The 242,228-nt window shown below is 37.6% G+C and overlaps 4 protein-coding genes, 1 non-coding gene and 3 pseudogenes across 5 annotated transcripts; 4 read left to right on the forward strand and 4 right to left on the reverse strand.

The window, feature by feature from the left end:
* Positions 1–2,618: 2,618 nt before the first annotated feature.
* Positions 2,619–61,299, reverse strand: PGM1 (phosphoglucomutase 1). Its single transcript, XM_061184087.1, has 11 exons — positions 60,877–61,299; positions 29,093–29,255; positions 28,602–28,748; positions 27,037–27,162; positions 24,493–24,683; positions 23,063–23,217; positions 20,466–20,581; positions 11,576–11,711; positions 8,276–8,459; positions 5,671–5,805; positions 2,619–3,280 (listed from the first exon to the last, which is right to left on the reverse strand). Exons 1-11 carry the CDS (start codon positions 61,120–61,122, stop codon positions 3,191–3,193), a joined length of 1,689 nt encoding a protein of 562 aa, XP_061040070.1. The 5' UTR covers positions 61,123–61,299; the 3' UTR covers positions 2,619–3,190.
* On the reverse strand, positions 61,160–92,635 carry LOC133089043 (glycerophosphodiester phosphodiesterase 1-like; annotated as a pseudogene).
* An 81-nt stretch (positions 92,636–92,716) lies between these two features.
* Positions 92,717–141,953, reverse strand: EFCAB7 (EF-hand calcium binding domain 7). The gene is made up of 14 exons (XM_061184088.1): positions 141,862–141,953; positions 139,758–139,945; positions 132,285–132,496; positions 131,562–131,648; positions 130,782–130,977; positions 130,239–130,360; positions 120,246–120,387; positions 116,412–116,521; positions 113,927–114,084; positions 112,919–113,052; positions 110,429–110,577; positions 95,194–95,403; positions 93,820–93,927; positions 92,717–92,798 (listed from the first exon to the last, which is right to left on the reverse strand). Exons 2-14 carry the CDS (start codon positions 139,942–139,944, stop codon positions 92,724–92,726), a joined length of 1,890 nt encoding a protein of 629 aa, XP_061040071.1. The 5' UTR covers position 139,945; positions 141,862–141,953; the 3' UTR covers positions 92,717–92,723.
* A 291-nt stretch (positions 141,954–142,244) lies between these two features.
* ITGB3BP (integrin subunit beta 3 binding protein) lies at positions 142,245–241,259 on the forward strand. The gene is made up of 8 exons (XM_061186487.1): positions 142,245–142,373; positions 163,806–163,848; positions 177,951–178,086; positions 208,483–208,552; positions 228,249–228,327; positions 228,735–228,828; positions 229,163–229,222; positions 240,883–241,259. Exons 1-8 carry the CDS (start codon positions 142,369–142,371, stop codon positions 240,888–240,890), a joined length of 495 nt encoding a protein of 164 aa, XP_061042470.1. The 5' UTR covers positions 142,245–142,368; the 3' UTR covers positions 240,891–241,259.
* Positions 149,070–149,205, forward strand: LOC133089279 (small nucleolar RNA SNORA16B/SNORA16A family). The gene has a single exon (XR_009700653.1). It is a non-coding gene; the product is annotated as a small nucleolar RNA SNORA16B/SNORA16A family (small nucleolar RNA).
* LOC133088519 (peroxiredoxin-1-like) lies at positions 178,792–179,655 on the forward strand (annotated as a pseudogene).
* LOC133088520 (heat shock factor-binding protein 1-like) lies at positions 181,204–181,595 on the forward strand. The gene has a single exon (XM_061186486.1). It carries the CDS (start codon positions 181,204–181,206, stop codon positions 181,432–181,434), a length of 231 nt encoding a protein of 76 aa, XP_061042469.1. The 3' UTR covers positions 181,435–181,595.
* On the reverse strand, positions 192,105–193,633 carry LOC133088521 (keratin, type II cytoskeletal 8-like; annotated as a pseudogene).
* Positions 241,260–242,228: the final 969 nt, after the last annotated feature.

The raw sequence follows: 242,228 nt of genomic DNA on the forward strand, positions 1-242,228 counted from the left end.
CGCGGCCTTTGCTGTCATCCTCCATCAGGCAGGGCCCACCCCCTGGAAGCCTGGCCATTCCCTGGGCCTGAGGAACATCCCTGAACAGGAACCTCCTTCTCTGAAATCAGAGCTGAAAGTCAAGAGGGAGGGGAAAAGTTGAAATTTCAGAGTTGGGCCCCAGACAGTTGAAACCCAATTTTCTCACTGTAATCCTCACCACACCCTAAAGAAAACAGGCCTGACTCACAGACCACATCAATCCTGGGAGGCGGGGAAGCTTGGCTGTGCGCTGCTGGCTGGCCTCTCAGGGTTCTGTCTCCCTGCACGCCTGGGGGCACGTGTTGGGGTGTCTCTGTGGCTTCCAGAGAGAGGAGGAAGGGCAGCCCATACCCCAGCCCATCCCACCTCCACAGCCCCAGACACCTCCCTCTTCCTCCTTTGAGCTAACAGCTCCCAAATCTATAGCCAAGTGGCTCAGGGAAAGCAGCTCAATTATGATCAGGGATGAGGAGGAAATTCTTGAAGCCACTCCAGGGGCCACAGACCCGGGACTGTGTGCAGCTGATTCAACAGATGGGGGGCGCAGAAAAGGGTCATGGAAAATGAGCGAGATTCAGGGTCAAGATTCCACTTCTACCACATGGTAGCTGAAAACCTGGGGCAAATTACTTAAGCTTCTGTTGAGTTTCAGTTGTCTCAGCTCTAAAATGGGCACGAGAATGTCTTGCTTGGAGGGTTACTGGAAACCATCTTCTGAAACAGAAGAGGTGCTTGGAAAATTTGGATTCTAACAGCATGTGTTGCCTACACAACTCCTAAGGCACTTATCCTACACAGCCTTTCTTTTTTTTTTTTTTTTTTAATTGAAGTATAGTTGATTTACAGTGCTCTGCCAATCTCTGCTGTACAGCAAAGTGTCTCAGATATACACATCTACATATTCTTTTTTTTATATTCTTTTCCATTATGGTTTATCCCAGGATATTGAATATAGTTCCCTGTGCTATAGAGTAGGACCTTGTTGTTTAGCCATTCGAAATGTAATAGTTTGCATCTACCAACCCCAAACTCCCAATCCACCCCTCTCCCTCCCCCGCTCCTCCTTGGCAACCACAAGTCTGTTCTCTATGTCTATGAGTCCTACACAGCCTTCTCTTTGTGTGGGACTCCATTCCTCCAGCTAGTCTCACAGGCAGCTGGAGGGCAGTAACTGTGTGTTACACATCCTTCCCTTCCCAAGGCATCTCACACTTAAGGTGGTCAATACGTGTTTCCTGGCTGACTGATATACCCAGGTATCCAAATTCCCAGGGTAGGGGTTGGACAACAATGCCAAAATTAATAGAGTCTCTGGCACCCAAGGCATCACCCTTTAATCACCAAAATACAGGGGCATTTGCACGCCTTTCTTCCACCTGTTAGAAGTAGTTGAGAAGTAGCCAGTTAGTACTAGAGGCAACATAAAGCACTGCTAAACCATGCAGGACTAGGGCTGCCTGCCGGGGGACAGGCCACCACCCTCCCGTGGTGCGAGCTTGGATGATGAGCTGAACCTCATCTGTAAAGTGGGGATATTCAGAGTACTTACCTCATAGTTATTGGGAGCATTTACAGAGTATATGGAAAGCACTCAGCACAGTGCCTGGCATAGGATTAATGTTCAGTAAGTATTCATCTTCACCTCATCATTGTCAAAGCTCAGTTCTGTTTGCTGGGCTGGACTCCCTTGTTAAATGGCAACACTGGAAATCTCACCCCAGATAAAGACCCTGCCACCTGGAATGGGGATTCCACCCTGGGTCGGGGAGGGATGCAGAGCTGGGCTGTCTCTCTGGAACAGTCCATATGGCAGGTGACTATGGGAAGTGCCTTCCAAACCATAAAATGCATTTCAAATATTTGTTTTATAGTTTTTGTTTTTCCGATTCTTTAAAATCTAGAAACAATATTGTAAACATAATCCTAGTTCCCATTTATTTGATAACCTACCATGAATGAGATACTGTGCCCATGGCTTTTCACAGACCCACTCGCTTTATATTCTCCATGGCCCTACAAAGTTAGAACTATTTTTCAAGCCCATTTTAAAGATAAGGAGAATGACATTCCAAGATCACTCAAGATCTCAAGCGGGATTCAAACTCAGGTCTGTTGGCTCCCAAGACTATGCTTTTAACTACTAAGTTACGCTCGTGGGCTGAATATAGTCTAAGATGAATAAGATGCCAACGGGCTCAAGATTTCCAGCCAAATGCCAGAAATCTTGCTCTCAGATTCCAAGAGTTCTGCTTCTGTCCCCTCAACAGGCAGGGTGGCATCTCAGCACCACAAGGCACAAGGCAGTGCTTTGCTATTTAAGATCTCCTGAACACTATCTTCCTTTTCCTTGTTCCAAGTTAACCATGTCAAGCTTAATTTATCCACCTCAGAAGGAACCAGGGCTCAGCTGACCCTGCTAAGATTTGAAATTACAGTTCTTGAGTCTAATTTTAAACCAAGCACAGAGAACATTTTTTTTCTAGCTAGGACATCCAAACAAAATACAATACCACCCACCCCCTCTAAAAAAATCTGGTTTCTTTCGGAAATCAAAAGAGCGTTTTGTAAGAAAAAAAAAAGACATCAAGAAATGGTAGCTTATGTTGCTTTAATATCCCAAAATATTTGCGTGAATGGGACTACGCTGCAGAACAAGGCAGAACTCTGTAGACAAGTACGTCTCAGTCTGAGGAAAGAACTGATTGGAGAGAAGGCACCAGAAACTGCATTTTGCTGGATTATATGTAAACAGTAAATGGGGGGAAAGGCTCACAAAGGAGAAAGGAACTTGCACTGTCATTTCACGGGTGGATCCTAAGGACGGAAATTAGCCTCAGGAGCTGATGCTCAACCTCCATCTTCCACTGTACTGTAAACAGGACCTGGTGCTAAGGAGACAAACACCCACACACCAGCGGCGCACGAGGACACGAAAAGGAACTGACAGTAGTATAAGCCCCTGGGTCCTTTTTTTTCTCTTTCCCGCATGGCTCCTACAGGCATATCAATTGGCAATGCCTTGGAATTGTACCATTTGTCAATGACTGGTTAGTGGAAAAACCGAATCCTAAAAAGCCTGGGTGAATACACTTTGTTTCTGTTCATGCTCTTCAATCAGTTGACTCGGAGGGCCTGGGGTGGAGGGATGTGCCGCATCTGGCCTGTCTTCTTAGGTGATAACAGTGGGTGCAGTGCGTCCCGTCCTTTCCTGGAGTTGGGACAACTTCAGGGCAATGGAAATAAGGGGGGCCAACATGACCTGAGGGAGACACAAAGAGAAAAACCTTTGCCGTCACTTTCTCTAGACACGGATCCATAGCTCCAGCCCTGAGTAGGCCTCGAGCTCCAGACCCATGTCTGATGGCCTACTCCGATAACCCAAAGGCTCCTCAAACTCTGTAAGTCTAAAAACAAAGACATGTTCTTTCTTCACAAAAAAACCTAGTTCCAGCACTCCCTATTTCGGTCAATGATCTAGTACATAAAGCAAATGAATGACTAGGAGCCATTCTTGACACCTTCCTCCCTCACATTCCTGTTGGCCAACCCACCAGCAGCCTAAGTGACTTATCTTCTACCTCTCTCCCATTGTCACCCAGTTCTCTCCATCCCAGTGCCACAGCTCTCGCTAAACCAAGGCTTCCCTCTTACCTGGAACAACTGTGCTTCAGCATCCGCTTCTGCATCCTCCCATTTGTCTCCCACACTCTACCCAAAGAAGTCTTTTCAAAATATACCACCCTCCCATCTACCTCTCACTTAAGGGAAAAAAAAGAATACTGCTGTTGCTTAAATAAATAAATATTTTAATATTAAAAAAAGAAAACTATGTATCTAGTTGAACTGCCCATTTTATAGATGAGGAAACTGATACCCAAAGAAGTGAAGTGATTTGACCAAGTGATTCAAGGACAGAGCCAAGAGTAGTACATTTTCTACTGACCACTGTTGCTTTCCCTCATCTAAATCTCTACCAACTCATTACACCTGGAAGAAAGTTGGAGAACCACTGCACACACTGACATACCACTTGCCATTCCCCTTGGGGCTCCAACAGTCCCAATGAAGTGCTGAGGCTGAGGCCCAGCAGCTCTAGAGTAGGGAAAGGCACGTCCCCAGATAGAATGGTGGTACACCTGGGCATGTGGGCACCTTGCATCCTTCAGGGCCCTCCCACTCCCTGAGGACTATGGTTCAGACGAAACTTAACTCTCACTCATTCTTTGTATTTACCATGTGTCAGGTATTAAGACAGAGAAACACAACTTCCTTCCTCTTTTGCTCTTGCTCTATTATTCTGTGGATCTACAATGTAGACACCATCGCCTTTGATTTTAGTTTTAGGGATGTCTCAACACCACAGCAATCTGGCGATAACTGGAGCTAATGTCTGGCCACTGGAAAAACTGTAAAAGTGAAGCATCCTCTCATTTCTCTCTTTTTGTAATAAAAACAATTGTGAGAGCCACTTTTCCTCAAAAGCTAATTCCATATGTCAGGCACAGTGTTCAGAATTTTGCCTTCATCATCTCCTTAAATCCCTATAACAACTCTGTGAGGTAAGTAGCATTCTGCCATTTTACAGACAAAGAAACCAAAGCTCAGAACATTGAAAAGACTTACCCAGGGATACACAGTTATTAAGGAACTGAATTTAAAACAAGATCTAACTCCAAAATGGGTTAGAGAGATCAAAATCACTATGCCGGGGGTTTCCAAATGAGTTTCACAGGATTCTAATTTGGTGTTAAAAGGGAAAAGGCTTTGTGGGAGAACAGACATGGCGAACATTATTTAAACAGGCATCTGTACTGCAAGTCTGCTCCGAGCTTTAAGGCGAGGTGTGTGTTGTGAGCTGCCAAGACGGGGCTAACGTACCCCAGCACTTCCTAAACTGGTTTTGGCTCTGGAGCTCTGGTTGGGGAGCAGTTCCCAAAACAAGGAACACACGTGGGGAAACTCTCCCCTGTGTGTTCCTGCTTCCCCTTTTGGGTGGCTGTCCTCCAAGTTCTCTGTTCCACCTCTGGCTCCCAGGGCCCCTCCTCACCCTAACATACTTCTGGAGACACTCTGGGTGGGGCTGGGACCCCAAAACACAGGTTGCAAGTCCGAAGACTCTCCCGTAAAGACCTTTCTTTCTGCGCCATGAAACAGTCTCTCCCTGCCTACCCCCTAGCCCCGACCAAATCTAGAGCCAGTGTATGTTCTGCCAGGGCAGGAGATGAGACCAAGCAAAGTGGCAAATAATCAGTGACAGACCAGAACACCAGATCAGGGGCTGATTTTAAAGATTAGTTCTCTTGAATCTGCCACTTAACCAGGCGTGTGAACCTATTAACTATTATTTAACCTTTCTGAGCCTCCGTTTCCTTATCTGTAGAAGCGATATTAATAGATAAGAATAACAGATTTGAGAATGAAATGAGTATATCCATTTGGGTAATGGGTTTAGAACAGAGCTTGATGAATAGAAAATGCTCAGATAATTGTTAGCTATTATTGTTTTCTGATGCACTGAAGGAGACGTGGAGGAAAGTGAGCCCACCTGTCTGATCATTTGAGAAACGGGTTGTGATGACAGGCACAATGGAGCCACTACCCTTCCCTCCAACAGAAAGAACTAGCCGGGCCACAGGGCCTGGGCATTACCTGGGGGTCCTGGTAGATCTTGGCGATGTCCTTCTCATAGCTGTCGATGTACAGTCGAACGGTGGCGCCTGCACTCCCGGTGCCGCTCAGTCGAAAGATGATGCGAGAACCATCTGCAAAAATGAGCCGCAAGCCCTGGGAAAGGTAACAGAGTTTCTTTTTTCCTCACATGCTGTAAGAAAGATTGAAGGCTGACAAATTATGAGGGGTCCATTTGGAGATCTAATTTCATCCGTACTTGATCAATCGGAGGATTAGATCCTTGAGAAACGGCCGCAGTTGAGCCCTGTGAGTCTGCCCTCGGTCAGCCTGTCACTGCATCCAGCCAGTGGGGGTTGGGTTCATGGGGGAGAAGCATCCCCAGGGTCAGGCGGGAGACAGGATCCTGGGGAGGTTGGCTGACACAAGCCCTGCCCTCTCCATCCCGCTTCCCTGTGATTTATGGACTAACCATTCCAGTTTGAAGCCTAATAAATAAGTTAATAAATAAATAAGCTGCTAGATACGGAAATCCGATTTCCAGATCAGGAGGGAAACACGGACAGAATGGGCTGAAACCAGAGCAGAGGAGGTTTCAGGTGGAACAGAGGAAGAACTCTTTGCAAAACACTGATGGAGAGCCTCAAAATAGAATGGGGGGCCATGTGCCCCAAATGGCAGAGGCCAGCTATTCCGACCTATTGAGCCAGATCCAGCGGTCAGTCTCCACCAATGCCTGATGACTCAAAGCAGGGCCCATGTGGGTGCAATGCCAAGCCCCGCCCCTCTATCTCCTGCCCTCCCCCTTCCCTCTCTGGCCGCATCTCTTGTCCTCAATAATCTTGATTCAGGGAAAAAAGGCTGGGGACTCTTGAGGTAAGAAGGCTGGGCAAGACAGTTATCTGAAGACCCTTCAGTCTTGATGAGTCTGTCAGTTCTTCCATAAAAAGAACTTTGCATAAGCCGATGGCCTAACCAAAAGGAAAGATACTACCTCTCATCTACCGTTTGTCACCAGACCCAATCCAGGGTTTAACCATGCCACTCAGCACTGAAGACAGCAGATGAAATACACAGAGTACATTCCCACTTAGTCAACATGGGGAGGATACAGTTAATACCCGTTTACCATTTCCTGCTTTCTAGACACATACCAGGGTTGGCCTCCTTCTCCCACAACTTTCAACTTGAAGCCTCTAAATTTTTTTCACTTGATTGCAGATGCTATATCTACTTCAGAAGATTTTCCCTCCTCCCCGGTCTTCCATCTAAACGCTCAGACTTTCTGATTACAAAACGTGGAGCTGCTGACTTCTTCCTCTGAGCACAGAGCACAGTGCCCGTGCCCATGCCGACGCCCCTCCCAGGCACACCTCAGCATCCCCCCTCTCTCCTGGTGCGTGCTGGATGCGGCGCAGAGTCGGGGCTTACTTTGCCTAAGGGTCTGTTCTCTCTCTGAAGGCTTCACCACAAAATCTTCTGCTCTGCTCTGCCACCCCCCGGGCCCCACCCTCCCCTTTCCTACACCCACCCCCTCCTCCACCTCAGGCCTCTCTTTTTCTAATTATCTCAGACATCATTTACGATCATCCATACTAGACCCAAAGTTCTCACAGATGGTGAAAAAGCATAAGGAAGAAAAGCCACGGGGCCAGAATTCTGACAAAGGGAGACTCCAGGCACTGAGGGTCACTGTGGCCATGTTCCATCCACTCGTCCACTACCTGCTCTCCAGAGAGAGACTTTAAATAAGTCCTGCAGCCCAACTCCTTCAAAGCCTGCTGGATGCCTTGAGAAGGACCCAGCCAAAAATCTGGGTCTGGATCAGAAAAAAAGCTAACTGGACAGCTATAGCATAATCTTATCTCCCTCTTTCTTATCTCTGTTTCTAAGTTATGAGTCCATTCTGTGACAACAACAACAGAACCAGAGGAGAGAGGAGCCTGGGCCCGGGTGTTAGTGAGAAGCCTGGAGAAGGGCTGACCCAGCCTGCACCCTGGGTGCCTGGCGCCCAGTGAGGGAAACGCTAACAGTTCTGTACATATCCAGACACGGTCCAGGGTCTCAACTGTGATGTCCTCCTACGTGCTGCTGTGTTAGGGTCAGCTGCGAGTCACGTGCTACAGTAATAACGGTGAATGTTTCTAAGTCTGCAAATGCCTTGTCTATTTTTTTCTTCTTTTTTAGAAATCAGAACATATCACAGAAATGTCTATGAAGAGGCTACTCTCATGCCACGCCGGCATTCTGCTACAAGCTCTTGAGAGAGAAGAAGGAGGTTGAGGTCTAAGGCAGCAGTTCTCCATCTTTTTAAGATTCTAGGGCTCTTTTCTGCGCACACATTCAACATGACCTCTTGCATAGAATTCTGGAGAATGTAAAAGTCTTTCTGAAGTCTAGACTAAGAATCCCAGAATGAGGGCATAGGGGTGTCCGTAGAATCAGGGCAAAAACCATTTTCCCTACAAGTACCTGTGCAAATCATGTGTGACTCAGCAGAAAGCCACTTGAGAAAACAGGGCAGCAAAGGACAAATGACCAAGAAGCCTTTTTCTTTTTTCTTTTGAGATTTTAGAGACGAAGCTCCGAGGCTTCTCTCCCACATTGCACATATGTCTGTTCCTACCTGATTTCTTGAAACACTTCCATCCACCGGATCACTGTATTCAAAGTTATCAATTTTCACCACAGTGTAAACTTTATCTCCCACTGGGAACTGTTTCCCCACGAAGGAGCGATCAGAGATCAGGGCCTCCAAGTCCTTCATCATTTTGTTTGCACCCTCGGCTTCCACCTCCTCGTAATCATACCTGGAAGAAATCACAAAGTTGAGTGAGGCCTGTGGGCTGACTTCAGATCACACCAACTTATATCACCACTTTCTACAGCATTTGTTTGGCCCTCCCCCAAACCATCTAACTTCAGAAGAAGCTGGCAGAAATATGAGCGTGTCATTCTCTGGGGATGCAGCAGATGAGGGATGAAAAGAAGGGTTTGGAGGGTTTCAGGAAAGGGTTAGGAGCTTCTGAATAAGCAGAAAACTCCCATCTTGGCTCTTCTACAGAATAAAGCTCTTAGAAGCTTCAAAGGCTTTTGAGAGATATTATCTAACATGTAATCACCACATCCTGAGGATGTAGAAACAAAAGCAATGTTATCTGCATAAAGGCACACATGACTCAGGCACTGCTCTTCCAAACTGCTGGAGCTTCTTTGGGATAAATGCTGGGAAGGCTCCCAGTCTGGGACCTGCCTGAGGCTGCTGAGATTTTGGCTAAGGAGAGTTCCAGTCTCCCCAGGAGCTTCCTCAAGTAAGGCCAATTCTTCACTGACCAAATGAAGGAGCCAAGCCTTAACTCTTTTTTTTTTTTTTAAGCCCTAACTCTTTACACCTGAAATGTCTCCCTCCTCTCAGTGAGAGTGGATTCCGGGTCCACAGCATTCACCCAGACAGAGGAGGCCTGGTGTGGATGCAAAAGGGCCAAGGAAAAAAAAAGTACATCACAAATGAAATTCTATGACTGTTAAACTTTTCCTCCAAGAATTGTTCTTGACTTCTTTCTTATGAGGTTAAAGACTCTTACAGGTGGCTTTTCTTGTCCTAGTGGCACACACCCTCTTGAGAGAGTTCTTTTTTAGAGGCTCAAGATAGCAGAGTCTATATTTATTTGCAATAGTGAAACAAACATGATATGTGCAAGCAGACACCTCTGAGACATGAGAAATACCAGGGAATTAAGGCCAACTATTCTGGCTCCAGGATTCTATGAATCAAGGACAGCAGTCCCCTTAATCCTGAAGTCAGCTCTTTCCCCCAGTTAAAATGATAAACAGCAAAAAATTACAACCAGGTGTTTGTGCTTTACATCTGTGACCTTTGGGTGTTTGAGGGAAATGTTCTATAAATCCTAGGCACAGAGGGGTATAATGGAAAGAATCTGGGCTTTGGAATCAGACAGAATGAGCTATGAACCCAGCCTTTATTGGTTACTAACTGTGCAACTATGGGAAAGCTGCTTCATGTCTTAGAATCTCAGTTGCCTTATCAATAACTGTTTTCGAAGCTGATATGAAACAATGCATGCAAAAAGCACTTTTGTTAAATAAATGGAGGGTATAATGGAGTCTTAACTAACCATAAATTCAGGTTCTGAGGACTTTATTTGTAATACTTGGTTAGCAGTTATTTGAAATTAATAAAAATATGTTAAGATAGATTTTAGATGGAGACTCCTAACTGATTCTAGAGTGACCCTCTCTGAACAAACCCTCCTAACCTTATTCCACTCTGGCTACTGTTCATTTGTTAACTCATTCATTTATCTATTCAAAGCATATTTACACAATGTCACTATGAATTGGTGTTTGGTGATACCATGGATTACAAAAACAGATATGGTCCTGCCTTCATGATCCTTTAGGCTCTAGAGAGTTCATGACTGCTGTTCTGAATTACCAGATTTTTCTGGTTCTTAGAAAGTAGAGATCCTTGCCTTGGTTACCAGGGCTACTGTGCGGTACCATGTGGCAGATACTACTTATACCTTCCACAAAAGAATAACCTGAGGGAGGAAGATAGCAATATACTTGTCCAAAGTCAAAAAAAAGGATTCTGATTAAGGAGGTCAAGTTCCTGAAGGTTGAATTCTTTCTTGACTATCCAAAGATCATGGACCATTAAATCTGTGATATATTTTTAAAATTCTCTAGTCTAACTCACCTATTTTATAGAGAAGGCAACTGAGGTTCAGAGAAATAATACCTTTGTACTTCTTACATAAATAATTTATTTAATATGCTTTTCCTCATATTTATTTTCCATAATTAGAACAGTGAGGTTCAGGAAAAAAATTATTAGATTTTTACACCTACTGGGGGAAAGGCAAATTGAAATTAGTGAAAAGTACAACTGGAAAAAAATGTTAATGCTTCTTAAAAATAGAAGTATGTATGGTAAAGAAGACTTACTAACTATTCTAAGTATTTTGTCCACTGATGAATCCCCAGTGCTTGGCAGAAAGTAGATACACAGTCAATATATATTGAATCAATGAATGAAGTATTGATAATTACACAGCCTTTGGGGACCTATTTTAATGAGTCAGAAAAGTTGATTTAGACTAAGCATAATTGTTTCCATAATTTCAGAAAAAGTTTCCATACTTTCAGTGTCCCAGAGTTTATAGAACAGTTTCAGACTCATATTTCATTTAATCCACTCAATAGCTAGACTGTTATTTCCATTTCTACAAATGAGAAAACTGAGTACAGAAAGAGGTTAAATGACTTCCCAATCTACTAGGAGGCAGAAATAAAATTCTAATCCAGTCTTCTGAATCCAAATCCAATGTTATTATCATGTCCACCTGATAGGCACATTTAAAAGGCTGACGAAACATTCATTCTTTTGAATATGTTAACTAAAAATTTTAAGCCTCGTTCTTTACGGCTAACATAAAAGTTGACTTCATCTCGACCCTGACTGAATTATATTAAAAATCCCCAATTGGGCTTCCCTGGTGGCGCAGTGGTTGAGAATCTGCCTGCCAATGCAGGGGACGCGGGTTCGAGCCCTGGTCTGGGAAGATCCCACATGCCGCGGAGCAACTGGGCCCGTGAGCCACAGCTACTGAGCCTGCGCGTCTGGAGCCTGTGCTCCGCAACAAGAGAGGCCCGCACACGGCGATGAAGAGTGGCCCCCGCTTGCCGCAACTAGAGAAAGCCCTTGCACAGAAACGAAGACCCAACACAGCTAAAAATAAATAAATAAATAAATAATTAAAAAAAAAAAAAAATCCCCAATTGATAGAGGCTGAAGGAACTCAGGTTTTATTATCACTTAAGACAGGAAAGAATTTGTATGCATGAGAATTCTCTCTGTCCACTTCCCCATGCTACCTCTGTACCCAGCCAGGCTGTGGCTTACCTGGTGAAGAAATTCCGGCCATACTTTTGCCAGTGATCTTTGAGGATGTCCTCCACACTCTGTTTGCGGGTGGCTAGGATGGACAGCCAAGCAAGGACAGCCCAGAGCCCGTCTTTCTCACGGATGTGGTCAGAACCTGGTCAGGGGGACAGCATGCGGCTGTGAGAAACGTGATTTCTCCAAAATATTTGGGAATAAACTCCTCAACAGTAAATATGATCCAAGCAAAAAAGTCATAAAACTTTACTGAGGAACTTGAATACATGGAAGAAACCACATATTGAATAAAGCCACATACTACTGAAAAGAAGGTGATGCTTCCCAAAGTAATTTAGAAATTTAAGGCAAATGCTAATAAAAATGTCAGTGGAATAATTTGGTGGAACTTGATGTATCAATTATGAAGTATGAATGTGAGTGGAAAAAACAAAAGAACATGACCACTGTGAATTTTTAATAACTAAAATAGTCTGGTAGCTTAACGGAACAAAAGAGAGCACCCAGAAAGAGACCCAAACACATATGAGACTTGAATAAATGATAAAGGTGTCACTTTAAGGCTGTAGGAAAGAATGGATTACTTTTTAAGTAGTATTTGTCTAACTAGCTAAACAGTTGGGAAGAAATCAGTTTTTTCCCTATAGAACACCATACAAAAAAGAATTCCAGATGAATTATACATTCAAATATAAAAACTGAAAACCTTTAAATATTAGAAGATATATATAATTTTTTAAAATCTTAGAGATGGCAAATACATATAAATTCAGAATTCATAAAGAAAAAAAATCTATGTATTTTTCTACTTAAAAATTAGCATTTCTATCAGCAAAACTACTATAGATAAAATTAAAAGGCCATTGGTAAACTAAAAAAAAAAAAAAACTACACATTTGCAATATAAAGTAGATATTTAAAACACTCAATATAGAAAAAGTTCTTATATATTAATAAGAAAAAAGTAAAATCTCGATAGAAAAACAGGCCAAGGATATAAATAGGCAATTCATCGAAGAATGAATATAGGTATCCAATTTACATAATAAAAAGCTGTATTATTTTTAAGAAGACAAATTAAAGTTAAAACCGCAATAAGAAACTGCTGCTTGTTTGACAAATGGCCATAGATTTAAAAATGAGAACACCTAGCATCAGGGGAGGTATAAGGGAAATGGGATTCCAACATGCTGCTGCTGTCCTTCCAGAGAGCAATTTGGCAAAAAGTATGAAAGGCTTAAAAATGGACCTACTTGTGGATCCAGGAACTCCAATTCTAGGATATCTTTCTTTAACCAAAAGGGGTCTGGTTAAATAAACTATGGCACGTCTGTCTCCCGCTAAGGTCCTTGCTAAACTCTTTATCAAAAATAACAAATTGGCTCCTTTGGATGTGCTTCTATGCATGGAGACCCTTTCCCAAGAGCCTGATGGGGAACAGAACTCTCATTTTTTGGCCTTTAACTTCCTTATTCTACAAAGAGCAGACAATATTGAGCTTTACTTTCTGATTTCTGAATGGGACTCGATACAATCCCTCTAATAATGTTTTACATGTTATCATGCCTTGAATTTTTCTATGTACCTCTCTGTCCTTCTTGACTTCCCACTGGGTCTTATTCTCCTTACAACTGTGAGAGTATCTAGCACAATGCTGGCGATGAGGCATGAGGTAAGTTTGTTTCCTTCCTCTCTTCATCCTTTTAGACCCAGCTCAAATGTCCTCTCCTATCTGAGACTAGCTCCCAACTTCCCTGGACAGTGATGAGCTACTTGTTCTTCTTGTATAGCAACTGCTCAAAACATGTGGTGCGGCGCCACACTCCTTGAGCCTCAGCCATCTATTTATGAGCCTTTTACCCCACTATCCATGTATGTCTTGGAGGCATCTCTTATATCCTTGTAACTTAGTCTGGTGGCTAGCATAGCACACGGAATATATTAAATAACTAATTGTGAAGGAGTTCATAAATGAATTAATCAATTCATAATCTACTCCAACATCTTCTCTTTCTCTTTTTGGTTCATAAAAATATACAACTTTTTCCCCCAAAAGAGTCCCTCTCCAGTAAGACACTACTTTTAGAAACAGCAGTTCTCAAAACCTGGATGCTGGCAAACTAGAAATATCAGACAATACTTTTAGCACTTTATATAACAAATTTAAGAAATGTTAACCTAATTTTATTAGCTATGGACTTTTATTTGCCTTTAGTGCTATTTCAAGGAACAGAAAGTTAGCTCTCTGGCTCCTACAGCTTTTGCAAGTGATGATATGTTTTGGCAATAGCTTACCCTGGGCAGTAAGATCCTGGCAGCTTCCCCAGTACACTGAGAATTCATGACAGAAGCGTACAGCTTGGAATTATTCATCTGTGAGCCCCTAGGTTTGGTTGTTTTTCTGTCCTTCCTTCCTTTTTCTTTTCTTTTTTCTTGGGGGTGGGGTGGGGGGAGGCGGAAGGGATGTGGCTGGACTGAAAGCATAGGGGGCAGTGTTCCTTTGTGCTTTTCCTATTCTAAGTAATGAATTGGCTTTTTCCTTTATGTAGAAATGACAATAAAATCTAAAAATCTCACCCAACTCTGACCAAGTTACTTGGAGATAACTAAATCACACACCTAATATTATAAACAAATCATCTGCCTTGGATAATAGAAATAAATATTCTATTCCATTTACACAATCCCCAGTCTCTTTGAAAATTCTCATTAATCTCACTAATCACCTTGGATGTCTCAAAACTCTAGGTAACTCTGATGAATACTCAGGATGTCTGGGTAAATTTCATTTTCTTTAGGGTTCTAACGAATGATGACAAGTTAGTAGTGAAAAAAGGCAATGGTGTGTATATGTGTTTCTCAAGCTACTGTTGTTTTTGCAGTTGTGGCAGTTGTTGTTCAATGGAAAATGTTTTATGCTTAAGAGTCAGAAAACCTAAATCTGAAACTTACTTATAAGCTGCTTGAATTTGGACAAGTCACTTAACTTTTCCAAGCCTCAGTTTCTTCAACTGTAAAATGGGGATAATGCCACCTTTCTCACACAATTTTAAGACTTTACTGCGATAGTGGAAATAGTTTATAAATTGTTAAGTACAATATAAATGCAAGATACCATTATTAATAAGGGAAAATAAAAAAACTTTTAGGGAAAATTAACACTTTCTACTACCTCATTAAGCTTTCAAAAATAACGTCCCTTAACTCTACATATTGGGAAAGAAAATGGAATATAACCCAATATGTTCTTTTTTTCTGGGCAGTGTGAATACAGTGCTTTTCTCTTCTTCCTTATCTAATTTTTTCTTATTATGAATGTGAATTACTGGTATCATTTTTTTAATTAAAAAAAAAAAAAAGCCAATCCCACTGAAGTGTAAGGAAAGGGAAAACTATCAGCAAGCACCACTGATCCTAGCTGACAGGAGTTTTGCCTCAGGTCTTTTCATACTTAGTCCAGGTCAGGGACCAACGAAGCCTATGGGGATTCTGCCCTTTCAGCATCTTCAAACACCTGTCACTTGACTTTGGCTTAATCAGCACCTTGTGATATGTATAAACTCTGCTCAGTCAGGGCACACTCTGGTCTCAGCCAAGAAAAATGTCAACCTTTGCTCAGGGAGCCAAGAGCCAATAGTTTAGGGATTAGGTTTCATTTACCAGTACGAGCATCTCAGGAGTGCCTGGGCTCCTGCCTCTGCCAGGCCAGAGCCTGTGGATGGACCACGGCAGCGGAAAAAAAGCTCCACAGAGTTCTCTGAAAACCCTAGCATCGATCTGTCTACCTCTGTCTCTCTGTCTCTCTCTCTTTCTCTGACCATCTCTATCTCTCCTTCAATCTCCTAAACATGCCTGGAAATGTCCACCCCACATATACCTATTAGCCTGGCTAACATCTCCTGCAACTACTTTCAACTTCCTCCTTATCTAGGATGCCTTACTTGTTACCCTCTGTCTTTACCCCTATTCTATCACACCCTGTCTGCTCTTACCCCAACCTACGCCAAGAATTGTATCCCCGGCTCGTGGCTGGCGTGCAGTCAGCTCTCAATACAGGTTTGCCCAGAGAATGCCCAGACCTCAGCTGACTGGCTGGGAGGTCCAGCAGACGTGCTCTGTCCACAGTGCTGTCCTCTTTGGCTTCCACTGAACAAATGACTTCCCTGTGAAAGGGCAGATAAGCTCCTCAGGAAGCCTTTTCCAGACCACTCCGGCCTTCAAGGGGGCTCCGCCTCAGCAACCCCCAAACTTTCCATTTATCAATTCATCCTGCGCTGCTTCATGACTGCCCCTGGAAATTTGTTTCCTTTGGAGGAAATTGGTAAGCGCCTGACAGGCAGGAAACGTGTCTTAACCCAAACTCCATTTGATACTCAACAAATTTGAATCAGTGCCTACCATGTTCCAAGTATATGAGAAAATACTAAGATGAATAAGATACGTTCCCTGCCCTCACAGATGAGCACAGATGTACAGATGAGGGAGACAGACATGCAGGTAACAGTTTAACTGAGTTAGTTATAATTAGGGTATCAGCCTAGTTCTATTGGGGTGTTCTGCCTGGGAAATTTCCAGAGACGGGATGCTCTAACCTTCCTGCGGGGGCTTTACCTACAGGAAAATGTACTCAGTAGGTATGCAAATCAGGGCAGGCAGAGAAGTAGATAGGACATCTAATCCCTTACACCACAGAACCAGGTTAGGCGCCCTGACTATACAGTTCCCAGAGCACCCTGTACTTCAGTTTCTATCACTTTCTATTACACTTGTAATAGCCTGGTCAGGGTCCGATTTCCTTCCCCAAATGTGGTCTCCACGGAGTCCTCCACAGGGAGGTTATGCTTAACACTGTGTTCCCAGAACCTAATTCAGTATCTGGGATACAGTCAAAGCTCAATAAACATTTGAGGAATGAGTTGATGAAAAGAAGTACAAATACGAAGGACTTTTCATAAGAAATTAAAATTAAAAGAAATCTGCAAAGCATGAATGCTGTACTTCTTCAAGATATCACTCCTATATAATATATCATCACTAGGACCTTTTCAAGATGGGATGGGGGAAAAATATTGCTAACCTTTGGACCCAACCAGATCAGAATTTACTGGCATATTTCCACATGATACCAAGTTAATCCTCAACCTGGTTTCCTATCCCTCTTTCCCAAGACCCCCCACTTTTCCCGAGGAAGAGTTTCAAAAGCAGTGACATTCTATTGTATTCAGTGACTTCACTTTCTATTTCCTTCCCAATTTCCCAAGAATGCAAGGTTGCCCTCCACCCTTGTGCATAAACACGTGCATCAGCATCCACAGTTAGGGGGGAAAATAACTGCTCCATGAGATCAACCAAAAACAACAGGCTCACCCTGTCTAGTTCTGGTGCCCTAACAAAAACACCTTTATCCCTGGCATTTGTAATGCTGATGTCTGAGGAAGTGTCATAGCCTTGGTGGCTACAGTGATCATGTGAGACAGTTGCTGTTTCTCCACCATGAACAGACTAACGTATACTTGGTAAGAGTCATATTGTGGCTTGTGCTTTTACATGCTAGTGGTTTGTTTTATTTGGTGAGCCAGTTCTGAAGTCTGTCTCCTATGCACCTCTTTGCCAGTAAACTTCTCCTTTTCTTTCATGAAAGGTCATCTCGTCTCACAAAGACCTTGGGTCCTCAGCTCTGGACTATGGAGTGGGTATGATGCTGAGTCTCCACAAGAGTCCCAGACTGCAGCCAGAGGTGAGGTGGGCATTCTCCACGGAGGTGGGTGTTTAAGCAGAAGAGCACTGACTGGTTATTTATGACTCCAGCAACACACAGAAAATTATGTGGGATAACGTTTAAAGTTCTTTCCTTTCCAACAGCAGGATTCTGTTGGTCTGAATGGAGGATGCCAAGTGAAGAACGTGTTCTCCCATTCATTCAACAAGCGTTTGCTGAGCACCTGGTCCATTCTGGGATTTATAGGAGGCTCTGGGGATATGACGGAGAACAAGACAGATGTGACTCCTGTCCTCATGGAGCTTACAATCTAGTGGAACCAACAGACGTTATTCAAGTAATCATAAATAATTGTAAAGTTACAGCTGTAATACGTGCAAGGAAGAAGTATGCGGTGCCATGGAGTCCAATAAGAAGGGGATTTGACCCACTCTGGAAGGTTAGGGAGGCTTTCCTGAGAAATTGCCTCTGCTCTCGCCTAGAAAAATACACAAATAAATGACCCTGTACTCAATTAAGCTACAGAATTCAAATATTTCAAAGCTTGTAGAATCACTAACGTCCATCCTGAGAAGCTCTGTAAAGGAACCGTTGGAAGCATTTGCCAACAAGGGACATAGTAGGTGGAAATTAACTCCTCTATAAATAAGGAGATCAGAAGTTCAGTTAAATAAGTTCAGCTGCACTCACTCAGCAGTGGAGACCCATGGCTATGCAGCCTGGTTTTTTAAATGCGTATCTCAGAAATATTGCAGAACAATTGTCTTTTTTTCAGAGAGAGAGAGAGAATGAGTTTGTGGATTGTTCTTATGATGAATTCTCTCTTTTGATATAAAAGATATCAAAGGGAAGATAAAACCATGGTTGGTACTTAGTATTTGATGAGTGGGTTAATAAGTAAACAAATAAGAACAAGCTTCAACAAGAAATAATTTAAAATCTAATACTTGGGTTCAAAGAAATCAGTTCCACAAACGTAACATGGGGACTTTTCTTGGCAAATGTTCCTAAGTAAAAGCTTAAGGGGGTTTAATTATCTACAACATTACATGGGCTAAACAGTATTATGAAATGTCCTAAAAGCTAACATAAATGAAAGTTACATCAAGAAAACTACAGGGTCCAGTTCTCTAGAAATAGTCATCCCATCTACTCTTTACTTGTCAAATCCCTGGAGGATTTGGGCTCAGTTCTAGACATATCTTCTTCAAAGGGCATTGGTGAACGGGGAAGCATCAAGAAACTCATGCTGGGTATATAACCAACGTGAAGTGAGGGATGACTGGAGGACTAGGGATGGGTGGCCAGAGAAGAGAGGACCTGAGAACTGCCCTCTGGCATCTGAAGGCCTGTCATGCGCGGGAGGAGCAGCTTGTGCCGTCCTGTCTTCAGGCCTGTTCCCAGCCAGTCAACACCCGGTCGGCTACTTGGCTCTAGGACTCTGACCCACCTTGACCAATGCTACCCACATGGGTCTGTGGGGCAATATGGTACTAGATATACCACAAAAAAGAGATATCGCAGTTAACTATGCTTAGGTAAAACTGTACAAACAGGATTCCTTATAGCAGAATGTTTTGGAATCTTCAAATGATAACATCATCGTGAATATCCAAGACAGAAAGGTGTATTCCAAGTTTCCCAATCTGTATTGAACTCAGAACTCTTTCATGGAACTAGTATCTTTCCACACATCCAAACACCCTGGAAAGACCTGTTCTAGACTTTTCTCTTTTTGCTAGGCTCAGCACTGAAATAGGTACATGGGGTCAGGAAACCAAAGGTTTAGACATGGTGCCTGCCTTCAAAGACAGCTTCATCCATAGGGAAGAATGATTGACACCAAGTCTGCACTGGATAACACTGAGGAGATTTCATGGGAGAAGACCACCTCACAGGTCCATTGGGTATTCATCTAGTATGCCATGGAGTAACATGGCATCATCCTTACTTTGTGAGGTAGGAAAGGACTAAGCAGTAGACTTGTTACCTCTTACCAAAGACCTAGAACCTTGGGAAATCATGTAGCCTTTTTTGTAGACATCGCTCAACCCCCCAGACTCATCCATCTTTCTTAATACTCTCCAATTCCATCAAGCCAATTCATTACCAAGAAGTATTGCCACTCCCACAAGGATATTAAACTGCTTAGAATTTTGTCAATGGGTGTCTCAAATTTACCAGCTCATTCTACCCACCCTGCCCTAGGACTTGTAGGAAAAGAGATCAGCATTCTATTCTGTTTAACTTAGCATGACTTGCAACTTAATGGCAAGGTTGATAGAATGCTAGATTTTGATCTTTTCTTTGCTAAAGGATGGAAGAATAGTACTAAAGGACCCAGAAGATTGGTCCTTTTACTTCAAAATATTGGGTAGAGGAAATAGGAGGAGAGGAAATAGGGCCACTGAAGTAGCTGGCAACCTGGCTGCTGGAGACAACATGAGGGAAAGGGCCACACGCCTGAATGAATGTTTAGAAAAGAAAGAGACTGATGTAGGGTGGGTTACAGGAAAGACCATGGAGGTGGGAATTCAGGTCGATATTGGACAGACATAGGAGAGGAGAGAGAGCATAGAAAGTGGGATCTAGGGGTCTTGGGACATCTCCAAAAGCATACCATGTTCTACTCTTTCATCATACCACAATTTACATATAGATCCTTGTCGTCAACTTCTTGATCACCTAGCAACTTAGTTCCACCCTAATGGTCTCCCTCCACTTAACCTTAATAAATCACAACCTGTTGCTATGGAAAACGTATTAAAGAGGAAGATGTAATGCTGTGGTGAAACCTTCTCTTAAATAAAAACAAGAAACTGACTCGCTCCACCATATTTCTTCCTAGAAATGAAAACATTTATAAAGGTTTCCTTGACCACCGAGGGAAGAAAAATGTGTTTATCACTCTGTTTAATCCCCACAGACTCAAGGATCAAACTTCCTGCCTCAGTAGATGTGATCCTCTGAAAGCAAAATTAGCCCTCCCTGGCAGAATGTGCTCATTGCTTTTCAAATGTGTACACTCCATCAGGGTTGTTATAAATAAGCTGTATCTTGATTCAGGACACATCAGCTACTGTTGCTATTTCAGTGCTGCCTTTAGCAGTCTAAGCTTTCACTGCAAGTAGCATTTACAGGAAAGAAATCGGTGGCTCAGGACTGCACACTTACCAGTTCCGAAGCTCTCCTCCCCACAAAGGGACAGTTTGCTTGCATCCATCAGATTCCCAAAAAACTTCCAGCCAGTTGGGGTTTCATACAAAGTGATATTTGTAGCATTAGCCACCCTTCAAAGGCATGAAATCAAAGTTACATCACAGCAGGACTGCTAGCATAGCCATGTGAGGGATGGAAAACAGCAACCATTATTGTATCAAGGGTCCCATTTAGTATTCCTCAGAGGTACACATAATTCTAAGATTGGTGAAAAATCATATGAGAAAACTTGCACACAATGTGCTATTATATGTGGAGTCAGAGGACGGGGGAAAAGAGGACGAAGAAAGAATTAATTCAGGTCACTGAGTTTAACATTTTAGAAGAAGCAACAGTGGCAAAATGGGCAAGGCTGTTTGGAGGGCCATTTAAACCCACATGTTTTGGATACAGACAGTATTTATAACCATTCCATAGTGAATAAGAGAGTGATGTTTTGATGCACCTATAGTCATAGAGACATAGAATATTGGGTCTGGGAGGTCAGTATTTTACTGAGAAGGAAACAGGACCCAGAATGTTATGTGATCAGCACAAGGTCACACGGCCAGGATGACCAATGCCTGCTATCCAGGTGCCCAGTCAGTGCTCCTTTCATTTCCCTGGAAGGCCCCCCAAGGACAGTGCCCAGTGTGGTCTCCCGTGTGCACCAGCTGCATCCACACTGATGCATGGTCCCCTGTCCCCTCCAATATATCTTTTACCTCTCCCTATATTATCCTTAGCCTATTTGAAACCTTTGAGTGACTGTTTTTATAATCCCTTGCCCTTTGAACAGGAAAAGTTACCTACATTTCATTTACTCTTTTAGTGAGATGTGCTTTCCAAAATGCTTGTCTTATCACTAGCAACACAATATCATATTTCAATTCTAATATTTGAGGAAAATTAGATCTATGATTTTGAAACCTGTGAAAGTACAATGAACTTTTTTCTGGGTAATGAGGTATTTTCCATTGTGATTCTATATGTGGATTATCAATTTTTTCAGAACTTGGAATTAAACTGTTTTGGACTACACAGAAGGTATTTCAGGACCTGATCAGTCTAATGTACAAGAGCGTGGCCACACACCAGCTCACGACTTCGGATGGAGGATGTGAAGGCAGAAGTACCAGGTTCTAATTCTAGCTCTGATGTAGCTGTGGGGTCCCGGGCAAGACTGCTAACTACTCTTTTGGTTTCCTCCTCTTTAAAATAAGGACTGCTATGAGGATCAATTGAGATGGTGAATGTAAAAAGGCGCTGTGTCAACTACAAACTACTATATGAATATTAGCCATTACTTTGTTAGCTGAAGTCAGCACTAGTTCTGTAACACATACACACACACACACACACACACACACACACACACACGAAATAGATAACTACTGTATAGCTCAGTGGTTGGGAGCAAAGGTTCTGGGTTCAAATTCTGCTCCATCATTTACTAGTTGGGTGACCTTGGGCAAATTAGTTAATTTCTTTGTTCTTTTGTTTTCCCACCTGTAAAGAGGAGTTAAATATAGCATTTACTTCATGGGGTCGGTCTGAGAATTAAATGACTTAAAACATATCTAGTGTCTAGCATAAGGTAATGTTCAATTAATATTAATTATGATTGTAAGCGCCTAGATACATACATTCTGCTTTCCTCCCTGGCCTCGACCTTTTATTCATTCACTTGTTCTTTATCTATTCATCCAGGAAACATTTATTGGACACCTAACATGGTCTAGTTAATACTCTCCCTGGTTGGTCCTCATTTATGACTTACACTTTTCAGATGTTTTAGATGTGATCCCGTAAGCTACCCTAAAGCCTTTGCAAGTGAGATGAAATACAATCAATCAATAAATAAGCAAGTCAGAGATATCAACTGTTTACTGTCACTGGTACCGCCTTTCTCAAAAACTGAATGCATTTTTTTTAACTATTTCAGCTTTACGTTTACTCAGATTTTGGATAAATGAACATTTACTATGCTTGTGTGTGTATGGGCATCTGATGGGGGCTGGATGAGGAATGTTTTTTGAAAGTTCTGCTGAAACACTTACCTTACATCAAACTGCTCTTTCACCCAAACTCTGTGTACACTGCTAAGGGAAAGTGAGTCTCTAGAATGATGTCTTGACTACAACGAAGTGCTATCCATTCATTTATTCATTAACATTCAATCATTCATTTTTAAAAATAATGTGTGTGTGTGTGTGTGTGTGTGTGTGTGTGTGTGTGTGTGAGGCACACCATGATCAGGAAGAGTTTAGGACAGTGAATAAGACATTCTTTTCTCTGTAGAAGTTTCTAGTCTAACAGGGCAGATAGTCAAGTAAACAGGCTATCAGGACACAGTATAATAAGTGCCAGGATGGAAGAAATGCAGGAAGAAATGCTCCTAAGGGGGCACAGAGAGGGGACAACCAATCCAGAAAAAAGTTCATCCATTCCTTCATAAAATAAACACTTCCATAGCACATACTATGCATCAGATGCCCTAGGTAAAAAGGGAAGAAGGGTGTTCCCAGCACTGTGAAGGGCCTGGCGGGAGCCAAGGGAATGGAGAGACGTACCGGTCCAGGGCACCACTGGTGGGCATGCTGCGTGCAAAGCCGCGGACCCCGGTTTGCTGGAAATATGGAATGCTGAAGATGTTGGCAGCAATGACAGCCACAGAGTCTGAAGGGTTCACAAAGAACCCATGCTTGCCCAGAATCATGTTTCGATCCTTTGGGAGAAGGGGAATTCAAAGGAAGATCTTTTAATCAAAGTGCTGAAGAAACCAAACTATCTTACATGGAGGTTTTATAAAATTTAAAACTATGATACATTTATTCATACTGGCTTCTAAACACTGGATTTTATTCCTAATGGATCCGTACAGTACCACTGGGCCAATGGCACCTCCGTGCAAAAGAGCTAAAACTGTTTTAAATTAAAGTGCAAGCACAAACTCCTCCTGGGCCGAATCCTCTGTTCTCCCTCCAGAGGCCAGCTGACTGTAACCTCCCTGACCTTTTCCAAACTCTGGAACTAATCACCTCTCTTCTCTCCCAAAAGAGAGGAGAGATCACAATGAGAGGAAATATGGGCTCTTTAGAGTCTGGTAGGTCTACCAGGCATCCTTCAAGGAACAAAGCAGATTTCCTCAAGGAAAGGCTTCTAAATCTTGGGCCCTCCATGTGGTGCAGGACCCACCAGAATATGTTGCCACCTCACTGCTCTCTTGGTGCCTGACATACCAGAAGTACTCAAGTAACTGAGAGTATGGAGGGAAAAACTCCCATCATGCACTGCCACAGAAAGATGCATTGCAAATAATGTCTGCTAGGGACCCTTTTAATGTCCCCAAATTTTGATATTGGAAAACCTATTTTTAGGAAACAATGAATTCTAGATGATGTTAAAGAATAATAGCAACCACCAAAATATATTTTCAACTAAGTAAATATGTGTAGTGTTTACTATCTCTGAGATATCAAGTATACAAACCTAAGACAGTTTCCCTCCTCGTCTGTCATATACTCATGAATGTAAATAAAAGTGCGTGTTTATTTAAAATATTAATTGTAGCTTAAGAATAAAATGTTAATTCTCTCATTATAGTTTCATCTTTCAGCTAATGTGAATGAACAGATGGGCATATTATAAGGCCAAGACCCTTTCCAGAGATTAAGTAGCTAGCTGCTCGTTTAGAGCAAAAACCTACCTCAGGACAGGTACCTAGAACCCAACTAGTTCATGAAGCACCAGTCATGACATCATAATCAGGCCCCAGCTACCCTGCCCCTCTTAGCAGACATTAAACACATGGGTTCCATTTCAAGGACTCATTCTGTTCAAGAGGGTCTTCTAATAATTGAGCCCTGACTCCAGGTGCAATGAAGGAGGTTGACTGGCACTCCTAGGCCCACAGGGCCTGGTAGAAGCAGTCTGCCTTCTCCCCGTCTTTAGGATCAGGCCTGACCTGCATCAGAGTTCACTTAAAAACACTTGTACCCACCCCATCTCCATCAAAGGCAGCCCCAAAATCATGGTCTCCTGTCTTCATAGTCTCCACCAGGTCAGCTGCATAGGTGAGGTTGGGGTCAGGGTGGTGGCCTCCGAAGTCCTCCAGGGGAACACAGTTAACTGCTGAGTTTGCGGGGGCTCCGAGTTCTTCACAGAGGATCTTCTTCACATACGGTCCCACAACTATGCAGAGTGTGAAATAAAGAACCAGAAAATAAAACTTACTACAGGAGGTGAGGACTTACTACATAAGGTGGAGGTGTTCTAGGGAGAATGGCAAAGAGAACATGCAAACTGTATTCAAGGGCTTGTGGGGAGATAAGTCTGGAGTAGAAAGTTCTACAAACAGGAATATTGAGAGATTAGGTTGGAAAGGGTGAGGCCATTGATGAGGGAAAGAGTGGGGGAAGGGAAGGGAGCGAACTATTATAAAGGCCCTGCTACACACCTGTGCCAGGTGCGTCTCAACTCTTTTCTCACTCAGTCCTTCAAAAAAGGCCCACGAGGTGGTACAGCTTAGTGCTTAAGAACCTGGACTCTGGAATCAGAGTGTCTGGGTTCAAATCTCAGCTCTGCCAATTATTGGCTGTGCCATTTGGGGAAAGCTATTTAATCTCTTTGCTGTGCCTCCGTCTACCCCACCTGCAAAATGAGGATAATAATAGTAGCTACCTAACAGGGTTGATGTGAGAATTAAATGAGTTAATAGATATGAGGCACTGAGAACAGTACCGGCACACATTTTATAAATCTTGTATTACGATTATTTCCTCCAATTTATAGATAAGAAAACTGAGGTTCTGAGAGGAAGCTATTTGCCCAGACTTACACAGACAGTAGGAGTGGGAGCTAGGATTCAGAGCCCTAATCCTTCTCCTCTATCAAGCTATCCGAAAAACTGATCAAAAGAATACAGACAAACAAACAAAAAACAGTAACAATGAACAACAGGAAAAACCAGTCACACACTTCACAGTGATACTTAGTGTAACGATCAAGAATGTTCATCTCTAAAATGCTGAGATTGTTTTTTCACCAAGGAAGGTACTGACACCAATATAGAGGTCAGAACAGTATAGAATACGTGTCTCCCATTAGGGGCTTCCCGTTAAGGAGGCTACTGACACACCACAGAATGAGGCCGAGGCAGCCAGGGCTGTGAGGGGTATGGCAACTGAGGCTTTCGAGGAGCAACTTAAAGGCCTGGAGAAAGAAGTCAGCTTCGTGACCAGCGGCGACTAGCAAATACCCCATCACAAGCTCCATTCTCAGGCCAGCCCGGGCTTCTGCTCATTCCCCTAATGTGACTTCTATCTTCAAGCTTTCATGCATTTGCTAGAGCCAACTGCCTCAGCTGGGAATGACCATCACTTGACCCTCCACCACCCTACGTCTTTCTTTCAGAAAAGATGAGTTGGCTGCCACTTTTTCCAGGAAACCTTTCTTGATACCTTTGGTCAAACTATGCCTTCTTCCACACCCCAAGGAGAATACTTGAAATTCTACCTAACCCTCATTCTGCTGGCCTGGCAATGGTTGGTTTCTTACCTACCTCATCTCTCCAAGCATCGCAAAGCTCTTTGAAGAGAGTCTCTACTGAACCCCTGCCTACCCCCAAGCATACATGTAGTAGCTACTCAATACATGTCTGTTGAATGCTTTGAAAAGTCAGAATAGCCTTTGTCTGAATCAAGAAGGAGACCCATTCTATGGGACTCCAGAGGCAAGTTAGGACCCAACGGGAGAAGTTCCAGAGACAGAAGATTTCAGCCCACCAGGAGAAGTTTTCTAACTGTGGGTTTGCAGTGTAACAGAAGGCCCTGACAGCATCATGGAAAGGGTTCAAGCACAGGCAGAAAGTCTTCCACAACCAGGCAGGCAGATGGATTCCAACACCAGGGAAAATCCCTGTGACTCAAAGAGTCTAAAATTGTAAATTATTACAAAACAAATAAACTCAAGTGCTCAGGAATTCCCTACATGCAAGAGAACCTCATGGTTCTGGTTCGGTGACAGCTGCTCTCTCTACTGACCTGGCCACACAACCCACAGAGGAAGAAGAGGGAGAGACATACATCCTGTTGTTCCTGAATTTAATCCTCAGCTTGCTCTGGTCATCTTCTAAGAAAAGGCGTATGTGGGAGCAGGCAAGTGGGGTGTGGGGCTCAGGGGCACGTTTATCGCATCTAGCAAACCACAGGCCCCCTCGGAAATAGATGGGGGCATTTAGGAAGAATGTAAGGCATCTTCTGAGGGGGAGGGAGAGTACACAAAAATAGTTGCCTGTTACTTAAAACCTGATGCTTAATGTGGAAACGCTGACCTTCACACTACCTTACCATGAGGAATTTTTCCTGCATACAATTAGATTTTTATCTGCGTGAATATTACTCTGAAATTTTTGCAACGTAACTGTTTAAAAACCGTCAAACAGAGAGAGTCTTAAGAAAAGGTTTGTTAAAGCATCATGATACACAAAGTCGAGAGCTGCTTCATGTCTTTGAGGGAAGGGAACAGAAAAGAAATGGCTCCATACCTCCATGCATGGCGTCTATACGGATCTTTAATCGGTTTGGACCAGAAAGCAGTTCTTTCAGTGCACTGAAATCAAAGATGCTTCTCAGCATCGTAGCATAAGCTTCCACCGAATCCACAATTTCCACTGTGAGAACAAGCAACATTAAAGATGGAGGAACTAAACACATTTAGAAATATTCTCCTTGAAATGATCATATTGCTGTAAACGTGCAATTGCTATTTTAAAAGGACATTTATGGAGCAGCTCCAATGTGCCAGGGCCGTTACATGATCTCTTATTCAATACTAACAAATTTCCTGAGAGGTAAATGTTATCAGCTCTATTTTATAGACGAGCAAGTTCAAGTTCTGAAAGATTAAGTAACTTGCCCACACAGCTGGGATGGGGCACAGAGGGGAATTTTGATAGAGTTTTGCCTGATGCTAAACTCTGTTCTGCTGCCACGTTGATTCCCTATCAGTCTCCATGAGAAGTGTATTTTGGTGTCAAAAAATAACAGAAAATGTAACACCTACTTTATTTTACTTTTTCCAGGCCCCTTGCCATCAAGACATAATAGTAAAAAGCAGAGAAAATAATTTTTAATGAATCACTTTTCACATGCACTGCTAAAGGAATAAAACAAATGTAAGAACAAAGTATTGTTCTTGTTGTTGAGTTTTCACGGGTCTGAACATTTTCAAAACATGAAGTGTTTAAGAAATTTTCTACTGGTGTTTTCTAAACCCTAAGAATGTCTTCAAAATGTACCAAAGCACCCCTTCCTCTTTGTTGGGATGCAACTGTCAGCTCCTTATGGGTAGGTTCAAACAAAAAATGCCTCCCATAAACTTGCAGCCCAGAGGAAAGAATACATGTTAGAGCAAAGCTGAAATGCAAGTCACATTGCTAACCCATCTCATCCTCATTTATTAATATGAATAATTTCATAAACATTTATTCCATCAATTATTGTCAAAACTTGGCATTCAACAACAAAATGTTTACCACAGCTGCTACACAGGGAGTTTCAATTTAGCCCCCAAAATGGTCTAAGTTGATTTTACTGAAAAGGAAATCAAAGCCCAGGCTTTGGAATCATTCACACCTGTGTCTGAATCCTGGCTTACCACTCACTATGTGACCTGGAGCCTGTTACTTAAGCTCTCTCAGCCTTTGTTTCCTCATCTGGAAAAAGTGAATACTGACAGTGCTGCCCTCACAGGGCTACTGTAAGAATAAAATGAGATAATGCATGTGAAGAGCTTGGCACATAATAAAAGCTCAATAAAAGATAGCTGTGAACATGATCTTACAGGTCTTCTCCTCAAGGCTGTTCGTTTTATAGGTATGGAAACTGAAGCCGAGAGATTTGGAAACAACTCACCCAAGGTCACACAGCTGATCCCCAGCAGGGCCCAGAGAGCCCAGGTCTCTAGACTTCCAGACCTGCTAATTAATGCATGCAAAGCTTGGTGACCACAATCTTTCCAAAGATAAAGACCCATGTTATTAAGACCTTGAAAGGCAAATCCCTCAAGTTGGAACTAGGAGTGGGCAAGAGAGGAGAAGAGTAAACATGCCTGTGAAGCGTTTGAACTTGTTTTCCAGGTCAAACTGCTGCTTTCCCAGAACCCCAAGGTCTACATGCAGGTCAGGACAAATTGCATATTCTTCAATTGTCTTGCTGATATGGAAAATTTTATCAGTTATTGCTTCCGGGGCAGGACCTGGAAATCAAACAGCAAACAGTGGGTCATTTTGTACAGTTGACATGGAAATACAAAGAACACGAAGCTCATCAACTCCTCTTTACTAGCACATCTGCCATGCCATCATTCAAGCAGCAAAGTATCAGAATTTTCTAAAAGGAAATATTATGTCAATGATCATTCATGCACGGCTCCTCATACTCAGGTACAGCAAAATGAGAAGCATCCCATTTTCACCAAAAGGAAACAAAAAGCTCCCTTGCTAAGGATCAGAACCGGAACCCTGACCTCCCAAGGCCTTGGTTATCAGTTTGTCCTACAGAACATAAAATTGGCTATACTCAAAATGACAGCAAACTCACCTCCATTGGAAATATTGAATTTGATTCCAAAATCTCCATTGGGTCCTCCTGGGTTGTGGCTGGCTGTCAGAATGATCCCACCAATGGCTTTGATCTTTCTAATGATGCAGGATACAGCAGGGGTGGAGAGGATTCCATTCTGTCCAATAACCAAGCGACCAATCTAGGAGAAGAAATCCAGAACACACACTTTAACATTAATAAATCCAGAGCTACTGCACAGAAAAGCCAGAACAGCCAGATGGACAAAGAAATATTCTACTGGACAAGAAAAGATGTCCTTTAATGACCATCTAACAGCTTGGGTTAATAGTACTATTATATTGAAGTAGAGTATTTTATTGCTGTTGTTGAGTAATATTATTATTGAAGTAGAATCAGCATTGCTGAACAAAGCCATTCCTTCAGATAGCTTTTTGGGACTTTGTAGCGTATGATCCAGGGATGCTGTAAGACTTTGGCACGAAAACAAAACACAGCCTTTCCAGACTAGGTTCATAATTTGGATACATTAAAAATTTGTGAGAAAACCCACATTTTTATCCACTATAATCATACTTTCAATCCACATTGGGAAAGAGAATATAAATTTAACTAGTTAAAGGAATTCTAACCCAAAGAGAAGGCTTCTGTAAACTAAAATATCTGACAAAGTAAAAAGGGCAAACTTTACATGAAGAAATGTTACCAAATGTATCTCATAAATTTATGTTTCCAGTCAAGCTTGGATTTGGGGGTTCCTCAAAGCAGGACACACCTACCCACGCTAGGGTGTACCTGAGCTACCTCCTGGGCCTAAGGCAGGGAATGCTGGGAGTGTTACTGGGTAAACCAGCCAGAACACCTACAAGAAAGGGCTACATGTGGTACTTCTGTTGCGTTCTTAACTCACCTTCCCATATCTCTCACAGATGGTATCAGCACAGCTCCTTTGCTAAAATGAGAGTAATTTATATCTGTTTCAACACGACGCAAGTTGGAAAAGAAGGAAGAAGTTCTGTCCGTTCCTCTGACTAGAGAAGATGTGACTGCTACATGAAAAGATTTAAAAAACAAGGAGTTTGTGCCCTTCCTCCATCCTCCCCTCTGAAAGAAGGAAGGGACGAGGATGTTTTTAAGTTTTCCAGTTGTTACTTCTTCTTGCCCCACCCAAGATAAACATGGTTGAAGAAATGACTTGATGGTGGAAGATGCATTTCTAAGGTTGAAAATGCCAATGAGATACCTGGATTCCCTGGGGAAGTTTTTCTGGGACTGTTAGCTTTGCCACCTTCCCGTAGGTCACTAACAGCTTGACTGCCTTATAATTAACCCTCTCCACTACCAACCACCTCTCAGGAGGCAGCCGCTTCATTGCAGGCACATCTTGGCTGTCATGTGTCTCTCTCTGAACAATTTCTGTTATCCTAATATATTTCTTACGTTCTGCCTCCCTCAGGAAGTGGTAGCTCCCTGACTCAATACAGTGGTAATGGTAACATCTCACCCTTCCAGCAGTTTCCGGGTGTGGTTCTGATGAAAATAAAAGCCTGTGGCTGAGCAGTTCCATAATTTCGATGAGAGGAGCTTACAGATGGCAATTTAATCAGCCAGAGTGGCTGGCGGAGTCATCTGGAAACAGTGTTTGCCCATCAAGCATGCTGACTTTTACTTGGATTCTGTATGTTCTTAATGTGGAAGGGGAAACTGATAAATGAATATTAAGCTATGCCACCCAAGTCACCCCTTAATTCTGCCATTCCTTATGGTGAAATCTGCAGTCAGGAATGGTCCAAGACTGAGAGGACTGTACCAGAAGGTAAGAGTAAGAGAGAAAGTCAAGAGAAGCAAGGGAAGTCCATGGTAGGTTCCTTCTCCTGAGCCCAAGAATAGGTACAGCTGGCCCAAATATTCCCTTCCAGAGCAGACTCTTTTCCACGAATTATCCTCTGCAATATTAATCCTCGACCTGATATTGGGGAGATATTACTCTATTATCTTCCTCCCCTGAAGGATGTCTGGAGCATTGTAACAGCTCCTGACTCAACCTCCCCTGCCTCTCTCCCACCTGTACCTCCCTTGCCCTACCCTGGCTGAATCTATCTGACCTACTCAGGCCCACCTAGTTCATCTTTCTAAACCACAGTTCTAACTGTGTCCCTCCCCTACTCAAAAACCTTCCCTGTACCATATGATCCAGAAATTCCACTTCTAGGTATAGACACAAAAAGAAAGCAGGGACTCAAACAGATATTTGCACACCTATGTTCACAGCAGCATTATTCATAATAGCCAAAAGTGGAAACAACGCAAATGTCCATTAAAAGATGAAAGGATAAACAATATCCTTTGATCTGTTACCACATTTTTACAAAGGCAGATGGCTTGAATGACAGCCATGTGCAGAACTGCAGAATCTTACAGCTGGGAGGAGAAACAAAGGTCCATAATGCAGAGTTTGAACCTAAATCCACAGAGTTAAAAATCATAAGTTCTATACCTTTTCTTAAGATCGAAGATTGCAACCGTCCCTTGAACAATGATTTTTTTCCCCCTTTTATCAGCTTTATTTAAAGATTGAATGAAATATATGGGTATAAAATTTTAAACAAATTTGATTTCACTTTTAATGAAAGTTGTCCTTGAAAAGAATCTCTTTAGGAGACTAAAAACTTATTCAGAGGATGTTTCACTTATTCAAAACATTTGTAGGACTAACTTTTAATTGCTTTCAGAAATTTTAGCCAAATCAGCTCTTTTTACTTGATTTTTAAACTTGATCGTCCATTTGCCGTTTCCTCTCTCCCGTTCTTTGGGACCGCCCAGTTAGTCCTGTTATTCTGCCCCAAAAACCTTGCTGAGATCTGAATGAGAAGTGGCCCGTGTGGATATCCAAGGGAAGAGCATCGCAGTGGAGGGAGCAGCTGGTACAAAGGCTCTCAGGCAAGAACAGAGAGAATGACAAAGTGAAAGGAGTACAATGGGAGGGAGCCGAGAAGGGCAGGCAGGGGCCAAATCATTAGAGCATTAAAAGTCAGAGGAGGGAGTGTTTGGGTGCAACATGTTCTGGCTTCTATGTTAAAAAGTCACTGGAATTCGAAAGCAACGATGATGTTCTTCCATAGGTGAATGGATTAGCAAACTGTGTATGTTCTTACAATGAAATACTATTCAGTGATAAAAAGGAATGAGCTATCAAGCTGCGAAAAGACATAGAGAAACCTTAAGTACATACAGCTAAGTGAACGAAGCCAGCCTGAGAAAGCAACATGCTGTATGATTCCAACTACGTGACATTCTAGAAAAGACCAAACTATGGAGACAGTACAAAGATCAGTGGTTGCAAAGGGTTCAGGGAAGTGAGGGAGGGATGAGTATGTGGAGTACAGGGATTTTTAGGGCAGTGAAATTAGTCTGTATGATATTGTAATGGTAATATACATCATTACACATCTATCAAAACCCACAGACTATGTGATATGAGTGAACCTTAATGTAAAGTATGGACTTTAGTTGATAGTAATTTATCAATATTGGTTCATCAGTTGTAACAATTGTACCATACTAATGCAAGATATTAATAATAATAGGGGAAACTGAGTCAGGGATGGTGGTGGTGGTGGTGAGGAGGTATAGGGGAATTCTCTGTACTTCTCAATTTTTCTGTAAGCCTAAAACTCCTCAAAAAAATAAAGTCTATTAATTAACTTCTTTAAAAAAAAAGATGAATGGATAAACAAAATGTGGTATACACATACAATGGAATATCATTCAGCCTTAAGAAGGAAGGAAATTCTGATACATGCTACAATATGGATGTACCTTGAAAACATTATACTAAGTAAAATAAGCCAGACACAAAAGGACAAGTATTGTATGGTTCCACTTATATGAAGGACACAGAACAGGCAAATTCACAGAAAGTAAAACCAAAGTTGCCAGGGGCTGGGGGGAGAAGAGAATGGGGACTTCTTGTTTAGTGGGTACAGAGTTTTGGATGAGATGATGAAAAGGTTCTGGAACTAGATAGTGGTGATGGTTGCAGAACATTGTGAATGTAATGAATACCACTGAATTGTACACTTAAAAATGGTTAAAACAGCAAATTTTGTTAGGTATACTCTACCACAAAAAAGAAAATTAAAAAAAAAAAACCCTTCCCTGGGTCCCAAGTGTCTACCAACTTAGAGATACCCCTTCATCCTGCATTGAGAGTCCTTCACCAAGCAGCCTTTCCTGCCCTTCCTCCTGGCCCTCTACTCCCTTCCGTAAGACTCACGTCCTGCTGCCAAGCTGGATACCTCACTCTCGCCCCAACCCCACATTTGACAGTTAACCATGACAGGGAGCAAACTTTAAAATATTCCTTTTAATTGAAAATAGGGCCTGGTGTTTTCTTATGTTTCACACAAAAACAAACAAAAGGGCTTCCCTGGTGGCGCAGTGGTTGAGAATCTGCCTGCCAATGCAGGGGACAAGGGTTCGAGCCCTGGTCTGGGAAGATCCCACATGCCGCGGAGCAGCTGGGCCCGTGAGCCACAACTACTGAGCCTGCGCGTCTGGAGCCTGTGCTCCGCAACAAGAGAGGCTGCGATAGTGAGAGGCCCGCGCACCGCGATGAAGAGTGGCCCCCACTTGCCACAACTAGAAAAAGCCCTCGCACAGAAACGAAGACCCAACACAGCCATAAATAAATAAATAAATAAAAATTAAAACAAACAAACAAAAAAACAAGTTCCATTTTCTTTGCTCTGCCAGTCATACACACAGGTTCTATTCTCATTTCTAAAATTATCTCTAGGTTTAAAGCTCGGGGGACTGAATGAGATACCTGTACTATAAACGGGGCCCCATCAATGTTTTATTTTGTACATTAAAATTGCCTGTAAATGCAGACAGCTCTGTGCAAATAAAAACAAAGGCAGAGTGTATTCCATTATCCATAAATGTACCAGATAAAAGTGTACTAAAGGGGAGAAATGAAATGATCTCCACGTAGCTCACTAGGCTGAGAAGCTCTCCTAGAATCGGCTCATGGGTGGAGTGGGTATTGACAAAGCTGAGGAAGGAACACTGACTTCTACCAAAATCTGTGGCAATAAATTTTCTTTCCTTTAGATTGCCTCCCTAAAGTTCTGCCCACAATCAAAGGGATGTTAAAATAGTCAGAATTTAGGATATGTTAGAAAAAGAAATCAAACTATATAGGATTTGATAGGTTTTATCAGATGAAAGTGCTTTATGGGTCCACTAAACGTTTTACGTAAGTCAGCTGGGTAGTGTGACTGTTTTAAATGCAACACTATTTTTAGTGAGGAATGTCCTTGAAAAGACTTGAAAATATTGCTGGGGCTGTCACAGCTCTAACAAATAGGCAGTGACCATCTTTAGTCAATTATTATCACTTAATTGCATTATTTAGCAAACCTTCAGATGGTAAATCTGAGAAAGTCTATAGCGTCTACCTCAATTACACATTCCTACCACCTCTTCCACATCCTTCCGCTTTGCACAAAAATGAAATGAAGCCAAATATATCACAGCAAAGGGGACAGTGTACCAGATCCACTCAACAATCTAGATATATTCGGAGAAATAATGTTCCATTCGTTCTCCCCCAAAAGATTAAAAGCATCTTAATACCGTTCGTTCCCTTTGCAGCTCTCCTCAAAGGTGAAATTTACATCATGTCACATTTTATCTTAAAAATGTGTATGTGTCATAATTTCATATTTGAGTACTTTATCAGCAAATTTTACATGAGAGGCATTCAGATTCTGAAACTGGGTATAAAGGAAACTTCACATAAACAATAGGATCTACAAACTCTTCTAAATTTGATAACGTATGCTTTTTTTAAATTTGGCTTTTGCAATTATACCTTCTTAGTGTGTTGTTAAAATAGACTGAAAATGAATGCCCAACACATTTGGCTACAATGCTAAATTTTTATGTTCTCAGAATCAGAATTGCTTCCAGAAAGGAAATAAAACAGATTTTTAAAATTTATAAGTACTGAAGGACTGTGAGCTCCAAATTATTGCTAAGTGTAATCCAAAATCTAAAAATATATTTTTGGTCCCACAGAGGAATTTGCAGAGCAAAAGCAGCAATGTCCTGATGCCTGCCTTCCTGTAAATCAGTAAGGCTGTGCAAATTGTTAGATTATCAAGATCAATGCTTCCTGGTGCAAGATTCCTTCTGATTTGGTTAATTCAGGCAACACAGTTTTTCACGATGCAGAGCTTTAGCAGAGCCTCCTTATATTATAGTCTTACAGGAGTTATTATCTCTACCCTGCTGCACAAATTCACCTCACACAGGGCTTCTTTGTGTCCAAGGTCATTATAAGTGGGTTCCCCCGTAACAGGTCCTCTTGGAAAGCTCACACCTAACATTTTCCAATTCCCTCCTAGCATTTCTGCACAACTACCAGGATCCACAAATAACAGCGTGCCCTGGCTTTTGTTTTCCTGTTTGACAAGTGACTGAACTTCAACAAGGAAGCCATTGAAAGAAAACAAAATCTTCTTCTCTCCGCTGCTCATTAGAGCCTCATACACAGGACAGAGTGTCCCTCAAATCTAGTTAGAATGTAGATAAGACAGCTTAAGGCTGGGGTACGCTTTGAATGTCTAAAAGCAACAGGTACTTTTTCAAGCAACAGGCACAGAGCACAACATAAGAAATTAAGCTTACGTTCCCATATCCCAATGTGACTAATGTAATTTCAGGGGTAATATCACAATATACAATCTCTGAAGTCACAATGAAACTTAATTGGATGTTAGTAGCATTGAGGTGTTTACAATATACAAATCTTTGTACTTGTGTATATTTCTGCAAAATTAAGAGGTTATGTGGAGAGCCAGAAGCATAGCAATACTTATCGTATACCAACCCCATTGGCAGCTGCCATCTGCACTATTGTCTCTATTGCTGATTTATTAAAATACCGCCCATCTCCACCAACCACCAGTGAGGATCCCTGGCGATCTTTTAGGTCTATGGAAAAGAATACACTCTGGATGAAATTCTCCAGATAGCATGGCTTTGCCTCGAAATAATAGGTTTTCTTCCGTAATCCACTAGTTCCTGGTTTCTGGTCGTAGTAGGGAGCTGTAGCAATAGTCAACAGAGGGAGAGGACCTTCTTCCATTCTTCTATATTTCCCGGAAATCCATTCATCAGAATCACTCATCTTTCACTTCCACCAGCTGGCTCAGCGAGGGTGTCCAGAAAGCAGTCAAGGGTCCCCCAAATAGTCTGTCCAAACTGAAGCTGCAACAGTGTTGGCCGAGTAACTAAAATAGAGGTCTTGCCTGGAAGATCACTCTCAATGAGGAAGCAGAGTTAATTCCTGTTGTCGTCACCCCTTGTGAAAAAGTTAAGGACCAAACACCCACCCACATCCACAGATCTTCAAAGTTGTTTTGATGAGGACAGTCTGCCCACATAACCAAGCCAAATACCTTCAATTATTTTTGCCTCGTTTCCCTGTTAGGGTGGAGATGGGTCCAGAGGGTGTTGCATGCAGCAGACTTCAGTTACAAACACCAGGTGGCCTCCAGACTCCACTCTCAGAGCCAGACAAAGGTGGAGCAAGTGCAGTCCTAAGACGCAGGATCATGAACAAGACACCCTGGTGTGGCTCCCACTGCTACTGACACCCCTTAAAACAGAGCCTCTCTGGGCAGTCATCACTGAGAAGGCCAACTGCAGCTAAAGCTGTTCCAGGCCATCTCACAAGTTAAAGGTCAATCTTAAAATGGAAGTGAGGGATCTCAGTTACCTCTGGTTTACTTTCATCACTGTCATTTTGATACTTAAGTATTTGATACTCAAGTGATTTTTTTTTTCACTTCCCACATGCAATCCCAGTTAGAAGGAAAAAAAGCATATAACAGAACAGATTTATTCATTGGCCACCAAAGATTTAACAAAAAAGTATTCAGTTCTAGAAGAATAGAGATTCACAAATATGCCCTGAATGACCAACAGCTCGGTCATTCCCTTGAACTTATAGAAAAGTAGGGATGAAGATGCACCAAATCCTTGAAAACATAAGCAGAATAGTGTGTGTGTGGTAGGGGGAGAGGGAAGTAAGTTTTTCGGAATGCATGAGGCTTGATCAAGTTATTATTTGGAAAAATAATATGAACATCAGATTAAATTTTGTATATTCATATTCTCAGTTTTAAGTAGACTTGACTTTTAAGAAAACATTTTTAGTGAAGCAGTTTAAGTCCTTTGCATTTGAAGAACCTAAGATGTTTAAAAACGTTCTACCTCATCCCATTTGATCCCTGAGATTTTATTAATAATCTATTTCGGTACATACATGTTGTGTTCTTTATCTGGCTCAGCAAAAGTTGTCAATTACGAAACGCCATTGTCAAGGTTTTGGTGAACTTGTTAACAAGGCTTAAAAAGTAAATCAGGACTAGTTACGCCACATGTCTGGGGAGTTTGATGTGCACATAAAAGTCAGGTTTTCAAGGGAAAAGTAGTAATCTCTTGAGAAACAAAATCTGAGTATTTTTCTACTAATTTGTCGAGCCAGGTCCAAAACCAGACAGGCCCTGAGAGCAGCAGACTGCCCTCTGTGAGGCAAGAATGTCTCTGTGTTCCAGGGGCTACTCATACTGGACCAGGAGAGCTAACGGGCTCATGAGCAGAAAGCAGGCCACTACCAAGGAAGCCTAGTCTCCTTCAAATGGCAAACGGGGCTGGCCCACCTGCAAAGAGGACCTCGAGACCTAACATTATAACAATTCACAGGACACATCTATTAAGCTGAAAACCAGTCAGCCAAAAGACAATTGCTTTTTATAGCTTATTTTTCCCTCTTATTTCAATTTTAAAACTAAAATTCTTATGAAGTAAGCTTCCTTTATGAACAGTAGTTTACACACCCAATGTTTTTCAACTTACTACAAATGCATTTTTTTAATTCATATTTTTTAAGTTCCGTGGCCAGTTTTCTCTGGTTTTAGATAGACTCGCAAATCATGCGAGTCTATGTGTCTTGACATATTTAATAATAGATCCGCATTTATGAAATATCAACTCAACAATCTTTTCATTGGGAATAACAGAGCAACCAACCATGTAACTGGTAGTGTCCTTAACAAGGTCTTGAAAGCCCAGCATAGATTCAGGGACACTTCGTTGCAAAGGGGCTCCAATATCCCCACTAAAGCTTCTCTGCCCACACATTCCAGCATGTCCTCTGCTGGTGATCGACCGCTCTCTCTCGAAGCGCTTTCTGAAGCCAGAACTAGGAGAGTAATGTTTTGTTGGGGACTTTTCCCACACATTCACTTATTTTATTTACAGTTTATGGTCAATGCAAATCAATTCCGTAAAATGAGAAATGATGAAGAATCAAGGAATAACTATGAAAATTCAAAATCGATAGATGTTCAACACAAAAAAACCACAAGCATCAAAATGGGTTTGTTTGCAGCATAAGATCCAACAGGTGTTATTTCAAAGGATGGCAAATGCTTGCGTTTTGTTTTTTTAAAGACAGTGGCCACATCAGATACTAGAACACCTCAGCTTAGCAGTGTGTTTTCATATGAACTAAAATTTGTTTCTAAAAATATTTTTTCACATTAAAACTGTTGTAAGAGCTACACTTCTCCAGGATTAAGCCTGTTCCTAGGCCTAGTACCAGTTTCTAACCACCTAAAAACTGGCTGATACAGAAAGTATTCCAAACGTAAGTATTCTGATTCTTAAAGGTTAAAAAATATATACTCTAAAGTAGTTTAGAAGAATCATTGCAAACAATAATGCTGGTGCTCTTCCACTCCTAACTCTCCAAATAGCTGATATGCCACTTTGGGGTTCATTATTTGATGGCCTCTCACTTCCAAGGTTTTTAAATATACCTCCCCAGTGGAACATCTTCGTATTTAAAACATTATTGAACACAAATGGAAATAGACAGCAGTGTTTGAGCATCGAGAAGTCCTACCTGTGAAACCTGGGGAATCAGGTCACTAGGTGAACCCAGCACCCCCTTCCTGGATGGGAATGTCCGTGTGGGCACATACACTTTTTTACTTCACTGTATGTGAGCCAGCTTTACGGCGAGGCATGGACTGGAAAAGACCCCATCTCTCATGGCCCTTGCACGTGCCAATGAATATCCAGCAACTTAAGTGCACATCAAATCTAAGGCTCCGAAGGAGAGAGTTCTGTACCCCAAAATGAAGAGCAATGTTTTCACCAACTACATGTGTCAGCATGGTGTTTGTCAACATGCAAAACTAAACCAAAAAGATATAATCCTTGCCCTAGAAAAGCTTCTGTTCTAAAGATGGGCCTGAGTCATAATTTTATGGACACTATAGAATTCAGCCCCACATAAAAATATTACCAGAAGCAGCAATGTTAGATGGACTCTGAAGTGTGGTAAAAAAGAAGAAGCATTAAAAACATTAAGCTTCCGAAGACGCTCAGACTAAGTGGGGTAGCTATTAAGAAACTCATTTGTTTGAGCTCTCCAGCAAAGGTTGAACTTCATCTTCGGAAACGTTACTGTCGAGCATAGCGAACCCAATTTGGCCTAATGAATTCTCCTGCCTTGCCAGTACTCCTTCACAATGACACAAATTACATTTAAACCATGCGGGGGATTTAAGGATTATTCCCTTCAGACAAGGAACTTTCATACTGGTCTTGGGTCCAATCAATTTCACAATGGCAGAGTTATGAACCCCTTCGCTCCCAGCCTCGCAAAGATTCCAGCTCCCACTCTGATCAGCAATGATGCCTTCCTAGTAGAACACAGCAGAAACTGAAGACTTGCCAATCCTTTATTCATTCTTTCTTTCTTTTTTGCCATTGGCAAATATTTACTGGGTTACTAACTGCTGTGCCCCAGGGCCAGTGCGAGGGCTGGACCCAGGGCCTGAAAAGGTTCGCCTCTTCACACCAAGAATTATTCTTTAGAAAATGCCACAGGTGTGGGCATAGTGGATAGAACTGGTAACCCTTTCTCTCAGCACAAGCACTAGAAAGAAAGCTACTAACTGGGCTAAAAGCAGCAGGGGTCATTAGACCCCCAGCCCAAAGCCCTGCGCTTGTGACAGCTGCAGGTACCTGCCTGAGTGCTTGGGGTGTTTGACCCCAGTGACAGGAAACAAAAGCTGGGAAAAGTCATTCATTTCTCCAACCAACAGTAAGTAGGCATGTAGTGAATGCCAGCCCCAGGAGAGGCACTGCAGGATAATGCAAAAACCACAGGTTCAGGAGCCAGACACAACCAGGGCTCATATCTTGCACTCTAAAGTGTATGAGGAGGTATAATCTTGAGCAAGTTAACTGACTTGAGCCTGTAAGATGGGGATAGCTGTCAAGGTTGTTCTGAGAACTGAATCAGGCAACAGGTGTCAAAACACTTAGTCCCTGTGTCTGGCATACAGCAGATTATCAGTAAATGTCAGCCCCTCACCCTTCCATCCTTAATGTCCTCATCTCTAAAATGGGATAATGATACCTGCCTCACAAGGTTTGGGGGACGATCACTTCCCCGAATGTCTATGAAAGCCTTTGTGAACTAGAAAATGATGTAAAGATATGAATTTTTTTCACATTCTGAGGGGTGATAGGGATAGGAAAAAAAGATGAACGGACCTTTGTTCTTAAGAAGTTCATCTTGGAGGAGCCATCACAGCCTGGTGGCCTCGGTGCTGTCCCGGAGGTGCATGGACAGAGCCATGGCGCTCAAGAGGTTGCAGTGATGGGGTAAGGCTGAAAAGTAGTTGGGGCAAGATTATAGAGTCTCATGAATCACAATAAAGTTTATTCTGCAGGCACCAAAAGCTATGGAAATTTTTAAGCCGGAGGAATACAAACTGCTATTTTTTGGGAAGTTGAATGGCTGCCAGTGGTGCATCAAATAGCTTGGAGGAGAGACTGGAAAAAGATGAACCAAGGCTTGCAAAAAAGGATTCCCTCTGCAGCTGAGGTGGCTCTGAGGATCCTGGTCTCTGTGATCTTGTCAAGAGCTGCTCCTCTTATATAGGACTTCAACTTTGAGTCTTGGCTAGTTTGGGCCCTGTTATTTTCCTCCAATATGAAGACACTACCCGAATAAGCTCTCTTTCCTCTGACCCCTTCAGTTCACTCTCTCTCTTCTCTGAGAACGGTCCCCTACCCCACCCCACAAGAGTGGATACCTAGGGCCAAGTTTCTACTGCAGGACCCTGATGCCAGGCCATGATCACCAAGGGCAGACACCTGACCAAAGCTGGATCACTCACATTTTTTCTCCTAGGAATCTAGAATTAGGACTCAGAAGTGTGCCAGTCAGATTCAGTCAGTTCTTGAACTGGGAATACAGGTAAACTCAGGAGCTGTGGGGCAGGGATGTCGTGTCATGAGAATATCTATAGAATTGTAACTGGCAGCCAGATGATACATGACAATATGAGACAATATTATGCAGGATCCAACTCTGGATCACTCAGGCATCCCTAAGAGCTGGGGGCCTGATGTATAGGAAGAACTGGAAAAGAATTCAGAGTTGATTCAGGCAGAATATAGGTTAGATGAATCTTCTCAGGTGGGTAAGGGTTGCAGACTCGTGAGATATGAGAGTTGGGGAATGTGGTCTTTGAACACAAGCCACTTGAGACTCCCCTGGTGGCACTGGCATTCTGGACTGGGGTGCTTCCATAGCCAGATTTCCGGTCAGTGTCACCCCCATTTCCATTGGAAAGGTAACTCCTAATTGCTTGGGATAAGAGAATTTTTTTTTTTTTAAATAGATCTTTATTGGAGTATAACTGTTTCACAATACTGTGTTGGTTTCTGTTGCACACCAAAGTGAATCAGCCATATGCATACATATGTCTCCATATCCCCTCCCTCTAGAGCCTCCCTCCCATCCTCCCTATCCCACCCCTCTAGGTCATCACAAAGCACCAAGCTGATCTCCCTGTGCTATGTTGCTGCTTCCCACTAGCTATCTATTTTACATTCGGTAGTGTATATATGTCAATGCTACTCTCACTTCGCCCCAGCTTCCCCCTCCCACCCCGGGTCCTCAAGTCCATTCTCTATGTCTATATCTTTATTCCTGCCCTGCAACTAGGTTCATCGGTACCAATTTTTTTTTTAGATTCCATATATGTGTTAGCATACGGTATTTGTTTTTCTCTTTCTGACTTACTTCACTCTGTATGACAGACTCTAGGTCCATCCACCTCACTACAAATAACTCAATTTTGTTTCTTTTTATGGCTGAGTAATATTCCATTGTATATATGTGCCACATCTTCTTTATCCATTCATCTGTCGATGGACATTTAGGTTGGTTCTATGTCCTGGCTATCATAAATAGTGCTACAATGAACATTGTGGTACATGTCTCTTTTTGAATTATGGTTTTCTCGGGGTATATGTCCAGTAGTGGGATTGCTGGGTCATATGGTAGTTCTATTTTTAGTTTTTTAAGGAACCTCCATACTGTTTTCCATAGTGGTTGTATCTATTTACATTCCCACCAACAGTGCAGGAGGGTTCCCTTTTCACCACACCCTTTCCAGCATTTATTGCTTCTAGATTTTTTGATAATAGCCATTCTGACTGGCAAGAGGTGATACCTCATTGTAGTTTTGATTTGCATTTCTCTAATAATTAGTGATGGTGAGCATCTTTTCATGTGCCTCTTGGCCATCTGTATGTCTTCCTTGGTGAAATGTCTATTTAGGTCTTCTGCCCATTTTTTAATTGGATTGTTTGTTTTTTGATATTGAGCTCCATGAGCTGTTTGTATATTTTGGAGATTAATCCTTTGTCTGTTGTTTCATTTGCAAATATTTTCTCCCATTCTGAGGGTTGTCTTTTTCTCTTGTTTATGGTTTCCTTTGCTATGCAAAAGGTTTTAAGTTTCATTAGGTCCCATTTGTTTACTTTTGTTTTTATTTCCCTTTCTCTAGGAGGTGGGTCAAAAAAGATCTTGCTGTAGTTTATGTCAGAGTGTTTTTCCTATGTTTTCCTCTAAGAGTTTTATAGTGTCTGGTCTTACATTTAGGTCTTTAATCCATTTGGAGTTTATTTTTGTGTATGATGTTAGGTAGCATTCTAATTTCATTCTTTTACATGTAGCTGTCCAGTTTTCCCAGCACCACTTATTGAAGAGGCTGTCCTTTCTCCACTGTATGTTCTTGCCTCCTTTGTCGTAAATTAGGTGACCATATGTGCGTGGGTTTATCTCTGGGCATTCTATCCTGTACCATTGATCTTTATTTCTGTTTTTGTGCCAGTAACATATTGTCTTGATTACTGTAGCTTTGTGGTATAGTTTGAAGTCAGGGATTGGGCACTTCTTAACATAAAAAGATTTAGAATTAAGTGTAGACATGAAGTAAATCAAACTCACAGTAGAGAGATAATAAATCATAGTATTAATATTTTTGCAATAAACTTGGGAGAAAATCTATACTTTAAGTACATTAAGAGACTCTGGGATATTGGTTTATCTAATAGATCGGCCCTGTGATTCCAATTTATAAGATATAGGTGAGTAACTTATTTTGACTTATGATTTCAAGTAAGAGAATTTTATAAAAGTTATAAACATTATAAAAGAGAGTTAAAAAAAAGAAAGATATAGTACCTACTGCACAGGTTTGTTGTATAAAGGTACAATGAGTTAATAAATATAAAGAGCTTAGCACTGGCTGGTTCTAGTGCCCTGTGAGTCCTACATAAGAGTTAGCTTTTATGACTACCCTGAACCAATCTGAAAATATGTAGCTGCGTTTAATAGCTATCTATGAGTATATATGTTTTAATAGAGTTAGGAAGTGTCCTTTAAAGAAAAGGAGAAACTACATTAAACTATAAAATCACAAGGCCAGAAGAATTACAAGGACCAAATCGTTTGCTTAGAGTTGTACAGAATCCCAGGTTCAAAAAATACTCCTGAAGCATATTTTGAAGTTAAAAACAAACAAAACCGCTGCCTAGGAGCGTGTACACCCTTCAGCATCTGCCAGTCTATTGGCCCTCTGCTTACATCCATATGTCCAGCAGTTACTATGTAAACTGACTTTTTCCATGCATATCATCAGGCACCGTGCACCACAGGAAGATGACAGACTCAAGGTGTCAAACTCCTGATCTAAAAGGAGAGATTAATAAGTCAATAAATCACTTTAAAAAGAGTAAAATTTGGGAGTTTGCAAGGGTGCTCTGAGTGTTCAGAGGAGAGAGAAAATTTTTGGAAGGCATTCCCCACTCCACAAATACCATTCTTAATTTGTGTGGTTAAATCTAAAAACAATCTCTCCAACTTGAAGATGCTCAAGGCTTAGGAATTACTTTCATACAAAATGCACATGTCAAGAAGACTCCTGTTTAATAAGAAATCACCAATATTCAATCATTCTGACCTAAAAAAAAAAAAACACAATGAATATGGTTCATATAAAATTTTTATATGTATTTTTATCTTATTTCCTTTTTTGGAGCATCCTTAAAATTTTTTTCATTTAAATCCCTGAAGAACATTCATTTGGAGCTGGCAGAATATTTTCCCATATTCTGGCTATTACCAGGAACTATGTATTAAAATCCTTTGGTAAAAAGAGGGCTATCTAAACAATTGCTTTATTTGAAATCATTCATGGCTGTATGCTTCCCTCTTGTGTTGGAAAATGGAAACACAAGCAAGATTTCCTACAGCCTCAGAATGGGTGGGCTACCTGCCTGGAGCAGAATTACACAACTCTGGGGGTACCATTCGCCTGGAATACAATAAGAATCAAGTCCCTTGGAATTCTGTGGCAGACGGTGATTGGCCCTCTGTCAAATAATTAAAATGGGGCAGATTTCTTGACTTTTAAGAAGAAGAGATGTTACGTTACTCTGTCTCCTCACTAAGGATTTTTCCAATTGCACGGTCTGGCCAAACTAGGATGTCCAGCTGTAAAGAAACTGAATGAAGGTGGCCACAAAGAGGGGACATCTTTTTCTATGGGGTCTTTGTGAGTCTGAGTTTCTGTAAAATGGGGATAGTAAAACTTCCTTTAAAGGTTCTGACAACAAATGAGGAAAGGCATGTAAAGTGCTTATCACAATGCCAGGCTGTAGAGTAGCCACTCAGTAAATGTTATATAAACTACCAAAATAGAGATACTGAGAAGGACTGATCCCATCCTTCTAACACAACCCCTGATCTCTAAAGCACGTGGGCCCAGGCAGGAGAGAATCAATGCTCTGGGTCGGCCTGTGGGATAGATTAAACACCTACAATGGGCCAGGGAAAAGGTGGAGGAAGGGGAATCTACAGCCCCTGCCCTAACCAGAGGGCTTTAGACAGGCCTGGGTCTGAATCCTGCCTTTGCCAGCTTCTGGCTGTGTATGGCCTTTCTGGTCTCATTTTTCTTATTTGTAAAACAGGGACAATGACACTGCTTTAAAGGCTGTTGTACAGTAGGAGATAATTGCAGTAGGTCATGATGTGCTGGGCAGTGTTCCCAGAGCTTTACAAGCATTAACTCACTTAATCTTTACAACAACCCTATGAGATCAATACTATTATTCTCAGCCCCTATCTTAGGTATGAGAACACTGGTTATGTCATCTGCCTCAGGTCAAATAGCTGGGAAATTGTGGAGATGGGTTTTGAACCCACGGAATCTGGCTCCAGAGCCCACCCTCTTAACCATCATGCCGTGTTGCCTCTTCTTGTATTATGTGGCCATGTGAATGGCAAGTACACAATATGCAATAGCTTTTAAAACAGCGATCTAAAGAAATGTGGTCATTTTCCCACTCTACACCATTTATGGGAATTCCTGGGATAAACAGTAGCCCAAGTGGGCAGAGGCAGGACACTCTCGCTGGGTTTTAAGATTTAAGTGAGAACAAGCCTTCAGGAAAATCAAAAGTTGCACCACAACATAAAAGATTTGGAAACCCCCTAGACTAGAGCTCTAGATAACTCTATTAAAAATGTCTACCTTGAGGAATTCAGCATAGTGGAAATCTAGGTTTGCATCCCTACTCTTGATAATTTTTAGTATCTTGGTGATCTTGGGCAAATCACTTACCCTCTATTTCCTCATCAGTAAAACAGAGGTCTAAATACCAACTTCTTAAGAGTTGTTGACAAGATAAAAGGAGATCATGTAAAGGGCTTATCATGGTACACAGGATTACATGTAGGTTCTCAGGCAGGTTTATTTAATAACAACCCTGCGATGTAGATATCCTCACAATCCCCATTTTACAGATGAGGAAACTGAGGCTTAGGGAATAAATGACTTGCTCAAAGTCTCACAACTAATAAACTGGAAGGCAGGCTTCGACACCAGTTTTAACGCCAAAGCTGGTGCTTAGACTGTATGGCTCCTTTGGATGATCAAGTGCATTTGAACTCGGAAAAAATTAAGAGGAAATAGATCCCAGGTGACTCTCATCGGGATATTGGCCAAGTGCAAAGTATATGAGTTTTGGTGCCTGTACAACCCACTGCACTTGGTAGACAGAGCACAGGTGTTGTGTGTTGAACTGCGCATCCCACCAAAAAAAAAAAAAAAAAAAAAAGTTAAATTCTGAACCCCAGATACCTGTGAATGTGACCTTATTTGGAAAAAGGGTCTTTGCAGATGCGATCAAATTAAGACGAGGTCATACTGGATTAGAATGGGCCATAAATCCAATCACTGGTGTCTTTATAAGGAGAGGGAGATTCAGAGACAGACACATAGGAAAGAAAGTCAGTGAAGACAGAGACGGAGATTGGAGTTCTCTGCACCAATGACTGCACCTTAGAGTCCTCCAAACCTTTGTATGCCCATTATTTAAATTAATTCTCACAAAACTCTCCAATAGGGCAGATACTAGAATTGATTCCATTTTACAAGTGTGAAAACTGAGCTTCAGCTCAGTTAAGCAGAATACATGATATTGCACAGTAAATTGTACAACTGAGATTTGAACCAAAATCTTCAATTCCAACCCATCACTATGAACTAAAGTTATCTGGTAAGATTCAAGGAGCCACCAAGTGGCTGTCTTCCGTTTGACATTATGTTAGAAGTCTACAGAAGCAGTGTGGATTATGGAGCACTGGAATCTTCTTGTCAATTATTACCATTAGCATAGTTTTAAATAGGGCAACAACGGTATTAGGTATATGCATTAAAGCAGCGACTGTGCCCTGCCGCCACCCTCACTTCACTCTCGGCTAAGGTCTCCCTGATTCCTCTTTATCATCCTGCACTTGCCTCAAAAATCACCTTGTCTGGGCAGAGAAAACATCCTCATTCTTCCCTTCCCCTTCAAGGTGGGGTTGAGTGACTCTGTGATCCTTTGATTCCCTGAACTTCTCCCCTGGAGATTCAGAGGGAGTGCAACCCTGCCAACACCTTGATTTCAGACTTCTTGTCTCCAGAACGGTAAGAAAATAAATTTCTGTAGTTTTAAGCCACCCAGTTTGGAGTCATTTATCACAGCAGCAACAGGAAACTAATACACTTGTATTCACACCATATTTTTGTAACTACTTATGGATTCTCCTCTGCCAGCATGAATCCTGAGAATGAAGATTTTGTCTTATTTATCTTTGTACCTGCAACCATCTCACACAGTGCCTGGCACTTAAAGAGTGCTCAGCAATGCTTGTTGAATGAGAAAATACATGTGGTCCAGGAGGTTCACAGTAATGCCAGCACACATTTCTTGCAGCTTCCCATCTGTAGCATGACATTGGCCTGGGCCAGGTAACCATTCCACAGATCCATCCCAAAATACCCATCTTCAACTACCCACTGCTAGCTCATGACTCCAATAAGGTGAAGGCCTCAAATCAATGGCCTTATGACTGACACTTACAGCAACTGTGAACCTCTGCCTCATAGATCAAATTCAAGGGATAATGTATGGACAGAGATAGGATAGGACATGTAGGCAGTGGAGGTGATGGCAGACACAGAAGACCTTCCACTCTGCCCCTCCACTGGCTTCAGAGTTTGGAATAATCATAATAATCATTAGAATCATCAGAATCTTCTGTTTGTTACATACTTCCAATGTCAGGCACTATGGTGAGTGCTTCACAAATTTTCCTTTGTTCTCACATTAATCGTTAAGGCAGATATTTTTACTCTCTTTATACCAAATCTACTTACAGGGTAAAAGGCTATGGTGAACTGTGTGATAAGCATGTTTCTCATGAATTTGACCTCAGAGGGCTTGGCGCCAACTGCACGGCCCAACCCAGAGAGGCAGCTGTCTTTTGTGACAGGAGCCAACCTCACTCCCAATTCCATCTGAGTTTCCTACACTTATTTCCCTTTTGCTTCATTTTTAAATGGATTTCATTTGGCTCCACAGAATGCATTTCTTTCAAAGTCCCCATGGGGCAGCGTAACATAATAGTTTTATTACCAAAGCAAAAGGTCTTTCCCCATCCCCACCCAGTTATGCCAACCCAGCTCCATTTTCTGGCCTCTTTGCAATCATGGGATGATCTCTCAGAGTTGAGGTGGACACAGGCTTAACACCTAGGTTTCTGGTTTTCGTGGCTTTGAGCTGATAGCACTCCCTTCCAAGGTCAGGGTCATTTTGTCTACTTGGGCTCTCACAAACCTTCCTACTGTGTACAATTTCTAAATGCACCAAAGCATGTTGAGATGTTTACCAGGATGGACGAGAACTGGATCCCCAGCCCACTGCGGTAAACTGCAGAAGGAAAGCAGAACGCCAGAATCTCCCTCAGCATGAACTGTCTTCTAAGACCTTCTCGACAGGGCAGTGTGCTTGAACAGTATAAAATGTAACTCATTTTCAACAGTTATGCCAGAGTATCTTCATCTAAATTAATATTATCTCCTTCAAAACAAGCACCCTGGGTAGCAACATATGCATTCAAACAATGCTGACATTGCACTAACATTTCTGGAACTCTTTTTCGGGCAACTGTCTTTACAGTCTGTGGTACTTTCTTTGAAAGTCTTCAGTCATAACAAATTTCATCCTTTGAGAATAGATGTGAACTTTGGAAAGAGAAGAAAATTGGTTGGAGCCATGTCTAATGAATAAAGTGGGTGATCAAATCTTGTTACATCGTTTTAGGTGAAAAATGAGGCATGACTATAAAATAATGTGACTGGTTTCCCTAGGTGACCCATAAACCGACTAGCTGAAGAATAATTCCCGTAGAGGAGTTTCAAAATGCTTTCTGCACTAGATGCATCACTGGAATAAGTGTATGGTTCCCAGAGTGGCAACTTGCAGGGTACAATACTAATTTGGATATATAAGTTCAAATATGTTTGTAAAAAAAAGAAATCTGATTGCTTACACTCATGAAAATGAAGAAGTTATTCTCCTGGAGAAATTTCTCCTCCTTTTTTTGACAGCCTGGTTGGCTTTGGACAAGGAGTGCGCTGAGAAAAACAGACTCATCTCCTGCAGAAAGGCTTCGTTGGACACACTACCCCCTCCCACACATAACCCCCGCCTCAAGCTGGGGCAGGCTTCCTGGCTCTGAGCGTCCACAGCCATTGCTTTTCCCTCAGGTATTAGCACTTATAAAACTTAGCGGTGATTGTCTGTTTATGTGTCAATCTACCTCCTTCAACTAGAGGCTCCTTGAGAATGAGGACATTATTTTGATCCTGTATCTCCAATGGTCGGACAATGTGCACAGAAACACAGGACACTAATTCCTGTTCTGGAGGCGGACCCTTTGCCTTTGCTTCTCACATTCCCAGGGCTTCGCCTGCCAAATATAATTTCTTCTGCCTGGCAAGCAAAACTGGACATTCAGTCTGTGTAAAATCCACCCATACATATTTATAGAGGCCTAAGGTAGAGTTAGTGGTTGCTTAGGGCTGAAGGTGTAGGGGAGCAAGAGGGATTGACTGTTAATGCACAGGGCTTCTTTTAGGGTGATGGAAATATTTTAAAATCAGGTTGTGGTGATGGTTGCATAACTCTGTAAATACACTAAAAAATACTGAGTTGTACACTTTAAATGGATAAATTGTGTGGTGTGTGAATTATATCTCAATAAAGTAGTTTTATTTTAAAAGTCCTCCACAATGAGAATGATTGTTGCCTAGGTTCCTTTCTAAGCCTGTAGTTGGAATAAATGATAGTCAAGGTCTTTTCAAAAAATCTAGGTACCGATATAAAATTAGGTCTCTATGTTCCCTCTGTAACTCTATCGCTTGAAAATGACTGAGTGGTTTTCACTAAATTTGGAAAGCATGTTTATGATAATGAGGACTGTGGGGTATTCCCCAAGATTAATACTCCCTTTCATTTAGACTGACACCCCCAATATTTAGCCTAACACATAGTACCCAGAATAACATCGATATAGGCATACCTATATGAGATATTGCATGTTCAGTTCCAGACAACTGCAGTAAAGTGAATATCACAATAAAGCAAGTCATACGAATTTTTTGGCTTCTCAGTACATATAAAAGTTATGTTTACATTATTCTGTAGTCTGTTTAGTGTGCAATAGCATCATGTCTAAAAAAAATTGTATATACCTTAATTTTAAAATATTTTATTGGTAAAAAAAAATGTTAAGCATCATCTGAGCCTTCAGTGAGTTATCATCTTTTTGCACTAGCAACTTCAAAGATCATTGATCATATAACAAATATAATAATGATGAAAAATTTGGAAATATTGTGAAAATTACCAAAATTTGACACAAAGACATGAAATGAGCAAATGTTGCTGGAAAAAAACTCGTCACAGAGTTGCCACAAATCTTCAATTTGCAAAAAATACAGTATCCGTGAAGTGCAATAAAGCAAAGTGCAATAAAATGAGGTATACCTGTATTTCCCAGCCTCCCTTGCTGCTTGAGGAGGCCTTAGCCTAAGTTTCAGCCAATGGGACAGGAGTGAAATCGATTACATGCAGCCTCTGAGAAAGGTGTGCCTTCCTCCCTCTTTCTCCCCTTCCTGTTGGCTGGAACGACCATATGGTGGTAGGCAGCCACGTCAGACTATGCAGATAAGGGCAATTCACTGGGGAAGGCTGAGCAACAAAAGAAAAGAAACATGCATCCTCTGACACAGTGGAGCCACCACCCCAGCCCTGGACTGCCCACACCCAGTCTATTACAGAAAGGGTAATACTCTTGAACCTATTACCATGAACTTTTATTTTAAGTAACTTATTTTAGAACTCTGCTATAGCAGCCAAAACCTACGTTTTAACTAATGATAAAATTTGGTGTTCTGTACCAAAACAGAATCTAAAATATGCAGCATTGGCATACCTTTTATGGCCAGGGCAAAATTTTTACCACCACTACCCTGGAAGGCAGACCACAGGCCAACCAAACCTGTAGCTCTAGGCAAATGGTTAGGAGAATTCAGAACAGGAGTGTTTGTTGGCTGCTTCTTGCCACAATACAGAGAGGAGCTCAGGCAAGGACTAGGCAGCCTGCAAGCAGAAATGGAGGTTATCAGGCAAAGATATCACAAAGAAAGAAAACTACAGGCCAATATCACTGATGAACATAGATGCAAAAATCCTCAACAAAATACTAGCAAACAGAATCCAACAGCACATTAAAAGGATCATACACCATGATCAAGTGGGGTTTATTCCAGGAATGCAAGGATTCTTCAATATACGCAAATCAATCAACGTGATACATCATATTAACAAATTGAAGGAGAAAAACCATATGATCATCTCAATAGATGCAGAGAAAGCTTTCGACAAAATTCAACACCCATTTATGATAAAAGTCCTGCAGAAAGTAGGCATAGAGGGAACTTTCCTCAACATAATAAAGGCCGTATATGACAAACCCACAGCCAACATTGTCCTCAATGGTGAAAAACTGAAACCATTTCCACTAAGATCAGGAACAAGACAAGGTTGCCCACTCTCACCACTATTATTCAACATAGTTTTGGAAGTGTTAGCCACAGCAATCAGAGACGAAAAAGAAATAAAAGGAATCCAAATCGGAAAAGAAGAAGTAAAGCTGTCACTGTTTGCAGATGACATGATACTATACATAGAGAATCCAAAAGATGCTACCAGAAAACTACTAGAGCTAATCAATGAATTTGGTAAAGTAGCAGGATACAAAATTAATGCACAGAAATCTCTTGCATTCCTGTATACTAATGATGAAAAATCTGAAAGTGAAATTAAGAAAACACTCCCGTTTACCATTGCAACAAAAAGAATAAAATACCTAGGAATAAACCTACCTAAGGAGACAAAAGACCTGTATGCAGAAAATTATAGGACACTGATGAAAGAAATTAAAGATGATACAAATAGATGGAGAGATATACCATGTTCTTGGATTGGAAGAATAAACATTGTGAAAATGACTCTGCTACCCAAAGCAATCTACAGATTCAACGCAATCCCTATCAAACTACCACTGGCATTTTTCACAGAACTAGAACAAAAAATTTCACAATTTGTATGGAAACACAAAAGACCCCGAATAGCCAAAGCAATCTTGAGAACGAAAAATGGAGCTGGAGGAATCAGGCTCCCTGACTTCAGACTATATTACAAAGCTACAGTAATCAAGACAGTTTGGTACTGGCACAAAAACAGAAATATAGATCAATGGAACAGGATAGAAAGCCCAGAGATAAGCCCACGCACATATGGTCACCTTATCTTTGATAAAGGAGGCAAGCATATACAGTGGAGAAAAGACAGCCTCTTCAATAAGCGGTGCTAGGAAAATTGGACAGGTACATGTAAAAGTATGAAATTAGAACACTCCCTAACACCATACACAAAAATAAACTCAAAATGGATTAAAGACCTAAGTGTAAGGCCAGACACTATCAAACTCTTAGAGGAAAACATAGGCAGAACACTGTATGACATAAGTCACAGCAAGATCCTTTTTGACCCAGGTCCTAGAGAAATGGAAATAAAAACACAAATAAACCAATGGGACCTAATGAAACTTAAAAGCTTTTGCACAGCAAACGAAACCATAAACAAGACCAAAAGACAACCCTCAGAATGGGAGAAAATATTTGCAAATGAAGCAACGGACAAAGGATTAATCTCCAAAATTTACAAGCAGCTCATGCAGCTCAATAACAAAAACACAAACAACCCAATCCAAAAATGGGCAGAAGACCTAAATAGACATTTCTCCAAAGAAGATATACAGATTGCCAACAGACACATGAAAGAATGCTCAACATCATTAATCATTAGAGAAATGCAAATCAAAACTACAATGAGGTATCATCTCACACCGGTCAGAATGGCCATCATCAAAAAATCTAGAAACAATAAATGCTGGAGAGGGTGTGGAGAAAAGGGAACACTCTTGCACTGTTGGTGGGAATGTAAATTGATACAGCCACTATGGAGAACAGTATGGAGGTTCCTTAAAAAACTAAAAATAGAACTACCATATGACCCAGCAATCCCACTACTGGGCATATACCCTGAGAAAACCATAATTCAGAAAGAGTCATGTACCAAAATATTCATTGCAGCTCTGTTTACAATAGCCAGGACATGGAAGCAACCTAGGTGTCCATCATCGGATGAATGGATAAAGAAGATGTGGCACATATATACAATGGAATATTACTCAGCCATAAAAAGAAATGAAATGGAGGTGTTTGTAATGAGGTGGATGGAGTTAGAGTCTGTCATACAGAGTGAAGTAAGTCAGAAAGAGAAAAACAAATACAGTATGCTAACACATATATATGGAATCTAAGGGAAAAAAAAAAAAAAAAAGAGGTCATGAAGAACCTAGTGGCAAGATGGGAATAAAGACACAGACCTACTAGAGAATGGACTTGAGGATATGGGGAGGGGGAGGGGTGAGATGTGACAGGGTGAGAGAGTGTCATGGACATATATACACTACCAAATGTAAAATAGATAACTAGTGGGAAGCAGCCGCATAGCACAGGGAGATCAGCTCGGTGCTTTGTGACCACCTAGAGGGGTGGGATAGGGAGGGTGGGAGGGAGGGAGATGCAAGAGGGAAGAGATATGGCAACATATGTATATGTGTAACTGATTCACTTTGTTGTAAAGCAGAAGCTAGCACACCATTGTAAAGCAATTATACTTCAATAAAGATGTTTAAAAAAAAAAAAAAAGAAATGGAGGTTATGGTTCTGCTAAGGAAAGTTTTCTTTGTGGCTTGTACATCATGTTGCCCAAGTCCAGTAATTTGTACACTGCAGAGTTGAGATGAAGACCATTTGTGTACCTACGCTAAAGCAGCTACCCATGAAGCAGCAGGTGTAGCAGAAAAGGCTTAAATCTTTCCTGGGATTCTCTGCCAGACAGTGGGAACTAGCCTACCAGCAAATAACCCATTAAGGATACTGTCTTCTTACCCAGCCTAGCTTTTCCTACTGTCTTAAAGTGACCATCAGTGACAGAGAAATCAGGGGAGGGACAAAGCATAGAGGCCAAAAAATAAAAGCTAATGTTTTCAGGCTTCAAAACTCTATCTAGGTGAGAACTTTCACTGTGGTTATCAGTGTTGGAGAAACAAAGGACTTTTAGGAAAGATAAATGGGGCCTTAAAAGAATGGGTGGGGGATATTATAATTTTGTGATAATGTCTGTTTAGGTGTGGTGCTGAGTCAATTTTCCTTGGTTTCCAGAAACTCTCTCCCAGGGACGGGATTTATGACAATTGAGGAGGCTCTGCTTTTAGGCAGAGAAAGGGGTTCAGAAAAATGCCTATTCTCAAAGGCCTTCAGCTCGAAATAGTTTTTATGCCACAGTGATGTATTCTGGACCCCTTCAGACTTCAGAAAAGCTTTCAGAAGAATGATTTGAGTGGGCTACACCTCTAAGAAAGTTAAGCAGGCAAGTTTCTATGATCCATTCATTCTCCCTTAAATTTCCTTGAACTTGACACAGACATACCCAGTCATTCTGTGGCCATTGGAGCTGTGGTTAAAGTGGGGAATCTCCTTTTAAAAATGGCTACTGAAGCACTGACGTATATACACTACCAAATGTAAAGTGGATGGCTAGTGGGAAGCAGCCGCATAGCACAGGGAGATCACCTCGGTGATTTGTGACCCCCTAGAGGGATGGGAGAGGGAGGGTGGGAGGGAGGCTCAAGAGGGAGGAGATATAGGGATATATGTATGCATATAGCTGGTTCACTTTGTTATACAGCAGAAACTAACATGACATTGTAAAGCATTTATACTCCAATAAAAATGTGAAAACACACACACACACAAATTAAAAAATTAAAAAAAATTTTTAAATGGCTCCTGAGTGTGCCAAGTAATTGAGGGCTTACCTTCAGTTGGGAGAATTTGGAGAAGACTTTTCTTACCTGGTGTCCTCAAACGGGATGGACCACAAACGGGGTAGCCCTAGGGGTGGGGGGGGATGTTTGGAAAGGGTGAAAAGGGGCTGCCTTTGCCTCAGGGTTTTGTTGCTTTTTTAACTTCAACTGTTGGAAGTCTCCCTTCCCAATGCTTATCCCAATCACCACTCAGATGAGTCCCTGAGGCACAAGATAGAAAAGGTGAATGAAGCCCTGAATAAATACAGTGAGGAATGCCAATCAGTTCAGGCCAATGAGTCTGAAACACTTTGAACACTATGTTTTCGTACTGGAAACAATTTCTTCCCTTTTTCCTCTTCATGAGTGCCCCAAAGTGTTTCTGAAAAGAAGAAATGTGACAGGTAGGTGGTGGTACAGAAAGACTTGGTTGACTTGTCCAACCTGCTAGAAATGGTGGAGTTGGAATCAGGATTCTGGTCTTCTGATATTTCATCCAGTTGATCTTTTCCATAAATAAGTATATCGCAAAGCAAGCAGTTTCAGGGATTTTTATATCTTACTTAAAAGCTTGGGAAAACTGGATTGGGCAATGTTAAGTAGGACTTTCAGAGCTTTTAATATACAAAAGAGTCACGTGAGATTGCAAGAGGGCCCCAGAATGATATTGGGAAATACCAATTTCCACCACCCCAGGGTTGATATGACTGTCCATACATTATAGAAATCTTCCCAGGGTTAAGTTTGGCCTCTTCCTTTTAAACTGTTGTTAGTGGCATACAGGGAGGGTGAGATCCTGTTTTCCTACAGATTATACCATACGGCTTATTTTGGCAACTGATACATGAATTTGTTTTTGCCTGCTGTTGAGTGTGAATGATTCTGCCCAAGGAGTACTTTCCTCCCAGGTCACACTACCTGGTAGGATTTGGGGATAAGGATTTGGGGGAAGGATTTGGGGTAACTTTCCTCCTGAGTCACCACATGGTAGGATCTGGGGGTAAGGATTTGATTCTGAATAAATATTAGTCTCTTATACTGAACTCTAATATGCTTACAAACACCTGTGTTGCTAAAGAGTGAGCTGAAATGGTCACTACATTGTGTGAGTCCCATGGGCTTAATCAGCGGGGTGAGTAGCCATTCTGGGGCCAAACCAACCAGTGTGAGGACCACACACACTGGCGGGGAGCTCAAGATGAACTTGCAGTGAATCTGCATGGTCTCCTGGGATAAAGCAGAGAACAAGACAAGCCCAGGCTTCATCCACTTGAGACCTACAGTCAAGAAGGTTTGTGTTGGAGGCCAGGTGGGTTACAGACAAGCAACCCAACAACCACTCTAAGATGCAGTCAGTGCTATTATGGAGGTGAGCAAGACAGGCTACGAGAGCAGAAAAGCGGTGCACCTGATTCAGGGATTGGGAGCAGAGAAGTGCCCACTAAACCCAGACCTGAAGGTGAAGGGGCAAGAAGAACGCTCCAGGTGGAACCAGATGTGAGAGAGGAGAGCATGCTGAAGAAGTAGGTTGAAGAGGTTGGTTGGAGAGAGCCCCATCCTCCAACTCTGCTGTTTCACACTCTGCAGGAAGCAACCACACTAAAAACACCTCATGTTTTATATTTTACAAGATACTTCCACACATATTGCATTATTTTCTCTCTACAGCAAACATTTCAGGTGTCCCTGGTCCACAGTCACAGAGTCAGGAAAAGAGACTGGGAATTGCCCCCTCTGTTCCTGGAATGCAAGAGATGTTAAACAGTAGCAAACACAGATACGCCAGGACTGTGTTCCAAATACTGGATTCCCGCAGGGAGTGGCTGAGGACACTGTCAGTCTGGGTAAAGTTTTTTTTTTTTTTAACATCTTTATTGGAGTACAACTGCTTTACATTATTGTGTTAGTTTCTGCTTTATAACAAAGTGAATCAGCTATATGTATACATATATCCCCATATATCTTCCCTCTTGCGTCTCCCTCCCACCCTCCCTATCCCACCCCTCTAGGTGGTCACAAAGCACAGAGCTGATCTCCCTGTGCTATGCGGCTGCTTCCCACTAGCTACCTATTTTACATTTGGTAGTGTATATATGTCCATGCCATTCTCTCACTTCGTCCCAGCTTACCCTTCCCCCTCTCCAGTCTGGGTAAAGTTTTAAGCAGTAAATGAACATTTGGAAGGTATCCCAAATTCCCTCCTTTTTCGCTTGGGCTAATCTAAGTTTTTGTCACTTGTACGCAATTGGGTTCTGACTAACAAGGTATCCCTCTATTTTGGTTGGGGCCATTGAGGGTAAGAGGAAGGTAGGAGACAATGCTGAGATCTATGGGGTGTGGGCGTTAATATGTGCCTCAGGTTGGGTATGATTAACTTAGTGTCCCCATATTAGCAGAACACTGATAAGAGAAAGTCCTGCCCTCAGGCTCATCCTGAGGTTTCCCTACAAGTGTCATTCAAACAGTTTCCAGGTGAAAAGGGGCTGCCAGGCACTTTTAAATATGTTGTTTCATTTAATCCTCACAAGAGCCTCACTGTGTATGTATTATCATTTCCAGTCTTCACAGACAAGGGGGAAAAATGATCAGAAATTGAATAACTTGCCCAAGAGAACTGTCCCCAACTCCTATGATTTTTATTCTTTCTGCCTAGAATTCCTCCCCCAGCAAATCCACCTTAGAAACTCCAACTCATCCTGTAAGCCTCAATCCCGCTACCACCCCTCTGTGAAAACTTTTTCGCTTCCCCTTCCGCTCCCAAGTACAGCCTGCCATGCTCTTGCCCCTTCAGCATCTGGCACATAACTCCCTCACAACACCTAACCCACTGTGCTGTCTGCTTATTCCTGTCTACCTCCTCTTCTAGACTATGTATTTACTGAGGGCAGGAATGTATTATATCCCAAGTACTAAGCACAATGACTGATAAGAGGTAAGCACATAATAAATGTTTAATGAGAATAAATGTATGGGTCGTAAACTATATGCTGGCTTTAAGTGCTGGAATATACTTGAAGTATTTTCCATATACTTCACAATTCATAATTCAGGGCAACAGAACAAGGATTCATTGAATGCTGCATTGCCTTAGGTACGAGGGAGTGTCACATGTAAACTGACAATTTCATCTATTCTAGAGGTATCTATGGGGAAAGGTCAGTTAAGGGAGAAGAGCGGCAGACAGGGGCTGCTGGGAAAGGCTTTCTGAAAATGCTATCTGGATTGCACCAGAAGAGAAAGAGCAGCATATTTAAATCCCTGGTGAGGGATGAGAGAGAGAGAGAATAAAATCAGAGAACAGTGAGCTGAGATGGAAACCTAGGGAATAGCTAGGACGTGGGTAGAGTAAGCAGTCCATGAAGGAACTCTCAAGAAGTGTGAGTAGAATCAGGAGACAGTGATCAAGGCAAGGGAATGAGAATTTTAAAAGAGCACAAAGTCAGCAGTGCCAAATGCAACAGGCAGGTCAAATAAGATAAGGCCTAAACAGTGTGCAATGGATTTAGCAACCAGAAAGTCATCAGTAACCTTGGCAAGAGCAACGTCAGTGGAGTGGTGGAAGAAACAGAAGCCAGATTGCAGCAAGGTGGTGAGTGAATGGGAGTTAAGAAATCTGTGATGGTGAATGCAGACAACCTTTACAAAGACTGGCTAAAAGGTGGGGGGAAAGCAACAGGGTAGAAGCAAAAGGGTGAAGAGGTTTTAAGAACATATATTTTTAGTCTTAACTAATTCTTTTCTTCCACCCCACGCTACTCTCAAATGGACAGTTTTCCAGTTGGACCCCTTAAATTCCCGCTATGCTGTAAGCCCCTTAAGGACAAGTCTTGCTTCTAAATCATCTTTTTATTCCACCCATTTCTCTGACATAGTATAGGCTCAGTATTTGCTGAAGAAATGCAAGTTCAACACAGGTGATAACAGGGAAATGAACAAGAGCTGTACTGGGATACAGGTCTTGTTCATTCTTCGTTCTTCTTTCAAGGGAATGTGAGGTTGTCTGAAAACTCAGGAGCATAAAGAAAACAAACCCAGACAATCTTCTCTCACCGATGCTTATAAATGTTTGACCCAGAGAGGCAGATGTAGATTGCTCCCAGTTTAGATTTGAGAGACAGCTGGAAAATACATCTTTAGACTCAAGGGTCTCTTCATTCCCAGAAATTGTTCAAGTCCTTGGAACTAGCAGGTCTATACTAGATTCTCAGTGCTGCCATTAGAGTTCCTGTTGAACCTACCTAAGTTTCCGTTTTCTCATTGGCATCTTGAAGATGCCCATGATAGCATCTACCTCATAAGGCTACAGGAGGATAAATGAGATACTGCAGGGAAGTACTTTTCACAGGGCTTGGCAAAATGGCACTCAATATGTTAATAAGAGAAATAAAGTACTGCTAAAATGGATAAAAATGTTACTAAATATTACTGAGTTCCAGAAGAGGTGAGTATAAGTCAAATCTTATGTTAAATATAGAAAGAAAAAAGAAAACTTAAAAAAAAAAACTCGTTAGAAAACTTTTTTATAAGAGTAAACAATCACCCCAATTTACCTACTTTATAAAGCCGCATTTTCGCAAACGTACCAGGTTGACTGAAAAGTCTACTCCAAGGTCTCACCTGAGTGGACCTGCCCCATTAACTCATTTAACGTTCCCTAGCTGGGGTGGCAGAACCAAGGTATTGCGTTAATTTCCTGGCCTGCCACGACTGCTTACATAAGAGCGCCCTTGGGTAGGTGGTTTCCGTTCTAATGGAAATTCAGCTCCAGCCCCCTCGGTGGAACAGATCCAGAAGCAACACCGAGCAAAGACTAGCCTTTTCAAAAGCCTGCCCCCTAGCAACCAGGCCGCGCCAGGGCAGAGGCAGAAGCTCCGTCCCAGCAAACTTAGGGGACGGGGAAAGGGACTTTGCGACCGCCTCCTCAGAACTGAGCGCTTGACCACCAGCGGGGCGGGTGCCCAAAGCCTTGAGCTCGCAGCCAGCGGGAAGCGCCAGTCCCGGACGAGAATAGCAGGCAACCCGGCGGGATGCAAGGGGGTTCTGAGCGAGGCGGCGGCCTCTAACCTTTCCCGGTTAAGGCGACTGCACTCTGCTCGGTAATTGGATCTTCACCGGCAGAAAAGGTTAACGTAAAGGTCAGAGGCCTGGACGGAGGCGGGGGGTAGGGGAGGGGGGGAGGAGGAGAGAGAAGGGAGGCGCAGGAGGCGGAGGGGCGGGCCTCCCAAGGTCAAGCCCTGCTCCTCGCTTCGCGCCTCCCCGCCCGCGGTGGGGGGCGACGAGGGATGGGAGGAGCTGGCAGAAGAGCAGCTCTGCGGCGCCCCGTGGCCATTCTGCGGCGCCCCGTGGCCACTGTCCGGCCCTGGGCGACCTCCGCCGGGCCCGCTAGACCAGGAAGAGCGAGCGCAGAGAAGCGAGGGGGTGGAGACTGCGGCGGCGCGCGCGCGGAAGTGGCCCCGCAAGAGTGAGGCAGAAGGCGGGCGGGCGACGGGGGCGACCGAGGAGCGGGCGCGTCCCTTACCCCGTTGGCGGCGGCGATGCGGACGATGAGCTGGATGGCTTCCTTCATGTAGAACCTGCCGTCCCCGCCCACCACCAGGGTGGCCTCCTGCCGCTGTGCCGTCTCCACGGTGGAGATGATACTCTGGATGAAATTCTCGGCATAGTTGGCGCTGCTCTGAAACACCTTCACCCGCTTCCGCAGCCCGCTCGTGCCCGGCTTCTGGTCTTGGTACGCCTTGGTCTTAACGGTCACGATCTTCACCATGGTGGCGACTAGCTTCCTGGGGCCGGAGCGAAATCTGCTAAGCGAGGGGCGACCGGAGCTGTGGCTGCAGCTGCTGTGTGGTGAAGCCGCGGACGGGTCGGGGCAATGCCGGCTCTCTCAGCGGGGCTCGTCCCTCCTCCTTAAAGGGACAGGGGACAGGGCCCTCCCTTCTCGGCCAGCCCACCTCCTTGCAGGTCCGAGAGGGAGGGGAATGGGGAGCGCCCACCCCCCGGCCTCCGGTGAGATGGGTGGAGCCTCTCTGATTTACCCTCCCCTCGTAAACCCATCCGATGTAAAATGAAATCCGCAACTCCTCCCGTAAGTGGAAGAGCAGAGCTTGGGGTAGGGGCCGGGTCACAGGGCAAGGACTTAAGGCAGAGTGGGAAAAATAGAGTAGGGACAGCCGGACTTAGAAGACTTGGTAAGGTTCCAGCTTAGGATTTTTCCACTTTATGATGGTGTGAAAGCAATAAGCATTCAGTAGAAGCCGTACTTCTAATTTTGATTTTTGATCTTTTCCCGGGCTAGCAATATGCAGTAGGTACTCTGTACACTGGAGATGCTAAGCTGTGACAGCAAACCCAGCCCCAGCTCCCAGTCAACCACCTGATCAGGAGGGTAAACAACCAATACACGTGAAACCACTCTGTATCCATACAACCATTCTGTTTTTCACTTTCAGTACAGTATTCAGTAAATTGCATGAGACATTCAACACTTTATTATAAAATAGGCTTTGTGTTAGACGAATTTGCCCAACTGCAGGGTAAAGTAAGTACTCTTTTAGGTAAGCTAAGCTGAGCTACAGTGTTTGCTAGGTTAGGTGTATTAAATGCGTTTTCCCCTTATGATAGTTTCACCTAACAGTGGGTTTATCAGGAGGTAACCCTAAGTGGAAGAAGATCTGTACAACATTTCCTGTGGTTAAGCTGGAGTGTAAATGTGTAAATAACTTTCCGGAAACACGTTCTGAGGGATGGAAGTGTCAGCCTTAGCTAGATTTTGACTCATTTTTTCTATTCTCTAAATATTAGGCTATTTGTGTCTAATTCAAAGGTCTAATTCAACCTGCTACTTTCCACCTGTTTACTGATGGCCCACACTTTACTTCATTTGGTTAGGGTGGGTGTACTAATAGGTAAGATTTATTGAATATAATGTTTATTGAGTATAATGTTTCTAAAGTACAGGTTTTATTTTTTCCCCTATTTCATGCTCACAAAACAGATTCAAAAAATAAAATGACTAGTCAAGGCCACAGAGATAAGTATATGCAGGAGGCCAACTCAGGTGGATGTGGCTCCCAAGCCAGGGCTCTTACCATGATTTGCCTGCATGTCACCAGGTTTGAGAACTAGGAAATGTACGGGGAAGGCTTGATAAACATATGTACAAATACACGCTAAGGCTGAGTGTTACTACCACCAGTTATTCATGTAGTACAAAATTGGTGAAGAGATCAAAAAGAACTGAGGTGGCCTCAAAGAGTTGGAGGATACAGAGTCAATGAAAGAGGCTCGATTGTTAAGTAGGAATCTTCTCTTTTAGGTTCAGCATCTCCCTTGATTTGGTGAGAGTGGTTGTCTCCTCTGCTTGAGAAATGTGTCATTTACAAGATGTGTTAACCAGAGAAAGCTAGTTAATATCTGTGGGGATATGTTTCTTTACTATAAAATGGACACAAAACCTATCTTAGAGAATTTCTGCAAGAATTAATGGGGTTTTGTATGTCCCTAGTTCTCAATCATGCATACACAGTAGACTCACCTGAGACCCTTTAGAATCTAGCCATGTTCTGATCCAAACAGATTCAATCATAATCAGCTGATGTAAGTAAAGCAGCATGATGCTTATAGAGTAGTATCATCTTGTGAATTAAGTAGTATAATCAAACTCATTTTATAGACTAGAGGATTGAGAATAGAATGGTGAATGTAATCAAGGTTACCTGACTCCACAAAATGAAAATATAGCATAGAATCACTGAGTCTTAGAAATACGAACCTCTCAGAGTTGTATGGATTAAATGACATACTGAATATAGAGCTCCTCGCACAGTACTGATAGCTACTCAGTAAATGGTAACTCATTATTTTAAAGTGGTGGGCTCAACTTCAGATCTCATGCTCTTTCTCTATTCTTCCCTATCTTTGGAACTAGGATGGGGCTTTTCATTTAAGAGGACCTGTTGCATACTTCTCTCACCTCAGAAGTCGTAACAATTAGCTTTAGCTATATAACGAACCACTCTTATACTTAGACAATCACCATTTATTATTATTGCCTATGATTTTATGAGTTAACTGGGTGGTTCTGCGGATCTTGACTGGGCTCCTGTAGATGGTGGTCCCCACGATCCTCTCCTCCTGGTAATCATGCCTTTATGTAATCCCCTTATATTATTTTTCTTGCTGTGTAACACATTACCACAGAGTAAGTAACTTAACGCCCATTTATTATAACAGTTCTACAGGTCAGATGTCTGGGCGGGTTTGGCTGGGTTGAATGTTCATAGTACATATACAACAAGGCTGAAATCGAGGTATTGGCTAGGCTGGGCTCTTACCTGGAGGCTCTGGGAAGAATCTGCTTCCAAGTTCATTCAAATTGTTGCAGGATCCATTTCCCTGCAGTTGTATGTCTGAGGTCCTTGTTTCTTTGGTGGCTGTCAGCCAGGCTCCACTCTCTGCTCCTAGAGGCCACCTACAGTGAGTCCTTCTCATGGCTGCAATCTCTGACTCCCTCTTCCACCATCAGCCAGAGAAAACTACTGCTTTGTAAAAGGCTTGTGTGATTAGATCAGACATACCTGGATAACCTCCATTTTGCCACATAATGTAACAATCATGGAAGTTATATCCCATCATATTCGAATATTCTACCTGCACTCAAAAACTGACTTACAGATTTCCAAGTTGTAGTATTGAGAAAAGCAGCAGAATTATTCCTGTTCCCTCCTGGGTGGCAAGTGAAGTGGGAAAAGAAGCCATTGGACATGAAGTGCCCATACAAATAGAAATGAGAATTCTTGGCAGTGTGGACCAATGGTCAAGAATTCGGGGGGCTTCCCTGGTGGCGCAGTGGTTGAGAATCTGCCTGCCAATGCAGGGGACACGGGTTCGAGCCCTGGTCTGGGAAGATCCCACATGCCGCGGAGCGACTAGGCCCGTGAGCCACAATTGCTGAGCCTGCGTGTCTGGAGCCTGTGCTCCGCAACAAGAGAGGCCGCGATAGCGAGAGGCCCGCACACCGCGATGAAGGGTGGCCCCCACTTGCCACAACTAGAGAAAGCCCTCGCACAGAAACGAAGACCCAACACAGCCATAAATAAATAAATAAATAAATAAATAAATAAATAAATAAATAAATAAATAAATAAATAAATAAATAAATAAATAAATAAATAAATAAAATTTAAGAATTCGACAGGATGATTGTGTGCCTCCAAAGACATTTGGTATCAGAGGCCAGGTATTCTTCCCCAATGTTTGGTGCTATATAAGCTAATTGTACCTAATGATAGTCCCAGATGGATTATCTCAGGCAAATGAAATAGAAATCAAGATGAATTCTAGAGAAATAAATATTATTTCCTGAACACCTAACTCTGTGGACTGAGATTTGTACCTACTCATAGAAATCTAAGTCTCTGCCACCTGAGCAGAATGGAGTTTAGAAAACATTAAGTTGTTACAGAAAAAGTAAGTTGTCTTCCTTGCAGTTAGATTATAGTGAGATATGTGCCCCTTTCATCTTTTTTTCTGATTCATATTTTTTTCATGTTCATACAATATATCTACTTTCACTAATTAATCCTAATAAAAATCCAAGATGCTGTCAAAGATTTATCAAAAGATATTCTAACTCAGCATTACTTATATTATGGGCTTAAGTAAATAGTGTAACGTGAAAAAAACAAAATTGTGTATATAGTATTATCCTACTTGAGTGTTTTAATTTCTTTCTTTTAGAAACACATACATGCAAAGGACTAAAAGGAAATAGATCAACATATATAACAATGATTACCTCTGGGTTGTGAGATAGGGTAATTCTTATATATTCCTTTATGCTTTATCTGGATCTTCCATGCTTTCTATAGGGAATTTGTATTGTTTTTATAATAATAAAAACACATTTTTTTCTTTTTATTACCTCTTTTAAGTGGTAATTCTCATGTTATTTCATTAATGAGTTATCCTTTATCCTTTAGATGGCATTCATTCATTCATGTATTGATTCATTCACTCTACAAATACGTTTTGAACTGCTACTAAGCACCAGCTCTTTAAAAGGTGTTAGATGAACAAGTCAGAATGGTCCCCGATCCCACAGAGTTTTCCATATGTTAGAGGAGACAAATACTGAATAACAAATCATACTTGTGATAAGTGCTACAAATACATAGTGGTGCTTTAAAATGTAAATAGGAGGATCTATCATTGGAGCGAGTCAGGGAAGATATCCTGGAGGAGCTGATGCACGAGCTGAGGACGGGAAGGATGAGCAGTCGTTGGCCAGGTGAAAAGGGAGGAAAGAACATTTCACTCCATGAGAGGGAATGTTAAGGGGGCAGGTTGGAAGTAAGAAGGAAAATTTGTGCCATCGAGGGTTTAAAGAGCAATCAGTGTCACTGTAGCATAGAAACTGAGGGGTAGAGGGCCTGATCATGTCAGGCCTTCTAGATGGTGTCAAACATTAGGCTGTTTATCATAATAGCAATGAGCAACCAAAAGGTTTTTTTTTAATTGTGGTAGAATATACATAATATAAAAATTACCACTTTAACCATTTTTAAGTACATTCAGTGGCATTAAATACATTCATTGTGCAACCATTACCACTATCTCCAGAACCTTTTCATCACCCCAAACTGAACCACTGTACCCATTAAATAATAGCCTCTCATTCCTCCCTCTCTCAGCACTTGGGAACCACCATTCTACTTTGTCTCTGTGAATTTAACTATTCTATTCTCATATAAGTGGAATCACACAACACTTGTCCTTTTGTGTCTGGCTTATTTCACTTAGCATAATGTCTTCAAGGTTCATCCTGTTGTAGCATGCCAAAAGGGTTTTAAGCAGAGGAATACTATGATCATAATAGCATTTTTAAGAGATCACTCTGGCTCCTGTGTGTATGAATGAAAGAAAGTGGATGAAGTGAAACCAAATAGGCAAGTGGAAAACTATAGTGGATTGTACTAGGTTGAAGTCAAGGGAGATATATAGGAGTGAATAGACTCAAGATATTTTCAGAAAGTAGAGTCAACAGAACTTGCTGATAGACTGTATGCATAGGGTAAGTGAAAAGGAGTGGTATCTCCTGGCAATCTGGGACTGGGATGATTATAAGAAATGTGGGGTTGGAGGGTAGTGCAGTATAATCATGAATTCTGTTTTAGATATGTAAGGTCTGAGGTGCCTGTCATGCATCCAAGAGGAGTTATAGAATAATGTGTTAGATACAGAGGTCTAGAGCTTAGAAAAGAGACTTGGCCAAGTGATACGAACTTATAACCCATTAGCATATAAATGGCATTTGAAAACATGAGAGTGAATGAGATCACCCAGGGAGAGAATATAGAGTACAGAAAAAAAAAAAAGAGAGTCCAATACCAAGCTCTGAGAAACCCCAACATTTAAAGGCCAAGAACTGCAGTGTGAAAAAGTTAGGCTTTTCTACCTTTGAAAAACAACTTCTTTAGGAACATTGACCTAGCAGGAAGATTTAGATGTGTTTCTTCTGTATGTTATCCAGCCTTCCATAAACCTGAGTTCAAACCTATTAGGTTACATTCAAAGGCAAGGAAGATTTGCTTCTTTTTTTTTTTTTTTTAACATCTTTATTGAAGTATAATTGCTTTACAATGGTGTACTAGCTTCTGCTTTACAACAAAGTGAATCAGTTACACATATACATATGTTGCCATATCTCTTCCCTCTTGCATCTCCCTCCCTCCCACCCTCCCTATCCCACCCCTCTAGGTGGTCACAAAGCACCGAGCTGATCTCCCTGTGCTATGCGGCTGCTTCCCACTAGTTATCTATTTTACATTTGGTAGTGTATATATGTCCATGACACTCTCTCACCCTGTCACATCTCACCCCTCCCCCTCCCCATATCCTCAAGTCCATTCTCTAGTAGGTCTGTGTCTTTATTCCCATCTTGCCACTAGGTTCTTCATGACCTCTTTTTTTTTTTTTTTTTCCCTTAGATTCCATATATATGTGTTAGCATACTGTATTTGTTTTTCTCTTTCTGACTTACTTCACTCTGTATGACAGACTCTAACTCCATCCACCTCATTACAAACACCTCCATTTCATTTCTTTTTATGGCTGAGTAATATTCCATTGTATATATGTGCCACATCTTCTTTATCCATTCATCCGATGATGGACACCTAGGTTGCTTCCATGTCCTGGCTATTGTAAACAGAGCTGCAATGAATATTTTGGTACATGACTCTTTCTGAATTATGGTTTTCTCAGGGTATATGCCCAGTAGTGGGATTGCTGGGTCATATGGTAGTTCTATTTTTAGTTTTTTAAGGAACCTCCATACTGTTCTCCATAGTGGCTGTATCAATTTACATTCCCACCAACAGTGCAAGAGTGTTCCCTTTTCTCCACACCCTCTCCAGCATTTATTGTTTCTAGATTTTTTGATGATGGCCATTCTGACCGGTGTGAGATGATACCTCATTGTAGTTTTGATTTGCATTTCTCTAATGATTAATGATGTTGAGCATTCTTTCATGTGTCTGTTGGCAATCTGTATCTCTTCTTTGGAGAAATGTCTATTTAGGTCTTCTGCCCATTTTTGGATTGGGTTGTTTGTTTTTTTGTTATTGAGCTGCATGAGCTGCTTGTAAATCTTGGAGATTAATCCTTTGTCCGTTGCTTCATTTGCAAATATTTTCTCCCATTCTGAGGGTTGTCTTTTGGTCTTGTTTATGGTTTCCTTTGCTGTGCAAAAGCTTTTAAGTTTCATTAGGTCCCATTTGTTTATTTGTGTTTTTATTTCCATTTCTCTAGGACCTGGGTCAAAAAGGATCTTGCTGTGACTTATGTCATAGAGTGTTCTGCCTATGTTTTCCTCTAAGAGTTTGATAGTGTCTGGCCTTACACTTAGGTCTTTAATCCATTTTGAGTTTATTTTTGTGTATGGTGTTAGGGAGTGTTCTAATTTCATTCTTTTACATGTACCTGTCCAATTTTCCCAGCACCACTTATTGAAGAGGCTGTCTTTTCTCCACTGTATATGCTTGCCTCCTTTATCAAAGATAAGGTGACCATATGTGCGTGGGCTTATCTCTGGGCTTTCTATCCTGTTCCATTGATCTATATTTCTGTTTTTGTGCCAGTACCAAACTGTCTTGATTACTGTAGCTTTGTAATATAGTCTGAAGTCAGGGAGCCTGATTCCTCCAGCTCCATTTTTCGTTCTCAAGATTGCTTTGGCTATTCGGGGTCTTTTGTGTTTCCATACAAATTGTGAAATTTTTTGTTCTAGTTCTGTGAAAAATGCCAGTGGTAGTTTGATAGGGATTGCATTGAATCTGTAGATTGCTTTGGGTAGCAGAGTCATTTTCACAATGTTTATTCTTCCAATCCAAGAACATGGTATATCTCTCCATCTATTTGTATCATCTTTAATTTCTTTCATCAGTGTCCTATAATTTTCTGCATACAGGTCTTTTGTCTCCTTAGGTAGGTTTATTCCTAGGTATTTTATTCTTTTTGTTGCAATGGTAAACGGGAGTGTTTTCTTAATTTCACTTTCAGATTTTTCATCATTAGTATACAGGAATGCAAGAGATTTCTGTGCATTAATTTTGTATCCTGCTACTTTACCAAATTCATTGATTAGCTCTAGTAGTTTTCTGGTAGCATCTTTTGGATTCTCTATGTATAGTATCATGTCATCTGCAAACAGTGACAGCTTTACTTCTTCTTTTCCGATTTGGATTCCTTTTATTTCTTTTTCGTCTCTGATTGCTGTGGCTAACACTTCCAAAACTATGTTGAATAATAGTGGTGAGAGTGGGCAACCTTGTCTTGTTCCTGATCTTAGTGGAAATGGTTTCAGTTTTTCACCATTGAGGACAATGTTGGCTGTGGGTTTGTCATATACGGCCTTTATTATGTTGAGGAAAGTTCCCTCTATGCCTACTTTCTGCAGGACTTTTATCATAAATGGGTGTTGAATTTTGTCGAAAGCTTTCTCTGCATCTATTGAGATGATCATATGGTTTTTCTCCTTCAATTTGTTAATATGATGTATCACGTTGATTGATTTGCGTATATTGAAGAATCCTTGCATTCCTGGAATAAACCCCACTTGATCATGGTGTATGATCCTTTTAATGTGCTGTTGGATTCTGTTTGCTAGTATTTTGTTGAGGATTTTTGCATCTATGTTCATCAGTGATATTGGCCTGTAGTTTTCTTTCTTTGTGACATCTTTGCCTGGTTTTGGTATCAGGGTGATGGTGGCCTCGTAGAATGAGTTGGGGAGTGTTCCTCCCTCTGCAATATTTTGGAAGAGTTTGAGAAGGATAGGTGTTAGCTCTTCTCTAAATGTTTGATAGAATTCGCCTGTGAAGCCATCTGGTCCTGGGCTTTTGTGTGTTGGAAGATTTTTAATCACAGTTTCAATTTCAGTGCTTGTGATTGGTCTGTTCATATTTTCTATTTCTTCCTGGTTCAGTCTCGGCAGGTTGTGCATTTCTAAGAATCTGTCCATTTCTTCCAGGTTGTCCATTTTGTTAGCATAGAGTTGCTTGTAGTAATCTCTTATGATCGTTTGTATTTCTGCAGTGTCAGTGGTTACTTCTCCTTTTTCATTTCTAATTCTATTAATTTGAGTCTTCTCCTTTTTTCTCTTGATGAGTCTGGCTAATGGTTTATCAATTTTGTTTATCTTCTCAAAGAACCAGCTTTTAGTTTCATTGATTTTTGCTATTGTTTCCTTCATTTCTTTTTCATTTATTTCTGATCTGATCTTTATGATTTCCTTCCTTCTGCTAGCTTTGGGGTTTTTTTGTTCTTCTTTCTCTAATTGCTTTAGGTGCAAGGTTAGGTTGTTTATTCGAGATGTTTCCTGTTTCTTGATGTAGGCTTGTATTGCTATAAACTTCCCTCTTAGAACTGCTTTTGCTGCATCCCATAGGTTTTGGATCGTCGTGTCTCCATTGTCATTTGTTTCTAGGTATTTTTTGATTTCCCCTTTGATTTCTTCAGTGATCACTTCGTTATTAAGTAGTGTATTGTGTAGCCTCCATGTGTTTGTATTTTTTACAGATCTTTTCCTGTAATTGATATCTAGTCTCATAGCGTTGTGGTCGGAAAAGATACTTGATACGATTTCAATTTTTTTAAATTTACCAAGGCTTGATTTGTGACCCAAGATATGATCTATCCTGGAGAATGTTCCATGAGCACTTGAGAAAAATGTGTATTCTGTTGTTTTTGGGTGGAATGTCCTATAAATATCAATTAAGTCCATCTTGTTTAATGTATCATTTAAAGCTTGTGTTTCCTTATTTATTTTCATTTTGGATGATCTGTCCATTGGTGAAAGTGGGGTGTTAAAGTCCCCTACTATGATTGTGTTACTGTCGATTTCCCCTTTTATGGCTGTTAGTATTTGCCTTATGTATTGAGGTGCTCCTATGTTGGGTGCATAAATATTTACAATTGTTATACCTTCCTCTTGGATCGATCCCTTGATCATTATATAGTGTCCGTCTTTGTCTCTTGTAATTGTCTTTATTTTAAAGTCTATTTTGTCTGATATGAGAATTGCTACTCCAGCTTTCTTTTGATTTCCATTTGCATGGAATATCTTTTTCCATCCCCTCACTTTCAGTCTGTATGTGTCTCTAGGTCTGAAGTGGCTCTCTTGTAGACAGCATATATATGGGTCTTGTTTTTGTATCCATTCAGCCAGTCTGTGTCTTTTGGTGGGAGCATTTAATCCATTTACATTTAAGGTAATTATCGATATGTATGTTCCTATTCCCATTTTCTTAAATGTTTTGGGTTTGTTATTGTAGGTGTTTTCCTTCTCTTGTGTTTCTTGCCTAGAGAAGTTCCTTTAGCATTTGTTGTAAAGCTGGTTTGGTGGTGCTGAACTCTCTCAGCTTTTGCTTGTCTGTAAAGGTTTTAATTTCTCCATCAAATCTGAATGAGATCCTTGCTGGGTAGAGTAATCTTGGTTGTAGGTTTTTCTCCTTCATCACTTTAAGTATATCCTGCCACTCCCTTCTGGCTTGCAGCGTTTCTGCTGAAAGATCAGCTGTTAACCTTATGGGGATGCCCTTGTGTGTTATCTGTTGTTTTTCCCTTGCTGCTTTTAATATGTTTTCTTTATATTTAATTTTTGATAGTTTGATTAATATGTGTCTTGGTGTGTTTCTCCTTGGATTTATCCTGTATGGGACTCTCTGTGCTTCCAGGACTTGATTAACTATTTCCTTTCCCATATTAGGGAAGTTTTCAACTATAATCTCTTCAAATATTTTCTCAGTCCCTTTCTTTTTCTCTTCTTCTTCTGGGACCCCTATAATTCGAATGTTGGTGCGTTTAATGTTGTCCCAGAGGTCTCTGAGACTGTCCTCAGTTCTTTTCATTCTTTTTTCTTTATTCTGGTCTGCAGTAGTTATTTCCACCATTTTATCTTCCAGGTCACTTATCCGTTCTTCTGCCTCAGTTATTCTGCTATTGATCCCATCTAGAGTATTTTTAATTTCATTTATTGTGCTTGTCATCATTTCTTGGTTCCTCTTTAGTTCTTCTACGTCCTTGTTAAATGTTTCTTGCATTTTGTCTATTCTATTTCCAAGACTTTGGATCATCCTTACTATCATTATTCTGAATTCTTTTTCAGGTAGACTACCTATTTCCTCTTCATTTGTTAGGTCTGGTGTGTTTTGACCCTGCTCCTTCATCTGCTGTGTGTTTTTCTGTCTTCTCATTTTGCTTATCTTACTGTGTTTGGGGTCTCCTTTTCACAGGCTGCAGGTTCGTAGTTCCCGTTGTTTTTGGTATCTGTCCCCAGTGGCTAAGGTTGGTTCAGTGGGTTGTGTAGGTTTCCTGGTGGAGGGAACTAGTGCCTGTGTTCTGGTGGATGAGGCTGGATGTTGTCTTTCTGGTGGGTTCGTCCACGTCTGGTGGTGTGTTTTGGGGTGTCTGTGGCCTTATTATGATTTTAGGCAGCCTCTCTGTTAATGGATGGGGCTGTGTTCCTGTCTTGCTAGTTGTTTGGCATAGGGTGTCCAGCACTGTAGCTTGCTGGTCGTTGAGTGAAGCTGGGTCTTGATGTTGAGATGGAGATCTGTGAGAGATTTTCGCCGTTTGGTATTACGTGGAGCTGGGAGGTCTCTTGTGGACCAGTGTCCTGAAGTTGGCTCTCCCACCTCAGAGGCACAGCCCTGATGCCTGGCTGGAGCACCAAGAGCCTTTCATCCACACGGCTCAGAATAAAAGGGAGAAAAAATGGAAAGAAAGAAAAAAAGAGGATAAAATAAAATAAAATAAAGCAATTATAATAAAAAATAAGAAAAAAATTATTAAGAGTAAATTTATTAAGAAAAAAAATTTTTTTTTAATTTTTAAAAATAGATTTATTAATTTTTTATACTAAAAATAAGAAAAAAATTATTTAGAAAAAATTTATTAAGAAAAAAAATTTTTTAATTTTTTAAAATAAAAAATATGAAAAAACTTATTAAAAATTTTTTTTTAAAAATAGAAAATAAGGAAAAAATTATTAAGAAAACATTTATTAGGGAAAAAAAATTTTTAAGCCAAAAAAAAAAAAAAAAAAACGGACGGACCTAACCCTAGGACTAACGGTGAGAGCAAAGCTATACAGACAAAATCTCACCCAGAAGCATACACATCTACACTCACAAAAAAAAGGAAAAGGGGAAAAGTTAATATATCCTGCTCCCAAAGTCCATCTCCTAAATTTGGGATGATTCGTTGTCTATTCAGGTATTCAACAGATGCAGGCACATCAAGTTGTTTGTGGAGCTTTAATCCGCTGCTTCTGAGGCTGCTGGGAGAGATTTCCCTTTCTCTTCTTTGTTCCTACAGCTCCCGGGGTTCAGCTTTGGATTTGGACCCGCCTCTGCATGTAGGTCCCCTGAGGGCGTCTGTTCCCCGCCCAGACAGAACGGGGTTAAAGGAGCAGCTGATTCGGGGGCTCTGGCTCAGTCAGGCCAGGGGGAGGGAGCGGTACGGAGGAGGCGGGGCGAGCCTGCGGCGGCAGAAGCCGGCGTGACGTTGCAGCAGCCTGAGGCGCGCCGTGCGCTCTCCCGGGGAAGTTGTCCCCGGATCACGGGACCCTGGCGGTGGCGGGCTGCACAGGCTCCCGGGAGGGGCGGTGTGGAGAGTGACCTGTGCTCGCCCACAGGCTGTTTGGTGGCGGCAGCAGCAGCCTTAGCGTCTCATGCCCGTCTCTGGGGTCCGCGCTGATAGCCGCGGCTCGCGCCCGTCTCTGGAGTTCGTTTAAGTGGCGCTCTGAATCCCCTCTCCTTGCATGCCGCGAAACAAAGAGGCAAGAAAAAGTCTCCTGCCTCTTCGGCAGCTGCAGACTTTTTCTCGTGCACCCTCCCGGCTAGTTGTGGTGCGCTAGACCCTTCAGGCTGTGTTCACGCAGCCAACCCCAGTCCTCTCCCTGGGATCCGACCGAAGCCCGCGCCTCAGCTCCCAGCCCCGCCCGCCCCGGCGGGTGAGCAGACAAGCCTCTCGGGCTGGTGAGTGCTGCTCGGCGCCGAGCCTCTGTGCGGGAATCTCTCCGTTTTTCCCTCTGCGTCCCTGTTGCTGTGGGATCCGCGCTGATAGCCGCGGCTCGCGCCCGTCTCTGGAGCTCGTTTAGGCGGCGCTCTGAATCCCCTCTCCTTGCGCGCCGCGAAACAAAGAGGCAAGAAAAATTCTCTTGCCTCTTTGGCAGCTGCAGTCTTTTTCCCGGACTCCCTCCCGGCTAGCACCGAAGCCCGAGCCCCAGCTCCCAGGCCCCGCCCGCCCCAGCGGCTGAGCAGACAAGCCTCTCGGGCTGGTGAGTGCTGGTCGGCACCGCTCCTCTGTGCGGGAATCTCCGCTTTGCCCTCCGCACCAATGTGGCTGCGCTCTCCTCCGTGGCTCCGAAGCTTCCCCCCTCTGCTACCCGCAGTCTCTGCCCACGAAGGGGCTTCCTAGTGTGTGGAAACCTTTCCTCCTTCACAGCTCCCTCCCACTGGTGCAGGTCCCGTCCCTATTCTTTTGTCTCTGTTATTTCTTTTTTCTTTTGCCCTACCCAAGTACGTGGGGATTTTCTTGCCTTTTGGGAGGTCTGACGTCTTCTGCCAGCGTTCAGTGGGTGTTCTGTAGGAGCAGTTCCACGTGTAGATGTATTTCTCATGTATCTGTGGGGAGGAAGGTGATCTCCGCGTCTTACTCTTCCGCCATCTTGCCCCTCCCTCCGATTTGCTTCTTAAGTAAGTTATTAATATGCCATTTAGGAACCTTACTATAAACCAAATTATCCAGAATTTTAAGTTTGATCTAGGTCAAGGAACAAGCAGTTGGCGATTTTGTGAAAGAGTTGAATGATTTCTCTGTCTACATATACAAGTGTGTATAAATGGAAGGTAGGTTAAATCGTTGCTAGATAAGTATACAATGCTTGGTCAAATCCCATTTCCAAATACAGTGCTCATTAAAGCAACTTTACCTTCACCCTTCACAAATCATCATTTGCATTCCAACTATAATGATTTAAAGAAATATGTTTACCATAGGATATCAATCTTTGATGACTTCAACAAATTGCAAATGGTACGCATTTTATAATGAAAAAGACATGTATGGAATTTATAGTGGAAACACTGGGTGGTGAAGTGGGTGATCTAGTGGCATTAGCCATTTAACACTGGTTATATGGCTTATACAGAAACTGATTATCAAAATAAAAAACACTGAAAAGTAATTAACAACATGTAGACAAGGCCTTAGAAAGACCCTATATAGCATACAATAAAAACGTGTATCATATTGTAGTTAAAAACAAAACACAAATCATTATTTGTGTACACTCAACTTCCTATCTGGTGGCGTCAAGTGATAGCAGAACAGTATATATTGAGGAATATCGGAATGGTCTCCAGTTTGGGCCTAGAATGGTCACCCAAATCTCTCTCCTACCCAAGTGTTCTACTAGGCCTGTAAGGAGGTCTCTCAATTATGAGAAATCTGATGGAATACGTAAATAAGTTGTAGATAATCTTCTACAAGAATTTTCAATTATTTGTAGCTGTCAAATAACTAATTGATGATTCCATATCCCCATACAAATTAATACTGAACAACGCTGCAAATGTCATTTTTGTTCTTTTATTAAACCTAAATCATAGGTTCTTTGTGGCTGTAGATTTAGTTCATTATGTTAAATTTTGACCTATTTATAATTTGCTGAAATGACTTGTTCCTACATGTGTAAGTAATATAAAACCATTCAATATCTATTCTATCTGCACCTGTAAGTTATTCAGGTGCTTAAAACTTATTTGAATAAAACTTAATGGATATCTGTAGTCAGCGATTCTGAAATTGCTTGTTCCTTGCCAAAATAATAATAGTTTCTGCACTCATGTTTCAGTGTCAAATGGTTATTCATGAAGTTTTATGTGAAAAAGATGGATATATGATAAATTGGACTTTTCCCTTAGAATTCATTTTTGGAATCTACTATAAAGGATATCAGTTTGAATTAATTTATATGAATATTTGATATGCAAATATTAATATAAATGACAAAAAGATAAGCTTTTTAAAATACAGATTATGAAAGACATTTTTTAAGAGATAATGAATGTCTTCTGTTATCCCATTTCATCAGTGTTCTTGATTAAGAAATCAAGATGCTATGGTAGGCTAAATAATGCCCCCCAAAAAGATACCCATGAATGTTATCTTTTTTGGCAAAAAAAGGACTTTGCAGATATAATTAAGAATCTTGAGATGGGAGATTATCTTGGATTAATCAGGTAGGCTTTAAATGCAATCACAAGTGTCCTTACAAGTGGCAGAAGGAGGAAGATTTTGACTACAGAAGAGGAGAAACAATATGACCATAAAGGCAGAATGGAGTGATGCAGCCACACACCAAGGAATGCCAGCAGCCACCAAAAGCTGGAAAAGGCAAGAAATGCTTTCTCCTCTAGAACCTCTGGAAAGAGCACAGCCTGATGATAACTTGATTTTGCTCAGTGTTACTGATTTTGGACTTCTGGCCTCTAAAACTGTGGGGAAAAATTTATGTTGTATTAAGCCACCAAATTTGTGGTAATTTGTTACAGCAACCATAGGAAACTAACACAGATGCTTTAACTTTATGGAGAAGTCTAGAAAAGAGACTCATGGCCTGATTCTCTAGAGGCCTAAAGTGTGACTTCAGGTGGTCAGCAAGAGACAGAATAAGAAAAGAAGGCTATCCTGAGGCTCTACCAATGAATTAACAACAGAGGAAAGTATCTCAGGTATATCACAAATAAAAAAGGACTTGAGAAAATCATGGATGTAATTATTTCCAAATTATTGTTTTGCTTAAATTATCTAACAAATTAAAATTTTTTTGTTGAATTGTCTAGGAAACAGAGTCTCTGTTTCATCCACTATGTAGAATTGAACATAACATACTGTGAGTGTTCTGTATACCACACTGAGATTCTGAATACTCCCTATCAGAAGTAGCTTAGGGGCTTCCCTGGTGGCGCAGTGGTTGAGAATCTGCCTGCCAATGCATGGGGCATGGGTTTGAGCCCTGGTCTGGGAAGATCCCACATGCCGCGGAGCAACTAGGCCCGTGAGCCACAATTACTGAGCCTGCGCGTCTGGAGCCTGTGCTCCGCAACAAGAGAGGCCGCGATGGTGAGAGGCCCGCGCACCGCGATGAAGAGTGGCTCCCGCTTGCCGCAGCTGGAGAAAGCCCTCGCACAAAAAACGAAGACCCAACACAGCCATAAATAAATAAATAAATAAGTGGATACATGCATTAAAAAAAAAAAAAAAAAGTAGCTTAGATTGGCTTTAGCAATTTTTCCTCAGAGTGAATTGTTTTGTTTCCTTCCCTTGACACTCCTGACTCCTGTAGCTCCTGCTGTATATTTTCTTAATATCAAAGATATCTTTGAAATAATTTATATTCATTGTCTTCACTAACTCTCCTTTCATCCGTCCATCCTTCCATTCAAGCCTTCTATGAAATACTTGCTAAACATATAGTACAAGATACTTAGGTAGGCCCAGATTTGTCACATAAGATAAGATCCTTGTACTCAAGGAGTTTAAAATAGGAGAGTACGGACATGTATACAAATTAATAAAATACAAGAAACAAGCATGAGCCACAAAAAAAAAGTATTGATTTTTAAAGCTAGTATTAGAATAAAAAGGTCCCAAATCAGTAACCTAAGCTTTTACCTTAACAAACTAGAAAAAGAACAAATAAACCCAAGGCAAGGAGAAAGAAGAAAATGATAAAGGTAAGAGCAGATTTCAATGAAATTGAAAACATAAAAATAGGGGAAAATTAATGAAACTAAAAGTTGACTCTTTGAAAAGATCAATAAAATCAATAAACCTGCAGCCAGTGGCAAAGAAAAGAAGACACATTTTACTAATATTAGAAATTAAAAAGGGGATATCACCACAGACCCCATAAACAATTTTTAAAAACTCTATGTGCATAAATTTGACAACTTAGATAAAATGGACCAATTCCTCAAAACCCACAAACTACCAACTACCCCCCACCCAAGATGAAATAGATAAACAGAATGGTCCCATAACTGTTAAAAAAATTGAATTAATACTTAAAAACCTCCAAAAATCTCCACACCCAGATGGTTTTAATGGCAAATTCAAATATTTAAAGAAGAAATAACACCAGTTCCATACAATCTCTCCCAGAAAATAAGAGGAGTGAACATTCCAGACTCATTTTATGAAGCCAGCATAGCTATGATACCCAAACCAGACAAAGACATTACAAATCGAGAAAGCTACAGACCAATATCCCTCATATACATAGTCACAAAAATGCTCAATAATATACTAGTCAATTGAATCCACAATACATAAAAAGAATAATGTATCACAACCAAGTGGAGTTTATCCTGAGAATGAAAGGGTGATTCAATATTTGAAAATCAATCAGTGTAATCCACTATATTAGCAGTCTAAAGAAGAAAAACCATAGGATGATGAAGAAAAAATATTTCACAGAATTCAGGATCCTGATAAAAACTCTCAGCAAACTAGGAATAGAAGGAAACTTCCCAAACCTAATAAAGGGCTTCTACAAAAACATTTTCAGCTAACATCACATTAATGGTGAAGGAATAAATGCTTCATTCCCTAAGACTGGGAGCAAGGTAAGGATATCCACTTTCATCATACTTATTCAACATAATTATGGAAGTCTTAGCCAATGCAATAAAGAAAGAAAAAAGAAAAGGCATACAGATTGAAAAGAAAGAAATGAAACTGTCCTTATTGCAGATGACATGTTTTTCTATGTAGAAAATCCTAAGAAATCTACAAACAAAAAACTCCTAGGACTAATATATTAGTTTAGCAAGAGTCTCAGGATATAAGACCAACACACAAAAATCAATCATATTTTTATATACTAGCAATGTACAACTGTTTAAACTGAAATTTTAAAAAATAGATTTACAATAGCTCATAAAAATAAAATACTTAGATACAAATCTAATAAAGAATGTATAGGATTTGTATGCTAAAAACTATAAAATGCTTATGAAATAAATAAAAGAAAGCCTAAATAAATGAAGAGCTATACCATGTTCATGGATTGGAAGCATCAACATAATAAACATGTCAATTGCCCTCAAATGATCAATACATTTAACACAATATCAATCAAAATTCCAGCAAAACTTTTTGTAGATATAAACAGACTAGTCCTAAAATTTCCTTAGAAAAGGAAAGAAACTAGATGACTTTGGAAAAGCATAATAAAATTGGAGGAATCACATTATCTGATTAAAAGGCTTACTATATATAAAGCTACAGTAACAAGACAGTGTAGTATTGGTTAGGGGAACTACAGACAGATCAATGGAACAGAACAGAGTCCAGAAATAAAAGAGCGATTTAACAGAGAAAGAATAATCTTTTCAGCAAATGGTGCCAGGATAATTGACATCCATATGGAAAAAAAAAAAAAAATGAACCTCAACCTAAACCTCACAGCTCACACAAAAATTAATTCAAAATAGATCACAGTGTTAAAAAAATAAAAAATAAAGAGCTAAGTCAAATATTTAATTAAAATGGGAAAAAAATAGATCATGGATATAAATGTAAAAGTAAAACTATAAAAATTTTAGAAGAAAACAAGAGGAAATCTTTTTGACCTGGGGTTAGGCAACAACTTCTTAGATTTGACACCAAATGCATGATCCATTAAAGGAAAAACTGATGAGTTGGAGTTCATCAAAGTTAAACACTTGCTCTCCATATGACACAATTGAGAGAATGAAAAGACATACTATAGACTAGGAGACAATATTTGCAAATCACATCTCCAACAAAAGATGGACCAGAATTTATAAAGAATCCCAAAACTCGGCCTACCCGGGCTCTTTGGTAGGGCTAATGGCAGGCCCTGGGAGGGCTCACACCAAGGAGTACTTCCCAGAACTTCTGCTGCCGGTGTCCTTGTCCTCACAGTGAGACACAGACACCCCCTGCCTCTGCAGGAGACCCTCCAACACTAGCAGACCAGAGGGAAGACAGAAGAAGCAAGAAGAACTACAATCCTGCAGCCTGTGGAACAAAAACCACATTCACAGAAAGATAGACAAGATGAAAAGGCAGAGGTCTATGTACCAGATGAAGGAACAAGATAAAACCCCAGAAAAACAACTAAATGAAGTGGAGATAGGCAACCTTCCAGAAAAAGAATTCAGAATAATGATAGTGAAGATGATCCAGGACCTCAGAAAAAGAATGGAGGCAAAGATTGAGAAGATGCAAGAAATGTTTAAAAAAGATCTAGAAGAATTAAAGAACAAACAAACAGAGATGAACAACACAATAACTGAAATGAAAACTACACTAGAAGGAATCAATAGCAGAATAACTGAGGCAGAAGAGATAAGTGACCTGGAAGACAGAATGGTGGAATTCACTGCTGTGGAACAGAATAAAGAAAAAAGAATGAAAAGAAATGAAGACAGTCTGAGAGACCTCTGAGGCAACATTAAATGCAACAACATTCACAATATAGGGGTCCCAGAAGGAGAAGAGAGAGAGAAAGGACCCGAGAAAATATTTGAAGAGATTATAGTCGAAAACTTCCCTAACATGGGGAAGGGAATAGCAACACAAGTCCAGGAAGCGCAAAGAGTCCCATACGGGATAGACCCAAGGACAAACACACCGAGACACATAGTAATCAAATTGGCAAAAATTAGAGACAAAGAAAAATTATTGAAAGCAGCAAGGGAAAAATGACAAATAACATACAAGGGAACTCCCATAAGGTTAACAGCTGATTTCTCAGCAGAAACTCTACAGGCCAGAAGGGAGTGACATGGTATACTTAAAGTGATGAAAGGGAAGAATCTACAACCAAGATTACTCTACCTGGCAAGGATCTCATTCAGATTCGATGGAGAAATCAAAAGCTTTACAGACAAGCAAAAGTTAAGAGAATTCAGCACCACCAAACAAGCTCTACAACAAATGCTATAGGAACTTCTCTAAGTGGGAAACACAAGAGAAGTAAAGGACCTACAAAAACAAACCCAAAACAATTAAGAAAATGGTCATAGGAACATACATATCGATAATTACCTTAAACGTGAATGGATTAAATGCTCCAACCAAAAGACACAGGCTTGCTGAATGGATACAAAAACAAGACCCATATATATGCTGTCTACAAGAGACCCACTTCAGACCTAGGGACACATACAGACTGAAAGTGAGAGGATGGAAAAAGATATTCCATGCAAATGGAAATCAAAAGAAAACTGGAGTAGCAATTCTCATATCAGACAAAATAGACTTTAAAATAAAGACTATTTCCAGAGACAAAAAAGGACACTACCTAATGATCAAGGGATCAATCCAAGAAGAAGATATAACAATTGTAAATATTTATGCACACAACATAGGAGCACCTCAATACACAAGGCAAATGCTAACAGCCATAGAAGGGGAAATCGACAGTAACACAATAATAGTGGGGGACTTTAACCCCTCACTTACACCGATGGACAGCTCATCCAAACAGAAAATTAATAAGGAACACAAGCTTTAAATGACACAATAGACCAGATAGATTTAATTGATATTTATAGGGCATTCCATCCAAAAACAGCAGATTACACTTTCTTCTCAAGTGCACATGGAACATTCTCCAGGATAGATCACATCTTGGGTCACAAATCAAGCCTCAGTAAATTTAAGAAAACTGAAATCATATCAAGCATCTTTTCTGACCACAGCGCTATGAGATTAGAAATCAATTACAGGGAAAAAAACGTAAAAAGCACAAACACATGGAGGCTAAACAATACGTTACTAAATAACCAAGAGATCACTGAAGAAATCAAAGAGGAAATCAAAAAATACCTAGAGAAAAATGACAATGAAAACACGACGATCCAAAACCTATGGGATGCAACAAAAGCAATTCTAAGAGGGAAGTTTATAGCTATACAAGCCTACCTCAAGAAACAAGAAAAATCTCAAATAAACAATCTAACGTTACACCTAAAGGAACTAGAGAAAGAAGAACAAACAAAACCCAAAGTTAGCAGAAGGAAAGAAATCATAAAGATCAGAGCAGAAATAAATGAAATAGAAATAAAGAAAACAATAGCAAAGATCAATAAAACTAAAAGCTGGTTCTTTGAGAAGATAAACAAAATTGATAAACCATTAGCCAGACTCATCAAGAAAAAGAGGGAGAGGACTCAAATCAATAAAATTAGAAATGAAAAAGGAGAAATCACAACTGACACTGCAGAAATACAAAGAATTATAAGAGATTACTACAAACAACTCTATGCCAATAAAATGGACAACCTGGAAGAAATGGACAAATTCTTAGAAAGGTATAACTTCCAAGACTGAATCAGGAAAAAATAGAAAATATGAACAGACCAATCACAAGTAATGAAATTGAAACTGTGATTAAAAATCTTCCAACAAACAAAAGTCCAGGACCAAATGGCTTCACAGGTGAATTCTATCAAACATTTAGAGAAGAGCTAACACCCATCCTTCTCAAACTCTTCCAAAAAATTGCAGAGGAAGGAACATTCCCAAACTCATTCTTTGAGGCCACCATCACCCTGATACCAAAACCAAAGATACTACAAAAAAAGAAAATTACAGACCAATATCACTGATGAATAGAGATGTAAAAATCCTCAACAAAATACTAGCAAACAGAATCCAACAACACATTAAAAGGATCATACACAATGATCAAGTGGGATTTATCCCAGGGATGCAAGGATTCTTCAATATACGCAAATCAGTCAATGTGATACACCATATTAACAAACTGAAGAAGAAAAACCATATGATCATCTCAATAGATGCAGAAAAAGCTTTTGACAAAATTCAACACCCATTTATGATAAAAACGCTCCAGAAAGTGGGCATATAGGGAACCTACCTCAACATAGTAAAGGCCATATACAACAAACCCACAGCAAACATCATTCTCAATGGTGAAAAACTGAAAGCATTTCCTCTAAGATGAGGAACAAGACAAGGATGTCCATTCTCGCCACTATTAATCAACATAGTTTTGGAAGTCCTAGCCACGGCAATCAGAGAAGAAAAAGAAATAAAAGGAATACAAATTGGAAAAGAAGAAGTAAAGCTGTCACTGTTTGCAGATGACATGATACCATACATAGAGAATCCTAAAGATGCCACCAGAAAACTACTAGAGCTAATCAATGAATTTGGTAAAGTTGCAGGATACAAAGTTAATGCACAGAAATCTCTTGCATTCCTATACACTAATGATGAAAAATCTGAAAGAGAAATTAAGGAAACACTCCCATTTACCATTGCAACAAAAAGAATAAAACACCTAGGAATAAACCTACCTAGGGAGACAAAAGACCTGTATGCAGAAAACTATAAGACACTGTTGAAAGAAATTAAAGATGATACCAACAGATGGAGAGATATTCCATGTTCTTGGATTGGAAGAATCAATATTGTGAAAATGACTATACTACCCAAAGCAATCTACAGATTCAATGCAATCCCTTTCAAATTACTAATGGCATTTTTTACAGAACTAGAACAAAAAATCTTAAAATTTGTATGGAGACACAAAAGACCCCGAATAGCCAAAGCAGTCTTGAGGGAAAAAACCGGAGCTGGAGGAATCAGACTCCCTGACTTCAGACTATACTACAAAGCTACAGTAATCAAGACAGTATGGTACTGGCACAAAAACAGAAATATAGATCAATGGATCAGGATAGAAAGCCCAGAGATAAACCCACACACCTATGGTCAACTAATCTATGACAAAGGAGGCAAGGATATACAATGGAGAAAAGACAGTCTCTTCAATACGTGGTGCTGGGAAAACTGGACAGCTACATGTAAAAGAATGAAATTAGAATACTCCCTAACACCATACACAAAAATAAACTCAAAAATGGATTCAAGACCTAAATGTAAGACCGGACACTATAAAACTCTTAGAGGAAAACATAGGAAGAACACTCTTTGACCTAAATCACAGCAAGATCTTTTTTGATCCACCTCCTAGAGTAATGGAAATAAAAACAAAAATAAACAAATGGGACCTAATGAAACTTAAAAGCTTTTGCAAAGCAAAGGAAACTACAAACAAGATGAAAAGACAACCCTCAGAATGGGAAAAATTATTTGCAAAAGAATCAAGGGACAAAGGATTAATCTCCAAAATATATAAACAGCTCATGCAGCTCAATATTAAAAAAACAAACAACCCAATCAAAAAATGGGCAGAAGACCTAAATAGACATTTCTCCAAAGAGGACATACAGATGGCCAAGAAGCACATGAAAACATCACTAATTATTAGAGAACTGCAAATCAAAACTACAATGAGGTATCACCTCACACCAGTTAGAATGGGCATCATCAGAAAATCTACAAACAACAAATGCTGGAGAGGGTATGGAGCAAAGGGAACCCTCTTGCACTGTTGGTGGGAATGTAAATTGATACAGCCACTATGGAGAACAGTATGGATGTTCCTTAAAAAACTAAAAATAGAATTACCATATGACCCAGCAATCCCACTACTAGGCATATATCCAGAGAAAACCATAATTCAAAAAGACACATGCACCCCAATGTTCATTGCAGCAATATTTACAATAGCCAGGTCATGGAAGCAACCTAAATGCCCATCAACATATGAATGGATGAAGAAGATGTGGTACATACATACAATGGAATATTACTCAGTCATAAAAAGGAACGAAATTGTGTCATTTGTAGAGACGTGGATGGATCTAGAGACTGTCATACAGAGTGAAGTCAGTCAGAAAGAGAAAAACAAATACCGTATATTAACGCATATATGTGGAACCTAGAAAAATGGTACAGATGAACTGGTTTTCAGGGCAGAAATTGAGACACAGATGTAGAGAACAAACGTATGGACACCAAGGGGGGAAAGCCGCGGGGGGGTGGGGGTGGGGATGGTGGTGTGATGAATTGGGAGATTGGGATTGACATGTATACACTGATGTGTATAAAATTGATGACTAATAAGAACCTGCTGTATAAAAAAATAAATAAAATTCAAAAAAAAGTTACATAATTAAAAAAGGAATCCCAAAACTCAACAGTAAGAAAACAACCCAATTTAAAATAGGCAAAAGACTTAAAGAGATTCCTCACTGAAGAGAATATATACAGATAGTAAAGAAGCATATGAAAAGTTGCTCAATATCATTGGCCATTAGGGGAATGCAAATTAAAACCACTATGAGATAACACTTCATATCTATTAGAATGACTAAAATAAAAAATACTGACAAACTAAGTGCTAACAAGGATGCAGAACAACTGGAACTCTCATATATTACAGGTAGAAACGCAAACTGGTACAGCCGCTCTGGAAAACACTGAAACAGTTTCTTAAAAAGTCAAACATACACTTAAACATATGATCCAGTAATCTCACGTTCGGGCGTATACCCTACAGAAATGAAAACTTATGTTACGTAGGAACCTATACTTGAATGTTTACAGCAGCTCTGTTAATATTGCCAAAAACTGGAAACAACCTAGCAGATGAATGAATAAACAAATTGTGTAAATCTTTATGATGAGAAACTACTCAGCAGTAAAAGGAACAAACTATTGATACACCAATTTGGATAATTCTCAAAGGCATTATGCTGAGTGAAAAAATTCAGTCTCAAAGGGTTAACACATGATCCCATTTATATGACATTCTCAAAAAGAGAAAACCATAGTGATGGAAAACAGATCAGTGATTGCCAGGAGCTGGGAGTATGGAGCTAGGAGGAGAGGAGGATGTGACAAGGGAGTTTATTGGTGATGGAACTGCTCTGGATCCTGATTGCGGTGGCGGTCAAATGAATCTATACATGTGTTAAGTTAATAGAAATACATAACCTCACCTCCTCCCCTCAAAAGGTCAAATTTATTGTATAATAATTATTTTAATATGGAATTAAAACCACACAGAGGGATTCCCTGGTGGCGCAGTGTTTAAGAATCCGCCTGCCAATGCAGGGCACACGGGTTTGAGCCCTGGTCCGGGAAGATCCCACATGCCGCGGAGCTACTAAGCCCGTACGCCACAACTACTGAGCCTGTGCTCTAGAGACCTCGAGCCACAACTACTGAAGCCTGCATGCCATAACTACTGAAGCCCGCGTGCCTAGAGCCTGTGCTCCGCAACAAGAGAAGCCACTGCAATGAGAAGCCCGCGCACTGCAATGAAGAGTAGCCCCCGCTCGCCGAAACTAGAGAAAGCCCGCGTGCAGCAATGAAGACCCAATGCAGCCAAAAATAAATAAATAAAATAAATTTATTTTAAAAAAAACTCACAGAAAAAAAAGTATTAGATGTAAAATAGAAGCTCAAGAAGAGAATAGTTTCTTCTGCATTGGGGAAAGGTTTAAAGGCTTCATGAAGAATGAAGCATTTAAAAAATATATGTTAAAGGCCCAGTGTGTAATACTTGTTCACAATCTATCTTCTCTGATAGACTATATATAATGAGAGCAGGAACAATGTCTAGTTTGATCACCTCTGTACATGCAGTAAATAAAGCAGTGCTCTATACATATTAGGCAATCAATAAGTATATGATTATTGACTTATTGCTTATGATATTAATAGGCAGAGATACAATACAGGAAATTGTAGGAAAAGTGAAAAACATGAGAAAATGCCTGAAATTTCCTCCTCCCCCTTCTAAATCCCTTTTATCCCTTCAAGTTCAGTTAAAGTTCTAGCTCATCTCCCTGATTCTTCCAGCCACACTAATCTTTCCAACTTGTCCAAACTGGTTCTACCAAACATGGTCTAATATTTTAGTGTAGTACTTCTCAATATTTTAAAGCCTATGACTCATTTCCTTTAATAGTTATTAAAATGTGCCTTTTCCCATTATTTAAATTTTAAAATACATTGTATTGCATGACTAAAAACAAATCAAAGCACTTGTCGGCTTCAAACCACACTTCTTTCATTCCTTCAGTCCTCCAAGAGAATCTTATCACCCCTCTCCCCTCAAATTGGACAAGTCTTCCCTTCCTCTTCTGTTCCCGTACCCTAACTCATCCCTAGTTTATGCTTAATGATCAGTGTTTACTGTAATTTAAGACTTAATATCATTCCTTAGTAGGATAACATGTAACTCATTTCCTCAGCTCTTTCTTCTCCTGAGGACAGAGATCATGTCTACTACTTCGGTCTTGTAACAAATGCCATGTGTGCTAGATACTTGCTAATTTTATGTCCTTGTATACCATTCACCAGTCTACTTGTCTTCCAAAATTTTTACTGCTCTGCAAGGAAGAAAAGTCTTTTTGAAGAAGCTAAATCCAAACAATTTTTACAACAGATGTTTAGAAACGGCACAGAGAAATGTACTTTTTAGTAATGCTGCATATTCATATCTATAATTGCCAGAAAGGTTACAATGCTGGTATTCTGTAACTGGCACTATTGCATTGATATTATATGTTGACATTAGCCTCATACAGATGATTGAACTTAAGCTGGCCTTGAATTTAATTTAGATGATCTTGTGTTAAATTGTAGAGGAAAGAATAAAGTTAAGAATATGTATAAAATGTTGGATGTTTACCAACTGTATGTAAAAGAAATTTTAAAATATTGTTTTTAAATTTGGGGGGAATGGAGCCATACTTTAACCACTTTATAATATGTTGATCTTCTTTTTAACATTCATATATATCTTTAAATCAACTGTGGTCAAATATCGCAAATATATGCAGCTTGTGAATTATTCATAAGAATTGAGAATGCCTATTCTTCATCTTCCTTAGACAAGAATTAGCCATAGCTAATAAGTACAGACACTTCAATCAAAATCCTTTACCTCTTAGATTTTCAGCAACAATTCCTAGTCCCTGGCCCCTAAATTGTGTCTCCACATGAATCGCATCTACTTTCCCTAAATCAATTCCATTGTTTGCCTTATTTTCCCTCAAATCTTCATGTAGTTCTTATTTTTTCCAGAAATTAAGCAAGGCTGAGTAGCAAAGATAGGCTTTATAATCCTATGTAAAGCTAGCAGGGCTATCTCTATATGTCCTTATATAATACTTGTAACTTCATGAATAAGTGAAGAGCCTTTTAAGAGCTGAAGATTTAGTATCCACTTTACACGTTAGAAATAATTTTTATATATTCTCTAATAAGAATGGGTGTATATGCCTGTGTATGGATGTATCCACAATATATTTCCCCAGAGCAGTCTTAGAAGTCATAAAGGACTTAATCCACTGCTGAGAAATATTATCAGTCTCTCTCTCTCTGGGGCATATGTGTGCACTAATGAATAATGAAATAATATGTTCACCCTCTGGTGGTTAAAACCAGAAATACATTTCCATTTTCCTGGATTATATCCCAAATATGATCACTGTGGTATATTAAGTTTCTGCTTCCTATTTAACCTACACCAAAAATAGACCTAAAAGAAGGCCATTGGCTTAAAAAAAACCCAGAAAACCCCACAGGTCTACTACAATATGTAATGGAAAAATCAACAAAATTATTAAATATAGTAATTTAAGAATTATTTATGACAGCATTTGATAATTAACACTAATTTGGCTTTACAATATTGGAACTGTAGAATTTTAGAGTAGGAAGGAATTACAGCAATCATTTAGCCATTTCCCCTCCCATTTAAAACTTAATGAAAAAATATTTCATTTTGTTTTAGTTGTTTAATCTGTTTCATGTAATTAATTACATGAAAAACAAAGTCTGTATAAGTGGAATTGGATAGTAATGAGACCTTGTGTTTCTTTTCTTATGCTTCTATTTTTAACTTACAAATAGCCCAAGAACTAGGAAAAAATTATACCACATGTAAGTTTAAATTTTCTGCCCACTTTATTCAATCATCCAAAAAATATTTATTGTATATTATGGTTCCAATGGTATATGCTGGAATTGTAACTATCCCTGCTTTCAGCCTAGTGAAGGGTACAGATAAAACAGTAATTCCAGTATAGGATGCTGAGTGTGACCACAAAGAGTGAGCACAAAGTAATAGAGCCATCAAAGTGGTCTTGGTGGGGGGAGTAATCAAGAAAGGATTCTTGGGAAAACTGACATATTTGGTGAGACCTGAAGGAAGAAGAGGAAAAGGGGAAGGAAGACTTATTCTATGGGCAAGAAGGAAATATTACATCCAAAGGGCCTGAGGTGAGAGAGAATGAAGAAACTGAGAGAAGGTACAGAAGTATGGTTGGAAGAAGCCTGAAAAGGAATGGTCAGAGGTTGGAAGAAAATCTGGAGAATATGGTGTCAGAGAGATCAACAATATCTAACACTGGAGAGAAGACTTCAAAACATCCACTGTGTTTAATGATAAGGAAGTTATTGATGTCCTTGGAAAAACAACCACTAGTTGAATTAACTGGAAAGAATGAATAGGAGTCAAAAAAGTAGGTATAGCAAACAATTCTTTCATGTCTTTTTGGTGTGAAGGGGAGGACAGAATAATGATAGAGATAGATGGGGAATGAGAGGTTTCTTAAAGATGAAAAGTCTAGAACACATAAAAATAATAATGAAAAAAAAGCCAATTTCGAGGAAGTGTTTGTAGATAAAATTTATTCATGGGGAGCTTTAATGTAGATACCATGAAGATAGGAAGGGCACAGGAGAGACTTGGGGCATTTAGATGTCTTTTTCGTAAGTTGAATCCTTGTGCTTTTAAAATTAAACAACACGAAAAGTTACCTTTGAAAATGTAATAGTCAATCTGCACAAAACTACCCTGAAAAAGGGTAGCACCTCTTGAATTTAAAGAAAACATTCTTACATGTTAATCAACTTTATTTTAGTTGAATAAAGAATCATTATCAACCTATGAGTCTGGTATTTCAGGACTTGAATTAATTTTTTCTGGATATTCTAGTACCACAGTACTGAAGTAATCCTTAGAAAATCATTTACTTAAAGGTCAAAAAATGGAACCCAGCTTATTATAATCATTAATTAGCTGATTCCCTTGGATTTTCATTTGCTTGGAAGAAAGTTTAACTTGAAACAAAATATCTTTCTTTTCTACCGAGTAATTGAAAACGGGACCATAAGATAGCTGGGTTTTTTCCCCCTCTAATAAGTGAGTAATGGGAAGAAGAAAAAAGGCTTGGTATGTCTAAGTGGTGACAGTGGTGGAAGATAAGGCTTAAGTGCTCACTATTCTTTCTTGAGTCTCCATGTTCCAACGATACCACTTTATGTCACCTATCATCCTATTATAAAAAGCCTTTTTACAACTTGCGGCAAAGATAGCAACTTTATCATACGCTTTTGGTAACAGAGCCAGATAATTTATTTCCTGCAACTCAATACTTTGTGAAATAGAATATAGGGCCACATTTATTTGACTTACAAAGCATCTGGCAATTAATAAAATGCTTTCACATTGCATTACTTTTTAAGACACCATCTGAAGAATTCAAACTGCTAGATAATGACAACCCATTTTACAGACATCTAATCAAGGGCCAAAAATCCAAGTGACATTTAAACTATGTGCTAGCATGTGGGGGGTAAAAATAATATACTGCTATACTGGTGTTCATATTTCAAAAGCTGACATTTACTAGCCAAGTATTCTGTTACTGATATGGTTACACAGTTCTTAATTGCTTAATATAGTTTTTCATGCACTGTACTACTTCATTAATTGCTATTTGATTTAATTTCTATTATTTCAAAATACATTTAATTAAAAATACTCCACAAGTAAATCCATTAAACAATTTACTGTCAGAACAAAATATTCCTACTGTTGTGATTAGATTTTGGCTTCTTTAATACAAAAATTAATTTCTCCAAATTTTGCTTTAATTACATTTTCTCATGGGAAAACTAAATACAGTATATAATTAAATGGCTGTTTCTGCATTCACTTTTATATTCCTTTTAATGATTTTTACTGTGGTCACAAGTTTGACAGCCACAATACATTGATAACATAGCTGAATACAGTATTTGAAATAAATGTTACAAAAGCGTGGCAAGTTTTAAAATGTCAACTCTGAGTGATGGTGCATTTCCCATGTATTTGCATCTGTACCCCCAAATTTCACAACTCAGTCTGTGCTTATCCTCACCAGGTTAAGGTGTATGCCTCACTTAGGTCAGGGCAGGAGCTGTTGTGCCTTTTTGCAGACTCAGATTTTCAAGAGCAAGTGTTGAACTCAGGCATTCCATGGAGCATGTTGGCAACACCAGACTTTGCTTTGGTTCAGGTAAAAATGCAATTACTGACTATTACTTGTGTGAGCTACCTGATCTCCCAGGGTTTGGGCTAGCACAAGGGGTATTTTGATATCCCTGCATGAGACCAGCAGGCAGTTTCTGTACATGTTTCCTTGGGGAGGGGGTTGGGGGAGAGTCTAGAACTGATGTGCAGTCTTCCAACACACTGTCAGTGACAGAGCTGGAACCAAGATGGGATTCATAGTAACTTTTTTTCATCAAAGGTATTAACTGTCCAAGCAACAACCTGAATGCCTTTAGTTGACCACTTCTTCAAGTAGTTTGGGGATACAAAATCCTTTTGCATGAGGAAACCTGAAATTCCACACAGGTACCATAAGATATTACGTATGCTCCAAGCAAACGAAACATCTATTACCACAAACATGGATTGTATCCAGAGAGTATCATAGTCCCATCTGCTGTATGGCTAAGGTTCCAAGGTCTGTGAGTTAAAGCCATTACTACACTGTGATCTGTTTGTCTCATAGATAACTTCTGGCAAGAAAGAGCAAATAATACTACTATTGTATAGTTGAGGAAATTCCATACACATTTTCTTTAGAACATCAGTAGCCATATTTGCATGGCCTTTGACATCAAAGAAGACTGTGACATTACGGTTCAGGCACTCTGCTCCAGCTTCCCTCAGGGCAGGGATCTTCTCATCAGGGAAATTATTCCTGAATCTGTGATCTGCTGCAGGATTAAACTTTCTAATTTGTTCAAGTGTCAAATCACACATCTACCGGTCCCATCAGTCGTTGTATCTACTTGTGCTATTGTGCATTAAGATAGCAATCTCATCAGAAGTAAACGCAACATCCAACTGTTCTCTGACTCATTGTGACTGCCACAGCCAATGGCAGAAACTCGGGCCTGGGGCTTGAGCGCCAGCAGAGCCCTGTGGGAGGGCACATGCTCAAGGCGGAAGAGGCGCAGCAGGAGATAGAGGCTGCCGGTGAAGAAGCAAGCGGTGAAGGGGCTGCACGCCACCAGCCACAGCAGCAGCAGCAGGACGGAGGACTCCTGGTCCTCTCACAGCCACATGCCCGTGACTATACCGGTGAGGACAGGAGTCCTGGATCCACTGGGCTCCTTGGACAGGCCAGAGCACAGGGATAAAGCACAAGGCACTCACTGCAGCTTGCCCATTTACATTTTATTCCAGGATTTTTTTGATAAATAAATCAAAAGTGTATAGGATTTTATAGAATTCATTGAGTATTTCTTTTTAAAAGCTTACCTGTACTTTGATTTCAATTTACTAGTCATAAATGAAATATGCCCAGATTTCCCATTAAATTAATAAGAAGGCCACACATTAAAAAAATTATTTCTATTTTAATAATAAAGAATATAATATGGACATGAAATGTAAATGCATACAAATTAAATAGATTATTATGTACATCAGTTAAATTGATTAGCATTTTGTTGATCAACAAATAACAGACTAAACTTGAAATAATTCTTCTTAGTTTGATAGTCTCAAGCAAAATTATTTCCTAAAAACAGTGTTTAAGATATAAGGGAATACACACAATAATATATCCATTCTTGTCGTTCATTCAGAGGCATTACATGTTGACAAACCTGCATATAAAAATAGAAAGCCTTTACCTTCCTTTTATATACTGTAATTTTGGGCTAATTTTTCAATAGGACAACATTTCTAGAACCTATGTAAAAAATATATCTGTGCAGATAAAATTCTTTAATATTTGTCCTTAGCAGGGACCTGCAATCTACGATCTGATGTCTAACAGGATAATCCAGCCTAACTTCTACGTAATATAGTATTTGGTAGTTGGTATTTGTGAATGTGGGTAAAGAGGAGTGGTAGAAAGGGAAGTAAATATTCTTTCCTCTCTAAGCCTAGAACATATAAAAAAAACCATGATTGGGATAACAGAAAAGATAAACTCTTCTTATCCTGTTTTAACATGTTTTAGGATTTCACTGACAGTATGGAGAAAAAAAGGGAAAGAATAGAAAGTTTTTTCCTTTTTCCCTTGACTAAACTAGTTTCAGGGTCTACTGATCTCTCTCTGCCTTTGAACTCCTGGCTAAATCAGAAACCCAGAGTTCTGCTAACACCAGAACTTCAGCTATTCCTAGCTCTTGACTTAGTTGGTTATCTAAAACTCACAGGCATTTTCTCTTTTAGGTTACCTCAGAAAATCTTAATAATGTAGATAAAAATATTTTGAGTTATCAAAAGTCCTACTACTATTAACACTACTTTGTATTTCTATATAATATTCAATAGTGCTTTCACATATATCATTTTATTTTTATCTTTACATTAATTTTGTGAAGTACCTAAAACTGGTGACATTACATTAATTTTACACTTAAAGAGACTGAAACAAACAAAAAAGAGACTGAAACAGAGAAGTTAAGTGAATGTCCCATAATCACTGAACCAAATAGTGAGAACTGGATTAGAACCAGTCTCCTATCTCGTAGTACAGGATGGTACTAATACAAATATCACACTTAAAATAATTTTCTACTTTATTTCATATCTACATATTTATCCATAACATTAATAGCAAAAATGTTTTTTCAAATTGATAAAACAAAAGGCTTTAATAAGAAAACAATGCATTACCATTGTAGATTTTGGTGCCACTTCTACTGCAAATATGTCAAGTCCTCTGTTGTTTACACAGTTTTTACTCAGCTCGTTGTTGATGTGAATAATCACTTTATTATCTGACTATAAAAGAAAGATTTTATAAGTTGCTAGTCCTTTCTTTACTAAATACATACAAACAAAACGATAATTGCAAAACACTTTGCAAGTCTTGTGATAGAGATATTCACAGGGTTCTATAGAAACAAAGAAGACATTATAGAAACACAGAAACATTAGCTCAGACTAAATCTAAATCCTAGTTATCCTTCAAATTCTATACACGTTTAAATCCCACGTCACAGTTCCCTTCCCCCTAATCACAAACCCTTCCCCAACTTCTATAGTCCAAACTAACATCAAGTACAAGAGATGCAAATACAGTTGAATTCCTATTGCACATACAAACAGTACTATGTAATTTAACATTTAACTGTTGTTTCAAGAGTATTAATTTTGCCTTTACAACTAGCCCATAAACTCCTTGACAGCAGAGACCATGTTATACTTTCTAGTGGCCCCTATTGTGACTATGAGAGTTACATAATATATATTCACATTGACTTAATACTCAGCCAAATCTTAAGCACTTTAAGAAATTTATGGCAGGCATAAAAATAATGTAAATCTCACTCAGGAACTAAAAGAAATAAGCCAACAGTTCTAAAAACCCAGCCATCTTGAGTAAGATTTTATAAAAATTTATAATTTCTAGAAAACTCAGTATATCTGACTTTAAGAATTTATGTGTGTATTCTCTTGACCAGCAATATCAACAGTAGCAGAGAAGATGGCCAAAGCCAGAAATAATTGGCTTGATAAAAACAGGTCCTGGACAGTAGAATATATTTAATTAGATAAAATGATGATAATCTGTAGGATTTCTGATACTGCAAAGTTTGTATAAAACAGTTGGGCTACATTCTTTTCTTTACTTTGTTTATATTTCTTTAAAACATGATGTCCATTGTTTAAAATAGCTATGTATGTGTGAAGACTTTTAGTAACAAACTAAATAAAATATTTTGTACCCAGATTATGCTCTATCTTCATAGATCTCCAAATATTTAATTTTCATAATATTTTAAGAGAAAAACAATTGTCTCATAAAGAAACACAAAAAATAAATATCTAATAAATAAAGTAAATATTATATACCTTAAAAATATATAAAAATTATCATGCCCAGTTTGAGTTAGAAACTCAAAAAGAAAAAAGAATAAATTGACTATTATAGATATTATTAATGTAATGGGGTATTTAATTACTATGCAAGAATAGGGTGAGAAAGAAGATGGAACATAGTAGCAAACATTGCTGTTATGAGGAGAACCACCTCATAACTGATACCTTGTTTTCAATAACTGACGTTATCCAGGTGTCACACTTATAAGTATGTACAATTATATTTTCATAGCCATCCATTACTTTGGCATCGCCTTCGTTAAGAACAGATTTACAAATGGCCTTCTCAAGTTGCCCACTGCATGCTTCCATATGGACAGTTTTAATTCTTGGCTTGCATTTGTCTGCATAGATATCGATGACAAATGGGCATGCCTGAAATGAAAAATAAATCAAACCTTGTTTTAGCCTTTTGATAGAATTTAAATTATTTATTATTAATATGTTTATCATATGACTTAAGAAGATACTTTCTAGCTTGTCCTTCTGATACACATTTATGAGGAAAATTTTAGTACTATGAATTGATTAATAAAAAAGCATGAAATTCTGATTTTTTGGTTGCATATTAACTGATAATGTTCATAGAAAAGGAAAGAAACCTCCTTTACGCCAACCCCTCCATTTGCTCTAAAGCTAACTCATGTCATGTTAGTTACTTAATTTCCTTTCCTAACTACAGAAAGAATTCATCAACAGGCTCTAAAGAAATTATGTGAAACTCAATACACGAATATACAGCACCAAAAATAACTAAGTGTAGAAAAATTAATTCACACAGTTTATAGTTAGTGTAAAAGCACCTTTAAAAATCTGAGCTCTAAAGAGATTTTCTGCATTTGGAAATAGATTTTTCTAATGTCTACTCTTTAGTCTCTACCGTAGCCTACAAGATACTGCACACGGTAGCCTCTCTATACAGCCCAGTCTCCTGCCTTGCAGGAGATGTTCCAGTTACTCTGCTCTTTCATATCCTAGAACAAATAAAGCTCCTTCCTGTGCCAGGGATTTCGTATGTAGTATTCTCCCTGCTTAGAAGATTGATACCTTTTCACATATATGTCTCATCCTCCTCTTTCAGGTTTAAGCTTAAGTGTCACTTCTGCAGAGAGAGTGGCTCTGGTCCCCCAGTCTCCTTCACTCCCCCACTGTTCTCTACTTTGGCCACTGGCTTGTTTCCTTCAAAACACTTTTGAAATGATTTTATTAATTTTGCATTTAATTAGTCATCCTCCTTCATGGAATGTCCATGAGGGCAGAATTTTTGACTATTTTATTCATCACTGTGCCTCTTTATTACAAGCTTACTTTATGTAGGCATTAAAGTGTATTCGTTGAGTAAATGAATGAATTCACACAAATTGATGATCAACTTTTTATTATGGGGACAAAAGATAAAAGTCTGAACTTAGTAGAACAATATACATTTTTATTTTTTAAAAAAAAGTTTAAAAATATTTAATGACTCCAACCTTTGGCAATAATAAAGTCACCTTTTTAAGAGATAGTAGACTGAAAAATCGTTGGAAAAGAAAGCAGAAGATCTGAGTTTGTAATTGGGTTTTGCCATTTACTAGCTTCGTGATCTGGGGAAGTCACTTCACTTCTATGAGGCTCAGTTTCTTCATTGAGAAGGTGGGGATAAACAGTATATATCCTGCGAAGAGTTGCTAGAAATATCTAATAGGTAATATGTGTCAAAATATTTCACAATATAGAATTCTAAAAAAAATTGTAATAATTATGATTATGGCATTTTAAAGGTTTAATTTATTTTTTCAGTACTGAATAGATTCTGGTATTATTTTACCATTTTTCAAGTCTTGCTTATTTGTTTTATTCGACCAAAGAGTATCAATATTACATTCAGATGTCACTAACCGTAAACATCTTAAAGTCTTTGTTAAAGACGTATTCCCTAAAATTTTTAAATAAAACCTTATCTACTCTAAAAATGGTGCCCTTTAACCGTATTATTTTTTTCTGTTCATGGACTTGATCTTTTATTTACTTATCTTTTTTATCCTACTAAGTTAATATAGGAAGCATACAATAAGGAAGAAAACAATTCATTGTAAATTGGTAATTGTAAAAATATTAACAATATATAATAAGGAAGACGGGGAAGACTGTAATAAAAAAAACCTAGATTAAGGCATGCTACTAAAATTTTGCACAAAGTGTGGCTCTTAGCTACCTGTTAGCCAAGATAAAAGTGAAATAGAGTGTATTACATAGTTCTCAATATCTAAAAAAACGAAGGAAATTTTTCCCAGTTCTGAACTCCAAAAGGAATTTATACCATAAAAGTCTTTTTTAAAAAAGAAGAGAAGGAGGGGCTTCCCTGGTGGCGCAGTGGTGGAGAATCTGCCTGCCAATGCAGGGGACACGGGTTCGAGCCCTGGTCTGGGAGGATCCCACATGCCGCGGAGCAACTGGGCCCGTGAGCCACAACTACTGAGCCTGCGCGTCTGGAGCCTGTGCTCCGCAACAAGAGAGGCCGCGATAGTGAGAGGCCCGCTCGCCGCAACTGGAGAAAGCCCTCGCACAGAAACGAAGACCCAACACAGCAAAAATAAATAAATAATTAATTTAAAAAAAATAAGTAAAAACAAGAGAAGGAATAAAAGGAAAAAAACTAGGCATACGTTTTGCTTATCAACGTCCAATAAAGAACAAATTATTGTTATGGTGACATAGGGGCAATGCTCTTGCAGGAGGAACAATAAAGAAGTTATGCTGCTCTTTGAAAGAGGATCTGCCTTTATAAGTTGATAGAGAGAGTGGATAACCTATAATTCTAAAACTGAATTAGGGGGTTTAATAAGAAAAAATAAAGTAAAAGTGACTGGCTGTGCCTGATTGTAGAGGAAAAAAATAAGACAAACTGAGAGTATATAGTAACTTATAGAATGCTTAAAATAAACTAAACTTTGGTTTACTAAAACCATTCAATTAATGAGATTTCAAACAAACCTAAGCCCTTTCCTAAATCCTAACCTGTAACTGATACTTTGGTTAGTCTTTGTGACACAATACCTACTAATTTAATAGGTGGGATCAAAATATAGCTCATTTAGACATTAGATTACTTACATAATATATGACTCAAGAAATTGCCAAAAAATTAGCTATGGTTCCTGAATCCTTATGGGCAAAAGACTCTACAGACATATTCAAACCAATTAGAACACAGCTCATAAGATTTTAAATGGATTCTTCCTAAATTATCCTAAAACTTTCTTCTTTTCTTTTTTTTTTTTTTTTTTTTACAAACATGAAAATGTTAGGTCATGCTCTAGGTATATTAACTCAGTAACATAGCACACATCAAAGAACCATTGCCTATCAAAGCCAAAACCTTAATTGAACAGGCTCATTGTCTCAGAGCACTTACAGGTATCAGTCAAAACTAAATCAGTCCAAATACCTTCAGATTTTGTATGAATCCTTTAAATAAAATGTTATCACATGTGTATATCCCTATCATTAATGGAAGCATTCAATATTTTTATACCAATTAATTAATTATGAATTATTACTTTCTCCCTGTATTACCATCTGCTGATTTAATACTTTCAATCCAACAACTCTATAACCCTTACTGAATAAGGAGAATCTCCTCATTATGATTCTGTAAATCAAGAAGTATCCATGCCCAGAAAAAAATTTTGGATGCTTCAATACCAAATCCTGGCTTAATATTGTTTGTTGATGGGGTTATATTAAAAAAATAAAAAGGACAATACCAGGCTTGACATACAATAAGTAGCTTAGTCTCTTTTGTAAAATCTATTTCCTTACCATGAAATAGCTTAGCTCAAATGATTAAATTATGGCTCTCTCTAAGGCATACCAAATCACTAGAAGAAGACAGTAAAATACATATAAGCTAACAGCTAGTATGCTTTTAGAATAATTGACTTTTAAAAAATATTATAGAAAAAAACAAGGTTTTTTTTGTGCTTTCTCAAGTACTCTTTAAAAATGAACAACAAATACATTTTTTGATACCTAAAATAATTGCTATCATAAAGGAAGAGACAGTAAAAGAAGTTCTATAGAAGCTAATATCTATACTATAGATACCACAGAAATACTTTAGAAGTACTATACAAATACTTTTAATAGACCATTATATTAAACAGACTACTCTGACTAAAGTCCTTATGTAAAAGCATTGTAAGAATAACAAAATAAAATCCATGGAAAAAAAAAAATCCATGGAAAAGTTCAAGGATTCCATTGTAGATATACAAATTTTGGCCTCCCACATTCTGAAAAGAAACAATGGGTACAATCAGGTTATAAGAACCACGAGGATTAAGATCTGACAAAACCAAAATAGCCACCTGGACTGTAAAAATAAAGGATTAAATCCTCTGTGAAACAATTCATTCCAATAGGGACAAACTGGCTATAATATCAAACACTAAGGAAAAAACCTTCCTAGGATGATGAAGGATAAAGTCAGTCCATGCTTTATTTGTAACTAAATTAACCTAGAAAAATTGAGGGACATGAACTGAGACTATGCTCTAAAAGACTCTGGGCATTTCCAAATTGAACTTCTACAGTTGCCCCTCCTGCTATGGTTTCTGAATATGTCGTACTAATAATAGCACATTTCTCTTCAGAATGGATCAAAATATTTCCCTGTTGAAAGGTCACAACCATCATGACTGCCTAGGACATTCCAAATTACTGATCCCATGACAAGGGACACATTTAACTGGAACAATTAGTCATAAATTTGGATTATGTAAGGCTTTGCTCCTTACTCAAAACATTTTTGTCTTTATCATTCCCAAATCTCTGGGAAAACGATAAGGGCCTTAACAGAACTAGAAAGATACATCCTTTAAAGATCTTAAGTGAGGTTTTCCAGAGAACCTCCAGAAGCCAGCAGTACACAGAATTAACTGCTAACCCAAAAACCTTTCAATAAGCACATGACCATATGAAGTAAGAAGCTTCCTCTCGAGACCACTGGAGCAAGATTCTTCTATAGGTTACAGTCTTCTTTGAACACTCTTGTTTATTCATAGCTTTCCTCTTTACTGATTTAAGGGTATATATGTCCGACTTAGCCTATCATGTTCTCCTTATTAGTAATACTGACTTTCCTAAGTCTAGGCTTTAAGGAAAATGTGTTTGAACTATGAGAAATAAAAATGCAATATTTATTATTTGTCACAGCACCAAGAAACAATATACCTACAGTCCCACAAAGGATGATTACATGACTTGTGCAGCTTCTATGTGGAAATCAGACTATTTAATGCCAACCCAGAACCAAGGTAAATTATTTTGTACAACTATTAGTTAGGCCATTCCAAGGGCATGACTCTCCAATACCCTCAGTGGGATATATTTCCTTACATACACCCCAAAAGAATAAAACCCTTTCTGCAAAAGACTCCTGAAGATAGTAAGCCAATTCACAGCAGTTATGCCACTCCACATGATCACCAAAAAATTCCTCTTTCATTTTGGTTGACACAGTAATTAATATAGCCTAAGCCCTGGGGGCACAACAAGCCAGTTGAGTTAAATTCTTTAACTCGAACGGGTATAGATAATAAAAAAGCCTCGACTTTCTTTTGAACAATCAGGGAGGAGTCTGCACTAATGCTAATACTTCAGGTTGTACCTGGATTAACACTAGAAGTAAAACTAGCTAAAACTACAAAAGACTATAAAAAATAGACTTAGGGAGTCCTTGGGACTTTTCTTGGCCAAGTCTGGAAAATCTGGGGTCATGATTCTGGAGTGCCCTTCAGTCCTTTCTTATAATACTTCTAGTTGTACTTGTCTCAGAGTTTAACTGTTGTCCAGAATCTTAAAATGCTTCAGTAACTTAAAAAGTTACTTTCCCAACAGATGACTTAAAGGCAAAAACAGGATGAAATCATGATACATGCACAAACTGAAAATTAGATCTCCACAGAGGAAACCTCTTCAAAGAGAATCAACATCAGTGGTTGAGTGAAACTTTGATGGTTTTTTCTGCAGCCTTAGCTGGATGAAAATCAAAAGGAAAGACTGGGAATAAAAAAGTGCCCATAAACTTATGAAAAAACTGATTATTCTGTCGTCATGGTAATAAGCAGTCATCAGAACTTGTTTTTTTCTTCAATATATATTTAATTTTTATAAGTAAAATAGTTAATTTACAATGTTGTGCTAGTTTCTGGTATACAGCAAAGTGATTCAGTTATACACGTATGCATATAAATAAACACACAGATATGTATGTATATATTATATATATATATTTTTCATATTCTTTTCCGTTATAGTTTATCACAAGATATTGAATAGAGTTCTTTGTTCTATACAGTAGGACCTTGTTGTTTATCTATTTTATATGCAGTGGTTTATCTATTTTATATATATAGTAGTTTGCTAATCCCAAACTCCTAATAATTTATCCCTACCCCCCTTTCCCCTTTGGTAACCATAAGTTCTTGTTCTATGTCTGTGAGTCTGTTTCTGTTTTGCAAATAAGTTCATTTGCATCATATTTTAGAGTCCACATATTTAAGTGATATCATATAATATTTGTCTTTCTCTGTCTGACTTACTACACTTACTATGATAATCTATAGGTCCATCCACGTTGCTGCAAATGGCATTATTTCATTCTTTTTTATGGCTGAGTAGTATTCCATTGTGTGTGTGTGTGTATGTATATTCCATTGTGTGTATGTATGTATATACCACATCTTCTTCATTCATTCCTCTGTTGATGGATTTTTAGGTTTGCTTCCATGTCTTGGCTATTATAAACAGCACTGCTATGAACACTGGGGTGCATGTATCTTTTTGAATTAGAGTTTTCTCTGGATATGTGCCCAGGAGCAGTATTGCTGGATCATATGGTAACTCTATTTTTAGTTTTTTAAGGAACCTCCACACTGTTCTCCATAGTGTATGCACCAATTTACATTCCCACCAACAGTGTAGGAGGGTCCCTTTTCTCCACACACTCTCCAGCATTTATTATTTATAGACTTTTTGATGATGGCCATTCTGACCAGTGTGAGGTGGTACCTCATTGTAGTTTTGATTTGCATTTCTCTAATAATTAGTGATGCATCTTTTCATGTGCCTGTTGGCCATCTATATGTCTTCTTTGAGAAATGTCTATTTAGGTCTCCTGACTGTTTTTTGATTGCATTGCTTGCTTTTTTTTTTTTTTTTTGATATTGAGCTATATGAGCTGTTTGATATTTTGGAGATTAATCCCTTATTGGTCACATCATTTGCAAATGTTTTATCCCAGTCCATAGGTTGTCTTTTCACTTTGTTTATGGCTTCCTTTGCTGTGCAAAGCTTTTAAGTTTAATTATGTCCCATTTATTAATTTTTGCTTTTGTCTCCATTACTCTAAGAGACGAATCAAAAAAAATATTGCTGCAATTTATGTCAAAGACTGTTCTGCCTATGTTTTCCTCTAGGAGTTTTATGGTGTCATGTCTTATATTTAAGTCCTTAAGCCATTTTGAGTTTATTTTTGTGTATGGTGTGAGGGAGTGTTCTAACTTCATTGATTTACATGCAGCTGTCCAGCTTTCCCAACACCACTTGCTGAAGAGACTGTCTTTTCTCCATTCTCCATTGTATATTCTTGCCTCCTTTGTCAAAGATTAATAGTCCGTAGGTGTGTTTGTTTATTTCTGGGCTTTCTATTCTGTTCCATTGATCCATTTGTCTGTTTCTGTGCCAAAACCATACTCTTTTGATTACTGTAGCTTTGTAGTATTGTCAGAAGTCTGGGAGGATTATGCCTCCAGCTTTGTTCTTTTTCCTCAGGATTGCTTTGGCAATTCTCGGTCTTTTGTGATTCCATATAAATTTTAGGGTTATTTGTTCTATTTCTGTGAAAAATGTCATGAAAGGGATCTCATTAAGTCTACAGATTGCTTTGGGAAGTATGGCCATTTAAACAATATTAATTCTTCCAATCCAAGAGCATGGAATATCTTTCCATTTCTTTGAATCATCTTCAGTTTCCTTTACCAATTTTTTTTTTTTTTGTGGCTGCATTGGGTCTTCGTTGCTGCACATGGGCTTTCTCTAGTTGCGGCGAGCGGGGGCTACTCTTCGTTATGGTGTGTGGGCTTCTCATTGCGGTGGCTTCTCTTGTTGCAGAGCATGGGTTCTAGGTGCGCAGGCTTCAGTAGCTGTGGCTCATGTGCTCAGTAGTTGTGGCACACGGGCTTAGTTGCTCCACGGCATGTGGGATCTTCCCGGACCAGGGATCAAACCCGTGTCCCCTGCATTGGCAGGCAGATTCTTAACCATCTCGCCACCAGGGAAGTCCCACCAATGTTTTATAGTTCTCAGCATATAAGTCTTTTACCTCCTTGGTCAGGTTTATTTCTAAGTATTTAATTTTTTGATGTGATTTTAAAAGGGATTTTTTTTTTCACTTTCCTTTCTTATATTTCATTGTCAGTGTAAAGAAATGCAACAGATTTCTGTATGTTAATCTTGTATCCTGATACCTTGCTGAATTTGTTTATCAGTTCTAGTAGTTTTTGCGTGGAGTCTTTAGGATTTTCTATATATAGTATCATGTCATCTGCATATAATGACAATTTTACCTCTTCCCTTCCAATTTGGATAAATGTAATTTCATTTTCTTGTCTGATTGCTGTGGCTAGGACCGCCAATACTATGCTGAAGAGAAGTGGTGAGAGTGGGCATCCTTGTCTTGTTCCAGATTTTAGTGGGAAGGCTTTCAGCTTTTATCATTGAATATTATGTTGGCTGTGGGTTTGTCATAAATAGCTTTTATTATGTTGAGATATGTTCCCTCTAACCACATTTTGGTAAGAGTTTTTATCATGAATGGATGTTGAATTTTATCAAATGCTTTTTCTGCATCTATTGTAATGATCATGTGCTTTGCTTTTGTTGATGTGGTGTACCACATTGATTGATTTGCGTATGTTGAACCATCCCTGTCACCCTGGGATGAATACATTTGATCACAGTGTATGATCTTTTTTATGTGTTGTTAGAATTTTTTTTTTTTTTTAAAGAGACTTTTTTTTTTAATTTATTTTTTTTAGTTTATTTATGGCTGTGTTGGGTCTTCGTTTCTGTGTGAGGGCTTTCTCCAGTTGCGGCAAGCGGGGGCCACTCCTCATCGCGGTGCGCGGGCCTCTCACTGTCGCGGCCTCTCTTGTTGCGGAGCACAGGCTCCAGACGCGCAGGCTCAGTAATTGTGGCTCACGGGCCCAGTTGCTCCGTGGCATGTGGGATCTTCCCAGACCAGGGCTCGAACCCGTGTCCCCTGCATTGGCAGGCAGATTCTCAACCACTGCGCCACCAGGGAAGCCCTGTTGTTAGAATTTTTGCCTCTATATTCAACAAAGATATTGGCCTGTAATTTTCTTTCTTGGTAGTGTCTTTGGTTTTGGTATCAGGGTGATGGTGGCTTCATAGAATGACTTTGGGAGTGTCCCCTCCTCTTCAACTTTTTGGAAGAGTTTGAGAAGGTTTGGTATAAGTTCTTCTTTGTATGTTTGGTAGAATTCCCCAGTGAAGCCATTGATTCTGGACTTTCGTTTGCAGGGAGTTTTTTTTTTTTTTTTATAGATTCTATTTCACTTCTAGTGATTGGTCTGTTCAAATTACCTATTTCTTCTTGATTCAGTTTTGGTGGGCTTTATGCTTCTAAAAACTTGTCCATTTCTTCTTGGTTGTCCAATTTGTTCGCAAATAATTGTTCATAGTATACTCTTATGGTTTTTTGTATTTCTGCAGTATCAGCTGTTATTTCTCCTTTTTCATTTCTTATTTTGTTTATTTGGGTCCTCTCTCTTTTCTTCTTGGTTAGCCTGGCCAGAGGTTTGTTGATTTTGCTTACCCTTTCAAAAAGCCAGCTCTTCGTTTTATTTATTTTTCCTAATGTGTTTTATCTCTGTTTTATTTATTTACTCTCTGATCTTTATTATTTCCTTCCTTGTGCTGACCTTAATTTTTGTTTGTTCTTCTTTTTCTAAGAAGGTGGTGGGTGGTAGGTTAAGTTGTTTATTTAATTCATTGTTGACCCATTGGTTTTTTAGTAGCATGTTGTTTAGTCTCCATGTAATCATTTTTTTCTCATTTCTCTTTCTGTGGTTGATTTCTAGTTTCATGCCATTGTGGTCAGAATAGATGCTTGAAATAATTTCTGTCCTCTTAAATTTGTTGAGGCTTATTTTGTGTCCTAGTATGCGGTCTATCCTAAGGAATGTTCCATGTGCACTTGAAAAGAATGTGTATTCTGTTTTTTGGATGTAATGTCCTGATAATAGCAATTAAGTCTAACTGGTCTATTATATCATTTAGGATCTCTGTTGCCTTATTGATTTTCTGTCTGGACGATCTGTCCATTGATGTCAGTGGGGTGTTAAAGTCTCCTACAATTATTGTATTCCCATCAATTTCTCCCTTTATGTCTGTTAGTATTTGTTTTATGCATTTAGGTGCTCCTATATTGGGTGCATATATGTTAATGGGTGTTATGTCCTCTTCTTGTATTGATCCTTTTATCATTATATAGTGTCCTTCTTTATCCTTCTTTATGGCCTTTATTTTACAGTCTATTTCGTCTGAGTATTGCTATCTACCCCTGCTTTCTTGTCATTTCAGTTTGCATGAAATATCTTTTTCCATCCCCTCACTTTCAATCTGTGTGCGTACTTCACCCTAAAGTGGGTCTCTTGTAGGCAGCATATTGTAGGCTCTTATTTTATTATCCAACCTGCCACTCTATGTCTTTTGACTGGTGCATTTAGTCCATTGACATTTAAGGTAATTATTGATAGATGTGCATTTACTGCCATTTTAAACCTTGTTTTCCAGTAGATTTTCAATTTCTTTTTTGTTCCTTTCTTTCTCTTTTTGTTTTTCCTTTGGTGGTTTGATGGTTTTCTTTTGTGTTATGCTTGAGTTCTTTTGTTTTTGTTTTTTGTGAATCTATTATATGTTTTTTAGATTTGTGGTTACCCTGTTTTTCAAGTATGTTAACCCATTAGTATATCTACTTGCTTTAGACTGGTAGTCATATAGGCTCAAACACATTCTTAAAAAAAACCCCTACATTTTCTTACTCCTCTCTCCCACATTTTATTTTGATGTCCTCTTTTACATCTTCATGTTTATGCTTTTGCTGTTCATTGTAGTTATCATTGCTTTCACAAAGAAATTGTTTTTCTGTGTAATGCCTGATTTGACTGTGATTTTCTCTTTCCTATAGATTCTTGTTTCTTTTCTATTTAGAGAAGACCATTCAATATTTCTTTTAGGATAGGTTTAGTATTGCTGTATTCTTTTAGTTTTTGCTTATCTGAAAAATTCATTATCTTATCTCTCCTTCTATTCTAAATGATAATTTTTCTGGGTAGAGTATCCTAGGTTGCAGGTTTTTCCCTTTCAGGACTTGGAATATGTCTTGCCACTCCCTTCTGGCCTGCAATATTTCTGTAGAGAAATCAGCCTTATGGGGCTTCCCTTGTAACTAACTCTTTGTTTTTATCTTGCTGTCTTTAGAATCCACTCTTTATCTTTGACGTTTGCCATTTTAATTATATAATATGTCTTGATATAGTTCTGTTTGGGTTCATCCTGTTTGGGACCCTCTGTGCTTCCTGTACCTGGATATGTTTCTTTCTTTAGGTTTGGGAAGTTTTCAGCCAAAATTTCCTCAAATACATTTTCAATCTCTTTTTCTCTTTCTTTTTCTCCTGGGATCCCTATTATGCATAGATTGGCTTGCTTTATATTATCCTATAGGTCTCATATATTGCTTTCTTTTTTTTTTTTTTTGCTGTTTACCTTTCTATCTGCTGTTCTGATTTCCATTATTCTATCTTCCAGATAACTTATTCGTTCTTCTGCATTACTTAGTTTGCTATTTACTGCCTTTACCTTGGCTTTCATCTCAGCAAATGAGTTTTCTAATTTTAATTGGCTCCTCTTTTATAGTTTCTAGTTCCTTGTTACAGTGATCTGCATTTCTATCAATAGGCTTTCTTAATTCCTTCAGTGTTCTGTTGTTGTTTTGTTTTGTTTATTTTGGCTGCACCGTGAGGCTTGCAGGATCTCAGTTCCCCAACCAGGGATTGAACCCAGGCCGTGGCAGTGAAAGTGCCAAATCCTAACCACTAGACCACCAGGGAACTCCCCCTTCAGTGCTGTTATTACCTCCTCTTTGAACTTGGGATCTAGTAGACTGGAGAGGTCCGTTTCATTGTTTGTCCTTTCAGGGACTTTCTCTTGTTCTTTTCATTGGGAGTGGTTCCTCTGATTCTTCATTCTACTTATATTTCTCTGACTCTGAATTTAGGAGAAACATGTATCTACTGTGGTCATCAAGGGCTGTTTTTATGTGGGAGTATCCCTGTGTAGCCTGCATGAGTCTAATAGTTTTGGTGCGAGGGCTGTTTTTAGTATGGATGCCTGCCACATTTTTCCTCAGTGTGTGCTGGCTGTTATCCCCTTGATAGGGGGTGTGATTGGACTTGTGGTGACCAGAGCCTTCACTGGATGTTGAGCAGGGCCTCCTCTTTGCTCTGTGGCTGTCATAGCCCTGTCAGGGTCAAGGTCTGCTCTTCAGTTGTTGAAGTAGAAGTCCCCAGATCCATTTCTGAGCTGTGGTGTGGGGTAGGTGGGGTTGAAGTACCTCTGCTGGGAGAGCCACTGAGTATTCCTCTGTGGGAGCTGTCCACAAGGTAATGCGCTCCGGTGTCACGTGTCACCTGTTGTGTGCTCACAAAGTACACTGTTGTTGGCACTGTCCTCCACCCCACCTCAGCCATGGGATTGCAGGCAATCAACCCAGATGTCCCTCAGGCACTGTGTTCACAGGCACCAGGACCCACAGTAGTCACATATAGTCGTGCCTCTGAACCCGCTGTGGGCACTAGGGAATCAGCTCAGACCCTGGCCCTGCCTTCACATGTGCGTGCCTGCAAAGCCCACAGCTGCTAACTCCAGACCTGCCCCAGCCATGGGAGCACCAGTAATCCGTGCAGATGTCCCACAGGTGCTGAGCTTACAAAGGTGCTGGCAGCATACATTCATCAAAGTTGCAAAGCCTCTGGACAAGGTTCAGATTTCAGCCCGGCTTCTGAAGTCGAGCGGCCCCTGGGGATTGGCTCAGATTTCAGCTCTGCCTCTGCATGTGGGCAACTGCAGCTTGGTGCTCCCAGAGCTCATGGAGGTGGAGCTGCGCCTGCTGTGAGGTCACTGGAGAATGAGGCTGCTAGTGTAGGGCCCTGCCCCTCCCTTTGCATGCATTAACAATGGGGCTTCTATGGTGGACCTAGGCTTCATCCCGTGCACACCCCCATTGGCGGCCCAGGCCACACTCCAGCCCCTTTGGGCTGTCTCCATGCAGCCAACCCCAGCCCCCTCCCCAGGTCTGTCTGCTGAAACCCGAGTTTCAGCACCCAGCCACTGTGCACACCAACAGATGTGCATCTCAGGCTGGAGTGTGCAGCAAGGTGGCCAGGACCATCTGTGCTGGTCTCTTTCTGCTCTGCCTGATGCAAGCCTATTGCTGCACTCTCCTCTGAGCCTCTGAATCTCCCTTTCTGTCCTGGCTGATCTCCCAGCTGGTGAGGGGGGTTCCCAGGGTGAGGGAATCTTTCCTCTTTCACAGCTCCCTCCCAGGGGTACAGGTCCCATCCTGATTCCTTTTTTTTTTTCTTTCGTCCTACCCAGTTACGTGGTGATGTTTCTTGTAGTTTTGGTTGTATGAGATCTGCCAGTGTCCAGTAAGTATTCTGTAAGAATTGTCCCACATGTAAATGTATTTTTGATGTATTTGTGGGAGGAGGTGAGATCCACATCCTTCTATTCTGCCATCTTGATCTCTCTCCCCAGAACTTGTTTTAAAACTGTTCAGTTGATCTGCAACAACTCACTTCAATAAACACACTTTTGTTTAAGTCAGCCAGTGTTGGCTCCTCACTTTTGAAAGTCAAGAAATCACAGACAGACTCATGTAAATAAATATACCACTGAGTGCCAACCAGTCAACAGTCTCACCTGAGTAACCATGCTTCCCCAAAACACTTTATAAATAAGATGAACATTCTGCTTTGCATAGAGAGACTACACCTGACCAGATAGCTCTCCCTTGTAGTAAGCAATCAATTCATTTTTGTCTTTTTATTTCAGCTACTGAGTGGTGGTCTCATCATCCTTTGACATTTTCACTGTATAATTTTTTTTTTTTTTTTACCTTTGGAACGTTCAATGATATGAATATATTACCTATTAAGTAAAAAAATAAAATTTAAATAAAAAGATCTTTGTCTCAGAAATCCTTCTTGCCTGTGACTTCAGAAGTCAATGACATCAGCAAATGTTATAAAATGTCTTAATTTGCTCTTAACTAATTCCTTTGTTAAGTGAAAGCATGTGTAGCAGACACAATATTATTCACAGATTAGATGCTGATTTTGCACCATGCTTAGAAATGTGAGATTCACTAAATGTTAGGTTAAAGTAGGATGTAAAAAGTTACTGGAACTATTCACCTCTTATTAATAAAAATGGCAAAAAAAATTATAGAGAACTTCTCAGAAAACAAATTTATGAGGAACGTTAAATGATGTCAAAACTAGGAACTAAACCAAAGACTCAATACACCCAAAACTTAAAATTTGTTGGTGGTAGTGTTACCCTCTGAGGTTGATTTATTTATAGAAAGGACAGATACTATTTTTAATTTATAAACAAATGTATTGTTATCTAATTGTGTGGTCTAAAACTATTAAATCCTTTATTCTAAACTTTATTAAAGGACACAAAAATATAAAATTTAAGAAATAGGCCTAATTATTATTATTCCTCTGGTTTATTGTGAGTCTTATTCAACTTTTATACCTTATCATGTTAATAAATAATAATAATGATAGTTAATACACACACAGTGCTTTCTATGAGCCAAGCGCTGTTCCAAGTGTTTTACAAGTATTAACCCAAGGAGTACCTCTGTAAAAAGATCAGAATTCCAGTTCTCATCCAGACATATTCTCCTTATTATGAGAGCCTTTATTCTATTAGGACAAAGAGTCTCTGAATAGAAATGAAATTTTAGCAACTCAAATAGCCATCGCCAATTAAGAAATATAATTTTTTATATCTTTTTCCTGAATATCATATGCTCAAACTCCTTTTGTTCCTGAATTGCTTAAATGTTGGCAGTAACTAAATTTCAGGTAAGAACTTGTATAAACTAGCAGAAACATACTGTTGTGCCCAGGATTCATTCACGTATTGAAGTTCAAGGATTTTAGAGCCCAATTCAAAAGTCCTGTGTCAGGAAAATGCTCATGGGGTAAAATATTATGTACATTAAACCCACTGAAAAAATTCAAGATTGTTTTACCTCTGTCAGTTCCAGAGCTTTATTGTAGCCCATTGAGTGTAGAGTTACCCAAAGGTCACGAGGATCTCCTTCTCCATCATTGGCTTCCATTAGATTCAGATCCATAAAGCCCTGTCTTGTTAGTTCATTCCTCTTTGTATCGAAATTCTCTGTCAAAACAACCAAAAGTTTTTCTTACATAATTTTAAAATTCATACACTTACTAAAATGTCTATTATATATTAGTATTCACAAATGTTTATTTTAAAGGAGGCCTTAGGAATCTGTGAGCACTACAAAAGTGAAATAAGAATGACTCAAAACATGTTTGAGAGATACTGTTCTAATTTTCCACAACTCAGCATAAGCACTGTCACAGTGCATGATTTAGTTTTTCAACAAGATCTGAAGTCAAAAATAGTGCAAATATATTCCAAAATCAGAGGAAACTTTAATTTTCCTGGATAAATTCCAACCTGCCTGCTTATCTAAAGTATATACTGACATATATTTCAAAAATTAGTATATGTGCTGCCAAAGCCAGTGCTGTATTTCAAAAATTAAAATGCTTCTTATATATTTGCCATTTAAACCCAAATGAATTTGATGTAATAACCCCCAAACTACTGGTGTTTCAAAAGGGAAATGTGGATGGTGCCAGGTTTAAGGAGACTGCTATATTCTTAATTGCTTTAATTTTAACTGAATTGTCCACTGGTCCCTAAAAATCTGTTAGATAATGGGGAACACTTTGGAGTCCATGAATGTCCCAGACAAATCTAAGTACATCCATTTTAACATTGTTTATAAGCATAAATTCATGAAGAAATATCTAGATATATATAATTCCTGAATGTTCCTGTAATACAGATAATAAACAGCTACTCATTTTGGATTACATTCTGTTAATTGTCCTACAAAAAAGAAAGATCTTATTTTCCAACTCCCATCTGTAATATACCGAAGGAAAATGGGTACTCTTATTTGAGATATCTCTTTTGTACACATTATTGTGAGAAAAGAGGCAGAGACATAACTGTTTAAAACTGGTTGACTGATTAATAATTTAAAATGTTTAGAGTTTGGAAAGTGACTCATAACTTTTGTAAGGAAAAAAAGTAAATGTAGATTAAATTAGATCATAGAAAGACATGGTAGCCACTAAAATGGAAGCTGGAGCTACTAAGTAGAAAAGCAAGATGAAAAAAATTAATATTTGATATATAACACAAAGAAATTATTACTTTCAAGAAAAATGTATCTAGATACTATGCTGTAGAGACTATCAATAACTAATCTACTTTTAAAACTTAAAATGATCAATTCTCCATTAAGTTTTTAAAGTTTATTAATACCCAACTTCAAGACTTACTTTAAAGCTACAGTAATCAAGACAGTGTGGTACTGGTGACAGATGAGACAAACAGATCAGTGGAACAGAATAGAGAACTCAGAAAATACTCATACAAATATATTCAACTGATATATGACAAGGGAACAAAGAGAATCAAAATATTATATCATTAAAGTTACAGGATGATTATATCCTCCAAAAAATAATACTCTATTATGTGTGTTATCAATCTTGTTAATTGAAGTTTACTATTATAAATCAATATACATTTCTTGTTACTGATTACAGTATATAAACTTTCAGTTAAAAAGAGATGCATTTTTAAAAACCTTTATATTAATAATATTTCTACCTTACTTGCTGTTTAGATAAACAGACTTATCAGACTCCTCTCTGGCTCACTGACTGCCAAGCTTAGACCATTTCAAGAACCAGAGGATTAGGACACATTACCACCCCAGTGACAGCAACATGTGAGTTAATCTCTCTCCTGACCGCATTCTAACCTCCTCAACTTCTTGTTCTGTGATCTATAGTTGGCTGTGGCTTTCTGGCTTTCCCCTTTGACCTTTCAGCCCTTGGCTTAAATATACAAGCCCTACCCTCTTCCCAGACTCCTCGCAAGTGACAACTGACTTCGCCTCGCTCTCAGTATTTTTCTTTGCCTATCTTAGCATTTTTGGCTTTTATATGTCCATCGATAGACTTTCTTAATTCAACTCAAATACAAAAAACAAAAGAATTCTTAACATATATAAACAACTTCCTGGAAACCTCTTAATTTTTAGTAAAACTCTAGCCTATTAGCTCTTTGCTGCCCTCTCCTGGGTGCAGTTTGGGTCTCTCAACCACTTCAGTCCCTTTGCTATCAGAGCTAAGACAAAGTTTTTTACATTCTAAGCTCCAAAGAACATAGAAATTATGATTAAGTAATTCACATTTTCTTTTAGCTTGAGTACTACACCAACTACCAATTTAAGGAAAATAAATGTTTAATTTTTTATGGTCTACAAACAATGCTACTACTTTTAAACTGTCCTAATTGCTATAATATTCCATGGATAAATTTGACATTTCACTTCTTAAGGATGAAAGGGTGTGTGTATGTATATATATATATATTTTACATATCCATTAAGAAAAAGAAAAGTGCTTACCTCTGCAGACAGCCCAAGCATCTTCATCACATTTCTCACCACTTGTTCTCAGTTCAAAAAAATTATATTCTTCAAGGCTAAGAAGACCATTTCCATCTAAATCAATTACTTCAAATATATCTGATAAAGTTGACCTAAAATTACAAAAAATAGCAAATTATTTGTCTCTAAGGCAACTAGACTGAAAAAGGTTTCTATGAGGATAACTTTCAAAAGGAAGTAATATAAAGGCATTAAACAATATTTGTAATGATCTTATCTATGAAACAGAAACAGATGCACAGACACAGAGAACAGACTTATGGTTGTCAAGGGGGAGGGAGAGTGGGGGAGGGATGGATTGGGAGTTTGGGACTAGCAGATGCAAACTATTATATATAGAATGGAAAAACAACAAGGTCCTATTGTATAGCACAGGGAACTATATTCAATATCCTATAATAAACCATAATGGAAAAGAATAAAATAAAAAACAATATTTGTGAATGATAAAATTAATGTATCCAAATATATATTTTACTCAGTCTAGTATTACATGACATAAACAAGTTTCCAAAGCAACCACAGCATGTCAACATGTAGTAGGAACACAAAGAGAAGTTTCCGTCTTCTTTTCTCCTTTCTCCATCTACTTTCTTCTTCCTCTCTACCTGCAGCCAGATCTTACTGTGTACATGTAGGGTATGGGAGGACTACCCTATTTGGATTTCATATTTGATAGCTATCTAAGTCAATAGTGCAACTAGCAGGACCTATTTCTAGTGGAGGAGAAATCAGTAGATAGCGCAACTAAAGTTGACTTGCCAAATGTATGGAACCCAGAAATGAATGGCAATCCCAGACCTATGAGCAGAAGGTCACTTTCAGATGCCTAGTGGATGAGTTGAGCTATTGATTAGAATCTGGGGTTGGGATTTGCAGCTAGCCAAAGGAAAGGATGGAAGACAGGCTACTGATATATATCCAGTCTAGATGTTATAGCTCTTAACTTTAATAAGCAAAACTTACCTAAATTCCTTTGTGAGAAATAATTCCCCTGTTTCATCTCTATATACAAGCTGGGCTTCTTCTGTTATTGGTTTTCTTTCTTTCTTTAGCCTGCAGCCAGTTGTGGAAGGAATTAACCAGTAAATTCCAGGTCCTAGTTCACCAGTCCACCCAAACATCTTTTCTCAAAAGAATTTTAAAAACAAACAAACAAACAACCACCATGAGTCTTAATGACTTTTCATCTTTCTTATGAAAGGGAAGCATTAGAAATAGTTTCTTTTTTTACCAATATTCACCAATTCTATTACGGTTCTATCAATGTTTTATAGGCTTCAAAATCTTTTTGTTAATGGTAAGGCTAATAATATTAGATGTAGTTCTTTATATATTTTAAAAACAAATGCCTAAAACTGTAACAGGTTATAAGTTATATAACTTCTAAATCTTCCCAATAATCTTCAAAAATGTTTGTTATGCAAATATTTCAACAGGAAGCAAAGAGAAAAATCTTAAGAGTAATTTTTCTGGGTTACAGTTGCCTAATTTGATTCAAATATAAATATATGATTTGTAATTCAGATTTCTATGACACAAAATAAAAATTAAATATATTTTAAAAGAGTTCCCTATTTGTATGAATTAGCCATATTTGTAAAGATACAATTATGTGGACAAAAGCACTGGAATTTTACTACTATTTATGTAATATGGACTATAAAACAAGAAGGCAGAGTCCCAGATAAACCTACCTTATACAAAATTCTTTTCCATCACAGGATATTTATAATGAGTGCCAAGACATTTGTATAGGAAAACATTTTATTCTCCTGTTCTATAAGAAAAAGCAAAATGGCATCCCTCTATGAACCTTCTAGGTGCTTTCTGGAGCCCAATGGCTTCCTATAAAACCTAGGGATTGTCTCTGTCAAATATATTAAACCTAAGCATTTCCTAGTCGTGTATAATATCTAAGCAAGTAGCCATTTGCCCTTCAGCACAGAATAACCCTAGGGAATTCTGTCTGGTATTGTGTCTAAAACTCCTTTCAAATCCCAGGTTTATTTTAGGTCATCCTGGGGACTCATATACAAAACAAAGTTGCTCATCCAAATTCTGGGTTCAGCCCTATTTCTACCCTCACAAGTCAGAGGAACCATAATCATCCTAAAGTGACCATGTCCTATTTTGATAAAAGAAGCAATCCAATAAAAGTGAGGGCCATTTTGAAAACTAAAGATTGACCAAACCCATCTTTTGGAAATCATAATCTTTTAGATTGGCCAGATGTAGACTGATATCCAGGAGTGAAAAGCAGTTCTTGCTGTTTCCTAATATATGTTATCCCTTGAAGCTCCCTTATCTCTACATATAAACTTGAACTGCCACAGTGGTTGGCAAATGGAAAGTCTTTCATGGGCACAAAACTCTTCTTAAAGAAAATAATTGTGAAACTAAAACTAAAAATTCTTTGTAAATAAGACATATTACAGATAAACAGAGGCCTATAGTAAAGAGGTAAATAGAAACTCATTCAAATTTTATTATAGGCTTGCTATGTACTAACATTTTTATACATGTAATCTCGTAAGAAAGTAATTTTAACCAAAACAAAGTGGGAAAGCTATTGTTTTAGACAATGCTTTATCTTGAATTTAACTTTGTAGTCAGTTTTGAAGAAGAGTTTAATCAAAACATTAACTGCTGTCATTTTATTTGTTTCTTGCCTATAACTATTCTTGTCTGTTAGGAAGCCAACAATAAAGACTTTTATATAACATTCCATCAGGGAAATGTTTGTCTGTCGTTGGGCCTATATAAAGATTAAATATGATATTGCAGTAAGCCCTTGAATAGTATTATTCCTGTTGTTGTGTAGCAGATGTATTTTGTAGTCCTCATAAAACAAATAGCCACATTTATGTATCTGCCTCACATATTTGGCCTCTGAGTAAATGTATAATTAGAAAAGATCAGAACAACCCCATGGGCAACATATAAAATCATTTGAAAGCATTTCTTCAGATCAATCTATTTTTGGACCCTATGAGTCAAGCCTGAGGATAGTAATCTTGAAGTTTTTCTTTTTTGCAATAGTAGTATAAGTAAGACAAACATCTAGGGGAACATTTTCAAAGCCTTGAATTGTTTGTATTTAGGGGAAAAAAATCCACTGGCATCAATCATTTTTATTGAGTATAACAAAAAAATGTTCACATGTGGGGTATCAGGGCATTAGAAAAGAGGAAAGTGAAGTACAATGTCACACAACTTATAAGTTATGAAGCCAAAATGGCCAATCAATCCTCAATTTTTAAATCTCAGCAAATAAGAAAAAGTCCTTCACAATTAATAAAACATATGTAATATGAATAGTGATTACTGTATATACCTTAATTGGAAGGGAAGATAAAAAGTTTTAAAATATATAGAAAAACTATTATTTTCCTCAAACTTGGGGTCCTACTATATTTTTAGCTAAACATTAGAAAATAAGTAGGTATACTTCTCTATTTCGTAGTTCAGTAAAACACATGAGCTGTAGATTTGCTTGACTCTCATTTTCCTTAAGAATATACAAGGCAGTATCAACTGATAACCAAGGGGATGGTTTTCCTATAAACAAAAAAAACCATACATCTTAAAATAAGCAATCACTACTTACTCTTTCCTATTTAAAAAAGTAGTGGCTTCTTTCCCCTTTGGATTTTTTTTTTAGAAATACACATCCATTTTTATAAACATCATATCATTTGCAATAAGGCATATACCTATACACAATGAAATTGTTAGAAACATTCTCTATATACACACTTTCTAAAAATCATAACTTTTCTTAAACTCATCAGAAAGCTAAGGTTGCCAGGCAACCAAGTAGGCTGAAATCCAAGGACAAACAAACCCTTTCAAGAAGACAGAAGATGCAAGCACTGGCTTACCTGTAAAGGAGCATAGGAGGAAGAGATGTTAGACATCATCTATGTGCTGTTAACTCCAAAATTTGTATCTCCTGCTAGGACCTTTCCTCTGAACATTAGACCCATATATCCAACTGCCTATTTGACATTTCCACTTGGATTTCTATGTCTAAAACTGGCTTTCCCAAACATCTGAAAAAAAAACCTGTCCATCTATACTCTTTTCTATCTCAGATAAGAGTAACTCATCCTTCCAGTTGTTAAAACCCAAAATCCTGGAATCATCTTTAATTTTTCCCTTCTCTCACATATCATAAAAAAGCCTCAGGAAATGCTATGGTTTGACCTTCAAAATACATCCAGAATCTCTATTTCTTATCCCCTCTACACCCCAGTTCAAAGCAACACCAGTCCCCTCTTAGAATTCTGCAATAGAGTCCTAGCTGGACCCCTTGCTTTCTGTACCTTCAATCTGTTTTCAATACAGCAACCTGACTGTTCTTGTTAAAATATGTCAGATTATGTTCCAACTCTACTTAAAAATCCTCTAATGCAGTTGAAAGTTGGAAGAATGTTGCTCCCACCCTAACAATGAGAAAAAATGCATGAAATACAAAATCATAACATTTCTTGAATCTGTCAGAGCTGAGGTCACAGGACAACCAAGCAGCCTGAAATCCAAGGAAAGACAGACCCTTCCAAGGAGAGATGAGATGCAAGCACTGGCTTATCAGTGGTGGTGCACAGGAGAACAAGATGTCAGGTGTATAAGTGGAAGAAAAGAGAGCGCAGAAGAGATAAAGATGGAAAATGTTCTAAAAATAATGAGACAACAAGCCATAAATCTAAGAAACTCAGAGAGCCCTTAGTAGAATAAATACCAAAAAGATAAACACAAACAAACAAACAACCAAAAAAAAAAAAAAAACCTCCCCAAAACTCAAAACCAGCATCAACAACAACAACAAAAACCCAAAAAACACCAAGACACATATTCAAACTATTGAAAATCAAAGATGAAGAGAAAATCTTGATGGCAGCCTCCTAAGGGTACCTCTTTTCTCTCAGAGTAAAAGTCCAAGTTCTCATTATGGCAAAAAACAAAACAAAACTCTACCTGATTTTTGTTCTTGTTTCTCCCTGTCTTCATCCCCTACACTCTCTCCTTACTTACTTCAATATACCCACTCTAGCCACCTTGTTGTTCTTCTAACACCAAGCACACTCTCACCTCAGAGCCTCTGAACAGAGGATTGCCTCTACCTGTCACTTCCTCCACTCTTCACCCATCACCTTCCACCAGCCCTACATCCACAGAACTTACTCCCTTGCCTCCTGTGGAAGACAGCAAAAATGGTCATCCCTCTCTGTATCCACAACCCCTTGCAATGTGACTTCGTAGCTCTTCCATCAAGATGTCAAATCTATTTCTCCACCTTGTAAATCTGTACTTGCCTTTTGACTTGCTGTGCACAACAGAATGTAACAGAAGTAACGTGCTGGTTCTGAGCCCAGGCCTATGGTGCTTCTGCTTTCTCTCTTAGATTCCAGTTATACCATAAGAACAAGTCCAGGCTAACTTACTAGAGGGTAAGAGACTATAAAAGGCTGAATCAAGTTGTCTCAGCTGAAACCCATACAAAGGAAAGAGCCCAGCCAAGATCAGTTAAAGCCAGCCACCAGCTAACCTGCAGCTGATCACAGATGCATGCGTAAGCCCTACAGAGAAAAGCCAAGCCCAGCTCAGACCAAAAGAACTGCTCATAAGCAAACAAATGTTTGTTTTAAGCCACTGAGTTTTGGGGTAGTTTGTTACACAGCAATTGATAATTAATACACCTCTTTCAAAGTCTGCTCAAATGTCAACCTCTAATGAAGCATACACTAATACTCCCTTTCAATGGCAACTCATATTCCCTCGTATTCACAATGCCCCTTTTCCTCTATGTTTTTCCCATAGCACTTATCACCTTCTAACACACCATGTCATTTACTATTTATTATGTTTATTATTTATTGTGTATTTCCTCCACTAGAATGTAAGTTCATAAGGGCAGGGATTTTGTATTTTTTGTACTCTGATGTATCTGTATCTTAAGCACCTAAAATGATACTTGGTTTATAAGGTCTTCAATAAATATTTGATAAATAAATGAAAAAAAAAATCTTCATAAGAATACAGAGAATAAACAACTACATTGAATTTGCAGACCTATCTTGTTACTTTTATCTGAAAAATGACTATTGCAATTGTCATTTAAAAGTATCAATTACCAGGGCTTCCCTGGTGGCACAGTGGTTAAGAATCCGCCTGCCAATGCAGGGGACATGGGTTCGAGCTCTGGTCCTGGAAGATCCCACATGCAGCAGAGCGATTAAGCCTGGGCACCACAACTACTGAGCCTGTGCTCTAGAGCCCATGAGCCACAACTACTGAGCCTGTGTGCCATATCTACTGAAGCCCGCGCACCTAGAGCCTGTGCTCTGCAACAAGAGAAGCCACTGCAATGAGAAGCCCACGCACCTCAACAAAGAGTAGCTCCCGCTCGCCACAACTAGAGAAAGCCCGCACACAGCAACAAAGACCCAATGCAGCCAAAAATAAATAAATAAATAAATTTATTAAAAAATAAAAATAAAAAAAATTAAAAGTATCATTTACCAAATGTTGTAAGTGTCCTACAAGATATACAGTGAAAACTTTCAGAATCTCTACTTTAGGAGGGAAAAGTAATGTAAGTGGGGAAGAATCCTCTAGTAAGTAGATGTTTATATGTCAACATAATAAAAGAAAAATAAAGATAGATACTTAGAACAATAACATTAAAAGGATATCTAGGGAAAGCACCTATATAGCCATTTTTCACTAATTAAAAATTATGTAATAACCACTGTAGACACTAGGAAATTATTAATTTTTATCTAGCATTGGTGTATAGAAAAAGAATATTACCATGGATACGAAAATTATTAATAAGGATTGTCTAAGTCATATGACATAGCACTTTGAAGGTATTCAAAAATACTTGCAGTTCATATTTGTCCCAAATTATGCTCCTATAGAAGTTGTCTCATGCATATTAATTTAAAAAATTGACAAATGGAAAAAGCTAAGGATTAATTAGCAGATAAAAAGTTAATTCTATGTCAAAAGGAAACCAGGTAACATTTTGTTCTCATTTTTAAATAAATTAAAAGAAAAATACTTTAAACATGTACAAAAACAATTTACTTTCTTTGCATAATATGACAACACAGTCAACGTACAAACGACTTTCTTTAAGTGTATTGCAATATGTAACCACATGTTTCTTAGGCAGATCATTTTCTTCACTAACTAGAACCATCAAATACTTACATAAGTATTTTCAAAGTGGGCACAAATTGATATTTTTTTAAAAATACAGAAAATTTAAACTTGCCTTCAGCTTGACTCAGGTTTAATGGCTTAATTGTTAGATAAACCAGGGATCTCTGAGCTATTTGCATCCTGTATTGATGACTAATGATTTCACCATCTTCTTCTAAGAAAAAGCAACCTTTTGATTGTACACATTGCCACTCCTGAAATGAAGGAAAAATATTTTCAAACAATATTTATTATAAGTTTCCAGCATGCAGAGCAATGAGAAAAAACCTAGGGAACATATAAAAGAAATGTCAACTAGAGCCAGTGCCCTCCAGGAATTTGCAACATCATTAAGAGGCAGCATTTAGATAACAAAAAGTTAGCAAAAGATATAATGGAGAGGAGAAATATGAAAAATACAGTTCACGAGAGCTGGAGAAGTACTGAAACAAAGTAATAAATGAACATGCTGCTGCAATAATCAGCGTGAGATTAGTGCTTAGAGCACACTAAGAAAGAAGAAGTAAGGATTGTTCAAACTGATATGTTGAAAGAAAAAGTGAAAAGACTTTATATTTAAAAGATAAAGTATAATAAACCAAAATAATTGTTTGAAGTCTACGTAACTAAAAGACTGAATTCATTTCACAGCTATAGCAAAATGCTGATAAATACCAGTTTTGAGAAAGACCTCTCTATAAAATTAGCTCTACTATCTCTTGGTCTCAAATTCCTTCTCCTAGTTTCAAACCAACATGCTTATATGTGATCTCATAACTAGAACTTCATAACAGGTTTTACTTGAAGATGGCACTTTATGCAGAAAGTAAAGGATTCTTTGTTGAAGGTATGAGAAATTGTTCCATTACCATAGATGTGAGCAAAAATGCTTTCCACTTTATCATTAGTAGGCTTGCCTACCTATAAGACATATTTCTGTTCCACTCCTAATGGCTTCCAAAAATAGAATATTAATAAGGTTTTGAAGTGACTTTATAAAGGATGATTTTGAAAAATTATCTGTTAGTATATTTAGATAATAAGCTCAAGGCTTTAATAATATTAAGATAACAACTGAAAAGGCATGCATTAGCTATGTAACAATAATATCAAAAATATTATTAATCCTGGGACTTCCCTGGTGGCTCAGTGATTAAGATTCCACGCTCCCAATGCAGGGCGCCTGGGTTCGATCCCTGGCCAGGGAACTGGATCCCACATGCATGCCGCAACTAAGAGTTCACATGCCACAACTAAGGAGCCCACGTGCCGCAACTAAGGAGCTGGTGAGCTGCAACTAAGGAGCCAGTGAGCTGCAACTAAAAGGAGCCCACCTGCTGCAACTAAGACCCGACATGACCAAATAAATAAATATTTATTTAAAAAATATTATTAATCTACTTTAGAAGGATTTACTATGGCACTGAAGAGTCAAGAACAAACATTATTTACATTGATATTGATATCTTACTCACATTTTTAAAGGCTAAACTATCTTAACATATACTTACACACCAATTTTTCTATTATGTAAATTATAAGTAGATTTATATTTTATATTATTTTCTTGGTACCAAAATACATTTAAAATTAGAAATTTAAAAATAAGGAAAAAAAGTCCCCAGTTCTACCACCCTAGTTTGATTCTTATGTAATCATTCCTAATACTGACCTTATATAAAAACCTATTTTTTTACATTCTAATTAATATTATTTTATGTCCTGCCTTTTTCATTTAATGTTATATCTGAAACATTGTGCTATTGAAAAGGAACAAAGTTGAAGAACTCACATTTCCTGATTTTACTGCAGAGCTACATTAATCAACACAGTGTGATACTGGCATAAAGACAAACATATAGACCAAAGGAACAGAAAAGATAAACCAGAAATAAACTCTCACAAATATGGTCAAATGATATTCAACAAGGGTGCCAAGACAATTCAAATTTCAACAAACGGGCCTGGGAAAACTGGATATTCCTGTGCAAAATAATCAATTTGAACCCTTACCTTATACCATATACTAAAATTAACACAAAATGGATCTAAGACTTATATGTAAGTACTAAAATTACAAAACTCTGAGAAGAAAACATAGGGGGAAAGCTTCATGACATTAGATTTGGCAATGATTTCTTGGATATGACACTCCAAAAGCATAGGCAACAACAAAAAAATATAGATAAACTGAATTCATCAAAATTAAAAACCCTTTGTGCATCAAAGGACACTAACAACACAGTGAAAAGGCCACCCACATAGTGGGAGAAAATATCTGCAAATCATATATCTGAAATGGAGTATTATCCAGATTATACTAAAAACTCCTACAACTCAACAACAAAAAACCAAAAAAAAAAAAAACCAATTAAAAAATGGCCATAGGGCTTGAATAGATATTTCTCTGAAGAAGATACACAGATGGCCAATAAGCATATGAAAAGATGCTCAGCATTATCATTAGAGAAATGCAAATCAGAACCACAATGAGTTACCACCTCATACCCACTAGGATGGCTATTAAAAAAAAAAAAACAGACAATAACAAGTGCTGACAAGGACGTGGAGAAATTGGAACACTTGTGCATTGCTCATAGGAATGTAAAGTGAAGAAGCCACTGTGGAAAAGGTTTGACAGTTCCTCCCCAAAAATTAAACATAGAATTACCATATGATCCAGCAATTCTACTTCTGGGTACATATCCAAAAGAACTGAAAGCAAAGACTCAAATATATAAAATGTCCATTGACAAATGAATGGATACACAAAATATGGTATATACCTACAATGGGATATCATTCAGCTTTAAAAAGGAATGAAATTCTGACACATGGATGAACCTTGAGGACATATGCTAAGTGAAGTAAGCCAGAACAAAAGCAAAAGGACAAATATTGTATGCTTTCACTGATATGAGGTAGCTAGGATGGTTAAAATCAGAGACAGAAAGTAGAACGGCAGTTGCCAGGAGCTGAGGGCAGGAGGAAATGAGGAGTTATTGTTTAATGGGTACGGAGTTTCAAGTGGAGATGATGAAAAAGTTCTGGAGATGGATGGTGGTAGTGGTCTTACAACAACACAAATGTATTTAAGGCCACAGACTCATACATTTAAAAATGGTTAAAATGGTAAATTTTATGTGTATTTTAGCACAATAAAAAAAAATTTTGCTAAGCAATATTCAAATTTTCAATTTAACTGGTTCTTTTATTACCCATTGAGTTTGTATACCATTACTTACTTAACTATTTCTAAAGTGTTGGACATGTAGGTTATCAGTATAGATAATGCTAAAATGAATACTATTTTGTCTAAATGTTTTTCTTCTGATGAATATCCTTCAGAAGAATTTCTAAGCAAAAAGTATGTGGGGACTTCCCTGGTGGTGCAGTGGTTGGGAATCCGCCTGCCAATGCAGGGGACACGGGTTCAAGCCCTGGTCTGGGAAGATCCCACATGCCGTGGAGCAACTAAGCCCGTGTGCCACAACTACTGAGCCTGCGCTCTGGAGCCCACGAGCCACAGCTGCTGAGCCCGTGTGCCATAACTACTGAGGCCCACATGCCTAGAGCCTGTGCTCCGCAACGGGAGATACCACTGCAATGAGAGGCCTGCGCACCGCAGGAAGAGTAGCCCCCACTCGCCACAACTAGAGAAAGTCTGTGTGCAGCAACGAAGACCCAATGCAGTCAAAAATAAATAAAATAAAAAATAAACAAATTTTTTAAAAAAGTATGTATTTTTAAGGCTAATGACATATCTTCATACCGCTTTATAAAACAGTGATGCAACTGTACAGTACCACCAATGGTGTCTAATGTGATAATTTGTTATTACCGTAACTTGGTCAGTAGTGTTACCATCAAAAAATTGGTTAGTGGTTGGGGATGCTTTCTTAAGCTAGGTGTGAGTACATAAAATATTCATTATAGTATTCCATATATTTTTGTATATGGTATTGTTAATGATTTTTTACCATAATTTATATTAATGTAATAAAATATAACAAATTAAAATGGTATTGTAATGATTTTTGCATTAATTTCCCTAATTACTAGCAAGGTTGAGCATTTCCCCATGTGTTTATAATTTTGTATCCTTCTGTGTGAACTGCCTATTTATCCCCTATTGTCATAGATCTATTGTGGACCTGGTATTTTTCTTACATATTTTAATAAGTTATTTTGACTATTTTAGATATTAATCACCTTTGTAAACTTTGATGCATGTATTTTCTCTATTTCCTTTAATTTTAGTTTTGGTTATTTTTCAATCATGTAAGTTTTCCGTTTTTATATTCATCTTTTCTTTGGAGATTTCTATTTAAACTGAATTTTAAGAAATTATCATTATTGCTAAACTATTACTCAAGCTTTTAGTCAGTCATTAGTCACATGCACTGTCACATCTTTGGGGTATAAAAGATATGTGTACTTTTAATTCTGAGAAATTAAAATGTGACCTTAAATTACTGGAATTCATCTTCACAAGTATACTGCCCATGACAGAAACAAGTCATTATACATGATATTTCAACAACATCCCTATAAGACAATATGGGGTAGATATAAATTAGTCATTTTAATAAACAGACAAATTGAGATACCCATAGATTATACGGGTTCAGAGTTACACAAGGAGTTTGTAGAAATATTAGGTGTAGAGTCTAAGACTTCTGGATCAAAGCTTTACCATTAAATCATGTTTCTAAAAGAAAATATACTCAGGGTACTAAATTCAAAATTTTTATAACACAATGAGGTTCAAAGTTGGGCTTGAGTCAAAAGTTCAAGTTCAACTGTTAATGATGAATAACAGTATGTACAGACTTTCATTTAGCCTCCCTGTAAATCTCTTGGATGGGAATATATTATTGACTAACAACAGATGCTGACATTATTTCAAAGCCAACTGTCCTGAACATAATCAACATGACCTTGGACGATGATGACTGCCACAGATAAGAAAGGAAAGATACAATCATATGGAATTTTGAGACAGTTTGAACTAAGATTCTGACATCAAATGGAAAACACTTAAACTGTTTTCCTTTCAATCAATTTTTTAAAAATATTTATTTATTTATTTATTTGGTTGCACCAGGTCTCAGTTGCAGCAGGCGGGCTCCTTAGTTGCAGCACGCGTGGAATTTAATCCAATATAATTTATGAATATATTTTTTACATTTGCCCAACTGGAATGGTAAAGGATACTAGTTTAGAATTACAGAATATTAAAGGTAGAAGTCTAAAAAGCAATTCAGTCAGACTTCTCTTTTGACTGATGAAACTCTGAAGAATAAAGTGATATGCTTAGTTTACAATTCTCGTTGATTGCAGAACCAGACCTGAACCTAAGTATCCTTACTTTCTCTCCAAACTACCAGCTATATTCAAAATTCTTTTTTTTCCCCACATTTAAATATCTGCCATGATTTTTCTAAAGCTAATATTTTTAAAACTTCATGTTTATGAAATTATCATAAGTATGATAACTCATTATCATTCAGAATTATACATATACTGAAGTGTTAAGATAAACATAATTATTTGGTTTTCTTACTAAAAAAATGTAGATTTTAGTAGCCAAAAAATTTCTTAAATTTGTATTGGAATCGTGGGTATAGCAGCCTCCTACTCCCCGGTTAAAAAAATGTTTAAATGAAACTAAAAAACAATGCACTTTGCCTGGTACACACAGTGAAAAGTACTTGTGGCATTTGGGAAACTCAAAAATGGAAGAGTTTCTCCATGTGCTTATGGTATCTCTGGCTGATAGGAGATGCTTTATAAAATTTAGTTGGGGAGCGAATTAAGTATTTTTATTTGACGTCTTTCCTAAGTTCCAATTTTAGAAAAGGTACAGGTAGAAGGGAATTTACAAGTTTCTTTGAAAGACAATCAATCTGAATACAACACATGGTTAATAAGGCTGGAAAATGGTAAGAAAACAGCTATTATTAAATAGAAGAAAGCCTATATATTATATATATCAACCAAACTTCAATGTGATAATCAGTTTACTTTGAATACTAAATAACACCACTAGGAGAATTTGTAGCTCTCTTGTTTGAAAGGAAGAATTCAAATTCTTAAGATCTGTCAAAGTTATTAAACACACAATGCTTATTCAACACCGAATTTCCTTTAAAACAAATAGACTTTCAATCACACAGCGCTTTTTCTCTAGGACCTAGACTAAAATGTTATGAATTAAAAGGAAAAAAGTACTGACAAATTGGCTGGCTCATTCAAATAAATCAACTTGAAAGGATTATAGATTAAGTTGATAGTTTGAGTATTATGAGAAAAATGGAAGAAGGTTGAGTTTTTAAAAAATTCTTAGAATGATAGAGTAAGAAATTCCATGTATGATATAATTTTTGACAATATAAAGCAGAAATAAAATAGTAGCTTGTAATTCTTATATAGGGCATAAGGTGGTGCTATATTCTACCAGTTCAAGTAAATTCATATAAAAGGAAAAAGAACTGTTAATTCATTTGTCATATACAAATATTATTTATTTTCATTCACAATGCATAAGGAAATGCTTAAAAGCATAAATTAAAAATAGTAAAGTTGAAAATTCTAGCTCTCAAAAACAAATATATCAGTAAAGTTAAATTTTTCTTGGAACACTGTAGAGAACATGATTTGCTTTGACATACAATTCTGTATTATTAATTAAAGTTTTAGGTGAGGTAGAATTATTAAGCAGTAGATCTGCCATAGACTTAGTCAAAGGAGGAACTTATATGTCATCATTACCATCATCATCATCACTGTTGTTTTCTATAAAGATACCCTATGTCACACTATTAGAAGGCTATTTACTTTTTGTTAAGTAGGTAAACATACTGCTATCGAACTTTTTGTTATTAAAGAATTATAAACTGTACATACTTAAAAACTGTACACACTTAAAAACAAGAGGTTAAATAGACGATTTATAAGGGGAAAATTTGATATAGATTGCTCACCTAATTGACAAGTTGAATTGATCAACATTTTGAAAATGAGAGACTTTTATAAGAAAATTATTATTTGGAGCCTTCACAAAAATTAAAATTAGATGACCATTTCAAGTCTAAAATGTTTATATTTGTATTGTTTTACATATATAGACATATATAACCTACATGTTACACAACATATTCACATACAACACATATGTTGTATTATATATATGTTACACAACACATATATATGTAAAATATATGTAGACATAGTCTAACTAGGAATCTGGATATAGTATTGCATCTCTGGAGCTTACAACTCATGGCTTTCTCTAATTTTAGTCATGACTGGCAACTGAAGCTATATTTCTCTCAAAGAAAAATTTCTGACACTCCTTGAACATTATGAAACCTAAGTAAATGGATAGAATTCAGGATTAAAAAAAGAATAGTGAGACAGTACCTACATATGGTATACAGAAGGTAACACATGTATAGTCCCTGTGAAGGTCGTACTTTCCTCCCATAATTCAGGTCTTTTACCATTTGTGTAGATATATGATTTAAAATCTGGCTTATGTGTACCCCATTACAATAATTTTCTAATTTCTGAAAAGACCTTTCTTTTCTGTCCCAATTCCATACTTTCCCACTCCACATGAAACTGAGGTACCCAAACTTGTTTAAAATAGATTTAAAGTATTTGAAGAAAATTAATTTAATAATTCTTTTAGTAACTTATTCTATCAATCTCAATTAAAACAAATTATACAATAACTGTATTCCTAACCAAGTACTTCTTAGAGTTGTTGTGAAACTTAAGAAATATATAAAATTTAAGAAATTTAAAAAATTAACTTCAAGGTAAAATGCAAACAAAGTACTGAATCCTGCTGAATAGCAAAAGGATAACAGATTTTTTAAAAAAATCATTTCAGCTCATCTAAGAAATATCAGAGAGTACAAACAGTGCACAATATCAAGATCAGAAAAAGGACATAAAAAGTCAGGTAAGTAATATGAAAGCTATGAAGTATTTCTAAAAGACATTAAATTTTATATGGAAGTCACAGAATTTACGAGTTGACAGTACACTATCTTCTTTTAATCATTAAATTCTCCTACTATCTTTTACCTAATTCCTAATTATCATCAGTACCTTTCCTTGCTCTTGATGTCTTAGATGCAAAACTTTAGTCTTCTGTTATACAATCACTATGGCCTACAGATTAATTTTGGTGTTGTCTATTAGAGTTGTCCCTTCCTTACTATGTTCAGGTACTACCCTTGGCCTAGCTGTACTTACTTTATATCTGGATAACTCTATCAGCCTCTCTATAGTCTCCTTAATTTGAAGTCTCCATACACAATATACAATAGTATAATAACTTTTCTTAAACTATACTTTCATCATGTTATTCCCACATAAAGACCTACAGTAATTTCTTAGTTCCATAATAATATTAATAACAATATTATTTATTAAAGTAAAACTATGTCCCTGGCATTGTGCTAAATTATTTATATATGTTAGATGATTTAAATCTTTCAAAAACACACTAAATATAATTATTCCCAATTTATAGATAAGGAAACTAAAACTCAGAGGGGCTGCTGACTAACTTACCAAAGGTCACACAGTTATTAAGTGACAAAGCTAAAAGTTAAACACAGGTCTGTCTATTCAAAGGTTTTAATCAGCACCTTAGAACAGTGCTTTGCACAAAGTAGTCATTCAATAAATATTTGTTGTTGTGGGCATTCCCTGGTGGTCCAGTGGTTAGGACTTCACGTTTTCACTGCTGAGGGCCCGAGTTCAATCCCTGGTCAGGGAACTAAGATCCCACAAGCCACGCTGCTTGGTGCGGCCTAAATAAATAAATAAATACTTGTTGAATAAATGAAATGCTATACTAACTTGGTATATTGTTAATAATGAAATGAAAATCTTTATTTTTTTAATTCAGGGCCCATTACACTAAGCAAAATAGCTCGCATACGTTACCTTTTTAATGAATATTTGTTGAGCTGAACTAAATTAAAGGAACTGTATTGGTATGTACCCAATTAATAAGAGCATGAAACAGAGAAAAAGTTTTATTTTGGCTTTAATATAACCCATATTAATATTCATTTATATTTTATAAAATTATATTTATTTACACTTTTGAATTAGGTAAGCAACAATTATTTAAGTTGATTTTATTAGTTAGCATTTAATTTAGTTGCAAAATACAGAAAGTTTCCACTGGTGGAAAATAATATTGTTGGAATACTAAATATTGTGTGTGAACATGTTGGACATGCACACCAAATTGCTTAGGGTGTATAGATTCCTAAACAGTCTGAAAAAAGTTCCTTGGAGATAATGTTTTAAAATTTTAATATAGAACAAATGTCACTGTCTAGCAATTTAAAGATATAAGGGACTTCAGAGTTCAATAACAAATACAGAGTTGTTATTTGAAACAAAAATGTAGCTCTTGAGAACAATCAGTTCAGTTTTCTAACAGCAGTTATAGTATGTGGTCATAACCATTTTTCCCCCTTTTACAGAGGTCCCTAGGTACACATTTTTAATGTATCCTAGCAGTTTCCAGTTAATGTTTTATATTTCTGTAGCTATTATTTTCTGTTGAAAGAAAACTAGTAAAGGTTGAGAAGGAAGGTTGTAAAGGAAGAAGATCAATATTAACACTCTACAAATATTGACTTAGCAAAGTAACTTTGTTGTCTTTCTCTCAAAGGAACTGATATTGAATGAATGATTTATTTATAAGAAACACCTATGAAAAGTATTTGTTAAACAAAACCAAAAAATTGCTTGGCAAAGTACATAATTGTATAATCTATTCATCAAGTTCAAAAATTGAAGAGTCATCATTTTTAAACTGAAGACCATTTAATAATATTCTTGTCCGTCATTTTCACTTTAAATTTATTAAAACTGGCTTATAGGTAGAAATGCTACAATCCACAAAAAACCTCAAAGAATTACTTCATAAACTTTACTTGTTCTCTGTAAACACCAAAAAGTTATTAATAAACTTAATGTCAAATTTGTTTTCAGAAAAAGTCACACCTATTCATTTAAAATACTATACCTTTATTGAGTTTGGCTCAGTTAACTTTGAGTTTCGGTTACTATTAGCACCCATGGTAATTGTGAAAGAAACAGATGTTCTGAACTCTCTAGTTGTTGTCAGTAAAGAACTCCTGGTGTCTCCTGTAACAAGTAATAGTTATTCAGCGTCACATTATGAAAAGCTGTCAATAAGAAGTCTGTTTCTAAACACAGTGTAGTATGAAAGGACTATGTATTAATTTCATTCTCTTTGTTCTTCCTATTGAAATAAACTCAAAAGTTTTATATTTATCAGACTTTAATGGCTCCTAATTTCTGATCTACTAATAAGATTCTTTATTTCACTCTGTCATTTTTTAGCCTGAAATTTTAGTTTTAATAAAATATAATGAGCAAAGCCAAGTCAAGTTCCATAATAAAATTTTACTTCAATAGATTTTTATAGCTAAGTGAGTCTAGAAACAGTAGCTAACAGAAGTTTGTTTTATCACTGATAAGCTAAGATGGAAAGAAAAATTTATCTGAATATGATCCTTAATTCTTGAACAAGAAAAGTAAATACCTTTATTTGAGAATGATTCCTGATCAGTTTTTCTTATGATTCTGGGTGATGGTTTTGGTACTGGTGATGGGTCCCTTTCAGGGGACCCTTCCATGTGGCTTCCAAACTGTTGACGCCTCAGTTTACCGTCAACCTCCAATTTTTCTAGTGTAGTTTTGAGACATTGTTCATTGGTTGTCATATATAATTTACAGAACTACAGGAAACAAGTACTCCAGTGAGTAAAACATTCAATCATACATTTGGGAGGAGAAAGAAAATGCACATTAGTAGGCAAGGGATAGACTGAGAGATGGAATATATTTCCTATTGAACCAGGTTACTCATTTTATTTTCTTGAATCAGATTGACCACCCTCAAGTGACCTGGTGAAATGCAGCCATGATTCAATAAGGAGGCCATACCCTGAGTGAAAATAAAATGTTACACAAAGAAAGGTGATTTATTATTATTTTTTTACAAGACATGTGCAGACTTGCGTTTGTTCTAAATAATTTTTATGATTCTTCCACTCCAGAAGAGGCATATTTCAAAGAAGAGTGTGTGTGTGTGTGTGTGTGTGTGTGTGTGTGTGTGTGTGAGCACATGCATGTATTTTAACTTCGTTACATTATTTTTAAGGTAGTCATCAGATTACAATTGTGGGACTGGAGAGATTAAATTTCAAGTACAATTAGTACATAATATATAAATATATCATTGTCAATATTTAAAAGATGTGTCTTTAAAAATACTTCTCCTACACAGTAAGCAAATTTACATCAGTATGAGCTTATGTACCTTGACGTAGTCAAATCTGCCATCAGCATTTACGTCAGCCAAATTTATTATGGCATTTACTTCTTCTCGAGTCATCTTCTCACCTCTCTGGAAAAAAAAGATTTATTTTAAAGCAACATGACCATCACTTTGTTATGCATGGGGAAAGTGGAAATTAATTTTAATCTTTTCTACAAGTAAATTTGAATATATGGTTTCATTAAAAATCTCAGAATGAGTATTATGTCAAGCAAAAATGAACCTATTATATGAAATAAAATTTTATAATTTTATTAAATTGTGTAAAAGTTTGCTGAATTTCAGTTTAATAAATTTCAACAATATATATCATAGATTCAGTAATAATTACTATTAAATTCAGAGTAACAATACTTTCTCATGCTGTACCAAGAAACAGAATGGTTTCTGAATCTCATTTATACTTTAGTTCTCTTTTACTTATCACATATGAACCTATCACTGATTTACAAAGAGTTCTGGCAGGAAAGAATTGCAAAGGAGCACACGAGGATTACAACACAGGCTCAATTTTATGCTTTATCTTTTATTTATAAAGCACCTTTCATCCAGAAGGATCCTTAAGTACTTTACAAACAACATATATGTGATTCATTTCACCTGCCAGTGAAATAGTTATTTCTGATGTGGACTTTGGTAGCCAAAGCTAGATTCCAAGTTGTTCTGCAAAACATGCATATTACAAAACTGTTTCACAGATCTTACCTTTGTTAGAAGTTTATAAAGATCAGTGTGTAAAACGGAGCCATCATCATTTACATCTAATTGCTTAAATGATTTTAGCAATTCTGCTTTTGAAGTAGGTTTTTCCTTTCTTAAAATTAAACAAAAATCATCAAAATTCAGTTTGGCAGTTTGAGGAGTCCAATACTTATTAATGGTCTTTTGGGATGGATTTCTTCCTGCATACTGAAGAGCTGCCCAATAAAACAAGTAGTATTTGTTACAGTAACATTTGGAATTGGTATTTAAGTGCATTTAAAAAAAATCATTATATACTACAATATTATACAAAAGTACACACATACCAATACATTACCTTTGATGTTGATAATCTAGTGCTATCAATGTATGCCTGACTTTCAAAAATGACAATATACATATATGTTACCAGCTAAAGATTCTCAAATATATTAAAATGCCAGAATTAAATAGATTTTTCCTATTCTGATAGTTGGTTCTCAACTTACATAGTTTAATTAACTGACAATATCTGAGTTACCTCATAAGAGTGCCTGGAGAAAAAAAAAAAGATTTAAAAACAACCATTCACTTAATTGTTTTGAGGACATAGGAATAAAAAAAAGCATAAATTATTACTTTTTCTGGCTCAACAAATATCTTAATGAAATGAGTAAATCATTAGTTTGAGAATATGGCTGACAACAAGTCATGATATCTAAAATGTTCATCACTGCCAGCTATTAGTTTCAAGAACATGAATCACGTCCCAAATGTCAAATACATGCACAAAATGTATCCTACTTGCGGTTACAGCCCTGCTAAAAATCAAGAATGTCAACAAACTTTGAGAGAACTCTATTATAGAGATACAATGGTCAAATTACTTTTCATTTTTAACCAGAACATTTAAAAATAGTCCTATAACGAGTTATTCATAAGACATTCCTATTTTAAAAGCTATGCCCTTATAACTATGAGAGGCAAAGAATTACAATGTGAGAAAGGCTTTGTATATTTGCATGTCATATCACACTAAAATATAATGGTTTTAAACAATTGTAGATATTTTGTACAGTTGAATAGGAGTAACTTGGTAATTTGCAAATAGACTAATCTCTTCATATTAAGACTTTAATATCTTAACACTATCTAAAATGATCCAATAGTAAGTTTCCTAAGCACCACAGACAAAATTAACAGAATTTTAAAAGGTGTAACTGTCCTGAATTATACTACAAACTTCTATTATAAAACCTTATATTGGATATTTCCAACTATCTTAGGTGAGATTTCACAAGATCTATGCATTGTCAATCACCATTAAAAATTGATAATCTAGATATTCTACAATTTAATGTAATAAGGAATAATATATAAAAAACAATTTAACTAAAGAAATATCCTCAAGGAAATAGAAACCAGATCAAGGCAATAAAATACAGACATTTGTGAGTCCATTATATTGAACATTCATTGTACACAAGAATAATATGAGGTGATTTTTTATTTTTAAAGATATAAGCTTCTTGGTTCCTAAGAAGTTTTATAATCTAAATAGTAAGTCCACACCTTAAGTGTAAAGTTGCTACTTGTGGTCAAGATTTATGGTTAATAACATATTAGAAGTTAATGGACTAAGATAAATGTTCCCATCTTCCAAATTATGCCAGTGCATTGTACCTAGATAACATAAACTTTGGCAAAGAAACAGAAACAAGATCATCAACTAGAGGTGACTCTCAGAGTTACCAAAAGTTACAGCTATAGCAATTGCCATCTTCCATTCACCTAGAAAGCCTTTGTGGAAATTTGTAACAGTGGAAATAACATGGTTTTTAAAATTTCCACAAGTTTATTTTGGAAGTAGACAAAAGCCCTAATTACCATGTTGCCCAGGAATAAAAGATAAGTAGTCTGCCTAGTGTATAAGTGGACAATTCCTTAATTCATCTATTAAGATAATCACAAAAAGGGCATATGTGTTTTAGGATTCCATCCCCAGTCAGCTTCCTCCCTTTAAAATCTGGTAATACAAGTAGGACCTAAATGAAGTTGTGATTTAAAGTCAAAAGTCCATGTGAAAAAAATGGTATTTTCTGTCCAGCTCTGGAAAAATAGATGTGTAACTCTTTCCCACAAGTGGCAACTCAAATGCTTGTTGCTATCTTCAATAACAAAATATTTTAAAAATATTTTTTAAATTACTGTTAAGTTGTCTAAAAGAACAACTTTCTCAGAATAAAATTATTTTTGCCAAAACATGTATTAACTAAACATTCCCATATCTAAGAAATAGGTACAATACTAACCTAACTTTCATCTTTAGTTTTAGAATGAGTTGGAGCTCATTATTAAGTCCAATAACAGTGAAAACACAATGTAATTGTAGATGTTTAAAGGTTTACACCAAAACACTGATCTTCTGCCAGGGTTTACTTTAAGCTTTGACATGAGTTTATAATACCTGTATTATTTGTAATCTGGGAAAAAAAGGAACTCTAAAGTTCTCTTTGACTTTCCATTTCCAAATAAGATAAAGTACTGCTTTATCCTATTTCAAAATGGAATGTCAAAGCACATGTATGTGCATAAGTGGCAGAAGGTTATAGACGAAAGGCATAAAAGTTTAAGAAAGAGACATCACTGGTTCACACAACCAGTTTTTTAAAATCTAGATTATCTGAAATCAATCATTACAATTTTACAAAGAATATCCACCATAAAATCAAAAGTTGAAGAGATGAACACTGCATTATTATCCTCCCAGATAATTCTATACGACTGATAACACCTTAGTAATACATACTCATTGATTTAAACTAAATGCCATAGTAGCAGAAAGCATGTTAAACTTTTAAACTTAGTAGATTCATGGTCTCAGCCAATATTCAAAAGAATAGAGAGAAAAAACTAAAATTATAGTTTATAATAAAATATAAATTTTAATCTTTTCAATTTTTATATTTCCCAAAATGGGTTTCCTCAAATAGATATCTTATTGCATACAAATCCAAGACACTGTTGCAAGAATATGTCAGATTTTTTATTTCAGGAAACTGCTTCTAAAGTTGGCAAAAAAACTCAGTTTTTCTACTCATAAAGTTATTAGCCTTGATGAAGCCGACATGAGTATAGTATTATCTGGTATTGTTGTTTCCCACTTTCTTAAGACTAAAGACCTCCAAGTCATTTGACACACCTAGTAAGGACCAAATTCACTGGTTTGGGGGATATCTGCACCAGAAGATTTAAAATATAATGGAAAACACAACCGTACAAAATCTATGGGATGCAGAAAAAGCAGTTATTAGAGGAGAGTTCATAGCGATACAGGTCTTCCTCAAAAAACAAGAAAAATCTCAAATAAACAACCTAAACTACCACTTAAAAGAATTAGAAAAAGAACAAACAAAACCTAAAGTCAGCAGAAGGAAGGAAGGAAGAAAGATCAGACAGGAAATAGATAAAACAGAGCTTAAAAAAAAAACAATAGAAAAAGTCAATAAAACCAAAAGCTGGTTCTTTGAAAGGATAAACAAGACTGACAAACCTCTGGCCAGGATCACCAAGAAGAAGAGAGAATACAAATAAACAAAATAAGAAATGAAAAAGCAGACATAAGAACTGATACCGCAGAAATATAAAAAAAACCACACGGGAATAGTATGAACAATCATATGCCAACAAATTTGACAACCCAGAAGAAATGGACAAGTTTCTAGAAACATACAGCCCACCAAAATTAAATCAAGAAGAAATAGATAATTTGAACAGATGGATCACTAGAACTGAAATAGAATCTGTAATTTAGAAACTCCCTACAAACAAAAGTCCAGGACCAGATGGCTTCACAGGCAAATTCTACCAAACATACAAAGAAGAACTTATACCGATCCTTCTCAAACTCTTTCAAAAAGTTGAAGAGGAGGGAACACTCCCAAGGTCATTCAATGAAGCCACCATCACCCTGATACCAAAACCAGACAAAGACCACCAAAAAAGAAAATTGCAGGCCAATATCTTTGATGAATATACATGCAAAAATTCTCAACAAAATATTAGCAAACCAAATCCAACAACGCATAAAAAAGATCATACACTACGACCAAGTAGGATTCATCCCAAGTTCACAAGGATGGCTCAACATATGCAAGTCAATCAATTTTGTTTATGATACACCACAGAAACAAAAGAAAAGTCAAAAACCACATCATCATCTCAATAGATGCAAAAAAAGCACTTGACAAAATCCAACATCCATTCATGATAAAAACTCTTACCAAAGTGGGTATAGAGGGAACATATCTCAAAATAGTAAAAGCTATTTATGACAAACCCACAGCCAATATAATACTCAATGGTGAAAAATTAAAAGCCTTTCTGCTAAAATCTGGAACAAGACAAGGATGCCCACTCTCACCACTTCTCTTCAACATAGTATTGGGAGTCCTAGCCACAGCAATCAGACAAGAAAAAGAAACAAAAGGTATCCAAGTTGGAAGGGAAGAGGTAAAATTGTCATTATACACAGATGATATGATACTATAGATAGAAAACCCTAAAGACTCCACACAAAAACTACTAGAACTGATAAACAAATTCAGCAAGATAGCAGGATACAAGTTTAACATACAGAAACTGGTTGCATTTCTTTACACCAACAATGAAGTATCCGAAAGGGAATGTAAAAAACAATACCTTTTAAAATCACAACCCAAAAAATAAAATATTAGGAATAAACCTCACCAAGGAGGTGAAAGATTTATATGTTGATAACTATAAAGCATTAATGAAGGAAACTGAAGATGATTCAAAGAAATGGAAGATATCCCATGCTCTCGGACTGGAAGAATTAATATTGTTAAAATGGCTATACTACCCAAAGCAATCTACAGATTTAATGTGATCCCTATCAAATTCCCATGACCTTTCCCACAGAACTAGAACAAATAATCCTAAAATTCATATGGAACCATAAAAGATCCAGAATTGCCAAAGCAATGCTGAAGAAAAAAAAACAAAGCAGGAGACATAGCCATCCCAGACCTCAGACAGTACTACAAAGCTACAGTAATCAAAACAGTGTGGTACTGGTACAGAAACAGACATATGGACCAATGGAACAGAATGGAGAGCCCAGAAATAAACCCACACACCTATGGTCAATGAATCTTTGAAAAAGGAAGTAAGAATACACAATGGGAAAAAGACAGTCTCTTCAGCAAGTGGTGTTGGGAAAGTTGGACAGCTGCATGTAAATCAATGAAGTTAACACACCGTCTCACCATACATAAAAATAAACTCAAAATGGCTTAAAGACTTAAACATAAGACATGACTCCATAAAACTCCTAGAAGAGAACACAGGCAAAACATTCTCTGACATAAATTGTACCAATGTTTTCTTAGGTCAGTCTCCCAAGGCAATAGAAATAAAACCAAAAATAAACAAATGGGACCTAATCAAATTTACAAGCTTTTGCACAGCAAAGGAAACCACCAACAAAATGAAAAGACAACCCACAGAATAGGAGAAAATATTTGCAAATGATGCGACTGACAAGGGCTTAATTTCCAAAATATACAAACAGCTCATACAACTCAACAAGGAAAAAACAAACCACCCAATTGAAAAATGGGAAGAAGACCTAAAGAGACATTTCTCCAAAGCAGAAATACAAATGGCCAATAGGCACATGAAAAGATGCTCCACATCGCTAATTATTAGAAAACTTCAAATCAAAACTACAATGAGGTACCACCTCACGCTGGTCAGAATGGCCATCATTAAACAAATAATAAATGTTGGAGAGGGTGTGGAGAAAAGGGAACCCTCCTACACTGTTGGTGGGAATGTAAAGTTTGTGCACCCACTGTGGAAAACAGTATGGAGGTTCCTCAGAGAACTAAAAATAGGGCTTCCCTGGTGGCGCAGTGGTTAAGAATCAACCTGCCAATGCAGAGGACATGGGTTCAAGCCCTGGTCCAGGAAGATCCCACATGCTGCAGAGTAACTAAGCCCGTGCGCCTAACTACTGGGCCTGCGCTCTAGAGCCTGCAAGCCACAACTACCGAGCACACGTGCCACAACTACTGAAGCCTGCACACCTAGAGCCCATACTCCGCAACAAGAGAAGCCACTGCAATGAGATGCACGCACACTGCAACGAGGAGTAGCTCCCACTCACTGCAACTAGACAAAGCCTGCGCGCAGCAACAAAGACCCAACGCAGCCAAAAATAAATAAATAAAATAAATAAATTTATTAAAAAAAAAGAAAACTAAAAATGGAATTACCATATGATCCAGTAATCCCACTTCTGGGCATATATCTAGACAAAAACTATAATTCAAAAAGATACATGCACCCCTATGTTCATAGCAGCACTATTCACAGCAGCCAAGATATGAAACAACCTAAATGTCCATCGAAAGATGAATGGATAAAGAAGATGTGGTACATATAAACAATGGAATACTACTTAACCATAAAAAGAACAAAATAATGCCATTTGCAGCAACATGGATGCAACCAGAGATTATCATACTAAATGAGAAAGAGAAAGACAAATACCATATTATATCACTTATATGTGGAATCTAAAATATGATACAAATGAACCTACTTATGAAACAGAAACAGAATCATAGACATAGAGAATAGACTGGTGCTTGCTAAGGGGGAGGAGGGTGGGAGAGGGTTGAATTGGGAGTTTGAGATTAGCAGTTGCAAACTGGTATATATAGAATAGATAGACAACAAGGTCCTACTGTATAGGACAGGGAACTATATTCAGTATCCTGTGATAAACCATAATGGAAAAGAATATGAAAAAGAATGTATATATATAACTGAGTCACTTAGCTGTACAGCAGTAATGAACACAACATTGTAATTCAACTCTACTTCAATAAAAAATAAACTAAAAAAATATAATGGAAAGAAGCAAAAAAAGATCAACTCTCTCTAACTCTCACCCCTAAAGAACAGGATAAAACCCAGAATTCTTAATTTTCTTTTAAAATTTCACTTATTTCCTAATACTATTCTTTCACAATCATTCAACCATATATATATATATATATATATATATATATATATATATATATATTCCCTTTACATTTTCCCCAGCATAGGTCAAATTCAGACTAGTGATTCAGTTGCCAGAAGTGTTTTAATTCTATCATTATAAATCTTAAAGTACCAACATAAGAATTTATGAATCTTAAAGATAAGAATTTTAAAAATATTTTTAAGCAAGTAATTGATGGAAGCTTTAAAAATACTTATCTAGTCTATTTGAACACTGAAAGTTTTATTTTGAACCTCTTAGACTATGTAGCTATATAAAATGGCACAACAGCATAAGGTAGTTCCATTGCTCAAGCTTAACTAAGAAACTGGAATGATTCAACAATGTAATTCTAATTGCAGTCTTTCTGATCTATTAACTTTCAACAAATAAGGCAAGCTACTTAAGTTAAAAAAAATTACCTAAGCAGAGTTGATCTTTAGAAATAATGTTATCTAAGCTGCTTTTGAAAACAGTTAAGTAGGCAGCTCTACAATTCATATAAAATATCTCCTCTTCAGTTAGTGGAAATTTCTTTGATCGAGGACTCTCTGAAAGCGTTGATTTCTGACTGGAGAAAGCTGCATCACTTCCTGGACTGATGGCCATTCTATTAGAAAATAATTTAAAATTTTATTTTAGTCAATGTTAATCCTAAAATGCAAGTGTCACTTTGCCTTTCAAACTGGGGCGGGGGGGAATCAAGACATCAAGGTTTTTATATGTGGAAAAAAGCTGTACATTATAATATGCATACAGTTATATTATCATATGTTAAGCTAGAATAAGCCTTTGGCAGTTGCTTTCTAAATATATATATAAGAGAGCCAAAAGAACAAAGCCAAAACAAAGGTGTAACATAAATACAAAAGAAGAATCACAGGGCAAAGGAAAAGCATCTATTCTCTCAAAATTAGAAGCCAGTCAGTTGAGACTCTTCATAGGGTTGTAATGAGGATTAAGTAAATTAACACATGTGAAGCATATAGAACAGTGCCTGGCACATAATAAGTGCTAAATAAACTGTAGATAGAGTGAATCGCCACCATAATGAGAATTTGACTATAATGTGATTGGCAGTTGGCATCCACCTCCACAGCAGCATCAACCAGGTCATTTCACTAACATCTCAGTAATTCAGCCCCACATTTTAAATGACTGAATTTTTAAAATCCAGTCATTTATAGCATTATCCTGAGGTTTAACTGTGTTCCATTACTACCAATAATAATGTTAATAATAATAATAATAATTTGGGGGGTTTATATAGCACCTCTGCTCATAAGAGCTTAAAGAACTGTCATACATCTTGATTTATACCTACTACAGTAGTCAGGTATTTTTTGCCCGTTTTACAGATAAGGAAATTGAGAGACAGAGATGTCATCCAGCTAATAGTAAGTAGCAAAAGGCAGTAAATTTCAATAACAGTTTCTTCTTTTTTTAATGTGAATGAAGGCTTCTTGTACAACAGTTACTCTGAGGCCCTAAATTGTGCTGGAGGTCTAACAGCTTCCAACATTATTTTACCCAGCTCTGACTTCTAAAAATACATTCCAACCTAATAAATTGAATATTTCAAGTTTAACAATAAGACGACACAGGTAGGGTCCCCTTCAGGACTTATTGGATTCTTACTCAGGAGGCCTAAATCACTTGCACCTTCTTGAATTATATAGGTCTTTTACACTTGGGAAAGAAAGATAATAATCGCTTATCATGGATGAAGTACCCTATTTATAATACACAGACCGCCTGCCTGACACTTTCATCTTACACCAGATTTAGAAGGACCCCACAGGGATGTGGTGTCACAGTCTGGTTACTGCAAATTGGTATCACTATAATTAAGCATCACAGTTTTAAACACATACGCATGCACGCATCTCCTCACAAATGTGAAAGAAAACTGTTCCAATAAGGAAGGGAGAATGAACGTTCGTTTTGCAGCCAGCAACTTAAAAATGTAAATATTTTTTTAAGATTGTCCTCAAATGTTCTTTCCAAATAAGGTGACTCCCTCACGTGGAAATCCCATGGCTGAAATGTTCCAGAATGCTATTTTTTCCCTCTCTGTAACGAGAGACTAAACTGAAGCTTAAATATATAATTAAATATATAATTGCGCCCCTCAGGCTTGGAAACCTCCTGCATCTAAAACTCCAGCCCAAGACCAAGACAAGGGCCTAGAGAGTACATTGCAGCGAACCGCTCCATAAATAAGCAGCCACACAACAGCAAGAAAAATAAACTGTGAACAAGCGCCAAAGGCTTCTAAAGGGCCAAGGGAAAACAGCCATCCAGTCGCCGTCCCTACACAGTAACATACGTTCACAGCTGATCTCCGGCAACATCTCTATTTTTGTATTCCTCTGGGAATAAAACTGCATTTATATGTACATTTTTAAGTACAGACATGGAGCAAGTGTACGTATGACAGAGAGGTAAAAGATGCAGGTGGAGAAAGAGAAGCCGAACAGTGACGAACGGAGCGGGCGAAGAGACAGATAGTGAGCTGCTTGCTACCTAACTGCAGGTCACAAACGAGGAAGCGCAGCCAATTCTCCTCACGGATTCCGCAACCCTCTCACAGCAGCCGGACGGTCCTTGGCCTTCTTTTAATTACCATGGCAACTGCACCTCTCCGCTACCGGAAACAAGATACGGAGTACCTACCCAAATGGTCCGGCTAGAAATCTAGGGATAGTTAGTCCAGAGCCAACGGAGATGGCTCTGCCTCTCTTCTATCGGGGGCCTTCTGGTCAGAGTCGTGAGAGAGGGTCCTGCGTTGCCCTGGCAGGGACTGAGAGCTGTCCTAGGCGTAGACTCTCCTCCCCCCTTCCCGGCATACACTAGGATCCCTTGTCGCTGGGGGAGTGTTTCCGGCGGGCCGCGTGGAGTGTGGCACAGCGTCGAGTGACTGTTCGCCCGCGCTTTTCAGGCTTCAGTGTTTCCCTCCGAAGGTTCTCTGTTTTCGTAAGAGGTTGCTCAGTGGTTTTAACCAGCGACAGGGGTGCGTCCCTGAATGTCGAAATGCCGTAAGTATTTCCTCCCCGGGTGTTGCTGTGTTTGGGCCCCTCTGTGAGCAAGAAGAATAGATGTTATGTAGCCCAATAACCTTTTCTGTTTTCCTACTTTTTCTATCTTTTCATCCGACAGTTCCTAGTGCTTGGTTCCCTCAACTTACGTCTGCTTCCCTTCCAGCCTTACTTATCCGGTAGTATTTGTCCACTTTAATTCTGATTCCACAAGGCTTCTGACAGATTTTATAGGCTGTGGGTTATATTTAGTGATGTATTGCTTGAAATAATTTCAAATATGGTTAACATACCGAGAATAGGACAGGGTAGATTGCATCACGCCGTATAATTTGATAAAGGCATTTAATGCCTAGATTAGTGTCGTGAGCTCATATAAACTTGTGGCAGAATTCATGGACCGGGTCCCAAGAGACCTGAACGCCAGCTCTCAAATGAGGAAGCATAGCCAATTTTGTAAAGAGCTGTCCAACGTTGAGCGAGTCACTTAATCACCTCCGGGCTTCAGTTTTCTTGCTTATCACTGCCCAATAGAGACTTTTTTTTTTTTTTTTTTTAAGCTCCGTAAAGAACTTTTTTTGGGGGGTGGGGGTGGGGATAATATATAACACATGAAATTCTCTGGCTGCCTCTTGTCCCCAGGCTGATTTAGGTACCCTCTCTTGCGTGCTTCTAGAGTAACTTATTTCTCCATCACATTCAGGTTTGAGCAAATGCAAAGTAACACAGGGTGGGAGGAGGGACATCTGTATCAAATAGGAATTGACATGAAAGTGGAAAGATTTGCAGAAATAATAACCTACATTTGTTGAATGTTTAATTGTGATTTGGGTACTGTGTTTAGCAATTTCCCTACATTTTCTCATTGAATCTTAAAAAGGACCTTGGGAGGTAGGCGCTGCTGTTATCTCTACTTTCCAGATTAGGGAACTCAGCACCTAATAAGGTGTCCTACACACAGGTATCAATAAATACATGTTTCGCTTATACCCTTAAAAGGTATGGATTATTAAAGAGGTTTTCCTTTCCCCAAAATGAAGCAAAAAGACTTGCCTCACTACTCTTGCACTAGAAAAATAACCCAGTTAGCACTTATACAAAGCTGTGAGGAAAGTGTAACAAAGTCCCTGCCAAATAGGAATACAATGGAAACTCGTGTGTGTTTGCTTAACAAGTAGTGATACTTTCTGAACTATGCTCCTGTTCTGCTGTAGATAGTAGGGAACCCCCAAAAAACTGTTAAATGGGGGCCTTTTGGACAACTGTTTTCTTAACATATTAACAGGTACATGTTATATTAGGAGTGTCTGCAGTAATTATATTTTGGAAATAAATACATAAACTTAAAGTTGAGGTTGACATCTTAAATATATAGCAACTTCACTGAGTTTATTTTGGCAAAGATTTAAGACCAAATTAATGGTTAAATAATGCAAAAGTATTTTTGTAGAGGATCTCCACAATTGTTAGTAAAGTTTTATTTTTCACTGTGGTTAAACTGCAGGGTCACAAATGGTGGTGCAAAAAGTCATCTTGGCAAGTTACATGTGAAAGTGGTATGGTTTTTAAGTGATGTTGAGATGTTGACTTTTTGGTACTTGGTATTTTGGGTATTGGATTGTGTGATCTATCTCTTTTCTAATTTCTTTAAACCTTGACAGGAAAAAAATATAATGAGTAACTGTGGAAATGTACATGGCCTAAATTAATCTAAAATGAATAATAAACAATAAATATCCAATACCAATAGAGTGGATGGATGAATCTTAAAAATATACTGGGTGAAAGAACCAATTTGTAGAAAACTACATATAGCATATTATCTTTATAAAGCTTAAGAACAAGCAAAAAAACTTTAATTTGGGATTCTATATGTATATGATAAGATTATTAAGGGAAGAAAAACAGGGAATTGATAAATACAAAATTTAGTTTAATGGTTGCCTTCTCGGGAAAGCAGACGTAATAGAGAAGGAGCATACAGGTGTACCCATCCATATTGGTAATTATCTAGTTCTTAAATTGTGTGGTGAGTTTATGGGTGTTTATTTTCTTATTATGCTTCATAACTTGATCATTATACATGTATTCTTTAGTATGCATCAAGTACTACTTAAAATGTTTTTAAAGGATTTAGAGATTACTTATCTTGAATTAAATTCTCAATAAGTATAGTTTTCTCTGCCTTCTCTTTGTTTCTATAAGGCAGATGCTATCTTGGAACTGGGAAAACAAATGAATTGGATAAATGCTATTCCTGGTTTCATTAGGCTAATCATCATCCCTTTCAAATTTGCTCCTCCTCTGTGTACATTATAAAATTAGTGGCATCATCATTTCTCTATCTAGGTTGAAACCTTAATTTAAAATTTTATTTTATTTTTATTTTTTGGATTTGAAGACTTTGAAATGAGACAAACCAGGGTTTGAATCTTGGTTCTGCTACTTTACCAGCTGTGTGACCCTTAGATTGTTACTCAGTGAGTTCATGGATTAGTATAGTTACTCATTAAATAGTAATTGAATTATAAAGTTGCTGCTTGCAAGAGATTTCATCTTTATAGACAAATTTCACACCATGTTTGTATTTGCATAATACTAAAGTCAAACATACTTTTGTAATAGCTCTTTCTGTAAATAACCAAATCCCCTTCTAGTGCTTTTTCCCCCCTTGTATTTTTTCCTTTATAAAGATTCCTAGTATCACTTGCTTAATCTTTCTAATTAGTGTGAATTATCATGCTAATTCAGCCAAGGACATTCCATCTATTCCTGTAAGAGTTAATTTTATTCTGTTCCAAGCTATAGACTGAATTAAGGTTATAAAGTTGGAATAGCTTTAGTGTTGGAGGAAACGGTTAACAGTATTTCTGTGGAGTCCATTCTGATGATGTATTCATAAAAATCTGAGAGTTTTTGAGAGAACTTTAAAATACGCTTTATTTTCCTTGATAAAAGAAAATGAATATAAGAGTATTCTGGGTCTGATAAACTATTTTATTGCACCTATTTGGGTTTGTAGTCATGCTGGTGATAGCGCCAAGTACAATGATTTTTACTGTTGTGGGGGGTGAAATGATGTGTCAGGTTAAGTAAAAGTTAACCATTTAATAAACACCCGTTGAATCATAGTAGATATTCAAAGTTCTATTAATTCTTTTACTTTAAAAGTATAGTACATTTTAAAAGAAGATTGAAGTTGTTAGTACTTGCTATAAGTATGAAAAACATGAATTTTAAATACAATTCTTTCCTGCTTGTAAAAGTCAGCAAAAAAAGTAAGGACAGAAATGAGGAAGCTATAGTACAGCCTTGTAATAGTGACATGAGGGACTCCCCTCATATGGCAGACAAGAATCTCTCAGACTCTATCAGTCAAAAGCAACTTGACCCTGCATAAATCATATTTTTTATTGCATCCTTGGACTTGGAGGAAGTTAAATCTCAAGGGGTGAAACAAAAATAGCCAAAACCAGATCTGTAATCAGTAAGCACAGATGAAAGGCAGATTGCCTTGAATATAAATACTGATATCCATGTTGTGCTTGACAGACTAAGCCTTGGGCTATAGGCAAGGTAAGGAAGTTAAACTTGAGACTACATTTAAGCTGGGAAGGGAGCTAAAATGATCCCTAGTTGGTATGGATCCCTTGGCTAGTAATGAAATTAAATGTACATCTTTGGAGGAAGCATCCTCAATTTAGGCCCCTACTTTTTTCACAGGTTAAGATCAACCAAATATCCAAAATCTAGATAAACAAACATAAAAGGAAACAAACTACCATGAGTGAAAGTTAAAACACATAGTAATCAATGGATTTAGATCCCAAAGACTTTACAAAATGGAATTATCTGAGCTACAATATGAAATAATTGAACAGAATACTTAAGTAAAAAGTTGAATCACAAAAATTAGCAAGTAATGAGACTACCCAAAATGACCAGGCAAATTTTAAACTAGGATGAGTAAAATGTTTAGAAACAAAAAATATATAATTGTTGAAATAAAAGCTCAGTAGATGGACTTCAATGTTACAGTAGATTGTGTTGAACTGAACCTTCCATAGATAACAATTTTAAACTCTGGGCAAAATATTAAAAGTAACTTCTTGAAGGCACTGGAAAGCAACCATACTAGGTAGAAATTGGAGGGGAGTTGACCCTTGAAAGAAGGGAACTACAGTGTGCAAAGTTTGCATTTATATTGTTTTATCCAAGGGCAGTCCATATGATGTAGTACAGCTAGAACTCAACGAGAAAGCTCCAGTTTTACTTGTTTGAAGAGTTGGGTTAAGAGCTTGGGATTACCAGAATTGCTGGCAAGTAAAGGGAAAATCCTAAAAAGAGGGTAGCCCCAAAATCTGGTTATAAACTGCCAGAATCCTTGATGGATCCCTTAACTGCACATGGATTAGGGATTCTCCATGAAGCCTGGCAGGAAGCAACAGCTGGGATGCTGAAAGAATTGAACAGTGATTTCAGCTGCTGTCCATCACTGGGGAGACAGATTTTAGAGTTTGAGTTTATTCAAGTTAAATGCCTGCTAGAACAAAACAACGCTGTTAAGAGTAAGAAAGCAGAATTCAGAGTCTCAATGTCATATCGTCTACAATGTACAAGATGCAAGCAAAGGAACAAAATATGACTCGTTGAGAGAGAGTCAATTGAAATTGACCCCAAGATGACTTAGATTTTAGAATTAGCAGACAAAAACTTTAAAGCACCTACTATAAATATGTTCAAGAACTTAAAGGGAAAAAAATGGTCATAATGAAAGGACACATGGGGAATCTCAGAAGAGAAAAAGACACAATGGAAATTCTGTATTTGAAAAGTATGAAAATATTTACTGTGAAATGAAAATGAAAATATTTACTGTGTGGGCTTTATAGCGCAAGAAAAGAATGAAAATATTTACCGTGTGGGCTTTATAGCGCAAGAAAAGAACTTGAAGATAGAATAATAGAAATGATCTAATTGAAAAAAAATACAGAGCCTTAGTGACTTCTGGGACAATATCAAGTGGTCTAATATATGTAAGTAGAGTCCTAGAAACAGAAGAGAATGGGAATGAAATTAAAAATATATGTATTTTAAGAAATAATGGCTCCTAAATTTCTCACTTTTGCTGAAAAACATAAAGTACAGATCCAAGAAGCTCAGCAAACTCCAGTTGAGATGAAAAATATGTATGTGTTTGTCTATGCACATGTACATATACATGCCATAGTCAAACTGATAAAAATTAAAAATGAAGTGAAAATCTTCAAAGCAGCCAGAGAAAATTGATGCTTTACCTGTAGGGGAAACTATTCAAATGAAAGCTGACTTCTCATAAAAAAACCATGGAGGTCAGAAGACAGTAGAATGACATTTTAAAGTGCTAAAAGGAAAAAAACCTCAACCCAGAATTCTATATGTAGACACTATCCTTCAAAATGAAGGTAAAATAATGATATTATCAGATAAAAACAGAATATTTGTCACCAGCAGACCTGCATAGAAGAAATGCTAAAAAAAGTTCTTTGAGCTGAAGGGAAATGATATCAAGTACAAATTTACATCTATTTGAAGAATACTGGGAATGGTAGATATGTGATAAGATATAAAAGACTATAGTTGTCCATCAGTATCTGTGGAGGATTGGTTCCAGGAGGCCCCACTTATACTAAAATCACACAGATTTTATGCTCAAGTCCCTTATATAAAATGGTGTAGTACAATGAAAACAGTTGGCCCTCCGTATCCGAGGGTTTTCTCTCCACAGAGTCAACCAACCATGGATGGAAATCTTGATCCACAGATGTGAAACCCATGAATATGGAGGGTTGACTGTATATTTATTGAAAAAAAATCTGTGTATAAGTAGACCAGCATAGTTCAAACGCATGTTGTTCAAGGGTCAACTGTATATATTTTTTGCTTGTAACTTCTTGAATAGATGTGAGTGTTTAAAGCAAAAATTATAACACTTATTGTGGGTTTTATAACATGTATACGTATATGTATAACAGTATAGCACAAAGGACAGAGGAAATGGACAGTAACATTGTAAGATTCTTACATTTATGTAAAGTAGTATTGTATTAACTCTAAATGAACTGTGATATGTTAAAAAGGCATATTGTAATGCCCCAGAGTAACTAATAAAAAATACAAAGAAAAATAATACATAACCCAAAAAATACATAAAAAACAACAGAGGAATTGAAGTGGTATACTAAAAAATGTTTAATCAGAAGACGGCAGGAAAGGAAGATCAGAGGACTAAAAAACAAATGAGACAGATAGAAAACAAGTAGCAAAATGTAGACCCAACTGTATAATGATTACATTAAGTTTAAGTGCAATAAAGACACCAACGAAAAGGTACAGAATATCAGACTGGATTTAAATTTATATAGATTGACGTATATATATGTTTATATGTATATATGTATATATCCCAACTCATCTAATCCTCATAACACTGATACCACCCTAACTGGATACCAAAATACAATAAAAGAATTATAAGAACATTGCTGACCAATGTATTTCATGAACATAGAATCAAAAATCCTCAGCAGAAGATTAGCAAATCTAATTCAGCAGCTGTAAAAGAGACAATACATCATGTCCAAGTAGGATTTATCCCAAGAATGCAGTTTTTTCAATATTTGAAAATCAATTATTGTTTTTAAAAGGAGAATAAAGGATGGTCCTAATCGAAGATGCAGCTGCTTCTACATAACTGCTGTGGTCAAAAAGGAGTCCAAAGTGACAGTTTTCTTTGATGATCACTGTTCTGTTTGCTGTAACTGATCTACAGCATTTCAGGAAAAAGACAGTTCCCATTGTACCTGTCATTTCTCAGCTGTGCCAGCTGAAGTTTGAGCTTTCTGGTGAGTGAGGACTCTGGGGTCATGACAGTGATGGAACACAACAGCCTCAGGACCTGGTTGCCCCAAAGTTTTCCTGGCAGTGTCTGAACTGAAGAATCTTGAAGATACCAGCTTGTTGCTGGAGCTGTGCTTTAGAATAAGATTTGTCTTAAACTGTGATTGTGGCTCTACAGAGTTGGGAAAGAAACGCTATGGGAAGAGGCAAGCTAGGAGAGTACAGGCTCTGTTAGATGGAAACATTGACCTTTGTTGGGGTTTTTTTTGCAAATATTGGTACTTGGCATATAAGTGACCAATAAAAGACTCCTGGTTGGACGGATTGATTGATAGATAGGTGGATAGATAGATAGGTACATACTACAGAAGATCATATTAATAGTTCTACGAAGAACACACCCATTTATGATAAAATGAAAACTTAGCAAACTAGGATAGAAGGGAACTCCTTCCTATGAAAAACCTACAAATATCATATTCAGTATTGAACGCTTTTTCTAAGATTAGGAACAAGGCAAGAATGTGCCCACTCACAACTTCTATTCAACAAAGCACTAAAAAAAAAAAGGAAATGCATAAATGTTGGAAAGGAGAAAGTAAAATTGATGATCCGCTGATGATATGATCATGAACATAGAAAATCCTAAGGAAGCTGCAAAACAATTATTAGAACTATTTAGCGAAGATGCAGAGCACAAAGTCAGTGTGCAAAAGTCAATTCTATTTCTACATGTTAGCAATAAACACCTGGAAAATGAAGCTTAAGTTTTTCCATTTATAATTATGTAAAAAAATATAATAAGTTCAACAGAAGACATGGAAGATTTCTACTGTGAAAATTACAAAATGTTGCTTAGAGAACATAAAGATTTAAATAAATAGGGGCATGTATGGATTGGAAGACTCTATATTAAAATGTTCTCTCCAATTGATCTTTATTTATTTTTTTAATAAATTTATTTATTTTATTTATTTATTTTTGGCTGCATTGGGTCTTTGTTGCTGCTTGTGGGCTTTCTCTACTTGCTGCGAGTGGGGGCTACTCTTCGTTGTGGTGCGCGGGCTCCTCATTGTAATGGCTTCTCTTGTTGCAGAGCATGGGCTCTAGGCACACGGGCTTCAGTAGTTGTGGCACATGGGCTCAGTAGTTGTGGCTCGCGGGCTTTAGAGCGCAGTCTCAGTAGTTGTAGCGTATGGGCTTAGTTGCTCTGCAGCATGTGGGATCTTCCTGGACCAGGGCTTGAACCTGTGTCCCCTGCAATGGCAGGCAGATTCTTAACCACTGAGCCACCAGGGAAGCCCTCCAATTGATCTTTAGATTCAATGCAATTCCTGTCAATCCTGGCAAACATTTTAAAGAAATAGAAAAACTGATTTCAAAAATTTTATAAAAAGGCTGAGGACTTACAGTAGTCCAAACAATCTTAAAAAAGAAGAATGAAGTTGGAGTACATAGACTAACTAGACTTAGTGTATGTACAAAGTATGTACACTACCTAGACTTAACTATACTATATAAAGTGGCAATGAAACCAATGTGGTTTGGGCATAATGGCAAATAGATAAAATGGAAAAGAATAAAAAGCCCAGAAGTAGAACCAAACCAAGTACCGAAGTAATTCAGTTGTGGAAAGAGAAATCTTTCCAACTGGTTCTGGAACACCATGTGGAAAAACAAACCAAACAACCTTGACTTCCACCTTATACCATATACAAAACTTAATTTGAGATGTAGCATAGTCTTAAATGTAAACAGTAAAGTTTCTGGAAGGAAATACATGAGAATATTGTTACAACATGGGGTAGATAAAATTTCAGGCGAGGTACATAAAGCAACCGTAAAGGAATAAAATTGATAAATCAGACTACATCTAATTTATATATTGTGAACATAAGTTTAGAACATATAAAGAACTCTTGGGCCTTCCCTGGTGGTCCAGTGATTAAGACTCTGCGCTTCCACTGCAGGGGGCACGGGTTCGATCCCTGGTCAGGGAACTAAGATCCCACATGCCGCGCGGAGCAGCCAAAAAAAAAATGTATATATATATATATATATACATGAAGAACTCTTACAACTCAACAGTAAAAAGATAAAAACCTTATTAAAATAATGGTCCAAAGACTTGATCCAATAGTTAATAAAAGAAGTTATGTGAATGGCAAATAAGCATTTTGTTAGACATCAGGGAAATACAAGTTAAAATTAAATTGAAGTACTATATAACACCCAGTAAAATAGCTGTACAGTTGACCCTTGAAGAACATGGATTTGAACTGTGAAGGTTCACTTACATGCCCATTCTTTTCAATAAATGTGTACTACAGTACTACATAATCTGTGGTTGGTTGAATCTGTGGATGTGGAACCAAAGATATAGAAGACTGAGTATAAAGTTATACATGGATTGTTTTTTTTTTTGATGTGGACCATTTTTAAAGTCTTTACTGACTTTGTTACAATATTGCTTCTGTTTTATGTTTTGGCCTTTTGGCCACAAGGCATGTGGGATCCTAGCTTCCCAACTAGGGATTGAACCCGCCCCGCTGCCCTCCACCCCCCCACCCCCGACCCCACACTGGAAGGTGAAGTCCTAACCACTCGACCGCCAGGGAAGTCCCTATACGTGGATTTTTGACTGCAGGGGGTTCAGCACCCCTAACCCCCGACATTGTTCAAGAGTCAACTGTGTATTCATTTTACATTTTGAGAATACTAGGTGAATAATGAATCTTAGTAAATAGGTTTGCTTTGCACAGAAGTATGGGTTAGCACTTCTTCAACTAGTTTCTGTGTGCTCTAGGCTTGAGAGAATAAGTTTATTGCAAATAACGTGAGCTAGGTTTTCACTGTAGGCTGAGGAATTTAAAATATGTTGCCTTTGCATTGGAGGTATCAATATGAAATCATGGATTTTAAAATATATGTATAAAAATCCAGGTAGATAGAAAAGTATGTGTGTGTGTTTTCTGTTCTAGCTCTGTCCATTGCCTTTAAGCAATGACATAAGTAGCAATGAACACACCTAGTGCCGAGATTTTGATTTATAAATGCCATTGTCCACTAAAAAGAACCAAGTTTCTTTAAAGCAAAAGCTAATTCCAATGCTGGAGCAGAGAACATTTTGTGTGAGTGAGTGTGCATGCGCAAATAAGGAAATATAATGAAGTGCTCAAAGAATTACAGGTACATGAGGTACATTGGCGGTAGTGTGAAAGGGGAATGATCCAATTGCCAAATCTGGGACAATTAAGCATCAACATAAATGGTAGGAATTGATTATAATCCATTGGATTAAATAAAATTCCATGATTCTATAGTGATATAAATAAATGAATAAAGAGGAGAGAAAGGAAAACTATTCCTTGGAGTGGAATGCTAATTAATAAATATAAATATGATAGGATTAGAAAATCATCAATGGTTCTTTAAAAGTATTAGGACCAAGTTTGATAGGAAACAAGATATTTACATATAAGATTTCTTATGTATTACGTTGGAGAAAACTGGCAGATAACATCTTAATCAATGATCAAAATACATATCTCACTGATATTGTGAGAAACCAACATCATGTGCCTCAAGTTATCATGCTCTCAAAAGGATACAGCATCATTTTTGTAATACTTATGGCAAAAAACCCACATAGCCTCATCATGGGAAAATGTCAGATAAACCCAAATTGACAGATATTCTACAAAGATAACTAGCCTGTGCTCTTGAAAAACGTCAAGGTCAAGCAAAAGAAAGGTTGAGGAGGAGCTGTTCTAGGTAAGGGAGACTAAAGAGATGGGACAATAAAATGCAATGAGTGATCCAGGATTGGATCCTAGACTTGGTGGTGGTGGGGGGGGAGGGGGGATTGGCTATAAGGGGCATTTTTGGAGCAAGTTGTAAAATTTGAATATGGACTCTTGATAATAGTATTGTATCAATGATAAATTTCCTGATTTCGATCAGTATGCAAAAATCAGTTGCATTTCTCTACACTAGTAATGAACTACCAGAAAAACAAATTAAGAAAACAATTCTGTTTACAATTGCATCAAAAAAGAATAACATTCCTAGGAATAAATTTAACCAAGGAGGTAAAAGACCTGTACACTGAAGAATATAAGACATTGATAAAAGAAAATGAAGAAGACAGAAATAAACACAAAGATATTCCATTCTCATGGATTGGAAGGATTAACATCGTTAAAATGTCCATACTACCCAAAGCAGTCTACAGATTCAATGCAGTCCTTATCAAAATTCCAATGGTATTTTTCACAGAAATAGAACAAACAATCCTAAAATTTGTATGGAACCACAAAAGACCCTGAATAGCCAAAGCAATCTTGAGAAAGAGCAAAGCAAAGTTTGAAAGCATCATGCTGATTTCAAACTATATTACAAAGTATAAAAATCAAAACAGTATAGTACTGGCATAAAAACAGGCACATAGATCAATGGAACAGAATAGTGACTCCAAAAATAAACCCACACATATATTGTCAATTAATTTACAACAAAGGAGCCAAGAATATACAATACAATATGAAGGACAGTCTTTTCAATAAATGGTGTTGGGAAAACTGACAGGCCGATGTGAAAGAATGAAATTGGACCCCTATCTTACACCATACACAAAAAATCAACTCAAACTGGATTAAAGACTTGAAGGTAATACCTAAGATCACAAACCTCTTGAAGAAAACATAAGCTCCTTAACGTTGGTCTTGGCAATGATTTTTTGGATCTGACACCAAAAGCAAAGGCAATAACAGCAAAAATAAGTGGGACTACATCAAAGCAAAAAGCTTCTGCACAGCAAAGGAAATCAACAAAATGAAAAGGCAGTCTACAGAATAGGAGAAAGTAATTGCAAATCGTGTATCTGCTAAGGGATTAATATACAAAGAACTCATACAACTCAATAGCAAAAAAAACCCCAAACAATCCGATTTAAAAACTGGGCAGAGCTAGCTGCTTGTAAATTTTGGAGATTAATCCTTTTTCAGTTTAATCTCCAAAATTTACAAGCAGCTCATGCAGCTCAATATCAAAAAAACAAACAACCCAATCCAAAAATGGGCAGAAGACCTAAATAGACAGTTCTCCAAAGAAGATACACAGATTGCCAACAAACACATGAAAGAATGCTCAACGTCATTAATCATTAGAGAAATGCAAATCAAAACTACAATGAGAGGGCTTCCCTGGTGGCGCAGTGGTTGGGAATCCGCCTGCCAAGGCAGGGGACACGGGTTCGAGCCCTGGTCCAGGAAGATCCCACATGCCGCGGAGCAACTAAGCCCATGCGCCACAACTGCTGAGCCTGCGCTCTAGAGCCCGTGAGCCACAGCTGCTGAGCCCACGTGCCACAACTACTGAAGCCCTTGCGCCTAGAGCCGGTGCTTTGCAGCGAGAGAAGCCACCGCAACGAGAAGCCCACGCACTGCAACGAAGAGTAGCCCCCGCTCGCCGCAATTAAAGAAAGCCTGTGCACAGCAAAGACCTAACGCAGCCAAAACTAAAATAAATAAATAAATTTATAAAAAAAAAAAAAAAAAACTACAATGAGATATCATCTCACACTGGTCAGAATGGCCATCATCAAAAAATCTACAAACAATAAATGCTGGAGAGGGTGTGGAAACGGAACCCTCTTGCACTGTTGGTGGGAAGGTAAATTGATACAGCCACTATGGAGAACAGTATGGAGGTTCCTTAAAAAACTAAAAATAGAACTACCATACGACCCAGCAATCCCACTACTGGACATATACCCTGAGAAAACCATAATTCAAAAAGAGTCATGTACCACAATGTTCATTGCAGCTCTATTTACAATAGCCAGGACATGAAAGCAACCTAAGTGTCCGTCGACAGATGAATGGATAAAGAAGATGTGGCACATATATACAATGGAATATTACTCAGCCATAAAAAGAAACGAAATTGAGTTATTTGTAGTGAGGTGGATGGAGGTAGAGTCTGTCATACAGAGTGAAGTAAGTCGGAAAGAGAAAAACAAATACTGTATGCTAACACTTATATATGGAATCTTAAAAAAAAAAGAAAATATAAATGGTACTGAAGAACCTAGGTGCAGGGCAGGAATAAAGACGCAGACATAGAGAATGGACTTGAGGACACGGGGAGGCGGAAGTGTAAGCTGGGACAAAGTGAGAGAGTGGCATGGACATATATACACTACCAAATGTAAAATAGATAGCTAGTGGGAAGCAGCCGCAGAGCACAGGGAGATCAGCTCGGTGCTTTGTGACCACCTAGAGGGGTGGGATAGGGAGGGTAGGAGGGAGGGAGATGCAAGAGGGAAGAGATATGGAGATATATGTATATATATAGCTGATTCACTTTGTTATAAAGCAGAAACTAACACACCATTGTAAAGCACTTATACTCCAATAAAGATGTTAAAAAAAAAACAAAAACCAAAACTGGGCAGAGGACCTGAATAGACATTTTTTCCAGAGAAGACATACAGATGGCTAACAGGTACGTGAAAAGGTGCTCAATGTCACTAATCAGCAAGGAAATGCAAATCAAAACCACAATGAGATGTCACCTCACACCTGTTAGAATGGCTCTTATCAAAAAGACAAGAGATAGCAAGTTCTGGTAAGGATGTGGAGAAAGGGGAACCCTGTGCACTGTTGGTGGGAATGTAAACGGGTGCAGCCACTATGGAAAACAATAAGGAGGTTCCTCAAAATACAGAACTTCTATATGATCCAGCAACTCCACTTCTGGGTATTTATCTGAAGGAAATCAAAACATTAACTACAAAAGATACATGCACTCCCATGTTCATTACAGTATTATTTACAATAGCCAAATATCCACCAATGGATGAATGGATAAAGAATATGTGATATATATATATACAGTGGAATATTATTCAGCTATAACAAAGAAGAAAATCCTGCCATTTGCAATATGGGTGAACCTTGAGGGCATTATGCTAAATGAAGTAAGTCAGAAAGTAAAAGGTGAATACCATATGATCTCGCTTACATTTGGAATCTTTAAAAAGAACAAACTCATAGAAAAGGAGATCAGACTGTGTTTACCAGAGGTGGGGGATAGGGAGGGAGGAATTGGAGGAAGGTGGTCAAAAGGTACAAACTTGTAGTTATGAGATAAATTGAGTCCTGGGGATGTAATGTACAGCAGGGTTACTATAGTTAATAATACTATATTGTATGTTTGAAAGTTGCTAAGAGATTAGATCTCAAAAGTTCTTATCACAAGAGAAAAAATCGTAACTGTGTGTGGTGATGGATTTTAACTAGACTTACTATGATGATCATTTCACAATATATACGTATATTGAATCATGCACATTTGAAATTAATGTTATATTTCAATTATATTTCAGAAAATTTTCCTGATTTTGATGATTGTATTGTGATTATGTAAGAGAATATCCTTGTTCTTAGAAAAACACACAGAAATATTTATGGATAAAGGTATACAGTGTCTCCAACTTATTTTCAGTGGATCATAAAAAAGATTTTGCATTGTATATGTATGTGTGTGTGTATGTTTCTATAGAGAATGATAAAGCAACTGGGACAAAATGTAAACAAGTATTAAGTCTGGGTAAAGGATATCAAAAACTGTTATTCCTAGAATATTTTTTAACTTTAAAAATATATAAAAATTAAAAGTTCCCAAAAAATACCCATCAAATTGTTTTTAAAAATGCTAATGGATGGATTAAACAGTAAATTAGACAAAATTAAAGAATTACACAACTAAAGATAGACCTGAAGAAATTGCCTGACAGCATAGAGATCAATGATAAGAAATAGATGTTTAGAGATATGGAAAATGGAATAGAAAATCTAAAATTTCTTCTAGAGGGAGTCTCGGAAAGGTAGAATCAAGGAGAGCCAATATTTGGAGAAATTATGGCTTAGATTTTTACAGAACTGATAAAACACAAATCCATATAAGAGACTGCTTTAGAGATAAGACAGTGTTAATGTGACATCCTTTGGGAACCTGCATTTAAAGCACCTTCAATAGAATTGAAGGATTATAAAAAATGAAAGGAATTAAATATATTCTTGAATTTAAGACTGACGTTTTAAGTAAAAAAAAAAAAAATTTAATTATTAATTTATATAACACCTTTGTGCCAGTCACTGTGTCAGGCTTTGGGGATTCAAATATGAATAGATGTTACACTCTCTAGTTTGCATTTTAGTGGGAGAGATAGTTCAACAAGTATTTTTAAAACTCATAATTTACCAGTTAACAGACAAGATGCTAATGATATAAATACATTAGGGAGGAAATAGACTATTTCAACTGGATAAGTTTAATGAGAAGGACATGCACAAGTATTATAGGTATGGAATGGAAAGATCCTTAGTGCAATCTGGACAGTGTCAGGGAAAAATTAAATATGACTGTGCTGGAATCTCAAAGAAAAGATAGACATCAATGTTAGTTTATTATTGTTAATTTTTATGTTGTAAAATATTATACATACAAAAAGGTATATAAAATATCACCAATCTACCACATTTAATTCTGATAAACCCCTTTAATAGTTTAGCCCCTTTTAATAGAATCTTTTGAAAGACTTATTCATGTCCTTTATATATGTATGTGTGATGATACACATATGTATATGTTTCTCACAGAAGGTAATAGTAATGAATGTTTTATTAATGTTCATTTTTGAGAGTACCCATTTAAGAATGAAGTGATCTTATGGCATTTCTCATTTTATTCAAACCAAAGAACATCTCACTTCCATCCATATATCTTCTGGGTTCAGTATACCCAAATATATCCCTTTTATGTCTGTAAAAATTCTTTAGCTAATTCTTTATTAATCTTTTGATAAAGCAGCTTTTGACACCATAAACGTGTTGCCCAATAACTGGTTAAGGTTTTGGCTAGTTTTATCATGAAGAATAACAAGATTAATCATTTATTTAGTTGCTTTCACGTGGTGACCATATTTCTCCATGCGGTGGAGTGATAATCCCACTTACCCATGCTGTGATAGTGAATTATTATGTGACCTCTGTCAGTGTTGAACACAAAAACGCATAGGCTTGAATGAAAGGGAGAATGCAAAAGGATATAGGAGATTCTTCTCCCTTCTTTGCTCATTCCCATACATGGAATGGAAAATGTATCATTTTAGATTTCTCAATTTGTACCTAAAGAGTCACATGGGATGTGAATTTGGCCATTGCCTTTCATCAAAGGATTTCTAAGCATCTCATAAGCATATTCCATAATCCTCTAAACACTGGTTGTGTAGTTGTAGCTGGCAATATTATTATCTCCATTATAGAGAGAAGTAAATGGAAGCACTGATATACTAAGTGATATTTCTATCTTCCATTCAGAAATTTACCACTGGTTTACAAGCCAGTATTATTTATCACCTCTATGAAGCTTAGTGAGATTATGTGATTTGCCCAACCTTAGGGGAAAAATTTGGCATAACATCAAGGCTCCTGAGTCTTATATGCCTTACTAATTTTATCTCCTCCCCACACACATACACTCTTACCCTCAGCTCTATTGAAAATCATATTTAATCCAATGTTTTAAAAGTCCTGTAAGGGACGAGGGATTACTATTAGTCATGATTGTGGTTACTTATGTGGGAGAAAGGAGGGGTGAACAAGATGGGACAAATGGAAGGTTTTGGGGGATAGCTGGCAAACTTCTATTACTTGATCCTGGGTGATGGTTACAAGGGTGATTGCCTTATAATAATCCATTAAGCAATATATTTTTTAATGTAAAAAAAAATAAAAAGTCCTGTAAGGGAACCTCAAATCATGTTGCTTCATGAGTCTTTGAGGTGTCATTCCTGGTTCTTAATTAGGAATCAAATGATAGTTTGTTTTTTCTAGAATAGTTTTTTTTAATATTGTAATATTGTAACTGCTGTTAGTAATGTTACATACTAGAACTCATGCACTTGTTCTGTTCTGATGAGTTAGAGAATCCTATTCAGGATACTACCATGTGGTAAGCTAAATAAAATAGTGGAAGATGGTCTTAGAGAGTAATATGGCTAATTCTACATGGTTACTTTCTTTTCTTTTCCTGTTGATATAAAACTGCATATCTTTATCTTTCTTAAATTCTCACCAGCAATAATGCTGGTAGCAACCAGAATTTTGATCCCAGTGAACCTAAACCTAGTACACCTAAGTGTACTAGGGGTACTGTAGTATTCAAATTGTGGGCATTGGTGTAAATTTGGGTTAAGTTGAAAGTGAGAAGTAACCTGTAGAGCAGCGGTCCCCAACCTTTTTGGCACCAGGAACCGGTTTCATGGAAGACAGTTTTTCCACAGACCAGGGTGTGGGTGTGGTGGGGGGGATATGATGGTTCAGGCAGTAATGCGAGCGATGGGGAGCGGCAGATGAAGCTTCACTCACTCGCCCACCACTGCCCACTGTGCAGCCCAGTTCCTAACAGGCCACAGACTGGTACTGGTCCGCGGCCTGGGGGTTGGAGACTCCTGCCATAGAGACTATAAGGTTACCCATAAGAGGGAGGTAATTAGGATATAATAGGTAGGTGCCCATTTAACATTTATTTATTTATTTTCAATTGTGAAATATACATAGCATAAAATTTACCATTTTAACCATTTTAAAGTATACAGTTCTGTGGCACTTAAGCCCAGGTAACCCTTGAGTAAATTGGGGATGTACTCTAGTCATAGTCCACCTATAACTTTACAGTCAGCATTCTGTATCCCTGGTACCGCGTCCGCGGATTCAACCAACTGCAGATGGTGTAGTACTGTAGTGTGTATTTCTTGAAAAAAAAAAAACTCGAGAATAGGTGGACCCTTGCAGTTCAAATTCGTGTTGTTCAAGGATCAACTGTACATTCACATCGTTGTACAACTATCACCATCATCCAACTCCAAAGCTTTTTTCATCTTGCAAAACTGAAACTTCCTATCCATTGAACAGTAACTCCCTATTCACCCCTCCTCCTAGCCCCTGGCAACTACCTTTCTATTTTCTTTTTTTTTTCCTATAATATATATATACTTTTAATTTTTATTGGAGTATAGTTGCTTTACAATGTTGTGTTAGTTTATACTGTACAGCAAAGTGAATCAGCTATACGTATACATATATCCCCTCTTTTTTGGATTTCCTTCTCATTTAGGTCACCACAGAGCACTGAGTAGAGTTCCCTGTGCTATACAGTAGGTTCTCATTAGTTATCTATTTTATACATAGTATCCGTAGTGTATATATGTCAATCCCAATCTCCCAATTCATCCCACCCCCCCGCTTCCCCCTTCGTATCCATACATAAATGTCTGCTTTGTAAATAAGATCGTCTATACCAGTTTATTCAGATTCCACGTATACGCGTTAATATACGATATTTGTTTTTCCCTTTCTGACTTACTTCACTCTGTATGACAGTCCCTAGGTCCATCCATGTCTCTACAAATGACCCAGTTTCGTTCCTTTTTATGGCTGAGTAATATTCCACTGTATATATGTACCACATCTTCTTTATCCATTCCTTTGTTGATGGACATTTAGGTTGCTTCCATGTCCTGGCTATTGTAAATAGTACTGCAATGAACACTTGGGTGCATGACTGCTTTAAGCACCTCATTTGAGTGGAATTATATAGTATTTGTCCTTTTTTGCTTGGCTTATTTCACTTAGCATAATGTCTTCAAGGTTTATGCATGTTGTAGCATGTGGACTTTCTTTCCTTTGAAGGCTGAATAATATTCTCTTGTATATGTATATACCAAATTTATTACTTATTCCTCTGTCCACAGACACTTGCATTGCTTTCACCTTTTGGCTATTGTGAATACTGCTGTTATGAACATGGGTGTACAAATATCTGTTTGTGTCCCTACTTTCAGTTATTTTGGGTATATATTCATAAGTGGGATTACTGGATTATATGTTCATTCTAGGTTTAATTTTTTGAGGAACTGCCAAACTATTTCCATAGCAGCTGTACCATTTTACAGTCCCACCAGCACAAGAGTTCCAGTTTCTCTATCCTGGCCAACACTTATTTTCTGGTTTTTTTGATAGTAGCCATCCTGATGGTTGTAAAGTGGTATCTTGTGGTTCTGATTTGTGTGTGTGTGGTTCTGATTTGCATTTCCCTAATATTAGCGATGTTGAGCATCGTTTCTTGTGTTTACCAGCCATTTGTATATCTTCTTTGGAGAACTGTCAATTTGAGTTCTTTGCCTATTTGGGGGTGCCCATTTTTTTAAAACCAAGGTAGTAACCACAAGAGCTGCTTTTTACTTTACAGAACTACCAGAGATATATCACTTTTAATTGCTAACTAATACTGGTAGCAAATGAGTAAGAACTTTAGGAAAATATTTGTCCCACATACCTAATCAAGTTTTGCCTGTCCTTCCTTTGTGTGTTTCATCCATCTCTTCCTCTCTGTTTCTGTTAACATCATCCTAATCCACTTAGCATCATCTATGCTACAGTTGTTTGTGAGTTTTTTAAAAAGGGTAAAAGCATTTAGTAGGTGCTTAATTTAATAACTGATATCTTGACACTGTGCCCAGTTCTACCAGAATGGTAAGAATAGATGGTCATAAATTCCTCTAGTAGGTTTGTTCTTCTTTACCTCTTCTTTAGCTCCTCCCTCTCAATTCAACAAGGATTTATTATGAACAGGGTGTAAAATCTGAGTTTCTCTCCCTCAAACTGTGTGATAGGGGGCAAATCACACCAACTCTTCCCTATTGGATGACCTAAGTAATCTCTTAGGTTTCTCCTAGTCTTGTCTAGTAAATGCCTTTATGATTCTTGGAACTATTACCAGCTTTTGGATATTAGATGCCTGAATTATCTGAGAACCACATTACCCACAATAAATCATGTTTTTAGATTCTCACTAAACTGTTAGAGTGAGAGATAACAGTCTAACTCAGATCACTTTCTTATTTACTTTTACATATCTCCTTGGCCTTCTTAGATCAACCTAGGACCTAAACTGGAAACCTTTTAAATACAAACATTTAGTTTCTCTAAGAATTAGCCATCACTAATAAAGCAAGAATATTTTGAACGGTTAATATCGGGGGTGGGGGTTGTTTACTTCTAAAAAGTAGTATTGCATCTTAACAGCATTTAAAAACAAAGGCTGAAAAATGCTGTACTGTGTACTTTTAGTTTTTGATTTCTACTTTTGAAGTTTTATAAATACAAAAACATCTCACACACCTGAATAGGGTAATATATATTCCAAAGCTAAATATGAGTACTTTTTTGGATTAGCTGCCATTTTTGTTTGTTCATAACCTCTGTTCTCTTCTTGCTTCATTGAGAATTCACATTAAATTGATTTCAAGTGGATTCTAAAAGATATGACTAATTCTTTAAACCAATTTAGTTAATTTTAAGAAATAATGTTATGTGATAGGCTAATGTAGATATAATAGCAAAATTAAGTGAACTATTTTAGATAGATTAAATTTTTGTATTTAATATTTATTGCTGAGTAATTTTTATAAATTGTCCATCTCTTCTATTCCTGCTTCTGTCACTTGTTTGAAAGTCAGTAGTCAGTTATTTATGAATAGTCATTTTCTAGGATCTATAAATTTTGTTTTGTTTTCTGTAGTACAACCTTTATAATAAAATTTGTTTGCTTTATGCTCAAATTCTCTAATATTTTAAATAACTTAATTTCTTTTTCTCAGAGATCGAGAAAGTACTTTTAACGTCGCATTTGTCACTGGGAAAACTAGTTTTAATTTATATTTACCTTTTTCTCCTTTGAGCATTTAGTCTGTGTTCAATAAAATGTTGATGACTGCTCTTTAGAAGACAGCTGTACGAAATAAAGTATTATAAATATTCAGCTTTCCTTTCTAAGCATTGTCACCAACAGCTGGGCATCCAGTTTAGCAGAACAGGTTTTGCACAGAGAGAGCCTGGCATGTTCCTGAATCAGTTTAGTGAAGGAGACAAAAAATAGTTTCTTATGGATTGGGGACTTATAAAGACATAGAGCATCTGTTCCTCAGTTAAGTCATAGTCTGGTAGCACTGAATCATGTTTAAAGCTAGAATAATGTGCAAAACTTTTTCACCTTGCTCATACTTTTATTTTAATAGCTAGTGTATTATTTCTGCAAATAATATACTTTCAACATCTCCATTGAAGGTATGTAAATTATTTTCCTTTTATGTATAATTTTTGTTAGTGGTATTTTAAAACACACAAATATATTAATTTTTTACTAAGATTATTTTATAATATAACTTTAGTGTTTGAATTGTATAATGGTGCATATATATAAAACTACATATATAAAAATCCATTTAAATATTTAATTATGATTTCATCTTGATATATGCTATCAAAAAAACAGTTTCATCATTGTGAAAATTGCTTTCTTCATAGGTATTCTCCTTTAGTTGGTGAAAGTAACTTAGAATCTTTGTTTATATAGATTACTCTTAAATAGTTGGCTACTTAAAGCATATTAAATCTAAGATGTCTTTAACTATTTTGTTTGCAGTGTTAAAAGATCACTGAAATTGGATGATCTGTTAAAAGCAAATGTAAGTATTTACTTATGAGTTTGTAATTGCGTAATAAGATTGTGTTTTTAATTTTTTAACAGCTAATTTACCCTTATACTAAATGTAAAAAGTATCAAAAAAAACCCCACTGTGACATAATTGTTATTGGTACACCATTTTCTACATATAAAATTTGTAATCTAATATATGGAAATTCCTGGCCAGCTTGAGGTTTTTATTTAAAGGGCAAATTATTTGAAGCCTTAATGAAATAATTTAGTAGAAATTAATTCACTATTTGTAGAAAAAAATGCTCTGCCACTTAAATGCAGATAAATAAAGATGGAACAATGGCAGTGCTTTAATCTGCATTCTCTAATCTGCTGAATTGAAATAAAAGCATTAACAACATTTTTATGTCAAAATGGTAATTACCCCCTCAGCTACGCTGGCATGAATAAACAATTAAATACTAACACTGTAATAAATTTCACTGTGGTTGTCACAATAAGAATAAAATTGTACTGTTGCTATTACTTTTTGTAAATCTCATCATAGCACATTACCAATACCAGCATATCATGACATATGCTAGTTTATTATCTTTTCATTACCAATATTGGATCTAGATACAAACACTAATACTGGGATACTTATGGCCTTAGTAATCTTAAATGCAAGTAAATTGGTGAGAAAGTAAATTAAAACAAATAGCTAGTCAATAAATGGGCTCCTATGTGAGATCCCCTATGAGAATGCCATTTCAAGAAATGGGTTTTATATGGAATTTCTCTTCAGAAGACTCACTGGTATTTAACAATTTACCATTTTTAAAACTTCCTAGATGCTTTTTTAAAAAATTTAAATAAAGGTGGCAAAATACTGCATTGCCACTAAAAAAATCATTAACGGTGTAATTAGCAATTTAGAACACCATTATCCAACTTGTTCTGTACAGAATGCAGCTGTGACTGTAATTTTGCATCTGTTTCTTTGGTCAGAATGGTATTTTGGTAGATGAGTAGTCCAGCTTGAAATGAAATACTGTTCTTTCCTGCCCCAAAACTGTTCTTTGGGAGGTGGTAACATCATTTGAATGGAAGAGAATGGCCATTTAGGAATTCATCCTTTTCATAAAGTACAGTTGTCGTCATGGCAAGCTTTCTATCCATTTTTTCTCCAGATTAGGATGTGTCAAGGTAGCCAGTGACACAGCTAATATCCTGTATTAGAAAAATACATTGTTATGTTTGGCCCAATTCTGTACCTTTAAACCAGTTGACTTAGCTTGGTACCACATGGCCACCAACTGCTAAATGCAGGTTCCTAGCATCCTAGCCTGGGCCTTCAACATTTCTGTTTTCTAACCTATTTCTAATATTTATTATTATTTCTGATATTTTCAGCTTTTGTATCTTGCCTCATAATTTGTTTGCAGCTCTATCTTAGATCTGACAGCTTTTGCTCTGGTGCTAAGTCTAGGCTTCTCTCTTTAGCTACATTTATGCTTCTATCCATTCCAGTAACAGCTAAGCCCTGAAGCAGCCTGGTTCCCAAGAATCTGCCTACACATGCCAGTGATCCCATTGAGGCTGCCATAGTCCGTGCGAAGGAAAATCAGACATTTACCTATAATTCTAAGAGCACCTAATTGCTGTGAAGCTACAGAGGAACTAGTAGTAACTTTGTGGTCATTTTGCCTTACCCATATGATGCTGAAGGAAGAAGGCTCTGGTGTCCAAGGAAAGGAGATGGCTATTATATGCCAGTTGGTTGAAGTGGAGCCTGTTCATTCTAAACAACTGGTGTTTCCTCTCCCAGCAATAATTAGAACTACCAAATCCCAGTGCTCCCAGTGTGGCTACAGACCTTCATGGAGATTAATGCTCCATGATGTTAGGGCAAGTCTGCAAAAGTAATTTTCCTTATGATTCCCCTAATAGGGAAAACAGAGGTATGGATCATTCCGTGTTATCTTCCTTTAATATATATAGAGTATATACTACGAGTACCACTACTTGCTGAACCTCTCAAATTGTTGGGGGGTAATGAGTGATGAAGGTTTTGATTTATCATTACCTGCAATATTGGGGTTGCTGAAGTTATTGCCCTCCAAGCACTGTTTCTAGATGAATTTTCAGAAACAAAGTTGAATTATTTATTACAAACTGTTGCCAATGGCAGTCCAGATGAATTTATAGGGACAGCTGGCTACCTGGTCATATACCTAGCCAGCTTGACCTAATCTCTTTCAGGCAACTTCAGAGAAGGAATGGGAGAAGCAGATGCTGCAGATTGGGAAGGGAAGGAGCATACTTCCTACCAAGGCCAACTCAATAGGCATGCTGCTAGAAGGAATGCAGTGCAGGTTTGGGGGAGGTTTGCTGATTTGGACATACATACCCAGTCGAAATTATTCCCTTACCGTTAGTAGGATACTTCTAAGTCTGATTATTCCCATGGCCTAACCTTATCTTATCCCTCTGAGATAAGGCTTTTACTGACTCCTGAAATTAGAAAGAACTTGGGACTTCAGGGCATTAGGAAATATTATAGCTCACATTCTGTAGGCTTACTTATTGATTTGGCTCCTCTCCTCCTTTTTCTCCCCCTCCCTCCCTCTTCTTCCCTTCCTTCCTTACCTTTTTATTACGGAAATTTTCGAACATACATGAAATTAGAGACAATAATACAGTGAACTACCATGTAACCATCACCCAGCTTCAAAAATTATTAACATTTTGCTAATTTTGCTTCATGTATTTATATATATATGTACACATATATTAATGTATATATGTGTGTATGTATCTGTATATTTTTTCCTGGAATTTTACAAATCCCAGACATGTTATTTCATCAGAATATTCTTCAGTATACATTTCTAACAGATAATGACTTCCTTCATAACTATAGTGCCATTATCATACCTTACAAAATAAGAAGTAATTCCTTAATAATATCTTTTTAAAATTATTATTTATTTATTTGGTTGTGCCAGGTCTTAGCTGTGGCTCATGGGCTCCTTAGTTGCAGTGCATGGGCTCCTTAGTTGTGGCATGCAAACTCTTAGTTGCGACACGCGTGTGGGATCTAGTTCCCCGGCCAGGGATTGAACCCGGGCCCCCTACATTGGGAGCACGGAGTCTTTACCACTGCGCCACCAGGGAAGTCCCAATAATATCTTTCACCCAGTTTATATTCACATTTCTATAGTTGTTTCAAAATGTCCTTTTACAGTTGGCTTATTAAAATCAGGATCCAAACAAGGTTTACACATTGTAGTGGTTCTTATGAACCTTGAGTTTTTTTTCCCCCCAACTTCTTTTAAATCTTTTAAAATCTCACTCTTTTTCTTGTAATTTATTTTTTGGAAAAAACTGAAATATTTTTTCCATATTTCACATTCTAGATTTGGTTGATTGTTTTCTTGTGCTGTCCTTTAAGTGATTTCTCTAATCTTCATATTTCCTATAAAACTCGTAGTTAAAACTAGAGGCTTGATTAGATTCTGGTTCATATTTTGATAAGAATGCCTCATAGGTAGTCTGTATAGTTCCTGTCTCATCACCTCAGGAGGCACAAAATGGTCTTGGTTTCAGGTGTTACCAGCCTGATCCACCCATAATAAAATTCTCTGTCAATCTTTCTCCTAATGGTTTTTTTTTTAATTCATTGATGATTATTTTATAGATTCCTTATTTCACTACAGTTACCAAATATTGGTTCCTTTTTTTACCTTTTGATTTTGGAGAATTTTGATTATGGAGAATGCGCTGCCCATTACCCAGCTTCAGTAATTATCAACACAAGGCTAATCTTGTTTCATTTATAGTCCTACGCATACTTCAGTATCCCCCATACTAGATGATTTGAAGCAAATCTCAAACATCATCCATATCATCCTAAATACTTCAGTTATTATTTCTAAAAGATAGACTTTAAAAAAACTATAATAGTATTATCTTATCTCTCAAAATTAATTCCTTAATCATCAAATGAACATCTTTGTTCAAATTCTCCAATTATCTCATATACTTTTTGACAGTTCAGTTCTCTTTTTTTAATTTTAGCATTTTTTATTGAGATATAATTCATGTAATATAAAATTCATGATTTTAAAGTATACACCAGTGGTTTATTATATACTCATTACATTGTGCAGCCATCACAACTATCTGATTTTAGAACATTTCCATCACCCCAAAAAGAAATCCATTACCTATTAGCAGTTAGTATCAATTTCTTCCTCCCCACCCCTGCAGTCCCTGGCAACTACTAATTTATTTGCTGTCTCTATGGATTTGCCTATTCTGGACATATTATATAAATGGAATCATACAATATGTGACTGACTTCTTTCATTTAGCATAACATTTTCAGGGTTTATCCATGTTGTCACGTGTAACAGTACTTTATTCCTTTTTATGGCTGAATCATATTCTTTTGTATGGGTATATCACCTTTTATTTATCCATTCCTCAGCTGAAGGACATTTGGGTTGTCTCCACTTTTTGACTATTATGAATAATGTTGTATATAACATTCTTGTACAATGTTTTGTATGAACATGTTTTCAGTTTTCTTGATTACATACCTAGGGGTGGAATTGGTGGGTCATACGGTAATTCTGTCTAACTTTTTGCAAAATTGCCAAACTCTTTTCTACAGCAGCTGCACCATTTTACATTCACACTATCAGTGTACGAGGGTTCCATTTTCTCCACATCCTCATCAACACTTGTTATTTTCTGAATTTTTGATTCTAGCCACCCTACTGGGTGTGAAGTGCTATCTCATTGTGGTTTTAATTTGCATTTCCCCGATGATGTTGAACATCTTTCCATGTACTTACTGGCCATCTGTATATTTTCTTTGGAGAAATATCTATTCAAATCTTTTGCCCATTTTTTAATTGGGTTGTCTTTTTACTGTTGAATTGTAAGAATTCTTTATGAGTTCTGAATACTGTTACCTTGTCAGATATATGATTTGCACATACTTTCATCAATTCTGTGTGTTGTCTTTTCACTTTCTTGATAGTATACTTTGATACACAAAAGTTTTAAATTTTGATGAAGTCCAATTTATTTTTTCTTTGATTGCTTGTGCTTTTGGTGTCATATCTAAGAAACTGTTGTGCAGTCTATGGTAATGCAAACTTTCACTGTGTTTCTTTCTAAGAGTTTTATAGTTTTAGCACTTATGTTACATTTAAGACCTTATTGAGTTCATTTTTGTACATGGTATGAGGTTAAGGGCATGTGGATATTCATCTGTCCTAGCACTGTTTGTTGAAAAGCTATTATTTCCCCCATTGAATGGCCTTAGAACCCTTGTTGAAGATCAGTTGACTATAAATTCATGGATTTATTTCTGGACTCTCAAATCTGTTCCATTTGGTTGTAGATCTGAACTTATGCCACTACCATGCTGTGTTGATTACTATAAGTTTTCAAAATAAAAAGTTTTTAATTACTATAAATTTGAAATTAGGAAGTGTGAATCCTCCAACTTTGTTGTTCTTTTTCAAGATTGCTTCTGTTGTTCCATATGCCTTGCAATTCCCTGTGAATTTTAGGGTCACCTTGTCATTTCTGAAAAAGAAAAATTTGTACTTTTGATAGGAATTACACTGAATCTGCCATTTTAAAAATTAGTAATTCTTCTAAACCATGAACACAGGATCTATTTCTATTTATTTTGATTTTCTTTAATTTTTTTCAACAATGTTTTGTAGTTTTCAGTATACAAGTCTTATACTTTTGGGTTATATTTATTCCTCAGTGTTTTATTCTTTTTGGTGCTAATGTAAATGTTTTTATAATTTCACTTTAGATCAGTCATTGCTAGTGTATAGATACACAGCTAATTTTTGTATATTGATCATGTATTGTGTAACTTTGCTGAACTCGTGTATTAGCTCTAATACTTTCTTATAGATTATTTAGGATATTCTATATATCAGATCATGTCATTTTTCTTTCCCATCGGATGCCTTTTTTTCTCATTCTTGCTTATTGCCCTGGCTAGAACCTCCAGAACAATGTTGGGTAGAGTGGCAAGAACAGATATCATTGCCTTGTTCCTGATCTTAGGGGGAAAGCATCCAGTCTTTTACCATTAAATATGATGTTAGCTGTGAGTTTTTCCTAAATGCCCTCTGTCAGATTGAGACACTTCCCTTCCATTCCTAGTTTGATGATTATTTTTTATCATGAAAGAATTGCATTTTTGTCAAATGCTTTTTTGCATCTATTGAGATGATCATGTGGGTTTTTTTTCTTTATTCTATTAATATGATGTATTATATTGATTGGTTTTTTTTTTAATAAGGGAATATTTCTAAGGATGTTTATTGCAGCAGTATTTTCTTTTTTTTTTTTTTTTTTAATTTATGGCTGTGTTGGGTCTTCGTTTCTGTGCGAGGGCTTTCTCTAGTTGTGGCAAGCAGGGGCCACTCTTCATTGCGGTGCGCGGGCCTCTCGTTGCAGAGCACAGGCTCCAGATGCGCAGGCTCATTAATTGTGGCTCACGGGCCCAGTTGCTCCGCGGCATGTGGGATCCTCCCAGACCAGGGCTCGAACCCGTGTTCCCTGCATTGGCAGGCAGATTTTCAACCACTGCGCCACCAGGGAAGCCCCCTTGATTGGTCTTTGTATATTGAACCAACCTTGCTTTCACAATAAATCCCACTTGGTCGTAATATATAATTCTTATTTTTCTCTGGTTTCAGTTTGCAGGAATGTTGAGGATTTTTGCATCTGTATTCATAAGGGAGATTAGTCTGTAGTTTTCTTTTCTTGTAAGGTATTTGTCTGGTTCTAGTATCAGAGTAATGTGGTCTCATAGAATGCGTTAGGAAGTGTTCCCTGTTTTTTTGATAGAGTTTGAGAAGAATTGGTGTCAATTCTTCTTTAAATGTTGGTAGGATTCACCAGTGACGCTCTCCAGTCCCACGCTTTTCTTTTTCACAAGTTTTCTGAATTGATCTAATCTCTTTACTTGCTATTGATGCGTTCCAATTTTCCATTTCTTCATGATTCAGTCCTGGTAGGCTGTGTATTTTGGAGAATTTGTCCATTTCATCTAGATTATCTAATTTGTTGGCATACAATTGTTCATAGTATCCCCTTATAATACCTTTTATTTCTCCAAGGTCAGTTGTAATGTCCGCCCCCCATTCCTGATTTTAGTAATTTGATTCTCATTTCTTTCTTAGTCAGTGTAGATAAAGGTTTGTCAATTTTCTTTTCAAAGAACCAACTTTTAGATTCATTGATCTTCTCTATTTTCTTATTTTCCATTTCATTTGTTTTCTCTTTAATATTAGTGTTTATTATTTCTTTCCTTCTGCTTCCTTTGGTTTTAGTTTGCTCTTTTTCTTGTTTCTTAAGGTGGAAGGATAAGTTATTGATTTGAGAGCTTTCTTCTTTCTTAATGTAAGTGTTTAACTTTCTCTCTGAGTACTGCTTTCTCTTCATCCCGTAAGTTTTTACATGTGTTGTGTTTCATTTTCAGTCTCCTCAATGTATTTTCTAATTTCCCTTTTGATTGGTTATCTAGGAGTTTGTTAATTTCCATGTATTTTTGTATTTTCCAAAGGTCCTTCTTTCTTTAATTTCTGATTTTATTCCATTGTGATTAGAAAACATTCTTTACATGATCCAAATCTTTTTAAATTTACTGAGATTTGTTTTATGGCCTAACATATCTTCTATGCTGGCTAATGTTACATATGCACTTGAGAAGAATGTGTATTCTGCTTTCGTTGGGTGGAGGGTTCGATAGATGTCTGTTAGGTCTTATTGGTATATAGTGTTGTTCAAGTCTTCTGTTTCCTTGCTGATTTTCTGTCTATTTGGTCTATCCATTGTTGAAAGTGGGACACTGAAGTTGCCAACTATTATGGTTGAATTTTCTATTTCTTCCCTCAATTCTGCCAGTTTTTGCTCCTTGTATTTTGGGGCTCTCTTGTTAGATGTGTATGTGTGTGTGTATTTATAATTGTTATATCTTCTTTTTTTCAGTGTCAGTAAGTCTTTATTCATTGTGTTTTCTTGGAGAAAAGAAGAGGAAGGGGAAAGGATCAGCATATAGCAGAAGTATATAGCAAAAGTATAGCAGAAAGGAAAGGAAGTATCCATTAAAACCATAAACACACACTGGTGATAGATTCACCAAAGCCCAAGGGAGCTCAGTCTTCTGTAGTTCAGGAATGAGAGGAAGGTATCAGGGAAAGAACAAACAGGTTCATGCTATCCTTCCCTCCTTATAAATTCAACAATTAGCACAAAGCTTTGGTTTCTAGTAGTAAACATGGAGTTACATTTGTCCATCTCCTATTAAACATAAGTTTTGACTTAAGTTTTTTGCATCTGCATAAAAGTTCCCGAGTGACTTGGATATATACATTCATCTTCCCTCTCTTGGTTTCCCACCCCCTCTTTCTACATGAAAGCCCCCCATTGCTTCTCTCAATCCTGTAATAGGAGATTAAGTAGGTTTGGTCCATCCATATGCCAGTGTAAGTGTTTTGCATGAATCTTATCAAGGAATAGTCTTGACTCACAAGGTTTGGCACAAGGGATGACGTATTCCTAACTTCAGGTTTTTTTATACAAATCATTCAGGAGTTATGGAGACACTCAAGAATCTAATGAGTATGTCTGTGTAGCGTAGGAGTCAAGTTTTTAGGACAGAAGATCTGGTCTAAAATAGGAAATAGGGAAAGGAGAATTAAAAAAAGGATGATCTAAGGCTTTCCCTTTTTTTCAGCTTTATTGAGATATAATTGACCAAAATATAAGATATTTAAAGTGTACAGTGTGATGATTTGATGTATATATTGTGAATATATATACACATTGTGTGTGTGTGTGTGTATACACACACACACACACACATTGTGAAAGGATTCCTCCCATCAAATTAATTAATGCATCCATCACTTCAAATTTTTCTTTTTTTCTTTTTCTTTTTTGGTGAGAACGTTTAAGTTCTACCCTTTTAGCAAATTGCAGTTACTGTACGATACAGTGTTATCAGTTATAGTCACCATGTTATACATTAGATTCTCAGATGTATTCATCTTATAACTGAAAGTTTGTACCCTTTATCAACCTCTTTCTGTTTCCCCCATCCCCCAGCCACTAACAACCACTTTTTTACTCTCTGTTTCTGTGAGTTGGACTTTATTTTTTTCCCCTATTAAGTGATACCATGCAGTGTTTGTCTTTCTGTCTCTGTCTTATTTCACTCAGCATAATGTCCTCCAGGTTCATCCATGTTGTCACTAATAACAGGATTTCCCACTTTAAGAAGAGTGGCCCTAAGATGATATTCCAGATCCCTTTGGCTGGTACACAGTCCTCTGAAAGATACTTTGTCTTTTTTGCTTTCAATACAAAAAGAAATTTGTAAACAATTAAAAACCCAACAGAACATTTAGAAAGATCAATACATTATATTTACTAGTCTGAGTGACCTAACAATCACCAAATCAGCAACTGTCCAGCTTTATAAATCTAAGACAAATAAAATGTTTAAATGGAAAATTAGCACATGAAAAAATGTTCAGCATCATTAGTCATTGGAAATACAAATTAAAACCACAAAGGAATACCATTCCCACTCACTTGAATAGCTAAATAACAACAACAAAACAGAATGGCTTTAAAAATCAACACTGGAATGTCTAAAACAACCTAAAGGTTGGTGAGGATGTGCAGCATTTGGAACTTTCATTTATTGATGGTAATTTAAAATGATACAAACACTTTAGAGAACTATTTAGCCTTTATTTTATATATAGAAAATAAATCTATATCCATCCTATAGCCTGGCAATTCCATTCCTGGGCTTCCCAAATAAATAAAATCATATATCCACAAAAGACATATACAAAAATGTTCTTTAGCACCTTAATTCATAATAGCCCTAAACTGGAAATAACCCAAATGTCCTTTGACAGGAGAGTAGAAAAACAAATTCTGGTACATTTATACAAAGGAATAGTAAAATTAAAAGGAACACAATCTTACCACTCACACCAACATAGATGATCTCAAAAACACATTGAAAAGAAGAAGCCAAGCACAAGAGTTATGTATTTAATTTATATGAAGTTCAAGAATAGGCAAAAATAGCTATGGTTATAGGAATTAGAAAGTGGTTGCTTCTGGACTGCAGAGTGGGAATTGAGTGGAAATGGGTACAAGGGAATCTTCTGGGATGACAGAAATGTTCTTCATCTTGGGTGGTGGTGGCATCAGTGTATACAGTTATCAGAACTCAGCAAGCCAGACAACTTAAGATCTGTGCATTTTATTGTAAGTAAATCATACTTCAATAAACAAAAATATATTTGAGGTAGGATTCACTTTCTCTTCTGAAAAAATAGGAGGACATATGAAGGAATGATAATAGCCATGAAAATATATCTTTAAAAACTTTTTGAAGACTACAGTGCAAGAGAGTAACAAAATGGTCATGTCTTTAATATTAAAATTAATATTTTAATGTCTTAAAATTGTGGAACAGTAGTGGGCACAAATAGAAACACCAGTGTATCAACTTTTTAGCCAATGTTTTATTTTTCCTGTTAAAATGTTTTTATCAAAGTAAAATTTATAGATTGTGAAATTCACAGATCTTGAGTGTACAGTTCAATGAGTTTTAACAAATGTGTATCCCTGGGTATCAAACACCCAGTCAAGAAATAGAACATTGTCATCAGCACAGATCTAATATATTGGTTATATCCTTTCCCTGCTGTCCCTGTAAGGTCACTGGGTAAGTGCAAAATGCTTTTGTTCTCCATAACTACCATTAGAAATAACAAAACCTAAACATTATTAGAGTCATTAAGGGTGATAATTGTGGCAACTGATAAAAAGTTAGTTGATATTTAGGATTCTTCTAGGAACCCTAGGCCCAAATCGTGAAAAATCCCTGAGACAGCTAGTATTTAAAATTTTCTAATGTAAATTCTATAATAAGTACTAGTGATTTATAATACTGCCTTAGGTGAAACATTCCAATAACCTAATTAACCAGTATAAGATTATAAAGAATTGTCTCCCTTTAGCTACCCTAATTTTTCTTTTGCTTTTGGTTGTCCAAATACCTACAGTACCTGTATTTTTAAATATTTCAGTGATAGTATAGTCTAGTAGTTCATAATAATAATAGCAGATCCATTATATCCCACATTTCATCCTGAAAGAACCCTTAGCTAGTACTTTCTAGACTGTTTATAACAGGTAAAAATCAATAAAATACAGGCACCTTTTTGGTAGAATATGCTTTAAACAAGGTGATGAAGCAAGCTACAATTTGTGAAAGATATTGAAGGAGAATGTCATATATATTTGAAATTATGGAGAGAACATTCATTTCTTTTTTTCTGGGCAGAAAAATCAATGCCCAAATTTTAGTTTTGCTAATGTACAAGGTTTGACCTTACAAAATGTACAGTGGCATTTGGACTGATCCTAGACAGAATCTTTTTTTTTTTTTAGTGTGGTGTTAAATATCTTTGTCAATAAATATTACAAGCAGTTGTAAATTATTGTAGAAAGTAGTTGTGACTTATCCGATTTCTATATCCTTATATTTTGTTTGCATCCTGAATTCTTTCCCTTCTCTAACCAAATCTGTTCTTCTCACTTTTTCTTCCTCTATTTTTCTAAAGGACCTGGTAGGTAGCACTCATCATTGCTGAATGGAAAGAGTTCCAGACTTCTCAATTAGTAGCTCAGTCTTCTATCAAATCCCAGTCTTCTTAACTCTTCCTTTTGTAGGAGATTAATGAGAAGACCAAGTCCTTCAACGTTTGGGGGTTGGCAGAATGGAAATTCTTAGGATTCTAGGATCACTTTTAAGCATCTTCAGAGTTTAAAAATTAGAGGACCTTGGTTAAACTTCGGGAGAAAAAGAACTTAAAGAAGTAAGACTATGCATTTGTGTATATCAGTAGGCAGACATATAAAAATGCATTATTTACTGAAGAATATTTAGTGGGATAGTAGGGAAAGGTAGATTTTCTTTTTTCCCTCTAAGTACATTACGATTGTAGACAGACATTTTAATCAACACAGATCACCAAAAAAAAAGAAAGAAAGAAAGAAAGCAAAAGAGAAGACTTAGTATTTTTAAGGTGAGGGGGAAAATTTATATATATATATATATACACACACATGCACGCACACACACACAAAGACTTATTTTACGAAAGCTAGAAAATTGTTTTCAAGGAGAAATGTATGATCTACAGTTGCAATGTTTAGATATTTGGCAATTGGAAAAATAATTTTTGGTGAAAATAGGAAAACAGATTGATGTAAATGTACATTAGGGTAGTGACTTTCATTTCTTGTACATACACAGTGAAATATTTCTGGGCAATAAATTCTTAGAAAAGTGGGGTTGGATTGGATAAATGTCATAGTTTATGACTGAATACTTATAAACAGCTGAAAACTCAAGATGGAGAGGTAATAATAACCACCTGTTAAAGAGACTTAAAACCCTTTCACCTTACAAAAAAGATTACTTTAGAGCTATAACTTGATATTATAGTTTGATTTTTTTAAAAATATTGGTTACATTTGTGGCTACTGTGGATACATAAAATAAAAAATGTAATGCCTTTTGTTCCCCCAATACAAAGAAGTATCTATCATTTAAAATCTTACCTGTAAAAAAAAAAATTGATGCTATAGATTCTGGAACTAATACCAAGATTATTGAAAAAGGTGACATAGCCACTATTTCTGCCATGGTGTCTTGAAAATAAAGAATAGGTGACAATGGAGAATTACATAACTATTTCAAGTCAGCAACCAAGCTAAAGTTTAATTCTACCGTGTTGGCAACATATCATGAACCTTCAGACCTTTCCTTTATCCCTAAATCCACCCCGTGCTGTCTGTTTCACCTCTAGATTTCAGGTTTTTCATACCTTTTATTTGCACTTATCTAAGCCTCACCCTTCATCTTCACAAGAATCCTTCTGTGAGATTACTGCAGCCCACTTTGGTTTTCCCTCTTCTCTGAATTTCTGTAGCAAGCATACTACCTTTAGACCTGTTCTCTGCTGTTTATGAGGCCAGAACAATTTGTTCTCTTCCTATATACACATTAGTTAGCAAATGCTGGGTGATTAGTAAGCATTATAGAAAATATGTTTAAAAAGAATTCAAAAGAGCAAGAAATTAATAGTGTGATAATGGGTGTTTGGAGGAAGTGGATTATGAATGAGGCCCCAAACCAAAGAAAGACTAGCTGAGACCCAAATGTGCATAACCTAAGTGACTGGGACTACAGGCGCCAGTTAATAATAGATGAATGAACCAGTGAAAAAATGAGTAGATTCTGAGTAGAGTGGCCTGGCTAAGTTTACTGGGCTGTTTCTTTTAAATCATTCATTCATCATACATTTTTGAGTTCTATAGTACAAGGATGAAATAATATTTATTTTCAGAAACTTAAATTCTAATGGGGTATACAGAAATGTAATAAATTATTAAAATTTACTAACTCCAGTAAGAGGTATGAACAAGGTCTATGGGAACACAGAGGAGGAAGCTGCAGAGAGGATTTGTGTAGAATAGATCAAATTCTCAAAGGCCTTAAATGCCATACTCAATTGTTTGAACATTATTTTTGTTTTATCATTAAGATACTGTGTCAGAGCAACTTTGTGAAGGTTAAGGACACCACTAATCCTTCCTAGGATTTCCTTGTGGGTCTTACTAAGAGACACTTCTGAGAGTTTCTCTGGTCTAGGCCCATAATTATACTTCACGTTCAGCTAACAACAAATGTCAGGATGTAATTGGGAGAGTCAGCCATCTCTACTTGTTTGGAAATACCATCTCAGAAGGTAGTAACCATTTAATGTTAAAATTTCATAAAATCAAATTGAGATGCCCTAATCAGTATGGAGACCAGAAAAATGTACATACCTTGAAATAACAGTGTTCACTTTGAAGATAATAATTGTGTATATTTAAAATCCAAAAAGAAAGATCAAGGAAAAGAGTATTAGTTTGAATTTTGTGAGTTTTTCAAATGTATTTCCAAAGATCTGTAACTAAACATAAGTATTTTTGTCCCAAATTAATATTTATTTCTAGTCATTTGATTCTTCAAAAATCAGAAGGAAGATAAGTGTTACAGCCTATTCTCCAACAACTGGAACCTGTCAAATGAGCCCATTTGCTTCTCCCACAAGCTCTAAAGAACAAGAGAACAAAAATGGACCATCAAATGGTTAGTTGAAAATTCTTTTCCACTTAATGTGAGATTTTTCTAGTTATTGGTTGAATCAGAATTTTGATTTAATAATATGTGGATCTTGCTGCAGCTGATTTTTCTCTTTTTTCTTAAAGAATTCAACATAGAAAAGACTAGAATATAGATAACACTTTGGACATAAATGTAAACTTTCTAGGCAGTTATTTTAAAATGCTACTGCAGACTTTGTTCCCTTACTATCCCATCCATTAAAGAGAAATTATGGCCTGACTGCCTTCAGCCACTGTCAATTATAATGGTATAGCCCCTTAACAAGCTATCCATCATGTGCATAAATTAAAGGGCACATAATTCAGGTAATGCTACACTACAATTTAAGAGTGATACTTCTGAATGTTATTTTTATCCATGTTGTCCGTTTAGTTTTTTCCACATTTCCTGTGTCTTTATAGCTTGCTTTTATTTATTATATTTCATCCTCTTCCTTTACTATTTTAAATGCATTTGCAAAAGGTTTTTAGAATTTTCCATTAGAGAGTAACCTAATTTTAATATGAAATTCTTTATTTTAAAATATTGTTAGTTTAATTTTGACCACACATATTTCTTGTTCTCTGGTAGTTTATTGCTAAAATATTCATTTAAAAGATATAGAAATCTAGGCGTGTCTCCTTCCTGACTGTCCTCTGTGGTTTGTCTGTGAGAACTGCTGATAGCAATATGTCTTCAGGAAATGCCAAAATTGGGCACCGTGCCCCACAGTTCAAAGCAACTGCTGTAATGCCAGTGGTCAGTTCAAAGATATCAGCCTATCTGACTACAAAGGAAAATATGTTGTGTTCTTCTTTTACCCTCTTGACTTCACCTTTGTGTGCCCCACGGAGATCACTTTCAATGATAGGGCTGAAGAATTTAAGAAACTCAACTGCCAAGTGATTCGTGCTTCTGTGGATTCGCACTTCTGTCACCTGGCATGGATCAACACACCCAAGAAACAAGGAGGACTAGGACCCATGAACATTCCCTTGATACCAGACCCCAAGCGCACCATTGCTCAGGACTATGGGGTCTTAAAGGCCGATGAAGGCATCTATCTCATTCAGGGGCCTTTTTATTATTGATGATAAAGGTATCCTTCGACAGATCACCATAAATGACCTTCCTGTTGGCTGTTCTGTGGATGAGACACTGAGACTAGTTCAGGCTTTCCAGTTTACTGACAAACATGGGAAAGTGTGCCCAGCTGGCTGGAAGCCTGGCAGTGATACCATCAAGCCTGATGTCCAGAAAAGCAAAGAATATTTCTCTAAGCAGAAGTGAGCACTGGGCCATTTTAGGGCCAGGCTGCAGTAGGTGGCCATGAGAACAAAACCTCTTTTGTACTATTGTCATGCTTAAAACACATGACCTTACACTCAGCCCAGATGTGGTGTGGGACAGGACAGGCCTTTCCTGCAGGGGTTGGGGAGGCCAGCCTTTCTTCCTCTGGAGGGAATGGCCTGAGCTGTATTATGGGGCAGGCAAACTGATGTGTATAGTAGTAGGGTATCACTTTTGGTCTTCTGTAGTTTTATTAAACTTGAGCCGGGGGAAAAAAAAAAAAGATATAGAAATCTAGATTTCATAGGTTTAATTTTTAATATTGTAAAAGGTCATGAATCAGTGACATGTCAAGTTTTTATAATATAAAATATTAAGTAGGTTTAAATTTAATAAAATATATTTTAGATATGCTGTGATTAGCCTGATTCATATTTACTATTTAACATTTGAGTGCTAAGCGTGTACTAGAAACTACAGAGAAACAAAGAAGTCTCCTCATTTTACCTAATTTGTTGTAATGAAACCTATAATGAGATCTTAAACTTTTGAATGACTTTTATTTTACTTTAATCAGGTGCTTTTTATCTTAAAGCTATCACTACTAGGTTTGCTTTCACAAAAATATATGAAGATGTATGTGTTTTCTTCAAGCTCTATATAGTTCTGGGGGTTTTTTCATTCACTTGATATATCTTTTGTTTAAAATTAAAAATTAGTGCCTTAGAGATAGAACATCTCTATCCTGAAATGTGAATAGATTTTAAGTGGATAGTACTCAATTTCCATATTGAAATTAAATATGGACTTAAGGGAACATTTCTTTTGCCCATAAAAAGATTGGTCACATGATCTCGGTTGACATTTAAGTGGATAATTATCACAGATTATAGTACTAGGTAAGCTCTTTTTTAAAAAGTCATATAGCAAGGGTTCCTGTGGTGCTGGTAATATTCTATTTCTATGTGATGGTTATGCGAGTTCACGCTATAATTATTCATTAAACCGCACATACGTGTTTTATGTACTCTTTGATATATAGATCACACATACGGAAGTCTCAAAATAGGAGAATGCTGTCTAGAATCTTATATCGGATTATGTCATTTGTAATCATTACATTGCTTTTCCTAATATGTCATCTTATATGTGTTTTAGAAATAGGAAAGCCTGGGTCTTATAAAGTAATTTAAGTTCCGAATGAAGTCATAACTTCTGTTAACAATTCTCACTTTTTGAATATTGTACAAAACATAAGGTACAATTTAAATAAGCACTTTTATTTAAATAGCATTTTCAAGGACATTTTAGGTGCTACTCACTTCCCATCACACTTAGGGTATATAAGTCAAAACTTTATCATGACTTTCAGGGCTATATGTCATCTAATACCTGACTACCTCACCTGCCTCATTTTCTGCTGCCCTTCTGATGTTTACAATGCTTTAGCCACTCTTACTTTCTGGCTATTTGTCAATCGTGCTGAGCCTGTTGCCTCCACAAGAACTGCACTTGCACTTTTCTCAATCTCGAATATTCTTCCTCCAGGTATTTATATGTACTTTCTATATTCATTTGAATCACATACTATGTGAAGAGGTGACAATATTAACTTTAAATCTATTTATAGTTATAAAAGGAAGAAAAATGTCATTCTAAGTCTTCCCTCTACTTAGACTCTGCATGGCCCACAAATGGGGTGAATGCTTCCAGTTTATACATTTAAGATACACACATACGGGGCGTCTGCGCGGACAAATGGAAGTGTAGGTGATGGTCTGAGACAGCACCGCCAAGCTGGGAACCGGGGAGATGGCAGAGGCTGAACCCAAGACCGTGCAGGATCTCACCTCAGGGGTGCAGACACTCCTGCAACAGATGCAAGATAAATTTCAGACCATGTTTGACCAGATCATTGGAAGAATTGATGACATGAGCAGTCGCATTGATGGCCTGGAGAAAAACATCGCAGACCTCATGACACAGGCCGGGGTGGAAGAGCTGGACGGGGAAAGCAAGATCCCTGCCACACAGAAGAGTTGAAGGTTGCTCATCTGCACTGGAATCTGGAACACCCTTTTTACAAGCCAAGAGAAGCCAGATGGCTTTTTGCAACTAACTACTCTGTGTAGACAGGTTTTATATTATAAAGTGTGCATTCTTCTTACCACATACTATAGAGTTAGTTTATAGAGTCATTTCCCTCCCCTGCCCCCCGTGTTTCCTGAACATGGTAACTTCACGTCTTGGACCTTGGTCAGTTGTGCTATTAAACACTAAAACTTTGGCGGTTCCTGCATACAATAGTCAAATTTTTTAGTGTATTTTTGTGAAGTCATTTTTTTTCTATCATTCCCTTTGTAGTAGTTGCTGTTTGATAAAAGTTGCTGTGTAATTTTTTTATTAGACATAGGGTAGATCCTTGGTTATAATAAGATTTTGTGCAGTAAGGCATTGATAGTTAAGGTTCTTTGATCCTCAGAGTGACTGTTGAGTGAACACCAAATAGTGTGTTGGCGATACTTTCCAAGTGGTTAAAAACATTTAAAATTGTGTATTCAGAAATATCTGGCACTACTCTGTCGCCAAAACTCGGAATGGAACCACGATATTATGTCTGAGTCCCTGAGGTCATATGCTACAGTAACAAAGAGTGACCACAAGCCACTTTACTGTTAGCATTTTTAAATACGGACAAGGACAGAGTTGCCTGATGTGATGAGGCTTTCAGAAGTTAAGAGTTTTGCCTGAGGTTTGAACCTTCAGTAAGACCCTACCTTGTCCATCTACAGCAGTTACCATAGGAAATCTGGCAGGACTTTACAACTAAGCTACTCCATCTTTTGAGCTACTGGCTGGGAAAAGAAACAGAAAAGGAAAACAGACCATGTTAAGTCCATGCCTACTAAATAACTAGCAGTAGGCTTGAGTTTTTAAGAATTACTGTTTCTTTAAACTGTTTCTTACCTAAATTCAAGGAGAGTAGTGGCTTTATTGTTGATGATGGAAGACAGGGAAAATAACTCCTGCGGCTCAGCCGTGCAGTGTCAGGAGTGCTGAGCCCAGAGGCAGTGTTGATGGGAAGGAGACCCATGCAACTGTTACAGCAGGATGATTTTGTATAGAGAATATGGAAGAAGTTGAGGAATGGAACAGTGCTTTAGAGAAGGAAACCCATAGTCAACACAGCATGATTTTTTTAAAGTTTCCTATGTCACTAGTCTTAATTGTTTGTATTGCAAATATATAATAATATTAAGGAATAATTTGTCCTATTTATAAATTATATGGGGAACACAGAGGAGTCGATTTCTTCTGGGATAAAATGAGTTCCCCACTGTTCTCACCGAGCTGCAGAAACTCCCTCACTGGGCCGGTAGGTTGTGCTGCGAGGTGTGGCCCTGAAAGCCCAGAGCCAGCTGGACTCAGGGACTGGATGGAACCGCATGCAAGATGCTTCCAAGCCTGGGAAATGGCAAGTGGACCGTCAGGATGTAAGCAGTTGGCTTCCTTAAGTAACAGGAAGGTTTCAGAGGAAGCTCCCCTGACCAAAAATACCTGCCGTGAATAAAGGTGCCTGAAATCCTGATTAAAAAAAAAAAAAAAAAGATACACACACACACACACTCTTATTCATTTATTTATCACCATATATATTGATTACATTTATGTATGTTTGTGTGTGTGTGTATCATTATATTGCTATCCCCTCCCCTACCCCTTAGCAAATTTTTTCCAAACTAGCATCCTTTTTAGAGGAGAGGAAAGATGGTAAAATTTTCTGTTCCTTTACTCCCAAGATTGCATCAGACTTATTTTTTAATAGTTGGGGTAGAAGGATAAGCAACAAATTTGCATAGTCAAAGAGAGTACTTGTAATTTAGACAATAGATCTGTAGAGATCACCCAGACTGTAGCAATGTAACAGCACAGAGAGATAAAGAGATGGAGTATATGATAAAACAGTAAAGAGAAATAATGGATAGAATAAGCTCCAACATATGTCAAATAGGAGTTCTACAAGGAGGAAATAGAATGGAGCAGAGGCAATATCTAAGATATATGGACTATCGGTTTTTCATAATTGAGGAAAGACAGGAATTTCCAGATCAGACTAGCATGCTTCATCTGAGCAGGATGAAATAAAACAAATTAAAACAAATTCACACCTAATCTTATCATGGTAAAAATGCAGAACATCAAAGACAAAGAGAAAATTTTAATGACAGCTTGACAGTAGACTTCTCATCAGTATCTATAGGCTGCAGCAGGAAATGGAGTAATAATACCAACTGAAAATCACAGCTGAACTTTATTCAGGAAGTAAGAATGAAGTAAAGGTATTTTCAGACAGTCTGAGAGAATTTACCATTCACAGATATTCCCTGAAAGGATTACTAAAGAATGTACTTCTGTAAGTACGTGCTCATAATTGAGCCTCAAATAAAGGAATGAAATGCAAAGAGCAATGGTAAAAAAAATAAATTAGCAAACATGTTGGTAGATCTATAAGTCTAGTTATAAAACTGTGATTACAAATCTTGCTGACTATAAAGCAAAAGAAAAACAACTTGATAGGGGGTTGAAAACAAATACTAATAGACCATAACAGCATGGGAGATATATGAGGAAGCAGAAAGGAATTAAAAATTTTAAGGTCCTTGTAATTTTCAGGGAACAGATGGAATATCTGTCACTTGACTTTTTGATTGTATTTTTGTTTACTTGCCTGTAAAATGGAGAAAATAATAATATCTACCTCAGGATTGTTGTGAGAATTAAAAGAATTAATGTACAAAAAGGACTTAGAACAGTGCCTGGCATATAGTAAGTGTTCAATACATATTTTAGCTATACTTTAAAATATTATTATTATACTTTAAGAAAAGACGTCAGATGATTTAATGTAAAAGGATTAAAAAAACAGTGAATATTAGCTTTTTAAAAAAGCTAAGAGTTGGTATAAGAATATTAATATTAACATAGACCAAAATAGACTTTAAGACAAAAAGGCTTTATTGAAGATAATACGAATTTTTACATAATGAGAGAAGGAAAGATTCACTACCAGAAAAAGGATCCTGACCTTTGTGCATCAAAAATAAAAACTCGGGCTTCCCTGGTGGCGCAGTGGTTGAGAATCTGCCTGCTAATGCAGGGGACACGGGTTTGAGCCCTGGTCTGGGAAGATCCCACATGCCGCAGAGCAGCTAGGCCCGTGAGCCACAATTACTGAGCCTGCGCGTCTGGAGCCTGTGCTCCGCAACAAGAGAGGCCTTGATAGTGAGAGGCCTGCGCACCACGATGAAGAGTGGCCCCCACTCGCCACAACTAGAGAAAGCCCTCGCACAGAAACGAAGACCCAATACAGCCAAAAATAAATCAAAAAATTTTAAAAAAAAACCTCAAAACATGACGAAATAGGACAGGATTACAAGGAGAAACTCACAAATCCCTAATCATGATAGGAGATTTTAAACTACCTCCTTCAGAAACTGATAAAATGGATAAAAATAAATTAGGAAAGATATAGACAGTTTGTTTGTTTTTATTGTCATTCAACCAATATTTTTTTCTTCCAGTTTTATTGAGCTATAATTGACATATAGCACTGTTTAAGTTTAAGGTGTGCAGCATAATGATTTGACTTACATACATCATGAAATGATTACCACAATAAGTTTAGTGAACATCCATCATTTCATATGGAAGCAAAATAAAAGAAAAAGGAAAAAAATATTTTCCCTGTGATGGGAACTCTTAGGATTTCTCTCTTAACAACTTTCATATATAACATATCACAGTATTAATTATATTTATTGTGTTGTACATTACATCCCTAGTACTTATTTATCTTATAACTGAAGTTTGTACCTTTTGACTACCTTCATCTCATTCCTCCTCCCGCCACCCTGTGCCTCTAGTAACCACAAATCTGATCTCTTTTTCTATGTGTTTGTTTGGTTTGGAGGTATAATTGACATACAACACTATGTTAGTAGTGTACAACTGGTGTACAACATAGTGATTCGATATTTCTATACATCACATAATGATCACCACCATAAGTCTAGTTACGATCTATCACCATAAAAAAAATCACATTATTATTGATTATATTCCCCAGATGTACATTTCATGCCTGGGACTTACTTATTTTATAACTGGAAGTTTGTACTCTTAATCTCCCTCACCAATTTCTCTCATCCCTCCATTTCCCTCCCCTCTGGCAACCACCTGTTTGTTCTCAGTATCTATGACAGTTTCTGTTTTGTTACATTTGTTCATTTATTTGGTTTTTTAGATCCCACATATAAAAGAAATCATATGATACTTGTCTTTCTTTCTCTGACTTATTTCACTTAGCATAACCCTCTAGGTCCATTAATGTTGTCACAAATGGCAGTTTCATTCTTTTTTAATGGCTGAGTAATATTCCATTGTATATATATGCCACATTTTCTTTATCTGTTGATGAGCACTTAAGTTGCTTTTAATATCTTGGCTATTGTAAATAATGCTGCAATGAACATAGGGATGCATATATCCTTTCTAATTAGTGTTTTCATTTTCTTTGGATAAATACCCAGGAGTGGAATTGCTGGGTCATATGGTAGTTCTATTTTTACATTTTTGAGGAACCTTCACACTGTATTCCATAGTGGCTGCACCAATTTACATTCCCACTAACAGTGCACAAGGATTCTCTTTTCTCTACATCCTTGCCAACACTTGTTATTTCTTATCTTTTTGATAATAGCCATTCTGACATGTATGAGGTGGTTTTGATTTGCATTTCCCTGATGATTAGTCATGTTGAGCATCTTTTCATGTGCCTGCTGGCCATCTGTATGTCTTCTTTGGAAAAATGTCTGTTGAGATACTCTGCCCAGTTTTTAATCAGGTTGTTTGGTTTTTTGATGTTGAGTTGTGTAAGTTCTTTGTATATTTTGGATATTAACTACTTACCAGACATATCATTTGTAAATATCTTCTCCCATTCAGTAGGTGGCCTTTTTGTTTTGTTGATAGTTCGCTTCGCTATGCAAAACTTTTTTGGTTTGATGTAGTCCCGTTTATTTATTTTTGCTTTTGTTTCCCTTGCCTGAGGAGATAATATCAAAAAAAATATTACTGAGACCGATGTCAAAGAGCTTACTGCCTATGGTTTCTTCTAGAAGTTTGATGGTTTCAGGTCTTACATTTAAGTCTTTAATCCATTTTGAATTTATTTTTGTGCATGGTGTGATACTGTAGTCCAGTCTGATTCTTTTGCATGTAGCTGTCCGGTTTTCCCAGCATCATTTATTGAAGAGACTGTCTTTTCCCCATTGTATATTCTTTGTTGTAGATTAATTTCCCATATAAGTGTGGGTTGGGTTCATTTCTGGCCTCTCTCTTCTGTTCCTTTGATCTATGTGTCTGTTTTGGTGCCAGTACCATACTGTTTTGATTACTGTAGCTTTGTACAATAGTATGGTTTGAAATCAGAGAACACAAAACTCTACCTTTGTTCTTTCTCAAGATCGTTTTGGCCAGTTGGGTTTCTTTTTTGTTGGAAAGTATAAAATATTTAGAATTGAGTGATAATGAAAACATGTCAGCACTTAGAGGAAAAAATTTATACCTAAACGCTGCATGATACTAAAAGAGTTCTTGGGGACTTCCCTGGCAGTCCAGTGGTTAGGGCTCTGTGCTTCCACTGCAGGGGGTGCAGGTTCAGTGCCTGGTCGGGCAACTAGGATCCCACATGCCACGCGGCACAGACAATAAATAAATAAATAAATGAGTTCTTAGTGGAAAACTTATATTTATAAATGCATATATTGTAAAAGAAAGAATGACTGAAAACTAATGAGCTGAGCATTCAACTAAGAAAGATAGAACAATACGACAAACCCTAAAAAGTAGAAGGAAATAGTAAAAGATATAAACAGAAATTATTACATAGAAATGGTTAATTAAAAGAATAACAGCATCTCATTCACCTCTTAGCCTACAGGCTCCAACTTGATCTGGCAATAACTCTTTTAGAAAAAAATTAACTAGTATGTGACAACTTAGATAAGTAATTTGAACCTCTGGGTCAAGGTTTTCCTCAACTCTTTTTTGGTTTGGGACCAAATGATGCCTCAGATGTGTGCCAACTGTAAAGTATATGTATCTAGAAGCAGCATGATACTGGTCTCAATCTGTTTGAACTTTAGATTAATTTATTAATAAGCAATCATAGCATCAAGGTTAATAGCACAGTCTTTGCAGCCAAATGGCTGGATTTAGATCCTGACTCTGCCACTTACTAGCATTGGGGATTTAGATAAATTTTATGACTATTCTGTGCCTTTGTTTCCTCATCTGTAAGATGGGAATAAGAGTGACTATCTCAGAGCTGTGCAGATTAACTAGTTAATATATATAACATTTAAAACAGTGCCTGGCCCTAAAGGCACTTCACAAGTGTTAGCCGTTATCGTCATCATCACTGATTATACTTCTAAATGTTATAGTCTATTGAAAGCTATCTTCATTAGTTAGAGAAAGGGCTTCTGGGAGCCTTACCAGAAAGTCCAAATACAATTTTGAAATTAGTCCAGATTCAGTGATGGTACATTTATCACCAGTGTTTTGTGAAACTGCATTTAAAGGGAGTCAAGTACACAATTATTAATCATACATAACCTAGCAAGAAAAAGACTATGTAGAATCCACAGTCCTTTAGCTATGTTAATTGCTAATAAAATGGAATGAAATAAGGAAAGTGATTATTAAGTAACTGGAAAACTCTTGGTGATATATTAGAGTCTACTCAACAAGTCTTTGATAACTGATCCAAATGTTATTCTTTGAGACATTAAAACTCCTCCTCTTTAACAAATGGAAAGAATATTAAAAACATAAGTCCTTCCATGAGAAGATTGAGATTAATGCTATTGATTATGTTTTATAGGATGTGATATCTGACTAATCCTCTTACTATAATCAAAATGTTTAGAAAGGCCTTAAACACCTGGTGAAAATTCAAATAAAGCATTCTTTTGCTGTTTCTCACCTAGCATTACTGACTGCTCGTGCTAAAATGTGAAAAATAATTACAAGTTAAAGGAACAAAGTAATTTTAATATTGTGGAGCTTTATTGAATGCAGATAGCATAATACAAAATTCAGGAAATTAGTATTAACCTTTAGGCAAAGATTTTATGAAATAAAGTTTTAATGTGCACTGTGGCTTTCATTAGTGTTTTTTTCTAAGAAATATATTTTTTAAGAGAGACAGATTTTTTTTTTTTTTTTTTTTTGGCTGTGTTGGGCCTTCATTGCTGTGTGCAGGCTTTCTCTAGTTGCGGCGAGCGGGGGCTACTCTTCGTTGTGGTGCACGGGCTTCTCATTGCAGTGGCTTCTCCTGTTGCAGAGCACAGGCTCTAGGTGCATGGGCTTTAGCAGTTTCAGTGTGCAGGCTTCAGTAGTTGTGGCATGAGGGCTCAGTAGTTGTGGCTCCCAGGCTCTAGAGCACAGGCTCAGTAGTTGTGGCACACAGGCTTAGTTGCTCCACAGCATGTGGGATCTTCCCGGACCAGGGCTCAAACCCGTGTCCCTTGCATTGGCAGGTGGATTCTTAACCACTGCACCACCAGAGAAGCCCAGAGAGACAGATTTTAATAGACTTATTTCCTGAAAGTTTTCTAAAATCATAAATAAAATATTATTACTCTTTTTCCCTTTCATCTTTTATTAAATAAACTCTTAACCATATTTATTTATTCTGTTTGGAATTTAAGGATACCAACAAATCAAATAATGAAAAGTTAATAAACAAGAGAGGTGACTAGTACTTTAGCAAAATTTCTAAACCACAAGTTTTTCTCTTTTTGGTATTAAAGACTATTTTGAGATAACAATTTAGTTATGACATAATTTTTTTGAGAGAAAGCATAATGTCCAAAGTAACAATGAGGGAAATTATCGTTAATCAGTTTCTGAACCAACTCCCTCAATGAAATTGTAAATACCAGAGAATAGAAAATAATACTATAAATAATCTTTTCCTCTAGTAATAGGCGCAAATAAGAGTAATGGAATAAAAATTAAATGAAGGAAGAAATGTAAACCAGCATTGGATAGTCTGCTCCAGACAATATATCAATGTTTCTTAATGTGTTAATAAATTACATTTAAATTTTAAAGAAATTGCCTTCATGTTATCTGTGTATTTGGTTTCATCTGGAAGTATTGGATCCTCCTGCAGTATTATCTAGAACTATACTGTCCAATACGTGTACATGTTGAGCATTTGGAATATGACTCAGATGAATTGAAATGTGCTATAAGTGTAAAATACACACCAGATATTAAAAACTTAATGTGAAAAAAAGAATATGAATTACCTCATTAATAATTTATATTGATTATGTGTTAAAGTTAGAACATTTTGGGTATATTGGGTTAAATCAAATATTCAAATTTATTTCACTGTTTTTCCTTTTTTTAAAAATTTTGCTAGTAGAAGATTTTAAATTACATAAGTGGCTCACATTACATTTCTTTTGGAGAGTATGAGCTAGTTTTTCATGGTACATTGTATCAAACAATTTTTTAGAAAAATAACAAGAATATTGAGTAAATAATAGTTCCTGTGTCAGTTGTTGACCAAATGGAACTACGTTAAAATGTGTAGTGCGAGGAGGGCGTCAATGTTTATACGTTATAAAAAGTGGTTTCTCCTGTTTTTCACTAGTAGTAAAGAGTTTGGATTATTAATTCATTTGCTTGTTTCAATAAACATTTATCAAAGGCCAGTATATGTAAGACACTGATATTCTTTAACTATGCTAATGTGTCCTCAAATACTCATTCATCGAATATATTTAACATATATTGTGCACATAGCACTATAAAGTACTGTAGAACAAAAAAGTATAAATGGTTAGCTCATAAAACAGTTGTCTACTTGACTACTAATAAGTGCAAACATCATGTTCTACTATAAAATCGAATTTACATTTCAACCCAGCATACATTTGAGGGATTATAACTTAATTACATTTGTATTTCCATTTGTGCTTCTGTCAACTTGTTAAAGTTTAGCTAAGCGATGGCATTAGATAACTACATAGTATTTTAAATGGATAGAATTTATTTCTTTTATTAATATCTAAAATAAATACCTTAATGAATGAAATATTTTAGTAGGCACCAAAGATCTTAACAAGAATTTACTAAATCAATATGCATTTTTAACCTGAAGTATAGTTGATTTACAATATTGTGTTAGTTTCAAGTGCACAGCATAGTGATTCAGTATTTTTGCATATTATATTCCATTATAGGTTATTAAAAGACAATGGGTATAATTCCCTGTGCTATACAGTATATCCTCATTGCTTGTCTATCTTATATATAATTGTCTATATCTGTTAATCGTATACCCTAATTTGTCCCTCCCTTTTTCCCTTTCCCCTTTGGTACCCACAAGTTTGTTTTCTGTATCTGTGCGTCTGTTTCTGTTTTGCATATACATTCATTTGTATTATTTTTTTTAGATTCGACTTATAAGTGATACCATACAGTATTTGAAATATTTTCATAGGCACTAAAGATCTTTCCAAGAATTTACTAAATCAATATGCATTTAAACAGTCAGGTACTTTTACCCCTAAAATCGTATTTATTTTACTGTGATATCCTGAGGAACTCACTATTTTCTAGATATTAGTATCAACAATCCCTTGTTGTTAACTCTGAGACAAAAAAATAGGGGTTAAATAATGCAAGCTGGAAACTTTAATATATTTTTGATTAAAATATATATATATTTTTTTAAGGAACCAGTTGGTTGCTCTCGTGAAATCCCTTTTTTTTTTTTAAACATCTTTATTGGAGTATAATTGTTTTACATTGTTGTGTTAGTTTCTGCTGTATAACAAAGTGAATCAGCTGTATGTATACATATATCCCTATATCCCCTCCCTCTTGCGTCTCCCTCGCACCCTCCCTATCCCACCCCTCTAGGTGCTCACAAAGCACCGAGCTGATCTCCCTGTGCTCTGCGGCTGCTTCCCACTAGCTATCTATTTTACATTTGGTAGTGTATATATGTCCATGCCACTCTCTCACTTCGTCCCAGCTTACCCTTCCCCCTCCCCATGTCCTCAAGTCCATTCTCTACGTCTGCGTCTTTATTCCTGTCCTGCCCCTAGGTTCGTTAGAACCTTTTTTTTTTTTTTTTAGATTCCATATATATGTGTTAGCATACGATATTTGTTTTTCTCTTTCTGACTTACTTCACTGTATGACAGACCCTAGGTCCATCCACCCCACTACAGATAACTCAATTTTGTTTCTTTTTATGGCTGAGTAATATTCCATTGTGTATATGTGCCACATCTTCTTTATCCATTCATCTGTCGATGGACACTTAGCTTGCTTCCATGTCCTGGCTATTGTAAATAGTGCTGCAATATACATTGTGGTACATGACTCTTGTGTGTGTGTGTGTGTGTTGGCAGAGCCAGCTGAAGCTTTACTCTGAAAAAGACACTTGGATTGGCTTTTAGTTGGGGGCGTGAGCAAGAGAGGGAGCCCCAGGCAGTTGACTCCCCATGGGGTGGGCTAAGGATGGGGCTAAGCCTCAGGTCTCTGGTTCCGACACTCCCCCGCACAACTCCTTCTTGCAGGAGCAAGTGAGTGGGGAGGCTGGGAGGGATCGCAGGAGTCTTTCACTTGGTCAGGACGTCAGAGGACTCAGACACCAGCTTCCCATCATGGGTCTCAATCTCCTTCACAACCACAGTCTTGGAACTGGTACGGCTGAAGGAGCTAGAGCCCCCTCCAGCGCCCAAGCTGGACTGGTAGGAGCTCAGGCCGTAGTCGAGGCCAGGGGTCCCATAGGCTGAGGTCAGCCCACCTGAATACCCGCTGGTGGTCTTGGTGTGGATGCTCACGTTCTGCATCCCAGACTCCAGCCGGCTCTCCTTGCCCTCCAGCAGCTTGCAGTAGGTGGCAATCTCCATGTCCAGGGCCAGCTTGACGTTCGTCAGCTCCTGGTACTCACGCAGCTGCTGTGCCGTGTCCTGCGTGGCGGTTCTCAGAGCAGCCTCCAGCTCAGCCAGCTTGGCCTGAGCATCCTTGATGGCCGGCTCACCACGCTGCTCAGCATCAGCAATGGCGGCCTCCAGGGAAGCCCTCTGGCCTTTGAGGCCCTCAATCTCAGCCTGGAGTCGGTTGATGTTCCAGTTCATCTCAGAAATCTCTGTCTTCGTGTGACGGAGGTCATCCCCGTGCTTCCCAGCCAATGTCTGCAGCTCCTCGTACTTGATCTGGTACATGGTCTCAGCCTCGGCCCGGCTGCGGTTGGTGATCTCATACTGGGTTTTGACCTCGGCGATGGTGCCGTCCAGGTCCAGAGAGCGGCTGTTGTCCATGGACAGGACCACGGAGGTGTCAGAAATCTGTGACTGCATCTCACGGATCTCTTCTTCATACAGTTGCCTGCAGAAGTTGATCTATTCAGTCAGCCCTTCCAGGTGGGACTCCAGCTCTACCTTGTTCATGTAAGCTTCATCCACATCCTTCTTGATGATGACAAATTCATTCTCCATGTCTGTGCGCTTTTGGATCTCTTCCTCATACTTGGTCTTGAAGTCCTCCACCAGCCCCTGCATGTTGCCAAGCTCCACCTCCAGCTTCAGCTTCTCCTGGGCCATTGTTTCCAACTGACGCCAGAGGTTGTTGATGTAGCTTTCAAACATGTTGTCTGTGTTGCTCCGGGCTGTCTTCTGCTGCTGCAGGAGGTTCCATTTGGTCTCCAAAATCTTATTCTGCTGCTCCAGGTGTCGCACCTTGTCGACGAAGGAGGCAGAATTGTTGTTGAGGGTCTTGATCTGCTCCTTCTCCTGGGTGCGCACGGCCTAGATGTTGGGGTCCGCCTCCAGCTTGAGGGGGCTCAGCAGGCTGTGGTTCACTGTGACAGCTGTGATGCCCCCCAAACCCAGGGCTCCACCATAACCTCGAGCCAGACTCATGCTGGTGCCCAGGCCACCCCGGAAGTTGCTGCTGCTGCCCACCGAGGAGAAGGCCGAGGAGCCGATGCGGGCACCGACCCACTGGTATAGGAGCGGCTGCTGAAGGACCGGGGGCTGGAGGTGGACACCTTGTAGGACTTCTGGGTCACCCTGATGGACATGGTGGAGGCTGGAGAGGAGGTGAGGAGGCCGAAGCAGACAGAGACTCGAGGAGTTGAGAAGCTGCTTCTCCCATGACTCTTTTTGAATTATGGTTTTCTCCAGGTATATGCCCAGTAGTGGGATTGCTGGGTCGTATGGTAGTTCTATTTTTAGTTTTTTAAGGATCCTCCATACTGTTCTCCATAGTGACTGTATCAATTTACATTCCCACCAACAGTGCAAGAGGGTTCTCTTTTCTCCACACACTCTCCAGCATTTATTGTTTGTAGATTTTTTGATGACAGCCATTCTGACTGGTGTGAGGTGATACCTCATTGTAGTTTTAATTTGCATTTCTCTAATGATTAGTGATGTTGAGCATCCTTTCATGCGTTTGTTGGCAATCTGATATCTTCTTTGGAGAAATGTCTGTTTAGGTCTTCTGCCCATTTTTGGATTGGGTTGTTTGTTTTTTTGATATTGAGCTGCATGAGCTGCTTGTATATTTTGGAGATTAATCCTTTGTCAGTTGCTTCATTTGCAAATATTTTCTCCCATTCTGAGGGTTGTCTTTTGGTCTTGTTTATGGTTTCCTTTGCTGTGCAAAAGCTTTTAAGTTTCATTAGGTCCCATTTGTTTATTTGTGTTTTTATTTCCATTTCTCTAGGAGGTGGGTCAAATAGGATGTTGCTGTGATTTATGTCACAGAGTGTTCTGCCTATGTTTTCCTCTAAGGGTTTGATAGTGTCTGGCCTTACATTTAGGTCTTTAATCCACTTTGAGTTTATTTTTGTGTATGGTGTTAGGGAGTGTTCTAATTTCATTCTTTTACATGTAGCTGTCCAGTTTTCCCAGCACCACTGATTGAAGAGGCTGTCTTTTCTCCATTGTATATTCTTGCCACCTTTATCAAAGATAAGGTGACCATGTGTGCGTGGGTTTATCTCTGGGCTTTCTATCCTGTTCCATTGATCTATATTTCTGTTTTTGTGCCAGTAACATATTGTCTTGATTACTGTAGCTTTGTAGTATAGTCTGAAGTCCGGGAGCCTGATTCCTCCAGCTCCGTTTTTCTTTCCCAAGATTGCTTTGGCTATTCGGGGTCTTTTGTGTTTCCATACAAATTGTGAAATTTTTTATTCTAGTTCTGTGAAAAATGCCAGTGGTAGTTTGATAGGGATTGCATTGAAACTGTAGATTGCTTTGGGTAGTATAGTCATTTTCACAATGTTGATTCTTCCAATCAAGTGGTATATCTCTCCATCTGTTTGTATCATCTTTAACTTCTTTCATCAGTGTCTTACAGTTTTCTGACTATAGGTCTTTTACCTCCTTAGGTAGGTTTATTCCTAGGTATTTTATTCTTTTTGTTGCAGTGGTAAATGGGAGTGTTTCCTTAATTTCTCTTTCAGATTTTTCATCATTAGTATACAGGAATGCAAGAGATTTCTGTGCATTAATTTTGTATCCTGCTCCTTTACCAAATTCATTGATTAGCTCTAGTAGTTTTCTGGTAGCATCTTTAGGATTCTCCATGTATAGTATCATGTCATCTGCAAACAGTGACAGTTTTACTTCTTCCTTTCCAATTTGGATTCCTTTTATTTCTTTTTCTTCTCTGATTGCTATGGCTAAAACTTCCAAAACTGTGTTGAATAATAGTGGTAAGATTGGGCAACCTTGTCTTGTTCCTGATCTTAGTGGAAGTGGTTTCAGTTTTACACCACTGAGAATGATGTTGGCCCTGGGATTGTCATATATGGCCTTTGTTATGTTGAGGTAAGTTCCCTCTTTGCTTACTTTCTGGAGAGTTTTTATCATAAATGGGTGTTGAATTTTGTCAAAAGCTTTTTCTGTATCTATTGAGATTATCATATGGTTTTTTTTTTTTAGACATCTTTATTGAAGTATAATTGCTTTACAATGGTGTGTTAGTTTCTGCTTTATAACAAAGTGAATCAGTTATACATATACATATGTTCCCATATCTCTTCCCTCTTGCATCTCCCTCCCACCCACCCTCCCTATCCCACCCCTCTAGGTGGTCACAAAGCACCGAGCTGATCTCCCTGTGCTATGCGGCTGCTTCCCACTAGCTATCTGTTTTACATTTGGTAGTGTATATATGTCCATGACACTCTCTCACCCTGTCACATCTCACCCCTCCCCTTCCCCATATCCTCAAGTCCATTCTCTAGTAGGTCTGTGTCTTTATTCCCGTCTTGCCACTAGGTTCTTCATGACCTTTTTTTTCCCCTTAGATTCCATATATATGTGTTAGCATACTGTATTTCTTTTTCTCTTTCTGACTTACTTCACTCTGTATGACAGACTCTAACTCCATCCACCTCATTACAAATACCTCCATTTCATTTCTTTTTATGGCTGAGTAATATTCCATTGTATATATGTGCCACATCTTCTTTATCCATTCATCCGAAGATGGACACCTAGGTTGCTTCCATGTCCTGGCTATTGTAAACAGAGCTGCAATGAATATTTTGGTACATGACTCTTTCTGAATTATGGTTTTCTCAGGGTATATGCCCAGTAGTGGGATTGCTGGGTCGTATGGTAGTTCTATTTGTAGTTTTTTAAGGAACCTCCATACTGTTCTCCATAGTGGCTGTATCAATTTACATTCCCACCAACAGTGCAAGAGTGTTCCCTTTTCTCCACACCCTCTCCAGCATTTACTGTTTCTAGATTTTTTGATGATGGCCATTCTGACCGGTGTGAGATGACACCTCATTGTAGTTTTGATTTGCATTTCTCTAATGATTAATGATGTTGAGCATTCTTTCATGTGTCTGTTGGCAATCTGTATATCTTCTTTGGAGAAATGTCTATTTAGGTCTTCTGCCCATTTTTGGATTGGGTTGTTTGTTTTTTTGTTATTGAGCTGCATGAGCTGCTTGTAAATCTTGGAGATTAATCCTTTGTCAGTTGCTTCATTTGCAAATATTTTCTCCCATTCTGAGGGTTGTCTTTTGGTCTTGTTTATGGTTTCCTTTGCTGTGCAAAAGCTTTTAAGTTTCATTAGGTCCCATTTGTTTATTTGTGTTTTTATTTCCATTTCTCTAGGAGCTGGGTCAAAAAGGATCTTGCTGTGATTTATGTCATAGAGTGTTCTGCCTATGTTTTCCTCTAAGAGTTTGACAGTGTCTGGCCTTACACTTAGGTCTTTAATCCATTTTGACTTTATTTTTGTGTATGGTGTCAGGGAGTGTTCTAATTTCATACTTTTACATGTACCTGTCCAGTTTTCCCAGCACCACTTATTGAAGAGGCTGTCTTTTCTCCACTGTATATGCTTGCCTCCTTTATCAAAGATAAGGTGACCATATGTGTGTGGGCTTATCTCTGGGCTTTCTATCCTGTTCCATTGATCTATATTTCTGTTTTTGTGCCAGTACCAAACTGTCTTGATTACTGTAGCTTTGTAATATAGTCTGAAGTCCGGGAGCCTGATTCCTCCAGCTCCATTTTTCGTTCTCAAGATTGCTTTGGCTATTCGGGGTCTTTTGTGTTTCCATACAAATTGTGAAATTTTTTGTTCTAGTTCTGTGAAAAATGCCAGTGGTAGTTTGATAGGGATTGCATTGAATCTGTAGATTGCTTTGGGTAGCAGAGTCATATTCACAATGTTGATTCTTCCAATCCAAGAACATGGTATATCTCTCCATCTGTTTGTATCATCTTTAATTTCTTTCATCAGTGTCCTATAATTTTCTGCCTACAGGTCTTTTGTCTCCTTAGGTAGGTTTATTCCTAGATATTTTATTCTTTTTGTTGCAATGGTAAACGGGAGTGTTTTCTTAATTTCACTTTCAGATTTTTCATCATTAGTATATAGGAATGCAAGAGATTTCTGTGCATTAATTTTGTATCCTGCTACTTTACCAAATTCATTGATTAGCTCTAGTAGTTTTCTGGTCGCATCTTTAGGATTCTCTATGTATAGTATCATGTCATCTGCAAACAGTGACAGCTTTACTTCTTCTTTTCCGATTTGGATTCCTTTTATTTCTTTTTCTTCTCTGATTGCTGTGGCTAACACTTCCAAAACTATGTTGAATAATAGTGGTGAGAGTGGGCAACCTTGTCTTGTTCCTGATCTTAGTGGAAATGGTTTCAGTTTTTCACCATTGAGGACAATGTTGGCTGTGGGTTTGTCATATATGGCCTTTATTATGTTGAGGAAAGTTCCCTCTATGCCTACTTTCTGCAGGGCTTTTATCATAAATGGGTGTTGAATTTTGTCGAACGCTTTCTCTGCATCTATTGAGATGATCATATGGTTTTTCTCCTTCAATTTGTTAATATGAGGTATCACATTGATTGATTTGCGTATATTGAAGAATCCTTGCATTCCTGGAATAAACCCCACTTGATCATGGTGTATAATCCTTTTAATGTGCTGTTGGATTCTGTTTGCTAGTATTTTGTTGAGGATTTTTGCATCTATGTTCATCAGTGATATTGGCCTGTAGTTTTCTTTCTTTGTGACATCTTTGTCTGGTTTTGGTATCAGAGTGATGGTGGCCTCGTAGAATGAGTTGGGGAGTGTTCCTCCCTCTGCAATATTTTGGAAGAGTTTGAGAAGGATAGGTGTTAGCTCTTCTCTAAATGTTTGATAGAATTCGCCTGTGAAGCCATCTGGTCCTGGGCTTTTGTGTGTTGGAAGATTTTTAATCACAGTTTCAATTTCAGTGCTTGTGATTGGTCTGTTCATATTTTCTATTTCTTCCTGGTTCAGTCTCGGCAGGTTGTGCATTTCTAAGAATCTGTCCATTTCTTCCAGGTTGTCCATTTTATTGGCATAGAGTTGCTTGTAGTAATCTCTCATAATCGTTTGTATTTCTGCAGTGTCAGTGGTTACTTCTCCTTTTTCATTTCTAATTCTATTGATTTGAGTCTTCTCCCTTTTTCTCTTGATGAGTCTGGCTAATGGTTTATCAATTTTGTTTATCTTCTCAAAGAACCAGCTTTTAGTTTCATTGATTTTTGCTGTTGTTTCCTTCATTTCTTTTTCATTTATTTCTGATCTGATCTTTATGATTTCTTTCCTTCTGCTAGCTATGGGGTTTTTTTGTTCGTATTTCTCTAATTGCTTTAGGTGCAAGGTTAGGTTGTTTATTCGAGATGTTTCCTGTTTCTTGATGTAGGCTTGTATTGCTATAAACTTCCCTCTTAGAACTGCTTTTGCTGCATCCCATAGGTTTTGGGTCGTCGTGTCTCCATTGTCATTTGTTTCTAGGTATTTTTTGATTTCCCCTTTGATTTCTTCAGTGATCACTTCGTTATTAAGTAGTGTATTGTGTAGCCTCTATGTGTTTGTATTTTTTACAGATCTTTTCCTGTAATTTATATCTAGTCTCATAGCGTTGTGGTCGGAAAAGATACTTGATACGATTTCAATTTTTTTAAATTTACCAAGGCTTGATTTGTGACCCAAGATATGATCTATCCTGGAGAATGTTCCATGAGCACTTGAGAAAAATGTGTATTCTGTTGTTTTTGGGTGGAATGTCCTATAAATATCAATTAAGTCCATCTTGTTTAATGTATCATTTAAAGCTTGTGTTTCCTTATTTATTTTCATTTTGGATGATCTGTCCATTGGTGAAAGTGGGGTGTTAAAGTCCCCTAGTATGATTGTGTTACTGTCGATTTCCCCTTTTATGGCTGTTAGTATTTGCCTTATGTATTGAGGTGCTCCTATGTTGGGTGCATAAATATTTACAATTGTTATACCTTCCTCTTGGATCGATCCCTTGATCATTATATAGTGTCCTTCTTTGTCTCTTGTAATAGTCTTTATTTTAAAGTCTATTTTGTGATATGAGAATTGCTACTCCAGCTTTCTTTTGATTTCCATTTGCATGGAATATCTTTTTCCATCCCCTCACTTTCAGTCTGTATGTGTCTCTAGGTCTGAAGTGGGTCTCTTGTAGACAGCATATATATGGGTCTTGTTTTTGTATCCATTCAGCCAGTCTGTGTCTTTTGGTGGGAGCATTTAATCCATTTACATTTAAGGTAATTATCGATATGTATTTTCCTATTCCCATTTTCTTAAATGTTTTAGGTTTGTTATTGTAGGTGTTTTCCTTCTCTTGTGTTTCTTGCCTAGAGAAGTTCCTTTAGCATTTGTTGTAAAGCTGGTTTGGTGGTGCTGAACTCTCTCAGCTTTTGCTTGTCTGTAAAGGTTTTAATTTCTCCATCAAATCTGAATGAGATCCTTGCTGGGTAGAGTAACCTTGGTTGTAGGTTTTTCTCCTTCATCACTTTAAGTATATCCTGCCACTCCCTTCTGGCTTGCAGAGTTTCTGCTGAAAGATCAGCTATTAACCTTATGGGGATTCCCTTGTGTGTTATTTGTTGTTTTTCCCTTGCTGCTTTTAATATGTTTTCTTTATATTTAATTTTGGATAGTTTGATTAATATGTGTCTTGGTGTGTTTCTCCTTGGATTTATCCTGTATGGGACTCTCTGTGCTTCCAGGACTTGATTAACTATTTCCTTTCCCATATTAGGGAAGTTTTCAACTATAATCTCTTCAAATATTTTCTCAGTCCCTTTCTTTTTCTCTTCTTCTTCTGGGACCCCTATAATTCGAATGTTGGTGCGTTTAATGTTGTCCCAGAGGTCTCTGAGACTGTCCTCAGTTCTTTTCATTCTTTTTTCTTTATTCTGGTCTGCAGTAGTTATTTCCACCATTTTATCTTGCAGGTCACTTATCCGTTCTTCTGCCTCAGTTATTCTGCTATTGATCCCGTCTAGAGTATTTTTAATTTCATTTATTGTGTTTTTCATTGTTGCTTGGTTCCTCTTTAGTTCTTCTACGTCCTTGTTAAATGTTTCTTGCATTTTGTCTATTCTATTTCCAAGATTTTGGATCATCTTTACTATCATTATTCTGAATTCTTTTTCAGGTAGACTGCCTATTTCCCCTTCATTTGTTAGATCTGGTGTGTTTTGACCCTGCTCCTTCACCTGCTGTGTGTTTTTTTGTCTTCTCATTTTGCTTATCTTACTGTGTTTGGGGTCTCCTTTTCACAGGCTGCAGGTTCGTAGTTCCCATTGTTTTTGATATCTGTCCCCAGTGACTAAGGTTGGTTCCGTGGGTTGTGTAGGCTTCCTGGTGGAGGGGACTAGTGCCTGTGTTCTGGTGGATGAGGTTGGATCTTGTCTTTCTGGTGGGCACGTCCACGTCTGGTGGTGTGTTTTGGGGTGTCTGTGGCCTTATTATGATTTTAGGCAGCCTCTCTGTTAATGGATGGGGCTGTGTTCCTGTCTTGCTAGTTGTTTGGCATAGGGTGTCCAGCACTGTAGCTTGCTGGTCGTTGAGTGAAGCTGGGTCTTGATGTTGAGATGGAGATCTCTGAGAGATTTTTGCTGTTTGGTATTACGTGGAGCTGGGAGGTCTCTTGTGGACCAGTGTCCTGAAGTTGGCTCTCCCACCTCAGAGGCACAGCCCTGACGCCTGGCTAGAGCACCAAGAGCCTTTCATCCACACGGCTCAGAATAAAAGTGAGAAAAAATAGAAAGAAAGAAAGAGGATAAAATAAAATAAAATAAAGCTATTATAATAAAAAATAAGAAAAACAATTATTAAGAATAAATTTATTAAGAAAAATTTTTTTTATTTTTTAAAAATAGATTTATTAATTTTTTATAATAAAAAGTAAGAAAAAATTATTAAGAAAAAATTTATTTTAAAAATCTTAATTTTTTAAAATAAAAAATGTGAAAAAACTTATTTAAAAAAATTTTTTTAATTTTTTAAAAATAGAGAATAAGGAAAAAATTATTAAGAAAACATTTATTAGGGACAAAAAAAAAAACAAAAAACGGACGGATCTAACCCTAGGACTAACGGTGAGAGCAAAGCTATACAGACAAAGTCTCACCCAGAAGCATACACATATACACTCACAAAAAAAGGAAAAGGGGAAAAATTAATATATTCTGCTCCCAAAGTCCACCTCCTAAATTTGGGATGATTCGTTGTCTATTCAGGTATTCAACAGATGCAGGCACATCAAGTTGTTTGTGGAGCTTTAATCCGCTGCTTCTGAGGCTGCTGGGAGAGATTTCCCTTTCTCTTCTTTGTTCGTACAGCTCCCGGGGTTCATCTTTGGATTTGGACCCGCCTCTGCATGTAGGTCGCCTGAGGGCGTCTGTTCCCCGCCCAGACAGAACGGGGTTAAAGCAGCAGCTGATTTGGGGGCTCTGGCTCAGTCAGGCCCGGGGGAGGGAGGGGTACGGAGGAGGCGGGGCGAGCCTGCGGTGCCAGAAGCCGGCGTGATGTTGCAGCAGCCTGAGGCGCGCCGTGCGCTCTCCCGGGGAAGTTGTCCCCGGACCACGGGAGCCTGGCCGTGGCGAGCTGCACAGGCTCCCGGAGGGGAGGTGTGGATAGTGACCTGTGCTTGCACACAGGCTTCTTGGTGGCGGCAGCAGCAGCCTTAGCATCTCATGCCCATCTCTGGGGTCCGCGCTGATAGCCGCGGCTCGCGCCCGTCTCTGGAGCTCCTTTAAGCGGCGCTCTGAATCCCCTCTCCTCGCGCACCAGGAAACAAAGAGGCAAGAAACAGTCTCTTGCCTGTTCGGCAGCTCCAGACCTTTTTCCGGACTCCCTCCCGGCTAGCCGTGGCGCACTAGCCCCTTCAGGTTGTGTTCACACCGCCAACCCCAGTCCTCTCCCTGCGATCCGACCGAAGCCCGAGCCTCAGCTCCCAGCCCCCGCCCGCCCCGGCGGGTGAGCAGACAAGCCTCTCGGGCTGGTGAGTGCTGCTCGGCGCCGAGCCTCTGTGCGGGAATCTCTCCGTTTTTCCCTCTGCGCCCCTGTTGCTGTGGGATCCGCGCTGATAGCCGCGGCTCGCGCCCGTCTCTGGAGCTCGTTTAGGCGGCGCTCTGAATCCCATCTCCTTGCGCGCTGCGAAACAAAGAGGCAAGAAAAAGTCTCTTGCCTCTTTGGCAGCTGCAGTCTTTTTCCCGCACTCCCTCCCGACTAGCACTGAAGCCGGAGCCTCAGCTCCCAGCCCCCGCCCGCCCCGGCGGCTGAGCAGACAAGCCTCTCGGGCTGGTGGTGAGTGCTGCTCGGCGCCGATCCTCTGTGCGGGAATCTCTCCGCTTTGCCCTCCGCACCCCTGTGGCTGCGCTCTCCTCCGTGGCTCTGAAGCTTCCCCCCTCTGCCACCCCCAGTCTCTGCCCGCGAAGGGGCTTCCTAGTGTGTGGAAACCTTTCCTCCTTCACAGCTCCCTCCCACTGGTGCAGGTCCCATCCCTATTCTTTGTCTCTGTTTTTTCTTTTTTCTTTTGCCCTACCCAAGTACGTGGGGATTTTCTTGCCTTTTGGGAGGTCTGACGTCTTCTGCCAGCGTTCAGTGGGTGTTCTGTAGGAGCAGTTCCACGTGTACATGTATTTCTACTGTATCTGTGGGAAGGAAGGTGATCTCCGCGTCTTACTCTTCCGCCATCTTGCCCCTACCTCCTATCATATGGTTTTTATCCTTCAATTTGTTAATATTGTGTATCACACTGATTGATTGGCATATATTGAAGAATCCTTGCATTTCTGGGATAAACCCCACTTGATCATGGTGTATGATCCTTATACTGTGCTGTTGGATTCTCTTTGCTAGTATTTTGTTGAGGATTTTTGCATCTATGTTCATCAGTGATATTGGCCTGTAGTTTTCTTTGTGACATCTTTGTCTGGTTTTGGTATCAGGGTGATGGTGGCCTCGTAGAATGAGTTTGGGAGTGTTCCTCCCTTTGCTATATTTTGGAAGAGTTTGAGAAGGATAGGTGTTAGCTCTTCTCTAAATGTTTGATAGAATTCGCCTGTGAAGCCATCTGGTCCTGGGCTTTTGTTTGTTGGAAGATTTTTAATCACAGTTTCAATTTCAGTGATTGTGACTGGTCTGTTTATACTTTCTGTTTCTTCCTGATTCAGTCTCAGAAGGTTGTGCTTTTGTAAGAATTTGTCCATTTCTTCCAGGTCATCCCTTTTATTGGCATATGGTTGCTTGTAGTAATCTCTCATGATCCTTTGTATTTCTGCAGTGTCAGTTGTTACTTCTCCTTTTTCATTTCTAATTCTGTTGATTTGAGTCTTCTCCCTTTTCTTTTTGATGAGTCTGGCTAATGGTTTATCAACTTTGTTTATCTTCTCAAAGAACCAGCTTTTAGTTTTATTGATCTTTGCTCTTGTTTCCTTCATTTCTTTTTTCATTTATTTCGGATCTGATCTTTATGATTTCTTTCCTTCTTCTAACTTTGGGGTTTTATTGTTCTTGTTTCTCTCATTGCTTTAGGTGTAAGGTTATGCTGTTTATTTGAGATTTTTCTTATTTCTTGAGGGAGGATTGTGCTGCTCTAAACTTCCCTCTTAGAACTGCTTTTGCTGCATCCCATAGGTTTTGGGTCATTGTGTTTTCATTGTCATTTGTTTCTAGGTTTTTTATTTTTTTAGAACTTCATGTTTTTTTAAAGCTTTTTTTTTTTAATTTATTTTATTTATTTTAGGCTGTGTTGGGTCTTCGTTGCTGCGTGCGGGCTTTCTCTGGTTGCGGCGAGCAGGGTCTACTCTTCGTTGTGGTGTATGGGCTTCTCACTGCGGTGGCTTCTCTTGTTGCGGAGCACAGGCTCTAGGTGCACAAGCTTCAGTAGCTGTGGCTCATGGGCTCAGTAGTAGTGGCTCACGGGCTCTAGAGCACAGGCTCAGTAGTTGTGGCACACAGGCTTAGTTGCTCCACAGCATGTGGGATCTTCCCGGACCAGGGCTTGAACCCATGTCCCCTGCATTGGCAGGCGGATTCTTAACCACTGCGCCACCAGGGAAGCCCTGTTTCTGGGTATTTTTTGATTTCCTCTTTGATTTCTTCAGTGATCTCTTGGTTATTTAGTAGCGTATTGTTTAGCCTCCATGTGTTTGTATTTTTTACAGTTTTCTTCCTGTACTTGATATCTATTCTCATAGCATTGTGGTCAGAAAAGACACTTGATATAATTTCAATTTTCTTAACTTTACCAAGGCTTGATTTGTGACCCAAGATATCATCTATCCTGGAGAATGTTCCATGAGCACTTGAGAAGAAAGTGTATTCTGTTGTTTTTGGATGGAATGTCCTATAAATATAAATAAAGTCCATCTTGTTTACTGTGTCATTTAAAGCTTGTGTTTCCTTATTTATTTTCATTTTGGATGATCTGTCCATTGGTGAAAGTGGGGTGTTAAAGTCCCCTAGTATGATTGTGTTACTGTCGATTTCCCCTTCTATGGCTGTTAGCATTTGCCTTGTGTATTGAGGTGCTCTTATGTTGGGTGCATAAATATTTACAATTGTTATATCTTCTTCTTGGATTTATCCCTTGATCATTATGTAGTGTCCTTCTTTGTCTCTGGTAATAATCTTTATTTTAAAGTCTATTTTGTCTGATATGAGAATTGCTACTCCAGCTTTCTTTTGATTTCCATTTGCATGGAATACCTTTTTCCATCCCCTCACTTTCAGTCTGTATGTGTCTCTAGGTCTGAAGTGGGTCTCTTGTAGACAGCATGTATACAGGTCTTGTTTTTGTATCCATTCAGCCGGTCTGTGTCTTTTGGTTGGAGCATTTAATCCATATACATTTATGGTAATTATCAATATGTATGTTCCTATTACCATTTTCTTAATTGCTTTGGGTTTGTTCTTGTAGGTCTTTTCCTTCTCTTGTGTTTCCTGCCTAGAGAAGTTCTTTTAGCGTTTGTTGTAAAGCTGGTTTGGTGGTGCTGAATTCTCTTAGCTTTTGCTTGTCTGTAAAGTTTTAATTTCTCCGTCAAATCTGAGATCCTTGCTGGGTAGAGTAATCTTGGTTGTAGGTTTTTCCGTTCCATCACTTTAAATATGTCCTGCCACTCCCTTCTGGCTTGTAGAGTTTCTGCTGGAAGATCAGCTGTTAACCTTATGGGGATTCCCTTGTATGTTATTTGTTGCTTTTCCCTTGCTGCTTTTAATAGTTTTTCTTTGTATTTAATTTTTGATAGCTTGATTAATAGGTGTCTTGGTGTGTTTCTCCTTGGATTTATCCTGTATGGGACTCTCGGTGCTTCGTGGACTGATTGACTGTTTCCTTTCCCATATTAGGGAAGTTTTCAACTATAATCTCTTCAAGTATTTTCTCAGTCCCTTTCTTTTTCTCTTCTTCTTCTGGGACCCCTAGAATTCGAATGTTGGTGTGTTTAATGTTGTCCCAGAGGTCTCTGACACTGTCCTCAGTTCTTTTCATTCTTTTTTCTTTATTCTGCTCTGCAGTAGTTATTTCCACTATTTTGTCTTCCAGGTCACTTATCCATTCTTCTGCCTCAGTTATTCTCCTATTGATTCCTTCTAGAGAATTTTTAATTTCATTTATTGTGTTGTTCATCATTGTTTGTTTGCTCTTTAGTTCTTCTAGGTCCTTGTTAAACATTTCTTGTATTTTCTCCATTCTATTTCCAAGATTTTGGATCATCTTTTCTATAATTACTCTGGATTCTTTTTCAGGTAGACTGCCTATTTCCTCTTCATTTGTTTGGTCTGGTGGGTTTTTACCTTGCTCCTTCATCTGCTGTGTATTTATTTCTCTGTCTTCTCATTTTGCTTAACTTACTGTGTTTGGGGTCTCCTTTTTGCAGGCTTCAGGTTCTTAGTTCCCATTGTTTTTGGTGTCTGCCCCCAGTGGCTAAGGTTGGTTCCGTGGGTTGTGTAGGCTTCCTGGTGGAGGGGACTGGTGCCTGTGTTCTGGTGGATGAGGCTGGATCTTGTCTTTCTGGTGAGCAGTACTGCATCCAGTGGTATGTTTTGGGGTATCTGTGAACTTATTATGAGTTTAGGCAGCCTCTCTGCTAATGGGTGGGGTTGTGTTCCTGTCTTGCTAGTTGTTTGGCATGCGGTGTCCAGCACTGGAGTTTGCTGGTCGTTGAGTGGAGCTGGGTCTTATTGTTGAGATGGAGATCTCTGGGAGAGCTCTTGCCGATTGATATTATGTGTGGCCGGGAGGTCTCTGGTGGTCCAATGTCCTGAACTCAGCTCTCTCACGTCAGGGCTCAGGCCTGACACCCGGCCAGAGCACCAAGACCCTGTCAGCTCAGAAGAAAAGGGAGAAAAAAAAGAAAGTAAGAAAAAATAATTTTTTTAATAAAATAAAATAATTAAAATTAAAAATTTTTTTAATTATTAAAATAAAAGTAATAAAAAAAAGAAGAGAGCAACAAAACCAATAAACAAATCCACCAAGGATAACAAGTGCTAAAAACTAAGATAAACATAAAAATCAGAAACTAGTCAGTCACATACAGCAAACCCCAAGTCTGTAGTTGCTCCCAAAGTCCACCGCCTCAATTTTGGGATGATTTGTTGTGTATTCTGGTATTCCACAGATGCAGGGTACATTTAGTTGATTGTGGAGATTTAATCTGCTGCTCCTGAGGCTGCACAGAGAAATTTCCCTTTCTCTTCTTTGTTCGCACAGCTCCGAGGGTTCAGCTTTGGATTTGGCCCTGCCTCTGCATGTATGTCACCCTCTGGCATCTGTTCTTCACCCAGAAAGGAGGGGGTTAAAGGAGCAGCTGATTCGGGGGCTCTGGCTCACTCAGGCTGTGGGGAGGGAGGGGTACAGAATGTGGGGTGAGCCTGCAGTGGCAGAGGCCAGCATGACGCTGCAACAGCCCGAGGCATGCCATGTGTTCTCCTGGGGAAGTTGTCCCTGGATCACGGGACCCTGGCAGTGGCGGGCTGCACAGGCTCCCCGGGGCATGGGTGTGGATATTGACCTGTGCTTGCACACAAGATTCTTGGTGACTGCAGCAGCAGCGTTAGTGTTTCATGCCCGTCCCTGGTGTCTGGGCTGATAGCCGTGGCTTGCACCTGTCTCTGAAGTTCATTTAGTCAGTGCTCTGAATCTCCTCTCCTTGCGCACCCCGAAACAAGGGTCTTTTGACTCTTAGGCAGTTCCAGACTTTTCCTGGACTCCCGGCTAGCTGTGGTGCACTAGCCCCCTTCAGGCTGTGTTCACACAGCCAACCCCAGTCCTCTCCCTGGGATCTGACCTCCGAAGCCAAAGCCTCAGCTCCCAGCCCCCACCCGCCCTGGCGGGTGAGCAGACAAGCCTCTCGGGCTGGTGAGTGCTGGTCGGCACTGGTCCTCTGTGCGGGAATCTCTCTGCTTTGCCCTCTGCACCCCTGTTGCTGTGCTCTCCTCTGTGGCTCCGAAGCTTACCCCCGCTACGCCCCGTCTCCACCAGTGAAGGGGCTTCCTAGTGTGTGGAAACTTTTCCTCCTTCACAGCTCCCTCCCAGAGGTGCAGGTCCCGTCCCTATTGTTTTGTCTCTGTTTTTTCTTTTTTCTTTTGCCCTACCCAGGTACGTGGGGAATTTCTTGCCTTTTGGGAAGCTTGAGGTCTTCTGCCAGCATTCAGTAGGTGTTCTGTAGGAGTTGTTCCACATGTAGATGTATTTCTGATGTATTTGTGGGTAGGAAGATGATCTCCATGTCTTACTCCTCCACCATCTTGAAGGTCCCTCCTCATTAAAATATTTGATGAAAAACTAATGTATTTTAAACTAATTATATTATCAAAGTGGATTTATCTAGTTTTTCTTTTTAATATACCAAGCCCCAATGGAAATTTTATTCAAAAGATTATTTCTTCTATATAATGTAATCATGAATAAAAAATTAGGTGACTGGTAAATTTAAAAAAAAACACTACCTATTGAAAAGTTATCCACAATAGTGAAAAAATTTTCCTGTAGCACATTTCAGGATACTTTTTCTTTACCTACTCTTCTTTCATTTGTCTACCCTTTTATTTTCTATTGGAAAGTTGGTGATTTAAATTCTATTTAAAATTTGACAGTTTTTGCCTTAACTTTACGTTCTTTTTATTGCATACATATAGGAAAGAGGAAAAACTGGAATCACCTCAGTATAACCGAAAGAAGGGAATCTACTACACAAGACAATGATGAGTAAGTTTGTTGTTGCTGAAATAATATACTCGTGTGTCTTAAAAGAAAAAGGTCATATTTGTTAAAGTGATGATTTAAGATAAATCATTTCTTTGCAGAAATGAATAGTTTATACCTGAGTAGAAGTATTTTTTCTTAAAGTAAAATACTTTATTTATGATGTGTTTTGCCATGTTCATATGATGGTGATATATGATACCTTTATTTTAATACCCATTTAGCCCAGTTTCCCCAGCCTATGCATAAGAGACTAGCTTAGGGTAAAACTGAGGGAAACACCCTCTTTGGATTTACATGGATGGACAAGTAATACATTGTCTTGGAACATAATGCTGGTTCAAGAGCTAGGAACACAGTGAAGCCAGCAGAGTAAGGAATCTAGAGGAACCTAGAAGGCTTATCAGCCATCAATCATTTTCATATTGGCCTGTCAAGGGTGCCTTGAATGAAGTCATTATGTGTAAAAAGCTACTGCCTGTGTATTCTGGGAAGAATATTTATATCTATCCACTGAGGCTGGAAAAATTGAAATAAGCAGAACAGGGGGTTAAAGTTTTAAAGTACTTCATATGTTCAGCTCATTTACCTTTCCAGCTGTATCTTCTGTGTGCCATACAATATGATGGATGGGTAAAGATGAGGAAAATGAAACATCTACCCATTGGGAGCTTATGGTCTCATGTTGTAAGTTAATATATCTACTCTAACTTAGAAATGGGTATGGGTTATGTTTCAAAATGTTATTTATTTATTTATTTAAATTGAAGTATAGTTGATTTACAACGTTGTGTTAGTTTCAGGTGTACAGCAAAGCAATTCAGTTTTATATACATATATATATGTGTGTGTATATATCTATATATGTTATTACAACCTATAGGTTATTACAAGATATTGAATATAGTTCCCTGTGCTATACAGTAGGTCCCTGTTGTTTATCTATTTTATATTGAGTAATGTGAATCTGTTAATCCCAAACTGCTAATTTATCCCTCCCTTCCCCCCACTTTTCCCTTGGTAACCATAAGTTTGTTTTCTATGTCTGTGAGTCTGCTTCTGTTTTGTAAGCAAGTTCATTTGTATCATGTTTTTTTAGATTCCACATATAAGTGATATCATATGATATTTGTATTTCTCTGTCTGACTTACTTTACTTAGTATCATCTCTAGGTCCTTTCATGTTGCTGCAAATGGCATTATTTCATTCTTTTTATGGCTGAGTAATATCCCGTTGTGTATATACAACACACCTTGTTTATCCATTCATCTGTCGATGGACACTTAGGTTGCTTCGATGTCTTGGCTATTGTAAATAGCACTGCAATGAACACTGGGGCGCATGTATCCTTTCAAACCATGTTTTTATCTGTATATATGCCAGAAGTGGGATTGCTAGATCATATGGTAGCTCTATTTTTAGTTTTTTAAGGAACCTCTATACTGTTCTCCATAGCAGCTGTACCACTTTACATTCCCACCAACAGTGTAGGAGGGTTCCCTTTTCTCCACACCCTCTCCAGCATTTATTATTTGTAGACTTTCTGATGATGGCCATTCTGACCGGTGTGAGGTGCTTTCTTATTGTAGTTTTGATGTGCATTTCTGTAGTAATTAGCGATGTTGAGCATCTTTTCATGTGCCTCTTCGTCATCTGTATGTCTTCTTTGGAGAAATGTCTATTTAGGTCTTCTGTCCATTTTTTGATTGGGTTGTTTGTTTTTTTTGTTATTTAGCCATATGAGCTCTTTGCAAATTTTGGAGACTAATCCCTTGTTGGTCACATTGTTTGCAAATATTTTCTCCCATTCTGTGGGTTGTCTTTTCGTATTGCTTATGGTTTCGTTTGCTGTGCAAAAGCTTTTAGGTTTAATTAGGTCCGATTTGTTTATTTTAGTTTTTATTTCCATTACGCTAGGAGCTCGAGAAAGATATTGCTGCGATTTATGTCAAAGAGTGTTCTGCCTGTGTTTTCTCTGTGAGTTTTGTAGTATCCAGTCTTACATTTAGATCTTTAATACATTTTTTTTTTGTATATGGTGTTAGAGAATGTCCTAATTTCACCTTTTTACATGTAGCTGTTTGGTTTTCTCATCACCACCCATTGAAGAGACTGTCTTTTCTCCATTGTATATTCTTGCCTCCTTTGTTGTAGATTAATTGATCGTAAGTGCGTGGGTTTATTTCTGGTCTCTCCTGTTCCATTGATCTATGTGTCTGTTTTTGTGCCAGTACTGTACTGTTTTGATGACTGTAGCTTTGCAGTATAGCCTGAAGTCAGGGAGCCTGATTCCTCCAGCTCCATTCTTTCTCAGGATTGTTTTGGCTCTTCAGGGTCTTTTGTGTTTCCATACAAATGTTTAAATTACTTGTTCTAGTTCTGTGAAAAATGCTATTGGTAATTTGATAGGGATTGCACTGAATCTGTAGATTTCCTTGGGTAGTATGGTCATTTTAGCAATATTGAGTCTTCCATTCCAGGTGTACAGTATGTGTTTCTGTTTGTGTTGTCTTCAGTTTCTTTCATCAGGGTCTTATTGTTTTTGGAGTACAGGTCTTTTTCCTCCTTTGGTAGGTTTATTCCTAGGTATTTTATTCTGTTGGATATGCTGGTAAATGGGATTGTTTAATTTCTCTTTCGTTGTTAGTGTATAGAATTGCAACAGGTTTCTGTATATTAATTTTGTATCCTGCAACTTTACCAATTTATTGATGAGCTCTAGTAGTTTTATGGTGGCATCTTTAGGATTCTCTACGTATAGTATCATGTCATCTGCAAACAGTGACAGTTTTACTTCTTTTACTTCATTTCCAATTTGGATTACTTTTATTTGTTTTTCTTCTCTGATTGCTGTGGCTAGGACTTCCAAAACTATGTTGAATAAAAGTGGCAAGCGAGGGCATCCTTGTCTTGTTCCTGATCTTAGAGGAAATGCTTCCAGCTTTTCACTGTTGAGTATGATATTAGCTGTGGGTTTGTCATATATGGCCTATATTATGTTGAGGTATATGCCCTCTATGCCCACTTTCTGGAGAGTTTTTATCATAAATGGATGTTGAGTTTTATCAAAAGCTTTTTCTGCATCTATTGAGATGATCACATGCTTTTTATTATTCATTTGTTAATGTGGTGTTTCATGTTGATTGATTTGCTGATATTGAAAAATCCTTGCATCCCTGGGATAAATTCCACTTGATCATGATGTATGATCCTTTTAATGTATCGTTGGATTTGGTTTGCTCATATTTTGTTGAAGATTTTTACATGTGTGTATTGGCATGTAATTTTCTTTTTTTGTGATATGTTTGTCTGGTTTTGGTATCAGAGTTACGTTGACTTCATAGAATGAGTTCAGAAGTGTTCCTTCTTCTGCAATTTTTTGAATGGTTTCAAAAGGGTCAGTTTTAACTCTTGTCCAGATGTTTGGTAGAATTTGCCTGTGAAGCCATCTGATCCTGGACTTTTGTTTTTTGGTAGTTTTTAAATTACTGTTTCAATTTCAGTAGTTGTGATTGGTCTGTTCATATTTTCTATTTCTTTCTGGTTCAATCTTGGGTCTGAGTGTTTTTTAAATCATTTGAGTGAACCCTAGAATGCATTTTCCATACAAATTGTGTTATTATTTGTGGTTATAACCTCAAGTCAGGGCTACAAGTCTATTTTTTTCATAATGTAGGTGAAGTATAGTATTAATCAGTAGTAGTCTAGATAAAAAGATACGGAGAGTGCCACTTAGAGTACAATAGGGACAAAGGGAAGAGTTTTCTCAGAGGTCTCCTTCTTTGACAGCTTCATCTATCACCTGTACCCCTTTATCTGTTTTTATAGCTGCTTTCCCTAGCCATACTCCCCCCAGTTCCAAATATTTTCATGTGCCCTATCCCACAGATATTTTTGTTGTTAATTACCATTCCTCCTTCCTCTAACCAAAGTTCCAATTTCCTTGGTGAAACCAATCTCAACTAGATATTAAATGAGAAGCATTATTTTTTTGTTTAACTCATTTAATATATTTTAAAAGAGACAGTAGATGTACATAGTAAAAACTCAAACTGTACAAAGGGATATATAGAAAGCAAGTGGCAAGTAACAATTTTTGAATCACATATAATCTTGTATTTGAAAGCAATTACCTGTTAAACCAAATTAATCTCTGATACAGTTGTATGAAGTATAACAAACTTAGAAGTAAAAGAAGACAGGCAATGAGAAAATATTTTTGGACAGTAGTGATACCATGTAAGCAAACCAGACTTACACAGTGTTGCTTTCCCCTGAATCAGCTCCACTTAAGCTATCCTAACTTTTCATAGTGTTTTTCCTTTTTTCTTCTTCTGAACCCATCAATCTGCTTACAGCTTGACATTTTTTTTTAACTTTTTATTTTATATTGGAATATAGTTGATTAACAATGTTGTGTTAGTACAACAAAGTGATTCAGTTATACATATACATAGTAGCTCCCATAGCAGTGAGCTTTCAAGTAGCAAGGGAGGAGCAAGAACCTTTGTTATGGGTCACTTAGGAATTTGCCAATATTTATTTAATTTCCCTCAATATTTGTTTCTAAAGATCCCTGTTATTTATGTATATCACTCCATGACTTGGTGTTAGAATTAATGAATTTAAGTACAAGCCAAGATATCTTACAATGTATAAAAATTATGTTTCTGATTTTTTTTTCCACCCATCATAAAATTACTCAGACCTAGTCAATAGAGCTGTTTTATTAGCTTTAGTAATAAGCTCTTTATTTATTCCATTTGTTTATATTTGTTTTATTATTCTGTAAAACCATTCTAAAGACTTGGATTTTTTAAAACCTGAAATTAAACTGAACATTTTGTATTTTTAGATCAATTTTAAATGATTATAACATTTTATGTTTTGTTTTGGCAATTGTATTAGATTGTGGTTTTCCAGAGAAGCAGAACCAATAGCAAATGTACATACATATAGTAATATAATAATGACAACAAAAATGTATTACTGATGTAATAATTATTAATTAATAATAGATTAATAATGAATTATATATACAATTACCTATATAGATAGATTTATTATGAGGAATTGACTCATGCAATTATGGAGGCTAAGTCCTACCATGTACCATCAGCAAGCTGGAGATCCAGGAAAGCCAGTGGAGTAATTTCAGTCCAAGACTAGAGGCCTGACGACCAGGGAAGCCAATGGTGTAAATCTCAGTTCAAGGGCAGAAGAACAATATCCCAGCTAAAGCAGGCAGGCAGGGAACCCATCCTCCCTTCATCTGCTTTTTCTTCTATTCAGACCCTCAGTGCATTGGATGATGCCCACCCACATTGGGGAAGGCAATTTACTGAGCTAGTATTACGAAGACGGTTGCATAGCAGTGATTTTCTAACCCTATCATTCTTTCTGTTAGCTGGCCTTTTTGAAATTCATGAGTTCATAGTGATATAGTGTCTTTCCTTGCCTCCCCCTTTCCATATTTGCACTCCTTTTCAAACAGTAGATCTCTGGCTCCTATTAGCAGCAGTCCATTTGCACACTTGCTTATTCCTACAATATACACAAAATAGTTTCAGAATTCCTGCACTGCTAAAAACAAACCTGCAAAAGCATTTTTGTTTGCATTCTTTTTTGTCTTTAGTTTGAAGGTATATAGTCAAATTACGGTGTTCAGAACTACTTGGATTAGTTCTCCATATGAAGAATTAGTCAGTCATGTGAAGTAGTTAGGTTAGCTTGTTGATGTTTATATGCAATTTTGATGTTTTTTCTCATCCTTTTTTATTTTTGTTTTTTGACTATGTAAAACAACTGATGTGGTTCCAAAAGTCAAAACTTTACAAAAAAGTATACATAGAGATGTGTTACTATCCCCTGCTGCATTCCTTCTGTGTAGTCCCTATAAGTAACCAAATTAATTAGTTTCTGGTTTACCTTTCATATGTTTATTTTTATAAAATTAAGCCATTTCATTTATTTTATCTCATTTCTCTTCTTATACAAAGATGGCATACAACTTATACTCTTTCATACTTCGCGCTTTCCACTTACGAATATGTCCTGAAATCACTGCCTGTTAATTGACTTGGCAAGTTTTAAATGTAAGAATTCTCCAGCAGGAAAATATAGTTCCATGTTTTAGGTAAATTTTTTTTTCCCAGAAGACAGGCAATTAGTGACATGTCAATAAAGCTCAATATGTCAATAAAGTTTGTTTATAAATTAAACAAACACCTACACATTAATATTTTATGTGAACTTCCATATTCTTTATTCTCTAAAATGAAAATATATAATTCACTGCCATTGGTTTTTCTTCCTCTTTGCAATTTCTTGCTGCTGCTGGCACGGCTACAAAAAATGCAGTAATGGTGACTGTCCTTCTATAAAGTTTATTTTCATATAATTGTAGGTTTGTCATTTTGAGAAGTAGAACATAGAGCATGTGTACCCTTTTCCCACTTTCCTGACATGATAACATCTTGCAAAGCTGTAGTACAATATCAGAACCAGGAAACTGATGTTGACACAATGCACCAATCTTTATTCAGGTTTCTAAATTTTACAATACATATTCATTCGTATATGTGTGTATGTTCTATGCAATTTTATCACATATGTAGGTTCATGTATCCACCACCACAGTCAAGATACAGAATAGTCCTGTCATCACAAGGATCCCTCCTGCTGTATAAAGCGTATTTTCAATCACTGGTTTACTCTCTTATAAGCAGAAGAGTAACTTTTATTTCTATACTAATCCAAATAAGACCTTTTTAAAAGTAATGTTATGCCAGAAATGGGTTTTGTTTTTTGTTTTTTATCTATACAATTTAATTGTGACAAGTAACCACATTTCAGAATTCTGATTTTCTCTTTACTGTATTTTAAGTATTTAATCAAAGAACAAGAATACTGACTTATGGATCATTTTCTGCTTAAATGAGGGTCTCTGGGGGTAAGTTAGTTGAAAATGTTTATCAAAAGCTTAGGATGAAGATATAGTTATGCCTATATCCTGTAGGTGATCAAAGACTAAGAGGCAAACCAGTATTTACTTTTATTTTCAACTGTTTAAAATTCTTGAAAGGAAAGAATGAAAACTTTCCTTCAAACATCAGTAACAAGACAAGCATGCTCACTTTCACCACTGGTATTCAATATTTTACTGAAAATTCTAGCCAGAGCAATTAGATAAGAAAAAGAATGAAAAGGCATCCAACTGGAAAAGAAGAAATAAAACTATCTCTATTTGCAGATGACATGATCCTATAGAAAGAGACTCCCAAAGAATGCACAAGAAACTGCTAGTACTAATAAACAAATTCAGCAAAATTACAGGGTATATTATGATCAATACACAAAAATCAGTTGTGTTTCTATACACCTGCAGTAAACAATTTGAAAAGCAAATGAAGGAGGCAATTCTATTTACAGTAGCATTTAAAAGAATAAAATACCTAGGAATAAATTTAACCAAAGAGGTGAAAGACTTGTACACTGGAAACTGCAAAGTATTGCTGAGAGAAATTAAAGAAGACCTAAATAAATGGAAAGACAGCCTGTGTTCATGGGCAGAAGATTTAATTTGTTAAGATGTCAATACCTCTACCCGAAGTGATCTACAGATTCAGTGTAGTGCCTATCAAAATTCTACACCATGTACAAAATTATTCAGTCATAAAAAGGAACGAGGTTCTGATACATGCTACAAACACAATGAACCTTGAAAGCATATGGTAAGTGAAATAACCCAAATGCAAAAGGACAAACATTATACAATTCCAATTATATGTAATATCTAGAATAGACAACTTCAAAGAGACAGAAAGTAGATCAGAGATTACCAGAGGCTAAGGGTTATTGCTTAATGTTACAGAGTTTCTGTTTGTGGTCATAGAGTAGTTTTGAAAATAGATAGTAGTGATGGTTGTATGATGTTGTGAATGTAACTAGTACCACTGAATTGTACACTTTAAAATGGCGAAAATGGCAAATCTTATATATATTTTGCCACAATAAGAAAAAAATTTTTCAATTAAAAACCAGCTACAGGGACTACTTGAATATGCACTGTCTGGCAAGAAAGCAGAGTAGAAGGATGTGAACTCACCCCTTCTTACAAAAACATCAAAATCACAACTAACAGAAATTCCACTCTTGGAGGGCACACACAAGGTCTCGTGCACCAGGAGCCGGGGAAAAAAAGCAGTGACCTCATAAGAGACTGGGCCAGACCTACCTGCTAGTGTTGGAGTGTCTCCTGCCAAGGCGGGGGGTGGCTGTAGCTCACAGCGGGGACAAAGACACTGGCAGCAGCAGTTCTGGCAAGTACTTATTAGCATGAGCCCTCCTGGAGATCGCCATTTCCTCCCCAAGACCTAGCCCCACCCAACAGCCCATAGGCTCTAGTGCTGGGACACATCAGGCCAAACAACCAACAGGGCAGGAACGTAGCCCCACCCATCAGTAGTCAGGCTGCTTAAAGTCTTCCTGAGCATGGCCCTGCCCACGAGAGGGCAAGAACCAGTAAACCTACCTAAGGAGACAAAAGACCTGTAGTCTGAAAGTTATAAGAAGCTGATGAAAGAAATCAAAGGTGACATAAACAGATGGAAATATATACCATATACTTGGATTGGAAGAATCGATACTGTCAAAATGATAATACTGCCCAAGGCAATCTGCAGATTCAGTGCAATCCCTATCAAATTACCAATAGCATTTTTCACAGAACTAGAACAAAAAAATCTTAAAATTTGTATGGAGACACAAAAGACCCTGAATAGCCAAAGCAATCTTGAGAAAGAAAAACAGAGCTGGAGGAATCAGTCTCCCTGACTTCAGACTATACTACAAAGCTACAGTCATCAAAGCAGTATAGTACTAGCACAAAAACAGAAATATAGGTCAATGGAACAGGATAGAAAGCCCAGAAATAAACCCACACACCTATAGTCGATTAATCTATGACAGAGGAGGCAAAACTATACAATGGAGGAAAGATAGTCTCTTCAATAAATGGTGCTGGGAAAACTGGACAGCAACACATAAAAAAATGAAATTAGGACATTCTCCAACACCATATACAAAAATAAACTCAAAATGGATTAAAGACCTAAATGTAAGACTGGGTACTATAAAACTCTTAGAGGAAAACATAGGCAGAACACTCTTTGACATAAATCGCAGCAATATCTTTTTTGAGCTGACTCCTAGCATAATGGAAATAAAAACTAAAATAAACAAATGGGACCTAATTAAACCTAAAAGCTTTTGCACAGCAAACGAAACCATAAACAATACGAAAAGACAACCCACAGAATGGGAGAAAATATTTGCAAACAATGTGACCAACAAGGGATTAGTCTCCAAAATTTACAAAGAGCTCATGTGGCTCAATAACAAAAAACCAAACAACCCAATCAAAAAATGGGCAGAAGACCTAAATAGACATTTCTTCAAAGAAGACATACAGATGACCAAGAGACATGAAAAGATGCTCAACATCGCTAATTACTAGAGAAATGCACATCAAAACTACAATGAGAAATCACCTCACACCGGTCAGAATGGCCATCATCAGAAAGTCTACAAATAATAAATGCTGGAGAGGGTGTGGAGAAAAGGGAACCCTCCTACACTGTTGGTGGGAATGTAAAGTGGTACAGCTGCTATGGAGAACAGTATAGAGGTTCCTTAAAAAACTAAAAATAGAGCTACCATATGATCTAGCAATCCCACTTCTGGCATATATACAGATAAAAACATGGTTTGAAAGGATACATGCGCCCCAATGTTCATTGCAGTGCTATTTACAATAGCCAAGACATGGAAGCAACCTAAATGTCCATTGACAGGTGAATGGATAAAGTAGGTGTGGTACATATATACAATGGAATATTACTCAGCCATTAAAAAGAATGAAATAATGCCATTTGCAGCAACATGGATGGACCTGGAGATTATCATACTAAGTGAAGAAAGTCAGACAGAGAAAGACAAGTATCATATGATATTGCTGATATGCAGAAACTAAAAAAAAAATGATACAAATGAACTTATTTATAAAACAGAGACAGACTCACAGACCTAGAGAGAGAACTTATGGTTACCAGGTCAGAAGAGTAGGAAGGAGGGATAGATTGGGAATTTGGGATTGACATGTACACACTGCTATATTTAAAATAGATAATCTTGGTCAGCTAATCTATGACAAAGGAGGCAAAGATATACAATGAAAAGACAGTCTCCTCAGTAAGTGGTGCTGGGAAAACTGGATGGCTACATGTAAAAGAATGAAATTAGAACACTCCCTAACACCATACACAAAAATAAACTTAAAATGGATTAGAGAACTAAATGTAAGACCAGACACTATAAAACTCTTAGAGGAAAATATAGGAAGAACACTCTTTGATATAAATCACAGCAAGATATTTTTGGATCCACCTCCTAGAGTAATGGAAATAAAAACAAAAATAAACAAATGGGACCTAATGAAACTTAAAAGCTTTTGCACAGCAAAGGAAACCATAAACAAGACGAAAAGACAACCCTCAGAATGGGAGAAAATATTTGCAATCGAATCAACAGACAAAGGATTAATCTCCAAAATATATAAACAGCTCATGCAGCTCAGTATTAAAAAAACAAACAACCCAATCCAAAAATGGGCAGAAGACCTAAATAGACATTTCTCCAAAGAAGACATACAGATGGCCAAGAAGCACATGAAAAGCTGCTCAACATCACTAACTATTAGAGAAATGCAAATCAAAACTACAATGAGGTACGCTTCCCTGGTGGCACAGTGGTTAAGAATCCGCCTGCCAATGCAGGGGACACGGGTTCGAGCCCTGGTCCGGGAAGATCCCACATGCCGCGGAGCAACTAAGCCCGGGTGCCACAACTCCTGAGCCTGCACTCTAGAGCCCGCGAGCCACAACTACTGAAGCCCGCACGCCTAGAGCCTGTGCTCCGCAACAAGAGAAGCCACCGCAATGAGAAGCCCATGCACCGAAGAGTAGCCCCCGCTCGCCGCAACTAGAGAAAGCCCACACACAGCAACAAAGACCCAAAGCAGCCAAAAATAAATTAAATAAATAAATAAATAAATTTATAAAAAACAAACAAACAAACAAAACTACAATGAGGTATCACCTCACACCAGTTAGAATGGGCATCGTCAGAAAATCTACAAACAACAAATGCTGGAGAGGGTGTGGAGAAAAGGGAACCCTCTTGCACTGTTGGTGGGAATGTAAATTGATACAGCCACTATGGAGAACAGTATGGAGGGTCCTTAAAAAACTAAAAATAGAATTACCATATGATTCAGCAATCCCACTACTGGGCATATACCCAGAGAAAACCATAATTCAAGAAGACACATGCACCCCAATGTTCATTGCAGCACTGTTTACAATAGCCAGGTCATGGAAGCAACCTAAATGCCCATCGACAGACGAATGGATAAAGATGATGTGGTACATATATACAATGGAATATTACTCAGCCATAAAAAGGAATGAAATTGGGTCATTTGTTGAGACGTGGATGGATCTAGAGACCGTCATACAGAGTGAAGTAAGTCAGAAAGAGAAAAACAAATATTGTATATTAACGCATATATGTGGAACCTAGAAAAATGGTACAGATGAACCGGTTTGCAGGGCAGAAATTGAGACACAGATGAAGAGAACAAACATATGGACACCAAGGGGGGAAAGCGGGGGGGAGTGGGGTAGTGGTGGGATGAATTGGCCGATTGGTATTGACATGTATACACCGATGTGTATAAAATTGATGACTAATAAGAACCTGCTGTATAAAAAAATAAATAAAATAAAATTCAAAAATTCAAAAAAAATAAAATAAAATAGATAACGAACCAGGACCTTCTGTATAGCACAGGGAACTCTGCTCAGTATTATGTAATAACCTAAATGGGAAAAGAATTTGAAAAAGAATAGATACATGTGTAAGTATAACTGAATCACTTTGCTGTAAACCTGAAACTAACACAACATTGTTAATCAACTATACTCCAAAATAAAATTAAAAAAGAGAAAAACAGCTACAGGAACAGCTAAAGAAAACCTCCTTGAGAAAGCTTTTGCGAATATAATGGAATAAATAGACCTAAATACAGAAAAAAAATTCTTTTGACAAGAAATGTCCAATTTTTTATATTGTCCAGATTTTTTATTTAACCAGTCTTTCTTCAGAGAAAATGCCATTAATTAATTTTGATGTGCATAAGAATCTCCTGGAAAAACGTATTTCTAGGCCCCATCTAGTGATATTCTTGATTAGTAGATCTTGAATGCAGCCTAGTTTTTAAAAAGTTGTATCTTTACCAGTCTCACCAAGGAATTTTGATGCCAGTGATGAGTTACGCTTTGGGAAATATTATTATAAACATAGGTCAGAAACACCTCAGTTCAGCATCTTTTCATGTGCCAGTTGGACATCTTTGTCTTTGAAAAAATGTCTATTCAGCTTCTCTGCTCATTTTTTAATCAGGTTTTTGTTGTTGTTGAGTTATATGCGTTCTTTATATATTTTGGATATTAACCCCTTATTGAATATATGATTTGCAAATATCTTCTCCCATTCAGTAGGTTGCATTTTCATTTTGTTGATGGTTTCCTTTGCTGTGCAGAAGCTTTTTAGTTTGATGTAGTCCCATTGATGTATTTTTGCTTTTGTTTCCCTTGCCGGATAAGATATATCTAGAAAGATATTGCTAAGACTGATGTCAAAAGAGTATACTGTCTAATACACAGTTGGTGGGAATGTAAATTGGTGTAGCCACTTTGGAAAACAGTATGGAGATTCCGCAAAAAATTAAGAATAGGACTACCATATGATCCAGTTATCCCATTTCGGAGTATTTATCCAAAGAATACAAAAATACTAATTCAAAAAGATATATGCACCCTTATGTTCATTACAGCATTATTTTACAGTAGCCAAGTTATAGAAATAACTTAAGTGCCCATCAGTGGATGAATGGATAAAGAAGATGTGGCATAGCATATATATATATACAATGGAATACTACTCAGCCGTAAAATAAAAAGATGAAGTCTTGCCATTTGTGATAACATGGATGGACCTTGAGGGTATATGCTAAGTGAAATAAGTCAGAGAAAGACAAATACAATATGATTTCACTCATATGTGGAATATAAAAAACAGAGAAACAAAAAAACAGAATAAATGAACTAAACGAAACAAACATGTAGATACAGAGAACAGAGTAGTGGTTACCAGAAGGGAGGGGACAGAGGGAGGGCAAAATGGATAAAGGGGATCAACTGTATGGTGACAGATGGAAACTAAATTTTTGGTGGTAAGCACACTGTAGTGTATACAGAAGTGGAAATATAAGGTTGTACACATGAAACATATAATTTTATAAACCAGTATTACCTCAAAATGAAGAGAAAAAAAAACACCTGGGTTCAAGTCCTGACTGTGCTCCTTATTGTGTACCCTTGAATAATGAAATAATTTATTTATGCTTCAGTTTCCATACCAATAAAATGGAGATAATATTTACCACAGAGAGTTGTTTTTTTGTTGTTGTTTTTGTTTTAATTTATTTACTTTTATTTATTTATTTTTGGCTTGTTGGGTCTTCGTTGCTACGCGTGGGCTTTCTCTAGTTACGGCGAGCAGGGGCTACTCTTCGTTGCAGTGCGCGGGCTTCTCATTGTGGTGGCTTCTCTTGTTGCGGAGCACGGGTTCTAGGCGTGCCGGCTTCAGTAGTTGTGGCTTGTGGACTCTATAGTTGTGGCTCGCGGGCTCTAGAGCACAGGCTCAGTAGTTGTGGCGCACGGGCTTAGTTGCTCCGCGGCATGTGGGATCTTCCCGGACCAGAGTTCGAACCCGTGTCCCCTGCACTGGCAGGCGGATTCTTAACCATTGCACCACCAGGGAAGTCCCCAGAGAGTTGTTTTAAAGATTAAACAGGATACAGCTTGTAAAGTAATAAATACTATGCCTTGTATTTGGAAAGAGCTCAAAAAATGTTAACAATATATTTCATTTTTATAATCCAGCTATCATCATCCAAAATAATTTAGATTAATAGAGTTAGGTAAATAGAGGTTCAGTGATGGATTAACCTTTTTCTGTATAAGACATTTTTTTTTTCACATCTTTATTGGAGTATAATTGCTTTACAATGGTGTGTTAGTTTCTGCTTTATAACAAAGTGAATCAGCTATACATATACATATATCCCCATATCTCCTCCCTCTTGCGTCTCCCTCCCACCCTCCCTATCCCACCCCTCTAGGTGGTCACAAAGTACCCAGCTGATCTCCCTGTGCTGTGCGGCTGCTTCCCACTAGCTATCTGTTTTACATTTGGTAGTGTATACATAATATTGTGAGAATAAAGAAAAACTTGTTCATTAAACTTATTGTGGTAATCATTTCATGATGTAGGAAGGTCAAATCATTATGCTGTACACCTTAAATTTATATAGTGCTGCATGTCAATTATATCTCAATAAAACTGAAAGAAAAATTAAAATAAATTTAAAGAAAAGAAAATCTTGAGGATTTTATCCCTGTTATGTACACGCAGCTCTCAGGTTTCTTGAGACTTTATAATAATACAGTCTCTTATGGGTAGTGACTTTCAGATAAGTTTTTAGTAATGCAATTAATTAAGAGTTCACTTGTGGCCTATGAGAGTATAGTGTTAGTAGAGTAGTAAGGCAGAAATCTGAATATTTGAATTTAATTTCAGTATGGAGGAAGTGGAGATTGATCTAGACCATTACTTTGAGCAATGGTTTGTAAAAGAGACAATATTCATTAAGTAAAAGGAGAGTTAAACAGCATCAGGGGCCCAGCAAAATCATACATGTACTTGTAATATTGACCATCAATAGTGCTGTAAGTTTTCTCTAGCACTCACAGCTTGGGCCAGGAATGAATAAAACAAATAGGTAGGAAATCCAGGATTACGTATTAGACACGCATGTGTGTGGCAGAAGGTTAAGGGACTGAGAAAATTAAGTTTCTTTTTCTTCAGGTTTTTTCCAGCTTAATTGAAGTATAATTGACAAATAAAATATATATATTTAAAGTGTATAACGTGATGATTTGATATATGTATACATTGTGAAATAATTATGACAGTGTGGTTAATTAACATATTTATCACCTCACATAGTTACCTTGTTTTCTTGGTGGTGAGAATGCTTAAGATCTATTCTCTTATCAATTTGAAGTATACAATATAGTATTTTTAACTATAGCTACCGTGCTGTACATGAGATCCCCAGAACTTATTCATCTTATAAATGAAGCCTTGTACCCTTTGACCAGCATCTCCCTGTTTTCCCCACCCAGCTTTCTCAGTGATGTAACAAACTGATGAACTATGAAGTCTATGATCAGAAGGACGTAAAAGAAAGAAAAAAGTAAAAGATGAGCATATTTCACTTGGATCTAGGAATGGATGTTCACTGGACTAGGTCTTTTTTATTTTATTCATTGATCCATCAAATAATATCTACCATACTACAGACACCATGCTAGGTAACTTGGTTTATAACGTAAACAAGTAGAGACTGTCCTTGCCTTCATGGAACTTACAATCTGGTGAGGAAGACAGATGCCAAACAATTGGAAGTTACAGAAAGGGGGAAATCAGGATCTTTAAAGACTGTTATGGCTTTTAGACGTTTCTCCTCTTCTCTCACTACACCCACAGTGCCTGCACTGTTAATACAGTAGGCACCATGGGTCGCATGCTAGGGAATCTTGAAGACATTATTGGGCTCCTTTCCTATCTCCTTTGCCTCCCTTCTTCCATGTCTAGACTGGCACAGCAACAGCTGAGTTAATCACCTGTATCAGCAATTTTTAGTCAGACGCACCAATTTAATGATAGTTTCTCCTTATTCTTTTAGTTCTCCCCTCAGAATATATCTGAGGAACTTTATGGAGAAAAGGAAAATGATGAAGCTAAATTTGAAGGTAAGAATGGAAAATAATTGAAAGCAGTCAAGATGGGAAAAAAAACAATTGGAGCAGAATGATAGTTTTGAAAGTTACATTACATATGACTTGCTTGAAACTGTGGAAGAAATTTAAAGCATAATTAATGGATACATCCTTCCATGGATTTTATGTGGTCGAAGCATCTAATTTCAGTTGTTCTTCAGAATAATAAGACTTCCTCTTTGGGGAAAATGAGAGAACTCTGAATTTCACAGTGAGAGTTTTCTAGGCAAATTGGAAAAGGCACCGAAAACCCTGAATTTTTGGCATGTGGCTTTCTCAAGAGAAAAAGAGATATTAATAGTGAACATACCATAAGAATCTGCCCTGACATAAGGCAGTCTGGCAAAAACATGTCAAAACGTGAACAGGTTTCTGTTGTGCCGGAGCAACTGGATCATAGTTTCTTTTTAAACGTATCTCAGAGGACTAACCCAGACACTTTAAAAATACTAGTTGGTAAAAAAAGATGATGCTGGACTTTTACTCTACTGACAAACAAAAAAGGATTCATTCAAGGAGGACCAAGATTTCAGATTTCTCAAGTTGTACTGCAGTGGTCTTTGGCCATAATATAGGATGTGATCAAATCTTATAAGGATGCCATGAAGCTGGCAGCAGTCACTGGATATCGGGATGCAGTACCCATCAACATCTGCATAGCTTGCAATGGTCATTATAAGATGAAGGATTTGATCCAATTTAGTCCAGCCAGAGGCAAATCTGTTTACGAAAGGAGTAGTGTTCTATAAAATATGAATGGCACCTACTGATGACACTTTCACTCACCAACTTGAAGGAGGGAGCAACAATAACTTGGAAATTTTGTAACAGAAATGTATTCTGCAGGCAGGAATAAGTAAATTAGTGAAGGGATATCGAGATGATATTAAAGCGAACAGTGATGCTGTCTTAAGGCAACAAGGTACAGTTTGAACCATCCATTGAAAATATAGAAAATGCTATTAGCAGCAATAAAAATCCAGTCTCCAGCACAAATGGGATTAAATATAAAAATCGCCATTTTGTCTAGGATGAAGACAGTGGCAACCATTCTTCTCCCAAAAGCTGCTCAGCAAGTAGTTTATCTCCAAAGATTATGAAGCCTTGTCCACTGAGTCAGAAGATGTAGAAATGGAGAACACACTTCCTGAATTTCTCAAAATTTAACAGTTGGATGACAGTTTTAAAACCATTCTGTGAATTTGGTTGCCACTGAGATGGGAAAAGGAGTTGATTTCACCTAGGAAGAAGTAAAAGGAGGAGGAGGAGGAAAGGAAAGGAAATTAAAATAAAAATTACAAGAGTGATGCAGTGTCCACTACTCTACTTGGTCCTGCAGTGGAGGCAAGTTTCCCTGCAAAAGTAGCTTAGGCATGTGAAGAAAATCTTGATACTCAGAGAATTGATACTCAGTCCAAAAACTCCAAGATTACAGTTTGCTTAGCTGCTGGATAACTATCTTAACTTGGGAGAGAGATTTACTAATAGGATTGTTGGGGATGCTACATAGCACAGCTTCTGGGGGTACCATTCACATCTTACTCTATCTGAACAGAGCTCCTTTGAGTCATTCAAGATGGCAACCCTGCAGGACCCATCCCTTCCCACACAATTCCCTGAGGGTAGACAGGGAACAGCATCAGTTCCTTAAGGTATGATAAGACAGTGTGGAGAGGCTCTGCCCCTCCAATCCTCCCAAGAAAGGGATGCAATGAAAAGAGCCCCTAGGACTCCTTCTCATAGCAGAGTAGCTTAATTGCCTCAGCTTTGCACTTCTGAAGCACTTTGTAGGCTTACGTATAATATAGGGGAAGCTGGAGGTTCCCAGCGCTGGGTGGGAGTCACTTAAGTCGTCTTGCTCCTTCAGGCTTTTGGAGCTCAATTGGAGGAGCTGGAATCCTTTTATGATACTGTCACAAACTGAGGTTCCAGTGGTAAGCAGTTGAGGCCTCAGACAGATAGATGACTTCTAATTTAAAATGCATAATAATAACGGAAAATTTTTAAAGAAAGAATATGACCTGTAATTCCACTATCCTCACATAATTTTTAGCTTTTGCATAATGCTTTCTCTCCATTCCTTGTTGCATACTTAGATATATATTTTACTTAGTTGAAACATACTGTTCAGGGGCTTCCCTGGTGGCACAGTGGTTAAGAATCCACCTGCCAATGCAGGGGACACGGGTTCGAGCCCTGGGCCAGGAAGAGCCCACATGCCACGGAGCAACTAAGCCCGTGCACCACAACTACTGAGCCTGCGCTCTAGAGCCTGCAAGCCACAACTACTGAGCCCTCATGCCACAACTACTGAAGCCCGCGCACCTGGAGCGCGTGCTCTGCAACAAGAGAAGCCACTGCAATGAGAAGCCCGCGCACCACAACGAAGAGCAGCCCCCGCTCGCCGCAACTAGAGAAAGCCCACGTGCAGCAACGAAGACCCAATGCAGCAAAAAATTAATTAATTAAAAAAAGAAAAACATACTGTTCATATTCATTGTGTATGTACATTTAACATCACATTTGTCTTATTTTTTAATAGCACACAAATGTTAATGGATAACACTGATGTGATTTTGAAAAGCATTTAGAGAGAATATCTAGTTTCTCTCATAAAATCGATAGTATAGATTTGTGCTCTCCGAAACAGTAGTCACTAGCCAGCCACACATGGCTAATGAGCATTTGAAATGTGACTATTCTGAAATGAGATGTGCTATGCGTGTAAAGTATACACTGAATTTTGAAAAAAAAAGTAAGTATAAAATATCTCGAATAATTTTTATGTTGATTACATGTTGAAATGGTAATACTTTGGATATATTGGGTTAAATATATCATTAAAATTAAGTTCACCTATTTCTTTTTACTTCTTTTAATGTGGCTACTAGAAAATTTTTAATTACATATGTGGCTTGCATTATATTTTTGTTAGACTGCACTGGTATAGATTATCATACACAGCTATGAGATCTTAAAATTGAAAAAGAAACTAAAATTGCAGCCATAAGGAAATGGTTAAATCATCTTTGGTGTATTCACTAGGTACAATATTGTGCAGCTTTTAAAATTATAGACACATGAATATGTGTGTGTTTGTGTGTGTGTAATGTTATATTAAGGCAAGAAAGTGTGATATAAAGTTATAAAAATATTTTAAAAACCTAAGATTTTTCCAGAATGCTAATATGCTAACTAGAGATATGTTTAGAAGGAAGGTAGAATTACAAAGTGAAGTTTTCTTTGTTTTCAAATTTAAAAGAGTGCCTTTGTGTCTTTGTCACACTGAAATATATTAAAGCTAAAAAACTTGGTTTTTTAGTAAAGAAGATCACTGGGTAACACTGATTCATAGGCTTAGATCTAGGTAAATAAGGAGATGGTGATGTATTAGTTTTCTCAAAGTGGTATGGGGGAGAAAGGACAAGCCAGCTACATCTTCTCTCCCACTGCTTAGTGGGAATGAGAAAGTGAAACACCAAAGGACAAGATGGTTGGTAAAATATACTGTTTGTAAAGGAATGAAAGCATGAAGGAGGAGCATTTACATCTTTTACCACTTTGAAAAATATAAAGAAAAGGATTAGGAAACTGAATCAAAGATGCTTTCAAAAGAATTAAAGCTCTGAAAGTGCCTGATCTTGCTGAATATTTTTTTCTTCATTCATAGATTCATGGTGTTGCTATCTAAAGTTGAGAAATCATCAGACGAATTCATGGAAATAATGCAAAATTTAAGTAATATACAGGTTTGCTTTTTTTGGCATATAATTTTTCATATTCTGTTACCCTATTTGAAAAAGAATAGGAGAATCCAATCCCAGAAAGGACTTACAGGGGATATGTTCAATTTACTTTTCATGGGAACTTCTTTTCATATATGAACATTAATTAACCATAATATTTTAGTAATATCTGGCTTCTTCACATTTAAAAGTAAATTTATTAATTGTGTTTAGTCTTTTTAGTTAATAAATTGTTTTTATTCAGGTATTTTAAGGCTTGCAATAGTTAACCTAACAGAAAAAGTTAAATTTCATTATCATAGAGTTTAAGTTTTTCATATGAAGGAAGCAGTATACTGTATTTTCACTAGACTTGTCAGTAGTATTATATTTGTAGAGAACTTAACTCATTTAAGATGACTTTCTTTTAGGCTTTGGAGGACAGTAGAGAGCTTGAAAATCTCATTGGTATCTCCCATGCATCATGTGTCTTAAAAAGAGAAATGCAGAAAACAAAAGACCTAAGTAAGAGAAATTTATGAGTTTTTGATCGTGTCTCTCTATTACTTGTTTGCAAACTTAGAACAGGAAGCCACATATCTTTTGCCAGGATATGTTATTTCAGGGATTCTTCTTGAATGTGAAGGGAAAGAATGTACCTTGGTAACTGGTATTAGGCTTTTTTTTAATGCAGTTCTCATTCTTTAAAAAAGATATAAGGTATTGCATTTTATACTTGATATTTATAAGTATGTATTGCTTGAAATTATTGTTTCTTATGAAGTTGTTTCTTCCAAAATGAGAAATTATTTAATATTCCATATTAATTTTTAATGTGAGATTTTTATTTTTCCTTTAGTGACAAAAGTAACAGAACAAAAACTATTTGAAAAGAAGAATTCAGGACTTCCCAACAAAGGTAAAGAGTTGTGTTTTAATTTATTACATAAAGAGATCTTTTCATCTCATTTCACCATTTTAACCAATTATCATGGGCCCTTTTTTTAAAAGACCACGAATCTCATTTGAAAAACATTATACTGCATTTAGCAAAAGACCATGTCTGGTAAGATCAGCTTCCCTGATGATTGAACTTTTGAAATACAATTTTCGGTTCAAGAGTTAAATATTTTCTTCTATCAAAAGTTCTTTTTGAGAATACAGACAAATGGTGCAACAATGCATTAATATATGGCAGCTTTTAATGGTGAATTAGAAAGATCCACAAAACATGAAAAGTTACTTTGTAACCAGTGTTCTGAAAACTTTCAGATTATTAATGACATTTGATCTACTGTGAACTCTTATACCTTGGAGCATTTCACAGTATGGGAAACTAAATTAGCAGATTTTAAGTTCTCATAACACATGCACATTCATACCTCAGTAAGCAAAATACTATAAAATATTAAAACCATGAGACCAACTTAAGAGGGATGATTTTAATATTACTGACATGAATGCCATTTGGCAATCTCTGCAGATGGAGGTAGTAGGCCTTGAAGTGGATAGCCATGTTTTAGTCTACCATTTTTGAGTACCAATGACTGCCATTTGTTGAGGACTAATAATTACTGTGTTCCCAATACTCGGATCAGCAGATCATTACAACAACCCTGCAAGATAGCTATTATTGTCATTATAGATAAGGAACAAAGACACAGAAAAATATTAAGTAACTTGCCCAAAGACACTGCTACTTAAGTGTCAGAGCAGGGATTCCAACTAAAGACCAGTCTTACCTCAAAAAGTATGGTCTTTGCATTTTTCCATGTTGTCTCTTCCTAAAACAAATGAAATCATCCAGTCATCCCTGCTCTCAGATTCAAACACAAGGCATAACTGAAACTGGTTCAACCAATCTAGTATGTTAGTCTGTGTTTAGGATCTTTAACAAAGCCAGCAATGAGTTTGCAGTGGAAAGAGCTGGGATTCCCTGCTGGTCACTTCCAAGGGCCAACTGGGTCATGGCAGGGCAGCAGCCATGGAAAAACTCCTCCAAAACTCATGTGGGTAGGGAACTGAGCAGGCTTCCTGAGCCATTCAGTTGGGCAGCTAACTCCCATTAGGATCCATAGAATTTAAGAGCATGAAAGCAGCTATTTCCTAGAAAAGGCTTGAGATCTCTTCTAATGCTGTGTAACTTGATTATAATGTGTAACTGGTTTTCAGTGGTTTTAATCTCTACTAACTTGACAAGTTTTAGAGGATCATAATGGGAAATTGGAATATTTATTATTTCCCAACTAGGGGAAATCTTTCTTCTATATATTCTGTGGCAATGGTGTAATTTTTTTTTTTAATCTGTAATTTCCTAGAACTAATTAGAATTAGGCTTTACATTAGGCCTGTGCCAAGTTTTGAGAAATGAGGAAAGGAAAATTGTAGAACAAATAGGTGAACTGACACTGCTAATAATTAATGGGAAAAAATTTCCCAAAAGTATTGTTTCCTTCCCTAAACATTTATTAAGACATTAAAGTTATTTCCACATGTTAAAACAGTCATCTCCTTTCAGTTATCCAGTACATACTGATTCTTTGTGTGTGTCTGCATGATCAGCCTTAAAACTATTTTCTAGTATTTTAGGCATTAAAACTGACTTGCCCATTACCAGGTGTTCCCTAAGAACTGAGTGTTTGTTCATGCATAGAGGAGATTGTATCACTAAATCATGCTTTAAAGTTTCTAATAAGCATTGATTATTTGTTGTGGTTTAAATGAAAACTGAGCTAAGATATATTAAATATATAATATTTATATAAATTATATAGAAATATATATATGAAAATATATGTCATTTTCCATTTCTGTTTCTTGGCAAGAGCTACATTAGCTCTTAATATTTACTTAGGTATTCAAATCTTCATTAGTGTATCACTTATTTTTTAAAGTAATATTGCCTGAAAAATAGATTGAATTTTTTAATTTGAATTTGAGCTAAATATTTTTACAGAATACTTTTCCCTGTTTTTTTCTCTGGTTCCTAATATGTGTATTTTTTAATATTAGTGGGATTTTTTTTTTTCGGTTATAGGTGATGGACACAAACACATGCACGTTATATGTAAATTTCTTTGCTAAGTTAACTTTCACCCCCTTCTATTCATACATTCATTTTAAGAGGGCTTTGTTAGTTTTTTTGACAGTTCAAACTAATTTGCTTTATATATTCCTTATTTGGGGATCTAGCCGTCAGCTTTTATAAAAATTTCTAATTTACTCTTTTCTTTTACTATGCTGTTACCCAGAATTATTTAAATTTTAAAATGTTTTGAGAATCTCCATAATATTAGAAATTATATAGTCACAAATTACATAATATAAAAATCAGCCCTATAATATGTTTTGGATTTGTTTTATTAGGTAATTATGAAAATGAAAATAAACAGATTACTTGTTTCACTATCAAAAGAATGTCCTTCAGATTTTTTTTTCATTCAGATTCTTATCAAATTTTCCCAGAATAGTTAAAATAGACAATAATAGAAGAATTCCAACATTTATGCTGTCATTGCACCTTTGAATTGGTCCTTTAGTTCTGTTTATTTTTTTTCATTTCAGTGCTGGTTTGTTTAGCATCAGTTGCAGTCTTTATTACAGGCAGAGAAGTATAATTGTAAAGATAAGACTCTAGTGTTTTAATTAAATAGACATCTGACACACATTCTAAGGCTTTATATAACCCATTCCAGGGAAATTTAAAACATACACAGTAACATGAAAAGGTACACTGAGATTTTCATAGTTTTCAGAACTGGACCTTGCACATTAGGGAATGCCTTGATAGAGCATATGAATAAAGAGGACCTCCTTTGCTAAATACAAATTTCTTAAACAAAGGAAGGCTTCTTTCTTTTTTCAGTTACTTAGGAAGTAAGCCTAACTTCACTTTCCTTAATAATATTGGCTTTATGACTATTAGAAAAATAATGAAATGAAAGGTTCTTTTTCTGTTATATTTGGATGTGAATTTTCAAAATTATTTTTAATTTGTTATGCTGAAGATTTAAAACATATGACCATTCAATGGGTTGATACAGATGGAATGTCACATTATCATCACATGGGAAGGCATGAAATTTATTTACTTTGCATAATCAACCCCTACATAAAACAACTTGATACAAATATTCCTGAGACAATAGATGGCATTATATTATACTTGGTATTTTCATTTTTTCTGGAGATATTAGAAAATACCATCATTGTTTGTCTGTGACTAGTACTTCCAGTAAACAAAATGTTTTTTAAAAGAATGTAAGCAAATTGTAGAGCAGTTGCCAAGATATGAAATCTAGACACTTAAGATATGAAATCTAGACACTTAGCTTCAGTCCAAAACATATTTTATCTGTTTTGAGAATAATTGTGTAGGTTGAAGTATGCATAATTTAAATGAAATGTAACCATCTGAACTTTACATTGTTCAAAAAAGTTGATTGTTTCAGCTGTTTATAATACAAAATATTTCAGAATTTCTAGCTCTGGCCTTAAAAAGAAAAAAGCACAAACTATCATGTTCTGGCTTTCTTTAGCTAACTTACTGTCTTCTTGCATTGTAAAATTCATCTTGGTTATAGGATTTTGAAGTTTTCAAATTCTTGGACCACAGGACAAATTTTAAACTCCTTCTGTTCTAAGACTATAAAATAGTTTGATGTTGCCTTTTCATTCTAACCACCCACTGAAGTATTTTTTAGCTTAAAAATATGTTGTTCTTTCCCCCACTCAGTCTTGAAAAAGTATTCATCATATCAGCTAAATAATTTTACTCCTAGAAAACTACTACCCTTTTTTTTTTCTGTTAGGTCTTAACATTAAGCAATATCTTTTTTCAAACAAATACTCCACTATTAAAAGCACTGAGGTTTAGACATGATGAATTTTAGGAGAAACAACAAAAATTCCCCTATGCTTTAACATTCTTATGTTTATGTTAACATTCTTATGTTTATCTCCAGATAAACATCAGTTTATCTGGAGATAAAAAATAGAGATGTTAGTTTTGGTGACACAAATACACATTAACGTACAACTGTAGTCCTCAGCTCTTTATAAGGATTCAGTTGTCACATATGCTGTATGTGGGTCATACCTTTTCCTATTAATAAATGTTCATGCTTTTGCTTTACACTATTCATCACTTTTAGGGCTGCATTTCGACTGCTTACTTGAGATTTGTCTAGGATTTAAGGAAAAACAAACTGGTTTATTACTTTTCAAAGCCTTTTAAATAATTTCTTCCAAGATTTAAATTTTTTTATACTTTACTAGAAGTATGATGCTTTTATCTTTTAAATAATTAGGTAAAAAATTTTAAACCGTAGATTTTAACTCATTTAATAGCAATTATGTGTTTAAGAGGTGTAAATTACTTGCTATCAGACATTACAAATATCCAGGTGCTCTGTATGTGCTGATGACAACAAAATTGAAACGAAAGACTAATAATTCTGACTGGTTTTCTCTGCAGAAGATATTGATTATTTGTGTGTGGTGAGAGATTTGGAAAATTCAATTAAAGGAGTTGTGCAAAGGTTTCATAAATTTTCCTTCTACAGCGTGTACACAGACATTGTTGCGTATTAAATCAATGCAGCACTTCACAATATATTTTCTTTGAAACATAAAAATAAATAACATTTAAACAGTTCTGCTTACTACAGAAACAAATTTTATTTTCTGTGAAGCATTTAGTCATGTGCTATCACTGACTCATACACATTTGCCAGCTGTAACAAATTTTATAGACATTTTCTCCAGAGACATATTTCATATACTATGAATTTTTAAATGAGCAAATGGTGAAGAAGGGATGTCAGCAATATAAAAATTGATCAGTTAAAAGATAAAAGCATAAGTAAAGAGATTTGTATGGTAGTCTTAATAGGTTTTATTAAATAAAAATACTATAAAAAGACAGTAATGAACAGACTGAAGACTAACTGTTCTTGAGGTGGAGAAAAATTATTCTGGCACATTTAGTAGGAATTGGTTTTATGTCACCTGACAGGTGAACATTTTTTTTCCATTTTAACTCTTAGAGTAGTCAGAAAAGCTCCTCAAAGTGTTAGATAAATTCTCTAAGCTGTTTTTGTATTTTCAACACATCTATATAATAATAAAGCAGATATTTATAGTGTTATATAACTAATTATATAGTTAAAAGCAGGATTTGGGCAATCAGTACGTATTAGGTGTTTTTCTTCCTCCAGCTCAGACCTCACATAGGCAGAAAGTAGTCTTTTCATTCACACTGTTCATACCATATGCTTCAGTTCTCTGGAATCTCTCTCTCTCAGGACGCCAGGCTTCTCTACTACTTCTCTCTCTGCCTGGATTGTACTTGCTTCCTTCTTTGTCTAGCAAACTCCTGCTCATTCCTTAAGGTCAGCCTTCAGTGTCACATCATTTGAAACTCTCCCCAGCTTGCCTAGGTAAAAGGCTAAATTGCTTCATCTTCTAGGCTTCTACAACACTTGTCTGAATGTTTATAAATGTATCATGTGGTAGTGTATTGTAATTGTCTGGTTACAGGGCTGTCTCTGGGCTTCTCCTTGGCAAACAAACAAAAGTCTTATCTCTATACTGTAGTCCCAGAGTTTAGTATAGAACCTGGATAGAAGGTCCATAATGCATATTCAGTGAATGAATAAAAACAAATGGCCACTCTAAGAATTTTTTAAAGGAATTATTTAGATATTTTCAAATACTTATAAATTGCTATTTCCTTACATACCCCATTCATTTAATATTTATTGAATGCCTACTAGGAGCCAGGCACTATTCTAACATTGCGGATACACTAATAAACAAGACAGACATAGTCCTGCCCTCAGGATTATAGAACCTAGCACAAAAGATGAGTAATTATAATAAAACATAAGCACACATTATAATAATAAGTTTCTTGGCAGTTTTCATCCTAAATTTTTAAATGTACGTTCTGAAACAGAATCAGGCAAATCTGTAGGCTGTTGAAACAAGAATTTATAGCCCCAAAGCTGTTATTTATAATGTGAAATAAAACTTTACGTGTAGGTTCTTTATTTTAATTTCATTTTGATTAAGCATTTATTCTGCATCATTACTATGACAACTTACTTTGCACTGTTTTCTGAAAAAAAAGTCTTTTTTCTTTCATACAGAATTAATTATATGATCTTGATAGCTATGAATTCCTTAAAACCACTTTAAAACGAGGTACTGTTTCACCTTAATAATTAGGTTTAGCCTTGTTAGATTTCACGGTTTATTTTTCAGGTGGAAACATTTTAAGTATATTATCAAACTTGGTATTGTTTGTCTGTAAGGAAAATAGGGACATTAGTTGAAATTATATTTTATCTTTTCTTATAAATAATAGGAAGGCAGTCTAACAAGATCTGTGAGTTAGCGGCCGTTGAAAGAGAACACAGTTGAGCTTACCAGGCCAGCTTTCAGAGAGGGCATATTTTTTAGTGAATATAAAGAGGGCCCTTAATTGAGTACCTTTAGTAAAAATAGCTAACTAACTAGTGAGAGGTAGGTTATAGTTTCTATAGGGCACATCTGACTGAACAAAGACATAACAAGTCGGTGAATTTGGAAATGTGCTGAATTAAGTAAAGAATTACATATTAATTAGTTGTACCTTTCCTTCAAAACAATTCCTGTGGATTCAGCAATACAAGTAAAAATGATATATTTATAAATAGCTTACTATAACATATTAGCTAGAAGCATTGAGTCATGATTAACATTAGTGTTTAGTGTACCTGCAACTGAAGGTTCACAGTAAAAACTAGCATTATCCCAGACTTAGTGGCATCAATATTAAGATTCTTAGAAGCTAACCAGATGTTGCCTGTTTTCTCTCAGAAAAAAATTAATGCAAAAAAAGAATTCTATACTGAAAATACGTTTCTTTGGAAATGGTATCTCAAGTGATTAATATTATCTTCCTAACTAGCTGTTTTTAAAATATTTGCAAAGCATCTTCTACAGAAAATTGTATCACTTTCACTCCTTAAAATGTTCATTCTGTAGTATACAATAAATAATAGCTTATAATAATAGCTAACATTTATTGAGCACTTTCAATGTGCCAGACACTGTTATAAGTGCTTTATACGCATCCCATTTAACCTTCACAACAACTTATGTGAAGTAGATAGTTATTATCTTTATTTTACAGGTAAGGAAACTGAGGCACAAAGAGGTTAAGTACGTTGTACCAGAATCACTTAAGAGACAGAGCCAGTATACTAACCAGAGTAGTCTGGTGCCAGAGCCTGTGCTCTTGCCCACTACATGGTAGTAATCAGTGAATGTCAGGTTTCATGACTGCTCAAAGGTTTTAGATCCTATTAAGTTTTAAGTATACAATATATATACAAATACATACATTCATTCATTATAGGGTAAAATGTTTTATACAATTTCTGACCTATGGAAATCCAACAGCAAACTATTAGATGGTTGTCATAAATACACAGTTATATACACACATAAATATTTACAGTTATACATTTGGCAAATGAATATACACATTTAATATATGACAGTCTCATTAATGAACTTTTGGGAAACTTAAGAGTACTGAGAATAGCTTTGTGTTCGTGGATTCTAGTAAACATCATCACATGTTAGGGATGTTTTTCTGAGTCTTTATTTTGAGTAGTACTTTCAAAAAACTTGAAAGAATTAAGGTTGACCTACTAGTCAACTTCCCTTTTAGTGGGAAGCAACAGAGAGAAATTACAGTGAAATGTACTTGACTACCTTTGAGACATTTCCCTGGGTTCTTTTGATCATGTTTTCTTCTCACCTTGGGTGCTTTCTTCATGATCTCATCCATTCCTTGACTTTAGTTCTCACCTTAGTGTATAAGTCACCCTCCTCCTGAGCTGTAAACAATCTCAGCTCCCATACATTATTCCCCTAATATGCTGATTTCATCCCCCCCTCATATTATCCCTCATTGTATCTTTCTAGGGATTACATTCATCCAGTGATAAGGCTGAAAACCTTACAATTCTGTCTCATCTAGTTGTCCCCACATCCAAACTGCTGCCAAGTCATATCACTTCCCAAAACGTTTACTTCTCCTTTCCATGTCCACTGCACTGGTTTATTCCTTCATTACCTCTCATCCAGATTATCTGCATCTTCATTGTAACCTGCCTCTCTGCTCTTTGATCTCGTTTCCCTACAGCCTGTCCTGCTACTGAACAAATTATGCTTTCGAAGGTATCACTCCACCATATTCATAGTAAAATCCAAATTTATACCATCATTCAGAACTCTTCCCTGATCTGACCCCAGCTTACCTTTCTAATTTGTCTTTGTGCCTCAGTCACTCCAGATTATTTGCCATTCATACCTAGACACATTCCTCAGAAAGCACCTTTCTCATTTCCTTATCTTTTTTCTTGTCTCCTCTACTTGGCATACCTTTTCCCCCGTCATCAAAATTTTACCCAACTTTCAAAACCTGCTTATAACTTACCTTACACAAGGCTTCCTTAGATCCCTCTCTTCCATGTTCTTTTATGCATTTGTCAACAGCTGCCTAACTGGTATGACTAAGGGAGGATATTAAACTCCCTGATCTTGTCCTATGCCCTAGAAACCTCTGACAGTCACAATGCCCCTGACACCACTGTGGCCAGATTCCCTGTCTGCACATCAGCTTCTGCCCTCTGTCACATTTCAGTTATTATTCCTCCCGACCTATATTATTCAGTGGGGGTGAGCACCCCATATGCATTCGCTCCCAGAGCCTTTAGAAAGTGGAGCCTTTATAAAATAATGTTACAATAAGAGAGACTGTGCGTAAGGGAGACAGCAACCCATAGGCCACAGACAGTATGAAGACCAGCAAAAGAGGCGGAGAAAGCATGATTTGGGCTAATGTCGACAAGCAATGCTGAGATACATTTCCTAGAAACAGTGTAAATAAATCACTTGGTTAACAAGTGTGAGGGTTAGTATAAACAAAGCACTTTGCTTAATGCCAACCTAGTATTCAAGCTAAGGATATAAGATTCATATTATATACATGAAATAATAATAATATAAGGCAAGCTATGATAAGTGATACAGGTTCAGACCCTTCTTCTTTCTAGGATTCTGGCCAATAGCAAGTACAAAAAAAGATTATGAATCCAACGAGGATCAAAGTATCAACTTGATGAGTGGAAGAATTAACCTCCAACATGGCAGGCCCTCTGGTAGAAGGCTAGGGTAACTAATGTGGACTAAGGCAGAAGTGGAACCTCCCCTCTCCCATACTGAATCTAGATCTTGAATCCCATGTGCTCTCCTGAACCTGAGGAGAAAGCTGCATCCTTGAAATAGACCCAAGTCCACGTGTCTCTATAACAGTAAAGATCACAGACCTACCTTACATGCTTGGTTGCAGAAGAGAGAGAGAGAATGGGGTGGTCTCCTTACAACATGAAATTAAGAAGCATGAAGGCCAACTGGACTTGAGAGTAGACAGACGGTGAAAGGGAAACTGAATAGTGGGGAAGAAGAGTGTTGTGTAAGAATAGTGACCGAATATGACTAGTAAAATGTGGACTACTGTTCTGGACTTCAGTCAGTCAAATTTGTCACTTTTCCATGGGCTGTAGGGAGCAGAAGAGTTGACAGAAATTTCTTCCTCTTCAGACTGAGGAGAGTAAACATTCTTTTCTACTCTAAGTACGAAATGAAGAATAAGCAGTAGTATAGGAATCCACAACATAGACCGCCTTTAGGATAGAGTGATTAGGTCATTATTTAAGGGTTCATGATTTTAAAATCAGTTTTATTTATTCCACTGTACATGATCTCTAACAGAGGGCCATCCAAGACCCTAGTAATGGAAATGTTTGTATTTTACTAGGAAGCTGGAATTTGAAAAATGGGTAATGTTGATGGGCTGTGTAAACATACTGGGCAGAGATAACAACATGAACAAAAAAGGCAGAGAAGCAGCATGATTGAACAGTAGATTCCAGATACGTCATTGACAGTTATGATCACCAGGCTAATAAATTAGCTCAGGCTTTATTCATTAGGCAGAAATGGACCAATGAAGATTATTAAGGAAGTAACAATCCAAAATATGTTTTAGAAAGAATATAATTGCTATATAAAGGATGAATTCTGTCAAAATACTCCTCATGAACTGCATCACTGGATGTAAATTTCTTCTCATTTGTGTTCTGAGATCCTCATCTCCAGAAGCAGTGTGACAATGTGGAGAAAACCACCGTGCTGCTGCCCCTCACTCGTGTGCTATGATATACGTCACATTGATCAAAGTAGTGATTTTTGCTGGATCCTAAATCTGGCCTCAGAATCTTTCTCAACACAACTGTCCTGGCAGCCATGATCAACTGATGAGACTTCTTTGCAGGGCCTGGCATTGTAACAGAGAATGGGATTTGGATTAGATGTCCAGCACCAGCTCTACTACCTACTTTAGCTAGTGGCCTTAAACAAGGCACTCGGTTCCCAAAACCTTAATTATAAAATGGGACTGATGCTATTTACCTTGTGGATTATATAAGATAGCTTAGGGAATTCCCTGGTGGTCCAGTGGTTAGGACTTGGCACTTTCACTGCCAGGGCCCCGGTTCAATCCCTGGTCAGGGAACTAAGATCCCGCAAGCTGCGTGGTGTGGCCAAAAAAACAAAAATAAAATAAAAAGCAAATTAATTAATTAAATAATTAGCTTAATTAGTACCTTTCCCACAGTAACTTTTTAATAAATGGCAGTCTTCCTTTCCTCCACAGTATTATCATTAGTTCTAAGTGTGTATCAATAACCTATAAGGATATTAAGTGAACCCTAGGATGCTTAAAATCTTCTACTAGTATTCAGATCAGACTCAGCTCATGAGTTGGCAAAAGTTGGTTGTCAAGTTGGCAACCTATCTACTTGTAGGACAAGAAGAATATAGGTGGACTGTCATGAATAGGGAAATATAGGGGCCCACCATGTATTACTTATTCATAGCTGCCAATATAAGCAAGGAAGGGATATTTCAGGAAGTAAAGGGTCCACATGCCCTATGGGAATATATGCCATCAGTTGCCATTGGGTGCTTTTTTCAAAGGCTTCCTCTCACACAAGTGTCCTAAGGCCAAATAGACAAGAACTTCTGTCACCACTAGGAGTCCCCAGAGGGACATACTCTGAATAGGAATGTCAGTAAAGACTGTCTCTTTTTTGCGGGGGCAGCTGTTGGAGGAAACACCTGCTGAAAGGCCCTGAAGGCTTATAGACAAAAGACATGTAAGATTTGGTGTTTTCATTAGGTCATGTTGGAGTTTTAGAACCCTCTCGAAGTATCTCAAATCCATCTTCACATAAAGTGAAGAGTGCTATGTCAGAATAGTCATATTGACAATTATTTGTGAAGGTGAATCTTGCTTTGAAGACTCAAAAATAGCAAATGAGAGATGACCAGTACCTAACTAAACTAGGTACCAAATTACATAGTAAATGGGTGTTTAAATTTCTTAAATCATGTATGAAATGCATGTTAATTTGGAAACTAATTCTTGATGATTTAATAAGCATCTTTTTTATCCTGCAGGCATTTAGAAGAAATGCACTCACTATGAAAACGCCAGCTTCTGTATCTGCCTGATCATATTTAAAGGAACAGAAGAAATGTTTGTAATTAATCTGCCCAGTAAATACCAGATCATAGCACAGGCAGGTGCATGTCTAGATAAAATTTCTTGCAGCTAATTTAAACTTTCTACACGCACCAGTAGATAATCTCAACGTAAATAATACATTTCTTCTTGACCCTTTAAAGTAAGCCAACATGTAGAAGAGGATCTTGACTTATATTTTGTATCTCATATGCTTCTATATACTTTTAGCATTTGTGGATAGACTTAATAAAGCATTAATAAAAATGGCACCTTTGGTAGAGCTATATATTTTAAAACTCAGATTAAATCTAATAGTGAGTGGTATTAGGTACCAGTTTTCCCATTTAAAGCTCCAGATGTGTATTTATTAGATTCTTTTGAAAGCTTTTAAAATTTATAAGTTTATTTTAGCTACTATCTCAGGGATGAGTCTTTATTATATTCTAGTTATTCTTATGCTTGTAGAGAAAAAGTATTTTCAAACTTTTAAAATTTCCACATCTCCTTTTATAAAATATTGGAATGTATTTTTCAGTATAGACTTTTAAATATGAAGTTGTTTTTAAACTGAACTACACAGACTCTACTGAATTTAAAGAAAAGACCTATCTCATGGAGCAATATGAGATCCCCTCCAAATTATTCTGAAGCATTATTTTAAATTTTTAATTTTCTAGTTTTTTTGGTATCATCATCTGTTTGTGCTGTCACAAAATAAAGGGGAAGAGAGAATCACAGAATTGATAGCACGTTTTTTTAAACCTTATATACTTTCCTTTGACCATTTCCACAGGGAAAAAAATGCTATTCCCTTGTATAATATCTTATACAAATTGTCTTGACAAAATTTGTATAAGATATTACCATGTCATTTAATTCACTGTATCATGAAAATAAAAATACTATATGAAAAATTTGAAACAAAATTTAACAAATTAAGGTTGAAAATAACTAATTTTCCATTTACAGAAATTTCAGATTCACCTCTTAAAATGAAAATGTTTTTTTAAAACTATTCATTGAAATGATACTAAACAGTAACTCAATTAATAAAACTAATTGCCTTCACTAGTGATTTTATTGGTACTATTTAAATAAGGTTTTTAAGAGAATCTGCTAAATATTGATACTTTGTGATACAGTGCTCATAATAGGACATTGCCTAAAATATACCAAAAAGGATAATTCCTTTGTGTTCTACCATTGAAAACTTACCTTAGAATGTAAGCCAAAACATATAAAGAAACCTACATTAGTCAGGAAATGAAGGGTTAAGAAG

This window comes from Eubalaena glacialis, chromosome 3, assembly GCF_028564815.1.
Source record: "Eubalaena glacialis isolate mEubGla1 chromosome 3, mEubGla1.1.hap2.+ XY, whole genome shotgun sequence".
In the NCBI taxonomy this organism is placed as follows: Eukaryota; Metazoa; Chordata; class Mammalia; order Artiodactyla; family Balaenidae; genus Eubalaena; species Eubalaena glacialis.

What these genes read in the sequence shown, in the direction of transcription:
- ITGB3BP (XM_061186487.1), top strand. An exon ending in CAAAAATGGACCATCAAATG is followed by an intron (nt 178,087 to 208,482) that starts GTTAGTTGAAAA and finishes GCATACATATAG; the next exon opens with GAAAGAGGAAAAACTGGAAT. An exon ending in GCAGAAAACAAAAGACCTAA is followed by an intron (nt 228,829 to 229,162) that starts GTAAGAGAAATT and finishes TTTTTCCTTTAG; the next exon opens with TGACAAAAGTAACAGAACAA.
- LOC133088520 (XM_061186486.1), top strand. Translation starts at nt 181,204, where the DNA reads ATGGCAGAGGCTGAACCCAAGACCGTGCAGGATCTCACCTCAGGGGTG.
- PGM1 (XM_061184087.1), bottom strand. Translation starts at nt 61,122, where the DNA reads ATGGTGAAGATCGTGACCGTTAAGACCAAGGCGTACCAAGACCAGAAG. An exon ending in GGAGGAGAGCTTCGGAACTG is followed by an intron (nt 11,712 to 20,465) that starts GTAAGTGTGCAG and finishes CCCCCTGACCAG; the next exon opens with GTTCTGACCACATCCGTGAG. An exon ending in GGCCGGAATTTCTTCACCAG is followed by an intron (nt 8,460 to 11,575) that starts GTAAGCCACAGC and finishes GATTTCTTCCAG; the next exon opens with GTATGATTACGAGGAGGTGG.
- EFCAB7 (XM_061184088.1), bottom strand. Translation starts at nt 139,944, where the DNA reads ATGGCCATCAGTCCAGGAAGTGATGCAGCTTTCTCCAGTCAGAAATCA. An exon ending in GGAATCATTCTCAAATAAAG is followed by an intron (nt 130,361 to 130,781) that starts GTATTTACTTTT and finishes TACTTGTTACAG; the next exon opens with GAGACACCAGGAGTTCTTTA. An exon ending in CTGAACTACGAAATAGAGAA is followed by an intron (nt 114,085 to 116,411) that starts GTATACCTACTT and finishes TTTTGAGAAAAG; the next exon opens with ATGTTTGGGTGGACTGGTGA.